Source organism: Gigantopelta aegis, chromosome 3 (genome assembly GCF_016097555.1).
Source record: "Gigantopelta aegis isolate Gae_Host chromosome 3, Gae_host_genome, whole genome shotgun sequence".
In the NCBI taxonomy this organism is placed as follows: domain Eukaryota; kingdom Metazoa; phylum Mollusca; class Gastropoda; order Neomphalida; family Peltospiridae; genus Gigantopelta; species Gigantopelta aegis.
In genome coordinates this window covers 52256358-52544715 of record NC_054701.1, presented here as the reverse complement: position 1 = coordinate 52544715, position 288358 = coordinate 52256358, and the positions used below count along the sequence as shown (strand labels likewise).

The following is a 288358-nucleotide window of genomic DNA, read 5'->3' as shown; positions in this document are numbered from 1 at the left end:
ATAAAATGTTAACAGATGGACATACGGACAACACCATATCAGGGCTCGAACTTAAGAATTTATCGCCCACGGCAATTAAAAAATCAAACTGCCGTCAGTGAAAGGGCCCACCGACGGCAATTTTGAGTATTCCGGCGGCAGTTTTTTTTAAACTGACTTTTGCAGCAGATATACTTGACTAAAAGGTTATATTTCTGCATATAAATGGAGTCAAATTTCTTCAATTTATGTCTATAAATTTCAATAAACAAGAATTGATTATAAATGGAATTATGGTCTACTAGCATAAGCTAACCATTTAACAGAACCTGGTGTTTCTGAGACGAAGTTGCCTAAGTTTTCGGTGAATATGACATGAAAATTGTTCTATGGATGACATTAAATTGTATACAGTGTTCACGCTGTGTGAAAATTAAAGGAGGGTGGTTGCGCGGCCCCCCACTCCACCATTTAAAAAAAAAAAACAAAAAAAACCCACTGAAATTTGAAGAAAAAAAAAAAAATTGTGTTGGTCGACTTTGTGGAAATACCTATCCCTTATTTTGCCCCTCAGTATTTGGTACTAAACAGTTGGTACGATGTACAAGCTGCCTCATCTTTTGTGCACTGTTAGTTAAAACATAGTTCAGTTAAAACGGAGTGTTGGTTTGACATTCACGAGTATTCGTTTAGCTAAACCGATCGCACTTTTAATACTATTATTTTATAAAAGATTTTAAGATATCTGAAAAAATAACGAGATTTTTTCAAGCGATCCCCTATTCTGGGATAACATCTTCATCGAGTGAATCGATCGCACTGATATTGCCAGTTTCGTTTTTGTAAAGGCGATGTATATATTAAATGACACCCAAAATAAATTATTTTAACACTTTTATAAGCAATGATATAAAAAAAAACACCTAAACATTTCTAATATTTTATAAAGAATTGCCGAATAAACAAATGACACTAAGTAAAAATCATAAGTTACAACCAATTAAATCTGCAATTGAGGATAAAATATCAGACAGGAGTTAGTGGACACAAGACAGAGTGTTTTTAGTGTGAAAAAAGTATGCATTTTGAAATAGTGGAGCTGGGTGCTGTAAATTATAACAAGATGCCGAAAAATAAAGGGCACAGAAAAACAAATGGGGCTGCCAAACATGAAAAAGGGCGGCATAACACGAAAGCGAGTAGGCAAAATGCAGTGAGCACGTATATTATACAACACAGGGTACGCGCATGACTAGTTCCATCGAGTGATACAAACTAAACGCCCATCAACTCCAACCAGGACCCAAATGCCCGTGTTAAATACTGGCAGATAATGTTCATACACGTTCACAACCGATGGCAGTTTATATGTCATCGACAGCAATTGCCGCCGTTGCCGCCATTAAGTTCGAGCCCTACCATATCATAATACGACCCATAATAGATGGGCATACATATACAAAAAGAAACAAGTTAAGCACCCCCTATATTTTTCACAGTGACTTGTCTTATGAGGTTTGGCGTTGAAAGCCTGATAACATAACCTCGGAAAAACAAATGTGTTTTGCAAGAATACATCTTTGACAATAAGAAAACATAAGAAGTGTATCCAATTTTGAAATTTTAATCATGATTCTGAGAAGAATTCCAATATGCTGTATTTGAGCCAAAAACTGAGGCAAAATAAGTATTGAGGTGCAGAGTCAGAAACACAAGTCAACATCATGATTGATAATGAAAAATGTCATTTGAAGTTCACAGATGACATTCATGACACAAATCATCAATAGCGGGTAAACCCACCACGTGCCCGGATGACAGCTTCCACCCTTCGTCTCATCCCTCCAGTAAGTCGTCTGATCTGCTGCATGGGCAACTGCTGCCATTCTCGATGAAGAGCTGCCTCTAATTGTGCCAGAGTCTGTACAGGTGGGGTCAGTGCCTGTACTCAACACCCCAAGATGTCCCAAACATGCTCTAGCAGGTTTAGGTCAGGACTCATGGCCGGCCAGGGCAGGGTCGTCACAGCTTCAGTTTGGAGTAAAACTGTTACTGCTCGGGAACGATGTAGCCTAGCTTTGTCATCCATGTACAAGAGGTCTGGTGGTGAGTGGATGGTTGTCAAAATGCGGCACAACAATTGGTTGCAGGACGTTACGAATGTACCGATCATCATTGAGGTTGCCTTGGATTGTAACAAGATCCAGCTTACAATCATGTGATAGGCAACCCCAAACCATTACTGACCCTCCACCATACAAGGTCATAGGTCGTATGTTCCTGGGTGTGTAGGCAGCATTTTTATGTCTCCAAACTCTCAATTGGCCATCTGTGACATGGTGCAGGAACCGGCTTTCGTCGGACCAATGGACTCTTCGCCAGGACCTCTGATTCCAACCTATCTGGGCCAAACACCACATTAAACGGCGTCTCATGATGATCAGCAAGAAAGGGACGCTTGATGACCCTTCTTGCCTTCAATCCCACAAATTTCAGATGATTCCTCACTGTTCTGGCTGACATCCGTCTATTGGGTAACCATTGGCTCTTCAGAACACGAGACGTAGCAAAGGGTTGACGACGTACGAGCCGAAGCAGGGCCCTGCCCTCGCGCTGTGATGTCAGGTGCGGTCTCCCTGACCGTGGGAGATCCTTTACAGCATTGGTACGCCCGTGTTTTTGTATCGATCTGCCGATTATGGTGTAATGATACCCCAATTGATGTCCTATACTTTTGAATGTCATGCCGGTCGCATGCATACCAATAATACGCCATCTTTGGGCCTCTGATAACCGTTGACGTGGCATATTCAACGATTAAACTTCAACAATGAAAGACAGTGATGTTAAATGGCAACAATTGCAGTGTATTGATACTGCATTTTGAGCAAAGCATGGGTGGCATGATGGACGTGCATGTCATCCTGTTGTGGGATGTCGCAGTTGTCATTGTACTCTATTATTTCGATGGAACACCATTCATGACATACTCATCACGTAATTTGCAGTTTTTACGAGTGGGGCTATTTCAGTACTAATTACATCTAGGGGTGCTTAACTTTTTTCTTTGTGTATATAAATATAAATATAAATATACATATATAGACATATACATATACATATACATATACATATACATATAGATAACAGATAGATACATATACAGTCGAACCTGGTCTAACGGTCACCTGTACATAATGGTCGCCTGCCTATAACGGCCACTATAAATCCCCCCAATGCATTTCCTTCCTTATTTGACCTGTACATAACGGTCACCTGCATTTCCTTCCTTATTTGACCTGTACATAACGGTCACCTGTCCATAACGGCCAGCGGTCACTATTTTTCACCCATAATCACAGGTTGAACCTGCTATAACAGTCACAAGATGATCGTCGTGAAGACATTTTTTTGTTTATTTTTTGACCCTGGTTATGTCTTTACTTTTTTAATCATCTTAAAAATTATAAATTAAATGTGTTTATATGGCCATGTCTGTATGTAAAAGTAAAGTTCCATTGTAATTTACTGATCGTAATTGAAAAACAAACGGACACTCAATAACTTCCGTGACACGCAGTTATTGGTGGTGTAATTCGATTGGTTCTCAGCATCCTCACTGAAGAGTAGACGACTTCCCATTGGCTGTACATAATGTAATCTCCATGTATGGTCACTCTATTGAGTCTCCAGAAACAAAACAAATGAGGTGTTATGTTGGGTATCCGATTGTTTCTAGCCAGACATGATTGGTAAATAAACATGAATTTCTGAAGGCGGCAGTCATTAAAGATGTCCCGTGTTAGGATTATTTCATGACTCATGATCTTATTCAGCTGTAATCAACGGTCATCCCCCACTGAAGGATTAGCGGCGACATGAAACAAACAAATGAGTTAAACATTCCACATGGGTAATAACCTTCAATTAAACAAAATATCTTCTGACATGGACAGTCTCATGTAATAAAAAAATCTTATTGATAACACATGTATGTCTTCTATGTATGTCTTCTTTTTTTATGACCGTTATATGCAGGTTCTAATTTTGAACCTGTATATAAGGGTCACCTGTCTATAACAGCCACTTCTGTCAGGTCCCTTGGGTGACCGTTATATGCAGGTTTGACTGTATATATACATACACACACACATATACACATGGGCACAAAGTGCCATCTGTGACAAAAAATTGTCAAGAGTAACACTTCCACATGACATATGGCAGCTGAAAGTATAATTTCGGATGATTGTGTGGCAATGAGGCACAATACAAAGATTTTGGTGGGTCCTGGTATTTTTGTGACAACTTCTCTTCACATCTGTTACAAAATAAATGAATATATTGAATTTTGAAGATGTCAAACAAGTCCTGAAAAAGCTGATCCCTACCCGCAAGAAAATTGGTAAAAATATCAATCTTGAGATTTTGTCATTTTTTTAACAAGAAAGTGATGCTTTTTTCCAAAGGCAACCTCATTGTTTTAAAAATACTAATATCTCTTCTGCAAACCAATGTGCATTAACATTTGTATATACATTTGTGGATGTTTATGGCACCAATAATGTCAGCTACCATCAAATGTCAGTAGTGCAACGTGCATCCTTTGTTTAGGTATTTTTTGTCTATTGTGTTGTCTGATCTTTTAAGTGTTTCTCTATTTCACTGAAGTGTGGTAGCCCATGATGGAGGGTCATCATCAAAAAAATGTGGCACCAGAATAAACCAATCAGTTAATAGTGCATGTGCAAGAAACTGCAGGTGATGAGAGGTCTAGATTGTGGCATACAAAGTTTCTAGGGAGGTTCAAGCCATGCTTCCATCGATGTACTGGCCTGGCACAGAAACAGGCATTAATTACATATTATATATGTACACAATTTCAGTCTATGAATACTTACAACAACACTATGAAATTGACAATCCCCCAAAACAGATCTGGAATGAATGATAAACGCCATGGTGATCTGGAATCCAAAATATGACCTAAAAAAAGAAAAGCAAAAATGAATCTAACTGATAAAATATATCAGTAAAATACTCATAATTAAAAACAAAAAATGAGACATTTCCCTGTTTCCTAAATGTGAAGTTTCATGAAAATTGGATGAGAAATGCAGTTGGTAGAGCTGTTATTGTGAGGGCTTTATCTTGTCATCAATCTCGCCATTATGTACCACTTGATATGAAAAGTAATTCGTAGTAATAGTTGCCACATAGCAATGGATGAGTGCCATGAACTGATTTATAGGCCTTTTATTGGTAAATAGGCCTATGTTAAAAACGGATGGGGAGAGAAATCTTTTTTTTTTTGTAAAATAATCTTTCCTGAATTCTGTAACTGAAAAACAAATTGAATCAAGGAAAAAATTTATTTTTTAAATAACAGTCACAATTTGAGCAATTTTATATTGTTATAGATTATATATCAATTAATCACACCAAAAAAAAATAAAAAATAACCAAGCAAACTAGAGGGATAGTTGCCCATCTCAACCACCCACCCCCACTCAAACCCACCTTGTCTCGTACGTTATGGCGTGCGTGCATGTGTGTATTTGTGTGTGGTAATATTATATGCTTGCATGTGTGGGAGTGTTTGAAAGAAAGTTATTTACATACATAGCTAGATATCTTTAAAATTACAATTGACGAAAGTAACAGTATGAGGATTTTTCACTCCAGCCAGTGTACCATGACTGGTACATCAAAGGCCGTGGTATGTGCTATCCTGTCTGTGGGATGGTGCATATAAAAGAACCATTGCTGCTAATCGAAAAGAGTAGCCCATGAATAAATAAAACATATATTTCTTTCTTTTTATTAGGCCTAATACAATTTTGGTATGATACTAAATTACATTTTTTTAAAATAATAATAAACAAACATTCTGACTATATTTCACTCTGTATGACAGTGGAAATCATTATCAGCCAGCAGGATCGAGGAGTGATTTGTCTGTTTCACACATGGAAGACACAAGAAGAACATAGTAATATTATCCCAGATTAAGGCGTCCCCATCAGAAACACAAGAATGTTGAAACTGTTATTAAAATACACTTATAGTCTGTGAGCAAGATATTTGTAGACCGACAAATTCATCAAAATATAAGCCTCAGGCTTGATCATTCAAAAGGTAGATGAAAATATTTTCTATAGTGCCTATTCGTTTTGGTATGAATTCTTTTCATTTTTAATGTGTATTACGTTTTCATCGTTTATACGTCAACATAAAAATAAAGATGGGCGAAATTATTTGTATTTTATTATTGTTTTTAATTTAATGAAAAAACATCTCTCCATCTTTTAAAAACTTCACCCTCTCAAAAAGTGAGAGAGAAGCGACATCGCCCTATAATTTGAACATCGCGTGAGGCCTGTTATATGTAGATTATATAAACAGGACATTTTCCTTAGTGATACAATTTGATATGGTGACCAGATGATTTCTCAACAAAAATAAATAAATCTTTTTTTAAACATACACTAGAAATAATCAGTAGCTATTATTCAATACCCTCATGAAAAAGACAAAGGAATCCAAAACACACAATATCTTAGGTTTATTACATTTTTACATGCTTTCGTATATTCATGTATATACAATATAGGATTCAACAAAATTCCCTGATATTTTTCCACGATTCCGTTACACCCAAATAAAATTCCCTGTATTTTCCCTGAATCAGACCAAATTTTCAAATTCCCTGAATTTTCCCTGCAGGAAATTTTTAAAAGACATTTTTCTTGTTTTCCCTGTCCAGTGGGTACCTTTGGTTATGCTTCAAATTCCATTAGGTTTGTTTTCTCATGCACAGTTTGCACAAATCAACATCTGATTTGTTGTTATCTGCTTGTTGTTCATCTGTAAAGTTTTCCTTCAGTTTGGGAACATTTTATTAACAATAAAGTTCAGACAAGAAAATATCTAAATACAAAACTTATTCCTTAAAATTACAGATAGCTTTAGAAATTGAGTTAAAATGGAGGAAGATAAAAGATAAAGACAAAAACTTTATTGCATATATAGACATTCCACATACGGTATTGGATGCAAAACACATGCACAAACAAGACACAAACAAACATCATACTATTCTAATAACTAAATAAAGACTAATTATGGGCAATACATGTATAATCATGAACAAATTTGTATACCGCACCAGCACAGGCTGGATTTTGGTTTTGCATAATAAATATAAATGTTTCTTGCTATTCATACTGTAAATACAGTAGGTAATTATCTAAAGTTAGATATGCATATAATTTGACACATTGATTATTATATTTTTTACATATTGTGGTATGATGGTATTCATCTTCAATTACATTGCAGTGGTGACATAAACGTTCTTCCACTAGAGTAAAGGGTTTTGTATGGCAGCCAGTCTCTATTTTCAACTTGTGGTCACCGAGACGTAATTTAGTAAAAGCTTTAGTGTTCTGGATGTATACAGTGTAATAAATATGGCTCTATATAGTTGAATATTGTTTATATAATTAGTACATTCACATCTTATTACTGGATTTATCTCTTTTGGCTGAAGCTGTAAGATTTTCTTTTAAAATATTGTGATAGTTAGTTTAATTATATTTATAAGATGGATGGGATAATTGACAGTGCTTCATTTTTTTTATTCAACTCACCAATGTAATAATATAGTTTGTGAAGCCAACCAATATTTTTCTTTTCAAGGATTGTGCATTCAGAGAAAGCATGTTGTAAAATGCTGTCCGTAGTTTGCATATGGGAGTAAAAATGTAACATTCTTTTTACCACAGCTCAGCTCTAGAGGCCAAATTATGGGTATGACTTAACCTGTAGTGTTGATTTACAGAATTTTTAAAGCACTCTCTCTGGCAGGAAAGTTTCCAAAGATTTTAATGATATGAACTGGGCCCCCCCAAACCTCACTAGCATATAAAAGGACAGGCTCAACAAGAGAATTAAATAACTGACATGAAATGTATACTGGAAGGTTAGTATTTGAGAATTCTTTCTGCATTTTGTAAAAACATCCTGTAATTATTCCTTCAATTTTATGCTGGATGTGGTCTTCCATACATTCCCATTTCTTACATTCATATGGGACGGATTTCGATGCTGTTAAAAAAAAATATATAAATATTCACTTCCTGGTGGGAATTTTACATTTGTTAACAAAGGTAAGTAATTAAAATTAAAATGATGTCATTAAATTTATTAGGTTGTTGGACTGAACATGCGCAGTAGCATTTTCCTGTTAATGGGACAGAACTCGATAGATCCAGGATACTATAAATGTATGTATTGAGTCTATAAATGATAAAACTGCATTTCCATTTCAAAAGGAGCTCATAAGAGTCAGAATGTCACGAAAAGACAAGATGATATTCAAAATATTTGTATACATAGGAAAATGTATACATGACCACCATTTTCCACTGTGCACACTATATTAAATGACGTGTAATAGTAAACAAACCTAAATAAACAACAGTTTTACGCTGCTGTCATTGTCGGTCTTGTCTGCTTTGCAGATTCACTGCACAAGAGTTTTGGTGACTTCACACAAAGTCACTTGATAAACAATAGCCCAGTTTACAGGAGTAGCTGAAGAATGTCAACATTCAACTACGACATGCATTTAAACTCTTCACAACAGAAAATGGCATGAATATTAATATTTTTTGGTTGATTTTGACAATAAAGTGTACACGGTAAAACTTTATTTCATCAAATTGATTGTACATTACAGTGCGTGTGCGCAGAAACTATTTCTCGTTAATAGGCTCGTTCACGGTTACTGGAAGGACTTTCCTTTGGCACGGTCACTAACCCTAACCCTAAACCTAACTGTATTTATTATAAGTATTTATAATGTTCTTTACATGTGACTGTGCCAAAGGAAAGTCCTACCCAGTTACTCAAGGATATACCCTGGAGTCTGGACTCAATTTATTGGTTACACCTTGGACAAGTTATATATTTCTAAGTCGACTTTTACTTTTCTTCTTACATCACATCAAACTCAATTTTTATTTTTTTTAAATGTTCATGGACTGATGGAGCACAAGTAACTCCAAACAGAAACCCCTAATACAAATACTATAGTTACATATATATCGTCCGTTGCCCTGTTTTGGTGAGGTTCCTGTTTGGGTGGTTGCGTCGTTTGTGCGCAACAGGATGATATGTATCTAAAAGCTTACCACCCTGTGCAGTGCCGGCTCTACACAAGACGGTTCTGCACAGGATGGTCTGTGGTAGGCTAAGGTCATGTGACGTGTATGGGTCATTGCAGCCAGCACTACATGGGACGGCGCTACCCAGTACGATTCATTATGTGTGCTACTGGTTGTGTTATGTCAGTTTATATTAGTATTTTACTGTCACTATAGACCTACAGATATAACAATATTATCATACATTTCAATGAGCTATCAGACATTGCTAACTTTAGACAATATAAACGTTTGTCTACCGTATATACTTTCACATATACACACGTCATTTTTGTATATATATGAGAGAGACACAGAGATAGAGAGAGAGAAAGTTAGAGAGAGAGAGAGAGAGAGAGAGAGAGAGAGAGAGAGAGAGAGAGAGAGAGAGAGAGAGAGAGACACACAGATAGTTCTGCAATGTACATGGACCATTAACAGCCCCCACCCTCTAGTTAAAACTGTGCTTTTCTGTAATGAATTCAGTAGACGTGTACACTGTTACCTACACCACTTCTGGTACTCACACTGTGTATAATGACCTACAACCACCCACTCACCCCTCTGGGAGCACTTGGGCTACTTTATTGATGATCACCGTTAATTAAATTAAACAGTGAAACAACCATGGAGATAAATATCAATTTATTTATGTACATGATTCTATACAGAAACAATATCCATCAAACGCAATACATACCGAATAGGCAGGAATGTTCTAATTACTACATATATGTACATTGTCCTGTCACTTGTGTTATGGAAGGAAATGTTTTATATAACGACACACTCAACACTTTTAATTATGGTTATATGGCGTCATATATGTGGTTAAGGACAACAGAAATACTGAAACTGATACTTTTCTTATCCATAACAAATACCTTTATATTTATACCTATATATTTATATCTATATCTTGTTAATCCCTTACTACATGTGTAAAATTTTATTTTTATGTGGCATCATGCTACTGCTTGTGACAACACAAAATAATGAAAGTGAAATATATAAAAGAGTAACACAGCCTTGGCTTGACATTACCTTTTAAACCTTTTATAGAGAACACGTTTTGAGATCGATAATATATGCTTAGAAATGGCCAAAATTGCTTTGATTGGAAGCAGCTACATAAGACTGGAGCAGTTTTGTTCAGGATATCTGAGGATCACAAGTGAGTTCCGTTTCTTACGACGTGGAGGACTAAGAACGAATAACATCCCTAATGGAATGATGGAGGATGTTAAGCAATTTCAGCCTGTTATTGTACAGTTAGGGGAAAATGACATTTCTGGGAGCAGTTCACCAAAAGATATCTTCAATAAACTGTGTGCAGTAGAACAATCATTCAAACGTCTCGGAGTTGAAGCAGTATATTTCATAGAGATTAGCAGATAAGGAAACTTTGAGAAATCGCCCGGGCTTACCTCATGAGCGTATTGTAAGCAGAGAAATTCTATCAACACACACCTCAGGAAGAAGTTTGTAAAACGTGTGATTGGTCTGAACATCCAATACCCGGCCGAATTCCACAAAGATGGGGTTCATTTCAACAAGAAAGGAACCAGAAAGTACTTTTTTAAATTACGGAGAGTGTTTGCGGGTTTCTGATTGACACGAGTGACTTGAAATCACATATCAGTTTGTTTTAACAGTAAAGTCATATTTTAAATATCAGAATGTGTTTTGTTGCATTTTTCTTAGTGTATCTAATTGGGAAAAGTAAAACCAAAAAAATGTGGGTAGCAAAGTTGAGGTTTTATGCTGTTACATGTACATTGTATATCCATAAAGTGGGAATTTAAAATAGGGGAGATTTGAGGGGGGAATTGAAGGCAGGTGCCATCCTGTGTACCCATGCACGCATTTTTACACAGTGTCAACACGAACGCATTGAGTATTATACAAAATATATATTTATTTTCTTTATTATTACTGACATTATTATGACATATCCATCACCTTGGGTAAATAAGCTTTAAAATATTTTAAGTAAAAAATATGGGTCAAAATCTCCAATTCGTTAGCACAGACTTTTTTTCAAACTATTCTCAGCAGTGCACAGTAAATTAATGCCAAGGTCAAGGTCATTATGAACTCCCATGCCTGAGTGTAACCTAATTAAGCAATTATGACGTCAAATAACAGTAAATGGCACACTATATAAAATAATGATAATATAGTGAATATATGCTATAGGTTCTAATAGACCAAATCAATTCCTATTGCCGATAATGTTAACGTTTACTAATAAAACTGATATAAGCAGCATTTCAACACACCCAGTAAGTACAGCAATAGAAAGTGTGGCACCTCACATCTAATCTACCTGCAAGAAAATGGGGGGTCACGTATCATTTAAGAGATTTAATTAATGTTTTTAATAGCAACCGTCATTTTTGCTGAAAATTGCACTTCCATTTTTGGGGGTACCCCGCATTAGTTTCAACCTCTGGTATATATACTGCATAACAACTGTATGACAAATAAAAGTGTATTTATTTATTGTCAATGAATAATAGTATTTGCACAAATAATCAATGTCACATATTACTACCAATCACACCCACAGCTGCTTTTACTCCGTAAATATTTGACGGTGCACGTCGAACTCTGACACGGAACTCTCTTCTTTGGTACTATGCAACCTCTAGGAGAACAGCCACTCCAGAGGAAATCATTTGCTGGGAATTTCACCCCTCTTTTATCACTACAAAGTTTATTCCATCCCTCTTGCATCACAAAGAGGGACTGCCACTCCCAGACTAGTTCACTAAAGCTCGCGCAGTTCTACATTCAGTCTGTTTTTACTGCATTATCTTTTACCCTGTATCGAAAATATTTAATATAATGGTACTTTGTAAAGAAACATGTTTATTTACACTGGATGTTTTGTTTTTTTTGAGTTAGTATGGGTTTAAATCTTAACATATTTTTATATAAATTTTTACTTTATTTATTATGAAGTTAAACGTCAATTCATCGATTTTCTTTGACGCAAACGGTTATTATTAAACAGAAAACACTAGTTTTAATTTTACCTGTGCAGTTAAATTCCAATATGATGAATATATGGAGGGCTAGTTGAATTTGAGAATGGCCAGTAAGATTTTTCTTCAACTGGTCCTGCTGGCGACCTTGGTTTTCATGTTAATTTTCAACCCTGGTTTGAGGATACCTTAGTTACGATATTGTAATGGAAACTTTCGCCTAAGTCAGCGCTATGTTATCATATCTAGAGATACCTGTGTGACGGAGGCTGTAATTTGTGTAAATGTCAAATGCGTTGAAATGGGAATAAGCAAAAAGCCCAATACTTTCTTTGAAACATTAAAGGTAGACTAAACTCCAACAAGAGCCTTGTGTGTTGGAAAGATGCATACCCGGACCACCAAGACATACTGACACTTTAACAAATGAAAATCCCGTAATTTTAGAATTAATTAAAAAACGTGATTATTCCTGCTAACTGGGGGCAGCCATTTTATTTTGTTTTTGTGACGTCCGGTGGTATAGCTTGGGGCGAAGTGACGTCAGCTCAGGTCCAACTTCTCTATTATGCACAGTGTAAACAAATGCTCTAATTTACGACAAGGAGCTTCGCTTTCATCAACCTGACTTGTAAAACAACATAAATGACTTGATAGTAGGCCCCTATTTTTTTCGTGTGTACGAAATTATTTGAAGACAAAAACCAGTTTGGGCTTTTTACAAATATTAAGATGACACGAAACACATTGAATATACAGACACTGATATTCTAAACAAGAAAATGTATTTTATTTGTAAGTTTAATCCTAGAAATATTTTATTAGTCAGAAACATCTTACAATGCAGCAAACTCAGGAATGTCCCTTTAAAACATTTAATGTTATACACCATAAGATAAACTCAAGATAAAAAAACAAAAAACAGATATAAATCGTAGCTCTGAATGATAAACAATATTATTATTATGTCAATAAGTTGAATAACAGCAATGAATGTCTTACCACTTGACACGTAAACCATGACTTGCTTTTCTCTCAAAATGAAAGTTAAACTGGTGTGAGTCCACTAGACTGGTTTATGCCTTCACGGTGAACCAAATAGCCACGTTGAGAAAACTATAGGTTGCATAGTACCAAAGAAGAGAGTACCGTGTCAAGGTTCGACGTGCACCGTGTCAAGGTTCGACGTGCACCGTCAAATATTTACGGAGTAAAAGCAGCTGTGGGTGTGATTGGTAGTAATATGTGACATTGATTATTTGTGCTAATACTATTATCCATTGACAATAAATAAATACACTTTTATTTGTCATACAGTTGGTATGCAGTATATACCAGAGGTTGAAACTAATGCGGGGTACCCCCAAAAATGTAAGTGCAATTTTCAGCAAAATGAATGAATGAATGCATGTTTAACGACACCCCAGCACGAAAAATACATCGGCTATTGGGTGTCAAACTATGGTAATGCAAATAAATAAAGTGATGATCAACATCAATATAAAAATTCAAGACAAACAAAAACAGTGTAAAGAACTGTGCAAAAACACAAATATCACAGAATTTTACTCAAAACTTCAATTTTGTGCTGTATTGGCCATTCTCAAAGAGAATGTTACACCTTTTCAGCAAAAATGACGGTTGCTATTAAAAACATAAATTAAATCTCTTAAATGATACGTGACCCCCCATTTTCTTGCAGCTAGATTAGATGCGAGGTGCCACACTTTCTATTGCTGTACTTCCTGGGTGTGTTGAAACGCTGCTTATATCAGTTTTATTAGTAAACGTTAACATTATCGGAAATAGGAATTGATTTGGTCTAATGGAACCTGGAAATGGTATCCCGTGACTATCCTGCTCTTTGTGCGAGGACACGTTTCGCCCGAGTTGATTCTAACAGCCAATTACGCTAGCAGCCACTTTCAGCAAACACATATGGCGACGTTCTAAACACCGGACTCGTACGCCTGTCGATTCGTTACATGTATTTTCCACACTTTTAAACTCACTTTAATGCCATTCACTATAACTTAAAGAGACATACTCTAGTTTTTAAACACTAAGGCATATTTTTCACTATTAGAGCCGTTTATGATCACTGAAATAAAACATTACTTATATTTTATTGTTTAGATTATCCATTTTCGTACAACCGAAGTGTTTCTGGTCATCTTGGTGTTTCTAACACCACAAAATGCATTTTTCATATTTTTAAAAACGCACGTGTGTCTGAGAAGTAATGATTATTCTCGGAACCGAACATACGGGTACTTCGACCCCTGGCCGCCATTGTTTATCACGTGACGCGGTGAAACTTCTCCTTAGTTACGTATGGTTTGATAGTGAAATGAGGCAACTTTGGTCGATCATTTACAACAGTTAACGGTCACGATGCCTAACACATGTTGTGCAGTTGGCTGCATAAACCATAACATGATGTTAAAAAAAATATCGTTTTACAAATTTCCAAAAGAAGAGACTAGGCGCCGCTTGTGGGTAGGGTCATTAAACGACAAACCTGATGGAATTCCATGGCTTCCCTCACAGAATGTGACTACGTTGACTTTAATGTTGTTGCTTGTGGACACCAACAGAGATTAATTTAGGAACAAAATGGTTAAAGCATGTGCAGTGATAAAAATCCCACATTATACTGTAAATAAAATACACAATTCCATCGTCTTCCATGACCCCCCCCCCCCCCCCTCCAACAACACGATGCACCCAGTTCTTGAATAAAGAGTATATTCCTTTATCATTAAATTTGTGTGGTCTTTATTTTTCATTTAATCTTAGTTGCTTGGATATATCTATACTTGTATTTATTTTGCCATACCACAGCTACTACATCTTATTTATTTATTTTTTAATTTTAAAATAAAAGTTTATACTGCTAAATTACACACATATAATAATTATAATATAGGCCTAAATTCTTGTTTAAACTTTATTTTTATTTTTTTTTGCAAATGTGTCTGTAGCAGGCCTGCAGTAAGAAAATATAGGTCGTTCCCCCCCCCCCCCCCCCCCCCCCCACTTCTCCGTGTTTAGTATTTACTTTGGTGCAGAGGATAAATAATGTGTGTGTGCCTTTGTTTCAGTATATATATATATGCCAAATTTCTAGGGAAATCACTAATGTGTGTGTGTGTGTATATATATATCTATATATGTATAATATATGTATACATATACATACATACATACAATATATATATATATATATATATATATATATATATATATATATATATATATATATATATATATACCTACATACATACATACATATATATACACACACACACACACGTGATTTCCCTAGAAATTTGTCAAGGCATGGTAGACCAAACACTTTTGGGACATTTTCACCATTTTCGAAGCACTTTTTTTCATTAAAAATACACAAAAATTAATTGAAATAAACATTAATGTAATTTTATGTGCTTGTTTTAATAAATGAATGGCAAAAGATGTAAAAGGCATATTTTATTAATTAATAATACCTTTTTGGGTGTTTTATAAAGGCAATTTTAGAATTAATTAGTGAAAAAGGCTTATTTAATCTCAGGGCAGCATGGTGCTGATTAAGGCAAGATGGTGCTAGACTATTGAGGCATGGTGCTGCACCTTGCTAAAACAAGCTAGGGAAAACACTACACATACATGTACATAAATCTAAAAATACATTAAAAATCTATTCTATTGTGGATCAATGTAATTTGGTGGTTGTGGTACATTTGTAAATTTTACTTGTTCAAGTTAGAGGACTTACCTTTTTACATATATATGTAGTTTCATGGTATTCTACAGTTCAGTGTGTGTTTGTGTGTGTAATCTGCTTAGAAATTACCTGCAATAAAATGAATGGTCAACTGCCATATCTGATATTTGTTTTCCATTTTGAAAACACTGTTTGACATGGAGAATATAGCATTTAACTATCTCATTCATATATTTTCTTTGAATATGCTACATAAGTGCATCTACATGAGGTAATTTAACCCGGGTTAAAAGCAACTTAGGTTAAATATGTGTAGTCCAGTAGAAGGCATACCGATATAGATCAGTTTATTAACAACCATATTTGCCTCCTTTCTCCAGCTGTATACTATTAAAAATTAGTTTTGTAGATATTACTTAAATTGAACTGCAATAACAATTCCAATACAGCACAAGACTAAACAAGAAAATATCTGCAATATCCATTGTGACTAGATATAAAACAACACCAATATTATACATATATATATTAACCATTATTTACTCAGGTAAGTTTTTGTTTTATTACTAAATATACCAGGTTAAACCCTATTATTAAAACATTTGCATGTTTGTTCGACGAGGTAACACTCACGTTTTATTAGGTTGTAGACCTTGACATGAAAATAACTGAGGGAACTGATTATTTGCTCCCTAATGTAGTTTATGGGGGGCAATTTAAAATATTACCATATTGATACTACATGTATATAAATTCACATGCCAAAGGAAACTATATATTATTCTCCTTGAAACTAATCTCAGGTGTGATGGGTAAGTAGAGAGAGATATTGCTCCCCCTAGATGTCAAGGTCGGAGGATGGCTATATTTTATTATTGCTATTTTTTGTTGCCTGCATTCAACCGGTAAGGAAGGGCAACATCATGTGGTAATTTTGCAATCTGTAAAAACAAAAGCATTTCATTATTTCAAGAAACTGTATTTTGTTTTAAGAATAAAAGAATGTATACTGTTGCCAATACATCTATATAATAAGATATGACAATAATACTATTGTAATTTTGAACTTGTAAAGTAACAACTTTGCCATTGTTTAATTATTACATATTATTTGGAAATAAAATAATTATTAAATCATAAAAATAATTAACTTAATCATGCATACAAATTTTATTATAAATACAAATTATATATTTTGTAGCCCACATCATAATTATTATATTAATAATTATCTTATCATTTCAAAATTGTTAAAATTTATAATTAATATTACCTGAAAATTGCATCAACAAAAATTATATTCTGCCCAACCTGCCCTGTCCCCTCGACATTCAAAGTACACGGGAAACACATCGGTACTAAATATAGATTATACTAATTCAGATTCCCATTGTTCGTTTCTCTTATATGGCTACCCAAGCTGTTATAATACACATAAGACGTATTGCAACTATGTGTTAGCTACAGAAAATAAATGACAGTATGTAAGTCATGTAAAAAGTTAATATGATAACTTTATTCTATGTAAACCAGCAATCACTAAGGCTTTGCTTCACCCCCAAAGACCCGGATGATCGGTAACTAGGCCGTGTGACGTCACACCGGTTCCGAGAATTGAATCTTGTTTTAGTCTATTTTTAAGAGTATTTCAACGTCACAGACTCTATTGTATCCAAATTTGTTACAGGTTTGTAAATTAACCAAACTTAGTGTCCATTTTTACAACTAGGGTTTAGGTGAAAAATCTGCCTTAGTGTTTAAAAACTAGGGTCTGTCCCTTTAAGACTGTTTAGAGTTTTAAAGAGTATCTTTATATCTTCAAAAAACCCCACCCAAAACCCCCCACTACAACAAACACCCCCCTTTAAAGCTGCAATCTCAAAGTTTATATGTATTATGTAACCAATAAGTATTCTTCGTTTATTTTTGTTTTTCCTCGGGGTGTTTTTCTTGGGAGTTTTCGGGGGGGGGGGGGGGGGGGGGGGGGGGTGTGTTACAGTTGAACGCCATTCTTCGATAGCTTTTGGCTATACTCGTTATAAGTCGCCCACATAATGTATTTTTATCCATTTTAAAACCGAGGCGCGGGACGTAGCCCAGTGATACAGCATTCGCTCGATGCGCGATCGGTGTGGGATCGATCCCCGTCGGTGGGCCCATTGGGCTATTTCTCGTTCCAGCCAGTGCACCACGACTGGTATATCAAAGACCGTGGTATGTACTATCTTGTCTGTGGGATGGTGCATATAAAAGATTCCTTGCTGCTAATCGGAAAGAGTAGCCCATGAAGTGGCGACAGCAGGTTTCCTCTCTCAATATCTGTGTGGTCCTTAACCATATGTCTGACACCATATAACCGTAAATACAATGTGCTGAGTGCGTCGTTAAATAAAACATTTTCTTCCATTTTAAAAAACGATAGGCATATGCTGCTATTTCATAGTTTTCGTCTGCATTTGGCGAGTATCTTATGAAATATACCCCAAAACGTAGATTGAGCTTAAATTTAATGGCTTCCTAATTTAGATGCTTGCTCAATTTGTTGACCCTAGACTAATGTAATAAAACAAATATTTAGGGATCATAGAAGGCTTGTGACCCTTTATGTTTTTTTAATCAGCGCCTGGGCCAACAAACAGGGTGAAGTTTCTAATATCGCAATTTGTATACAAAATACACATATTTCTCAGCCACTCTATAGTTAGAATAAAGTAGCATTTTAAAAGTCTGTATGTCCTTTAGTAAGAAGGTACGTATGGATCCTGCTACATACCAAATTAGGCCACACCCCATAACGGCCTGCAAACATTGGGTGCAGTTTCTAATATGGCAATTTTTAGAAGATCATTTCTCCCTTATTTTCTATTTCTATGAAATACTCACGATAATAAACACTGGGTTAGACATTAGTTAGCCCATCCGTATAGCAAATATAACAACTTACTGAATTAATAAACAACCCTAAAACAGGGAGATCAGATCGGAATCCTTAAATATTATATAATATGTACAACATCAATTGTAAACAAAGAACTCTACTCACCTCGCCTGATGGTGATTGGGGAGCTTGTTCGATTTTAGCACCATGAAAATCCCCTACCAAGACCATAGGGGAGGGGAATCTGAAAACCACGTGAACAAGTTCAAGGGAGCGGAAACCCGCTTAACTACTACCCTTGGGGGATCAGGTCATCTGTCCCAACTGTTCCCTTGGTTTATGCCAAAACGTGCTGCAATACCACAAATACCATCTGAACTGAGTGACATGTCTCTGAGATAAAAATTCGAGAAGGTAGTCTCGGAGCGCCAAAATGCAGCTTTTAATATGCCAGCAACTGATAGAGCCAATGTAGTCGCTATAGCTCTCATTTTATGTGCTCTGGGGACTGATTGAATACAAGATAAATCCCCATTAGCTAATAAGCATTTGGATAAGGCTTTTACTATCTATCTGGACAAGGTGGAAGCTGCTATCTCTTTACCTTCCCGAGTGAAGGAAATAAAAACTCTTCGTTGAATAGTTCTGAGACTAATTGACTTCTTGAGGTACCATAACAAGGGCCTCACTGGGCACAGTTGTTTCTTGACATCTATACATACTAAAGGTTTGCTTAACGATGGAACCCTGATCAGAGGAAAGCTTTCCCCATGTCTCTGGTTCTTGACCATAAATTCCGGTAATGGGAGAAACGCGTTCTTTCCCAATGTAATGACTTTGAAATCTAAGGCATGAAGTTCACGTTACACTGTTGCCAAAACAAAAAGTAAAGCTGTTTTATACGACAAGTTGGTCAAGGTGCATTTCAGAGTCGGTTCAAAGGAAACACCTTTGAGGGCCTCTAGAACAATAAAAACATCCAGAGGGAAAGAAAGAAGTGTTTTATTTAACGACGCACTCAACACATTTTATTTACGGTTATATGGCATCAGACATATGGTTAAGGACCACACAGATATTGAGAGAGGAAACCTGCTGTCGCCACTTCATGGGCTACTCTTTCCGATTAGCAGCAAGGAATCTTTTATTTGCACTTCCCACAGGCAGGATAGCATAAACCATGGCCTTTGTTGAACCAGTTATGGATCACTGGTCGGTGCAAGTGGTTTGCACCTACCCATTGAGCCTTGCGGAGCACTCACTCAGGGTTTGTCGTCGGTATCTGGATTAAAAATCCCATGCCTCGACTGGGATCCGAATCCAGTACCTACCAGCCTGTAGACCGTGGCCTGCCACGACGCCACCAAGGCCGGTACATCCAGAGGGATGCGTAGAACGGAGATAGAACTTTAAGGACGATACTAGTTCTCTTAGTATAAGGTCATTAACAAGTCTGGGCCACTGCTCTGTCTAATAGCATGTGGTAATTCTGACACGTAGTCATCAGAGGGAATCTGGGTTATTTTTTTCTAATGCAGCAAGGGGTCTTTGATATATGCACTTTCCCAGACAGGAAGCCACATACCATCTTTTATATATGCACTTTCCCTCAGACAAGAAAGCACATTCCAGTGTGTGTGTGTGTGTGTGTGTGTGTGTGTGTTATTTTTAAAATTATTATCTTGATTTCGACTTATTATCTCAAGGAAGTGGGATCTAGATGTCGGTAGAGTGCTCACCCGAGGTTCTTTGGTTATAGGAATTAATCTCTTCAGTGGATCATTTTGTGAATGTTTTTTCCGTCCCAACCAGTGTCTTATGACTGGTATATCCAAGGCCCACCAAAGTGCAAGTAAAAGATCCCTTGCTGCTACTGAAAACATTATCTCGTGTTATTGATTGTGTCGAGCGCTCAACATTTTACTTCTCATCATCAAGTATGTCTATATTTTGTAAATCTCTTTTTGGCTGAGCGCAGACGGGGTTTAGCTCAGTCAGTTGAGTGCTCACCTTAGGTGCTTGCGTCACAGGATCGAACCACCTTGGTGGATCCAGTCAACTGACTGGGTTTTTCTTGTTCCAACCAGTGCACGACAAATGGTCAAATGCTGTATTTGTTTTTCTGTCTATGAGAGTGTGCATATAAAAGATCCCTTGCTACTAGTGGAAAACGTACCTTATGATCTCGAGCTCTCAGCTTACTATCTCAAGCGATCAATATATTATGTCAAGCGCCCAACAATATTAACTTTAGACAACATGCATGTATTTTTCTTTTGCAATTCTCTTTTTTTGGCTGTACAGTACTGATGCAGAAGTTGAGAGCTCAATATAATAAATTGAAACCTCAAGATAATAAGTTAATGACTAAGGATAATAACTTGAGCACTCAAGATAATAATCAAGCATCTGAGAGAGCAAATCGAACACTCGTGATAACAAGTCAAAAGTTTAACATAATAAGTTGAGCACTCAGGATAATCGGTCAAATGTTTGAGATAATAAGTCATGCAAGTGCTCAAGATAATAAATTGAGCATTTGAAATAATGCCGAGCGCTTGAGATAATCGGTAATGTGCTCAAGATAATAAGTTGAGCATTTGAAATAATGCCGAGCGCTTTGAGATACCGTAATCAGTAATGTGCTCAAGATAATAAGTTGAGCATTTGAAATAATGCCGAGCGCTTTGAGATACCGTAATCAGTAATGTGCTCAAGATAATAAGTTGAGCATTTGAAATAATGCCGAGCGCTTTGAGATACCGTAATCAGTAATGCGCTTAGTCGAAAGCTCGAGACAACAAGTCGAGTGTGCATTCATCATGCACAGAAAAAAACAGTCGATCGATGCTACTTGTAACTTTAAAGTACTTTGATGAAGTCAAATTACGAAAATGTAGATATGAAAATGCACGTTTCAGATAATGTTAAAGCGGCAGTATCCCGAATATTTTTTATTTAAGCATATAGAACAGAAAATCCAATTACGTTTGGTGCATATATGACGCCGCACTCCGTATTGGTTTCACTACGCTTGCTTATCCAGGTCAAAAACAAAGCTAGTATTTCGAAAGTGGGACAGTTTTGACGGGCTCCTACCGATCTTGGTTTTCAATGGCTTATCACAAGTGTGGAATTCCCCAACAAGAGATCACGTGAGATTTCGCAATTTTTGAACAAATTTAACTGTCTTGATTGAGGGGTTGTCTCACATCTCCAAAACATATTTATATCCATAAAAAAAAACCCAAAAAAAACCCCGCCTTTCCAGGGGTCGGTGGGTGGGGGATTTACCTTGAAATTTTGACAGTGGCCAGCTGTTGACATACGCGTTACGTAACGCTCTAGGGGTAGAGGAAGAGGGTACTGTGTTCGATTTACGTAAGATTTTTCAAGACTATATGTTATTTGTATTCATTAATTAGACCTAAAAAGGTGTTTTTTGAAAATGCGCGGTCAGTCTAGGATCAATCCCCATCGGCGGGTATGTAATATCCTGTCTGTGGGATGGTACATATAACGATCCCTTGCTAAAAATAAAATGTAGCGGGTTTCCAAGGTGCGTGTGCAGGGATTTCAGTGGGGTTGGGGTTATAGACTGTGTTGAGCGAAGTTTATATGGGGCCATGGTCCCCCAGAAAATACATTTCAAAGTTTTTGTAAGCTTGCGCAAGTAAGAATTTCGATCTCCAATAACCCTCCCCCTGCACATCTCGAGTGTTCTGGAAAAACCTTTAAGTCAGAAAAATCTGAATTTGAGATATTGACCGAAAACTACACCCTGCCAGGATTAAGCAGCCACTTATCAAAACAACTTGCTTTGTGATTATTTGTTCATCACTTCGGAAGAGTAAATTAGGGAAATAATGTTTTTGTTTTTATTTTGACAGTTCCATCGCAACTTGACTTACTAGGTTTTTCTAGCCTTGAATGAAAACAGTTATGGCACAGTTTATCAACAATAACCTAGCAAGTCAATAAAATTGGTTCCTTTATTCCACATATCTTGAAAAAATACAAACTGCCGATCTAACTGAACTCCATGGCAAATACAAAATATAAAATACACAACCAGTCATTTGAAACCCCCTCTCAATTATTACCAGTAGACCTTGGAAGAGGACCAAAATTTGCCAAAATTCACAAAATGTATCTTTTACCCCCAAAAGGCCAATTTGATCCCGGCTACATCAAAATGTTGATTACATCAGTCCAATTTTTCCATAATTATATAGGGTGGCACAATAAAAATAAATGTCCCAAAATCTAATGGATTAATCAATCATGGAAAGGTGCTCTGTGCACTTTGGCAGTTTCTAGTGCGAAGTCAGATATTTTCACTGAAGAGCTTTCCCTTTATAGTGCACTTTAGCAGTCTTGCAAAGTCAGAAGCTTTTACTTCAGCAGCCGTTTAGTCATTACACATAAGCCATTTTAGTTTTATTGGGCCACCCGTCAGGAAAAACCTAGTAAGGGTTGTCAAGGATTTTGGTGTAGTGTTGATTCGATGCCTGACGGGGTGGGGTGGGGTGTTACATAATTCCCACTGATGGCTACATCAGTCAAATGCCTCCACATGGTTGTGGTTAGCATCATTACTGGGCAGATCTAGCCAGAACCTCTTCTTTGCAGGGACAAAACATTCGGCTAATTTCAGGAGCTTCTGGGTTTTTTCGCTGTAGGGATGCCTCTCGGCTCCATTACTCCCAGAAACATCAGGATATCAAACTTTGGCTTTAATAATTAGACTTCTGCAAATTCATCAGCAAAATTCTGCTTGTAAAAGTGTGATCGACAACCCTTACAGAATTCAACCTCGGAAATGCTACCCAGTAGTGGCAACCGCACATTCTTGCTTTGGCGGGTCCTATGTCCATCTTGAAAAAAGTGGAAGTCGTTGTAGTGCATAACTACTGTTGAAGTGTGCTTGCTGGCCCTGGCACACAGATCAACAAAATCTTTCTGGGGCTTTCCTCATTGTGTTTCCTGCGTCATGATTGGCTAGTTCAACTTGCTAGGTTTTGCCAATACAAATAGTAAGGAATGTGTTGATGAAAAACCTAGTAAGTACCAGAACAATGCCCAACTTCAATTTGCTAGGTTTTGGCTGAATAAATGAATCAATACTCTGGACCTGCTAGGTTTTACCATTACAAAATTCATGAAACCACGGATGATTTTGTTATTCTTACATGTGTTATAACATGTCGTATACCCTCAGGATAATTCGGAATGTTTTCAAATTATTTTCAAATCACTAGCATGATTCTGCAAGTAAGGTTTTGATTGGTGGACATGAGCTCCAACTAGCTGCTGTTAGATCCACATGTAATAGTGGAGCTAATTTTAATTAGATTGTATGTCCCTGTACAATTTATTTTTTATTTATATATACAGAAAACTAAGTTTGTTGTCTTTAACGATACCTTATTAATAATATCATCCTGTCATAGCATTTTTTTTCCTCTAGTAATCAAGCTTTGATAGAGATTTTATTCAGGATTAGTGGGAAATGTCATTGGTGTTACCTATCCCTAGCACAACAATATACATAATATTCACTGTTAAAATATATAACAGAAGACATTCTACCTGAGGCAGATCCAGAGGGTTGGGGACCAGGGTGACGTGTCCCCCCCCCCCCCATTTTTTTTTCAAGTCCTCTCAAAATGTCCAAGTGCCCTTTTTGTTTCTATAAAAAATGTTTTACACGTAAGCATTTTTGATGCATGAAGTTAAGTTGTGCGTGTATGCATAAGCTTGCAGATGTGTGTCCGTGTTACTAAGTGTCAACCACATTATCTAACGCGAGTAATGAGCGCCTTAAAATTGAGTGACCAAAGTTGCATAATGATAGCCTGATAGTTTTTGCTTTGAAATTGTAGAGATTTTTAAAAATTACTAATGAACAATAGGCTCTGTTATTTTTATGTATATCTGCCCTACCTAGATAGCTGTCTCTAGAATAGTGCCCTTTACAGCTATAATTTACAAGTGCCCCTTTGTATCGTTTTTTATGTATAACTGACCTACCTAGACAGAGCCGTCCCTAGAATAGTGCCCTTTATTTTATTTTTTATTAAAGTCAAATTACAATGAAATATGAAATAGTCATACTTATACATGAAGCAAAGTTGATTTTTGGCTTTTTCCTGGGTCCCCCTCCCCGTTCTCCCGCCCCTGGTCAATGCTAAAATTCACGATTTTGTGATTGAGATCTAAGAGTAAGGGGTTTGAACTCTTCTAAATAATTTATTTTTTGGGGGGTTATAAAACTCCAAAAGAGGAAGTGATCACTGTCTAAAAATGTGTAATTTTGCTATCAAGATGCCAACGGCAAAAAAACCACCTTCTTGGGTTATAATACTATGCAAAATAATGCTTAAAATAGTTTTAAAATTAGTGTTTAAAAATGGCTAATTTTGCAATTCAGATGCCAAGAAAAGGAGTTTAAAGCCATCCAGTTTTTAAAATTTCCCCGGGGGTGCATGCCCCCATCCCCCATTCTTGTGTCATGCTTAACAAAGCCCTCCACACTTTAAAGAAATGCTCCGACGGGAATCAAAGTTCATATAATAATCTTTATTAATGCAGCTAGCGCTACAGAAAACCACATCTAGTCATTTAGTGTACACTTCCGTTCGTACACTGTGATATATGCACAGACGCATTCAATTTAACTGCAAATATTAAAACTTTTAAGATGCCTTTTTAACGAGCCAATGTGCCACTTTTTTTCCCCCCCCCCCCCCCAAAAATATGTACTGGATCCGCCCATGCATAACACTAACTAACTTAAATATTTTCCGTATTCAAAAGATGATGGGTGCCCACAAATGTTTAATTTTTGACCTCAGATTAACGCTTTCAGTCAAAAATGACATTTGCGGGATCAAATAGACAATAACACCCGCAAATCTAAAAACTCCATATGGTTATCTCCTAATTGGTGTTACTGTATATACTCTCAAATTAGCTCAACATCAATATATGTCGAGATCTCAACATAAGGCCCATTTTCCATTAAGGTAATCTGCGCGCGGAACCGTACTTTTTCATACCTACATTTTTGATATTTGACGTCATCAAAGTACTTTTAATAGTCTAGGCAGATTTTGGAGATTTGAGACTCATTAAGGTATTTTTGGGTAGACTATGGTATACAGTCCTTTTTATATAACTAGGACTTGCTGATTCCAAAAATGCTGTATACCAAACTGAAATTTGTGTTTTTAACCCTCTAAATCCCAAAACAAGAACTTTTATGAATTGAACTTTTAATTTTTTGAGAAGGATATCCTGATTTTTAGAACTCATGCCATCAGATCTTTATCAAAACATCTTTCGAACACTTTCTTATGCAGAACTATGGTTTCGTGTCATACACCAATAATTCGTGTACATTAAAATGCTTGGATGGTACAGTATGTTTTATTCAACCAAAGGTCATTGTAATTTAATAAACATACAGTTAAAGGTGCATTGTCTGTTTTTCTATTTATTAATATCTTTTACTAATGAAAAAACAAGCAAAACTGCAGTTTTAATAAACTTGTGTGTTTTTTCTATCAACAGATATCGTCCACTGTTAACACACAATGCTCAGATTTTGATGCCATTTTCTCTATTACAAAGAACTGTTTGGTGGCAGTCTTCGTAAATAGCGGACCACTTTTGCCATTTAACAGACAAAATGTTTTCGAGATTTGAGGGTTAGATATTGGCAGTGAACAATATTCGTTAATAGAAAACAACACATGATTAATTTTTATTAAAACTGCAGTTTTGCTTGTATTTTGCAATTTAATAAAACATAATAAAAGATAGAAAAATAGACGCTGTCACTTTAATAAACATACATTTACAAACAGTTAAATTTGTCTAACTTTAAACATTTTTTATTTCAGTTTTGTGAGCTGGAGTGATAAGTCGGGCCCATGGTTCTGCTTACTTTGAACACAATCAAACCAAGGTTATCTGTGCAGTGTAAGCTTTAAGCCAAGAGGGTGATATAAGTATGCCATGCCTCACAATCAAACCAAGGTTATCTGTGCAGTGTAAGCTTTAAGCCAAGAGGGTGATATAAGTATGCCATGCCTCACAATCAAACCAAGGTTATCTGTGCAGTGTAAGCTTTAAGCCAAGAGGGTGATATAAGTATGCCATGCCTCACAATCAAACCAAGGTTATCTGTGCAGTGTAAGCTTTAAGCCAAGAGGGTGATATAAGTATGCCATGCCTCACAATCAAACCAAGGTTATCTGTGCAGTGTAAGCTTTAAGCCAAGAGGGTGATATAAGTATGCCATGCCTCACAATCAAACCAAGGTTATCTGTGCAGTGTAAGCTTTAAGCCAAGAGGGTGATATAAGTATGCCATGCCTCACAATCAAACCAAGGTTATCTGTGCAGTGTAAGCTTTAAGCCAAGAGGGTGATATAAGTATGCCATGCCTCACAATCAAACCAAGGTTATCTGTGCAGTGTAAGCTTTAAGCCAAGAGGGTGATATAAGTATGCCATGCCTCACAATCAAACCAAGGTTATCTGTGCAGTGTAAGCTTTAAGCCAAGAGGGTGATATAAGTATGCCATGCCTCACAATCAAACCAAGGTTATCTGTGCAGTGTAAGCTTTAAGCCAAGAGGGTGATATAAGTATGCCATGCCTCACAATCAAACCAAGGTTATCTGTGCAGTGTAAGCTTTAAGCCAAGAGGGTGATATAAGTATGCCATGCCTCACAATCAAACCAAGGTTATCTGTGCAGTGTAAGCTTTAAGCCAAGAGGGTGATATAAGTATGCCATGCCTCACAATCAAACCAAGGTTATCTGTGCAGTGTAAGCTTTAAGCCAAGAGGGTGATATAAGTATGCCATGCCTCACAATCAAACCAAGGTTATCTGTGCAGTGTAAGCTTTAAGCCAAGAGGGTGATATAAGTATGCCATGCCTCACAATCAAACCAAGGTTATCTGTGCAGTGTAAGCTTTAAGCCAAGAGGGTGATATAAGTATGCCATGCCTCACAATCAAACCAAGGTTATCTGTGCAGTGTAAGCTTTAAGCCAAGAGGGTGATATAAGTATGCCATGCCTCACAATCAAACCAAGGTTATCTGTGCAGTGTAAGCTTTAAGCCAAGAGGGTGATATAAGTATGCCATGCCTCACAATCAAACCAAGGTTATCTGTGCAGTGTAAGCTTTAAGCCAAGAGGGTGATATAAGTATGCCATGCCTCACAATCAAACCAAGGTTATCTGTGCAGTGTAAGCTTTAAGCCAAGAGGGTGATATAAGTATGCCATGCCTCACAATCAAACCAAGGTTATCTGTGCAGTGTAAGCTTTAAGCCAAGAGGGTGATATAAGTATGCCATGCCTCACAATCAAACCAAGGTTATCTGTGCAGTGTAAGCTTTAAGCCAAGAGGGTGATATAAGTATGCCATGCCTCACAATCAAACCAAGGTTATCTGTGCAGTGTAAGCTTTAAGCCAAGAGGGTGATATAAGTATGCCATGCCTGAGACTTTCTAAGTCAATAGAATGAATGAATCAATGAAACGTTTTATGACACCTCAGAACAAAAGGATTTTTTTTATATTGGTTGTGAGTGTAAAAATTTGCCAAATTATTCATAAAATGTTAATAGTTTGAGAAACCCACTGCAGGGATTAAGCTACCATGTAATTTTGGGCCAGTCACTGGCCCCATTCCCCTAAACTGGATTTACACTTAGGAGTAGAGCTTTTTCCCAACTAAGATTTGCCGATTTCCCAATTACACTTTGACAGTTTCCCCTATCGGCTCAGACAGAGGTTTCTCCATCAGGGGGTCCAGCGTGTCCTGGTTTGTGAAATTGGAAAACAAGGCTAGTCCCGCTTGGAGACCGGAAGATAGGTGGTCAACACTTGAATTTCTCAGGCTATAGTCAACTATTTTTTTTGAAACTAGTACCATTCGGATCCTTGCTTATTGGCAATTCATTGTTGCTAACATAATTAACATAATATTAATACTGAAAAAAACCCTATTGAAATAAAACCGGGGGCAAGCGAGGCAAAATTTGTGTCTGTTTCACATAAGATGTTTTATTTAAGACACCTGTATCAATTTAGTATTTTAGTATAATATAACCTGTATTAAGCAGACCCCTGTCTTGTAAGGACAGATTTTGTTACCCCCTTGGGTGGCTGCTTAAGATGGCTTTGGCTGTATATTGAATCTTCTAAATATTTATTAAATAGATTTGAGATTTATTAACGTTTACAAATATATACTAGATCCAAATATTTCAGAAATATGTTTAACGTTTATAATAGCTAGATCCCAAATAGACAGCGGTCAGAGAAATACACTGTGAACAACCTTAGGACAGGGCAACATGAAATTGGGGCATTACATTATATTTATTGCTAGCTAGAACACTGACTTTTTAATTGTCTTTATTAAATCAATGTTTATGATAAAGATCAGTCCACATTTCATCTGGGTATCATGTGTGTGTCCATCCAATTGTCCATTAATAAAATGTCACATTTCTCAAAGACGTTTGGGTTAACTAGCATCATACTGACCGAGAGTTAGAGCTCAGGCTTGAAGACTATCCTGCTTTCTTTACTATATTGTTTTTACCATGTTTTATAAATTTTACATTACAGAATGTCTCTGCAGACGTTCCTGAGAAACAGGGGAATCCCACCTGAAACTGTTAATAAAATGGGAGCAGATAAGGTGCATATGAGGAACAGACTACAGCCTAAGCCTACGATGTAATACCATGTTGGCAACCAAATACACAGGCAACCATCATTTATTATCCTTCTGCCTTGTCAACCTTTTAAGATGCCATACATTCAAGTATTCAGAGGGTAAACTACAAAGAAGATTATCATCCAACTCAAATTAGCGTTTAAAATTCAAAACGTAGGGGAATGTACAGTAAAGAAACTAATACATAATCTACCCATAAATCTTTGTTGTGGATTCAAAGGCATCATCAAATTTGCTAAAACAAAATAAAGATAACTGAACCTGAAATAATGGTAATTGACTAAATAGCATTGTTAATAAACCAAATGGTAAATTCTTAGATTTTTCCTGATAAAATCAAAAATTCTAAAGTAATAATTCAATTATTTAAGAAAGATGATCCCATATTATTTTAAAGTTATATCCTATTTCTCTTATCAAAGCAATAACAAATATTTTAGAAAAAATTGTCATTATTCTGTTATTTTCATACTTCACCAAATAGAAACTTGTTTTTGATCATCAGTATTGTTTTAGACCTGCAGGAGCGGGATGTAGCTCAAGCGGTCGGTCATCAGATCAATCTTTTTTCAGTGCACCCATTTGCAGTTTGGGTTATTTTGTGTTACAACCCGTGGTTCATCAAAGGCCATGGCATGTGCTGTTCTGTCTGTGGGAAAGTGCATATAAAAGACCCCTTGCTGCTTATCGGAAAGAGTAGCCAATGTGGCGGCAGCAAGTTTCCTCTAAAAAAAATTCAAAATGACCATATGTTTGACGTCCAATAGCCGATTATTAAAAAGCATTCATTGTGCTCTAGTGGCGTCATTGAAAAAAACAACACTTTATTTATTTTGTCTTAAACCTAAGTACTGCACTAGCAGATGTAAATAATTCGCCCATTTGTTACTGTTTTTGTTTTACTCGTTTGTTATGCAGTAATATACTTCTAAAAAGTATGCAATATACTTCTAAACAAAACATTGTGTAATTTCATTTGATATCTTGTTCTTCTTGAGAGCTTTCTTAATACCTGCGATTACAAAAATCACCTCTCGCAAATCAGATGAATGATTTTAGATAGACATAGATCTAATCATTGAAATGAGTGATTTGGATCTCCAGGAATACCATCCTAGCAAAGGTGACAGAGTAGCTCTCAAGGCTTTTGTCAATAGACAGCAATCTGAAACTGAAAACGACAAGAGGAAATTATCCCTGATTGAAAACCTAATAAGTCACATGAAGTTAGCATCCAAGTTGAAATACCCATCAGATTCAATGTCGAGAAAAGCATACTATCCAACCTGAAGAAACACAAGAAATTGCCTTTCTTCTCCAATTTTCGGAACAATAAAAGTATCAGTGCAAAGTAAGCAGCAACTGCATCAAAACATGACTGGTCATTGGTAGTTGGATTTTCTATCTGTGACCCTACTAAAAACAGTGACTCAAAGTACCACCAAGTTCGAGCACCCATCAAACATCCCAGTGTTAAGAAACATACAAAGAAAGAGGAGCTAATAGAAATAATTTGTCCTTTGTTCTTTCCAGATGGAAATAGCTGCTATTGCACTGTCAGTGAATTTGTCTTTGACATATCCAGCCATGTACATGGGACGCAGCTGATGTATACAAGCGAATCAGTGGAAGACATTATCAACAGGCTACATGTGAAACACCTCAGGTGTTATCTTTTGGGTCAAAAAAAAAGAGAACTTTGACAATTCTGACAGTGAAGAAAATCTACCTGAAATGATTAAATGTGTTGACAGGAAGAGAAAAAGTGTTGGTTCAACCATGACACCAGTATTCGAAAACCTTGTGGCAACTGAGGAATTACCACATGATGATCAAATGGTTCAGAGTGAATTGATCCTTGTCAAGCATGATGATTCAGTGGATGGAGCACTGCAGTATAATGACTCTCATGATATGATCGCTCCTGGATTATTTACACTGGCAATAGACCAAAGAGATCTAATGAACCTCGATACATACACACCTGTTCTGGCATAGGATGCTGCTGATCTGCCCAATATGCAGGAATGCAAAGCATCAGAGCCTGACCCAAGCAGAACCAGACAACCTGTAGATTTGTCAACACAGTTTGATGCCGAAAACTATCTATTAGTAGATGCTGATGACTGGCGTGATACAGTTTGGCACACCACCACAGGATGGTATAGACCATGATAACACTCTCCCTGTTGTGCATGAAATTACAGTGCACCGTGGGTATGTCTGTTGTGAAAGAGAACCAATCAAAACACTTGACATTTGAAATCAAAATGTTAAAGGAAGACAGAACACCAGAAGTGGCTGAGGATAATGGAGGCGTTATGCAAGATGCTCTTGCTGAATTCTGGGACACCTTCTATCTGCAATTCACAGAAGGTAACACATAAAGTTCCAGTTCTTCGCCATGATATGACAGTGGTACAGTGGAAGGCTGTCTCAACCATCATCAAGATTGGTTTCATGCAGGAAGAAGTCTACCCGATCAAACTTGCACCTCCTTTTATGCAGCAGGCCATTTTTGTTCTATAAGGTACTTCACAGCACTAGTCTAGCCCAGGATGATTTATCCCTTCTCTACCGCAAGCTGTATCCAACTCCAAGAAAAGTGCTGAAATCATTCATGTTCCCAGAACAGATGAGCCAAGATGAAACAGTGCTGAGTTCACATATAAAGAAACTTGTACGTGAAATGGACGACCTAGAGTACTTGGGACTATTCTTTAGATTCTGCACTGGATCTGATATCATGACCAGCAAGGCTATACATCTCGAGTGATGTATCGGCCAATGTGCGCTGCCCATCATCACACACATGTGGATGCGTTTTTTTGAAATTCTAAAGAGTTCTGCACATGATCCATATGTTTCACTGAAAGTCGATTTCCTTGCATTGGTCAAGAACAGATATTGGCAGATGGACATTGTTTAATGTTCAAGACTGCTCTGCCTTTTTTACAGGTCGCTAACACATATTTAAGATATTTTTGAAAGTGTTGTAATAGATCGATTTTAACAATGCCAGGTGGATGCTGATTTTAGTTTGCCAGGAGTGTAGGCAATTTAAAGAAACTTACTGTCAGAGAAATACTATTTTTTGATTCGAGAACTTTTGTGCTTTTTAATGTTTTAAATAGTTTACCAGGTAGGGGTCATTTTAATATTGCCAAGTACATGCTCAATTTTAATTGCCAGGGCAAGTAGACATTTTAAAATTGCCATGAGCATTATGTATTTCAGTTTGAAAACAACACACATGTATATAGCTTTGGAACATGCAACATATTTTAGTTTTTCTTCAGTAGTCTCTCAAGTCTCCATACTATTGGTATCATTCTGCATCACTGGAAAGATGAACTGGTTAACATATCTGTTCGTAAGGTTATTGGAAGAACAAAGCCTTCCAAAATGTACACCACAAAAAAACATCATCAATGGTTGACTCAAATAGCTGATAAATTGTGCATGTATGCAACTCTGACACCCAAGACATCCTAGGAAAACTTGGTATATCTTTATTTCTTTTGGCTGTGTGAGGATGAAAATGGTAAGGTATGGACTCTGACGAGTTCACTTTTACAAGTACCAGTCATTGATTGTACTGTTAAACATTTTGAAATCATAGCGAGTGCTTCTACAAATTCTTTGGAAACTATTTCAAAGAATGGTTGTTCTGGATTTTTACTAACAATAGTGGACATGAACGTTACATTGTAGATGTAAGTGTAAATACCGAAGTTCCAACCAATCTGGTACAAACTTGTGTACCTACATTTGTATTTCGTCCATAGAATCAAGCATGTAGACTTGATGAGGTTGCCAAAGAGTTATTTGTTGAAAACTCTTTCAGCTGATCTCTAAGGATAAAGGGCTGAAAATAATCAATGTAAAAACATGGATTCCAGTCATTACAGATCTAATTTACCATAGAAATTCAGACCAGATTGTTAGGGTCTGTAATAAGAGATAAATATGATTCTCTTACAAACTGTTTCAAATATTTTCAATGAGTCAGAATGGCGTTAGCCGACTATTGTTTTATATTTTTCCAGTCAACATGAACGCCATTTTGGATTTATCAAGATGGCTTTAGCATATCAATTTCAACCACAGACATCAGTAAAAAGTTTTAACTTTTTAAGTTCTGACCAATTTTCACTGTCACAGAAGTTTAAAGTTTGTTTTTTGCTTAACAACACCACTAGAGCACACTGATTTATTAATCATCAGCTATTGGATATCAAACATAAGTCTTAGAGAGGAAACCCGGTACATTTTTAGTTGCAAGGGATCTTTTATATGCACCATCTCACAGACAGGATAGCACATACCACAGTCTTTGATATACCAGTCGTGGTGCACTGGCTGGAACGAGAAATAGCCGAATGGACCCACTGATGGGGATCGATCCTAGACCGACCACACAAAATGCGAGTGCTTTACCACTGGCCTATATTCCGCCCCCACACTGTCACAGAAAGATCAGAAGAGATTAAAAATTAACATGTTAGCACTTTATAACTGATGCATAAAAAGGCTGAAAATAAATACAGTGAAATAGTATTGTTATCAGGATTCGAACCCATGTCACTGGGGAAAACATTATAATCCATGCCCAATACATGGGGGTTTTGTTTTCTAAAACATGGGCTACACTGATTCAGAAAAACTATAAACCATTTTACCTTCACTTTTTTTATACACAAATTGTCTTTTTCAACTAGTGTAAAAACAAAAAAGGCACTTTTAATAAAAAATCTTATATTTCTCAAATATTTTAAAATATATAAAAACACATACAAATTATACATTTGAATCTTCAGAATGCAACATTGGACAATATTCAATCAGCCATTTAAAGGAATGATTAAGCAAGGCTTTTGGACTGGTATGCATACATGCATTTAACAATATTTAATGCACATTATTACTTAAAATCAACTATATTTAATTAATAAAACGGTAAAGATGTGATGTCTATTACATATAACAGACCAATTATGTAGTCCCAAAGAAAGGAAAATGATCACTTGGTCATCGTGGGTGGTCGTTTTTGGCTTCAACGTACTAATAGACCTAACATAGTATGCATTTTTTCTTTGGATTTTTTTCAGAGGGAAAAATACTATAACCCCATTTAATTCTGTAAATGGAAATTTAAATATATTTAGTTCAATAGTTTATTATATTAACTGGATCAAAGTGAAGTGCTGACATCACTTCCTGCCAAGTTAAGAGTACCGGATGTGATGAAAAAAACAAAATGTCTGCCCACCGTTAGCAGAAATAATCAAGTTTTTTTATTTTTATTAATACTAAAATTATGTGTTTTTCATTTTTTAAACTGTATGTGTTGGTGATCCGGGTAAGCATCTTTCCAACAGATAAGGCTTGCATTTGATTTCACCACCCCTTTAAAAAAGTGGCTAATTTCTGATGTATGCTAACTTGTAAGGTAGCAGTATATAGTTCGCTCCCTTGTGTACCCTGTCAAGAAGAGAGTTCGCTTGTTGTTTTTGCATCAATCCATGTTTGAAGAACAAATATTTGTAATATGAAGTACATTCTTTAGCTAGAGTTATTAAAAAAAATACATTTGGTTTTTCACCAGGCGTGCAAACTGTTTGGCTGTAATAAGGCTTGGTATTCATGCACAAGGTTTCACTTGTGACAAAAGTGAGGCACAACTAGTTTTGGTAATTTTCAATAAAGATGATGTTATGAAAAACTTAATAGTAAAGTTTCCATAAGTATATAACTGAGTAGTTAATAGTCTAAAACTCATTAAACGGTCAAGAAGAGAATTTTTTTTAAGTTTCTATAATTTTTTCCTGCTAGCTACGGCCCTATATTTAGCTGGGCTTCTGAAATTGCCATCACATATTGTCGTACAGTTCAGACATCAAGCTAATTGAAAATCATAGTGGCTTTCAGTCCCTCGATTTGGTTGTCAAACCTAAACATCCCAGGTCTAGCTCATGGACTATATGTAAGCTACTTTCACCATACAAGTATAAAACTACACACATATGTACATCAAAATGGCACAAACATTTCAGACACAACTTTTTTTTTTTTTAAACATTAATAATTATAAGATTACAAAATTATTCTATACTATTAGTTTTAAATTCAAGTCACTGTCATCTGTGTTTTATACCACAAATAAATAAGGTACCAACAAACAAAATCCCAGACTTCAAGAATGGCTTCTTTCTGTAAAACAGCAGCAAGAACCTCCAGATAAAAACAGATTTAATTTACGCCCTGCTCTCGTACTGCATCTTATTGGATTGGTAGGTATTGCTAGGACAACCTCCATATGGTGTGATGGGACTGATCTGAAATGACAAAAAGTAACTGGCAATCATACTGGGTAATCAAAATTCTCTGGGGCATTCTTTAAAAGTATTAGACAAAGCTAGTGAGAAGGCATTAAAGGAAGGGACAATTAAGGCATTTGGCCTGGTATGCATAGTCAACGATATATAATGCACATCAGTGCTTAATATCAACAAGTATAATCGTAAAGTTAATTAATAAAACGGTTAAATGTGACGGCTATTATATGTAACGGGTGCAGCCATTTTGTACCATCCCAGTGAATACGCCCTCTGGCGAGCTGGTGGTTATGTAATACCTCACGTGTCACGTCAGGAATTAGTCTTCAAACTGGAAAAACAAAACATACTTGATGTTTGTGGATGCATCACAATGTTCTGTAATAATATCCATCCCAGTAAGCCAGCAACAAGTATATATTATTTTTCAATACAAAATAAACCACCATTGTCAAAGTGTTGAAAGAACTGTATTATGTTTTGTACATAAATTAACCCACGTACTGAAATAATAGTGTTTTCTTGATTAATTGGTCTTTTCTTTTCGTGGCCTGTACCTGTGGTTCCTGACTGGCAGGTGTATATTTAGACGGTCCCCAGACACTGTGTCTAGACACACTAAAAAGACTTGCCTCTTTTATTAAGATTACAGGGTATTGTGTGATAACTGCACGGACACCCCTCAAATCATAATGGACATTATCAGCCGTCTTGCTTTATTACTGTAAGTAATTCTGTAAAATCCTTGATTAAGTAGACTTTCCCCATCTAAAACCACAAAACTGACCAATTACGGTCCCAAAGAAAATAAAATTATGCTTTTTTAAAGGTTGAAATTTGCTCACAGTTGCTAATTTCTAATGGCAAGGTGTTCCACTGAGCAATAGTCAAATGAAAAAAGGATAGTTTTAATATATTAGTTCTGTAATCTGTGGAGCCTTTGTGAATACATTGAATTCTCTTTATTAATGTCCACCATCACCAATTTGTCCTTTTCAGTCTATCTCTAGACACAGTTCATTTAAGAATTGACCGCAATTATTTTTTGGTTCATGCAAGTATGAACCGAAAAAACGATGTGCACATTGTATGAGGGTCATACAAAAGTGTGCACATAATTTTTTCGGTTCATACTTGCATGAACCAAAAAATAATTGCGGTCAAATCTTATAATTAAATTTGTATGCATACTTTAACAATACATAACTGAATTTATTTTGTTTAGCTTTAAATATGCCTGTAGTATTGTTTGTGTAAACTTCATTGATACTTGTCGCTTAAGAATGCAAACGTTCATTCACTATCATTTGAATCAGGTTATTTTTTTGTAAATGACGTCATTTCCTCTAGCTGCTGTGCATTTTTACGGATCGTTTAGTTATATTGGAAGGAATTGTCCTATTCCTGTTTAGTTTATATTTTATGAAAGTGAACGAAGAGAACGTGTCTAACATTTATGCTGTTGGTGGAACCGGTTAATTTTCGCTAACAGCTGTAGAACATCGCTTACAAGTAAGTTACAGAAGTGAAGTTTCCTACCTGATTTCTTTGGCCACCGACCGAGTCTCATGTCATGATTATCGAAGAGGTTGGGGATTTGGGGTGTAGGTTTTTTAAAAAATCAATGCGTATATAATATATATCTACATGTCTATTCTGCTATAGCATTTTCCATTAATTTATCGTATACATTTTTTGTAGCTTTCACGTGTGTTTTCTTCAAAATATCTAAATATGATTGCCAGAATAATCCAGCTTGTTGCACAAAAGTAGTGCGAGTCAGTGGGGGGTAGTAGGCGTGGCTTAAATTTTTTCAGTTCATCGAGATATGAATGAAAAAAAGTAAGCACCTCTGGACCAATCAGATTGCCGTAAAGTGTATAGATGCAAAGAAAATTTAATTATTATAAAATGGTTGCAGGTTGACTGGTTGTGATTCAATATGTACTTTTTGTGTATTGAGGCCTACCATGTAACCATCTTGTGATGACAACCCAACAGTATGTGTCTTTAAATCAGAAATCCACCTCATTGCCTGGCCCGATTACTTCAGGGGTATGAGCATATCTGCTTCTTTGTGTGTACTGACAGCTGTATTTTGGTACATTTTAGAGAACATCTTTTATTGAGTCTGTATAACATTATCTGTCAGATGTATTATCAAATCATCCTTTGTAAATCTACTTAATGTCACTGATAGGAGTAACATCCTGAACATACAAGTTATCCCCACTATCTGGGTCAATATAGTCTCGAAGCTAACTTAACACTACAATATCATAAAACCGACGTAGGCTTAGGCGCATGTCACTGTCACATCTTGGCCTTTGATAGTTTTATGATATCGTAATGCTAAGACATCTGTGTAGTGAGATCAAAACTATTTACCAAAATTATTAAATTGGTGGCCATTTTCAATTTCTATATGGCTACAATTTTGAATTTCAAGGTGGTTGCTATGACTGGAGGATATAAAAATGTCACCAATTAATTCAATGATCCTAGATATGTACATTAATTAAAATGGTGGCCATTTAGAATTTTAAGATGGTTGTCATTATTGGATGTCTATAAAAATATCACCAATAAATTCATGACTGCAAAAATGTACATAGACAAAAAATAGTGTGTTTCTATGTTAACCAGGAGTTCTAATATATGGGAAAATATGTTAAAATGGTGGCCATTTGGAATTCCAAGATGGCTGCCTAGGTCAGGCAACAATTTTCTTTTTGTACGGATTCATTCAATGAGCTCATAAATGTAAAGAGATATCTCAATTGTTGTTGTGGGTCAACTGAGAGTAAAGATATACATAAAGATATTTAAATGACGGCCATTTTGAATTTCAACATGGCAATCATGTCCAAATGACTAAACAAAATGTTATTAGCGAGTTCATTGTCCTCAAAATTGAAAATAGACACAAAAAATGTGTTTCTATGTTAACTGGGAGTAAAAATACACATAAAATATCCTAAAATGATGGCCATTTTGAATTTCAAGATGACTGCCATGATCAAATGACCGGGAAAAAAACTACCAATGGATTTCTAATTGTGGATAGTCTTAAGAATAAAAAGAAATACATTTTACTGAACTGAGCAAAAACTAAATGCAAATTTACACAACTCCCTGGACTACCGGTAATATAAGTTGCTTGACATCGATCAAATACCGTAGTTCACATTGCAGGCCCATAGGAACTGGGGGGGGGGGGGGGGGGGGGGGGGGGGGGGGGGGGAAGGGGGAAGAAGGGCACGTGCTCCCCCACTTGTAAGCCCTTTTTTCTCTTTTTTTTAATAATGCCATTGTAACCAAAATCAGATACAGAGTTTGTACCCGATCCATCTGTGCCCCTCCACTACAAAAGTCGTTCCTACGGACCTGCATTGCTGTGGTAATTGGGCATATGCACGCAAGACACCAGTAATTAGTATACAAAGGGTGGCTGAAACGTTTTGGTAAATATAATATGTTTTATGTTCATATGCTGCATTTGAACGAAATACATAATCTTGTAGCATATATCTACAGTCATCAAAGTGACTAGATATTCTCTGTTGATAAAACATGGACAAAACTGGCTTCTGTGCTGTCATCAAGTATCTCCAACTGAAAGGACTAACTCCAACAGATATCCATGCAGCATTGGTATCAACTTTAAGAGATGATAATCTTTCTTTTGTCACTGTTAACAGTTAAGAGGTGGGCAGCAGAGTACAAGAGCAGAAGAGGGTGTCAAAAATGATCCAAGTCCAGGACAATCTTCAACTGACACTACCAAAGAAAATGTTGATAAAATACAAGGATTATCGACGACTCACCACACATCACATAGCCAATACAGTAGGCATTCCCTATGAGAAAGTTCAGGAATAAATTGGGTATAACAAAAGTTTCAGCACTTTGTTCCAATACACCTATACACCTGTTGCTGCCATGGCTGCTTTGTGTGACTGTGGCTTTGAACTTATTAATCCTCCTCCGTATTCACCAGATTTTCACTTGAAGAAAAAACTAGTAAGCATTATGCAAATGATGATATTATTTCTGCTGTGGATGACCTGTGGATGACCAGGAGAAAGCCTGCAACACTAGTGTGATTTAGGCACTCGAGCATCATTTGCAGCAGTGTGTAGACTGCAGAGGGGATTATGTTGAAAAAATAACAACAAACTCTGTCAGCGTAATTCATCATAGTTAGGTTCAAAACATTTCAGCCATCCCTTATAGTTTTATCATTCTCATTTTCTATCTCTATATAATTGATATATACTTTATCCTTGCATTTTGTTGACCAAGACAATTTATCTAAATGTATAATCGTGTGACGCTAATATTTCTCGCCATAACATGGCAATTACTAGTATACTTCAGCTATACCTGGAAATGATCGGCCATAACCAAATGAACTTAGTGGCTAATTATAATTATTAACATGATTAAAGGATTGCGGCATTAGTTTTAGCATTTGTCCCATGACAGCTAAATTTTTTCATTCAAAATTTGGTATTGGTTTTTTTCAAAGCTACACTGAAATTAGTTGCATAAATTCAGAGATGCTTCTTCTGATTTCTGTCCAAATGATAGAGCTACTAGCAAGAACTGCAATGGGCAATGAGGACCCAGCAATGAAAAAGGTTGCTTCTCATTTGATGACCCATGCCCTTCCAGGTTGTAATACTGCTGCTATAATATAAACCCTCTGAAATTGTCCGATTCAATGCAGCTTTTAAAACATTTCGCCGACTGGGTAATGTTGGTGTTCAAGGTGATGCATTTTATCTCTGTGCATTGTTCGGCAACCCAGGATTGGGTTATGTATATTCAAAATCAATCATTTTTGCTAAGCAGCAACCCTTTTGTTGATATTTGATATACATGTGTAGCAACTTACGGCGAGAAAACTTGATGTTTTGACGAGACAAATTGTCCTAGCCATTCAAATCTAGTGAATCTACTGAATTATCAAGAGACAGAAAATGGGAATGATAAAATCTGATTCCACAGTCTTTACCAAAACATTAGTTATTGACTTTGGCCATATATCACAGCCAGATTAACATTATATACATGTACTTGGTCTATATGATGTAACATTTCTTCTAGATAGTTTCAAAATAGATTGGTGCACCCTTAAGACATAGAGGTCAGCATAAGAATTGTTATTTTATATAACTTTACTTGTAGATATACATATATTTTTAATGGATTGAACACCCTCAAAACGTAGCAATTGGATTCAAACTGATTGTTTCAGGTGATGCATATAACATTTTCTTTGTTTTTGCAGCCATTTTGTTAACCATCTTGAATTATGGAAATGATAAAATTTCTCAGTAGAAAGTTAATGCAAGAATTGAATTTCCTGCCCCCTATAAAACCCTGTATTTGAAGTAAAAATTATTGTTTGGGATAAATAGAATGTAAGATATAGCCACGTCTTACTCCTAACAACCATGTTCGGGGCCATCTTGGCTTTAAAAAAATTATGCAATATCTCAGTTAGCATCTGTTGTAAATGTATTCCTTGGTGAAAAAAAACCCCTCAATTCCTAATTTCACAATCTTGCTATAGTTGGTATAAAATGAAATAAATTTCAATTTTCTTGTTCTGACTACTACAGTGGTGGCCATCTTGGATGTAAATAATGTTGCAATGTCTTGATTGGCTGGGAATAGTTCAATATGAATCCTCTAACACCTAAAACACCACCATGAACATCAACAGTTTCGTCATTATTCATAAAGTATTGGAGATGTTTCCAGTTCTGTTTCGACAGCCATCTTGGATGCCATCTTGACTATTTCAAAATGCTCAATGATACGAAATTACACCTCTCGGATCCTTAAAGTGAGACTAAACTCAAACAAGAGCCTTATGTGTTGGAAAGATGCATACCCGGACCACTAACACATAGTGACACTTTAAGAAATGAAAAACGTGTAATTTTGAAGTTAATAAAAAAACGTGATTATTCCTGCTAACTGTACTACTGGGGGCAGCCATTTTGTTTCGTTTTTGTGGAGTCCGATACTATAGCTCGGGGCGAAGTGATGTCAGCTCCGACCAACTCCTGTATGCACAGTGTAAACAAAAGCAATAATTTACGACAAGGCGCTTCGCTTTAATCAACCAGACTTGTAAAACAACATAAATGACTTGAAAGTATAATAAACTATTTAAATAAATATATTTCAATTTGAATCAACAGAATGAAATGGAGTTATATAGTATTTTTCTCTCTTAAAAAATCCAAAGAAAGAATGCATATTATTAGGTCTATTGGTAGAGTACGTTGGAACAAAAACGACCACTCATGATACCCAAGTGATAATTTTATTTTCTTTGGGACTACGTAATTGGTCAGTTTTGTTATTTTAGATGGGAAAGTCTACTTAATCAAGGGTTTTACAGAATTATTTACAGTAATAAAGCATGACAGCTGATAATGTCCATTAACATTGTAGGGGCGGCAGGTTATCCCACACTGCCCTGTGATCTTAAAAAAAACGGCAAGTATTTTTGTATGTGTATCTAGACAGTGGTAATCAATTACCTTGACTGGATATCATGCAAATATACACCTGCCAATCAGGAATCACATGTGCAGGCCATAGAAAGAAAGACCAATTAACGAAGAAAACGCTCTGATTATCATTTCAATACATGGGTTAATGTATGGACGAAACATAATACAGTTATTTTGACACTTTGACAGTGGTGGTTTATTTTTATTAAAAAATAATATATACTTATTGCTGGCTTACTGGGATGGGTGACATGTTAAGTACTACGTAACCACCGGCTCGCCAGAGGGCGTATTTACTGGGATGGTACAAAATGGCTGCATCTGTAATATATAATAGCTGTCACATTTAACCATTTTATTAATTAAATATAAGATTATACTTGTTGATATTGAGCAATAATGTGCATTATATATCACTGAATATGCATACCAGTCCAAAAGCCTTGCTTTAGCATTCCTTTAATCAACACTTACGACAGATGCAAAAAGCACAAAGAACATTGTGGGTACCGATCTACAGGTTTAAAAGTGCTTTAGTATAGACTAAAACATAGATTTCTCAGATTTTTTGACCGCCTAAATGATAAATGTTAAAAAGTGTGATAACCAAGTAAAGCTACCCTATCGAAAAGTCTATCATGCATTTTTGTTTTGTCCTAGGATATACTAAAATAATTATAACAGTACCAATTTTTGGTCTGGCTCATGGACTATTATTATATTATTATTATGTACATTCAAAAGAGGTTCTAGAATTTTTTTTAATTCACTTGCAATACATAGGGCTATTGGATTTGAAATTCACTGGCCATGGTGAAAAATTCACTTGCCCAATTTTAACTGTTGATAAAACAAAAAACCAGTAAATTAAAATAATTAACTTTTTAATGTACATTTTGCATACTAAGATCATGTTTAATCAATTTGTCAATTTACGCAACATGCTCATAGGGCATATTTTCAAGTATGTTTAGAAAAACATGCAAACAATTTTCAACAGTTTAGAATAAAGTTACCTCTTAATATTTTAAAAGAATTGTTTCCACAAAAACCACCTAAGTTATACAATCCATGTTACCTATTACAACAATTAACAGCATTAAAAACAAAAATAATATTTTATCACTTATAAACGAGTATATATTTATTTACTTACAAATGGGAACTCCTCCCCCCCCCCCCCCCAAAAAAAACAAATTGAAAAAAGAAACAAGAACCTTTATTAGCATAAATTGTATATGTATTACAGTTTATAGCATTCAAACCCCCACCCACCCCACCCACCATACAACCGTGTGCGGTGTATCGGCGCGTCCAGTGATTCGGCGCACTTGGTATTTTGCTTGAGTATGCTTAGGAAGTTGTCATGTTGTCGGAGTTTTTAACGAATTAAAGTTCAGTTCCTTTTTCAATGGTTAATCAAGTATCAACATATTTATTGTTAAGGGTGCAATTAAATTTTTTTTTAGAATTATCAATAATTAGGCCTATATAATAATTTCAAAATAAATCATTCACCTGTTTTCGTGTTTATAAACGCGAAGTAGGTCATCCTTATTGATATTAATTAAGAATGTTAAAACCAGTCTAAAAACACCTTTCCCGCATTTTAAAAATTATAGTAAACAGTATAAATGTAATTATTTTTGTTCGGTTATTATTTTATTTAAACCGAAAAAGAAAACAGGCAAATGCAAACAAAACGAAAATTTTACACCTTAATTGACAGTCATTCCTATAAAAAAAATAAAAGCAAAATAAGATCCACGTGTGTGCACAATCTACCCGAGAAAAATAAAATCAATGTAGGCATCTTAGCCATGCATGACAATGAACACGTATGCATCTGCAGTATTGTGCCACTCAAGAAAACGATTCCGAAACTGATCATGAGATGGGTCATATGTGATCGTTCATTTTCATAGTAATATTTTTAACAAGACAAAACAAAAAAGTACTAAAATAATTCAGGGACAATAGTGTAGCGTTTATGGGCAAAAAGTGAGGTCATGGGCGGTTTATAAATAGCGGGGTCAACGATCTACATCTACTGCGCCGAATCATCGGACATGCAAATCGTTTTGGATACAAGGGGGTGCCTATATTTATGCACCATTTTAAAATGTGTATTTACTACAGACATAAAACAGTTTGTAGTGTATTTCAGATTATGCACTTCTTCATTGGTGAGAGACGTATTTGATTAAATATTTTACAATGTTCACATAGAAAATGGTCCTTGAAAGCTTAGGTGTGCCGATACACCGGACAGCACTGTATACCAAATGAGTAATTTTTCAATGTAGATACTTTGTTAAATTTATTTATTGTGTATTTAATTTTTTTTTTTTTTTTTTTTTCAGTTTTGCAATTTATGAGATATTTTATAAATTAAATCAATAATTTACACTTTTAAAGTTTTGCAAACGAAATTTGTGGCTTGCAAGCTTTAAACAAACAAAAGACTGGTTACCGTTTTGCATATTACGCTTGCACTATGCTAATATTAGTATTAGAGTTAAAAAAAATTGGGTTCCAGTGCAAAAAAGAAAATGGCGGCGATACGATGAACTTTTGTTTTTTCATTGTTTACACTTTATAACTTGAATAAAGTTACATTGGTAGGTATAATGATGCCATGGATGGGTCAAAGATTACTGGTGAAATATTTCATGTGACAGCAAATTAAAAAAAAGTGACTTGTACATGTTTCTTTTGTTTTCGTACGATCGTAGTTTTTTCTTCTTCTTTTTTCTGTTCTTTTTTTTCTTTTTTTTGACCACTTGCCATCGGGATCGTACACAGTAACTTTTACTGGCCCAAATCCAAAAAACCACTGGCCTTGGACATCAGGCCATCATATTCTAGAACCTCTGATTCAAGTTGTTGTGTAGGGGCATAGGTAATTCCCATGGGACTTTAATATTAATTTTTGGAACCATATTGTAATTGTTATAATTTTATTATATGTAGATTACAAAAAAATATGGTTCTATTTTTTCGAATCGAGGTTAAGGTAATTTTGACATTGTTCAAGGTCAGCACTCAAATTCCACTGATTTATATAGGCCTATATAAATCCATTACACATCTTGTGGGGTTACTGTTTATAATGAAATTTTTTGGGGCAAATATAATATAAGTCAAATGTATTTATTTGTTTATAGAAAATGATGTCCACATTTTCTATTTCAGTTTTCTTAAATAGCTGACATTAAAGATTTACATAGATCAAAATAGACTAGTATATTTAAAATCTAGTATGGCTTCTATTTAATAAATATTTCAGGGGCTGAATCAAAATTAATGTCAAAAGCGATTCTTTGGAGAAAGTGACTTACATATTTAACGCAGCCTATTCATCACTCAATGAAATATCATCCTGGACCAGTCTTTGTATACCAGTGACAAATGGATCGAATGTATGCCTATTAAGTCATAGTGAATATATCACTTAATTGTGCTCTTCGGATGCCTTCATATGGCAGCTCTCAAAAGTGGTAGCAGATCTTCTTGATGGTAGTGAGTTAGTGGATGTTCTGGTATATATGGGCTGGAGTTGCCTCTTCAGAAAAGACAGACTCCCTTCCTAAAAGCCGCTAATGTAACACATACCCACCATCATATAGTTGAAAGCATGTATGATTTATATTTCATGTCGGCCAAAGACTTGGGCAGTCATAGCTGAATCATGTACTCTGTTCCAGTTTTGTTTTCCAGTTCTGCAGTTGGAAGTAAAAGTTTGCTCTTTTTATGAACAATTTGAGAAACAAACTTCCTTTTGTATATACGGATTCTAGTCAACATTTATCATTGTTTTCTTGAAACAACACAAACTAGGTGACTTTCAGTCCATTTCAAAGATTTGGGGGCACTTAATAAATACAATCGTGATGTATATGCTGAATTTTGGCAGGGCACCTCACAGTGAAGAAAGCATGATAACCATTTTCAGCTGGAACATGAGCAGAATAATGCTTCCGTAAAGATGGTAGTAAAGCTGTAGGTCTGACAGATCTCAGGTACTGGATGGTATATGGATCAGAAATATACAATAATAGGAGTGTTTGAGTCATCTATGAAGATCAGTCCAAAGTTGGGAAATCCATGAACAGACCAGAAAACATATTTAAAGCAGCTGCAAATAGATGAGGCATTGAAGTCCAAGGACCAATATGATATATACACATATATATATAAAAAAAAAAAAAAAAAAAATATATATATATATATATATATATTTAAAGGAATGGCCTTTTTTCTCAGAATGGTTCAAAATGAATATTCATTTCTTCAAATGATCTCTAGTTCATAATAAATCCAGAGATCAATAGCATCTTTCTTGAATGATGGTTGTTCCAGGGTTTATTACAATCTTCGTCAAGAACAGGATTGTTCTTCAAGCAGACACATTTGCTTTAATTAGGAAAAGTGGTTTTCCCCACCCCTGCATGCTAGTAGTCTTTATACAAGATATGGGAATTTTTGAATGGCATTGTTTTGTTTGTTTTTTAGCCAACTTAAAATACCTATCAAATATAAAATTGTAGTAAAACAAGAGCCCCATGGGGCCTGAATCGCTCATCTGGTATTGAACTACCTCTGAAAAGTGAATAATAATAATAATGTATTACAGATGGTAATTTTGACATTAACATAGCAACAAATGAAGATGTGCATATATATGTATTGTAAGACAAACTAATAAATAATTCACTTTTTACACAGAAAAATACCTTAAAATTTTGTGACTTTTAATTTCACCTGACATAATTAGGGAATAAATGAAGATGTAAAGTGATGATGGTCAGAGACATCAGAGGATCATTTGTAACATCTTTGGTTGAAATCTACATTGTGGAACTTGAGAATAAGTCGAAAATCTCTCAGCCAATCAGAGGCTAGGTCAGTCATATTAGACTTCGAATTGTCGCTAAAATAACAACAGTTGGTCAAGAATCATTTGTACCATGCTTGGTTGAAATCTGCATCATGGAACATGGAACATGCCTGCCATTTTTTATTTTGAATTGACCCAAACCATCACAACACAGGGCCATGAAAGGATAATTTGGACCACATTTGCTTGAAGTCTACCCTGTGGAACTTGAGAAGAAGTCACAAATGTATCAGCCAATCAGAAGCTAGGGTGGCTATCTTGGATTTTGAATCTGCCTTAAAAATAACAACACTTAGTTAGAGCCATAAGAGGATCATTTGTACCAACTTTGGCTGAAATCTGCCAGACGAAACTTGAGAAGAAGTAAAAAATGTTTTGGCCAATTGGAGGCCAAGATGTCCATCTTGGATATTTAATCAGCCCAAAACATTAAAAAAAAACTTTGCAATGAGCCATGGAAGAATTATTTGAACCATATCTGCATGGTTAAAATCTGTCTGGCTAACTTGAAAAGAAGTAAAATATGTGTTGGTAAATCAAAGGACACCTTGGATTTTAACACCACTTGGTCAGGGCCATGAGAGGATAATTTGGTTCAAGTTTGGTTGATATCTGCCTGGTGGAACTTGAGAAGCAGTCAAAAATGTGAAAAGTTGACAGCCAATGGAAGCCACGTTATTGCACAAAAATACTGAAATAACCCCACATTTTTGTCAAGAACATAACTTTTTTTAATGAATATTGCTTTGTATCAATAGAATTTCTATAAAGCACATATATAAATTAAATTTGACACATATTTCAATTGGGAAACTCTTTATTAGGTATAAATTACCCTGTAAGTCAAATTTCCATTTTAAGGTATTTGTCGGCAAAATAGGAGAAAATGGCACCATTTCTGAGCTGTCTTTAAAAAAACATCTAGCCTGGTGACACCCCATTTTTAGTGAGATTTATGTTTTGATATACTGTTATACAGTAGGTGAAAAATGTGCATATTCAGAATGGTAGAAGTATTTGGTAGTGCATGCCTGTAAGTAGTCAAAATAATTATTTTCAATCTCATACCAATCGGAAACGTATGTCTTCTTGCAATTGCTGCTGTTCTCTTTTACTGCTGATCCAATCAGAAGCCTGCTTATTAAGACTCTTTTTCAGTTGGTTGTGCTAAAAACAAACAAAGAGAAGAAGATAACAGAACCAACTTGACAGTCGATCATGCTTTGTTGGAGTGTTTCTTACTGGGTTAACTCGCTTTACTCTTATGTTACAGCAAAATAAAACTGTTCACATTGAATTCTACATACAGATACAGTAATGTAAATGTTCAAACAAGTAGAATGAAATGATTGTTGATTTCATGTTATATACTCAGTTTCTGTACCTGTGCTCGTTCATGGTTAAACTTCTTCAGCAAATCTGCTTTCGCCATTTCACTTGTGTTTAGATGTTGCTTAAAAGAAAGAGAAAATTTTAAACTATTGTAACAAGTGTGCATGTATAACTTATGGACATTATTTAAAAATGAAATTAATTTAATCAATAACTTCCATAAATTTAAAACTGTATGTCAAAATTACCAAATGTTTGACATCCAACAGCCAATGATTAATAAATCAATTTGCTCTAGTGGTGTCGTTAAACAAAACAATTTTCTAAAGATACAAATAGAATAAAATTCGCCATTTGTAATCATTGGTTACACAGTTATCCACATACAGGTCAGAGCTGTAAAGAGAAAACCTGCTACATTTTTCCATTAGTAGCAAGGAATCTTTTATATGCACCATCCCATAGACAGGATAGCACATACCATAGCCTTTGATGTACCATGCAGTCATGGTGCACTGGTTGGAGTGAGAAAAAGTCCAAAAAAGTCCAAATGGGCCCACTGGGTTAGAGTATATTTACTAACTAACGTTCAAACAACACAATTTTTATCAGTAAATTTAGCTTGAGGTTAGGCACTTAACTGGCCCAGAACTATGATTTTGGATTTAGTTTTTAACAATGTTTGAATGTCAGATGGGTCAGATTTATTACATATTCATGATGCAGATGTGTAGCCTCAAGGGCAAAACACTGTACTGTTTACAATGTACAAGTTCAATAAGCTACGTGTTCAAATCCCTAATCTGAACGCACGAAAGTTCAATTTGCATTGTTCACAGCTGCAGATTCTTAGAAAATAATCTAGTTGGAACAATAGTGTGATCTCACAAGGATCGATTAAATAATATAGAAAGCATTAGTATGGTTGTTGAACTCATGGTGAAAAGGAATGGTGCAACAAACATGAAACAAACAAAACATTGTTGGTACCAACTGGAGATCAGGACCAGTAGTAGACCTGGGCCCTGTTCCATGAAGCGATCTTAGCGCTAAGATAATCTTAAATACACTTGAACAAAGTTACATACCTGACTTTGAATTATTAGAAATAAAAAGGAAACAACTTGAGGATATTAGAGAGAAAAGAATGAAAGGTGTTTTTATTCGTTCTCGGTCCAGATGGATTAATGAAGGAGAAAATGTGTCAAAATACTTTTGTAATCTTGAAAATCGAACTTTTATAAGTAAATCAATGTCACTTTTGGAAAGACAAGATGGTTCTGTAATAACTAATTCTAAAGATATAATGTTAGCAACTAAAAACTTTCATGAAGATCTTTATACATCAAGAGAAGAACAAATAATAGATACTCACCTGGAAGAAATAGTAAATAAAGAAGGCATGACATTATTGGATAAAGAACAGGCAGATCTATTAAAGGGCCCTATTACATATGATGAATTACGGATATCATTAAAATACATGAAGAATAATAAAAGTCCAGGTGTAGATGGTTACACTGAAGAGTTCTTTAAGGTTTTCTGGATAGACATTTTATTAATAGATCTTTAAACTAGTTTTATGAAGGGTGAACTTTCAGTTACACAAAAGTTAGGTATAATTACCTGTTTACCAAAAGGAGACAAGCCAAAATGGTTTCTAAAAAAACAGCGGCCCATCTCTCTTTTGACTGTTGTTTATAAAATGGCCTCAGCTTGTATTGCTAATAGTATTAAGAAAGTTTTGCTTCACCTTATTAATGAAGATCAAGTGGCTTTATGGCTAATCGGTATATAGGAAATAACATAAGAGTTTTATATGATGTTATGGCATACACTGAAACTCATAATGTTCTGGGGATACTTCTATCCACTGACTTCGAAAAAGCATTTGATTCCATCTCTTGGTCCTTTATACATAAAACATTGATATTTTTTGGATTTGGCAAATCCATTAAAAGATGGATACATGTTTTTTATAATGATATAAAAGCTAGTATAATCTTAAATGGGAAAATGTCATCAAGCTTTAAAATTATGAGAGGCTGTCGTCGAGGCGACCCTTTGTCTCCATATATTTTCCTATATTATGTGCAGAAATACTAGCAGGAATGGTTCGAAATTTTTTTAACAATAAGGGTATTGAGATAAACAACCAGGAATTTCGTATTTCTCAATATGCGGGTAACACAAATTTTTTACTGGATGGTAGTAGATATAGCTTTGAAAAAAACTACTGATGTATTAGACAGTTTTGCCGGCATATATGGATTCAAAATAAATTACACCAAAATGCAAGCAGTATGGTTTGGCTCAAAGACAAATTGTTCAAGAAAATTCCTTCCACATATTAATATAGAATGGAATCCAAAGATCTTTAAAATACTGGGAATAACATTTTCCACTAATTTAGAAGATATGATATCGTTGAACTATGAAGGAAAGGTTTTGGAAATACAGCAAATTATAAACGAATGGATGAAGAGAGTCATAACTCCACTTGGTAGAATTGCTATTTTGAAATCTCTATTGATATCAAAGTTAAACTACCTACTCCTAACTCTGCCAAATCCATCAGATAACTACCTGAAAAGTCTTAACAGAATCTTGTTCAAATTTCTGTGGAACAATAAGTTGGATCGAATTAAAAGAAAAATAATTTGTAAGGCAATTAAGGATGGGGGTCTAGGAATGTTAAATATCTTTTTTTATGTAGAAGCTCTATGGATAAGATTTTTTTTTAAAGTGGAATCCAAACGGAAGGATCTCTTAATACACTCTAACCCAAGACTTGAATATATCTCATTGTTTGGCAATGAATTTCCACATTTAATTGTAAAGAATATGAATAATTATTTTTGGAAAGACTGTTAAAGCATATGGTACTTTTTCAGCCGCTTGTAAAGTAACCTCCACAAAAGAATTCCTGTTGGAACCTCTATTATATAACACTAACATAAAAATCAGAGGAAAGACTTTCTTAAAAAAATTATGGTTTGATAAGGGTATTTTGCATATCTGTTATTTCTACTGTGCATCTGGCCAGTTTATATCATTTACAGATTTCAAACGGCTCTACCTGGTGGAGACATCATTTGTAGAATTTTATGGTATACTTGCAGCTATTAAGAAATATCTAAGGAATATAAATATAGGCATTGTAGAATCTAACATTTCAGATAATGACATGGTTAGTATAAAAACACTGAATGGTGTTTTGAGAGGTCCTAAGGTGTATTATTATATATTGGATGTAACGGATGGAATGATATTTTAGCAGTGAATCTAAAATGGGGAAAAATTCATATTAAAGTATTTAGTATTACTCGGGATACAAAATTGAGATGGTTTCAATTTAAATTAACAAACCGAATTCTTACCACAAATAGCTTTTTACACTTACTCCATATAAAGGACAACCATCTCTGTACATTTTGTGGTAAGGAAAAGGAAACTCTTACTATTTGTTTTGGAAATACTCAGTAGTACAAAGCTTCTGGACTTCTTTTTGGGATTGGTTAACCGCATCTTGTACACACATAAACAATATGGGCCGAATTTACAAAGCCTGTTTATGACTTACACATGTGTAACTATGTGTATTTTCAATGCTTAAACACCTGCATTTAAGAAAAAGAGGCTTCGTAATTCGGCCTTATGACTGAGCTTAGAACTTGTTCTGTTTGGTGTTAAAAAGACTATAAGGACAGACACAGTTTTTAATTTGCTGTTACTTTATTCAAAACACTTTATATATAGACAAAGAACACTAAATAACAAAATAAATATAAACCATTTGTTGAAGGAGTTAAGACAAAGATATATAATAGAAAGGGAAATTTCCTTCAGCGACAGCAGATATCATAAATTTAATACCTGGTGGGCTAACTATTATTGTCTTTTCCTTGAAAACAGCTAGCAAATTAACTTGAAGTCCAACTTTCGACGGCTCAAAAAAAAAACCCAACAAAAAAACCACTTTTATATGTGTATTTTCCAACTTTTTACAGTAACTGTATAGTTGCCATACATTACATTTACAGATATAGCCTTGGATGTCATGTGAATGTGTGAGTGAAAGTTAAAAAACACTTTTAAAAATCACAGATTCTTTTTTTAAATGTTAAAAACAATTCCTGGGTCATGTTGACCACCTGCCCTTGTTTCCCCAGGATGGGGGTAGGCACAAGAAATCTGTGAATTAAAAAAAGAAAAAAAAGAAAATAATCTTAAATGCAAAGATAGTTCTACACTTAAGGTGATCTTAGCACTAATTAGATCGCTTCAAGTGGGTGTCGTCATTTCAAAAGAATGTTGTACAATAATGATTTATTTCTGCCTCTAGCATTTAAGCCAAGTGTGGTGTAAAAGCAGTACAATAAATACATCCGAGCACGTACCATCAAGTCATGTGCATTTTCCATTGCATGCTTTGCTTTCTTCAGTAGTTCTGCATTGTCATGTTTCAATCTGTCAATTTCTCTCCGAAGTGCAGCATTTTGTTCTACTAGATGCTGAAATAAAAAGAATAAACATAATATTATATTTTTGTCAAATACAAAATTTAAAATGATGCCATTAAACACACCAGTGATATATATAATAATGTACATATACACATAATTCTGAAATATTATTAAACCAAATACAATTTAAATATTTAGTAACTAAAATCTTTAATTTAAAAAATGCATGGAAGGCAGAATACAAAGGGACTGTTCTGAATGACCTACTGTAAAAAAAAAAAAACCCTAAAAAACCCAACAAAAACATCTTATTATTTTCAGTAAGAAATACATGTAGTTATATTTCAATTACAAATTATACAGTCATTACTGACATATCCTTCCTTCCCCTATATTTAAATTGTTCTAGAATATATTTAAGAGTATCTGTGAATCTAAAGCTTAACTGAGCATTCTTCTGGCCTTACCTACATAGGATCATTGGGTTTCGTCTGAAGACTTTTTATCAGAATTATGAAATGTTAGACATTAATTAATCAACAACAATAATAATAATAATAATAATAATAATCATAATAAAATCTGTATTGTCCGAGTTCAGCAGACAGGATAATGATCGCTAATAGCATATAGCTAGCTACTTTTGTTTCATATCAATTTTCTTGTCTGTTGGTACAAATGTGATCTAACAAGGTTTCAGGTTCAGAGGTTATTCGGGTAGCCGTAGTAACTATTTGTTTAAGATTATACAGTTCAAAACATTATAACCATTTGTGTGGAGAGGATTTTAAATAATTTATATTTTGATTTCCTGCAATGATAATTTAGCTATTTTCCACATGTTGGGCTTTTTAAAATTTCTTCTTCAAATTTATCTGTTCAGTCAGATGTCGAGTTTGGAGGCCTATAGACAGAGCAGTACAAGGGACTTGGTACCTGGATGATTTATCTGTCCAGTCAGATGTCGAGTTTGGAGGCCTATAGACAGAGCAGTACAAGGGACTTGGTACCTGGATGATTTATCTGTCCAGTCAGATGTCGAGTTTGGAGGCCTATAAACAGAGCAGTACAAGGGACTTGGTACCTGGATGATTTACCGTATTTGAATCCACTCCTCCTATTTCAAGGTCATTTTGCCTATAGAAATTTATACTGTTAGATATACAAATGTATAGCTAATTATGCCCCCCCCCCATTTTGTGTGCCTATCTTTTTAATTAAAAACAATATGTAATTGTGCATTATCCATGGCATTAGAGAGACATATGTTAAACACACGTCTAAAATGTCCACTGTTTTTGCATTATTTGTAATAAATTTTATGTCATCTGATTTGGGTATAATATGGTAAACATTTAAGTTTCTATTCTTAATCCTCTCTTAATTAATCCAAATGTAGTACAATCATTAAAACCACTTGTTGTATTATGTGAATTTTGAGACTTTGTAGAGTGCATGATATTTTAGTAGGACCAGATGAAATACACTATCAACTATTAAAACACATACCTGAATCATCCTTGATGGTTCTATTAAATATCTTTAACAAAATCTGGATTTCAGGTGACTTTCCTTCTGACTGGAGAAAAGAAATTATCATTCTATTCCTAAGCCTAGGAAGGATCCAACATATCCTACTTTTATCACCCTATCGCTTTGATGAGTTATATTTGTAAAACCATGGAAAGAATTATCAACCGTAGACTTGTCTGGTATCTTGAGTCCGACAAATTGCTTACTAACATGCAATGTGGGTTCAGGTCTAGATAGCACAGTCGATCATCTTATTAGATTTACCGGCCTCGGTGGCGTCGTGGCAGGTCATCGGTCTACAGGCTGGTAGGTACTGGGTTCGGATCCCAGTCGAGGCATGGGATTTTTAATCCAGATACCGACTCCAAACCCTGAGTGAGTGCTCCGCAAGGCTCAATGGGTAGGTGTAAACCACTTGCACCGACCAGTGATCCATAACTGGTTCAACAAAGGCCATGGTTTGTGCTATCCTGCCTGTGGGAAGCGCAAATAAAAGATCCCTTGCTGCCAATCGGAAGAGTAGCCCATGTAGTGGCGACAGCGGGTTTCCTCTCAAAATCTGTGTGGTCCTTAACCATATGTCTGACGCCATATAACCGTAAATAAAATGTGTTGAGTGCGTCGTTAAATAAAACACTTCTTTCTTTCTTATTAGATTTGAAACATTTTGTAAGGATGCTTTCATCCATAACCAGTATTTGGTATCAAGCCTTTTTTGACCTGGAGAAAGCTTATAATACCACGTGGAAGTACAGAACTTTAAAAGACCTCCATGGCATGCAGGGATGAAAATTAGCAGTCGCCCAACCGCCCGTGGTGACCTTTATTGGCTAATGGTGACTAAGAATCTTACAAAGATAGTCCATTGGGCGACCATCAATTTTAGGGTCTGGCTAGTATGGTACTAGTTAAAAAAAGAATGTGACAAAACACACTACAGATCTGGCAGCAGAAGACACAGAACATGTTCTATATTTTGACAGCGCTAAAATAATGAATAAAGATCAAATTCATATAAAAACATTAATTTATTAAGTTTTAAACCCATACCATCTCAAATAACATTTTATTGGGGGAAAAAGTTCAGCTAGTGTAAATAAAAACAAAAAGTCTTTACAAATTACCATCCAACTGCGTATAGGTTAACTCTTTTTTTCTGACACAGGTTTTAAGGCAATCTGAATGACAAAACCGTAATACATGATCAAGGCCGCATCTCTGCACAGAGCAGAAAGAAAGAAAGAAAGCAATGTTTTATTTAACAACGCACTCAACACATTGTATTTGCAGTTATATGGCATCAGACATATGGTTAAGAACCACATAGATACTGAGAGAAGAAACCCACTATCGCCACTTCATGGGCTACTCTTTTCGATTAGCAGCAAGGAATCTTTTAAATGCACCATCCCACAGACAGGGTAGTACATACCACGGCCTTTGAAATACCAGTTGTGTGGCACTGGCTGGAACGAGAAATAGCCCAATGGGCTCACAGACGGGGATCGATCCCACACCGACCATGCATCAAGCGAGCGCTGTACCACTGGGCTACATCCCGCCCCACACAGAGTGGAATGGGTATTTGGCAAAATAGTGGATGACTGCATCAAGCTTTATCTAGTGTCTCGTCCGTAGGAGAACAGCCACTCCTGAGGAAATCAGTTACTGCGGATTTCACACCTTTTGCATTGCCACAAAGTTTATTCCATCCATCTTGCATTGCCACAAAGTTTATTCCATCCATCTTGCATCGCCACAAAGTTTATTCCATCCATCTTGCATCGCCACAAAGTTTATTCCATCCATCTTGCATCGCCACAAAGTTTATTCCATCCATCTTGCATCGTCACAAAGGACTGCCACTCAGAGACTAGTTTACTAAAGAACGCGCAGTTCTACCTTTAGTCTCTTGGTACTGCATTATATTTTACTTCAGAGACAATGCAAATCAAGTTTCATACCTTGTCTATTCTAGCACTTTGTCTTCACCTCTGTATTAAAAATGAGATTTAATATGTATAATTTAATGGTACTTTGTAAAGTAACATTTTTATTTATACTGTATTTCTTTTTCATTTTTTTTATTTATTTGAGTTGGTATGGATTTAAAACGTAATAACATGTTTTTATATGAATTTTAACTTTAACGCCAATTCATTGGTTTTCTTTAAAAGCAAACAGACTATATATACATGGCTATTATTTAAAAAAATCTATTTTTGATTTTGGCAGTTAAATTTCAATGTGATAATTGAAGGGCTAGTTGAATTTGAGAAGGGCCAGTAAGATTTTTCTTCTACTGGTCCTGCTGGCGACCATGGTTTTCATGTTAATTTTCAACATTGGGCATGGACCTAAGAGATCATATGCCTGACTTTATCTCTAATTTCTTTAAAAATAGGTCTTTAAAGGTATGAGTGGGATCTACGTTATCCGATTCTCACTCCCAAGAAATGTGCCTCGTGGTAGCATCCTGTCAGTAACTTTATTTTCTGTAAAAATTAACAGTATCACCCAATGTTTAAAACATGGTGTAGATAGCTTGTTATATATAAATATATAACATATATATATTGTATATATATAATATATATATAGTATATATATAATATATATATAATATATATATATATATATATATATATATATATATATCAATGATTTTCAGATTTGCTAGAGATCATCCAATATGAGTATATTTGAACGTCAGTTGCAGCTTTGTTTGAATAAACTTCAACAATGAGCAATTGACAATGGATTTTGCTTCTCAAAGTCGATGACCGTCTGTATGCATATCTGCTAGAAAAGAGATCACCACTTAGATCCTCACCTGTTTCTGGAGAGGTGGGATTTAGCTCAGTCAGTGTTGAGTACTCGTTTGAGGTGCTGCTGTCGCAAGATCGAACCACCTCTGTGGATCTATTCAACTGATTGAGTTTTTTATCATTCCAACCAGTGCAACACAACTGGTCATGGTATGTGCTTTCCTGTTTGTAGGAAAGTGCATATAAAAGATCCCTTGCTGCATTAAGAAATATGCAGTGGGCTTCCTCTGATAACTATGAGTCAGAATTAAAAAATGTTTGACGTCCAACAGCCGATGATTAATTAATCAGTGTGCTTTAGTGGTGTCATTAAACAAAGCAAACAAACATCTTCTGTTTCTGGACAAAAATCCAATTCCAGTTGTGGAGAAGACCAAATTTCTGGGGTTTATTTTTGACAGGAGGCTATCTTTTGTTCAGTATGTTAAAAAGAAAAGATTAAAGGCCCTCAATATTATAAAAGTTATTGGCAAGACTGAATGAAGAGTAGATCAAAAGGTTATGCTCTGACTCTATAGATCTTTAGTTAGATCTAAACTTGATTATGGGTGCATTGTGTATAGGTCAGCACAAAAGTCTTACTTACTATTCAGGGACTTAGGTTTTGTCTTGGTGCTCTCAGAAAATCTCATGTGGAGAACTAAAGAAGAACCTTGTGTGTACGTTGTCAGTGTACTATATATATAATATTGAAGGAAGGAAATGGTTTATTTAACGACGCACTCAACACATTTTATTTATGGTTATATGGCATCGGACATATGGTTAAGGACCACACAGATATTGTGGGAGGAAACCCGCTATCTCCACTTAATATGGTCTACTCATTTCGATTAGCAGCAAAGGATCTTTTATATGCACTATCCCATACACAGGATAGCATGTACCACGGCCTTTGATGTACTAGTTGTGGTGCACTAGCTGGAGCGAGAAATAGCCCAATGGGCCCACTGATGGGGATTGATCACATCGATTGATCCAACTGTGCATCAATCGATGGTTGGATAGAAGAATGGCTGACTTGTTAGATGTAGCAAAAATATTTTTTAAATCCTAAATACGATAAATCATATTTACATTATAATCAAATTGCATTTCCAATAGTTACCGTAACACAAATGACAGTCATTTCCAATAGTTACCGTAACACAAATGACAGTCATAGCCAATAGTTACCGTAACACAAATGACAGTCATAGCCAATAGTTACCGTAACACAAATGACAGTCATAGCCAATAGTTACCGTAACACAAATGACAGTCATAGCCAATAGTTACCGTAACACAAATGACAGTCATAGCCAATAGTTACCGTAACACAAATGACAGTCATAGCCAATAGTTACCGTAACACAAATGACAGTCATAGCCAATAGTTACCGTAACACAAATGACAGTCATTTCCAATAGTTACCGTAACACAAATGACAGTCATTTCCAATAGTTACCGTAACACAAATGACAGTCATTTCCAATAGTTACCGTAACACAAATGACAGTCATAGCCAATAGTTACCGTAACACAAATGACAGTCATTTCCAATAGTTACCGTAACACAAATGACAGTCATTTCCAATAGTTACCGTAATACAAATGACAGTCATAGCCAATAGTTACCGTAACACAAATGACAGTCATTTCCAATAGTTACCGTAACACAAATGACAGTCATAGCCAATAGTTACCGTAACACAAATGACAGTCATTTCCAATAGTTACCGTAACACAAATGACAGTCATTTCCAATAGTTACCGTAACACAAATGACAGTCATAGCCAATAGTTACCGTAACACAAATGACAGTCATTTCCAATAGTTACCGTAACACAAATGACAGTCATAGCCAATAGTTACCGTAACACAAATGACAGTCATTTCCAATAGTTACCGTAACACAAATGACAGTCATTTCCAATAGTTACCGTAACACAAATGACAGTCATTTCCAATAGTTACCGTAACACAAATGACAGTCATAGCCAATAGTTACCGTAACACAAATGACAGTCATTTCCAATAGTTACCGTAACACAAATGACAGTCATAGCCAATAGTTACCGTAATACAAATGACAGTCATAGCCAATAGTTACCGTAACACAAATGACAGTCATTTCCAATAGTTACCGTAACACAAATGACAGTCATTTCCAATAGTTACCGTAACACAAATGACAGTCATAGCCAATAGTTACCGTAACACAAATGACAGTCATTTCCAATAGTTACTGTAACACAAATGACAGTCATTTCCAATAGTTACCGTAACACAAATGACAGTCATAGCCAATAGTTACCGTAACACAAATGACAGTCATTTCCAATAGTTACCGTAACACAAATGACAGTCATAGCCAATAGTTACCGTAACACAAATGACAGTCATTTCCAATAGTTACCGTAACACAAATGACAGTCATAGCCAATAGTTACCGTAACACAAATGACAGTCATTTCCAATAGTTACCGTAACACAAATGACAGTCATTTCCAATAGTTACCGTAACACAAATGACAGTCATAGCCAATAGTTACCGTAACACAAATGACAGTCATAGCCAATAGTTACCGTAACACAAATGACAGTCATTTCCAATAGTTACCGTAACACAAATGACAGTCATTTCCAATAGTTACCGTAACACAAATGACAGTCATAGCCAATAGTTACCGTAACACAAATGACAGTCATTTCCAATAGTTACCGTAACACAAATGACAGTCATTTCCAATAGTTACCGTAACACAAATGACAGTCATAGCCAATAGTTACCGTAACACAAATGACAGTCATAGCCAATAGTTACCGTAACACAAATGACAGTCATAGCCAATAGTTACCGTAACACAAATGACAGTCATAGCCAATAGTTACCGTAACACAAATGACAGTCATTTCCAATAGTTACCGTAACACAAATGACAGTCATATCCAATTTTCTATTACAAATGATGTTTATGAAAAAACCCTAAAAATAAAATAATAATATTAATAATAATGTTGGTCAACTTATAATTCCATTTTATAATTACTGTTTTGTAATAGGTGTCTTGATTAACTAAAATGCTATCATGTGATCTAAAAAAAGCAACATTCATTCTTCCATGAACGTGAAAACTGCACTTTTTTGGTAAACAACGGAATCCCTGTTTCTATTTTTATTCTTAAGTTCTAAATTTCTATTTTTATTCTTAAGTTCGTCTGCACTGTGAGTGACGGTGACAATTCAGGCTTTAAACGACTCTGGTTTTAAACTGAGACACATAATGTATATGACAGGTCACAAAAACGAAGCTTCTATTAGAAGTTATAGCAGAGAATACTCAACAAATCAAAAGAGAGACATGAGTGCAGCTCTGTCACATTTGACAAAAACACCAAACCGACAACTTACATGCACGAAAACACATACGCCTTCAGGCACAATTCCACGACCTGTTCTTTCCGAGAATAATATCACACAATCAAAAACTTCCTCTGAAATCCACACACACAGTAACACTGAAACCACTTTATCTCTTTCAAGTCAGTCTTCACATTCATTTTCACTAAATTCAACTTTTGACAACTGCAATTATAATATAGGTAGTAGATAAATCTTCTAAATAATTTAATGCTCTCCCTCATGTTAATTAGTTCAAAATTCATCAAAAAAAGTCTGCGTTATCAGTTGATGTTCTGTTATTTTATGTTTTATCCACATTTGATTCAGAAAATTAAAATTTATAAAAACTTATGTAAGTCAATATAATGAATCGGAGATTTGACGGAAAAAAACGAATGTAACTTTCTAAGGGAATTCCCTTATTTGTGTATTGATACAGTTGTAAATCATTGTGGAAAAAGAGTTCGATTGGGTTTTTTAATATAGTTTTGTATAATGGCAATATTAATGCATTTGGAATTATAAGAATTGAACGTTATATTTTTGATGTTCATGCGATGATAAACACAAAAAACGTTTTACACACTTATGTATGTGAAAGTTTGAGTGTGTTTACCAGAGCATTACGGTGTGTCAGTTTTGAGGGGAAACCATGCAGTAGTCTTAATATTACAAAACATTATAGTACAAAACGAATAGATTTTGCATTATTTAATTCTTGAATGGTCCTCAATACTGATGTGCACAAAAGTAGAATGCAACATGGTCTCCTCCAGCCCACTAAGCTGTGATGGCCATGCACACTATTAGCATACCTCATTTCGTCGAATGACATCATTCACTCTGACTGAACTGCCCATGAAACTGTCTGAACCAGGCTGAGTCATAATGATAGTAGTCTTTTCCGTCTCGTTTGCATCCACCATCTCTTTGTCAGCAGACTCATTCTTCCTGTCGTCTTGCTGCTTTTCTCTGTTCTTCTGTCGTTCCTGCATATACATGTCCTTATACCTTTGGGCAAGTTGACCAGATTTAATCAGCTCTTGTTCCATTGCTTTTATTTTGTTATCCACTGAAATGAAATTATCCAGTAACAATATCGCAATATGAAAAACACTGAAGAACCAATATCAAAATTATGATATAAATTTGCTTATAATATATTACATAAGTATTGTAAAACATTAACTTAATGCAAGGCATAACATCACAGATTTACAATCATTTACAGGGCCTTATTTCTCTAACTATGGATCATAAGTGAAAACTACATTAATTTGGGATACCATAACTCGCTTTTGTATCACTCAAAACCTCCAGTGGTCTCATTAAACAAAACAAACTTTTACTTTTTAACTTTTGTGTCACACAAAACATTTTAACTGAAGCTCAATGGGGCAATCCCTTGACAACCCTCAGCACGTTCGATTTTTTACATCTTGGAACTCGATTTTTATGAGAATTCTAAAACATACAGTGAAATGCATCATTAGGTTATATATATGTAAGATGTTCTTGAATTCTATATACTTGCCTTAGCAAATATACATGGCAAATTATAAAAAATATATTAATTCATGACAAAATAACGGCAAATTTTCTGAAATAAAATAATAAACAAGGTCAAGGCATTGTTGGAACACACACTATCAGTTTTGTTTTTGTTCTTGGGGACGTTATTTCTTTCTTTTTCCTTTTTTTTCATGTGCAAAGTTTTTAAGGATTCAAATGATGTGACCAAATAGCCATGTAGCGATTTCGGATAAAAAGACAATTGATACTTAAGAATGATATGTATTTGCTGTGTGTACGAAGTAATGCAGTACAAAAAACATGCACTCACACGAGCTGCTCTCATTATATTGTGACAATGAAGTGCCATCATCTTCTCAATCATCAAGTTCAACATGTACTTAGTAATGATTATAAAGTAAAAAATGTCTAAATGTAAAATATGTGGTGACCATATTATCGATGATGTAATGATTTTTAATGGGTCCTTTTTAATTCAGTGATTAACAAGGCGACATTTAGTGGCATATAGCGACTAGTTCACCCGAATCGTCCACTAGCATGACCGTTGATGATCTGTTTATATTAATTTTGGTTCAATTGCCAGGTGGCAACTACATGTATATGAAATGTTTTGGTCTCCAAACAAAACCAGTTGTCACATATGCGACCAAAACAGTGGAAGTGTAGAGGGCTGCTGGATGATGAGCAGAGATACTGCAACAGCTGGAAATGCACACACAAAATTCTTTTGTAATTTCAGGGAAGGCTAAATAAACTATTTCAAGTGCTAATTTCTGTTTTTTCTAGCTAAGTCACAGAGTGAGTGCAGCCTTACCCGTGCCAGCTAGGGTCTCCACGAGTACTCGAGTACTCGGGCACGGGCTGAGTCTAGCAAAGTACCCGTGCAAATGTTTTACATCATTTTGCCGGTTACATTATACGGCTATGACACACGAAGGGAAACAAAACTTGAATGTGTGGAATGCAATACAATGACATGATTTGGCATCCATTTTGAGAAATGGAATTAAGATGCACAATGCTATTTCACTTAATTCCTTTGTCTCATTATTATCTAGTTAGTAAGTGTAACTGTTGGATACTGAGGTACGGGTCGAGTTTGACCCTCGAGTACTCGAGTGCAGTATTTTGGACTCGTGGAGGCCCTATAGTGTCAGCAACAATGTGGCTACTGTTTTCATGCTTATGACCATACCTTCTTCCCCTTAGTTATTGTCTTTTTAGTGTTACGTTCGTAACATGCAATTCCCACTGGTACAAAATACAGATGAACAATTTGCTATTCATGGAATAAAACAAAATTGTGCATATGTTTAATGCTTGCTACCATTGGATTGTATCTAAATACACCAAAATAAAAGGAAAGCTTAATTTACAAACATCCCCAACCCAATTACCATAGTTTTAATATTAGTTGTACACATACTGCTTATAAGCACTTAATTAAGTCTGAATCCACTAGCCAATGATTAATTAATCAATGTGTTGTTAAACAAAACAAACTTTAACTTTAATTAAGTCTGATCATTTTAACATATTGTTTGTGATGACTGGCTGAGAAATAAGAGTTTTAATATTTAGTTTACATTGCAGACTTTGAAACTGATGCTAAATTTTATGATGTCATGACGCCTGGCCAAAAATTCAAAACTGGCACCAACAATTTTCTTCATCTGTGAGGTATAATACACTGATTTACCGTATGATGGTCATTTGCTTTCTTCACACAATTCCCAATGGAAACCACAAGACCATGTCACATGATTAAAAAAATAACACATCACGTCTGTCCTCCAAATAATAGTTGAATATTTTTATGGACCGTCACCATAATTCAGTTACTTTTTACAAAATATTAATAATAAGTGAGATATGGTGGTTATGTCGATGGTTAAATAAAGCACTTTTAGAGACAAATCAAATGTACCTTATTTCCTCTATAATTACGGCAACATTTCAATTCAATTATTTTTCAAAAACTGACAGTGGCTGTAATTCTTTCCTCTTCCAAATGAAAATTTGCTAGTGGGTCGTAGTTTTCAAATTTGACCAAAGCGAGTCAATCAAGGGCGAACAAACGATTCTACTATGTACAAACTGTTGCTAATTCAGACAGGTTTTCTAAATTTTAATACAATATTCAAGTATATTTTATACTTACAGAAAGAACCCCACTTTACTGTTAAGTCTCACATCCCATTTCTTACTCCCTGGCTATCGTGGACAGTAGCAAACCAACGTATCAGTCTATTTATTCATCTAGATGTGCAAATATTGTAAATACCACAAAACGCGCACATAGGAACCACTGGGGGGATACTGGGCATGTGACTATTAAAGGAATACTCACGCAACGCTTTTGGACTGGTATGCACATTCAACTATATAAAATGCACATTATTGCTTAATATCAACAAGTACTGTATTATATTTAATTAATAAAATGGTTAAATGTGACCGCTATTATATATAACAGGCACAGCCATTTTGTTCCATTCCAGTGAATGGCGAGTTGGTTGTAACTGAAGAAACAAACATACTTGATGTTTTTTTACTCAATGTTAATTCATGAAAAAAAATCGGCTCTCCACCCTACAAAAATTAGAGCCCATAAGCCAATAGTGCTTAATGGTTAATTAGAACATAACTGGCCTACAATGTGTGTGTTGGCTAAAAACATCTCTAAAAATCACAGGCATTGGAAAATGGGGGGGGGGGGAGGCAGGGGGATTGGAAAGAGTGTTTTTGTCAAATTAATATACAGCTGCCCCTGTACACCACTTCCCAGTCATATTCTGACGAGAATATGCAAATAACTATAGCTATTTATGTAAAGAATATACGTCATCATAATTCAAAACAGCAATGTAATTGCTTACTTAATTTTAAAAATGAAAGCCTGCATGCACTGTTTGTGATCCAAGGAGTGGGGAATAAGGGTTTAAAACTTACCCTTGAACTGTAAACATCAATATGTCGGTCTGCAAGCAGACATAGATGCTGTACTCTGTCCCACCCACCCATAGATGCTGTACTCTGTCCCACCCACCTCAAAAACAAATCCTAGGCCAGGCTTGTGTGATACCATGTAATAGTTTTTTTCTTCCTTGGCCCCCTCTCTCCCACGATCCCACTAAATTAGTTACGACATGCATGCTAAATAGACATGAAATTAAAATGTTCTAATCGGTGAGGAATTGAAAATATGTCCATTGCGGATTATGAAATAAGTTCAAAACACCAGGCTTGTGTGTAGTAATTTTAGGGGATGGTCAAGACTGTAGCAAAGTTTATGCTACCTGAAAAATATATGAAAAAAAACCAAATTATATATACATGTATATATTGCTTGAGCATGCTTATATATACATTCCAAAATTAAAGTCATTTGCATGACACCTATTGTGCTTCTAAAATTGAAGATGTTATATCATGACCAAATTAAGTATGCCCCACAGGTTCAGCTTGAAATAGATCTGTTTAGGATTGGGAGATCAAAGAACCAAAGCTAACATGAGTGAAAACAATGTTTTACGGTCTTTCTGGGAACATAAATTGTGTTGATTTCATTTTACTACATTGAGGTATTAATTTTGTTACTGTTCTAATTCTTGGTTTTTTATTATTATGCTTTTATCCCCATTTGTGTCACCTTAGATGTAAGTGTGTGAACATTAATAGCCGATTTAAAAAACAATAAGAATTTTTTTTACTGATAACAGGGTTGTTGAAATTTTAATTCACAATTTTTTATATTTGCCTGTAGTCATAGTTTTAGAAGTATTTTGGCACTGACATGCTGTAGAAAATTTACGATGGAAATTTTTGAGGAGTCGTAATTTTAGAGGAAATACAGTAAATATTTTCAGATAATACTTTGTTGGGACATTAATTAGGTCAATGGTCTGTGACATTATGAAATTAATGGTAAAAATGTGACATGATATAAACATGCATAAATTTCACAATGCCTATTTCTTTACAAAAATAAAGTGAAACTAAAAATATGACACTGTGCTGAAGTGTTATTGCACATGGTATCACTTGCAACCAGTCAAAATCACCTTGAGAAGGTTTGCTTTGCAGAGTTCAATTGTTCCTCCAACCAACACCATCCAGTCTGTTTACTGGTTGTTACAAAACCGTGCATTATATCCACCATGTGTGGATGTTAGGAAACTAATGTTCATCTCATTTTAAAGCTGCAGTGTCTGGAATATTTTAATTATTTAAGCATTTAGAATAGATGATCCAGTTCTGTTTCGTACATAAAAGGCCCACCACATCGCTATAGTTTTGCAATGCTCGTTTATCTACATTATCTATGTCAACTGCAAACCCAATGGCCAGCTTGTTTTTCTTCAATTAGCGGGACACCGGTAGAACTGGGAATTTACGCAATTTGCGCAGGCGCTGAGCTTCTTGCGTGATTTCGAACAAATTTAACTGTCTTGATTGAGGGGTTGTCTCATACCTCCAAAATATATTTATATTCATAGAGGTATGGTACAATACCTTTACAGTGACCAGCGGTTGGCATACGCGTTACATGTAAGGGAGTGTTAATAATTACGTAATGCTCTAGGGGTAGGGAAGAGGGAGGTATGTTCGATATACGTAACATTTATGAAGACTATATGTTATTTCTATTCATTACTTAGACCTAAAAATGTGGTGTTTTTTTTAAATGCGCGGTCGGTCTAGGATCAATCCCCATCACCGTGATTGTTCCAGCCAGTGCGCCATGACTGGTATATAAAAGGCCATGGTATGTGATATCCTGTCTGTGGGATAGTACATATAAATGATCCATTGCTAAAAATAAAAAATATTTTTATTTTATTTTAAATGTACCGGGTTTCCAAGGCGCGTGTGCAGGGATTTCAGCGGGGTTGAGGGTTATAGACTGTGTTGAGCGGAGTTTATATGGGGCCATGTTCCCCCAGAAAATACATTTCATATTTTTTTTCTTGGTCAGGGAAGGGTTTCGACCCCCAATACCCTCCCCCCCTGCACATTGCGCCCGTTTCCTCTCTTAGATTATATGTCAAAATTACCAAACGTTTGACATTCAAAAGCAGATGATTATTAAATCAATATGCTCTAACACTGATGTCATTAAACAAAACAATCTAACTTTACCCTTTCCAAACGAAATAATATTTATTTGAATTTGTCGATTTTACCACACATAAAATTAAAGTGAAAACGGTCATTTTTTACTTTAGTATATTTTATTAAAAATATATACATGATCAATGTGTTATACAAACTAAACTTAGAACTTAACTAACACTTTATAAAATATTAATTCTTAAATAGGAAGGTACGATTGTCGATAGTACACTCTGAAGATCAAAACAACGAAAGAATAGTAAGTATCCTCAACCGAACGTTCTTTGTACAGCGCAAGAATTCTCATTTCATTTTTTGAGATGAACCCTACAATTTCAAATCCGCAAATGCACCTGTTAACTGTAATTGACAACAGGCTGTCATTTGTAGTTTTCCAAGCAATGGCCGCACAGGCGACGAATCGAGCGTATACTTTTAATGTTCTCCGTTCATAGCGAACACACACAAATTTTTTAAAAGTGCAGTTGAACTTGTATTTCATATTTGTGCATGATATTATTATATGGTAACCAGACACACTGTAACTTTAATACTAAGATCCCTTACATGTTTTAGCATGGTTTTATAATCACCATTACAGACTCACTGATTTGTTGTGTGCATTCAGCAGTAACAAATGTTTAACTGCACCTCAAATCACACTTGTAGAATTCGCTACTCGTGTTTCTTAATACGTAAAATATCAAGCTCGTTTAGTTAATCGTAACTCAGTTGATATTTTTCATATTAAAAAAATACTCATGACAAATCCTCTATTTATCCTATAACTTACCCATGATATCCATGTTAAAAACCCATGTGATAATTCAGTGTATTAACCCGTGTAATAATAGTATATAAATTTAAAAGTATATGGAAATGTACAAGGTCTCTAGGTAATAATGTGTTGCTGTCAATGGGTCATTTGTTTACAAGCCAACAAGACCTGTATAAATAAGCGTAACATTTTAATAGGATTTAGTTAAAATGCATGTCATATTATCGATGGAAGTGACTTTAGTACTGAGATTTACTAAATATGGAATGAAAATGTTATTTTAGAAGTGATATAGGACAAATAGAATTTTTCTCTTTAATCAGTATATATCTCGGTAGAGCCTCGACAAATACCGATTTGCGTAGACTCGGTTGATATTTTCCATATTAAAAATCCCTCATGATGAATCCTCTACATTTTACGCTAACTAAAACTGATGTGTTCGTTAACAGCCCTAGCATTAATTAATACATACATTTCTGGTTGAGGTTTTCCCTCACATTATTTTATACTCGCATTAATTTCATGTTTTACAGTATATTAATTTCAATCATATTAATATTCTATCTTTTTTTGTTATCTCAGTTATAACTAAAGATGTTTTGTGCTTAAAAACAAAAAGTCTCTTTAACTGATATCAATGTTATAATTAAAGGTCATATTTAGTCTTGATTACATTTTAAATTCACAAAGCAGATACTTCTAAAACAGGATTCACAGTAAACCAGGTTCCTAGCTAAAATTGCCAAATGTTCTAATCGCAAATGTTTAGTTTTTTAAAGCCAAAAGGTAGACTAAACTCCAACAAGAGTCTCATGTGTTGGAAAGTTGCATACCTGGACCACTAACACATACTGACACTTTAACAAATGAAAAACACTTAATTTTAGAGTTAATAAAAAACCATGATTATTCCTGCTAACTGGGGGCAGCCATTTTGTTTCATTTTTGTGATGTCTGGTGGTATAGCTTGGGGCGAAGTGACGTCAGCTCTGTCCAACTTCTCTATGCACAGTGTAAACAAATGCTCTAATTTACGACAAGGCGCTTCGCCACCTGACTTGTAAAACAACATAAATGACTTGATAGTATAATAAACTATTTAACTAAATATATTTCAATTTGCATCAATATAACGAAATGGATTTATATTATTTTTTTCTTTTAAAAAATCCAAAGAAAAAATGCATATTATTAGGCCTATTGGTAGAATACGTTCGAGCAAAAATGACCACTCATGATACCCAAGTGATAATTTTTTTTTCTTCGGGACTACGTAATTGGTCAGTTTTGTGATTTTAGATGGGAAACTGTCTACTTAATCAAGCGTTTTACAGAATTATTTACAGTAATAAAGCAGGCCAGCTGGTAATGTCCATTACAATTTGAGGTTATCACATAATACCCTGTGATCTTAATAAAAGAGGCACGTCTTTTTAGTGTCTGGGGACCATCTAAACATACACCTGCCACTCAGATACTACAAGTACAGGCCACGGAAAGAAAAGACCAATTAACCAAGAAAACAATCTGATTATTATTTCAGTATGTGGGTTAATTTATGTCCAAAACATAATACAGTTATTTCAACACTTTGACAATGGTGGTTTATTTTGTATTGAAAAATAAACCACATATACACATTTCTGTGTTACTGGGATGGATATTATTACAGAACATTGCAATGCATCTGCAAAAATCAGGTATGTTTTGTTTCTTCAGTTCAAAGACTAATTCCTGATGTGACACGTTAGGTATTATATAACCACCAGCTCGCCAGAGGGTGTATTCACTGGGATGGTAAAAAATGGCTGCACCCGTTATATATAATAGCCGACACATTTACCGGGTAAGAGTTTTATTAATTAACTACACAATTATACTTGTTGATATTAACCAATAATGTGCATTATATATCGTTGACTATGCATACCAGGCCAAATGCCTTAATTGTCCCCTCCTTTAGGGTGGCAAATAAACATGACCGAAAGGTTAATTTGCTGTATGAAGTTTTTTTCAAATGTACAGAATTGTGAATACATTTTGCCATCATGGGGAGCTTTACTGCGACGGCAGTCATTTTTATCCCCCAGCACAAGAGTGCCGTCGGTGACACCCATGACCTATGACAATTTATATCACAACAACGGCAATTGCCATCAGTACTGTTGTTAGGTTTGAGCCCTGCAGATATGATTTTGATAATGGAATACAGTTTTGTCATTCAGATTTATACAAGACTATAAGAGCAATGCAACAACTTATGTATGAATACAATGATTGTTAATGCATATGAGAATGACATATAAATATACTGAAATCATACTTTCTTTAGCTTTCCGTTCAAACTTTTGGACAAGTTTCATTGCATTGATCTGTGAGAGTTTGCACTCTTCATGAAGTTTGCGGTTCTGATGGTTCAGATGCTTGACCTCATTCATACGTTCTTGCAGGATAAGCTCAGTTTGTAAATTCCTGTTTGGCCCTTCAAGGTTCCGCATCATTTGAGCCTTATGCTCATATGCAATTTCCTGTTCTTCAGGAGTCAGTTTTGCCTTGGTAGGACTAGAAACAAAAATTATTTTAAATGTATTAATTTTATATTTTAGATAATTTGTGTCTAATTTTCATTATTATTCATACTTACCTAGTGCTAGCACAACTAATATGCTATACAACCTAAATCATAACCTCCACCGCAGAATTATTTTCCATTGCCAAATGTATAGTACATCCGTGCATGGGTAGATCATTAACCTCATCTCGATTCAAAGTCTGAAATTACCAAATTAAGGGAAGATCTCCCTAGGGGTGGGTGAGAGGTTACCTTGGTTGTGCCAGCACTAGGTAAGTAGATTAATACTGAAAATTAGAAGCAAATTTTCCAATAGTCTTATTCAACTTACTGTGCACAACCAATGTGCTATAACGGATGTGATTTAACACCATTATAGAGCACATGAATTTAACATTAATGACAGGTAAGAAAAAAAGGACTTACCCATTCAACCACAAGTGTTCTTCTCGAGTAATAATACAGTGAAATAAAACCACATTATAGAAGGTATTATTGTAAAAAGTTACTTTTAATATCAACTGAATACTATCCCAACTGACATTAAAATCCAAAACCCCTAACAAGGGGCAAGGTAAAACATCTCATCGGGTAAATGGAACAAAAAGACACTCGACAGCCCCATATAGTATCAAATTCCCCCCAACCAGATGGTGGATAAACTACATATGCTAGCAACCGGCCGGAATAGAAGTTTCCCTTCTCTTGAGGCCCTGCGCACTGACATGACTTGCTGCCCCACAATGACTGTCTGAATCTGATGGGTACCCTCAGATATAGAAGTGGTTGAATGTGTGTCAACCCTTCCAAACCTTGCATTCATGACCTTGAAGATGTCCAACAAAACATGGAAATTAAGGGAAGCAGAAATCACCCAAATTCATCAGGCCTGATGGAGAAATTCCAAAGAACATCATCACCCACCTTTTCATATGCCACTGTGATGGTTGCAGCAATCCATTGAGACAATGCATTCTTCATAATGTCTCCCGCCTGATTCATAAAAAATATCAAAAGTATCTTTTTTCAAAGATGAAAGTTCTTAGTATGCTCTAAATAGTACTTACAAGCCCTGACTGGACAGAATTATCTGAAGGAAGTGTATGACACAAACTCCGGAGGAAACTCTTCTCCTAGCACCTGATTCTTAGCCACGGAAATACAATCAGTCCGTAACGTAACTGACCCATCTGTGTTATAATCCACCAAATCATGCAATAATGCATGAATCTCACTAAAAAGTCTTCCACATCACAACACGGAGACTGGTAAATTTTAAAGGCCCGTAAAGCTTTAAGTGCATGAATAACCAGGAAAACATTCCATTTCAGCAAAATGGAAAGCCTTTGAACTTTGCTTTGCAATGACATGAATAAGTCATGCAGCACAGATTTGTAGAGAAACCCCTAAAGAATATGAAGAGTAACTTCAAGGGGACACACACACACAGCCACTGGACTATTACATCCACACTGCCTGAGATTAGTAAAAATGGACAAACAGCGACGTCTCACTGTTTGGACCTTTAGCTTCCTTTTCCTGGACAAGAGCCAAAAAGTACCTTGCTAGGTCAATGACAGTTGGCAACAAGGGATCCACGTCCCTCTCAGCCAGCCAATGAACTCAAGACTTCAGTGACACTGGTAGACCTTAGGCACTGGTAGGCACTTTGAGGAGAAGAAGACTTCAGCAATCTACTGAGAAAAGCCTCTGTGTTGCAGGCAAACCCCAACAACCTCTTTGCATGAAGCCGGGACACCTCTGGCTTGGGATGCCACGCTGTCTGCTTCAGTCTCAGTTTAGCAGATCCAATATCAATGGCAGGTGCACCAGTTCCTGCACTGAAAGTTCAAGCTCAAGCTTGGATACTGAGGATCTGCAATGAGAATACCAAGCTCAAGCTGCCCAACTCAGAACCAGAGGCGGCAACACAAATACTAGCAATTGGTTCTTCAGTCTAGTGACAAACATATGGAGTTGTGGACTCCCCCACAACTCGAGAACTCTGTAAGCCACCTCCTTGTGCAGCATACACTCTGTTTGGACAGGTGAACAGCATCTGACATTGATTGAACATGTGTTTGGCAGACAACACAACTCAGTGATTTGGATTTGGTGCCTCCCCATTGAATGAGGTATGCAACAACTGATGTGATGTCAGGCCTCAACAAAATTCAACAATATTGAATTACGTTAAAAAAATGGAGACAAGCGTGACAAACTGCTTCCATCTCCAACATGTTGATGTGGAGGCTCCTCTCAGAGGCAGTCCACACACCTGACAGATGTTGATTCAAAAGTTGCATACTGAAATCCATCAGTGAAGAGAACCAACTCCGAAGAAAGGGGGTGTAAAGTAATGACCTGGGACAAACAGGCACTCTTGGATTGGTTGTACGAATCAAGGCCTCAATGGAATCATTGTATCCTAACAGCAGCCATTCCAAACATGGGATAAATGCCACTGGAGTGGTCTCTTGAATCATCTGAACCAGTGATAGAAATAAGTAGAATTTGTCACTAGTCCACCGGACAAGTACATCTAGAAATCTACTTGTTTACATATAGTTTCACTTGTCCAAATGAATTGTTAGTTTTATTTAAGTGCAAGAATAAAGTCTTTGTTGCTCAAAATGAAACAGCATTATATATTTTTACTTGTCTACTGGACAACCATTGAGGTCCATTTTGCTTGTCTGAGCAGATTTTCACTTGTCAGGACAAATGGATAAGTGTTTATTTCGAACACTGTGAACCACACATTTAGTGTGGCCAGCTACGGTACTCAAGATGTCCCAACAATATGTGAAGTAGGCACACCAAAATGCTCTGCCCCCTGGTAAGACGTTGCGCCAATGTCTTGAAATTGTGGAATTTTATATGCACCATCCCACAGACAGGGTAGTACATACCACAGCCTTTGATATAACAGTCATGGTGCACTGGCTGGAACGAGAAATAGCCCAATGGGCCCACCGACAGGGATCGATCCCAGACTGACCGCACAGCGAGCGAGCACTGTACCACTGGGCTACATCCCGCCCCAGGAAGGAAGGAAGGGAAATGTTTTATTTAACAACGCACTCAACACATTTTATTTATGGTTATATGGTATTAGACGTATGGCTAAGGACCACAAAGATATTGAGAGAGGAAATCCGCTGTCGCTACTTCATGAGCTACTCTTTTTGATTAGCAGCAAGGAATCTTTTATATGCACCATCCCACAGACAGGATAGTACATACCACGGCCTTTGTTATACCAGTTGTGGAGGACTGGTTGGAACGAGAAATAGCCTAATGGGTCCACCGACGGGGATTGATCCTAGACTGACCATGCATCAGGCGAACGTTTTACCACTGGGCTACGTCCCACCCTTAATATATGTGTTTCATGTACATTTATTATAGAAGTGTAAAGAAAGATAATATTTTTCAAGACTGCTCAAGGCTGGTTTGACATATTCCGTTAAGCATGCTAATACCCCAATCTCAACAAATCAGATACGTTTTAACAATACACCATACCGAAACGATCTTCCCCATGTCATTTCAAGATACTATAGGCAAAGCAGATCCCGGAAAAGAAGGATGTTTATAGAAAGATTGAAGTTTGATTTGTAGTGCACTAGTTCTGTTTTTATAATGCTTTAACAAATGTTTATCCATGCCAGTATGGGACAGGCCTGCAGGAGTATGTTTTAAGTCAGTGGGGGATGGAGGGGGCATGACATTTCTATTTTGTTCTTAAATTAATACTAAATAGTTGTAATCCTTGTAAAAATGCAGTTATTCGTTTATAACCCTATATAAATATTTGGTAAATTTCAATAAACGTTATTACTGAGATTCTGGCATTTTCAATTAAAACTTCTAAATGCAGGTAAAAATCAGTCTGCTATGTCACCCCCTCAATCCCACTCGCGAAAATGAAAGCATGTACACATTAAATTTGCAAGATTTGTAGTCTTCAAGTCTTATCAATTGGTGATTGTAATGGTTGGCCCCTGTGGGTTATGAGGTGGGTGGGTACAAACAGGTAATAGGTCAGGTTAATTAATCTACAAGAAAAAAATGGTAATAATGTTTTTCAAACTATAGAAATCTTAAGTTTGACTTTAGCTGCTATAGTGAGTTATTATCCATGGTCAACTAAAAATGATCTGGACACAGGGGTAGCATTAAAAGTCCACGCTTATGGCTAATTATTAATGCATAGTATATAAAACAAATACATAAACATTACAGTATTAAATATAAAAAACAAAAATACCATCTCAGTTATTAATAATGTGACTTTTTGTAAAACAGTTGGGGAAAAACCCACTGCTCAGTCGATCTGACCCACGTACATCAGACCTGTGACATAGCATCCGGCGTTCTGTTAGTAGGTCAACATGCCGACAGCAGAGAATGATTTTTTTAAAACCCAGCTGATTCTTAACGGATGCTAGTTTGGACATTTTGGTCTTATCACATTTGTACACCTACTCTAAAGGTACCTTGATTGGTGAGGAAGTGGTATATGAGCACGTTAACCTAGTTACCTACCTACCTGTGAGAAGCAGGACACACATTCAGTCCCGACTTTTGAAAGTGGGATAATAAAAATATGTGTTCAAATCAGAATGCATTTAAAACAAGCAGAATAAATAATGTTATTTTATTGATTAATATCACATAAAATAGGGATCTGAATTTATTGTCTTAGACAGATCGGTATGATGCAATGCAAGAATGAACACATACAAATAATAATACGATTTATCTTGCTACCTACACCCGTTATTGTTTATTAAGCTTTCAAAGAGGCATGATTATTTCATAACACTTTCTGTGGTGTCCTAATTACTGTGGAACTGCATTCATTGTTTAAAAGGTGACCACTGGCAGACAGTAGAGGTATGATCACATGCCGGTGTAGACAGTAGGGGCAAGATTGCGCGCCGGTGTAGACAAAGCTAATTACTACATAATTCATTTTTTTTACGGCAATGAATTAGGTGCAGTGCCCTTTTATATATTGCTAGCTAGAATACTGTATTCATTCAAGTGGTTTTATAGTAAACATAAACACGATAGATACCATTATGTGTCTTTATCCCCTGGGTAACATTCATTTGATAATCCAGACGTTATGATCCCCTGTTTCTCAAGGCAAATAATAGTTCTACTATGAGAGTAGTAGACAATGGGAGATCAGTTCTACTGACTGACCATGCAGTACTGCTTCTAACTATAGGCACTGTTACTGGAGTTGATGCTAAACACATCTAAATTTAGTAAATAATTACGAGTAATCATGAAAGTAATCGCTGATTACGATTACATTAGCAATGTAATCGATTACGATTGCGATTACATGACATTCTCAAACAATGTAATCGATTACGATTGCGATTACGTGAAAACATGTAATCGATTACGATTACTGATTACGATTACCCCGTCTTTGATACACACACACACACAAACTGCATGTGCGTGTGTGTGTGTATATATATATATATATATATATATATATACACACACACACACACACACACACACACGCACAAAAAGTTTTTATTTAATTATTAAATACAAGCCTCATGTTTTTTATTGTTCTTGGCTTGGTACCCTCCACTGGTGTAGGCAGGATTTTATATTGGGATCGGGGTAGGGAACAACCCACACTATGTATATACATGTGTACATGTATGTATGATTTTATAAAATTTAATAGGTTTTTTTTTAAAGTTTGATGGGGGTGGGGGGTGTTCCAGTGGGCCCCTCCCTATGCCACTGCAAGGACTACGCATGGCTGTAACACTTTTCAAAGAGGCACTGTTGTGGGTTATATTTGTTGTATCTGTAAAAATGTCCCTCTCAACTGAATTTGAAAGAAGAGTCTGGCAACCTCGAGCCGTATCACTATATTTTACACTGCCGCCCCTGCTCTGGTACCCTCCCACCTCCTCCCCCCTCAACCTTTTGAGCTCTAGTTTAGCTCGTGCTCATTGTGGTTTCTTGTTTACTGTATCATGCGCAATCGTAGAACATGTGCTGGTGGGGATACAGGCTTGGAACAGATATGTTTTTAAATAATAATAATAATAAATAGGTGTCATATTTATCGACCACCTTAAATAATTGTTGTAATCCCCAGGGATGAAGTGGTCACTGCAGATCCTATCCCATCATGATGGTCCTTTTCATTACGCACAGGTTCTGTTTAAGAACCACTTCCATGCAATCCCTGTGATTGTCGGTTTGTTTGAAGTTCGAAAAAACTGCTGCTTTGATACATCCAAACACTAAACAATGGTTCACCATATTTTACATTTGAAAACTATCTCCAAAAGAATATTCCATCCATACAATTCAATTCAACAGAATAAAATTTTCGTTAAAAATACACATTCCCAGTAAAATGTCTGAAAGGCTGCAAATCACGCTTTCATGTTATGCCGGTTAGCACGTCACGGGGTCACGTGACTTAGCTCTTGGAGCTGACAGGCGTTTTGGCAAGCAATAGCAAAAACGCGACTTTTTATTGCGAATATATAAAATAACAGGTACATTTTTTTAAATTTATTTTATTGATACTTCATATATATTATAAAAGGTATATGTAGATACCAAACAATAGTGAATTACATTTTTGATCAACGTTGTAACACAATACCCTCACATTAAAGGAACAGATAGCTAACTAATTTCTCCTGACATTAAAGGAACGACGATGGCCAGCGGAAGTCAGTCCAGAAATCTCCGAACTAATTCTCCTGACATTAAAGGAACAGCGATGGGCCAGCGGTCGTCAGTCTATAATTCATATATGAACTTTGTGGACGGTGCGAGATGACCGCGTACGACTGTGTTGACGGACAGATCCGGCCTCAACCGACCAATGTCACTGCATAACCCGCATACCTTCCTTGTGCCAGTAGTGTTTAAAAGAAGAGCCAGCAAGCTCTATCAACAGTCTTTTTTCAACCATGAAAAGCTCCGGCCAACGGCAATCCAAGAATCAGCTACTTTGTTGACCCAGCCGGTCGTTATACTTTCTGACGAAAGTAAAACTGAAACATCCGACGATAACGTGAGGCAGATGCAGTTCCGGTGTACATTTCATCCCGAACTACGATCATCCTATCAGTTAACTCTGTGACAAGAACCCAGAGAAGAACTGAACTATACCTTGTGAAATGTGTAACTTATAACCTATTAAAATCTTCCTTAACTTGATCGATCTTCCGAGTTTATCTACCGTTGTACGAGTGTTTCACAACACGCGCTCGAACAGTGACGACTATAAAAGAGTACTATCACTATACGAATCATCAGTGTCACTAACCATACGACTGGTAGTGGCACAACGCGGACCTTTAAGGATTTTTTCCAGTGGACTCGTTTGCTTACTTTATTTTGGTACCAAACACGATGTTTATCTTTGAAAATAAAAATGTTTGGAAAGTAGGTCACGAGGACTAGAATGTTTTTCAGTTTTAAATTCCCTTTATTTTGACACCAAACTCATAAAACATTGGTTTGAGTTCATTCATCAGTCACTTCCAGGTGAGAGTTCATTCATCATGGTCCACTATACATTTAGTTCCTAATTGTGACAAGTTATGGTTCACATATTCACTTCTTGGAAATGGTGAAGAATTAAAACAATATGTATGTTTAATGGTAAGCCTTTTGGCTGTATTTCGCCCATGCTATTTGGTAATATGGTGCATTGACCTTTTAGGACATGAGTGTATAGCGTAAGAGACAGCTGGAGTGAATCTGTTAATGAACCACCTGTTCGGACCGGTATTACAGTCAGATGCTGTCATATAGCAAAAAAACGAGATTGAAATGTTCTCAATTTTGAAGTGAAAATAAATGCTTATATAATATATATTCGCAATGGTGTATGTTGTTAGTGCCAACGAGAACCCGTTTTATTGGCAATCTTCAGTTGATGTTGGGTAATTTAACATGGATTTCAATGGCAGATGACATCTGTGTAGTGAAACCTAACATGGCTACAGTGTTAGTAACGTAGCCCATGTTCTGCTTATGGAAACCCCATTGATTGTGATGTACATTGGCCATATGAGGATTTCCAATGGCGTTTTCGGCCTGAGAGAATATACCGTAATCAACCGAAGTGTCCTGTATATATAGACTCATCTTGTCATTGCCACAATTCCACCAGACGATCAGGGGAGGAAAGTGATTTTCACTCATTTTTACAATAGGTTTATAGTGGGAATCATAGTGGAGATCATGGCGGGATTATGAGTGATGGATTGTTTGACTTGGCTAATTGATTTCATGCGTCCAAATAACTTAGGACGTGGTGATCATGAAATAATGTAATAAACATGCGTCTGGAATGCGTCTTTGAAAATAAACTGGGACGGTTTTATTATCATTTGTGGTGATGAGCAGGCGTCCATACGTTCAGGGACGCATGGATGCATCTTAATGTGACCCCTGTGGACAGACATACAAGTATATCCTATCACAGCCTGAACAGCCATCAGGACAATTACCTTTTCTTCTCAGATGATTCATCTGTTTTGGAGCTAGATTGGTCTTTCTTTGTGCTAGGTAAGGCATCTTGGTCACCAGCAAGTTGTTCTTGTAAAGTGTGGATTTTCTCCTGAATCTTTTCACAAAATAATAATCATACAATATAATACATAGTACAGAGCTTTCTATATAAAACCCCACCCAGACCTTTTCACTCTATGTTATGATATAACATTAAAACCTCTCATAATTAACCCCCACCAGCTCCACAACCAACCACCTCAGGTACTTAAATATCTGTTTGGATATGTCCCTGCTGCATTCTGAACATAATGCATTAAACAAAGAGATAAAATATGCTGTTTATAATAGTAAAGTATAGCATTGCCCCTACTTTTAATTCAACAAATGATCATTTTAATTCTAAACATCTATGTTGTCTAGTTACAGATTTCTTTATGTTTAGCATATGCAGACATGCCACAAACACTGATGAATGGAGATACCAGTATAGTTGGTGAGGTGCAAACAATGAGCAGCTATGCCATTAATATACTATGGGCAAGTGTGTCATCAATTCAGCTTTTCTTCTGGCTTTTTTTAACTGATGCCATGTGGAACAAATGAATACCTGGATCAATGACAGCTATACTCCTGTTAATACAAAATTAATTTAGGTTGTTGAATTACCCATATATTCTCAGTTACTGACTGAGATGGAAGTAAAAGTGGAGCCCAATGAAAACCATCCCTAAACAGAACACCAGTTATTGCATCTCATCTGATGACAAGATCTGTCTGATAACCCAACCTCAGACAGTTAAACTGCTTCCTCCAAAGTGATTATGCTGAGTAATGAGTTGGCAAATCATTCTACATTTCTCCAAACCATTGTTGAAATCCAGACAGCACCTGAACTCATCTGTGAACATGACTGTATCTGGAGCCAATCACGGTTTGTTGTAGAATACAGTGAAGTGGTATTCTCGAATGCAGACCAGCAAAGGCCTACTGTGTACAGTCCGTACAGATATCTGGTTCCAAACAAACCTTTGGAATTCATTCTGGAGGTGTCTGGCACAGAAGAACCTGTTTCTGTGGGCTGTTGTATAGTACAGCCTTTCAGTTGACTATAGTCAGTCTGGTTGTACCTCGTAATCGCCCTTTCAGTAGACTAGTCAGTCTGGTCGTTCCTCGTAATCGCCCTTTCGGTAGACTAGTCAGTCTGGTCGTTCCTCGTAATCGCCCTTTCGGTAGACTAGTCAGTCTGGTCGTACCTAGTAATCGCCCTTTCGGTAGACTAGTCAGTGGTCGTACCTAGTAATCGCCCTTTCGGCAGACCAGTCAGTCTGGTCGTACCTCGTCATCGCCCTTTCAGCAGACCAGTCAGTCTGGTCGTACCTCGTAATCGCCCTTTCAGCAGACTAGTCGGTCTGGTCGTATATCGTAACCACCCTTTCAGTATCTTGTGACTAGTCAGTCTGGTCGTTCCTCGTAATCGCCCTTTCAGTAGACTAGTCGGTCTTGTCGTTCCTCGTAATCGCCCTTTCAGTAGACTAGTCAGTCTTGTCGTACCTCGTAATCGCCTTTTCAGTAGACTAGTCAGTCTTGTCGTACCTCGTAATCGCCCTTTCAGTAGACTAGTCAGTCTGGTCGTTCCTCATAATCGCCCTTTCAGTAGACTAGTCAGTCTGGTCGTACTCCGTCATCGCCTTTTCAGTAGACTAGTCAGTCTGGTCGTACCTCGTAATCGCCCTTTCAGTAGACTAGTCAGTCTGGTCGTTCCTCGTAATCGCCCTTTCAGTAGACTAGTCAGTCTTGTCGTACCTTGTAATCGCCCTTTCAGTAGACTAGTCAGTCTGGTCGTACCTTGTCATCGCCTTTTCAGTAGACTAGTCAGTCTGGTCGTACCTCGTAATTGCCCTTTCAGTAGACTAGTCAGTCTGGTCATACCTCGTAATCGCCCTTTCAGTAGACTAGTCGGTCTTGTTGTAATTCGTAATCACCGTTTCAGTAGACTAGTCAGTCTTGTTGTAATCGACATTCAAATGATGCGTAGCTTCATTTCTTTGGGTCACTATTCATATGGCTTGAGCCACCTCACTGTTGGTGAAATGATGCCTAACCATGTCTACAGTTTGTATACAGAAACTCAGTGTATGGGTATATATATAGGCAAGCAACAGATTTTTAACGTGCTGTGACATATAAAACACCTGCAGGTGCAATGTGTAACTCTGCCCTACATTTTTTAATGTGGGCGTTCGCGAAACATTTTGTCATTAGCATTAAGAAATGGATTGTTCGCAGCAAGCAAACTGAACATTAGCTAACATCTTTGAAGTCAATTGTGGCAAACAGAAATGGCTGCCAAACTTTTCTCAATTAGCTTTTCATATAAAACTGTTAAAGATTCTTAGCATACCCATTCTGGAACTAATTAGTTATGCTCTTACAAAATTCAAATGTGTATATCATAATTGGAATTAAAAGAAATAAATGTCTTTATATCGGCAAGCAGAACTATTTCTAAATATTTTGTTGATAATATTTTCAATGTTTTGTTACTGTGGTAACCTTTGAATGAAAATAAATTATGAATTAAACTTGTTTTGTTTTGTGCATTAAATTATATAAGGATGTATTTTTGTTTTTTGAAAGGTACTAATCGTTTCAAGACCGTATTTGTACTGTCAGAGGACTATTGGAGAATAATACGAAGTGAAGCATTTTTGCTGTTTTTGTAAGCCATTTTGGAAAACATTAGCATAATACTATTATACAATACCACTGCATAGACCATGAAAATGCCCACTGTGAATATCCGCGTTAAAAAACATTGGGCAGGTGTTTTTTGTGTGGCAGCATTTAAACGAATATAATTAACGTAACTGTGTCTTGTTCAATATATAGTACTGACATTTTGCATTTGACATGTTATTGATAAAATAAGTACATACAGTATAAATTATGAAGAAAAAACCCGCCTCTAAATTGCTTAACTTTTATGTGGGTAGTTTGGATCCCTAACTATAGACTGGTATCAAGTCATTTTGTATAAACTGACCTGGTTAAAAAACTTATGAAAAAATATACGTCTGTTTGGATCCATCACTGTAGGCCTACAGACTGGTATCAAGCCATTTTGTATAGACTGACCTGATTAAATAACATGAAAAGATATAGACTGAGGCCTAAACAAAACAACTGTGTGTTTCCAGGAATCCCACCCTACCTATAGAGAAAAGGACCAACCTTATTTTTATTTTTTTTACATATAATTTTTTGTACTTAAATTTTAGTTTTTTGATATGAAGGTAAAAAAAAGTACATACATGTATATAATATTTTATCTGAACCTGTTGGGGTAAATGTAGTAGAAAAATAAAAAAATAAAATGTTTAAAATAAGCTGACCTACCCTACCTAATTTTTATCAGCATGTTCTAAGAAACACTTTTAAGTCCTGACCTGGTCAAACAATAGTGTTGACTGCTGTAGCTGCTTCTGCAAACTGTCTTTAACAGTATTAGAATCCTTCTCCTTCTTGGCATTATCAAGTTTCTTAGCACTGTCCTGTAGTGTCTTTGACAGCCGACTAACATCCTGCAACTTATTCTGCAGACTCTGAAAGTGTTTTAAGACATCTTGTTAGCTAGATTTTACGTAATATGATACAGAGTGGTCTATGCTGATTTTACGTAATATGATACAGAGTGGTCTATGCTGATTTTACGTAATATGATACAGAGTGGTCTATGCTGATTTTACGTAATATGATACAGAGTGGTCTATGCTGATTTTACGTAATATGATACAGAGTGGTCTATGCTGATTTTGCGCACATGGTCATGTATGGGTATTTCGATCATGGAAAATAAACAGTATATCAGCAATGTTACTAATGTATACAAATTGCGGTTTTACATTTATACATTAATTAAATAAACTAGCATTATGAACAATATAATTAGTACATGAAAGATATTGTATGCTTAGCCTGATGCATGTTAAAACTTTGCTATTTTTTTATGTAAACACTCTGATTTATTTCAGTAGTGTGAGTGTGTTTTACAACACAACTATTAAACGATATGCATTGCTTAAACATGTATAACTGGGGAGGGGAGGTAATAATTACCAAACAACACCATGAACTCTGTGCATTGTTCATTAAGTAGCGCAACACAAAAATGATCAGTCTTTATAATAGCAGAATGGATGTTTTGATCACGGTACCTTTTCAGGCTTTTGATTTGATGTCGGCAAATATTCATGGAACATCAGCAGAAGTTATTCTTAAAATTCATGTTCAGTTTTGATAGTAAAGGCACAAATAAATCATATTTTGAATGCGAGTAAAATTACAGAAAACATTGGCAATTTTTACTGCAAGTACATGTAAGTCAGTCGTGACCTTCAGTTACAAATACTGCGAGTCAGTTGTGACCTTCAGTTACAAATACTGCGAGTCAGTTGTGACCTTCAGTTACAAATACTGTGAGTCAGTGGAGGCAAATTACGAGTCAGGGACACATGATTTACACATCATCACAAACCCTGTGTGTGTGTGTGTGTGTGTGTGTGTGAATGTGTGTGTGTTTGTGTGTGTGCGTGTTTGTCTGTAGGCACTGAATTTGGGGACTTTGTTTTAGGATAAACATGATTTAAATAGATATCCTTACAAAAGGTCATTTCATCGATTTGGTTTTTAGCCATGCTTTTATGGGGGCCCTCTTTGGGTAAATACTGCCAATGTGAATTTTGTTTGGGTTTTTTTTTTGGGGGGGGGGGGGTTGTGGGGCCAATATTTGATTCTCATTATCTTAATTTAAAAAAAAAAAAAAATTCAATTTTTCCCACGATTTTAATCTGTTTTGACCCTTTCTATCAGTTTCATCAATATTTGATTCTCATTATCTTAATTTTTATAAAAAAAAAAAAAAAATCCCACGATTTCAATCTGTTTCGACCCTTTCTGTCAGTTTCCTCCAACTCCTGTCTTCTGAGCTGTCCACACCATCACCTACCTGTCTCAATTTCCTCCACAGGTGCAGTCTCTGTACTTCCCTGTACCAGGCATCCTCATCCTCTGCCGCTAATAAAGCTGGTCTGACCCACAGCACTTATATCAGAACTACCCATACCCAAGCTGACTCTCTAACCATGCGGATGTGTTGTGAGAACGTGCTGATTTCTCTCCCCCCCCCCACACCCTGGGGGCTGTGCTGCGTGTACTTGGTCCTTTGTCCAAGTACCGCATTGAGCACAATGGAGACAACGCGACGGTGACCTTGTGTTACGGCGCTACCAAGCCACGAAGTACAGCGAATGGAAGGAGGAGGCGACCTAAGACTTCCCAGGGGGGACCTAACCTGGCGCCCAACCGCCAGGGGCGATCCCTCCTGTTCCGAAGAGGAGGACGAGACCGACAGGGGCGGTGCAGGGTGACCCAATCCCGGTGGCTAAACCACCGGAGGCGGTCCATTCTGTGCGGCTGCCCTCAACTACTCGACCGAAGCATTCACCAGGAGCGGTTTAGGGAGGACCAAAGCTGTCAGCTCCACTGACAGTGGCGATCCCTCCTGTAGACCCACCAGCTGAAATGGAGATGGGACACGTGGTCATTACTGACCCCCCAGCCAGCCCATCAGCACCTCCGGCAGTTGTTGCTGTTCCAGCGGTGGGACAACGGGAGCCCAAGAGGAGGAAGATGTCAGCGGCTACCGAACCAGAGACATCTGACCGGGTTCTTGTTTGCGACCAGCTACCATCTAAATACCGGGAAGCGGTCATTGGCGATTTCTCCGATGCCACGCACCTTAAGGGAGTTTGGTCCAATACCCAATGGCGCAAACTTCCAAATGGACAAGGAAAATACCAGATACAAACAGCCAAAAACAACCATCTCTACGTGACTGCACAGCAGGACGGACTGTACAGGCAGGCACTCCTAAGTCCAGTAATGCCCAACTCAACCATCCATCGCATCCTGAAGATTGTATTGCGGGGCATTTATTCAGGAGCCATCAACAGGAACATCAAGCTGTTGACTGTAGGATTCCCCAACTTCAAGCCTGAACAGCCCATCACTTCGCCATGAGTCCTGCTACACCAACCTTAACTAGGACAGGTAACCTCCTTTTTTCTGGGCTTATTTCGACTTTAAAATTTTGCGGCCATGATTCAAAATTCTTATGTTTGATTTTTTTATAAATAGTCCAACGCACTTCAATTTGGCGCCCGCTCAATTGCTCAAATCACCTTAAAACTTTTTCGGCCGAGCAGTCAAAACTACTTTTTGGTTTAATTTTAGAGTCCAGACATGTTTGGATGCAGTTATTCTATGCAGACTTAGGTTTTTGATAGGTTTAACCAAGGAATCGAACTTCAGCCAATGACAGCTTGGCCTCCACTTGGTGTCTGCTAGTCGGTCCGCGCTCTCGCTGGACTCCACTAAATGGCTTTTTTCAAAATTCTGTCCACCTCAAACTTAACAGACATTAAGATCTCATTACATAGTTCACTTCCGGGTGAGAGTTCATTCATCATGGTCCACTATAGTTCCTAATTGTGACATATGTTGTGGTTCACATATTCATTTCTAGTAATTGGGGAAGAATTAAAACAATTAATATTTTTAATGGAAAGCCTTCTGGCTGGATTTTGCCCATGTTATTTTGTAATATGGTGCACTAACATTTTGGGACATGGGTGTATAGTGGAAGAGACAGCCGGAGTTAATTGCTTAATGAACCACCTATTTGGACAGGTACTACAGCCAGATTCGATCATAAAGCAAAAAATTGAGACGAAAATGTTATCAATTTTGGAGTGAAAATAAATGTTTATATAATGTATGTTTGCAGTGGTGTATGTTGTTAGTGCCAACGAGAACCCGTTCTATTGCCAATCTTCATTTGAAGTTGGACAATTTAACATGAGTTTCAATGGCAGATGACATGTGTAGTGAGATCTTAACCAGGGGTACTCTTTATTTTTTTCTTCTTTTAAAACTTAAACATAACATTTTATCAAGAATTATTACAGATGTGCTCTGGGACAATAAATAATTTAAAAAAAAATAATAATAATTAAAAACAAAAACAAACATAACGACCTGTAAACAGCATTCTATGCTCATTATTATTATAGATTTTTAACAGGGGTCAAGGTCAGAAGACCAATTTTTATTTTAATGTGGGGAAGCATTGTAATAATACACAAATTTTTTAATTTGAATGACGTCAGTATTCCAATGATGTCACATTACATCTCCTTAAAAAAAACACTAAACTGGGTATGTTTCCAATTCCAGAACGCTGGAAAAACTCCAATGCAAAATTGCTACTGAAATTTGTTTGTTTGCTAAAACAAGGGTCCAAAAAGTTACTGTCCCGCCCCATCCTTCTACAAAAATGTTTTCTGTAAATAACTTAAGTTTTGTTTGATGTAAGAAGACAAGTAAAAGTGTTTTGAAAATAAACAAAATTACAATTTTTGTGTCCACAGAATTTAGAAAAGAATCGGCTCAGAAATAAACCAGCATTATGAGAGTACTGCTAAGTAATACATGTGCCCTACCGAACTCAAATGTTTTTCTTATCTCTTAGTCAGACAGAAGGTAGGGGACTAATAACTCGTAGGACTGATCAGTTGGCAGGTTTTTTCTTTTTACTTTTTTACTGTTTTCTTTTACTTTAAACTTTTAAATTAAAGGTGTTTTATTTGTAGTTGCGTCGCTTCGTACAAAAAGGTACATAGGCGTAGTACTTTAAATACCTTTAGTATTTCTGTTGTACCGGCAGACATTGTCCGAGTAAAAGTTGAGCAACTCGACACGAATGGGACAATCACAGTTCTAACATTTGTTTACATGTTGGGAAGGATGACGCTTTGGCGACTAAGAAGGGCGGTAATTTAAGGATCGCATTTGATTGCTTTGCGTGTGTATGCTCTGAAAACAGTACGTATGCTTAACCTACCGAAAACATCCACATAATCGTCGAGATGCCCCCCCCCCCCCCCCCCCCCCCCCATATAGCTGTTTGGCAGTAATGCTAATATGAATAAACGTTGTAATACAGAACAGAACTTTATTCACTCAGAACACCATTGGTGTTACATTTGAGGTTGTTTACAAACATTTTGGTGCACTACTTAAAAGAATAATACAATCAAACATTCAAATAACTAACTACATACATTTACAACAAATAGTCACTTTCACACATGTACACAATAATATACAGGTAATATAATCAAACTTACAACTAAATAAATACATTTACAACATATAGTTAGTCACTTTCACACATGTACACAATAATATACAGGTAATATAATCAAACTTACAAATAACTAAATACATTTACAACATATAGTTAGTCACTTTCACACATGTACACAATAATATACAGGTAATATAATCAAACTTACAACTAAGTCAATACATTTACAACACATAGTTAGTCACTTTCACACATGTACACAATAATATACAGGTAATATAATCAAACTTACAACTAAGTAAATACATTTACAACACATAGTTAGTCACTTTCACACATGTACACAATAATATACAGGTCATATAATCAAACTTACAACTAAGTAAATACATTTACAACACATAGTTAATCACTTTCACACATGTACACAATAATATACAGGTCATATAATCAAACTTACAACTAAGTAACTTACGAAAGATAAATGTTTTTAAACACGTCGTTAATCAAATTAATAAATGTACGGATTCTGGCACTTTTGTGTAATTCGAGCAAACATCAGCAACAAACATGGGAGCCCGTACGTATGCGTACGAGACGGGCCGGGGGGATGGAAGGAGGGGGCAACTGCACCCTAGTTCTGGAGCAAAACCTCCATTCGGGCAAAAATGATAGAGATATTCAGGAAAAATGTGCTAACCTGAGGCTTTTTTACTATATATTTCCCTATATTGGAAATGGGCATAATTTAATAGAATTTAAAATAATAATAATAATGTACAAGCCAAAAATAAAAATGAATTGACTGCTCGGCCGAATATTGATATAATTTGGAGTGTTTTAGAAGGACAGTCCAAAAATAAATAAGACAAAGAAGAGAGGATCGCACTATTTAATAATATTTAAAAAAGAAAGTAATTTCGACATAACATTTTGAACGAAGGTCTAAAAGTTTAAAGTCCGATCTATATGTCCACGTGAGTTTCCTCGTTAAGGCCGTTGGGGTGCACAGCTTGTAGAGACGAGATGGGTTGCATCCCGTCAAGAGAACCCATAGACCGACAGTCATTAGACGTTAAAGGTGTAGTTCTGTGCTGAAATACAGATCTTGAGAAGCCGGATCCGTTTGAACGAGAGAGAGAGAGAGAGAGAGAGAGAGAGAGAGAGAGAGAGAGAGAGAGAGAGAGAGAGAGAGAGAGAGAGAGAGAGAGACAGAGAGAGAGACAGAGAGACAGAGAGTATCAAGACTAGGGTATAGTCTATTCGTCATGGGTTGGTATAGTGGTGCGGACAGGCCCCGACTCCGGAAGATACGAGATGGTATCAATATAAAACAAAGTAAAGTCTAGAAAAGAGTAGATGGGGCCGACCCCGGTCAGATCAGGTCATAGGGTTTTACGTGCACATTCAGAACAAGTTGTTGTAGCGCACGCCTGTCGTGGACACAGGAGGGCCGACCCCGCTTCCTATTTCTTCTTAGAGTGAGACGGTCAACCTTCCAGTGCTGCTAGAAAAGGCTCGGACATGTAGATACTAAAGGCGAACAACCGTGGCGTTCTGCAGAATGGCCGTCATACGAGTCACGGAAAAACAAGTCGACATAAGTCAGCCGGAGAAATGACGTGGATGCAAGGAATCTCGCTAGAAAAGAATCCAACCTGGTTGTGCAGGCTGTCGAAACGAGAAGCGTTCCAGCATTTAATCATTTCCAATGGCCATCCCAGTAGAAAAGTCCATTTCGCTGACAAAAACAAAACAAAAGAGGGAATTCCCAAGTCGACAACACAAAAGTACGTGTAGTATGCACAAGCGAAACAAACACGTCTTACCGCGTCGAGCTCCAGACTTGCTTAGTGGGGTCCGGGGGCATATTGGGGGGAAAAAGTCAATGGCTACGGGCCTGTTTTAGTTCAGATCTTGTTTAACAAATGCAATTGTGATCGGTGAAAAGAATTTTAGCAAAAGCAAATTACTTCTGCCATTAAAACTGATATCGGTAACAAAGAGTACAGATCAAAATAATTAGTAATACAAAAGTTACCACAATGTAGAATAATGTTCCACACTCGGTAAGTTCCACACTGTAACTTGTTGAATTTTGTTACCCAATTTTTTTGTAAATGTATTACACATAATTAATTTATTGTAATATTATTACAACGTTTCACAGAGTATTAAAATTTTGGTAAGGAAGGAAGGAAATGTTTTATTTAACGACGTACTCAATACATTTTATTTATGCCTACGGGTAAATGTTTTATTTAACGACGTACTCAATACATTTTATTTATGCCTACGGGTAAATGTTTTATTTAACGACGTACTCAATACATTTTATTTATGCCTACGGGTAAATGTTTTATTTAACGACGTACTCAATACATGTTATTTATGCCTACGGGTAAATGTTTTATTTAACGACGCACTCAACACATTTTATTTACGGTTATATGGCGTCAGACATAAGGTTAAGGAGCACACAGATATAGAGAAAGAAAACCCGCTGTCGCCACTTCATGGGCTACTCTTTTTGATTAACACCAAGGAATCTTTTATATGCACTATTCCACAGACAGGATAGCACATACCACGGCCTTTAATATAGACTAAAGGGATAACGTCAAATAGCATTATGATTATGCATCTTAATTCCAGCGCTAAACATGGATGCTAGTCCGAACAGAAAAGTATTGACTTAATGTGCGCCCTGCACTAGCCTACATGGATGCCAAATCATGCCATTGTATTGCATTCCACACATTCGACTTTTGTTTATCCTCCATGTTTTGTAGCCCTATAATGAAACCGGCGGCAAGCATATGGCAAACTGCCTTAAAAATATATAATTTATTGAGAGTGCTCTTCCTTGCACGGACAGAGTGGAGAGCCTACTTTCAATGTTTTGACTGACAACCATTATACCACGCTTTGGTGTCGGTCCCTTTGACAAAAGTATGTGTTATTTGTCCATACACTGTACACTTTTGAAACCCCACCTCTCACTTGCAGAGGAAGGAAGGAAAGAATGTTTTATTTAACGACGCATTCAACATTTTATTTACGGTTATAATATATGGCGTCGGACATAATATTATGGTTAAAGACCACACCGATATTGATAGAGGAAACCCGCTGTCGCCACTTCATGGGCTACACTTTTCGGTTAGCAGCAAGGAATGGGGGCGGGTTATCATCGGTTGTGTACGAAACTTTATAAAGGCGCTATCTCAAGCAAAATTTTTAAAGGCGCTCTCTTACGGATGGGTGACCTAATTAATGACCAAACAAAGTATTATCTGAAAATATATACATTTGATTTGTCGCTAAAACTACTTTATTTAACCATCTACATAACTACCATAACCCTCTTATTACTGCTATTTTATAAAAATAATTGAATTATGTCGACAGTCTATAATTCAGGAAAAAATAACGGCTATTTGTAGCGAAGAGGTGTGACGTATTATTTTTGTAGTCACGTGATGGGCAACCCCCGAATAACCGCAGTGTCAAAACGATTTGCCAAGCTCGTGTAACGAGAACGCTTGACCGTTCTCTGCAACGTAGGGTAAATCGAAAGAAAAACAATGAAAATAAGTTATAAAAAATTTATATAAACAAGTACTGAATAATAATAGGCTTATATATTAATTAATTTAGCAACAGAAGCATTTTAAACGGCGACGATCCCGACTAGTTAGGCCTTTGCATGTACAGGTAAATGTATCGTTTGTTGTACGCGAAAAAATCTAAACACCGCATTCATTTTTCACTTTGTCAAATTCATTATTATGCAAAATATGTCCTAACCCCATGGGCAATTACAGCTGGCATGGGATAGGAATTATTACATTTTTAAAGAATACTGTGAACTAGACGGTGTTTATACAAAAAGTGGCTATATATATACGACAGCCGTGTATATGGCCTGCGCTAACGAGGGCTGCCTATAAACACAGCAAAAATGTATATAGGCGGTAAATAAATATTTGATTGATTCATATTACCGAACCAGTTAGAACAGGAGGAATACATACTAAGTACAAACAGGGGGATGGGGGTTGAATAGGTGGGCCCTTTTGTGTACGTTTTCCATAGACACCTACCCAGTGTTTCTGCCGGAAAGAAATTTTTGGGTATGGCGCTATGAAATTAAATATTTACAATGTGTTTGCTGAATGCAACAGCAGTCGATAGGGGGTATGGGAGGCCTCCCGCTGAAATAAAATGGGTTAGGTGTAGGGTTAGGTTCTAAAAATCATACAGTAATAATAAAGAGTCATTAATTTTGTCAAAAGGTTAACTTTAAAAAAAAAATCTGCAATAAAAATTGTATATGGCGCCATACCCTGCTACCGTATATGAATAGCGTATTATTGCTCCTGCAGTACTATAATAATAATAATAATAATAATATATGGATGAATGAATGAATACATATAAATAAATAAAATTATCAGCTGCTGAGAGATTATCTGAAAAATAAAATAAATACACACTAACTACGGACAGTACACAAACTAACAACGGGGGCTTGTAACTGAAAGCAGTCGGAAGGAAACGTGTTATTTGTTTTCGAACCGTCAATGTGCCATTATTGTTAGATAAGCATTATTAATAACTATGATTCGGTAACAGTACTAACGGTTTAGCTAGTTTCGCAGATCGGTACAGTTAGTGACTTAAATATGGCGGCATTCTCAGAAGTATTGTGCTGTATTGGCCATTATCAGAGAATGTTACACCCCTGGCACCACGGTGAGGTTACAGCACGCGCAGGGGTAAACAACTAGAAGCAAATTGCTAGTGCGTCACCAATTAAACTCGAAGTGGTGACCAAAATTACTATCCGTATAGTAACGGTATAGTTGAGAAACCTCTGTAATATGTTTAAATACCTGCAGATAATATATATACGGGAGGGGGCACAAGCCATATTACGTTCGAAATTTGATAACTGCAAATAAGATGAACATTAATGAGGTCAATGAGGTAAATTTTATTGACACGACATTGTAATCAATGTACTTGTAAAGAAATAGACAAGGCTTCATTTTCTAGTAACGCAGGACATTACGTTGTGTATTAAGCAAAAATGATTGTGCCACATTGTTTTTTGTCGGTGCAGGCACATACCCATCTCCTTGTACAAGCAATTTTTTTTTGTGATACATTTTTCGCGGAAAGGACATCACATCAAATTATTTTTCTCGATCGATCGATTTAATATCTCGATCGATCGACTTACTATCTCGATCGACTGACTTACTGTCTCGATCGATTGACTTAATATCTCGATCGATCGACTTACTATCTCGATCGATCGAGTTTCGAACTCGAGGTTTTCCGTCAAGATTGGCGACTGGAATACCGTTATAGGTTATACTATACCATATAAAGTCCTTGTCACGGGGATTCTATAATTCCCGTAACTGAGTAAAACACGATTATCAAAATATCTCTCCTAACTGTATATCTATTAGATCTCTCTGTAACAGGCTGTTAAACCTAGTATGGCTCGTCTCTAGGTATGATCAGAGATACGATCTTATATAAAGTATATTTTTATTAGCACGTTAGTTCTCTAGAAAACACAACAAAAACACAATACACTTTGGAATCTGTATTAATCTACGCTGACAAATGTACAGCCGTAGTAGTAATTAATAACAACAATAATAACAACCCAGAACTGATCACTTAATTAGTTAATCTCTGGGTGTCTAGTTACACAATATGCGAATCACTTCACCGTTACACCACACCCGCACGTGTGATAATTGAGAAACGCTTACAGGAGAAGTTAATTAATAAAGGAATTACAACACCATTCCTAACTGGTTAATTTATAATTAACCCTTACTACTCGTTCAGTAACGTGTGATAATTTAGGAACGCTTCTTGGGGAACTTAATTAATAAAGGAATTACAGCTCTATTCCTAACGGGTTAATTTTTAATTAACCCTAACTGCTCTTTCAGTAATCTTGTAACACAGAATTAATACTTATCACAATAAAGACAATAACCTACAGTTTACCCAGGTCGGCTGGGATGACTGGCTAAGCTTTATATTACCAAATACTCATATAATGTTAGAACAATAAGTCTACGATTTACTTCGTCAGATGACCGAAGACACTGTCTAAAGAATATTGGTATAATACAGTATTAAAATATTTAAAGTCACATCAATCACATCAAGGTTATACACAGAGCAGAAATGATATTTACCAAAGTCCAAACGGACTAACGTTCCTTCGGAGCCTTCCTAATCGTTCTCCTAGATATCTCTAAATCCTAGCTATTTATTCCAAAATCAGAATTGGCCTGGGGGAACAAGGCGGCACCTCACGTATCATCTCATAGTCTGACTCTACTAGAGTCGGTATTATTTCCCTCTGATCGTCAGACTACTGACGCCATCGTCGCCAAAATCACGGTCGTCGAAACCGCACTCGCAGAGGTATTACGTAACTACTCGCCACATGGCCTCCACACCTCGCTAAGTGCATATTGGAACGCAAGAATCGCGCGAGAAGTATTACGTAACAAGTTGTCCACCTGGGCGACGGGCAATAAACTGCACACGGCACCCTAACACAATTAAAATCGCCACAGGCGAAACAAATTAAGAGCATGTACCGTGACACACCCCCACCTCAAAAAGGATATTTCCTCTACTCTAGGAATAGGGAAATATACTACATTAAAACAAAAAGGTGCGTTAACCGACGCATACGGACATTTATAACACATGTAATAATAAGGTGACTACCAGTAATCACACTGAGTCTCTGAGTCCCTGGTATACAAATAAAATATATATAAACAAAACAGAAATAAGGAATGTCAACACATTATCATAACGTTCAACTTCGGGACAGGGCATCAGCGATTACATTGGATGTGCCCTTGATATGTCCAATGGTAATTGGGTATTCCTGCAGAAGAAGACTCCATCTCAAAACTCTCTGGTTGGAGGCTTTCATTAGGATGGTCCAGTCCGTCTTCGTCTTCTGGGAACAGCACAGCTCCAGCACCCACGTCACTGGCACCCACAGCTAGCTTGAAAGGCACTCGGTAGTCTGGTGCTGCCATCACGGGAGACGAGTAGCGCCTCTGCTTGAGACGGTCGACTGACTTCTCGCATTCACCTGACCAATGGAACTTCGCTTCCTTCTTTCTCAGCGTCGCACGTTTTCCAGGTTTTCTCCGATAGGCATGCTGTCGACGCGGTGTAGCGTTGGGTTCCAAGCGCACATCTTGGCTTAAGGTATTGGTAACCGTTGGAAGGTCCCGACAAATGGAAACATTGTCTTGTATCAATGTAGTCAGCTTTGCTCGACGGGGGTTCAAGTCTGCTAGAATCTGGCCGTTGGCCAACTTGATCTCCGCAGTCTTGACGTCATCACAGGAAATTGAGTGTCTCTCAATTTGGACCGGTCTTTCTGGAACTATCGGCAGTCTGTCAAAATAACCTTTTAGCAAATTGATGTGACAATACCTACGTTTCCTAACCCTATCAGGAGTGTTTATCACATACCCTGTCTCATTAACTCGTTTGTGCACAACATAGGGCCCGAAATACCTGTTCTGCACAGAACCCCGTTTAATGGGAAGGTACAGCAGCACCTTATCCCCTGGTTTAAATTCCCGACTCTTAGCCTTCCTATCAAACACTGATTTTATTTTGCTCTGAGCATGGCTCAGTTGCGTCCTAGCTAGTTCGGTCGCCGGCAACCTCCGATCTCTAACTCTCTTATTTATTAATACTCTCTTGTCCACGGTTAACAAGGTAGTGCGAGCTGCCAACAAATTTGGATCAGCCCCCTGCTCTAGTACTAACTCTTGTCTATTACAAGGTAAATCCCCTCTATCAAACACAACTGGTTCAATTCCCCTCTGCGGGAGATCAACAGGTTCCACCACATTTAATTCCTCAGTTGACTTATCTACAATTTTACTGATAACCTCATCCACTCCAATTTCATGGCTCACACACGTATCAGACAAATCACAAATATCCTCTAGGTCTCGTGTTAACCTACTGGCCATAGCCCTAGTCATTACACACGCAGGATATTTAATCTCATCAACCTCACACTCTTCTATTGGTAACGTGCTGTCTTTAATTAACAGTTGGTCACATTTCGGCTGACAACACTGACTAGTCAAATCATTTCCCAAAAAAACTCCTATGTTTTCAACAGGCAAGTCCTTCACAACACCCATAATGACTGGTCCCGTCACAAACTTCGAACACAAGAAAACCTTATGTAACCTGACAACCATATTTTCTCCAGTAACCGAGGTTAAAACCAAACTACGTCCTATGTCTGAATTTTCAATACCAGCTAAACTCTCTTGCGTGATCAAACTCTGACTACACCCGGTATCTCTATAGATTGATATTGCCTTAGGACACAACTCTTGTTTCACATCACAAACCATACCAGTGGACACATACGGGTTTACTTTTTCTGCCATGGGACTAACCATTAACTCTCTCGCTAACGGAGCTGACCTCACTAAACCGACCACTTGCGCATTATCGCGTTTCCTTTTAAAACAGTCTCCGATAAGATGGTTATCCTTTTTACAGTAACTGCAATGTGGACGAAAAGTTCGTGCATTGGCTGATAATGCAGGTCTATCCTTACTTTGCCCACCAGGTGCATTCCTTGCCTGACTAGCTGACCAACTAGATGACTCTCCCCGATAGTTACTTTCCCGGGAAAAACCTGGCTGAAATTTCTTCTTATCACCCTGTTGTAAAGAGCTACCCTGTACTGCCTGAGCTTTGTGTATTAACACGTAATCATCTGCCACTATGCCTGCCTCCTCTATCTTTTTGACATCACGATCCTCTAAATGAATACGTAAGCTAACTGGTAATCCATTTTTAATGTCCTGTAAGATCAACAACTCCCGTAACTCGGTATATGACTCTACCTGATGAGACACCACCCATTTATCAAACATCCCTGCCTTCTTAGCCACAAACTCACTATAAGACTGCCCCTGCGTTTTTCTCAACTCGCTATACCGTAAACGATAATCCTCAGGCCGTAATTCATAAGCCCTCAACACTGCAGCCTTAACTAAGTCGTACTGACTTGCTCGCTCATCACTCATTGAATTATAAGCTATACTAGCCCTCCCCTTAAACTTAGACACGGCTAACAATGTCCACTTAGACTGCGGCCAATTTAGTTGCTTAGCGGCCCGTTCAAAAAGTTGAAAGAACATGTCTACCTCCTCATCGTCAAATACAGGCACTGATCTATAAGCCTCCGACATGTTAAAACCATTTCCTGCCTCACGTCTAACTTCTTCAGTATTCAACTTTAACTCATGTTCCACTTTTAATTTTTCTAACTGGAATTCTCTATCTCTATGTCTATCTTCTCTATCTCTCTCTTCTCGTTCTCTCTCTCTCTCTCTTCTCTTTCTCTCTCTCTCTATCCCTATCTTCTTTTTCTCTATCCCTATCTTCTCTTTCTCTCTCCCTCTCTCTATCTAATGCACGTTCTTCTCTTTCGTACTCAAGCTTTTTAAAAGCTAATTGTTGTTCCACACTTAACTCATTTATCTCTATCTCTGGAACAATCTCACTGTCTTCCATAACAGGCCTATCACCAAAAACTTCCTGGATAATAATTGTCTTTATATCACCTAAGGTTTTAGCTGATGTTAAATCAATTTCTCGCTCACCCGCGATTTCAACTAACTCGGCCTTACGTGCTCGCTTAATCTCCACTACACTGAGCGTAGGCCTATCCAGCAAATTCTTATCCATGTTTAGATATGACGCACTTATTAGTAATTAATTTTCTAGTGAACAACGTGCTACTTCTGTTTAATTTGTAAAATTAATTTATAAAGCCCCCATTTACAAACAATACTTTTTTAAATATGCATGTCCCGTTTCAGATCCGGGACGAGCGCCCCAATTTTCTACTCCTGTCACGGGGATTCTATAATTCCCGTAACTGAGTAAAACACGATTATCAAAATATCTCTCCTAACTGTATATCTATTAGATCTCTCTGTAACAGGCTGTTAAACCTAGTATGGCTCGTCTCTAGGTATGATCAGAGATACGATCTTATATAAAGTATATTTTTATTAGCACGTTAGTTCTCTAGAAAACACAACAAAAACACAATACACTTTGGAATCTGTATTAATCTATGCTGACAAATGTACAGCCGTAGTAGTAATTAATAACAACAATAATAACAACCCAGAACTGATCACTTAATTAGTTAATCTCTGGGTGTCTAGTTACACAATATGCGAATCACTTCACCGTTACACCACACCCGCACGTGTGATAATTGAGAAACGCTTACAGGAGAAGTTAATTAATAAAGGAATTACAACACCATTCCTAACTGGTTAATTTATAATTAACCCTTACTACTCGTTCAGTAACGTGTGATAATTTAGGAACGCTTCTTGGGGAACTTAATTAATAAAGGAATTACAGCTCTATTCCTAACGGGTTAATTTTTAATTAACCCTAACTACTCTTTCAGTAATCTTGTAACACAGAATTAATACTTATCACAATAAAGACAATAACCTACAGTTTACCCAGGTCGGCTGGGATGACTGGCTAAGCTTTATATTACCAAATACTCATATAATGTTAGAACCATAAGTCTACGATTTACTTCGTCAGATGACCGAAGACACTGTCTAAAGAATATTGGTATAATACAGTATTAAAATATTTAAAGTCACATCAATCACATCAAGGTTATACACAGAGCAGAAATGATATTTACCAAAGTCCAACCGGACTAACGTTCCTTCGGAGCCTTCCTAATCGTTCTCCTAGATATCTCTAAATCCTAGCTATTTATTCCAAAATCAGAATTGGCCGGGGGGAACAAGACGGCACCTCACGTATCATCTCATAGTCTGACTCTACTAGAGTCGGTATTATTTCCCTCTGATCGTCAGACTACTGACGCCATCGTCGCCAAAATCACGGTCGTCGAAACCGCACTCGCAGAGGTATTACGTAACTACTCGCCACATGGCCTCCACACCTCGCTAAGTGCATATTGGAACGCAAGAATCGCGCGAGAAGTATTACGTAACAAGTTGTCCACCTGGGCGACGGGCAATAAACTGCACACGGCACCCTAACACAATTAAAATCGCCACAGGCGAAACAAATTAAGAGCATGTACCGTGACAGTCCTATAGGCAACAACGTTAACGTTTGTAGTTAAAAACACAATATGCAATATATCAATCAATCTATGAAATTCATCTAGGTAATCATCCAACATATAAATACAGGCCACCACATGTACAGGTTTTTTTTTTCTGTTCTCAAATTGGAGAAGAACTAATCCCCATTCCCTTTGCCCTACCAATTTGATCGGGATGAGGTGAGCAGGTAATGTATACACTGTACTAAAAGCCACCCACTGTTCACATCTCTCAAGTACACCCACTGATGCAATAGCTAAGGCAACTACGTCTGTATCTGTAGCAGATAGCAAGATCCAAATATAGCTTTGCTGATATGCATCGAATATAGAGGGCATGTTGAAGCCCAAAATGTCCCAATTGAGACATCTTTGGCTGGTGCTTTAATTAATGTATTTAATTAATATCATTTATATATTAGGCCCTGAAAGAAGGTTTCGCAAAGGGGTAGGCTTCGTTAACAGGTTGCTGACGTTCCAATACCAGGGAAGTACCCAAAATTGCTGGACCGGATTTACATGGGTAGGGCGCGCCGGGTGGGTGGGGTGGGGGGAGGCCTCCTACCAGGCAAACCTAACGGCCGAGACCGCCTACGCCCTAACGCATCCTGACATGGCGTCACCCCCCCCCCCCTCCCCATCCCGCCCAAGTTATTCATACAGCTGTTGTGGGAACACTATTTATAATGAATATGAAGAAAGGTTGTTGGGATAGGTATGGGAAGGAATGATGGGGTGAGGAAGAAGAGGAATGGTGATGTTTATGAACAGTCTGCGCCATTCGTCCACCGGAAGGAGCAGGTGGGTAAAAACGCATGATGATCTCCAGATGTTGAAGTTGTTATATTGAAGATGTTGTTGTTTACCTTCCGAGGTGAACCACTAATCGTTTGACGCGGTTACGGTTAAGGACCACACAGATATTGAGATCTAAGAAACCCGCTGTCGCAACTTCATGGGCTATTCTTTTCGATTAGCAGAAAGTGATCTTTTATATACAATATTCCATAGACAGGATAGCACATAGCACGGCCTTTTATGCTGGAGCGAGAAATAATTAAGGTTCAAGCACGTTGTCCTGGATACACACCTCAGATATCTGGGATGTCTGTCCAGAACAGTGGGTTAGTTGTTAGTTGGTTAGTGGTTAGTGAGAGAGAAGAGGGTGTAATGGCCTTACACCTACCCAATGAGACCGTAAGAACTCGCTCTTGGTTGGAGCCGGTGTAAACGGCATACAAGTCCGTAGGAACAGTTGTCTGCCCGGACTTAATCTCCTAGGAATGCAGGTCCTAGGTCTAATATGTCTCGGAATGCAAGTCCTAGGACTGACGTTCCTTAGGAATACTGGTCTGACTTCCAGGATATCAAGTCCGGGGCGGACTTGCATTCTTGGACAATCAAAATTTAAGTCCGGTCGTATACATAAAAATTAAATTATAAATGTAAACAAAACGAAAAACAGTTTCCTTTTTGGTTTATTTAATTAACTATTTATTTCAATATGTTTCATTTATATCATTTGCAAGAGTTTGTATACATTTTGTTGACCTTATTACATGAGCAGAACCAAGATCTTTATTCACTGCGTGTTGTTCCAACTAATACATGTTTAAACATTTAAAAGTAACTCATAAACATTTTCCATAATTCGAAGCAAATAAGTATTACTTGCCCATATGATATACCAACACAATTATCTGTTAGACATTATGTACTGGTATTTGATAATAATACTACTACTAATAATAATAATACAGGTAGTAATAATAATAATAATAATAATAATAATAATTTAACTATAAAAATGTGATATTTGCGTGACATAAATTATCTTGTTATTATATAGTTTTAAGTGTGTACATTTTTGTCAATAATGTTGCAGGCGCGTGTACATAGAGTGGGGGGGGGGGTGGGGGTGGGTGGCGTGGTCTAAACACCTCTATTCAAAGCAAATTTCTACTTGCCATAGTCTAGACCTCCTCCCTGCATAGCTTACTGAACATGTCCCCGTTTTGTCCATTTTGCTCATTTTCAAAAATCAATTTGGTCTAACATAATATCAGACTCTAGGCTTAATGATATCTTAGTCCCAACCAACCATACCATCAATAAAAAATATGTTAAATGGTTTTCATTAATGTTTATCAATTAATAGAAATATCAATGACTAAGAGTGGGTTTTAGCAGCTCAATGGGCTAATACACCGACTAAAACAAAACAGTACAACCAGAGATGGGGCGATTACTTGACAAAAGTAATCGATTACGATTACGATTACTTTAGAATGTCACGATTACGATTGCGATTACGATTACAAGATAATTGAAAGTAATCGATTCCGATTGCGAATACATTGTCTAGTAATCATGATTACAATCACGATTACATTTCCACAAATCTACACAAATAATGAAATGATGTTACCACCATGAAGTTATGCACTTTATTTTACAACCATACCGAATTCATTCATTGAAAGACATAATGGATAATTTTGGATTATTTATTAAATTATTTCAAACATTTATAAACGTATGTATACTGCAGGGAGGGAATCAGTTTCCAAAACCAGATTTATTATTCTTAAATTTGGATTATTGACGAAAAGGTACCCATAACCAAAGGTATAATTATTGTATCAATGCATAACATATATATTTTGTTATATTATTGAAAAAAGCCATAATTAGTAATTGCAAACTGTCTGATCACTATTACTTGTTGTTTTATTGGTTGTAGAACGTATAGCATTTAATACCATCCACAAATTAAAAAATATATATATTTTTTAAATCTATAAATGAAGAAATAAATAACGAAAGAAAAGAACAAACAAGTAAATAAATAATTAAATTGATATCTGCATACATATACATGTGCTCATTGCATTTAATTGTTGACATTCTAAAAATGACTATTATTAATGAATCGATTTGCAGTCATGCTTGCTTTATAAGGATCCATTTGTATCGGTGAAAAGTACAAGTATCTTGGTCTGGGTGTGTTTATTTTGGTATCATTAGAAGCGCCGCGTTTCGTAGAACATCTATTAAAATCAGCTTTCGGGAATTTTTATCAGACGTATTAATATTTTAAGCTATTTTAAAGGAAAATAAACCAAGGTTTATCGTGATAGACTACTTTCAACTGGGCGTTTGCTTAATTAGTTACGTTATTTGTGGTTGTGTCTGCGACAGGGTGAGGATGACTGCCCATGGAATCAAGCTTGATACGACTGTCTGGCTGCCCGTCTGCAGTCGTAACCACTAACAAAAGAAAAGAAAGTTTGCCACGGTACCATTGGTGGACTTTCACACCTGTGACAAAACGAGATATTGTCAAGCGTTTCTTAGTTGAATTCAGACCCGTGATAACGCTGTATATGCATTCAGAGGAACGCAAGTGTTTTATTATAAAAACAAATATATATATATATATATATATATATATATGTGTGTATATGTGTATATGTGTATATGTGTGTATATATATATATATATATATATATATATATATATATATATATATATATATATATATATATATATATATATATATATATATATATATATATGTATATATATATATATATATATGTATATATATATATATATATATAATTCATTTTTTACGGCAGTGAATTAGGACACAAAACTGGGGCATGGTGCAGCGCCTTTTTATATATTGCTAGCTAGAACACTGTATTCATTCAAGTGTTTTTTTAGTAAACGTAAACACGATAGATACCATTATGTGAATGTCTGTCTTCATCCCCTGGGTAACATTCATTTGATAATCTAGACGTTATGATCCCCTGTTTCTCAAGGCAAATAATAGTTCTACTATGAGAGTAGTAGACAATGTGAGATCAGTTCTACTGACTGACCAGTATTGCTTCTAACTATAGGCACTGTTATTGGAGTTGATGCTAAAAACATCTAAGTTTAGTAAATAATTATGAGTAATCATGAAAATAATCGCTGATTACGATTACATTAGCAATGTAATCGATTACGATTACGATTACATGACATTCTCAAACGGTTAGGTACAGAGACCCTTTCCCCAACTCGTTTCTTATGCTTTTTATGGTCAAAACTGCCATAAGGCAGTCAGTGATAATTAATTTCAAGTGTTTTGATGCAATTTCATCAATAAAAGTAAATTTTTCATGCTTATTATTCCTGTTATTTTTATATTGTAGTAACGTCATTATAGTACTAGTTATTAGTGCTAACTACTAGAACGAAGTACAGTTTTCAAAGTTTTTATTTCGGGATTTTCAGGAATCGTATATATGTAATAAACAAAATATCGGAAATAAATTCCAGTGGACTAGGAATACTAGGATTGAAGGTCCTGTGGACTAGGAGTACCAGGAATAAAAGTCCCACGGACTTACATTCCTTGGAATGCACGTCCCACAGACTTAAATTCCTAGGGATACAAGTCCCACCGACTAGGATTCCGAGGAATGGAAGTCCGATCGGACAAAGATTAAGAAAATCACAATTAATCAGATTGTGATTTACCGTCAAAATATAAATTTTCAAAACATATTATTAAAAATTATGTTGGTGTATATAGAAATTGTCTTTTGCTGTTCACCAAATGTTAAGTATTTTGGAGTTTATATATATATATATATATATATATATATATATATTTAAAACAATTTTGGGCTACATATTGTGTGTGTGTGTGTATTTCTTCGTGTTGAACACATGGACATATAGCCTACTTTATATCTGTAGTTGCATTATATACTTTTGAAAAAAGCAAGATATTTGTCCTACTTCAATATGTTAACAAAAATGTAAGACGATTACAAAAATTCAATCACGTGTTTGATCCACAAGTCTATGACTTAAAAAAAAAAAAAAAAAGTTGATACTGAAACTTAAATATTTGTTTTTGACATGGAGATTTGAACCCACAATAATCCTAAGAAAGTCGTACACTTATCCATCACACTACAAGGGAAGGCTGCCAAAATCTCACTTTTTTTTTCTCGTGTCTTTCTGGCAGCTCGTGCAAATTGCAGAGTATAATACACGAACATCTAATTTGCCGGACTAGTATTTCTGTCACTGCTGTAGAAGGAATTCAAGTCCAGTAGGAATACAAGTCCTAGGATAAAAACGACTTAAAAATAAACCAGGAATGAAAGTCCGGGTAGGACTATGGTTCCTAAGCTATGGAGGTCCGATAGGACTATTGTTCCTAGGAACCAGACCTGCGTTCCTTTTATACCGGTACCGGGCTGTGAACCCTGTACCTACACGCCTGTAGTCCGATTACTTAACCACTGCGCCCAGTTGCTAACAACAATCAGTTTATTCAACTTACATGGCTCTTAATTAATGACAGACATCAAAGACTTTATATTGAGCTTGAATTTAAACAGAATCGAGAACCAGTCAAATAGTTCTTGAACGTTGGTGCTGTTCGTTGTAGCTGAACGCATCCCTATTTTACGTGGATGACAAGAACTGAACTGTATTTTTTTGCACACAATATTAAACTTTATTGTCTAGTAATTTGCACATTTTATAGAACAAATAAGGCTTCGTTTAGCACTTTAAAAATATTGTGTGTATTGTAACTGTTTATTTTATTATAGCATAATATCTTTTAAGGTTATAAATCACATTATTACGCTTAGAACTAAATACACAAACGCCGTTATTTAATTTATTTAGTATACGTTTTAAAAAAAAATGTAACTGTATTTGATATGAAATAGTTACTGTTATATGAAATTTATTATAATGTTTTTTGTTTGTTTGTTTTGTGTTTTGTGTTTGGCATAATATCTTAACACAGAGACATAATATCTTTAAGAGAAGTTATAAATCACATATTATTCACGCTTCATTGGTGTATAACTATTATACACAAACGCACGAGCACACACACACACACACACACACACACATTAAATTTAATAATATATTTAGTATACGTTTGGAGTAAAAACAAAAATGTAACTGTATTTGATATGAAATAGTTACTGTTTTATTGAATCAAACATTATTTTACACTAAATTGCGGTTGTAATGTTTTTTGTTTTGTTTTGTTTTGTTTTGTGTTTGTTTCTATTGTATAGATTCCTATATTTGTGACCAAAAAACCCAAAACCGCCACAAACATTTAACACAGAGACAAAGACATTGTCTTGCTATAAAAATGCACGTCTAATTGGTAGTAACATGGGACACTGATTATTTGTACTATTATCTATTCCCACCATAATATACTTTTATGTAATATCAGGCACGGCGGAGTAGGGGCTGGGGGTCTACTAAATCAATTCCCCCCGCCCAAATGTCTACATTTGATATGCGGTGTACACTTGAGGTTTAAACCAGTACAGGGTAAAATATTTTTTCCTAAATGGACTGCGATTTTCAGCTAAAATGAAGATTACTAACAAAAATACTCTTTAAATCATAAGTGGCATGTGACGTCTTATTTTCTTACAGGTAGATTAAAATTTTTATGAGGTGACATACTTTTTATGTCGGTGGGTCCATTGGGCTATTTCTTTCCAGCCAGCCATAGGGCAACTGAAGACTATAAACCATACAAACTTCAGCATAACCAACCACCCCAAATAAGCACTGGGTCATCTGCTACTTGTGACAAAACCAGGTGTAGACTTCACAACTTACTTAAAACGCAGTCGACTTTCAAAAGTCAACAGACTAAAATTGAATATCAAATTCGGACAGACATAAACTATGATTCAAAAAATGTATATCCAATCACCTGTAATTTATTTTAAAAGCAGTATGTAGGACAAACGCAAAACCAACTGAGAATTAGAGCAGTTTGTCACAAGTATGATATTCGACATGAAGTCACGTCAATCTACCTGACCATTCATTAAATGAAAATTTTGAAATAATTCCAATTGAACATTTGTTCAAAAGATGAAACAGACCTCTTGAGACTTGAACGAGAGGCCTTCTGAATTCATACATTACAGACCAAAAAAAAGAAGCCATTTGGAATCAATGTGGAATCTGGTAAAGCCGTAGAAAGAGATAAAAAAATTTTTCCAGTAATTTACAATCGACGTAGCGTTGATATTGGTAAACTTATGAAGTAGGAGTTTTTAAATCTGCAAACTGTAATGAAAAAAAACATTACAGCACGTCCGGTTATTGCATACAAAAAAAAAAAATCCAAGTCTCAAGGATATCTTAGTCTCCACTCGACTACCCGCCGCCTAAGCCTGTGTGTAAGCCTCTAACCCAGCCTATTTTTCAGCGGTTAGTTTGCTTGTTATCCCTTTTCCTAACAATCTTCTAAAAACAAATACATCGTATTCGACTAATAAACAAAAGATAGTATCAGCCAAACAAATTAAAAACAAGACTGACCGAAATACAGTTATATTTTAAATATCAGAACGGTCAATTTAAAATCAATTTCGAATGGCTGGGGCACAATTGGAAAATGAAAATCTTTTAATTTTTAAAAAATTCCTGAGCCAGTGCGTTCTTAAATACATACATACATGCATACATAGATTTTGCCGCCCTCCTTTTACGTTCTCCGTCCTCCTTTATTTTTCTGCGCCACTCTTTATTTTCCAGCACCCTACTATATTTTCCTCATTCCCAATCTGGAGCTCGACGCGGTAAGACGTGTTTGTTTCGCTTGTGCACACTGCACGTGCTTTCGTGTGCTCGACTTGGGGATCCTTCATTTCGTTGTTTTTGTCAGCGAAATGAAGTTTTCTACTGGGAAGCATGCGGCCATTGGAACTGATTGAACGCTGGAACGCTTCTCGTTTCGACAGGTTGGATTCTTTTTTAGCAAGATTCCTTGCCTCCACGTCATTTCTCCGGCTGACTATGTCGACTTGTTTTTTTCGTGACTCGTATGACGGTCATTCTGCAGAATGCCACGGTTGTTCGCGTTTAGTCTCTACATGTCCGAGCCTGTCCTAGCAGCACTGGAAGATTGACCGCCACACTCTAAGAAGAAATAGGAAGCTGGGTCGGCCCCTACTACTCATTTTCTAGACTTTACCATCTCGTATCCTCCGGAATCGGGCCCGTCCGCACCACTATACCAACCCATGACGACTGGACTATACCCTAGTCTGATACTGTCTCTCGTTCAGACGGATCCGGCTTCTCAAGATCTGTATTTCAGCACAGCACTACACCTTCAACGTCTATCGACTGTCAATCTAAGGGTTTTCTTGACGGGATGCAACCCATCTCGTCCCTATAAGCTGTGCACCCAAAAGGCCTTAACGAAGCCACTCACGTGGACATATCGATCGGACTTTAAACTTTTAGATCTGCGTTCAAAATTGTATGTCCCCCACCCACCCATCCTGAGTCAGGCCACCGATCTTATCTAGTTTAACGTGCCCATATATCACTAGGGTTTCGGAACACGCCCATCCCGAGTCCGACCTCCGATAAGATCGGTGGCCTGACTCGGGATGTGTGTGTGTGGGTGGGGGGGGGGGGGGGGGTAGGGGGGGGGTGGCAGAGTTGAAAATAAATTGGGCATAAGTTTTAGAATAAAAAAAAATAGCATATTCGGACTTTAAAAAATCTTTAAAAATTTAAAAATAAAATAAAAATTACAAGCCAAAAATGCTCCAAATTATATAAAAAAGCAGTAACTTGCTCATTTTTTCTTTTTTTTAAATATTGTATTATAATTACTATTTTCAAAATTCTGCCCATTTTTGGAGCTTATCTAGTTTTAACGTGCCCATATACCACTAGGGTTTAGGACACGCCCATCCCGAAAAGATCGGTGGCCTGAATAAGAGAAAATGGGCAGACTTTTGAAAATAGGATCGGAAAATTACAAGCCAAATTTAATAACTGCTCAGCCGAATATTTATATAGCATTTTAGGACAAAAAAAAAAAGTAATTTTGACTATAATAATATTTAAAAAAAAGAAGTAATTTTGACATAAAATTTTGAACGACGGTCTAAATGTTTAAAGTCCGATCTATATGTCCACGTGAGTGGCCTCGTTAAGGCCGTTAAGGGTGTGGTGGTTGGCCTACGGCGAACCGATGAGCGGAGAACCGGCAAAGGCGGGGATGAAGTGCTTCCATCTTGCCGGCTGTAGATTTGATGGTATGTAGCTCGTAAGCGCTTCCATCAGGCAGTTGTTTTAGCTCTGGTGTCACTAGTCCGCCCATCAGTGATGCCGGATCCAAGGTGTCCCCCTGCACGAACTTCAGGAAGCCGGACCTGATTTTCCCGATCTGAACTTTCCAGACAGCTTCCGAGTCGGAGGGGGACGGTGCGGGTGTTGGAGGAGGCCGGGCCTCGTCAGGTTGGTCGCTCGGCTGAGCGACAGCCTTCTTCTTTCCAACGGCAGCTGATAGGGCCGGTGGCTTGACGACTGGCAGTACCGGCCAGTTCTGTCTGGGCCACGTAGTGGTCGGCGATGGAGGGCCTTTACGGGGCGTCTCACACACCGCGGTGTCGAGTCTGTCCCTCTCGGTGGTCGACGGTTCCGGCGTAGCTGGTTTCCTCGACTCAGGCTGGGCTAGGGGCGGCGGTTGAGCCGCTAATTTTGGACCCCCCCCCCCCCCCCCCCGTGCCGTTCCTGGCGCGCTTTTCCTCTTCATCCATCTCCACCTCTTCTTCTGTACGATCGCGTCGCCGTACTCCAGTCACGGAAGCCCGTGACCCGGTGTACGTGACGCGATACTCAAGTAGTTTCCCGTAACTCAGTAAGAGTCCCTCAGGTGTGTGTGTGTGTGTGTGTGTGTGTGTGTGTGTAACTGGAGAGTACATGGCGAGACGTCTGTCCTCATCTGAAGTTAGCTTGGAAGTGAAAGCAATTGACGAAACATTTACAATAGTTACCGTAACGTAATTTAACAGTATTTTTAACAGCCTCTATTTTGTCCCATTCTGTCTTTTGTTTCCATGAACTATAGTCTGATATTTTGTCCTCAGTTGCAGATATAATTGGTTGTAGCTGATGATTTTTACTTCCTGTCATTCTGTTTATTCGGTAGTTCTTTATAAAATATTGTAAACTTTTCACTTGGGGGGGGGGGGGGGGTATCACCATTTATGGTAGTGTTTGTCATTCAAATCATTTATCTTGGGTGCCATTTAATATATACACCACCTTTACAAAAACGAAACTACTTTTTATCATACACACACACACACAATTTATTATCCAAATGGTCTATAATAAACGGTTACATATTAGTAAATGTATTTTTCGCGCATAATCTTTATTGCCTGATTCATAACAATACCTTGAAAACTTATTGCACACTACACTGACGTCACAATTACAATCATATTTAACGTTTGTTCAAAATCAAAGTTTGTGTATAAGAAATAAATTATATCATTCAAAGGAGTGCCATTCGAAATTTATGAAACTCGTTTGCAATCTAATTAATATTAGCTACACTATTACATGTGGATCTAACAGCACCCCGTTGGAGATCATGTCCAGTTGACCTTTCATTTGACCAATCAAAATCTTACTTGCAAAATCATGCCAGTGATTTGAAAAGAATTCGAAAACATTCGGGATTATGCCAAGGGTATACGAAATAATTCGGGTTAATTACGAAGTATGTCGGAAACTAATTGCAATATAAAATTTTATATAAAATTCGTTTCAAGACGAAAAACAAACCGTGATGGTATAGCCATAAAATCTTATTATACTAGTATACAATCCAGAGTTTATTACTGCACTTTTCCCCCTGGTTTTTTTTTCAATGTTAAAACAGACCAACAAGTTCGCCTATTGCATAGTCTCGCCCAATATTTTTAGAATTTGTATGTTCCCAAATAACGCTATGAAAGGCGAAGTGTATCTGGTCGATATTTAAATTGTTATTTATAGATGAAATGTCACCTGGACGTGGGAGTCCACGCAATGCTGTTAGATCTACTGGTAGACCCAGTAGAGCTAATTTTAATCAGATTGACTCGTTTGGGAATTGTTTTATACCACACACTGTCACTCGGGGAATAACATAATTTCTAAACTCGTTTCATAAATTCATTAATTTATTTCTGGGGAAGCATGACCCGACCCCTCCCCTAAAAACACCACTAGCCAGTCTAGACTTCCTCTGCACAATTTCCTGTACACGCGCCTGTTTGACTAATATTTTGTTTGCTGCAAATTAAACCTATATACATTGCATATTTGGCTGTAATAACCACTAAATATATCATTTAACCTAAAAACCACCTACCTAGTAACAGTACTTGTTTTATTTGCATTAAAATATTTGTCTAAAAATATTTATGTTAGTCTTGCATGCCGATTATTTAAGGTAGGTGATTATAAGCGTAAGTGGCAGGCAAAAGAAAACACCTAATATTTGAAAAATAAAACCTCTATATACGTAGGTGCATAGATGCATATTCATCGTTCTATGAAAATTGACATTTCTCAAATCATTAGCATTTCAAGGATTCGTCCTGGCAACTATGTGAGCAAAACGTTGGTTACCATGGTGCTTTTCAACCAGACAGATATCATTTGCTGGTGATTAGTGCATCGTATATAGCCTATACGTGTAAAAATTGTGTCCATTACACATTGCCTGACAATGACAATGGGCTGCGTGATGTGTCTTTATGTTGATTGCTCTTCAATACTGATAGTTGCTATACATATATACTATGGATATACCGGGTAGGTTGTCTAATGCAGTTTTAATACACTATTTTTAATATTTCTTTTAGAGCACCATGGAACTATATGGTTGTAAATATTATAATTAGGCAAATACAAGCTTCAGTGATATAATAAAACACTCTTTAGGTAATGATCCATCTTCAAAATTATTAATATCAATGATCAAAGCATAGGGCAAATGTATTTCAGTTGCTACTGTCACGACTGTGCCAAAACATTCAGCATTTCTGTGCGAAATGATTCTCTCTTTATGGAGACGCCACATGACACGAGTGCCGTGTACCAGAATAGCCACAGAAATAAACGAGTACATAACAACCGATGGAATCTTAATGTTTGTCTTGTCACTCGACTATTCTCGTGAGTATTCTTGTACGAGACACTCAAATCGGGTGCCGTTGCCTCTAGAGGCGAAGATCCTACCCCATAGATATAAGCATGAAAGTAAGTTGGAATGAATTTTTAAAAAAAGGTCATAAGCTTACCAGTCCTGGAGAAAATTCTCAAATTTGGGCAAAATGAGCTTGCCTGAACACTTTTCACCATGTATTTTCATTATTCCACCAAAAATAGTAGTCGTAACCCATGTAAAAATGCATAGTGATCAGTTTGCAACACTATATAGCTGTTTGGCAGTAATGCTAATATGAATAAACGTAATCCAGATTCTGGCACTTTTGTTTAACTTAGGCAAAAGTTAGCCCCCCCCCCCCCCCCCCCCCCCCCCCCCCCCCCCCCCCCCCCAAAAATGGGAGGTCGTACGCCTATGGAAAAGGTAATAATTGTAGTTAGCCAACATGAATATCATAAGCCATGGTCATAAACCAGGGTGCTAAATTTTCTATAATATCACACAAATAATAATTGTGAACGTTTAATGTTTATGCTATTGATAACAAATAAATACGAAGATGTCTGGGTTGGTCAAAACACACACACACACACACACACACACCACATGCATATAGTACCTGTATGTGGATAGAACCTGTATGTGGATAGAAATATAGTTTATAAAAGAAAACAATTCATACAAAGAACACGGCTTAACGAGAAACCAAAAGGTTACGGGTGCAATTCGTACACTTTGTATAATGGCAAATGGGTGCGCATCATATAATCAAAGCTTAGATATTTTACATAAAGATTCAATGATAATCTACGAAAAAGGTTATGTGTTGAATTTTAGATGTACATTATGTGGTTTTTGTTGTAAAAAAGAGCTGAAGTGCAACGATGGACACCGAATCAGTGCCGTTTATTCATGATAATGGTAAAATAATAACATATGATTTTTGGTATGAAAGTCAACTAAACTGTTTATTTTTACAGCCTAAAATTTTATACAGATTAGTTAATTATGTATTAAGATATTTTGAAAAATGTCCACATTGATGACAAAAGGAATTCTTACTCAAGTGATAAAATTCAAGCATTTCCTGGTGTGCAATTAACTCCTGCCGTACACCATTCCTACGGTGTATTACAGGTGTGGTTATGAATCTATCCTCACGCTGAATGCACGCAGCTACATAAGCGCACAAGATGGAGAAAACCCTCAAATTCAGCCAAAAACAATAAAATAATTGGGGCAACAACTGAAACTAGGGGCCACAATATGAACTTGCAAGTCCAAAAAATTTTCATGGTTATTTTTTTTAAATTCATAACTTCTCACAGGATTTATCAAATTCACTGGGAACAGTGGCTAAACAACCAAATATACATGTAACAGATTTAGATAGTATTTACAATAATTAAAAAAATATTAATATTAATACACTTAAATAGACTTCCCCCACCCACCACCTGTCACAATAAAGAAATGTAAAAATGTTGCTGGGGGGGGGGGGGGGGGGGGGGAGAGAGAAGACATCCCAATGTGTATTACAGTATGAATTTATTTTATCATTATTAAATACAGAATTTAATAATTTAAAACTAAAAAAACCCATTTTACTGGGTACCACCCACATCTCGACTCATATATCTAATACTACTGCTGCTAAATAATAATATAATTATATTAATTTAATTAATTTTAATAAAAAAAAAAAAAAAATCTTTAAAGAATGAATTAAATTAAAATAAACAATATATATTTATTTATAAAATTATTGTTGTTATTATTATAATACACACACAGCAGTTGTTGTCTCAGAGCTGTTGTCAAGTTCCAGCCCTGCTGTATATGTCTCACTCAGCACCAACATGATACCGGGAATGGGAACCATTGTTTCGTGAAATCTGAAGGAAATGAACTTTGCATGAGCGTAGGAAGGTGCCAAAAAGTGTGTGTGTTGTGTGTTGTGTGTGTGTGTGTGGGGGGCACTTTTATATTTACTCTTTTACACTATTATAAAGCAACTGTAAAGCACATCCCCCCTTGCCCCCCGTAATTCACTCAAATCATTTCGTATACCCTTGGCATAATCCCGAATTCTTTTCAAATCACTGGCATGATTTTGCAAGTAAGGTTTTGATTGGTTGAATGAAAGGTCAACTGGACATGAGCTCCAACAGGGTGCTGTTAGATCCACATAATTAACCAGTGGAGCTAATTTTAATTGGATTGATAAAAACAAAATAGCAATGACCGACTACATTTTACTTTTAGGAATAACAATGAAACAAAGAAAGTTTTTTGCTTTTGTTTTTGTTTTTCTTTTAACAAAGTTTGTACAGGGAGGGGTTGTCAGATCATCACACACAGGAAATATATTATTAATAAAAGGAAATTTGCCCAAGCACATGCTGCAAACATTTCATATGCAACTGATGATAACCTCCTCCCCACTCGTTATGTTATTCATGAACAGCCCCTTTACCAAATGATGGCATTCTCCTGGTATAGAACAATCTTTGTTTTTTATGTTATACAATTAAAATATTACTTATTTGACCTTTTGTCGGAGTTAGATCAGGTCAGGTCATAGGGTTTTACATGCATATTCAGAACAAGCTGTTGTTGCACACGCCTATATTGGGTGCAGGTGTCAGCCTAGGCCAGCTCGTCCATCCAGGACAGGAAAAGGTTTTGGGGTGGGTGAGAGGAGACTGCCGCGCTGGCAAGTGCAAGAAGCACCAGCAGCCCAACCATGGTTTGTAGTGTGCGGGGTTATTGGAGTTATCTTTTTCCAGTTTACGAATAGGAGTGAACACACATTGACCAATCACAGCTCTCTCTAAACTTGAATGGTAGGGTTTTAAAAGTCTGCAGGGTATTCACAGATACAACGCACTTTTGTCAATGGGAAAACAACCAAAGCGTGGTATAATTTTTTGTTATCACACACTGTGACATTCCATACATTTTTATTATTTAGTTTACTTTTTAGCAGTTTTACACTCCAGTCACCATATATGCTCATAATTAGGCCAGGAATAATAGTGGATATACTGATCGGTGCATTACCGAATTACAAAATTGTGTAAAGTTCCCGAGTGCCACTTCGGAAAGTGGGCCATTGTTTCCCATTGTTGTGGTATTTTGGGGGGAGAGGAGGGTGGGTGGGTTAGAATAGAATGACAAAGTCTAAACATGAATAAACTATTCCCATTGTTTTGAACACAAACCCATCTATGAACATATGCTCAAAATCACTGACAAGAAAAATATTAGATTACTTGCACATACATGTACTAGGATATACATCAGTTTGAAAAACAAAGGACAATGTCAATATGATAAATGTTTACTTATTTAATAATACTGAATGGCATATATGAAACCTACATATTTACACACACCGTGAAAGAATGACAAGTCTTAACCACAACAGGATTTCACATCAGTATATGAAGTTAAATACAAGCATACAAACTTCTAGATAGAAAATACAGTGAAACTCCTCAAAACCAGACACTCTACTCTGTAAACTGGAATTCCCTCAAAACCAGAAATTTTTCATGTCCATTTTAAATATCAGTAAAAATATATTCTCTTTTAAAACTTTTTTTTTCGTATGGTCACTTGGGTGTCCAGTTTAGAGGGTTTATTCTGTAGTTGTATCACAGAGTTTTCAAGTTATAAAAAATACACATTACTCTCAACAAAATTAAAAGCTTCACATACATGTAACTTATTAAAAAGTATCAGACTTTCTGCTGTTTTATACTAGTACAACTGTATTAAACATTCTGCTGTATTATACTAGTACAACTGTATTAGACTTTCTGCTGTATTATATTAGTATTAGACGTTCTGCTGTATTATATTAGTATTAGACGTTCTGCTGTATTATATTAGTATTAGACGTTCTGCTGTAGTATATTAGTATTAGATGTTCTGCTGTATTATATTAGTATTAGACTTTCTGCTGTATTACACTAGTATTAGACGTTCTGCTGTATTACACTAGTATTAGACGTTCTGCTGTATTATATTAGTATTAGATGTTCTGCTGTATTATATTAGTATTAGACGTTCTGCTGTATTATATTAGTATTAGACTTTCTGCTGTATTACACTAGTATTAGACGTTCTGCTGTATTATATTAGTATTAGACGTTCTGCTGTATTATATTAGTATTAGACTTTCTGCTGTATTATATTAGTATTAGACATTCTGCTGTATTATATTACGTTCTGCTGTATTATATTAGTATTAAACGTTCTGCTGTATTATATTAGTATTAGATGTTCTGCTGTATTATATTAGTATTAGACGTTCTGCTGTATTATATTAGTATTAGACTTTCTGCTGTATTACACTAGTATTAGACTTTCTGCTGTATTACATTAGTATTAGACGTTCTGCTGTATTATATTAGTATTAGACTTTCTGCTGTATTATATTAGTATTAGACGTTCTGCTGTATTATATTAGTATTAGACGTTCTGCTGTATTACACTAGTATTAGACGTTCTGCTGTATTATATTAGTATTAGACGTTCTGCTGTATTATATTAGTATTAGACTTTCTGCTGTATTACACTAGTATTAGACGTTCTGCTGTATTATATTAGTATTAGACGTTCTGCTGTATTATATTAGTATTAGACTTTCTGCTGTATTATATTAGTATTAGACGTTCTGCTGTATTATATTAGTATTAGACGTTCTGCTGTATTATATTAGTATTAGACGTTCTGCTGTATTATATTAGTATTAGATGTTCTGCTGTGTTATGGTAGTATTAGACATTCTGCTGTAGTATTAGACATTCTGCTATAGTATACTAGGGGTGGGTGGGGTGGTGGTGGTGGGTGGTTAGTTGCCCAACATCCCCCACCCGTCCCATATGTTTATACAGGTATAAAGCTTTAACTTTTTGTCAGTATATCATAAAGACATTAGTCAAACTCTTACACTTTTTTTAATGCTTTATTAATTTGTGTATGTTAAATAAACAAAAACAAAAGACTATGGATTTTAAAAAGATGCAAAAAATATACACAAGTGCAATTAAATTGTTATATATCAATAATTTAATAACAAGATGAGTAAGTAGTATCATAATTGCTATAAACATACAGTGTATATGTACATTATACTGTAGTTCCTTTAATTCAATATCTAGAATATATCAAAATATTTTCTTTTCATTTACATTTGTGTATTGTTTTGACTGGTATAATATTATGATTCAAGTCATAAAACTGGCTCATGGCTAAACAAATATTTGCATCCAGTAACCAAATTCATCTATATGAAAATTTAAGTTTCAAATTGGAAAAGGTTCTAAAAATAAGAATTCACTTACTGGTATCGATCATTATTATATTATTATATTAACTGATATCAATGCATATTATTAAAATCAATGTTTATCCATTTGAATAGAGTGCTTGCACAATAAAATAATACTAGTGCAAGAAAGCAAGATTAAAAATGCTGATATGTATTTTATTTATTTTATTACATAATAACATAAATTGATTTAAATCATTATTCAAAATGTACAGAATGCAGAAAAATTACTTTTAGCACCTGATTCATGATCCAACAAAGAAAACGGTTCTCATAAAAAAATATTCACATTTTTTAAGTGTTAAAGACATGACTATAAATGCAGGTTTTGTGGTTAAATGTACAAAACATATGCATCTAGTGCCTAATACTCAATTAACTGTTGAACAGCATACCAGATGTATTACATTTAATTATTTATCTTTCATCCTCAGACATTCATAATGAACACGTACCTATGAATTTCAAGGTTATAAAAAAAGGGCCCAAAATAAATGCAGTTATTAAGGTTATGAGGAAGGTCATCCATGTTAAATCACACATTCTCCCATATAATGTCTCAGATGTGGCTGAAAAAACACTATGTCTCCTTTCTGTACTCTGGTTTATTTTATTTGCATTTTGTGTGATCCATTCCTTCTGTTCTAGAAGAGATACAAAGTTCAAACTTCTACCCTGGCTAATTAAAAAATGTTATCTCATGTATTTATGAAGTTATGACATATTAAATAAAAGTAATGAGGCAGCATACAACCAAAGCTGAATGTAAACATATGGGATCCCCACGACTGGTACATCAAAGCTCACGCTGTCCTGTCTGTGGGAAGGTGCATATAAATGATCCCATGTTGTATTTGGAAAAATGTTGTGGGTTTTTTCTAAAACTATGCGACAAAATTATCAAATTTGACATCCAATAGCCGATGATTAATAAATCAATGTGCTCCAGTTGTGTCATTAAACAAAACAGACTTTAACTTTAATTGACATTCTGACAAGTTGTAAAATTGTAGAGGTGAGATAACTGACTAATGATGTACATTAAACAAATCAGACTTTAACTTTAATTGACATTCTGACAAGTTGTAAAATTGTAGAGGTGAGATAACTGACTAATGATGTACATTAAACAAATCAGACTTTAATTGACATTCTGACAAGTTGTAAAATTGTAGAGGTGAGATAACTGACTAATGATGTACATTAAACAAATCAGACTTTAATTGACATTCTAACAAGTTGTAATTGTACATTCTGACAAGTTGTAAAATTGTAGAGGTAAAATTGTAGAGGTGAGATAACTGACTAATGATGTACATTAAACAAATCAGACTTTAATTGACATTCTGACAAGTTGTAAAATTGTAGAGGTGAGATAACTGACTAATGATGTACATTAAACAAATCAGACTTTAATTGACATTCTGACAAGTTGTAAAATTGTAGAGGTGAGATAACTGACTAATGATGTACATTAAACAAATCAGACTTTAACTTTCTAACAAGTTGTAAAATTGTAGAGGTGAGATAACTGACTAATGATGTACATTAAACAAATCAGACTTTAACTTTAATTGACATGCTAACAAGTTGTAAAATTGTAGAGGTGAGATAACTGACTAATGATGTACATTAAACAAAACAGACTTTAACTTTAATTGACATTGTAACAAGTTGTAAAATTGTAGAGGTGAGATAACTGACTAATGATGTACATATTTTACTAAGTTGCATTAATAAGCATTAATCAATCCTTATTATTACCCATATGGGCAGAGTGAAGCGGGCAAAGAAAAATGATATTTCCTTAGGGAAAGAAAACCCCCCATTTCTTCCCTTAGATACGTTTTGACATCATAAACAGTGCTTCACTATAGATGGTTAATTGTGTGTAAGAATAGTTTCCATGGCGGCAACGATGTCTCTTGTTCTCAACTTGCAAACTTGTTTTCAACAACAGTATCGTTTGAAAATCTTCCATACAATGATAAATATTGATAATGGGTAATAAATAGAATACCCAATTTGCTACTCAGCAATACCATTTATCTTGCACTCGTGAACTGATATTATCCTTCCCTTGCCGAAGGTTCGAGGAGGACAACATCAATTCACTCATACAAGATAAACAGTAGTGCCTCGTAGCTCGTTGAGTATTCTGTGATTACAATGACCACCTGTAGATAATCATGTAGAACCTAACAAAAATGAAATTCCTCACAATAATAAATATGTTGTAAATGCTGTCATGGTAATTCATCATACATTTTCTTCATTGATTTATCAACATTAGACTAGTTATTTTGCTTGATATGCAAAACTCATCTTATGATGGATCATGTTTTTCATGTATGGCATAAGAGTTTACAATACAATTGGAATTGAACTAAACAAAGTGGTTAGCAATAATGTTTATTGGTTACCGGTATTCTCTTATCCATAGATTCTCCAGTCAAAAAAAGAAAGAGATTTATTTTGCTACAATATGAAATTGTTTGGTTATAATTTGTTTATGGCATCTAGTTCATGGTATCATCTTCACAGTTGACAACAAAAAAGAATCAATACTTTTGACATTATGCAACTCTGAGACAACTTCCACACAAATGTGTGTGTAACATCCATCTCTTTCATACCAGAAACATATCTGATAACATACAAAACCCCCAGAGCACTGTCATGATTAAATAGTATAAAATTACTTGATTAATATGTGTAACCTCTGCTACTGAGAATAATCAAACAATTAATATACAAACATGCTTTGTCAAGGAGAGAAAAGGTTTCTCACCACCTTTCCTCTGTTAACAGTGTTTATGGATCAATATATCGTCATACATTTCCACAACACGATCAATCACATTATCATTTAAATCATACTTCTATTCTAAACTTGATTTCAGATTGTTAAAAAATAATTCAAAACGTTGATATCTCTTACCAAGCATGAAAATAAACAAAAAACAGTAAATAAAACTATTGTCTGTGTACAGCAACCATTACATAATGTGTTTTAACAACACAAGAAAGAACTGCAACTGCATTTTTATGAAACAGTGTTGAATAAAGATCATAATAAAAGTATTTTTAAATAGGACAATAAATATCTTAGTGCTTTAAAATGTATAGTTGAGATTAAAGCTGGACATTAAAGTTGTAACATATATATTCAGTCAGACCTCATTACAACTATAATTACTATGATATTTACATGATGCAACCAAAAATATCAGTGTTATTCTGTTCATTACACCAAAATTCACACCTACTCACACCAACAGAGCAAATTATAGGAACAAACATACATCTGATTTCTGAAAATCTCTCTTTACGACCACATTATATATCATCAAAGTTGAGGTAATAAATTAAATGACCAATCAATGATCAAAGATAGCACAGTACATGTATCAAAAATAGCACAGTACATGTATCAAAGATAGCACAGTACATGTATCAAAGATAGCACAGTACATGTATCAAAGATAGCACAGTACATGTATCAAAGATAGCACAGTACATGTATCAAAGATAGTAGTACATGTATCAAAGATAGCACAGTACATGTATCAAAGATAGCACAGTACATGTATCAAAGATAGCACAGTACATGTATCAAAGATAGTAGTACATGTATCAAAGATAGCACAGTACATGTATCAAAGATAGTAGTACATGTATCAAAGACAGCACAGTACATGTATCAAAGACAGCACAGTACATGTATCAAAGATAGCACAGTACATGTATCAAAGATAGCACAGTACATGTATCAAAGATAGTAGTACATGTATCAAAGATAGCACAGTACATGTATCAAAGATAGCACAGTACATGTATCAAAGATAGCACAGTACATGTATCAAAGATAGTAGTACATGTATCAAAGACAGCACAGTACATGTATCAAAGACAGCACAGTACATGTATCAAAGACAGCACAGTACATGTATCAAAGATAGCACAGTACATGTATCAAAGACAGCACAGTACATGTATCAAAGATAGCACAGTACATGTATCAAAGATAGTAGTACATCTATCAAAGACAGCACAGTACATGTATCAAAGATAGCACAGTACATGTATCAAAGATAGCACAGTACATGTATCAAAGATAGCACAGTACATGTATCAAAGATAGTAGTACATGTATCAAAGACAGCACAGTACATGTATCAAAGATAGCACAGTACATGTATCAAAGATAGCACAGTACATGTATCAAAGATAGCACAGTACATGTATCAAAGATAGTAGTACATGTATCAAAGACAGCACAGTACATGTATCAAAGATAGCACAGTACATGTATCAAAGATAGCACAGTACATGTATCAAAGACAGCACAGTACATGTATCAAAGACAGCACAGTACATGTATCAAAGACAGCACAGTACATGTATCAAAGACAGCACAGTACATGTATCAAAGATAGCACAGTACATGTATCAAAGATAGTAGTACATGTATCAAAGACAGCACAGTACATGTATCAAAGATAGCAGTACATGTGAGTCGACTGTCATGTCACGCAGTTACTGATGTCAGGCTTTATATGCAGACATATCGCATGTGAAAATAGGCCTTTATAGTAACCTGAAATAATTGTGTCTTCTGTTTTTACGACAGTTTGTAAATGTACAGGACAGAAAAGGTACCCGTCATAGATTTCTTTAATGAATGACTGACAGTGCAGAGTTCGAGATTAAAAATTTTGGGCAGTATCCCAAATGGATACTAACATTTCAAAATCTGGTATCCCACCAGAGATTTTACTATCCCACTTAAATGAAAGTCATAAATAATATCATAACAAACTTGAAAAACACTGTTCTCGTTTCCAGTCTACTGCTACGCTGCAATCGAAATTGCGGAATTCGTAAAATTCGCAGTCAAACGGAATCAGCAAAAAGATTTGTTGCATCTAATTTTGAGTAATACTGACATAAATTAATATTTAGCAGTAATATATTAGTGTTTCTGACATTACTAATGATAAACCTACCTGTATAAATTTTCTGCAGATGTGGAATCAATATCTCAAATAAAATTTGAAGGGAGGAAACATCCAACAAAAACAATAGCGACTTAGCGGTTCCCAGTCCATTGCTATGCCGCTATTGCTCCAGTGTAACATTAGACTGGGTAACGAGTTGGGGGAGATATTGTTACGACATAGCATTAGACTGGGTTCGAGCTCGAAAATACTGTTACTTAACTTCACCAGTAAATGACGACGTTCATTGTTTCAGCGAAAAATAAAAGTGCAGGATTAAAAAAAACAAAAAAACATTGTATGGTATCCCGGTGGGATACTGGGTTATTGAAGTCTGGTATCCAAAAATTAAATTCTGGTATCCCCAGGATATTGGGATACTGTTAATCTCGAACACTGCAGTGAATACACCTTGATGTAGGTCTATAGAGGATAATAAACTTGTTACCAGTTATTATCAAATAATAACTGGTAACGAGTTTAGTATTCTATTTATTACCTCAGCTATTTTTTCTCTAAAACTGTATATTTTCTTTATCCAACAACAATGTAGTCTACAATATATATAGAAGCGATGCAAACCACTTTACAACATACTGTTCTCAGTATTACTATAACTGCATGTTATTCATGTTCACAGATAATTAAAAAAAAGAGAAAAAGTTATTTATTGTTCGGAACATCTGTAATGAAATGTATTTAAATAAGATTTTATTACAAATTTAACAATAAAAAGAGAGGTATAAATGCAAACTCTTTAAACTATGTGACGTCATTATGTAGGTTTGCCAAATCGTAATGACAGTATGTTTAGTACCGACAAAGTCATTGGTATGTAAGCATCAAATTGGCCAATAATAGTGTACATTATACCAATGCATAATAATTTCTCACTGAGAAATTATGATTTCTATATTCCCCATAAAAGGCCCTGCTACACGATACGAGTGACTCGGATTGCAACGCCAACAAGCATATTGTAACGTGTGGCATGTCATACGATTAAATCGGCCCGAGTCACTTGTACGAGTCGAAGTTTAGAACTTGTTCTATTTTCATACGATTGAATCAGACATTTGGGTACGTTGACCAATCAGATTGTGGCGCAGATAACGTCGACGTTCTGAGTGTAATGGCGGAAAACTCTGTTCGCTTGTCATCGGTACAGACCCAACAGCTCATAGAGTTGTAGCAGGGGCACAACTCTTTGTGGGGTGTGTCTAATCATTTATATAAATACAGAGACGTTACGACAGCCGCCTTCTTATCAATACACGACATTGTTTACCATGGTTACAGCAAGGATATTTTTCAATGACGTCACGTTTCATACGATTGACAAGTACTGTGTGGCAACACGTCTGATTCAATCGGTCCGATTGACTTGTGCGATTGACTCGTACGAGTGACTCGGTCCTGTTCTATCGTATCATGTAGCAGGCCCTTAAGAGTGGCTGCTGGGGTAATAATGCTTTTTTAAAACATATTTTATTACATATTCATGTACCTTTTTCATGTGTTTTTGATAATAACTGCAAAGCATTAATTATTTAAATGCTGTTCAGCCTTCTATTTTAATTGTGCTATTAAATAACTATTAAGCAGTATTTTGGCTTATGTCAATCATTATGGAAAAGGACAAATTTGCTACAACGACAAATTAAATATAACAACAAAATGGCCAAAGGGACTGCAAACATGGTTGATCTAATGAGATCTGACTGTATTAAACAGCTTGTTGGAGGCTACTTCTATCTGCATTAGTTCATCATGCTGAAGATGAATGTAGATTTTATTAGTTAGAAATATATTTCTAACATATTTATTTCTAACATATTTATGTGATCTAAAATAATCCTTTGATGGTAGATGAAAAACCTTGTTATACTGTCAAAACTTCATTTGTTTTAAATCTTCCTAAACCACATCAAAAATGAGAATCAGAAAGTTGTGCTCTGCATCCCACATACATGTATATTAGTAAAAATAACAGTGATATAAACTAAAATGCAAACCAGAGTGAACACATGAATTTTTTTAAAAACAAATCCATACAAAATGAGGCATCTATGTTTATATGCCTGAAATGCAGCAGATCTGAGTACACGTCAACTGTTGTTTTAAATTAATCACTAGACTCTTCCCATAAACATGGTGGCCACAACACCTGATGTCATAAGGTGTGAGCTTCAGAGCAACAGCAAGCAATTCAAAGTGTGTTTTTCAAAGGCAATAATCAAACAACCGAGAGAAGACATATGCCTCCCTGCTCAAGGTTACATTCAGAATATTCATTCATACATTTACTGACAAATGGACTGGTCACAGTAATAATTAACATTGTTACAAGTGTTTTTACACAAATTAAAATTAATTTCCACTGCGCATTTGGCATTTACAATTTTAAATTTAAAATGAAGTTACAGTAAAGCACCAAAAACAGTGTTTCTGGGAACAAAACCTTATCCAGAAAACAAAAAGGATCACCCTATTTTTGAGGGATATGTTATTTTTTTTAACTATTTTTTTTTTTTAATTTCGATTTATTTTTATTAATATTTTTATTAATATGTAGGTATAAAGTGTACCTACAAAACATTTTATCTGGACCCTTAAGCGTGAATTTAGTATTAAAAACAAGAAAATTAAAAACATTTAATAACTTTTTAAAAATAATAATACAAAAAATAGAATATATAAAACTGACCTATCCTACATGTACCTTTTTTTTTTTTTGAAACATATTGCTGTTCTCATTTCATGCCAGACATGATACTACTGGTTTTCTAGTCAGAATGATTTCAGGAAATATGTGTAATTCCTGGAATTTTCAAAAATAACACATATTTCCTGAGTAAATCAGAAATTACACATATTTTCTTAAATTTTCAGGAATTATACATATTTCCTGTAACATGTGTGTGCATGTATGTATATATGTGTATGTGTATGTGTATGTGTATGTGTATGTGTATGTGTATATATATATATATATATATATATATGCTGTTACTACTTAATATAATAATAAAGAAATTCCAATTCCATGTAAAGGCATTCCATGGGAAAGGTTCATAAGTATTCACTGTGACAGTTCAGTATATATCAGGAAGAATATCATGGAACAACCTAACATGGATAGTGCACATCGTGGTGTTTAAAATAAGTGACAAGAGAGTTTTATATAACACTGAACAACTCACTTTGGTCGACACATTGAAAGGCAACAAGTAATGTGAACAATCACACTGAAATTAGATCACACTTCCATCAGTGACAACTTGGCAAAACCTCATAAATCCCGTAGCTTTCACCCCACTCTGAGGCCAATGGGTTTGGTTTAATGTTTTGTAAAAGCATTCAGTATTCTTGAAATGACCCATGATTCATCAATCTACAAATAAAAGCGAATCAGAAGCTGAATGTAAACAATTGATTACTTAGGACAATTCATCCACAACAGATCATTGTTTATTTTTGTTAATTCACCGTACATTTTGTCTTCAGACCAAATATATGACAAGAGCTGTTTTGGTGTTTATTGAAATTTATTTGACTACTTGTTGCTGTTGTATTTGTTTTGTTTTTCTTACATATTTTCTTCATTTCATTTTAAGAGTAATTATCATTACCCGGTAAATAAGTTATATTTCTTTTCATCTTCTTTGCTATTTTAAGTAGCTTGCAACAAAATTTGGTTCGAAGACTTTTTTTTAAATTGGTTTAATTTTTCTCTTTTGGGTCTCACCAATCAAATCACTATGGATCAGATAATCAAATTCACAAATATGTTTTTCCATGTGCTAAGGTAGCTTCCCCACAAATTTGGTTGGAATTGGTAAAGAAGTTTTGAAGAATAAGTCAAAGAAATAACAGTTTAAATGCATTTCTCTATGTAACTACAGGTATATAGTAAACTTCACCCCCTCCCAGAGGACAAATGGGGCGGGGGCCCAACAATAATGACAGAGATGAGCCATCTATTGACCTTTACATATATGAAGACTATTCAGTTATAACATTTCTGGAAGTAGAAAACTGACTTAATTTCCTTCAGGCCCATGGGGGGTGGGGGTGGGGGGGGTGGAGAGAGAGAGAGAGAGGTCTGAATGACCAAATTCACAAATTGGTGTCTCCATGTGCCAAGGCAGTTTCAAACTAAATTTGACTGGAATTGGTCAAGTCATTTTGGAGAAGTCAACAAAATTGGTTTAAATATATTTTTGTAAACAACTACTAAATGGGGTGTTAACAAATTTATATAAACCATTTGTTAACCTTTACATATATGAAGACTATCTGGTTATAGCATTTCTGGAAGAGAAAGTAATTTTTTTTTCTTTTTTCTTTCTTTTACACCCTGCCCTCAGGCCCCTTGGACATCAGAATGAACAAATCCACACATTTGTTTCTTCATATGCCAAGGAACCTTCTCTATAAATTTGGTTACAATTGGTAAAGTAGTTTTGGAAAAGATGTTGAAAATATGAAAAGTTCAATTAACAAAACTATTTTTCTTTCTCTCAAAATATATAAATTTATTCAATTTGCAAAAATAGTTATTACATTAATAAACTGTTTTTCCCCCTTCAGTAACTGCAAAAGGTAACTTAATTCCTTAGTGGAATTAAATTATTAAACATCACAAGGTACAAGTGTATGTAAAAAAGGGTACCCTTGATGAAAAATAGCAAATTATTTTTGATAGCCAGTGATTATTAGACTATGATGCTTACATATTTCGGCTTAAAGACATATGTGACAACTGGAATCTTGAATTGTTATATAACTGACTAAAACAGAAACTATGTTCCTATTTTTAAAAGTTAAATTTTAAAAAATATAGTCAAACTATCATTTCATCATTAAAATAAAATACACAGATGATCAAAAGAAATACACAATGCTTTTGATAAAATAATCAAAGCTTGCATGTTGCTAACTATTAAAACAAACAGGTGTCCAAACAATGTACATAACATTGAAATTCTAAGTCATTTTAAATGTTTTCTGTGAACGCTGTTGGGCCACATCTGTAATTTTTTCACAGATGGTACAATCATATGTTTATTAGACTCCTTTACTAATTCAAAACATTATTACAATTTCAAGACCAACATCTACAATGCATTTGAAAAATGATTAAGATAATAAACAAATGTAAACAATTACATGAATCATACAAGAATCAATCTGTAAATAATTTGAAAATGTGGAGTTTTTTCTCATACATGCATGCATTAAGTTTATTTTGTTCATTGCTAAGTATATATGGTCCTGTAATTTTGTATTTAACCGCAAAAAATTATGTCAACATATTTTCTTATGACTCACAGTGTTAACTGAATTAATTTCTGAATCAATACGTACAAATGAATGGGACTACAGATTATTACTGTCAGTTTATAGAACTATGGATTTTTAATATAGTGTGCCGACACTCAAAGACGACAGTATATTTATATTTGAATAAACTTTAGCCTTATAAAACAAAAATAAATAAATATATTTTTGTTTGTTAAATGCATTTTATGTCTGTACATGTATACTGTACATGTGCGTATATTCTGCCTTCAGACCAGAGACCTAGGTAAAAAATATTTTGGACAATATCAAATCATTTTTACCCACAAGTGTATCTCTCATGGCTGTCTGCATAATTTATAAAACATTCTGGTCAAATAAAAAATATTGGATATAATGGAAGACATCAGATTATTATATACATTAATATGAAATATGTGAAAGTACTCACTGATTAAAGAAATTATATTTTCACACATTCATAAAATAAATCAAAGAATACCAATTATATAATTATATAATCTGACAAAACTGGATTCAATTAATTCTCAAGGTACCATTTTGGCATTATACCTATTGGTAAATAGTCACCACACTAGTTACTGTAAGTTTTGCTAGCTAAACACAGACTAATGGAATGATGGACAGAATATTGGCAGAGAGAGAGAGAGAGAATTTTAAATACAACCACCACATAAACTTAAATTACATTCACGCAAAACTTGCTGCATAAACTGTATTGTGGGATGCTAAATAAATACAGTCAAGTTTACCCTAAGCTGGGTTTAAGTAAAGAGGTTCAGTGTGTATCAACTTTATGATGGCCTGAGAAAGTCATGTTACTGGACACCATGCAAATACACAAGTTTACAAATTCTCATTCTTTGATTTCACAGTTATTCTCCTGTGCATTTTGAGGAATTCAGGAGTGTTCTGTGCTTCCAGGTTTTCGTCTATTGGCTGCATGGACTTTACTTCATCCTAAAACAGTGAACATATTATTAAGACACTAAAGGTGACAAATACATGTAACTCTTACAGTAAATTTCATTAGAATCATCAATAATATATTATGTATTATGATAGACTAAACAAATATTGTCAATCAATTAAATTTGCAGAATTTTACATAATTAATTAATTAATTAATAATAATAATTAAATAATGAATGAAAACACAAACAACTGCAATATTTACCTGTTGCACTTTAGCTGCTCTTTCTTCCAACTTCATTTCCAAGCTGGTCCGTTTATTAGTTGTCTTCTGCTCGTCCCATTCACGAATGCGCTGACTTTCTTTTCTTTTTTCAAGAACTTTATCCAGTTCTGGTTTTTGTAAAACATTTTTTCCTCTGAAAAGCAAATACAAAATTTCTTTTATATCTTTACAAGTGTTCTATCTAGGATTCTGACAGGGCATGGTGCTAATTTAATTGTAGGGTATTTTTACGTGAAAGTCATATTTTAAGGTAATGATCAAAGGCATATGATAAAACATTTTACATTCATAAAAATTATACATATAGGTATGGAAGCACACATTAAATTTCTTTTTATGTATGCTTCTTTTTTTGGGTGAAAAAGTACATTCATGACTGTAGGTAATATTATTGTACCAAGGAACTAAATTAGACACAATTAATTCATAATTAAAAATTACAAAATGTTCGATCTCCTAAAAAAAAAATCCTCATTTAAAACTATCCACAAATATAACTTAAAATTTAAAATAACTAAATGAAATAATTAAAAGAAATCTACAAATAGAAAATAATATTAGAAATACATAAACAAACAAAAAATAAAATAAATTTAGGACATTTTAAAAACGGCCGTTATTAAACATCAAGGTCTATATAGATTTCATTAACAAGTTTTGGCAGATATACTTTTATTAAAACAAGACAACAGTATTGTTAGTTTGCTTTGTGCCATATTCTGAGGATGCAATTAATTACCATTTACACCAGTTAAAATTTTATGTACATGTATCTTGGTCTGGGTATTTGCAAAGGCTACCTATATAATATCATAAAAATTGTTAATCTAAAATTAATTTCAAAACTTAGCTATCAAAATAAACATTGCATTTGACATTCTGTTGAAGTTTATCTTGATGGTCTACTTTCAACTGGGTGTTTGTTTAATTAGTTAATTGATTTGTGGTTGTGTGCGAACACCAATTACTGGTAGCCTACATATACAGGCATACAGTATAAACAAAATTTTAACGCATTTTCGAGGCAGGACAGATAATAAGACTGCTCTAAAACTGTGTACTGCATATGGTTTTATATACATTGATTATTACATGTATGTTGTATTTATGAATATATATTTGATTTTCCCAAACAAGAAAAATAGAATTTTTTAAATCATGTTAATGTTACTTATTATCCAAACATGGATGTGCATAAAACCTATAGTGATGTTCGAATCAATCGAGTTAAATAAAGCCTGTATCATTGGATCAAGTTGTATAGTTAAAAGTTAAAGTTTGTTTTAGAACACATTGCTTTATTAATCATCAGCTACTGGATGTCAAATATACTTAGTCAAAATAAAAACTTGAGAGGTTTCATCTTGGCTAATTAGCAAATATGCGTTAGACAAGGTTTTTTTTTATTATTGTATGACGTCCAAAGAAAGAAAAGGAATAAATGTTGAGTCAAAAATCTATTCGATGCGCCCACAGCATTCGTGAAAATCACAAACAGTCAAAGTGGTAATTCACAAGCGGGGTCGTCTGATGAAATCACAGGTTCAGTAGCACATATGCCCTCCATGTGTACCCACAACTGCAAGGCAACACCTCCTCATTGACTGCCTGATGCATGTAAAGACTGCATTAGGGATACAGCACCATTGTTCCACTAATGAGGCACCAAGTTCCTGCAAAGTCTGTGCAGGGTTCCTAAGAGTGCGCAGGCGTCTTCCCAGCACATCCCAGAGGTGTTCGATGGGATTCAGGTCGGGCGACCTAGAAGGCCAATAGACACTGATGCCCGCATTCCGCGGGTAATCCCTTGTCAAGATGGCATGTGGGGTCTGGCGTTGTCATGCTGAAAGATCAGGCCTGGACCATGACCTGCCATGAAGGGCACACGTTCCTGGGCCAGCATGCAGCTGGTCGCGGTATGCAGCAGCGTTGAGGTTGCCAAGGATGACAAGAAGTCGAGAATGTCCATTTCCACAGAAAGCACCCCAAACCATTACACTTCCGTCTCTGAATCTGTCAACTTCACTGACACAACACTGAGCATGATGTTCACCACGTCGTCTCCAAACCCTCTGCCTGTCATCGGCAAATCGCAGTGTAATCTTGCTTCATCGCTAAACACGACTCTATTCCATTCCCTCTGAGTCCATCGCAAGTGGCGTTGTGCCCACAGTTGGATGTTGACATCAATGAAATTGAGTCAAAATGGGTCCAACATATGGGCGCCATGCATGGAGGTGAGCGGTTCGCAGCTGATATCGGATCATTTGTGCGAACACCCGATGTCTGTCAAGTTCATTACTGGTTGCTGTAGCTGTCATGAAACGGTTGCGGATGACACAACACAATATGACGGTCATCTGCCTATGATATCACACGTAATCTACCCAGTTGGGGGCGATCAGCGGTGGTGCCCGTTTGTTTTACTCATGTTCGCAGATCAAAAATTGCCCATAAACTGCAACCCAATGCCCTTGCAATGTCAGCTACTGATGTTCTAGCATGCAACATGCATATTTGTATGGCGTGGCATCGAAACAAATATCGTATTAATGTGTTTTTTCGTTGTGTCAGACTACTGTGAGCAAGTAACGATTAAGAAATGTGTGCTATTGTAGTCACGTGACTAGTGGCACGTGCAAAACCATTTTTGCCTCAATGGTGCTGTGCACGTGCTATGAATCGGGTCACGTGGGCTGTGATGGGCTTCAAATGGAGTGTAGACGTTGTCATTACAATATTTATTCAACACTCAATAATTAAATTTTCTTTGCGTCTATACACTTTACGGCTTCTGGTCCAGAGGTGCTGCTTTTTTTCGTTCATATCTCGATGAACCCAAAAAAATTAAGGCACACCTACTACACCCCCACCCGACTCGCACTACTTTAGTGCAACAAGCTAGATTACCCTGGCAATCATATTTAGATATTTTGAAGAAAACACACGTGAAAGCTACAAAAAATGTATACGATAAATTAATGGAAAATGCTATAGCAGAGTAGACATATGGATCTATACGCATTGATTAAAAAACAAAAACAAAAAAAAAACCCTCTTCGCTAATCATGACATGAGACTCGTTGGCCAAACAAATCATGTAGGAAACTTCACGCCTGTAACTTACTTGTAAGCGATGTTCAACAGCTGTTGGCGAAAATTAAACGGTTCCACCTACAGCATAAATGTTAGACACATTCCCTTCTTTCACTTTCATAAAATATAAACTAAACATGAATAGGACAATTCCTTCCAATATAGGCCTAACTAAATGATCCATAAAAATGCACAGCAGCTAGAGGAAATGACATCACTTACAAAAAAAATCACCTGATTCAAATAATAGTGAATGAACGTTCGCATTCTTACACGACATAAGTATCAATGAGGTTTACACGAACAATACTACAGGCACATTTAAAGCTAAACAAAATAAATTCAGTTATGTATTGTTAAAGTATGCATATAAATTTAATTATAAGATATGATCGCAATTATGTTTTGGTTCATGCAAGTATGAACCAAAAAAACGATGTGCACACTTTTGTATGACCCTTTACGCGGGATCATACTGTGTGCAAATCGGTTTTTCGGTTCATACTTGCATGAACCAAAAAATAATTACGGTCAATTCTTAATTGACTTTATTCAAATTTTAGATTGTGAAGTTTAGATATGACTCAGTATATCTGGTATTTAGACATATGCATGTAGTCTTCAAGAGCAATCATACATTTTTCAATTAGTAGCAAGGGATCTTTTCTAGCTAATCTTTTCTATAAACTTTCCCATAAACAGGACAGCACATATCACATTCTTTGATATACCAGTTGTGATAAACTGGTTGTGATGGGGAAAAGCTCAATCAGAGAATAGGTCCAATAAGGTAATTTGATCCTATGACACAAGCACCTCACGTGACTGCTCTACCGACTGAGCTAGATCCTGCCACAAGTCGTATAGAGTACAAGTGTAAAGATCAGGTCAAACACCGAGTTACTTACCTTCTAGTTCCTGCCACAAGTCGTATAGAGTACAAGTGTAAAGATCAGGTCAAACACCGAGTTACTTACCTTCTAGATCCTGCCACAAGTCGTATAGAGTACAAGTGTAAAGATCAGGTCAAACACCGAGTTACTTACCTTCTAGATCCTGCCACAAGTCGTATAGAGTACAAGTGTAAAGATCAGGTCAAACACCGAGTTACTTACCTTCTAGTTCCTGCCACAAGTCGTATAGAGTACAAGTGTAAAGATCAGGTCAAACACCGAGTTACTTACCTTCTAGTTCCTGCCACAAGTCGTATAGAGTACAAGTGTAAAGATCAGGTCAAACACCGAGTTACTTACCTTCTAGTTCCTGCCACAAGTCGTATAGAGTACAAGTGTAAAGATCAGGTCAAACACCGAGTTACTTACCTTCTAGATCCTGCCACAAGTCGTATAGAGTACAAGTGTAAAGATCAGGTCAAACACCGAGTTACTTACCTTCTAGTTCCTGCCACAAGTCGTATAGAGTACAAGTGTAAAGATCAGGTCAAACACCGAGTTACTTACCTTCTAGTTCCTGCCACAAGTCGTATAGAGTACAAGTGTAAAGATCAGGTCAAACACCGAGTTACTTACCTTCTAGTTCCTGCCACAAGTCGTATAGAGTACAAGTGTAAAGATCAGGTCAAACACCGAGTTACTTACCTTCTAGTTCCTGCCACAAGTCGTATAGAGTACAAGTGTAAAGATCAGGTCAAACACCGAGTTACTTACCTTCTAGTTCCTGCCACAAGTCGTATAGAGTACAAGTGTAAAGATCAGGTCAAACACCGAGTTACTTACCTTCTAGTTCCTGCCACAAGTCGTATAGAGTACAAGTGTAAAGATCAGGTCAAACACCGAGTTACTTACCTTCTAGTTCCTGCCACAAGTCGTATAGAGTACAAGTGTAAAGATCAGGTCAAACACCGAGTTACTTACCTTCTAGTTCCTGCCACAAGTCGTATAGAGTACAAGTGTAAAGATCAGGTCAAACACCGAGTTACTTACCTTCTAGTTCCTGCCACAAGTCGTATAGAGTACAAGTGTAAAGATCAGGTCAAACACCGAGTTACTTACCTTCTAGTTCCTGCCACAAGTCGTATAGAGTACAAGTGTAAAGATCAGGTCAAACACCGAGTTACTTACCTTCTAGTTCCTGCCACAAGTCGTATAGAGTACAAGTGTAAAGATCAGGTCAAACACCGAGTTACTTACCTTCTAGTTCCTGCCACAAGTCGTATAGAGTACAAGTGTAAAGATCAGGTCAAACACCGAGTTACTTACCTTCTAGTTCCTGCCACAAGTCGTATAGAGTACAAGTGTAAAGATCAGGTCAAACACCGAGTTACTTACCTTCTAGATCCTGCCACAAGTCGTATAGAGCACAAGTGTAAAGATCAGGTCAAACACCGAGTTACTTACCTTCTAGATCCTGCCACAAGTCGTATAGAGTACAAGTGTAAAGATCAGGTCAAACACCGAGTTACTTACCTTCTAGATCCTGCCACAAGTCGTATAGAGTACAAGTGTAAAGATCAGGTCAAACACCGAGTTACTTACCTTCTAGATCCTGCCACAAGTCGTATAGAGTACAAGTGTAAAGATCAGGTCAAACACCGAGTTACTTACCTTCTAGATCCTGCCACAAGTCGTACAGAGTACAAGTGTAAAGATCAGGTCAAACACCGAGTTACTTACCTTCTAGATCCTGCCACAAGTCGTACAGAGTACAAGTGTAAAGATCAGGTCAAACACCGAGTTACTTACCTTCTAGTTCCTGCCACAAGTCGTATAGAGTACAAGTGTAAAGATCAGGTCAAACACCGAGTTACTTACCTTCTAGTTCCTGCCACAAGTCGTATAGAGTACAAGTGTAAAGATCAGGTCAAACACCGAGTTACTTACCTTCTAGATCCTGCCACAAGTCGTATAGAGTACAAGTGTAAAGATCAGGTCAAACACCGAGTTACTTACCTTCTAGTTCCTGCCACAAGTCGTATAGAGTACAAGTGTAAAGATCAGGTCAAACACCGAGTTACTTACCTTCTAGTTCCTGCCACAAGTCGTATAGAGTACAAGTGTAAAGATCAGGTCAAACACCGAGTTACTTACCTTCTAGTTCCTGCCACAAGTCGTATAGAGTACAAGTGTAAAGATCAGGTCAAACACCGAGTTACTTACCTTCTAGTTCCTGCCACAAGTCGTATAGAGTACAAGTGTAAAGATCAGGTCAAACACCGAGTTACTTACCTTCTAGATCCTGCCACAAGTCGTATAGAGTACAAGTGTAAAGATCAGGTCAAACACCGAGTTACTTACCTTCTAGATCCTGCCACAAGTCGTATAGAGTACAAGTGTAAAGATCAGGTCAAACACCGAGTTACTTACCTTCTAGATCCTGCCACAAGTCGTACAGAGTACAAGTGTAAAGATCAGGTCAAACACCGAGTTACTTACCTTCTAGTTCCTGCCACAAGTCGTACAGAGTACAAGTGTAAAGATCAGGTCAAACACCGAGTTACTTACCTTCTAGTTCCTGCCACAAGTCGTATAGAGTACAAGTGTAAAGATCAGGTCAAACACCGAGTTACTTACCTTCTAGATCCTGCCACAAGTCGTACAGAGTACAAGTGTAAAGATCAGGTCAAACACCGAGTTACTTACCTTCTAGTTCCTGCCACAAGTCGTATAGAGTACAAGTGTAAAGATCAGGTCAAACACCGAGTTACTTACCTTCTAGATCCTGCCACAAGTCGTATAGAGTACAAGTGTAAAGATCAGGTCAAACACCGAGTTACTTACCTTCTAGTTCAGTGCTTCTAGCTGCACTAATTATTATGAAACATTATGAGAAATATAGGAGCAATTAAATTATTTTTTCCATCAAAGTTAATTAAAAATTTCAATACACCTCTCCTCCACCCCTCCCCACACCTACTGTCCAACCTGTTTGGCATAAAATAGCAGATTTAATACTTCAAAGCCCTCACAAAACCCCATGGTGCACTAATGATGTACACTGAAATACTATCAAAAATATATAAACAATTAAATTATTTTGTCCAGCAAAGTTATTTTAAAATGTCAATACACTGCATGATAAAGCTACACACACAATTTCAGCTCAGTAACTTGATAGATTGAGACTATAAAAAGTATGGAAAACCAAAAGTGGCACAGATGGACAAACGGTGACACAACCTGCTTTCTTATGTTTATGTCTTCTGCAAAAGTCTTTTTTTAAAATATATGAATCATACACAAATATATAGTATACAATAGGAACATTACGATGACAGCAGATTTTTACAAGTGATATATGACCCTTGATTTGTACTCATACTTTGGTCGAGATATTCCAAGTGGGTGTTACAGTCTCAGCTTTTTTTTGTACATTTCTGAATAAATTGTAAGTATTCAATTCAATGTTAGCACTGCATCGGAGAATGTTTTCTGTATATCAAAATGAGAATTATTACTTTCCCCATAACTTGTTTCTTAAAGTTAATAACAAGTTGCTAACGAACATAATTATCATGATGTCACCCGTTCTTATCATAAGTGGTCAAATCAGCCGAGGACTTCCAACATCAATCCAGCTGGAATACTTCTGCCATCAATGATTTGATTCGTACTTCAGCCAAGATATTCTGAGTGGGTTTCTTTCTAACAATTGTTTTTGTTATTTTCTCTCCTGTTTTTTTTAAAAGTTTCAAATAAAATCAGGTTTACAAATAGTTTATTTTATATGTGGAAAAATTTTCATAAGATTTGAGGGGGAAAATCTTGAGCTAGTGATAATATCTGTGGGCTACTGGACTTTTATATTTACTAGCCTGGCTGACTAGTACATCTTTTTTATAGATCCACAGGCCTGGAACATGGTTGTTTCAAATGTTGTTCCTAACTGTTCATATGTTATGTTGTGACACAGTTGGGTCAAAAGGTTTTTAAAGAAGAAAAAAAAAGGGACTAAAATAGTACAACCTTAATTTGCTAAGTTTTTCTTTAATTTCCAGTCCAAATTTCAATAAAGATGTTGATAAAAACAAAAACTGAAACCAAAACAAAAACTACTCTCTTGTCATAAAAATGTCATGTATAAAGATGAATTCTGGTGTTCACATTTAAATACTCATTCATATGAGCTAAGCATTGTATTGACTAAACCTCCAAGATACAACTTTCTCCATCCCTAGACAGATGCATTCAGTGATGTTACAGGACTAGCTCAGAGTCTGCAGAAAATTTGCCAAATTATCTATTAAACTTCCAAAATAATTCTATTGTGTATTTACCTCACATATATCATTTTGAGACATCTGCATTAACATTTTCATGGGGTGGTTCATAAATATATTTTGTTTCAATACCTTAAAAACAAGTATGTTTATATGTCTACTAGAACTCTGTTTTTTTAGAATTATAACTTGCAACAAAATGCACTTATTATCCAAAGCTGTTTCAACACTTATGTGATAAAGTTTACAATGTACATTTGATTTTAACATAGATGAAATATGATTTGCATTTTATTTTATAAACATCACCATTTTTCAGCAAAATAGGTTCTGAGTGACATGGAAAGTCTTTTAAGTCATGTTTTGCACTTAATAACACTAATTTAATAATCAGTATTTTCTCCAGCAACCTCACTGATGTGTGTTTGTTGTAAAACATAAATATACAAAACAAACACAGATATAGAAAGTAATGTATTACATTTCCAATTGCAGACTAATTTTCAACATAATTTCACGAAACTTTTGTTATAATAAAAAAAGCAATACTGTAAATCATGAAATTAATGCGAGCAAGTAATTAATGCGAAAAATGCGGCGAACACATCGACGCAATAATAACTTGACGCATTTTGTTTAGTCTCATTCCCAATACAAAAAATGTGCAGGATTTTACTATAATAATTCTAAATAAAATAAAACTTTTATAATATAAAGATGAAACAAAATACAAAAACAATTTTTGTTAAATGTCGTTTTGTGAATACTTCAAGAATCTTTCTTTCGTTTCGATGTTGCCATTCCATTTTCACTTTCCTGCAATATCATAGCGGTTATATAATACAGTGATGTTCCAAATGTTTTGTTTTTAAAAAGTACATTTTGCGATGTGAGTATTTTTCAAATTTTCTTACACTTCTGGATTACTGTATACATTTAAACTGTTTTGAACATTTGTAAAATTATCATCAACAGTAGAAAATTATATAACCGCAACCAACAATCCGTGCATATTTCTTCAAACCATTTGGCTTGACTCTATACATGGCATTATAAGTGGCAACGGGCAACTCTATTAACGTGCCCCTATTCACAAGGGTTCAGGCACGCCCGCCCCGGATCTAGCCTCTGACTTCGCCAGTGACCACCTCCGGGGCGATAAGTTAGACTGGTCGCAAGTTGTCACTGTTGCAATATATCGCATTTGTTAACGTCTATTCCTGTGCTGCGCATCAAGTGTATAAAATCAGTCTAAAACATTTGTTAGAATAATACGTCTGCGTTCGCGTGAAATATTGTGCCCTGCAATAGCGACCCGTTTACCTTTTATTCCTACTGGTGGATTAATTAGAAGCAATCACCACACAAAAGTGCGAGGCATACCCGTAACAATAAGGTGTAGTTATACTAATTACACTACTTTAAGTAATTAGGGCTTCCTGGTCGACCCACCATGCGATTAGCTTCAGATTATGTAGTAGCTGTCAAAACAACTACTGACTTCTTTTAACATGAAAGATGAAGCCCAAACAATATAATAAGAACACAACTGTGGTTTTTATGTGATGTGGACTTTTGCCCGACGCATTAATAAAAATACGCATTTTTGTTCACTCATGTACGGACGCAATAATATCATGACGCATTAATTTCATGATTTACAGTATCTAAATATACTACAACTATGTCACCAAAGGTCTGTTTCCAAAGGAAACACCTTTGTATGAGGGAATAATCTCCTCAACCGGAATAGCATCCGCACACACCTGTCAGACTTGTTCACGAACAAAGCCGAAGACTGCCTGATAATCTGACAAAGAGGGAACCTCATCGATTATCGACATCTGCCCCGAACTGAAGTCTGAGTGGGAGGGGAAATTCCTCTTCTAAAGGTCATGCTATGCGCCAACCTAAGAAAAAGCATCCCTACACCAAAATCTGCAAACTGCTCGACGACCGGCTTCACCAGACAAGCAGGCAGTGGAGGGACTGGAGGACATCAACCACAACTCGGCTGATTCCCATAACCATGCCAATTATTGTTCACAGTGAAATGCCTAAATGTATAATCAAACTGTTGTTTATTTCAAGTATGGGGCCCAACTTTGCTTGAACGCCATTAAATTAGACAACGTAATTTTGTCTGTTTGTAACATTTGTATAGTTAGCATTAAAATTAGTTAAAATAACTGTCTGCTCCAACCGAATCATAATCATAGTAAACAGACAACTGACGTAAAATCAGTCTTTTCCTGCAAAATATGTAACATGGTATTGAAAGTGAAGTTTTGCCAAAATCCATAAAAAATTAACAGATATAAATTATACTACAGTAAGAGTTTAAAAATCACTCCCCCCACCCCTTTGCAATGGAACTTTTTGACTCAGTTAATCAGTGTTCGATGTGTATATTGTCGTTAAACTGTACAGTCAAATGAATGGCCAAAATAAAAGTGCAGTCACAACCAAATGAACCATGATTAAGCTAAATAAAATAGCAAATTGAATAAAATGTAAAAAGACTTCTCTATACAAGTATGTCCCTTCCTTTTTATAACTAAACCATTTTCAACCATGAAGCCCAGTATAACATAAACATATTTGGTTGGGTTTGCGAGTGTGTGTGTGTGCGTGTGTGCGTGTGTGTGTGTTGGGGGAGTAGCCTATACGGTTGTGAGGTTTAGGGGATAAGGAAGTATTGTCTGAAATTCTATTAAAAAAAAACAAATTTCATTTGAGCTAAAAAAAAGAAAACTAACCTCTCAAAAGTACTAATAATAACTTGACACATTTTTCTTTTCTTTTTTTTTTGGTTTGGGTATAAAATCTGATTTAACATTTACACTTTTTAATTTTCATTCGAGTAAAAAAATTAAAACTAACCTCACAAAGGTGCTAATAATAACTTGACCCATTTTTCTTACTTCCTTTTTTGGGTTCCCTCAAAACAGTTTAATCTTCATTTGGATGTAATTGATTTTTCTTTGAGTAATTTGACTGAATTATACAAAGAAATATAATTATTGACAGACTAGCTGGTTTTGCAGTGTGGGACATAGCCCACAGGTAAAATGCTTACCTGACGTGCAGTCAGTCTAAGATCAATCCCTCTCATTGATTCCAATGGAGTGTTTCTCATTCGAGCCAGTGCATCACGATTGGTATATCAAAGGCAGTGGTATGTGCTATCCTGTCTGTGGGATGATGCATATAAAATATACTTTGCTACTAATGGAAAAATGTAGGGGGTTTGCACTCTAGACTATACTTGTCAAAATTACAAAATGTTTGATGTTTGAAATCCAATAGCTGATGATTAATAAATCAATGTGCTCTTGTGGTGTTGTTAAACAAAACAAACTTTAAACACATACACATACACCACAGACACACACACACAGACAGACAGACAGACAGACAGACAGACAGACAGACAGACAGACAGACAGACAGACACACACACACACACACACACACACACACACACACACACAGGCTCACGTACAGTTTGTAATTATAAAGAAGTTCTTTGTGTAAAGCCTGCCGCTCCCTTGACTCCATGCACGGATTTGATAGTTTTCTGGGTTGAATGAGCAGTTCGTCTCCAGGGCCAGGACTGGTTGGACTTTTGACAGCTTGCTCCCCAGTGTTGCCAATGCCTTGAAGGGCCAGCGGAGGAGGAGGAGGAGGAAACAAGTCACTTGATTTATCATCATCATTCAGGTAGTCAGGCTCAGGGATTTCTGGATACATGTCATCTAAAACAAAACTTTACAATTACAATAATTCTACCAATAAAACTGACATAAGCAGCGTATCAACACACTCAGACAGTAAATGAATAAAAAGTGTGGGACCTCACATTTAATCTACCTGAAAGAATCTTATTTTTCAAAATACCTGTATATATTCACTAAGAAAATATCAATTTATAACTGGATAGTTATAACAAATTAATAACACTGTGAGAACTACGAGAACATCAAAATATAAGACTGCAACATGGTGTCACACATTTGAAGTTAATCATAATTTTATAACATGCTGCTTTATTTCCTGTGCTAAAATACAAATGAATGGTTTTACTGAATAAACAAAATGTTATTTTTAAGGCATTCTCAATAACAAAAGTTACAATATTATTACCAAATATCATTCATAAATATGTTATTACTAAAGCATACATATACTGGTATAGCATCTACATGTTTTAATTCATTTAGCAATATTTCTATGTTAGTTCTGCAACAATAAATGATAACGACATTTTAGTCAGCAGGAAAAATATGTTTGTTAATAAGGTCTGTGCTCCATCATTAGAAAAAGCCTGTGCATGTTAGGAGAAGCGCACGTATAGCATTTATTCTAGGTAGTACTAAACCAAATAACATCATTCTGGGTCAAAGTTGAAGGTGCACCTAACTTTTTATAGAGCAGTTAATACCAAAGTTACACCTAGCATCTGGAAAATGGGAGTCATCATGACTCACAGGGTTTTATTTTTGGAGTCATGCATTCAGAAATGAGAGTCATCTATGATATATTTCTTAAATCACATAATTAACTGAATAACTGTCTTGTTTATATTACATGCATACATTATATCCACTATTCTATCTGTATAATACATGTACATTTATATCCATTGTTTTTTCTTCTTGTAAATCATTTAGTGCTTTTTTCTGTGGTGTTTTTTATGTAGTCTGAAGGGACATAAAATTGTGGTTCTTTCTACGTCCGAATATTGTTACTCTATATTGCTGGTATTCAAACCTTGTGCCACCCTGTTTCGATCGTTTCTCAGCCAAAATAGTGCAACAAATGGACATACAAACCAAAAATGTATAACCTACCGTACTCACTAAATCCGGACTGAAGTGCTTACATCATTATTAACAAACAAAATCTTCCAACATAAAACATTTGCCCGTCATTTTAATTTTGCTAAATAGAGGGATGCAACTCGGCCTGCATATTCAGAAAAGTATTGACTTACTGTGCACCCTGCACTATCTTTTTATGTACCCTTTGGCTTTTAGTCACCCAATGCTGCATGCTAACCTGATTTGTAACATAGTTGCACCTGCTCAATAATTATGACTAACTCCTATTATGAGATTTGCTCAACCATCTACATGTATTAAAAACAATAAAGAACAATAATAAAAACAAAACAAAAAACTAGATCGATACTCTGAACTAAAAACTTTCGGCTGGTTAACTATTATCTGATATCCGTAAACAGAGCGTGCATTCGACATTGGCGTGATGATCTAAATGTAGACAGAGGGACTGGCACACTACATCAGCCACACTTTTTTTTAACACTTATGTTACGTTAAACATATTGATACAGTTGGGAACCAGTTAAACAGCTAGGCTATATTTGTTCTGAAACGTCATAGTTGTTAGGTTTTTAGGTGTTTAAACAATATTTTTTTTAATGTTAAAGCGATTGACAGCAGAAAAAAAACCCCACAAAAAACTTGTCTGATATTCGTATAAAGACCATGTATTTGATATTGTCGCGATGATCTCACTTTAAACAAAGGGACTGGCACACTATATCAGCCACACTGGTTTTAACACTTCAATTACGTTAAATGTATTGATAAGTTGGGGAACCAGTTAAACCGCTCGGCTATTTTCGTTTTGAACTTCGCTGATGTTGTATGCTTTTAAAAAATTTTTTTATCTGTTTGCTGACACCACTTTGTTTGGTACTGTGCAATAAATTGAATTGAAATTGAATTGAATTAGTTGTTAGGTTTATTTGTATTAAAAAATGAATACAAAATCGATTGACATCGGAAATATTTTGCATCAACCATGACGTAAACAGATTTTATTTAGGAGTATTTTAGGTAAATGTTGCGTCAAATACACAGGATTCCTGCATCATGTGAAACCCTGCATTGGTGATAAATGTGACAGTGTTTATGATAAAATGTTGGTTCATCTGGCCAGTAAATTCCTGTAATTTAATTTAAACTAGAGTCAATGTACCAACTACCATAATAATTGTGCTTGATTCATGTGTGGGGTCCTACTAAAAATAGCATGATATTTTTTGTGCGGAACTAGGGTAGTAATAGACACTACCCGTTATCTCTGAAATGAGCAGCTTAGCTCCCAATTTGTTCTAATTTACTTTAAGAGTGAGAGGTGGTAAAGTACTGTCGGAAATAGAATAAAAATTATTTTTGTCAATTAATTCTTTCATATTAAACTGACAAGTAGATATAGATATTTACAAAAATTTTACTTGTCAGTTTAACATGTAAGAAATAATCGACAGAAATCATTTTTATTCTATTTATGACAGTACTTTAGTATTTATATCCATGGTGTATATGTTGATTTATACCCTGCATGTCTTTTAACCATATGTTACTATTGTCGTCTATGGGATTTGATTTGATGGTATACACCCTCTAGCTTGTGACTGACAAGCATATATATGTACAGGGTTTGAGACTGTCATATGTGGGAGTTAATTTGACTCCCACAATTAAAAACTGGGAGTCAACAAGAATAAGTTAGGAATTGAAAAAACCCACATAATAACCAAGGTGCACATTGACTCACACAAACACATGATATACGATAACAATCTCAAAGCATGTATAACTACATGTAATTCTACCCTGGTAAGACAAAGGACACAAAATGTATGTGGTGAAATAACACTTTTGCGAAAATAACTTTTTCCAATATTAAAGACATTCATTCACAGATTGTTGGACTTAATTAATGACCCAACAAAGTATTATCTACAAATATACACATTTGATTTGTCCCTTTATTTAACCATTTACAATGTCCTTATTATTGATATTTTGTAAAAATAACTGAATTATGGTGAAGGTCTATAAAAAAGGTTATTTTGGTGTATGTAATCCTATTTTAAATGCACAAAATTGCAAGGTTCAATAAAACTAAAAGAATGTGTTTTCCTACCAGTAATGCCAAGACCACTCCCAGATCCTTGTCTAAATTACGTAACATTTCTGTTAACACCACCACCCCCCCCATCTACCACTACCACAACCACAATCACCACCACCTACTGCTACCACCCCACCTACCCCTACCACAATCACCCCACCTACCGCTACCACCCCACCTACCCCTACCATGACCACCACCACCCCACCTACCCCTACCACAATCACTCCACCTACACCTACCACAACCACAACCACCCCACCTACCGCTACCATCACACCTACCCCTACCACAATCACCCCACCTACCGCTACCACCACACCTATCCCTACCGCAACCAACACCACCACCACCCCACCTAGCTCTACCATAATCACCACCACCACTGCACCTATCCCTACCGCAACCACCACCCCACCTACCCATACAGCAACCACCCCACCTACACCTACCACTAAACGACCACCACCATCGCCACCCCATGCACCTATCCCCTACCACTACCACCACCACCCTGACTACCACTGCCACCCCACCTATCCCTACCGCGACCACCACCACCCCACCTACCCCTAAATATTCAATTCCATAGCGCCATATCAAAAATGTTCTTTCTGGCAGACCAACCTTTTGTCAGTGAAGCATGCTACTGTACATTGGTTTTTACACTATACATCAAACAAAATGCCCATCTTGGGAATCAGTCAAAATAATTTGCAAACATAAGCAAAAAATGGCTGGTTAAACGTCTGCAAGATTGGCGATGCTGGAAAACATGTTACCTGTTTTCCAAACTGGCCACAGAACAGGTCACTGTACAGTTATTGTTACAGATAACCACAATGGAGAGAATTTGCAATGTCTGTGTATGTATACATACATTTGCAAAAACAGGCTTTGTAAATTCTGTTCATTAATATGATTTAGTAACAAAGTAAAGTAAAGTTTGTTTTATTTAACGACGCAACTAGAGCACATTGATTTTTTATTTTATCATCGGCTATTGGACGTCAAACATATGGTCATTCTGACACTGTTTTTAGAGGAAACCCGCTGTCGCCACATAGGCTACTCTTTTTACGACAGGCAGCAAGGGATCTTTTATTTGCGCTTCCCACAGGCAGGATAGCACAAACCATGGCCTTTGTTGAACCAGTTATGGATCACTGGTTGGTGCAATTGGTTTACACCTACCCATTGAGCCTTGCGGAACACTCACTCAGGGTTTGGAGTCGGTATCTGGATTAAAAATCCCATGCCTCGACTGGGATCCGAACCCAGTACCTACCAGCCTGTAGACCGATGGCTTGCCACGACGCCACCGAGGCCGGTAATTTAGTAACAATACTAATCATGTAACTAGTATTGCAGATCAGCACGGTTTGTGTCCTAAAGATATATTTTCTAGGCTGGTGGACTAGTAGAAATTCTGGCAGGCTAGTACATTTTAGTTGGTTCTGATCAACAGGCTAGTGAAATATTTTCCATTTCTGCACCCTTGCAAACCACACCCAAGCAGGTGTTAGCAGATATGATGCATATATCTGTGGAAAGTTTGCTCATCAAACCTTTAAAAAATCCTCATATGAATAAAAGTTTAGCTATTCAATTTTTTTTAAAAAATCAGCTTGTTTAAAAATTACCCAAATTCATCGTGCCCGACTTTTGTCACAAGTGAAACCTGGTGTATGAATCAGAGCCTCATTACAGCCAAACAGTTTGTACTCCTGGTAAAAACACAAATGTAATTTTAAAATAATAACTTCTTGGCTATTACTAAGCTTAAGAATTTACTTCATATGCCAAATAATTAGCCTTCAAACATGTATCTATAAAACGAAAAACCAAGCAAATTGCGACAGTATAGACAAGGGAGCTAACTGTATACCGCTACCTTTTAATTATTTTGGTGGCCATCTTGGTGACCTGGGAGAGTTAGCCCACAATTTTGAAAAGGTCACCCCCATTACTTTTATTTAGAAGTCTTTGAAGATATGAAAAACACCTTCAAAACTTTGTCCCCATAAACTGGTCAAAGAACTGTATTAATCTGCCTCTATTCTACTATCATCAAACACAGTTTACCAAACATTCTGTTATTTATTGAATATATAAGAATACAAGATGTTAGTGCTTGATACATTTATCTACGTATTATGGGTTAGGTCTCTACATTGTTGACTACTGATACCTATTGACTGTATACTGGACATTATATTTGAAAAACGCTTCACAAACAGCATAGAACTGTCATCAGGTGACTGGTCTGTGTAATAGTCAGGAAGTGGGGTTTCTGGACTTAGTTGCTCTTGTTCTGCACCACAAAAAAATAAATAATGATTTTGTTTTTTAAACATATAAATCAAACTAAGCATCATTTGATCAATCTGTATTTGGTATTGAAAAAAAATATTTTAATGTATACTCAACAACGAAAGTTTAGCAAATATCTTTTATGACGTCTAAATTTGCCATGGTTGAATAAACTTAAAAGAAAACCAGGTCCTCCTGTTGTGTTAAGACAAAGGTTGGTGAGTTTATGTTGTTTGTAAATGGTAAACATTTCAGATGTGAATACTAATTAATAGAAATAGGTTCATTTATAAAGGTTATGTCATTTCTTTTAACATTAGCTAAACTTTCGTTGTTGAGTATACATGTGTTCTATCAAATTCCTTTATTCATGTGTTGGATCAGATAATGTGGGGTTTGTATCCTCATGAATATGCATCTTAGCGCATGTTCATAACATGTAAATTTGTTGGTATATGCAATGCATATTTGTAATGAAAATAATGTGCATATAAAGTTCACAATTTGAGGTTGGATACGAAATTTATACTCATGCATTATTTTCCCAGTTTAGTATGCTCTCATCCACTTAGGTTCGGGCACATCTGTCTGGGACATGATCAACTTAGAACTGATGTTTGAAATTCTGAATAGGGCACACAGAATCTGTATAAACCAAATTCACTTGGGGTCGACCGACATATATATATGCCGGTAATTTACAGAGAGTGCTGGTAATTTACAGAGAGTGCCGGTATAGACAGATTTCATCCCGAGGTATATGGTTCTTGCGATATCATAACTGGAAAATACCAACATCAATAAAATGCTATATTCACTATTTGATTTATTTACATATAGTCTTAGACAAGAAACCTGCTACATTTTTCCATTAATAGCAAGGGATCTTTTATAAGCACCATCCCAAAGAATAGTATAGCACATACCATGTTCCTTCCCGCAAATATTACACTTCAGCACCCATATTTCTTTTCTTAAATTAATCCTTAAATTTCTAAAGTCCTAATAATTTAGACCTAAAAACCCTACAACCTAACACTAATGATTAACTAATATGCCAGTAGTTTAGGCAAACACACATTGACATATAGTAGAAATCTGAGTTAAAATGGAGGAAGACGAATTAACATTTGGTGCGTGTCACATGACATCACATTCCAGATCAACAAGGCCAAATCATTTAATTTTTTATGATTTTTATCCCCCTGTTGTTATATAAAAAATATCAATTATTATATTTGATTTTTAAAAGGTTTGCTGTATTTTTGTGCCCCTACTGTAGTGATTAGTAGATATATACTCTTCAAAAGAAGAAACACAAAACCACATTGTCGTAACATTTGGAGAATTGATTTCATTATTGAATGGTGAGTCCGATAATTACCAAATGTTGCAGGATTGTTCACAATTCACTCTAGTCCATTGTGAGTAAGTGATAGGACACACCACCAAGGTCAAGGTCATCTGGAGTCAATACCGGGTGTGGCCTCCGCGTGTGTTGACAACTGCCTGGCACCGCCTGCCCATTGAAGCAACCAGAGTACGGATGACGTCCCGGGGGATGGTGGCCCACTCGGCCTGCAAGGCTGCTGCCAGCTCGGGCAGGGTCTGGGGCTGTGGTTGTCGCTGTCGGAGGCGTCGGTCCAACTCGTCCCATAGATGCTCAATTGGGTTCAAATCCGGAGATATCGATGGCCAAGGAAGGACATTAATGTTGTTGTTCTGTAGGAAAGCCGTTGTGAGACGTGCTGTGTGAGGCCTGGCGTTGTCATGTTGGAACACTGCGTTGGCGTTGGCCATAACTGGAACGATGTGTGGCCGGAGGATCTGGTCAATGTAGCCCTGTGCATTCAGGTTGCCCTGCACGTGGACCAGGTCAGTTCTGCCAGTGTGTGAGATGGCTGCCCACACCATGACACTACCCCCGCCGAATCTGTCCACTTCCTGCACGCAGTTTGCCGCATAACGTTCACCACGACGCCTATACACGCAACATCTTCCATCATGACGTCGGAGCAGAAATCGGGACTCGTCACTGAACCACACCTGTCTCCATCGCAGTTGAGGCCATTGTCGATGAATCTGGCACCACTGCAGTCGGAGTCGACGGTGTTGTGGTGTTAAGATGACACCTCGAACTGGACGTCTGGCACGAATTCCTACCTCACGTAGGCGGTTCCGTACGGTCTGGTCGGATATCCTGCGCAAACCTGGTATTTCTGCGGCTGTGGAGGTGGCAGTAGTCAATCGTTCCCGAAAGTGGCATACCCGGATGTAGCGGTCCTGCCCGGGGGTAGTGACCCGTGGTCGACCGGATCTAGGGAGGTCACGTGTTGATCCATGTTGCTGGTAACGGTCCCACAGTCTGGAGATGGTGCTTGGGGACACATGGAATGCCCTGGCAACGGCCGTTCTGGATTCGCCTGCGTCTAGTCGGCCGATGGCATTGTTTCTCTGCGGTTCACGTGGCATGTCCTGGATTGTCAACTGTCGGCCAGATACAGAGGCCAGGCAAGCGAACACCCTGCACTTTTATACTGTCGGTGTTCATGTTGCACGTGCAGACAACGCACGTGCAGTGGTGACATGGTTTGCACGTGGCTGCATTTTTGTGAATATTCACATTTTGGAACTTTATTGTACAGTAGCTGCGTTTTATCGAATGTAACCATGGGAATGTGTTTGGGACATGCAATGACCTTATATTCACAAAGCATGAACCGGTAGGAAACATAAAATCGGAGTTATAACCCATTTGTACCCTTTTGCGTTTCTTTTTTTGAAGAGTATACATATAGTCCATTCAGAACAAGTGTAAATAACTTTGAGTGTATAAATTGTTTTAATTTAGAACAGTTCATAAGAAAATTTATATTTTATGAACATATTGCCTATCTGAAATGATATCGAGTGTTGTTGATCTTGGGGGGGGGGGGGGGGGGGGGGGGGGGGGGGGGGGGGGGGGGGGGGGGGGGGGGGGGGGAAGACTACTGAACTGACTGCTCTGACACACTGAATTTTTCCTTTTAACAAATATTAATCAAAGTGATTTGCACATTCCGTCTCTACATGTAATCACTTTATCCTGTGTGCATAATTTCAAAAACATGAATTTTTTTCATGTAGTGGTTTTAAAAATTGAAAATGATGAAAAGGTTATTTTTCCAAATGCATGTGCCTGAACGTAGCAAGCAATATTTTGTATGCTCTTTCCCCACACCAGACAGCACAGCCTTTCATACACTGTTTGGGACAGGAAAAAGCCAATCAGAGAATGGGTCAACTGAGGTGGTTCGATCCTACGACTCGAGCACCTCAGGCAATATTATGTTGTTGTAAAGACGTAGTGTCAGAAGTCGCATGTTACTTTGTTCCTAATTTGCTCTGTTGTTATAGGTAGGTATAAATTGCAGCACAATTAACAAAATAATATTGATGTACATGTACTTTTCTTGTCAACAATTTTATTCAAATGGTGTAAATGTAATAGTAACAACGGTCATTGAACATGACGGGGTGTGTTTTGGTACCGAGTGGAAATCAATCTATAGTCCGTCCCACAGGGAACACCTTTTTTCATACTATGGAATTTACTACAAGTTATTTTTTCTGAGCCGATTAATGTGCAAATTGCACATAAAAACAGTATTTTTTGGCTCTTTTCAAAAAACTTTTACTTTTCTTAAGTCAAGCCAAACTAAAATTATTTACAAATACTTTTTTTTATAGAATGATGGGGCAGACTATACTCTACTTATCATGTGCAAGATTACCACTGTACAAAATATTATACCTTTAAAATGAATGTGCTTCAGTTTCAAGATTATTATTATTTTAATGAGTTTTTATTTTATTTAAAATAAATTATCACTGAGAAAAAGACCATCAAATGATTGTCCACGAAACACCAACTTTTAACTTGATCAATGACGTGAGATACTAACAGACTCCATCATATGTGGTCATGTGGGAAAAGAAAAAAGTACATTCGAGGTGGTGGAAATTTCGACCTGGGACAAGGCTTGCGAGTCCCAGGGTCAAAAGTTCCACCACCGAGCTTGTACTTTTTCTATCCTACATGACCGCATATGATGGAGTCTTTTTCTCCCATCCACTCGATAAATAAACCATTATTTTATATGAACAAACAAAGATGGCTGAAAAAGTAACTTCTTTATTTCACCACTTTATCATAAGTAAACTACACAATCATATTTGCTGTGTTTGTTTCATGAGTTAAATATAATTTAACACTACAAATTAACAAGACAGAATTTTTATGATGAAGGTTTAAACCAATAACAAAATATTGATCTAAAATTAACCAACTTGCATTAATATGACATCATCTCTTACTAACGCTGTAATACTCCCCATGTTAAAATTTAGTGATGTCATAGCCCATGCAAGTAAGATTTATTCCGTATGGGCGGAATGGGTCTGTTTTTTGTGGCTAGGGATGGGCAAAAGTTTTATCTTTGTACTGCTACATGTATGTGTATTGTATAAACTGCTTTTTAAAAAGATTTTCTCCACATATTTACATGTAACATGTAATCAAATGAATACATCAGCCGTTGATGATCACCACCTGATACACTGATATATATATATTATCGAGATATATTATTTTCCTCTTTGCATTTTTTTAATTACTGTACATTAATGATCAATTCATTTTATAGGTCACAATTCAGCTAGAAATAGTACTTTTTACTCCTATCCCTTAACCCCCACACCCCCAAAAAAAACCCCCACTAAATATATATACATACAAATTGTATGTAGGCCTATGTATGTATGTATGTGTATGTGTATGTACAATGTATGTGTGTGTATATATATATATATATATATATATATATACACACACACACACACACACACATGTATATACATACATACATACATGTATATACATGTATATATATACTACTCGAAAGAATTTAAGGGTCAAAAATTTATAACCAAATAAGTTTCAGAGTGTATTAGATTGATGATGTAAACTACACCAAATTTTTTATTTATTGTTCCATATTTACAAAAAAACACAAATAAACGTCACTGTATACAAGAAAGTCACATGACATGCTGTCAAAGTTGAAAGTTGTCAAACATGGATTTTACACATTAGAACATTCGTTTAATAGTGTGTGAATCCACCCCTGGCGCGAATACACTCGACACATCGTTGCCTCATGCTGTTGATCAGACGTCTGAAGAACTCTTGGGGAATGGCCTGCCACTCTGCCATAAGAAGTTGACCCAGATCATGAAGGTTGGCCGGAGGGGCATGGTTATCCCGAACTCTCCTGCCTAATTCATCCCAGGCGTGCTCTATTGGGGCCAAGTCAGGCGAATATGCTTGCCAATCCATCCTGGCGATACCTTGTTGTCTGAGAAAGTCCGTTACCACCCTGGCGCGGTGGGGTCTGGCATTGTCATCCTGCAGAACTGCCCCGCCGCCAATCTGCTGAAGGCCTGGGAGAACCAACGGCCGGATAATCTCATTCAGATAGCGGATTCCATTCAGATTGCCATCCACCACATAGAGGGGGGTCCTGTGGTGGATAGAGATGCCGCCCCACACCATGACGCTGCCACCACCGAACCGGTGACGTTGTCTAACGTTAACGTCAGCGAAGCGCTCCCCAGGACGTCTGTAGACACGAACCCGACCGTCGTTGAACTGGAGACTAAACCTGGACTCATCAGTGAACATCACTCGACCCCACTGAACACGTTGCCACCGTAGATGAAGCGTGCACCAGTGACGTCTGGCCGGTCTGTGACGTGGTAGGAGTGGTGGTCGAACAGCCTGGCGACGGCAGCGTAGATTATTGGCTCTCAGACGATTGCGTATGGTTTGTTCAGACACTCGAGTTCCAGTCGCAGTCCGCAGATTGTCACGTAATCGGCGTGCAGTGGTTGTGCGTTGACGTAGAGCCATATTGGTGATGTAGCGGTCCTCTCTATTTGTAGTGCTTCGGGGTCTTCCCGAACATGGACGATTTCGAACAGAATTCGTTGCTTGGTACCGTTGCCACAGTCGCCAACGACACTCTGACTGACACCAAGTCTCAGAGCAACATTTCTTTGCGTATTGCCATCCTGAAGCCAAGCAATAGCCCTTCCTCGATCTTCGATAGTCAGTTGAAGTCGTACCATTGTCGAATTTGGAGTGTGTACCGTACACGAACGCAAGCTCCAATTATACGGAAATTCAGCATTGGGAACATGGAATACACGTGTAAAGCGTGCAAATGAAGCGCTTTGTGAAAAAGCAAGTTATGGGCACTTAGCAGACCTTTCGCTTTCGCCCTAATTTACGTGCAAATGTAAGCATGTTTTCGCCATTAGAACTAGTCGACAGTGTCAATGACAGTGGATTTTAATTCATTTATGGGTTGCTTAGACCCACTTTCGTCAAAATGGAACAATACCATGCATGACATTATGGTCTAGCTAATATAATTGACATTCAGAAAATAATGTCGAAAATATCGTCTGACCCTTAAATTCTTTTGAGTAGTATATACATATATATATATACATACATGTGTATATACATATATATACATATACATATATAACTTTATGCTAACAATGTATTTGAATACTGTATGAAAGAAATGACAGAGATCACAGCCTATGTAAATCTATGTAAACAACAACAAAAGTCACATGTAAGGCAAAATATTACTTTCCTTTTATATATTTAAGTGTTTTACAAGATGTACAACAGAATAATGTGTAACTACTTAAGATTTCTTTTGTGGTGATAATATTTTGTTATATCTTTACTTTGATATAGAACAGTGTTATTTATATCAGAATTTAAAACAAGAAGCAAAAAAACAAACAAAATAAAGATGATACCAATATCAGGTAAACCAAATTAAATTTGCACTGCAATTACAAAAATGTACAGGAACTTGGACTTGGACCTCTATTTACGTGCCCATATACCCTAATGGTTTCAGCACATCTGTCCCAGGTCCCGTCTCTGGCATGGCCGGTGAGCTGACCTGCAGGAACAAATCCTCACAAAACTAGGAATAAATCATCACAAACACAACACTGATTGCTATCACAACAAAGTAATTTGTGTGTGAACAAATCTGCATTATCTTGTGTTTGCAATCAATAATATTGTGGTTAATTCAACCCTGATGAACTTTATTCGTGTCATTTTCCTAGGATGTGTGGATGAGAAATGCAAACCTCTTGTTGGATCAACAGTCTGTCACCTCGTCTCAGGTTAACTATGTGAGTCAGGTGAAAGCATTCAACCATTAAGAGAAAGCAATTAATAAACACACATTTAGCCATACAGTTATTCCAATGTAGATTGTAATCTACCGGTAGTGTTAGTGCTAGTGCTATGATTCTGCTTACAGTGAACATGTATTTTAATGGACAAATACTTATTTGGCTGCATTCAAGTATTATACAAATGTAGCTCCTATGTGATTGAAACATATAACATATACCTGTATTCAATTCATGTTCTTCTGTCTCTAGATATGGACAAGCAAACACCTAGTACATAACACACAAACACACACACACACACACACACACACACAAACACACCTGTATTCATGTTGTTCTGTCTCTAGAATACTGACAAGCAAACATCTAGTACATAACACACACCTGTATTCATGTTCTATCAATAGAATACTGACAAGCAAACACCTAGTACATCACACACACACACACACACACACACACACACACACACACACCTCTGCATTCGTGTTCTTCTGTCTTTAGAATACTGACAAGCAAACACCTAGTACATAACACACACACACACATACACACACAGATACACACACACACACACCTGTATTCATGTTCTTCTGTGTCTAGAATACTGACAAGCAAACACCTAGTACATAACACACACACACACACACACACACACACACACACACACACACACACACACCTGTATTCATGTTCTTCTGTCTCTTGAATACTGATAAGTAAAGACAGTACATAACACACACCTATATTCATGTTCTGTCTCTAGAATACTGACAAAGACCTAACATATAGTACATTGGTCTATATTCATGTTGTCTCTAGAATACTGACAAGGACCTAACACATAACACACACCTGTATTTATGTTCTGTCTCTAGAATACTGACAGGGACATAACACATAACACACACATTTACCTGTATTCATGTTCTTCTGTCTCTAGAATACTGACAAAGACCTAACATAACACACACCTATATTCATGTTCTGTCTCTAGAATATAAAATACTGACAAGGACATAACACATAACAGTGTTTCTGCTAGAAAGAAATTTTTGGGTATGGCACTATGGAATTTAATGCAACCACAGTCAACAGGGTGTATGGGGGGCCTCCCCCAGAAAGAAAATGGGTTAGGTTTAGGGTTAGGGTTCAGAAAATCATACAGTAATGATAAGAGTCATTAATTTTGTCAAAATGTTAACTTAAAGGAGACCGGACACCAAATCATATATACGGCGTAATGAATTGTTTGCCGTCATAAACCACAACATGTAACTACCGCGCTCGCCTTATTGACTAAGTTAAGCGTGCTAGTCTTGGTTTTTTTTTTTTTTTACCGATCTCCGATGTTTGCCGGAAACTGTCAACAATTGATGAGCTAGACCCGTGACGTCATCGATGAGAGGAAAAACTGAAGAAACTACCAAGCAGCATGGACGAACTTAGCGATTCGAGTGACGAAGAATTGTGTCCAGCTTGTGCTAATGGCATCAAACCGTATCAGTTTGAACCACTTATCAGAGACTTTGTCCCTAATCCTGGAAATGTTGTCTTAGACGAAAATTTTGATGAATCAACTGCCGATGAAGACGAGGAAGCCACAAGGTCATAGACTAGCATACAAGCATTTTTTTAAACATAATTTTTTATGACATTTTTAATGTAAACTGAAGCAAATGGACCTAATTAGAAGAAAAGCCACAAAATGTAATAATATTTCATCATAAATCTTGTTCAGCATAGATGTAAATATGACACGTCAGTGGATATTCCAGAGGCCGATTTCACAAATTTACAAAAAGCGTCCCCTCCTCACCAAAGCAAGATATAATAATTTAACAAAAAACTTTGTTCTCTTAACTAGTTACCCTCTAAGTTTTAATGTGTTTGGTTAAGCCGTGTATTTTTAATTATTAAGAAAATGTGTTACCAGTCTGCCGAAACTGTCCACAGCCGGGTACAGAAACACAGAAATGTTGGAAAATATACTGTTGCCACATACTGACAATCACTTTACAACTAATATGTCTTATCGACAATATTATTATGTAGTTTTTGCATTTATTAATATAAAATACAACAGGCCCGTAGGAAGTGGGGAGGGGCGGGCCTAGGGGCTTGTTCTCCATCACACCCTAGGAAGAAAATGTATGTTTAAAATTTTTACTACTTTGCATAAATAAAGATGATATAAAGATAAAAAATCTAGTTTGTATCCCTCACTAGAGACTGTATTCCCCCCCCCCCCCCCCCCCCCCCCCCACACTTCCTTTTATTTTTAGGATTTTGTAATCATGATTTCAAATCAACTGTTTCAGGTAGTTTGCTCCACATACTGACATAAAACACATTTCTTATATATTGGAATAAAAATAAAAATAATTACAATATATCCAGTTTTATTTTTAGGATTTTGTAATCATGATTTCAAATCAACTGTTTCAGGTAGTTTGCTCCACATACTGACATAAAACACATTTCTTATATATTGGAATAAAAATAAAAATAATTACAATATATCCAGTTTTATTTTTAGGATTTTGTAATCATGATTTCAAATCAACTGTTTCAGGTAGTTTGCTCCACATACTGACATAAAACACATTTCTTATATATTGGAATAAAAATAAAAATAATTACAATATATGTTTTATTTTTAGGATTTTGTAATCATGATTTCAAATCAACTGTTTCAGGTAGTTTGCTCCACATACTGACATAAAACACATTTCTTATATATTGGAATAAAAATAAAAATAATTACAATATATCCAGTTTTTATTTTAGGATTTTGTAATCATGATTTCAAATCAACTGTTTCAGGTAGTTTGCTCCACATACTGACATAAAACACATTTCTTATATATTGGAATAAAAATAAAAATAATTACAATATATCCAGTTTTATTTTTAGGATTTTGTAATCATGATTTCAAATCAACTGTTTCAGGTAGTTTGCTCCACATACTGACATAAAACACATTTCTTATATATTGGAATAAAAATAAAAATAATTACAATATATCCAGTTTTATTTTTAGGATTTTGTAATCATGATTTCAAATCAACTGTTTTACTGACATAAAACACATTTCTTATATATTGGAATAAAAATAAAAATAATTACAATATATCCAGTTTTATTTTTAGGATTTTGTAATCATGATTTCAAATCAACTGTTTCAGGTAGTTTGCTCCACATACTGACATAAAACACATTTCTTATATATTGGAATAAAAATAAAAATAATTACAATATATCCAGTTTTATTTTTAGGATTTTGTAATCATGATTTCAAATCAACTGTTTCAGGTAGTTTGCTCCACATACTGACATAAAACACATTTCTTATATATTGGAATAAAAATAAAAATAATTACAATATATCCAGTTTTATTTTTAGGATTTTGTAATCATGATTTCAAATCAACTGTTTCAGGTAGTTTGCTCCACATACTGACATAAAACACATTTCTTATATAAATAAAAATAAAAATAATTACAATATATCCAGTTTTATTTTTAGGATTTTGTAATCATGATTTCAAATCAACTGTTTCAGGTAGTTTGCTCCACATACTGACATAAAAACACATTTCTTATATATTGGAATAAAAATAAAAATAATTACAATATATCCAGTTTTATTTTTAGGATTTTGTAATCATGATTTCAAATCAACTGTTTCAGGTAGTTTGCTCCACATACTGACATAAAACACATTTCTTATATATTGGAATAAAAATAAAAATAATTACAATATATCCAGTTTTATTTTTAGGATTTTGTAATCATGATTTCAAATCAACTGTTTCAGGTAGTTTGCTCCACATACTGACATAAAACACATTTCTTATATATTGGAATAAAAATAAAAATAATTACAATATATCCAGTTTTATTTTTAGGATTTTGTAATCATGATTTCAAATCAACTGTTTCAGGTAGTTTGCTCCACATACTGACATAAAACACATTTCTTATATATTGGAATAAAAATAAAAATAATTACAATATATCCAGTTTTATTTTTAGGATTTTGTAATCATGATTTCAAATCAACTGTTTCAGGTAGTTTGCTCCACATACTGACATAAAACACATTTCTTATATATTGGAATAAAATAAAAATAATTACAATATATCCAGTTTTATTTTTAGGATTTTGTAATCATGATTTCAAATCAACTGTTTCAGGTAGTTTGCTCCACATACTGACATAAAACACATTTGTTATATATTGGAATAAAATAAAAATAATTACAATATATCCAGTTTTATTTTTAGGATTTTGTAATCATGATTTCAAATCAACTGTTTCAGGTAGTTTGCTCCACATACTGACATAAAACACATTTGTTATATATTGGAATAAAAATATTTTTTTTACAATATATCCAGTGTTATTTTCTTTAATCATTCATGGAGGAAGAAGGGAGTCCTGATGAAAATATATTACAGGTAAAATATATTACAGGTAAAACAAACTAATATATGATGCTTATTCCAGGTGGTAACTATTGTTAATTGTGCTTTAAATTGCTAGATGCCAAAAGTGATTAATTATATTATTCTATGGTAACAGTCGAAAATTAGACGACCAATTGTTTCAACCTCTACCAAAGGTACCAGGTTTTCTGCCAGAAAATAATTTGAGGGTACGTAATAAAACAGGCCCGTAGGAACTGGGGGGTGGGGGAGCTTTTCTTTATCACATTAATTTTTGCCATTGTAACCAAAATCTGATGTAGACTTTATACCCAGTCCGTCAGTGACACCCCCCCCCCCCCCCCCCCCAAGTTGTTCCTACGGGCCTGTAAAAACTAAATATATTCAAAGGAGTATATTGGGTGGTTATAGGTTTGAAATGTTTTTTTATTGAACATTTTATTTCATGCACTTTTATAAATTTTAAACAGCAATTATGTTACTATAATCTATTGAAAAAAAAAAAATATTAATTTCTGAGATTTTTTAGTACATACATATAAGTTTACCCTCTGCACCCTCTGAGAGAAACTCAGGGTAGGTATTAAAATAATTATTTGGTGTAGAGTATTTTTAATATGACATACAGAAAGCATTGAAAAGTATAATTTTATTATGCTTTAATAATCGACACTAGCTTTAAAATTATTTAACCATCATTCCTTCTGGCCAGAGTACATATGTTGTTCCTGCCAAAGTGTTAGCATTTTAATTTTAATGATAATATACTGAACTGACGATAGTATGGAGTCGTTATGGGCTGTCGGTGAAAATTAATTTGGTAATTATAGGTAAATAAATGTGAAGTTTAAATATTCGTATGTGAACAAATTGCAATACCTTTATTTAATGTATATCTTAAGTACATACTTGTTTTAATTTTCACATTGTAAATGTACCATAACCTGCTGTATTTAGTTGGTGTAAAGCTCATTCGACGACAATAATGCGTCCATGTTTTAAAACAACTTTCGTTTTTTTTTTTGAAATCGAAACCATGATGTTGGCCGTTTCTTGGGATGCATTGCTGTTACTGTTGCAGTTAAACACTGCGCAGTTAACCATCATATAATTACGTCGACAGTATATAATAACACTAATTATTTTGTAAATTAAATTTCCGATAAACCTGGAGACAAAAAAAAAAAGACGACTAAAAGGCACAACCAAAGAATCAACACATGTACTGGTATTGCTTGGTAAATCTCACCGATGACATATTGCCTCGCTTTCGTTCAGATCTATGCATAATCCCGCCCACTTCCGTTTTTACCCCAAACCTAAGATGCGCAGCTGACCGGTGCCTCGCAGCGAGCCAGGCGTTAGAGTAATGCGGTCTTTGACGCTAACTTAATCCATTACACACTACATGTCTTTTGGTGTCCGGTCTCCTTTAAAAAAATTAAAATTTGGGTATGGTGCCATACCCATTTTACCCTCTGGAAGAAACCCTGCATAGCACACACATTTACCTGTATTCATGTTCTTTATGTCAGCAAAATGTTTCAAAGCTTTCTCCTGCTGATCCTGAAAAATATAAAAGTATATGTATCTATATACTACTCAAAAGAATTTAAGGGTCAAAAATTTATAACCAAATAAGTTTCAGAGTGTATTAGATTGATGATGTAAACTACACCAAATTTTTTATTTATTGTTCCATATTTACAAAAAAACACAAATAAACGTCACTGTATACAAGAAAGTCACATGACATGCTGTCAAAGTTGAAAGTTGTCAAACATGGATTTTACACATTAGAACATTCGTTTAATAGTGTGTGAATCCACCCCTGGCGCGAATACACTCGACACATCGTTGCCTCATGCTGTTGATCAGACGTCTGAAGAACTCTTGGGGAATGGCCTGCCACTCTGCCATAAGAAGTTGACCCAGATCATGAAGGTTGGCCGGAGGGGCATGGTTATCCCGAACTCTCCTGCCTAATTCGTCCCAGGCGTGCTCTATTGGGGCCAAGTCAGGCGAATATGCTTGCCAATCCATCCTGGCGATACCTTGTTGTCTGAGAAAGTCCGTTACCACCCTGGCGCGGTGGGGTCTGGCATTGTCATCCTGCAGAACTGCCCCGCCGCCAATCTGCTGAAGGCCTGGGAGAACCAACGGCCGGATAATCTCATTCAGATAGCGGATTCCATTCAGATTGCCATCCACCACATAGAGGGGGGTCCTGTGGTGGATAGAGATGCCGCCCCACACCATGATGCTGCCACCACCGAACCGGTGACGTTGTCTAACGTTAACGTCAGCGAAGCGCTCCCCAGGACGTCTGTAGACACGAACCCGACCGTCGTTGAACTGGAGACTAAACCTGGACTCATCAGTGAACATCACTCGACCCCACTGAACACGTTGCCACCGTAGATGAAGCGTGCACCAGTGATGTCTGGCCGTTCTGTGACGTGGTAGGAGTGGTGGTCGAACAGCCTGGCGACGGCAGCGTAGATTATTGGCTCTCAGACGATTGCGTATGGTTTGTTCAGACACTCGAGTTCCAGTCGCAGTCCGCAGATTGTCACGTAATCGGCGTGCAGTGGTTGTGCGTTGACGTAGAGCCATATTGGTGATGTAGCGGTCCTCTCTATTTGTAGTGCTTCGGGGTCTTCCCGAACGTGGACGATTTCGAACAGAATTCGTTGCTTGGTACCGTTGCCACAGTCGCCAACGACACTCTGACTGACACCAAGTCTCAGAGCAACATTTCTTTGCGTATTGCCATCCTGAAGCCAAGCAATAGCCCTTCCTCGATCTTCGATAGTCAGTTGAAGTCGTACCATTGTCGAATTTGGAGTGTGTACCGTACACGAACGCAAGCTCCAATTATACGGAAATTCAGCATTGGGAACATGGAATACACGTGTAAAGCGTGCAAATGAAGCGATTTGTGAAAAAGCAAGTTATGGGCACTTAGCAGACCTTTCGCTTTCGCCCTAATTTACGTGCAAATGTAAGCATGTTTTCGCCATTAGAACTAGTCGACAGTGTCAATGACAGTGGATTTTAATTCATTTATGGGTTGCTTAGACCCACTTTCGTCAAAATGGAACAATACCATGCGTGACATTATGATCTAGCTAATATAATTGACATTCAGAAAATAATGTCGAAAATATCGTCTGACCCTTAAATTCTTTTGAGTAGTATATATAAGACTTCCACAGTTAGTGAAAATAAGCAAATATATACAGTGGTCAATATAAACATGTATATATACAGGGAACATTTTGTTCAGTATGTTTCAGAGATTGCTACACAATTTAAAAAATTAAACAGTAGTTGCTAATCAATTTTCAATAAACTAGGAACATTGCTAATCAAGATCTTCGTAACAAACTGTTAGCTAATATATACACAAAATTAGTGATTACTAAGCAAAACAAATATTCCAGTATTCCATCATGAATAGTTGCAATATAACGCTGAACCTTGAAATCCGTATCTTCACATTTTCTCTTACAATATTTTGGCTCAACAAAATCTTGGATTATTTGGCCAGAAACTTAAACTTAATTTTATTAAACAACATCACTAGAACACATTGATTTATTAATCATTGGCTATTTGATGTCAAATATTTGGTCATTTTGACAGTTTGTTGTAGAAGAAACACACTACATCGTTCCATTAGCAGCAAGGGATGTTTTACATGCACTATCCCAGACAGAACAGCACATACCATGGCCTTAGTTATATCAGTCATTGGTTGTGATGGGAAAAACTCAACAAGAGAGTGGGTGCATGCACCAAGGTGTTTTGATCCTACGATGCAAGCAGGCGAGCACTCTACCGAGTGAGCTCCTTGGCCTGATACATTAACTTTAAGAAAAAAACAGTTTGTTTTGTTAAACACCACTAGAAGTTAGAACACATTGATTTATTAATCATTAGCTATTGAATACCAAACATATGGTCATTCTGATGCAGTCATAGAGAGAAAACCCGCTATATTTTTCCATTAGTAGCAAGGGATCTTTTATATGCATCAAAAAGAAAGAAAGAAAGAAATGTTTTATTTAACGACGCACTCAACACAGGATAGCACATATCACAGTCTTTGATATAACAGTCGCTGTGCACTGGCTGAAACGAGAAATAGCCCAATGGGCCCACGTAGACCAACAACGCATCAGGCATGCGCTTTACCACTGGGCTATGTTCCGCCCCCATTAGCTTTAAGCAGTCGTATTACTACATTCGAGTAAGTTAAATTTTTTAAGTGCATCAGCATGACTAGTTGGTATTAATTCATTGTAATTGTTAATGTTAGAAAGTGACTTTCATTTCTAAAAGTTGAGTGCTCAATTGAGGTGTTTGCATCGCAGGATCCAACCACCTCGGTAATCCATTCAACTAATTACTGCAGGGTTCGATCTTAACGTTAGTCCGGTAGTCTCAGACTACCTAAAAATTAACAGGACTATCTGAACCTGCAAACACGTAGTCCGTCGGACCACCTGGAATTAAAAAAATTATTTAGCACAAATGTAATGTTTTATGGATCTCTGCTAACCTGTTTTAACCTTCTGAGTACTGCAGGCGAGATATCTCGCCCGACGTCACGTCAGTCGATATACTGTACACTGTATACAGTGCATTCTCCAATTCATATTTCCCACCGTTTTGCACACGACACTCACCGGAAACGGAAATATAATTAAAGAAAAAAGATTTTTTTTTCAAAATGGTGGCTTTTATTGATTTTTTCAATTGAAAATACCTTGAAATTTTGAGTTCAAAAAGTGGTTTTCGGCAAGTATTTTCGCTTGACAACAATGGCAGCATGTCGCGGTCATTTTTAGGGATCAATAGCCGATTGTGACAGCTAATTTGATAATAAATTTGATCGTTTTACCAACAACAAAAATTACCAAATATTGCAATATGAATCGTAGTTCGGGTTTAAAAAAGAAATTCTGGTCAAAAAACCACTGTTATCGGGAATAATGGACATAAATACTGGACAGCTGGCCACAAATGCCCGTAAGTAAACGCAACTTTTTCGATTTTTTGCCTAATTTTAATCACCATTAGCCGATCTAAAATAATAAAAATTACAAAAAAAGACACGAAAATAATACTTACCGATTCATATATGAACTTTATTTCATGTATTTATAAAACATTTAAGTGAATATATGTGAGTAAAAATTATAAACTTGTACCCACTCAACGTGGTTTTTGTTAAAAATTAATCCAGTAGTCTAAAGGTTAAACAGCAGAAACAGACGCTTGTTCAGAAAACAATTGTAACACATATAATAACTTGATTGGTCTCCCCCGTCATATCACATTCATGTACAGTATGCGATGCAAATTTGTTTGTGAACTGTTACCGCATCCCGACTAAACTAAGCATGCGCAAGTTACACATTTGGTAGTCAACGCAATCTTCCGCCATAATACAACCATCTTGAATTTGGAACATAACCGGATTCCTGGCACATTTTCATAGAATGGTAGTTTAATTTACCAATGTCACGTCAGAATGTAAGAACTGCGAAGTTGACCATTCTCAGCAAAACAATAATTATTTATCAATCGGCAATTGTCGCACATTTTCGTAAAACATGTTCTGATAGAAATGCTGTTATGGAAATTGCCGATATGGTGCATATTAATTTTCACGGAGTTACAAAGATGTCACTTATTCCCATTTTAATGCAAAACTGCTTGCATGTTTCAATCAACGTTTCACCTCAGATTACATCATTTAATAACATTTATTATGTTTGATTTATTATTTAACATTAAATGAATGTTTTGATTGAAACAATTATAATTATATAGTTCTACATATAAATATTTCTTGATATGCCATCTGATTCAGTTACAACTACATGTATATATTATGTAATATAAAGGTATTTTAAAATATAAATCACCTCGTATTTTAACAGGTCAAGCAACATAATTTGATAAAATACCAGTGTCCGTTCCAGCCTGAATATTGATTTGATGTGTTTTAGTATGAATTAATAGTATGTACAGAACATGCATAATGATTTACACAGAACTAAATTACCAAAATAACAAACTGTAGCATTATTTTAACTTCAAATTAGGCCTATTACAAATATGGATCACTTGAAACTTCAAGGGACTATCTGAAATGAAAGCCAGGTAGTCCTGTTAACATCCTGAAAACAACGGTGAAGATCTAACCCAGTAACTGGGGATTTTCTCATTCTAACCAGTGCATCACAACTGGTCAAAGGCCGAGGTTTATGTTTCCTGTCTGTGGGAAAGTGCGTATAAAAGATCCCTTGCTGCATTAGGAAAAATGTAGTGGGTTTCTTCTAATGACTACGTTTCAGAATTACCAAATGTTTGACATCCAATAGCCGATGATTAATTAATCAATTTGCTCTAGTGCAAGCCTGGAAATAAGTGGCCGGTGACAGTCATTGTCCGGTACAAATATATAATTTGTCAAGCTTTGACAGTCACAAACTTAATATTAGCAATCATTTTGTCCGAATCAAAATGAAGTATTTCTGTTTTGAAGTAGTTCGAAATGTGCGCCTTGCATTTAATGTGCGCCTTTGCACTAGTGTTGAAGCAGGTCAATGCAGTACATTTTAAAATCCATATTTAAAATAGTTCTTTGACCATATTATGCAGCATGCACATGCTTATGGTACTGTTGCTAGAATGCCTTTGTGTTTGCCTGGAAATGGTGTTTCCTCATGTCTATTAATAGACCCAAGCAAACCCAATGATCTGATGCATTCCAAATGGCTCAAAGAATTTTTGAACACAAAACTTTACCATTCTAAACTGAACAGTGGATGAATAATCTAGTGTGTTTGTGTTTATTTAATGTAAGATGTACCGTGGGTAGCAGTCATTATTTACATCAGCCAACTAGATAGGTAGTGTGGGTTTCACTACATCATGAAAAGTAGTCCTATGGGTATAATATAATAGTACATGATTAATAAAGGACAATAGTAACATTATTTCAACATTTAGTTGACAGGCAGTTTCATTTTTGACAGGCTCAAACTGATTGACATAGGTCCTAGATCTCTATTAAAATACATTAAATAATGAACATTTGTAGAAAAGTATGGTGGCCATCTTGAAAAATGTCCGCAGAAATGTTGAATAAGATTAACTGCACACAAGACAAAACAAAAATAACAGGATTTTTAGGTAATTAAACATTGTGCAATTATTAATTGTTGCTTGGTTGTTGATATTTAGTGTATTGGTAAAATAATTATACTTAGGGTTAAGCAATATGCAATGTAACTAAAATAAAATTAATCAATTTTACTATACATATGAGGGCAAATATAAGAATTAATTTAGCTCACATATCACCACATGGTCTTAAAATATTAGCACATAGTAATGCAAAAAAGTGCCAGTCTGAAATGTTTTAATGCAAAAAAGTACAACAGTAAAATGCAAAAAATTAACCAGTCGAAAGATTTAACTCTTTGTGTATTATATTACACTTAATGAGGATGCTCATGATCTCACTATTAATACAGCTATTACATTAATGTTTATGTTTTAGGTGAACACATAACACTATTTTATACAAAACACCTGTGAAATTGTTATTCCCTCCCCCCCCCCCCCCCTCATTTTATCAGTTTTTACATGAATGTGATGACTTCAAAACACACATAAACAAGTACTGATTCTATCAACTTAACAATTGAAGTTCTAATATCACTTATAGTGCAACTGGTGTTGAACTCTACATTGCTAAATTGTGAGAGAAATTTAACACAACATAGCCCCACAGATTAAACCCAAATAAGAATATAATTAACCCACTAGTTCCCATAGTGTGGGATAGCCTTTAATATATCACTTATCAAACTACTGATTACTAAATATGGTATCTAAATAATCAACAAGGAAATTTACTTCAATTTAAATTAAACTTAGATTTTTTTTCTTCTATTATTGAAGATGTTCAAACAAATGTGATACATCTTGCATTGAAAAATATCTTCTTTTTTTACTATACAGAATATGCAAGAAAAGAGAAAATGAAGCTAACATACCTGGATGTGTTTAAAATGAGCTGGGAGGCCTGAGTAATTACATCCCATTACCATAACACACAAAGTGTGTGTCCAGCCATTCTCTGTATAAAGATCACCACCTCAAGAACCAATATGTAATAAACTGAGGGCAAATCTTTACAGGAAGTTTACATTTTCAGCCACATACATGACTGTATACATGCATGGCTCCTGTAAACAAGTCTTTAAACACATGGCTTCTTCTTAGAAATAAAAGCCATGCTCATCAGTGTTAAATACTAGCCCATGTACTAACAACATAGCAGTGGGTCGGTTTGTCTCTGTATAGTCTATGCCACTCTAAGCATTCATGAAGAGGACGCACTACTGGACTGGACTAGTGATTAACATTCAGAGCAATCTGTTGTAGCACACGCCTATCTTGGGCACAGGTACCGGCCTCGGCCAATTCCTCTGTCCAAGACAGGAAAGGTGGGGGGAGGGTGGAGGAGTGACCGCCGGGCACTGGCAGGTGCAAGGGAGCACCAGCAGCCCGACTGTGGTCGGTAGTAGGCAGAGGGAAGGACGCACTACAACTACATGTAATAAATAAGGTTTTTTTGTGGGGGATTTACAATTAAATACATGTATACTACTTTTCATTTCATTTTCATCAACAATAAAGTTTTAAGCATGTAAGTATCTTAATAGAAAACTTTACAATCCCTTAAAACCATTAATTATATATTTGATGTCACGTACCGTAACTGCAATATTCCTACCATATCATATCCATGTGTTTGTCATTATCGGTATGTTAATGGTAAATAAATAAATCACTCAATATAAACTGCAGATGTGATAATTAATATATTTAATTAGGTAATTACTGTTTTGTCAACAACAACAACAAAACAATAATAAAAATAATAAAAAAGAAAAGAAATGGACCTGCATGACTTGCATCATGATTTCAACAGAAAAACATTTCCAGAATTTACCTGATAAAGCCAGAAGAGAAATTTTTTCCAAACTAGAATGTTTTGTAACTTTTTATTAGTACCTTTTTGTGGGTTTTTTTTAAAAGTATGGTATTTAATTAAAATATAAGTATTTTTATATCGTCAAATTCGATCAAGAATTTGGCTAATTTGTTCAGCAAAAATGTCAGTAATTGTACTAAATAATGGCATTTCGTTCCAGGAACATACTTTTCCATTAATGTAAACACAATAAAATAACCATGCATTGTACATACCGACATGCTTCACACGCGATATTTATAAAGGTGAAACAAAACAAAAAACTTGTCAATGCCGTAAACCAATTATCCCAGATGGGGGATTTTGAGCAAGGTTATCATGCAAAGCAATAGTAAACGATGAGAGAGATTTAACTAAAAATAATTTGTAAGAAAGATTAATATTTTTAACATTGAAAACATTCATCAATTTATACAATTCTTTAACATAATAATAGATATTAATTTTGTAAACAATAATCTCATAATTTGCATAGGTAGCCTATAGGAGGAAATAAACCATGATTGAGTTATGGGTTAGTTTAGACTTCAGCTGGCGGCAAACTGTCTTAATCATACAAGGTGTTAGTTATAAGTAGGCGTCAATACAACGGGCCATGTTGTTGATTGTCATAAATGACTACAAATAGATAACCCATGACCCAAATAAAGATTCCATGACTTTCTATGATTTCCATGACCCCTACGAACCTTGTATATCTGGCCACTGAATTACATCAAATTATTTGTATTAAGTCTGCTGTGTTAAAAATAATCCTACCATTGACAAATATATTCCTTTATTTCACTAAATCATATTGCGCAACCACCACTTGTGGGTCAGACCAGGGGAGCAATTAACAGTTACAGCTACTCCAGTCAGCAGAGGACCCAGGCAGCAGAGAGCATGCACATGAAAGGTGGAATTTCAGACACCCATGAATTAGAAGTCTTGTTGATTGTGGAGTGACTGGACATGCCAAAACATTTGGTAGCCCAGCGGACTACCAGGATTAGACAATTGGTAGTCCGAGTGAGAAATCGGTAGTGAAAACATCCCTGGCAACCACTAAGGTCCAGTTCTTTGTTGGTCTGCCTATCAGGAGAGTAAATCATAGGCATCTCTTTAGGTGAACCGATCGGAATACTAATTTAATAAATATTTCCACACAGCTGAAAAACAATAAATACTTTTTAAAGTGATCCCCTAATGTGGGATAAAATTAATATAGTCTTTTATTTCTATCTTCCTCAACGATACAAATGCAACCATATTACTAGTCCTTAAATGTAGCTTTGTATTTTATAAAGGTGGTGCATATATTATTTATCACACAAGACATATAACTGTGCTGATGATCAAAAGCATTACCCAGTAGTGGTTGGCATATGAAATAAGACAGTTTTCCATTTTTAATAGATTTTGCCTGAAATTTTTGTTCATTTGTTATTTGTATTAATTAATTAATTGATTAATTAATTAATTTCAAAAACTAAATGTCTAGTAGTAGCCTTCCATGCATACATTTCATAGCCCTGGGAGTTATGGCACAAGATTTTTCCAAGTCAGATAAACTAATGGTGTTACATCATTTGTCAATTATGTAATGTCATTAGCAACAATGGAAGACAAGATGATGATGACAATAATGTTTATGCTATCTGTTTCCAAGTGATATTGTTTGATTTCATTACTATATTTACAGGTGATATTTCAACCCAGTCAGCAAATTGTGTTAACGTTTCAGCTTCCAAACATGCAACACACTCAAAACCAAACTCAAAAGGAGCTCCAGAACTGTGGGTGGGTGGGTTTAGTAACCAAAATGGATAGCTCCACTGCTGCTGGTTCGGAAGGGAGCACCTCTACCCCCTGCCCCCAAAGTTGCTGGCTCTGATCCCTTTTCCAACATCCCTGAACTGTACTTTAGTACTGGAGCTGTGCTGGATGGGGTCTTCATAGCCAATGCTCTCCCCCCTCAGGATTTAGTACTTCATTGGTGGTCACTTACAGCATATTTACGGTTACTCTGAGAACCCCTCTCCCCTTCAACCGTTCCCTCTTCATACCTACAGCCTCTATTAGAAACATACTTATCTGCCCTTGATTTGCATTGCACTAAGCAGCCCCAATTAGCCACTAAATTATACTCTGTCAAAAAATAAATGCATAGGTGATAGGGAAAGAAGAATTTTTTTAGATTTTCCAAAAAAAAAATTGTTTGGATAATGTTGCTGAATGACCATGTTTGTTAATGTTCCTGGAATGGGACAGCATGCCCAAATGTACCCTAAAACAAATTTAACGCACGTTGTGGCACATTGTGCGACAATTTCAGGAAATCGACGTGAAATGGTCAGATTTTGATGAATGCACATGGAACTCAGGGGAAAAGATTGGGGTAGTGATGGGTATTTAAAGCTGCAATGCTCGCAATGATGCCTTATTTCTATTTAGACGTAGACGAGTTACAAGATGCCAAGACTAAACCTGCCGAATCGAAACATTGCAATAGGCTGCCTCCAGTTGGTTGAATCGCAGTCAGCAGTCGCACGCCACATGAACGTCCATCAGAGCACCATTTCACATCGCTGGGACAGGTACCAGCAGTTTCAATCAGCTGAAGACTGGCCCAGAAGTGGAAGACCTCGCATAACAACTGCAGCACAAGATCGCTACATCCGGGTTCTGCACTTGCATCACCGAACTGCCACAGCAATGAACACTGCTAGACGCATACCTGGTTTGAGAAGGGTGTCTGCACAAACCATTCGGAACTGACTTCGTGAAGCTGATTTACGGGCTAGGAGATCGTATGTTGGCCCCGTCCTGCGACGTCAACATCGACATTTACGTGTTCACTGGTGCACGATGTACAGGAGTGGAAATTGGGAAACTAGCAGCGAGTATGGTTCAGCGATGAGTCACATTTCCTTCTACAGTGACGTGATGGACGACAACGTGTTTACAGACACTGCAATGAACGTTTTGCCAACAACTGCGTCGCCCAAGTTGACAGATTTGGTGGAGGGAGTGTCATGATGTGGGGAGCCATCTCATACCCTGGCAGAAGTGAACTTGTGTTCGTACAAGGCAACCTGACAGCTGTACACTACTGGGATGAAATTCTTTCGCCATCACATGCTTCCCATTTTGGATCGACAGAGAGAACTCTTTCAGCAGGACAATGCCAGGCCACATACGGCACGTGTAACAATGGTTTCCTACAGAATGAGAACATTAATGTGCTGACATGGCCATCAAGATCGCCAGATCTCAACCCCATTGAACGTCTATGGGACGAACTGGACAGACGTGTACGCCAGCGTGACCTGGAGCCTCAGACGCTTCTGCAACTGTCTCATGCACTGCAGGAAGAATGGGCTAGGATTCTACGTGCCCGGATTCAGAGACTCATTCAGTCTATGCCAAGGAGATGTCGCGCAATGGCCACACACGGTACTGATTTCAGCGCCCTCGTGCGACGCTGTTTGGTGACGAAAACGCCTCCACTACTGTCAGTCCATAGCAAGAACATTGTCACATACTCATGTCAAATTTGACTGTGATATGATCATAAATTACTTTGTATTAAAGAGATAATTCCATGAATATTTCGCCTATGCGTTTCTTTTTTGACAGAGTATATTTCTGGCACGTTACGCTCCAATCGCTTGCAACAAAGGTCCTTTGTTGCTACTGAATTGTGGAGTAGTTTTCTATTACAATTATTGCTTGTCAGATTGTGTGCAATCTCCTTCTTTTACAGAAAAGAAAATGTACAATATATTTTGTGCTCAACAAAAATACTTACGAACATGTCTTGGGGGGGGGGGGGGGGAGAGGACCAAGAAAAATGGCTCATTGATGATTGACTCGTTAAAATGGCACCTTAATAAAGTTTTGATATTTGCAAGTAATATGCATGTGTTTGTGTATATATCACTGTGTACGAATGGAAGTGTACATTAATTTGACTAAATGACTAGCTGTGATTTTCTGCACCGCTAGCTGCATTATTAACTGCAACCTATGCAGTAGTTAATAATGAAACTAACGATATAGAAATTCACTTCCTCGCCTAAGGATAAGGTTTCTACTGTCTGACTCGCAAACAAATCGGAACAGCGAGTCCAGTGTCATTGTCAGACGGACATAGTGTAACGGACACAATTTCATGTGTAATTTAATAGTTACATATCGTCGTTGAACTAAGTAAAACTCGTATCTGAATTTTTTATGTTTTACAGGAGACGAAAAAAACTGTTTTGGTACAAACTGATTCAGTGTAACAAATGGTTCTTAAAATCAATAACTTTATGAATAAAGTCATTTTAAACTGATGAATAGTATTTATCAATAACTGAATCTGAATTACAGAAATGTCATTTATGAGTATTTCACTGTGAAAATCTGAATTAAACTTTACTTACTAGTTTTTCATATTAATAATTTCTTCATTTAGTATGACCAGTAGACCTACATTGTTTTTCAAATTACCCTGATACTTAAATCTAGCCATGTAAGGAATATCATATTATAAACACTGCCAGTCTCAATTGTGTACTGGGCCCTGTTCCACAACACAATCTTAGTGCTTAGATCACCTTAAGTGAATAACTATATTATGTACTTGAGGTGATCTTAACACTAAGATCGCTTCATGGAACGAGGCCCTGAATCAGTTAGTGTACTTGCACTCATTTTTAACTGTTAAGCCACGCACATGGCCAGGTGCCCTTTGCTGGACCAGAAATTCCTCATTAAAATGAATAAAATAAACATGTTTTGCCCAATCAGTCAGGGACTAACAACATAAAGGTTGTTCAGTTTATCTGACTGTTAATCTGCTGTTGGTAAAAACCCCTGAAAGTGACCTGCAGGTACATATGCAGGATATTGTGCAGGGGCAGGGACCTAGACTGTGGTAAGCGATATTTTGAGAACACTTCTCCGGACAATTTTTTTTTTTTAATCGCTTAAATCAGGAGCAGTTCAACAAAGCCTCCTCTCCACCCCCACCATACACACTTTCTTGACAAGGCTGCAACATGTAAGGGTCAAATTTTAAAACTGTATTTTCTAGAAATGACGATTTTTAATGTTCATTAGTATTGTCTGCTACATTCAAGAATGTGGCACAATAATGAATTTATTTTGAAAAGTGACCAAAGAAAACATTTTCACTAGCGAATGCTTAACAGACGGTTACAGTAAATGTCTTTGTGAAACTGGCCCCGGGTCACCAATAGATTAGGTTTGTCAACGTTTTAATAAACCTTGTATATTAGATCTTAAAAGTTACATGGCAGGTTTCCTTTTAGGGTGTATAACAATATAATGTGTATACAAATTGTTCATTGTCCATTTAACTAACAAGAATATTCATCAATGGTTTAGAAAATGTGTCTTTTAAGAGATTATCCACAAATATTTTCAAAGTAATACATTTCATTTTAGCTGAACATACTTGTCTCACGGAATAAACTAAAATGTTTAAAATCTGGGACATGATTCATAGGTTCAACATTTACTTCATCCCATGGTTACTGGGATTCATGTGAAATGAAGCCCATAGGTTTAAAAACAGGAACATTATATAGCCACATTTAAGATTATTGGCATGAATTTGAACACTATTTTAATAGAAATGTTCCCTGGGCTAACAAATCTTATTAACTGTGTAACTGGAGGAAATTTTATAACAAGATATTTTAAAAGAACTTTAAATAAAGATGCATCATCATGTTTGCTCTCTTTACATAAATAACAATGACAATGAAATAAAATAAAATAAAATAAACAAATAAACCTACATATTAATCGATACCATACATAATTTTTGCGTATATAATAACTCGATATTGTGAAACCTGTGCAGTGGCTTCCCAAAGAATCCTTTACCTAAAAACTGAAATTTTACATGAAGTAAACATCAGCTATCCATTAAAATAACCCAGTTATATCTATAAACATCGAGTGTACCTCCTCCCCTTTCCTTAACTATGAAACAGCTAGATGTCTAGAATATATATAAGCACTGCCCTTCATCATTTAAAATTAAAATTAATAGCTGTTCCTCCTGTCCTACATAATGTTATTGAAACATGTATTGCCTTGTCATTGAATGATATTGCATGTATGTTGTCTGCTGCTATCCTAACTTGGACTTTTCCCAATTATTATATGTCCATGTATAGCTACTTTTTTTTCAGCTTCTTAATGTAAGTCCCAGACTTAATTTTAGATAAACCTTTATTTTCTCCAAGATGGTAATTATTTTGTTTGTATTTAAGCTTGGGCCTTAAATACGGAAATGCCTGGTGGGCCTACACTTCTTTTCTGGTATGATAGCTTTTCCTTGATCACCAGTTGAATACATAATATGTACATATATACAATATAGACACTTTGGTCACTAAAAATTTACTTTTACCCTGTAGAAAAGGTTGAAATATGACAAGGATAAAAATAATCACTTGGTAGATACGAGGTTTTCATAACAGATAAACAGCTGTTTTCAAATATGTGTTTTACTTATTTGACATTTTCCATACTTTCCATTGCCTGGACATGTACGAAGTTTTGACAACAAAAACACAATAGATTTCTGCTTCTGAAAGAATAAAAACGTGAAAATCGTCAAAACTGCACATACACGGTTTTCTTAGTACAGCGACGATATATATTATATATATATATATATGCCCCCACTTTTCAGATATTTTGCTTTATAATAGTGTAAAAGTGTGTAAATATAAAAGTGTGGCCCCTTCCCCCCACTTTTTGGCACCTTCCTGCACCAATAATATCTATGTGTGTGTGTGTGTGTGTGTGTGCCTTGTAAATTCCATAGTATGAAAAAATGTGTTCCCCGTGGGACACACTATAAACATAATGTTTCCATTATCTATTACAATGGTGTTACTGTCACACACAATTCATTAAAACTGCAGGTGTGTTTGTATATTTAAATGAAATTATGATAATTAATGCGAGGCGAGATTGCAGCTTTGAAACAAAAAAAAACAAAAAATTCATGCAAGAAAACCAAAACAATCAGGGTGTGTGACAGCTCGCTAGATTCATCTCCTATATTTAACACATTGTCAGTTATAACAAAACGCAATTTCATCAACTTAATTTTTACCTGTATCATTCTTTATTTTTAAAGCATAGGTGGGGACATTTATGATGCCAGGGACTGGCATGCATAAATCTCAGCTGAAGATTCACAAACAACTGTGGCCATCAGCTTTTCCCGAAGTAACCGGAACGCACTGGAAGTGGTTAGTGGTTAGGGGACATAACTCTGCCTATTTTTTCTCACAAATTAGGTCAGGGTGTAGTACTGTAAGTTGCATAGTACCAAAGAAGAGATTTCCGTGTCAAAGTTCGAAAGCTTATTTATCCAAGGTGATGGACATGCCATATAACACTAATCTTATTTAGGATAATAAGTCTAGGCAAGATGAAATAAGCTATTAGTAATAATTCATTTTTAGTTAAAAAATAATGTTAGCTAATATTAGGTTAATCTCGTAGATCTCCATTAACAATGTGTATTTGAATGCAATTGACTCTGGAATGACTATATTTAAATAACCTGATTTCTGCTGTAATTTTAACATACTTTTTAGGTTGGTGAATTATGTTTTAGGCAAATATGGAATTTTCTACAATTGTTTTTGTGAGTTTGGCAAAAACATTAAAATCTACAGAAGTGGGTTCTGTGCAGCCAATTTTGCATTCTGTTCTTTATTTGTACACAAATATAAGCTTGGTAATGATAGCTTTAGGTCAATTCATTAAATCTTGTCCATATATTCAGTGAGTTTTCTATAGCAAAGGGTATTTGAAGTATATACCAAGTACAAGAGAAATTTTGACACATTTGCTAATCTACCTAGGAGTGTGTTTAGTACCGGTATTATCTTCCATTATTACCACACTTGTAAAGCTATATTTTCCAATATTACTATGTAAATGATTTGTTACATTACAGATTGTAGTAATGCATACAATATAAATATTATATTCAGTTAAAACAGAAAATAATTAAAGAAAAATTACTTTCGCACACTTTTGATGCTTTGAATGTGTTTTTCTTATGACAAAAAAATTTAAAAAATGTAAAACCCTAATGATAACTTTAGATATGATAAGTCTGTAAACTGGAGATTATTAATAAAATATCAACACATATATTGATAGCTGTCAGTGGATTTAATAATTAAAAAAAAAAAACCCCAACTAGGCTGATGGGTTTGAAAATATTGCATTCATTGACTTGACATCTAAGCATATTCCATACCTTGGGTGTTTTCCCCACCGTGATGTGTACCACATTAATTAACTACTGTTTGTGGATGCAGTGGTGTTCATGAGAGACTGACTATACATACACTACATATACAACTAAGCATACACAACCAATCCATAGTATGTATCTTCAAGTGTAGTATTTTTATTTATTATTTGTTTTAAATATGATACATTGCATTTGTATACAACTTTGCATAACACTGATGCTTCCTAAGGTGTACATTAAATCAGGTTGCACTGTAGGAACAACACTTTCAGTTATGTTGTCACATCATATCAGAACACAGAAGATCCTGATAGTCATGAAAACACCCAATTGGACACTTTAAAAAAAAAAAAAAAATTCAATGTGCACCGTTAAATATTTACGATGTAAAAGCAGCTGTGGGTGTGATTGGTAGTAATATGTGACATTGATTATTTGTGCAAATACTATTATCCATTGACAATAAATAAATACACTTTTATTTGTTATACAGTTGTTATGCAGTATATACCAGAGGTTGAAACTAATGCGGGGTACCCCCAAAAATGGAACTGCAATTTTCAGCAAAAATGACGGTTGCTATTAAAAACATTAATTAAATCTCTTAAATGATACGTGACCCCCCATTTTCTTGCAGGTAGATTAGATGTGAGGTGCTACACTTTCTACTGCTGTACTTCCTGGGTGTGTTGAAACGCTGCTTATATCAGTTTTATTAGTAAACGTTAACATTATCGGCAATAGGAATTGATTCGGTCTATTAGAACCTATATGGATGGCATATTTATGGCGCACATTTTTGGAATAGAATTCCAATTTTTCAATATGCTCAATTTTGATTGGTCAAATGGCAATAAAACAATAACAAATTTGATGTTCCTTAGTATTGTTTGTATAATTTCCTGGTCATGTTCTATAACTAAAAATCGAATATAACAAATGATAAATTACAGTTGAAACGTACAGCGTTATGAAAATAAATCCGTGAATTGCTGAAACTGATACATGCAGGAAAAAAACTGTGATGACCTGCTGCTCTGTGCAAGTAACATTCAAGAAATCCTTGACTGTTTTGTGTAGATCACACGTGTTGTTGTTTTTGAAAAATAAACCAACAATGTACAAGATAACTGGAGTTACGATTATATGATATATTTTCCTCTGTAGGCTTACAATACTTGGCAGCTTGTAATAAGAATTGTGTAATCACAACAAACATGTTACCATACCATCATGCGATCTTATGAGTCACCAATTACTGTGGTACCTAATAAGTGCACAGGTTGATTCCAATTTCAAACAGATTTGTCATGCTCCATTCAATGTTCAGGCATGTCTAGGCTGGGTCCAGTCTCCGACAACACCAGTAATTAAGTCCAGGGCTTAAAGGAATGCTCACGCAAGGCCTTTGGACTGGTATGTATATTCAACAATATATAATACACATTATTGCTTAATATCAACAAGTATATTATTATATTTAATTAATAAAATGGTTAAATGTGACGGCTATTATATATAACAGGCACAGCCATTATTTCCATTCCAGTGAATACGCCCTCTGGCGAGCTGATAGTTACGTAATATTTAACACATAACGTCAGGAATGAGTCTTAGAACTAGAGAAACAAATGTACCTGCTTTTTGCAGGATCATAAAATAGGCATGCATTGCAATGTTCTGTAATAATATCCATCCCAGTAAGCCAGCAATAAGTATATATTATTGTTCAATACAAAATAAACGACCATTGTCAAAGTTGCTACACAACAATTCAAAATAATTGTACCATGTTTTGTCCATGCATTAACCTATGTATTGAAATGTGACACGGAGTGAGTTAATTGGTCTGGTCTGTTAGATGCCTCTACCAGTGATTCCTGATTGGCAGGTGTATCTTTGATAGGTACCCAGATGAGCCAATTAATTACCTCTGTCTAGACACAAAAATAAATACCGGTATTGTGTAATACCCTGTCGCCTCTAAAATGTTAATGAACATGGTTTATTACTGTAAATAGTTCTGTAAAACTATTGATTAAGTAAACTTTCCCATCTAAAATCACAGAACTGACCAATTACGGTAGTCCCAAAGAAAAGAGAATTATTACTTGGGTATCGTGGGTGGTAATTTTTGCTCCAATGAAGCATACCAATAGGCCTAATACTAATAGCGTACATTTTTCCGTTGGATTATTTAACAGAGAAAAATACTATAATCCCATTCCGTTCCGTTAATGCAACTTGAAATATATTTATTTAAATAGTTTATTATAGTATCACATCATTTATGTTGTTTTACAAGTCAGGTTGGTGAAAGCGAAGCACCTTGTCATAAATTACAGCATTTGTTTACATAATGCATACAGAAGTTGGTAGGAACCGACGTCACTTCGCCCCAAGCTAGAGTACCAGATGCATCGAAAAGAAAAGAAAATGGCTACCCCCGGTTAGCAGGAATAATCACTTTTCTTTTTATTAACTCTAAAATTACGCATTTTTCATTTGTTAAAGTGCCAGTATGTGTTGGTGGTCCGGGTATGCATCTTTCCAACACATAAGGCTCTTGTTTGAGTTTACTCTCCCTTTAAAGTGCCAGTATGTGTTGGTGGTCCGGGGTATGCATCTTTCCAACACATAAGGCTCTTGTTTGAGTTTACTCTCCCTTTAAGGTGTCAGTATGTGTTGGTGGTCCGGGTATGCATCTTTCCAACACATAAGGCTCTTGTTTGAGTTTACTCTCCCTTTAAAGTGTCAGTACATAAGGCTCTTGTTTGAGTTTACTCTCCCTTTAAAGTGTCAGTATGTGTTGGTGGTCCGGGTATGCATCTTTCCAACACATAAGGCTCTTGTTTGAGTTTACTCTCCCTTTAAAGTGTCAGTATGTGTTGGTGGTCCGGGTATGCATCTTTCCAACACATAAGGCTCTTGTTTGAGTTTACTCTCCCTTTAAGGTGACAAGTCTTGAAGTGATATTAAGCGGTGGTACAAAAAGAAAACAACCAACGATCATTTGAAAAATCAAAGCACCCAAAATAATAATGTTAATTGTTTATTTTGTATACCAGTATTCACCCAACCCCCATTTAACATGTTTCATTGTTTTAAATACTCCATAAATGCTTAAAATGTAGAGTAGGTAACACAACAGAATGGGATTTCCCTCCACATTGTTTTATTCTATAATTAAATGAGTCATTTGGGTAATCCTCTAATATAATTATGTTTGTTGGAGAAAACATTGTAATTGGGGTGGAAAGGAACAGCAGTGTTTGTTCAAGGAGATCAGTTATGTCTTAATCTCTCTCCACCAAGTTGGGTTTAATGATACCACTAAAAAGTTAAAGTTTCTTTTGTTTAACGACACCACTAGAACACATTGATTTATTGATGAATGACCAATTTAACAGAATTACAATTAAAGTTGTTTTCTGGTTAAATTGACTTCCTAAATAAAACTGCCTTGGTGCCCTTTGAAAATGTATGAATGTAGTCTTTGTGTCTTTTAGGCTAGCCGTGGTGCCCTTCATTTCTTAGATTTTTAAAGAGATTTTTAAAGCCTATCATTGCCTGCCCTTCTAACACCAAATTTCGAGGTCTGGTACATATAAAGTTTGCCTTAGAAATTCCTTTATTTAACCAGTTACAAACATCCATGTATTTGTCTTATCACAAACATTACTCATATTTTGATACACAAGTAAAATAGGACTAGGTAGCCAAAAATAATAAAAATGGCCCATGGGCTTAAACGGCCACCTGAGTAAATTGTAGACTCCACATACCAAACTCATGGAGTGCAAGACACCCATTTTCTCCAAGGAGTTAGAATGACCAATTACTCATAAAATATTGACGATTTTAAAATTTAGCGAAATCCAAGTAGGTGACAAATTAGCAACATAAAAGTTTAGCGAGGCCTGCATATCAAGACACTAAAAAAGAAAAGAAAAACTTAAATTGTAGTATTGTCTTAAAAAATACATTTGATATACATGCATTCTGATGTTATGCAGCTTACAGACAACTTAAATTTTGTAGAAGATTGCAGTAAATCTACTTGCAGTTTTATCAATAGCATGTAAACATTGTTGAGTAATCACTGACAAAACAAATGTTTTTCGGAACAGTATTGTATGTCTCTTTAAATTTAGCATCATGAAATATTAGTATTTTGTACAGTTCCGCTAAATGTGCTGATATATTGTGCTCTCTAACATTTCCTGATTTACAGTACATGATTTTGTTCAGTTCCGCTATATGTGCTGATATATTGTGCTCTCTAACATTTCCTGATTTACAGTACATGATTTTGTATAGTTCCGCTATATGTGCTGATATATTGTGCTCTCTAACACTTCCTGATTTACAGTACATGATTTTGTTCATCAATGGGTCTGGGAAGCTTCCCTCCAAATTGTCTTAAATAAGAAGTTGTGAAGGAATTACACTTTAAATACAATTTCTTTATACAACTTTAATAATACAAATCTGGTACCCAAAACTCACAACTCTGACAAACCATCTAGATTCTAATGACCTTTACATACAAGAAGACTATTCTTTTTCTTTTTTTTCTTTTTTTTAAATTGGTTTTATTTCTTCCTTTTGAGGGTCAGAATGACCAAATTCACAAATTTATTTTTCCATGTTTCGAGGCTTGATATTTATGGAAGAGAAGATTAAAAAAAATGAGCTTGGCTTTTTCCCCCTTTGGGCCCCACCCCTCAGACCCTTGGGGGGGGGGGGGTCGGAATGACCAAATTTGTTTTTCCATGAAGCTTCCAACAAAATGTGATTGGAATTGGTTGATTACACAATCTATTAGAATTGTATGAGCATAAGATGGGTTTGAATTACAAGGACCATGCATGTATTGTTGTGGGGCGGGACGTAGCCCAGTGGTAAAGCACTCGCCTGATGCGCGGTTGGTGTGGGATCGATCCCCATTGGTGGGCCCATTGAGCTAGTTCTCATTCCAGCCAGTGCACCATGACTGGTATATCAAAGGCTGTGGTATGTGATATCCTGTTTGTGGGATATTGCATTATAAAAGATCCCTTGCTACTAATGGTTTCCTCTCTAAGACTATATGTTAGAATGACCAAATGTTTGATATCTAAAAGCCGATGAGTAATACATTAATGTGCTCTAGTAGTGTTGTTAAACAAAACAAACTTTCTATTGTCGTGTTGACTGGAACAGACCCAACAAATGGCTAATTTTACCTTTAATAACTATTTAATATCTTTCTTCTACAAATGAAAACAAACACCAACATTAACTTCCATCATCTAAACTAGAGGAACAATTACAGTTAAAGGGACTGTATGTCCTGGGTTTGTTGCCATTGTTAACATGTTGCCGACTCACAGAGATCTTTTAGCCATTATAATTACATATTAAATAATTTTTCTGCATAACATATCAGTGGCTGTATATTAAATGTTTCTAATCGTCCAAGTGTTTGTATTAGGTCAAATTTCATTTTATTTTCTAATATATACTGCTCACAACATTAACATATACATAACTTACATGTGCACTGGATTTCATTGGTTTTAACAACATAAAAGATGTTTTAAGTCCACAATAAATTATAAGATGTCAGTATTATCTTGGACCTCCTCTAGAATCAATATATGCCACCTCAAATCTCAAGTCCAGATTAAACAGTCATTGAAGGAAGGAAGGAATTGTTTTATTTACCAACGCACTCAACACATTGTATTTACGGTTATATGGCGTCAGACATATGGTTAAGGACTACACAGATATTGAGAGGAAACTTGCTGTTGCAACGTCATGGGCTACTCTTTTCGATTAGCAGCAAGGGATCTTTTATATGCACCATCCCACAGACAGGGTAGTACATACCACGGCCTTTGATATACCAGTCGTGATGCACTGGCTGGAATGAGAAATAGCCCAATGGGCCCACCGACGGGGATCGATTCCACACCAACCGTGCATCGAGCGAGCACCTTACCACTGGGCTATGTCCCACCCTAAACAGTCATTGAAGTCTAGTACTCTGTCATATTTAATTGGAATATTATTAAAAGTCTAGTACACTGCAGGCCATAGGATTTCAAATGTTATAGGAAACACTTTTTCCCTTGTGATCATGGGAACCCATCAGAAACTGTTTTTAGGTTCTGTGAAAACAAGTCATTAGAACCCATTTTTAATACCATTGATTTAAAGTTACAGTCTCTGGTTACCATATTATAACATCATGTACAAATATGAAATACAAGCTCAAATGCACTTTTAAAAAACTTGTGTGTGTTCGCTATGAATAGAGATCGTCAAAAGTATACGCTCGATTCGTCGCCTGTGCCGCCATTGCTCGGCAAAGCACAAACGACAGCCTGTTGTCAGTTTCAGTTAACACATGCGTTTGCCAATTTCAAACTGTAGGGTTCGTCTCAAAAAATTAAATTAGAAATCTTGCGCTGTACTAAGAACGGATACGGTACTAGAGTCTTTCGTTAAAACCAGTTTGATCTTGACAACGTATTATCGACAATCGTACCTTCCTATTTCAGAATTAATATTTTATAAAGTATTAGCAGACCTGTCAACCCTCCCGGATTCCACGGGAAACTCCCGGTATTTGATCAAGTCTCCTGCGGGAAAAATGTTTCTTCCGGGAAATCATTATTTTCTAAGCATAAAAAAAATTCAAGCTACCGTGGCTGTGTATTGACATTCAGAGTTGCCATATATAAAACTATCCAATTTAGTCCTAATAACACCTCTGACTCGTAAAATGTCTTCCCACTGGATTACATAACGCAAAGTTCTATGGCTGGAAGTGTAGACCGCGAAAGCATGCATCAATACACACAATGTCAAAATCACATGTCAAAGGAAGACGACAGAAAGACCAATTTAAGAATTAGCTGTATAAACAATACTTGTATCAATTAGATTTGTAGGTTTGTGCAGTAAAATGTTAGTAACAAGAGTACACTTCATGGGATTATTTTCCTACGATTAATAAATCTTGTGTTTGACATAACGTTACTCACGGAAATAGGTAAAATTCCGGTATATTTCACACGATGTCAGTAATGAGCTTTTACGTATGATTAGTAGAAATGATTAGTGGAAATACAATGTTTATTGCATGGTTATGGTGATTTTAAATAAGTACCACACCACTGTACCTTATTGTAGTAAAAACTGAATATTAATTTATAACATTTAGGCCTATATAAATTTGTCTTGGGTCTACTTTTCACGAAACACAAATAACGATGATGCAACCTGTAAGTGTAATATTTAAATGTACTAATTAATGTTTAAATTTGTTAGTGTTAAGATTTTTGGATAAAAGAGTTATTTTTGAAAATATGTATTAAATTATAATAATATTTAAAAATAATTAAAACAAAATTTAATATATATATAATTTTTATTTTTATTTTTTAAAATTTTAATGCCAATAACTAAGGTTGACAAGTATACATGACATTATGTAGTGTTCATATAACTTATTGTAGTACTTTTTAAAAAGTTGTGTTAAATTGTGTGCAGTAAAAAAAATTCCAGTTTTTTGACAAAATCTCCTGCTTTTTCAACACACACCTGCTTTCTCTTGACTAAAAGTTGACAGGTCTGAGTGTTAGTAGAACTTTCAAAGTGTAGTTTGTATACTAGTAACACATTGATTATGTATATACTTTTTTAACAAAATATACTAAAGTACACAATGAACGTTATCACTTCTTAATTTTACAAATTCAAATAAATATTCTTTCGTTTGGAAAGGGTAAAGTTAGGGTTTTTGTTTTGTTTAACGACATCAATGTTAAAGCATACTGATTTAATAATCATCTGCTATTGGATGTCAAACATTTGGTAATTTTGACATATAATCTTAGAGAGGAATTGGGTGCATGTGCAGGGGGAGGGTATTGGAGGTCGAAACCCTTACCTGCCCAAGCTTAAAAAAAAAAATTCTGTGGGAGCATGGCCCCATATAAACTTAGCTCAACACAGTCTATAACCCCAACCCCGCTGAAATCCCTGCACACGCGTTTATATGTATCATCCCACAGACAGGATATCACATACCATGGCCTTTTACATACCCGCCAATTGGAATCGATCCTAGACTGACTGCGCATTTCCAAAAAACACCTTTGTAGGTCTAAGTAATGAATAAAAATAACATACAGTGTTGAAAATGTTACGTGAATCGAACACAACACCCTCTTCCTCTACCCCTATCTATTCTATATGCTTAAATAATAAAAATATTTCAGGGACTGCAGCTTTAAATTATTGCAAAAATCTGTGCAAAGAGACACATTTTCAAATTCAATCTAAAGTTGATTTTCGACACGCCCTCTCCATTATATGCATGCTGTTGTGATAAAAATAATAGTTTAGGCCAACATCATTTTCCCCCATAAGGAAACCGCAGGAAATTGTGGGTCCTATTCAACTGCCACCTTTAGTAATCAAGCACATGCGTGACGAAGACTTTTGTCGACTTTAGTGACAGTAGTCAGGATGACTCAGGAGGTTAAATATTTTCTACTAAATTATATCTGAATTTAAATAAATATATTTTAAAATAAATTTCTTGAACCCTATATTTAAGAGATACACTACAAATAATTAGTGCCAGTGATTTTGGTTAAAATGTGCAACGCATTTCATTTGAGCGCACTTTCCAGTACTCCAGTAGTGTGATATCAAAAACATAATTTTTTAAAAATTTAAAATTATATATATATACTCTTCAAAAGAAGAAACGCAAAACCACATTGTCGTAACATTTGGAGAATTGATTTAATTATTGAATGGTGAGTCCGATAATTACCAAATGTTGCAGGATTGTTCACAATTCACTCTAGTCCATTGTGAGTAAGTGATAGGACACACCACCAAGGTTAAGGTCATCTGGAGTCAATACCGGGTGTGGCCTCCGCGTGTGTTGACAACTGCCTGGCACCGCCTGCCCATTGAAGCAATCAGAGTACGGATGACGTCCCGGGGGATGGTGGCCCACTCGGCCTGCAAGGCTGCTGCCAGCTCGGGCAGGGTCTGGGGCTGTGGTTGTCGCTGTCGGAGGCGTCGGTCCAACTCGTCCCATAGATGCTCAATTGGGTTCAAATCCGGTGATATCGATGGCCAAGGAAGGACATTAATGTTGTTGTTCTGTAGGAAAGCCGTTGTGAGACGTGCTGTGTGAGGCCTGGCGTTGTCATGTTGGAACACTGCGTTGGCGTTGGCCATATCTGGAACGATGTGTGGCCGGAGGATCTGGTCAATGTAGCCCTGTGCATTCAGGTTGCCCTGCACGTGGACCAGGTCAGTTCTGCCAGTGTGTGAGATGGCTGCCCACACCATGACACTACCCCCGCCGAATCTGTCCACTTCCTGCACGCAGTTTGCCGCACAACGTTCACCATGACGCCTATACACGCGACATCTTCCATCATGACGTCGGAGCAGAAATCGGGACTCGTCACTGAACCACACCTGTCTCCATCGCAGTTGAGGCCATTGTCGATGAATCTGGCACCACTGCAGTCGGAGTCGACGGTGTTGTGGTGTTAAGATGACACCTCGAACTGGACGTCTGGCACGAATTCCTACCTCACGTAGGCGGTTCCGTACGGTCTGGTCGGATATCCTGCGCAAACCTGGTATTGCTGCGGCTGTGGAGGTGGCAGTAGTCAATCGTTCCCGAAGGTGGCGTACCCGGATGTAGCGGTCCTGCCCGGTGGTAGTGACCCGTGGTCGACCGGATCTAGGGAGGTCACGTGTTGATCCATGTTGCTGGTAACGGTCCCACAGTCTGGAGATGGTGCTTGGGGACACATGGAATGCCCTGGCAACGGCCGTTCTGGATTCGCCTGCGTCTAGTCGGCCGATGGCATTGTTTCTCTGCGGTTCACTGAGACGTGGCATGTCCTGGATTGTCAACTGTCGGCCAGATACAGAGGCCAGGCAAGCGAACACCCTGCACTTTTATACTGTCGGTGTTCATGTTGCGCGTGCAGACAACGCACGTGCAGTGGTGACATGGTTTGCACGTGGCTGCGTTTTTTCGAATATTCACATTTTGGAACTTTATTGTACAGTAGCTGCGTTTTATCGAATGTAACCGTGGGAATGTGTTTGGAGCATGCAATGACCTTATATTCACAAAGCATGAACCGGTAGGAAACATAAAATCGGAGTTATAACCCATTTGTACCCTTTTGCGTTTCTTTTTTTGAAGAGTATATGTGGGTAAGTCATCACATCAAAAGCTGTGGGAACGGCAAATTTACTATATTCCCATTTTATAAAGTTATGATGGATGAGAAACATTTTCGACAGCAAAAGAAAGCTCATTTTATTCGCATTTTCAAACCAAAACTTAACATACACTAACCCATACTGTGGTCACTACACTCCAATATAGTTTGACCGGCCTCGGTGGCGTCGTGGCAGGCCATCAGTCTACAGGCTGGTAGGTACTGGGTTCGGATCCCAGTCAAGGCATGGGATTTTTAATCCAGATACCGACTCCAAACCCTGAGTGAGTGCTCCGCAAGGCTCAATGGGTAGGTGTAAACCACTTGCACCGACCAGTGATCCATAACTGGTTCAACAAAGGCCATGGTTTGTGCTATTCTGCCTGTGGGAAGTGCAAATAAAAGATCCCTTGCTGCTAATCGGAAGAGTAGCCCATGTAGTGGCGACAGCGGGTTTCCTCTCAAAATCTGTATGGTCCTTAACCATATGTCTGACGCCATATAACCGTAAATAAAATGTGTTGAGTGCGTTGTTAAATAAAACATTTCTTTCTTTCTTTCCAATAAAGTTTGAAACTTTGTTGTACAATGTATCTACTGTTAGAACATTTGACTCTTATATGCTTGTTTACATGTATTACAATGTAGCAATGTTAATATGACAGTTATAATACTCACTATAATTATAATTATTATCTCATTTAATGTCAAATATGCAATTTGTTCGTGGTATGCATCTTTTATTATTAGAATTGTCGTGACATCATCGAAATTACCTCCCGCTGTAGATGACGTCATGTATATGGAACTGATGAACCCGTTACGGGTGAAAGGCGCTTATTCCATTAAAACGTGAAATTCTATCTTTATTTATTCATCCGATACACTTCATTCTAATAACTTTTATATATATATATATATATATATATATATATATATATATATATATACACACACACACATACACATACATACATATATACATACATACATACATATATATATACAGTCAATCTGTGAAACCAGTCATTACGTGTAATGCCTAAACAAATCAGTCATTTCGCGAAGTGCCTGTGACCACCAGGCAATATGCGAAATGACTAAAAATTCCAGCCATTTCACGAAATGACTGAAAATCATGGCCAGCCATTACGCAAAATGACTAAGGTGCTATCTATAATACGACACCACTTGAGTCCTAATGTAACACTTTATTTAAATTCAAATCAAATCATTTCAGAAGTTGTACATGAAGATGAATTAAGTTGAACGTTACCAAGTACTAATCTTGACAGACATACACAATCATCGTCATGTAGAAAAGTGATTAATATAATACTTTTAATAGGTTTTTATCCAGAAGGCTGCCTTCTGGATAAAAAACCTATTAAAAGTATTATATAAACCAGAGAAACATTAATTACCAGAACCTTTTGTTAGTAATATTCAAGTGTTATTAAGCATATTTTCTATAAGATTCTATAATCTGAAACTATAGCAAAAGTTGAATATTAAGTTATTGCATAATAATAAATAATTAATATTAAGTAGTATTTTAAATCGTATAATCAATATACGTATCCTTGTTTGTTCTTAAACCATTTGTTCTTGCTCGTGAACCGTAATTAATCAAGTCATTACAATAAACACACAGTGCCTTACCTGGAATGTCACATTTTCTAACGAAATTGCCCAAGCTGTTAACAATGTTTTCAATGTTTTTTCCGAGTTTGATGTCAAGTTTCACCGTTTTTTCAAGCCATGTCCATTTAAACTTATTTTTCACTAATTTGTCGATTTCTTGAACTCACGATTCCTCTTCCTCAGCCAATAATTTAACCATGTTTAGCCTAATTAATAATGTTCACACGCTTACCGCCATGAAAAGCTTTTAAGTAGTGCTTGGTCAAATCTGTTTCATTTCATTATGCCCATCCAATGGCTAGTGATTTTACGTATGGCCTGCTATAGTGTCGAACCAAAGCCTGGTGGCTGGTATCGATTACAGGATTAAAGCGTGAAGTAACCCAAAACGGCATGACAGCAGATTAGAAATATTGAGAAAAATTTACTTAGACCATCTGAGTGACAAAATAAAGGTACTGTTTTATATATACTACTCAAAAGAATTTAAGGGTCAAAAATTTATAACCAAATAAGTTTCAGAGTGTATTAGATTGATGATGTAAACTACACCAAAAATTTAATTTATTGTTCCATATTTACAAAAAACCACAAATAAACGTCACTGTATACAAGAAAGTCACATGACATGCTGTCAAAGTTGAAGGTTGTCAAACATGGATTTTACACATTAGAACATTTGTTTAATAGTGTGTGAATCCACCCCTGGCGCGAATACACTCGACACATCGTTGCCTCATGCTGTTGATCAGACGTCTGAAGAACTCTTGGGGAATGGCCTGCCACTCTGCCATAAGAAGTTGACCAAAGATCATGAAGGTTGGCCGGAGGGGCATGGTTATCCCGAACTCTCCTGCCTAATTTGTCCCAGGCGTGCTCTATTGGGGCCAAGTCAGGCGAATATGCTGGCCAATCCATCCTGGTGATACCTTGTTGTCTGAGAAAGTCTGTTACCACCCTGGCGCGGTGGGGTCTGGCATTGTCATCCTGCAGAACTGCCCCGCCGCCAATCTGCTGAAGGCCTGGGAGAACCAACGGCCGGATAATCTCATTCAGATAGCGGATTCCATTCAGATTGCCATCCACCACATAGAGGGGGGTCCTGTGGTGGATAGAGATGCCACCCCACACCATGACGCTGCCACCACCGAACCGGTGACGTTGTCTAACGTTAACGTCAGCGAAGCGCTCCCCAAGACGTCTGTAGACACGAACCCGACCATCGTTGAACTGGAGACTAAACCTGGACTCATCAGTGAACATCACTCGACCCCACTGAACACGTTGCCACCGCAGATGAAGCGTGCACCAGTGATGTCTGGCCGTTCTGTGACGTGGTAGGAGTGGTGGTCGAACAGCCTGGCGACGGCAGCGTAGATTATTGGCTCTCAGACGATTGCGTATGGTTTGATCATACACTCGAGTTCCAGTCACAGTCCGCAGATTGTCACGTAATCGGCGTGCAGTGGTTGTGCGTTGACGTAGAGCCATATTGGTGATGTAGCAGTCCTCTCTATTTGTAGTGCTTCGGGGTCTTCCCGAACGTGGACGATTTCGAACAGAATTCATTGCTTGGTACCGTTGCCACAGTCAGCCAACGACACTCTGACTGACACCAAGTCTCAGAGCAACATTTCTTTGCGTATTGCCATCCTGAAGCCAAGCAATAGCCCTTCCTCGATCTTCAATAGTCAGTTGACGTCGTACCATTGTCGAATTTGGAGTGTGCACCGTACACGAACGCAAGCTCCAATTATACGGAAATTCAGCATTGGGAACATGGAATACACGTGCAAAGCGTGCAAATGAAACGCTTTGTGAAAAAGCAAGTTATGGGCACTTAGCAGAGCTTTTGCTTTCGCCCTAATTTACGTGCAAATGTAAGCATGTTTTCGCCATTAGAACTAGTCGACAGTGTCAATGACAGTGGATTTTAATTCATTTATGGGTTGCTTAGACCCACTTTCGTCAAAATGGAACAATACCATGCGTGACATTATGGTCTAGCTAATATAATTGACATTCAGAAAATAATGTCAAAAATATCGTCTGACTCTTAAATTCTTTTGAGTAGTATATATATATATATATATATATATATATATATATATACATACATACATACAGTCAGACCTCGTTATAACGACTGCATGTACATTTGTCCCTGGGTCACTTCGTCATTATGATATCGTTATATCGAAATTGCCAATGTAAAAGTTTGTTTTATTTAACAACACCACTAGAGCACATTGGTTTATTAATCATTGGCTATTGTGTGTCAAACATTTTGTAATTTTGACATATAGTCTTACAGAGGAAACCCGCTATATATTTCCATCAGGTCAGGTCAGGTCATAGGGTTTTACGTGCACATTCAGAGCAAGCTGTTGTAGTGCACGTTATTCGTGGGCACAGGAGCCGGCCATGAGAGGAAAGGTGGGGGGAGGGGAAAGGAGGGACCGCCTGCACTGACAGGTGCAAGGGAGCACCAGCAGCCCGATCGAATCAGTAGCAGGCGGGTTCTATTTCCATCAGTAGCAAGGGGTCTTTTATATGTACCATCCCACAAGCAGATTAGCACATTCCACGGCATTTGATATACCAGTCGTGGCACACAGGTGAAATCAGAAATAGCCCAATGGGTCCACCAACGGGGATCGATCACAGACCGACCTTGTATCAAGTGAGCGTTTTACCACATTTAAATAACTAATGCATTGCAATTAATATTAAAAACAACAAATACAAGTACATATAAATATGTTGGGTTTTTTTAAATTATTAAATATATTATTATTAATCAAGGTGCATTCATTGTCATTCTAAACATTCCTTGGTTAAAGGTACCTAGTTCGTTTACAAAATATCATAAAAATAGAAGACTTGAATAATTGAATGACTACAGGTTTATTTTCAAAAGCAATACACGTCTACAGATTTAACAGACATCACGGATGCCAAATGGCTGTGTGTATCATTGTAAGGAGGTGTTTTCAGATGTCAGATGCACGCTTGTTCCTAATTTGCTCTGTTGTTTGTTCCTAATTTGCTCTGTCGATGTCGGAAGGTATGAATTTAATTCCGGTGTAATGAACAGAATAACATTGATGTACATTTGTTCCTGACAATTTGTGGTCAGATGGTGTTAATGTTGTAGTAACGACGGTCGTTGTAACGAGGTCTGACTGTATATATTTCATCCCGCGAAAATAAAGTATTTTACAGTATATGATGTGGCCTCTTATTTTTATAGGTGGTATTCACTATGCCACTTCTTTACTAGTGGGATTAACAAATAAGATCAATTCCGGTGATTAGTAATTAAGTATCAAGAAGATAATCAATCACCATCTGCAACAATTACTGTTACATTACAATTTGGTCAGCCTATAGGGCTTTTAATTTACATAGCACCTGCCATAGTGGGCAAGCTCATATTTCAGCTTATTAACAAACTTAACTGCATTACATACACTAATATATATATATATATATATATATATATATATATATATATATATATATATATATATATATATATATATATATATATATATGTATATATATACATACACATACACACATACAGAGTCAAATCTGTCGTATCGGTCAACTGTAATCAGCAGTCACCTGCCTTATGCGACCACTTTTTTCACTCCCAAACGATTTATAATGTAAATGCACATGTAATAAGCAGTCACCTGTCTAATGCAGCCAGCGGCCACCTACATGTAAATCGGATCCCAAATTGCTAAAATGCGTGTATTAAGCGGCCACAGTAAATGTTTACTGTTATATAAAAGGGATATTTTAACAAGAGTGATAATGTGCAGCAAATAACCGATCTTCACACCTTCAGAAATACTAGTACCCACTCAGTCCCGACAACTCAACTGTGTATCAATTAAGAAAGTATGATTCTGGAATGCATCTAATTGCCTCTGGGCAAGCTACGCTTGACATATCTAGATTCACTTACTATGACAATCCACCACATGAAGTAGGATTTAAATAATTAAATGGAAAAATAAAACAAGTTTGCTGAGAACAGTTAATTTAATACATTCCAGTTGCATTTTGTCTGGAGGTGACATGTCAAAAGTTGATTTATATAGTCAACTGGGAAGCACACATCCGTTAATTAGCAGTATAGACGGTAAAACAAGAAACAACAACAAATGTTTTAAAGACTGTATGTGGCAACCTGTAATCAGCAGTCTCCTGACTTAAGCAGGACTAGCCTCGGTGGCGTCGTGGTTAGGCCATCGGTCTACAGGCTGGTAGGTATTGGGTTCAGATCCCAGTCAAGGCATGGGATTTTTAATCCAGATACAGACTCCAAACCTTGAGTGAGTGCAAAGCTCAATGGGTAGGTGTAAACCACTTGCACGACCAGTGATCCATAACTGGTTCAACAAAGGCCATGGTTTGTGCTATCCTGCCTGTGGGAAGCGCAAATAAAAGATCCCTTGCTGCTAATTGGAAAGAGTAGCCCATGTAGTGGCGACAGCGGGTTTCCTCTCAAAATCTGTGTGGTCCTTAACCATATGTCTGACGCCATATAACCGTAAACAAAATGTGTTGAGTGGTGAGTCGTTAAATAAAAAAATTCTTTCTTTCTTTCTGTCTTAAGTGGCCACTTTTATCTACTCCCCATGTGTGACTGCTTAAAACAGGTTTGACTATATATATATATATACACACACACACACACACACACACACACACACACACACACAGACAGACAGACAGACAGACAGATGAAGTTTCATCGCAAAATGCGATAAACACCACTATACACACCCAATCCTAAAAATGTTTTATTCCAAACCACCATAAACACTAGGCCAGTTTCTCTGCAATCTGCGATGTATCCTCAGACAATCATATCACGTTTTGCTGAAAACTGAATTTGAACTTGTGTTTATGTGAACAGCGTCTGAGTAAAACGTGTTCGCACAATGTTTTTTACTATGTCATTTATCGTGTTTTGCGATGAAACTCTTCATATATATAATCATAAATAAAACACTTACCAGATTATGAAACTTTTCCAATATGTCACCATCTGGTTTAGCAGGTGGATTCTCAATTTTGCCTATGTAGTAAGCCTGCATTATGAAGCAGCTCAACTATACACAGTATCTAAAAGCATGCTAATAGTAATTATCACTGAATCAACGTCTAAGTATCACTCTCCTCACTCCATGAGAGTGAATAAACACATGGCTGATTATTGGTAAATATGAATATAACTATACAGATGAGGACATTCCATTCCCTGCACAGAGACACTGTAAAACTGGTTTCTGCACAAAGACCACAAAGTATAAGTAAATATATATGTCCAGTATATCCAGTCCAGTATATGTACCAGTAACTACTATCGAAATGTTTTCTTTAGGGCTATAGGAAACTGTACTTCCTGGAATGCGTAACACATATTTTAAAGCCACAAAGAGCTACATTACCAGTAAACAAATCAGGGGTACATCTAGTGACCCCTTTTTGAACTAACCGTGAGAACTGTGACAACTACACTTTTAACAGTCCACAATTGAAAAGATAAAACTGTGATCTGCCCAGCTAAATCACTACCAATACCAGCTGCTAGTTAGGTAATTGAAAAAACTGCAGGTGTACTGTACTATTAATAAAATATGCTACTGATGAAATGGATTCAGAGAATGCTAATAACATTATGGACATCATTCTGACTGGTGTAAATAATAAAGTTAAATTTAGTTTTTGTCATTACAAGAATCTATGGCAAAAAAATTAAAAAGAAGAAAAGAATATATAAACAGTTTAGCACATGTTTAATGTATTCACATACTTCTAATTCAGTAGAAAATAAATGCACAATATTGCTAAACAGGTATAACCAGTTTTGAAAACACCTATAATGATAGTAAACACCTGACAAGAAAACAAGAGCCATATAATGTAAGCTATTTAGTTACAGTGTTAGTTTACCAAGAAAAGACGAACAGAATATAGTTATAAAAAATGTAGGCCTACATGTATATTCATTATTCAATACCACAAATATAGTGCAGAGCTCTATGTTAAAGGGAAGGACAAGTCAAATATGAGCCTTATGCGTTGGAAAGATGCATACCCAAACCATCAACACATACTGACAATTTCAAAAATGAAGAACACGTAATTTCAGAATTAATAAAAAAAAACCATGATTATTCCTACTAACTAAGGGCAACCATTTTGTGTGTTTTTTCGTCGCGTCCGGTACTCCAGCTTGGCAGGAAGTGACGTCAACACCTACCAACTCCTTTATGCACAGTGTAAACAAACAGTGATTTACGACAAAGTGTATCGCGTATCGCTTTAATCAACCTGACTTGTAAAACAACATAAATGACTTGATAATATAATAAACTATTTAACTAAACATATTTCAATCTGCATTAACAGAACAAAATAGGGTTTTAGTATTTTTTCCTAAGGCCTATTGGTACATGTATATATTCGAGCAAAAACGACCACTTATGATAACCAAGTGATAGTTTTCTTTTCTTTGGAATTATGTAATTGCTCTCTTCTGACGGGACAGTCTACTTAATCAATAGTATGATATATTATTTACAGTATAAGAAACCCTGGAAGTTGATATTGTCCATACTCTCACTCCAGCTCTCAGCCGAAGATGACCTTTGCCGCTAAGCAGCTCGAAAGTCGAGCCCTGCTCTGTTGATCTCCCCCCACTGCTGGGGTCGATGATCCAGAGTTTGGGTGCCACTAGTGTACATAGGCCAACCACAACAACCTGCGACCAGGAGAAGGAGAAGACAGAGACGGAAGAGGAGGACTGGAACGGCAGAAACGGCACAGGGGGACCAAAGCTGGTGACTACTCCACCGGTGGTGGTTCTTTTGCCACCGCCGACGCCGAAGACACCGTCCCTGCCGCGACGCAGACTGACCAGCTCACATCTGATCGAAATGGACCCGCCGGCCAGCACTGACTCTCCAGAACCCACGGTTTGACATCCCCACCCGCCGGCCAGCCCCGACTCTTCAGAACCCACAGTTCGACACCCCCACCCGCCGGCCAGCCCCGACTCTTCAGAGCCCATGGTTTGACACCCCCACCCGGACTCTCCAGAGCCCATGATTCAACACCACCACCCGCTGGCCAGCCCCGACACTCCAGAGCCCATGGTTCGACACCCCCACCCGCCAGTCAGCCCTGACTCTCCAGAGCCCACAGTTCGACACCCCCACTCGCCAACCAGCCCCTACTCTCCAGAGCCCACGGTTCGACACCCCCACCCGCTGGCCCTTAAAAGGGCCAATCTTTTGGCACCGTTGGAAGGGTTCGAACTGGTGGTCGCACCCAGACTCAATGCAGAGGGACACCGACCAGCTGGCAAACTAGACATGGCCACAGCAGCAGTAAAGCACTGGGTTAACCTGGTAGGGACCAAGCCCCTAGTTGTGTACGCCCCATCGATGGAGCAGCTGTCAACAACGCCGACGAGAGGGATCTTTCCACACCGGTACGATCAATAATGTGGAATCCCGTACCAGAACCCTGAGTACCATGCTGACGATGCAGCACGACGGTGTCTACCAGCAGGCATATGTGGGGGAAAGCTCCACACACCGTCAGACCCATGACATGCTGCGCATTCAATCACCACAATTCTTTTGGACGTAACGCAAACAAATTACTTCAACTTTTCGGCTTACTTTTCTGAGACAATTCTAAATTTACCGCCTCTTCTTCCGCCTTACCTCGGTCCACCAACAACTGGTCTTTTGCACTCCTTCAGTGCTTAAGTCGTAAGCGAGAAGCACACCTTCCCCTCCCTCCCCCTTTCCTGTCTTGGACGGAAGAGCTTGCTTCGCAAGCACTTGCGCCCATGACAGCCGTACACTACAACAGCTTGCTCTGAATGTGCACATTAAATCTATGACCTGATAACGTCCAATACCATTTTAGGGATGACAGGTTGTTTATAGGAGAATGCTTTAATTTTCTTTAGCACTATACATGCTAACAACAGAAATACAAATACAGAGGAGCTCAATGCATGGACAAAACATGGTAACGATGTAGCCAGTTTATTTTGCATTGGAAAATAATTGTTTGCTTACTGGGATGGATATTATTACAGAACATTGAGACACATGCCTGTTTCACCATTCCGCAAAAATCAACAAACCGCTACGTTTGTTTCTTCAGTTCTGCAAGTATTTCCCAAAACTTATTAAAACATGAATGTATCATATTGTATTTATTGTGATACAGTTGTCCTGAATCGATGTATCATATTATGGCCTTCATATCGAAATACGATACTCTAACACCATATCTAATGCATACCAGTTCCCTTCTAACTGATTTTCGTGCTTATATCCAATTAAGGTTCAAGCACGCTGTCCTGGGCACACACCTCAGCTATCTGGGTTGACTGTCCAGGACAGTGAGTTAGTTGTTAGTGGTTAGTGGTTAGAGATAGAAGAGGGTGTAGTGGTCTTACTCATTGAGTCGTTAAAACTCGCTCTGGGTGGGAACCCTGTACCTACCAGCCTTATGTCCGATACCAGTCCCTAAGTCTTGTTTAAGTATTCCTTTAAGGTTTAATTGTCTGCTTGCCTTGGACAAGTGGTTTGGTTATGGGACGATTCATACCCATTTTGTTTCATCCCTGGATGATTCGTATACACTACCATTTTATACCCTAGATGATTTGAGTACATTTAGGACACGTTTTATGTTGAAATGCACAATGATAATGTTAGGTCTGTCTTAGTTTTTTGCTTGAAGGATTTTAACTGTTTATATACAAACAATTATGATTATATTTTTATTGAGATTAACACATTGTTAAAGAATACATTAAATACATCAAATATTATAATTATAATGCAATAATATATCAATACTAAGATTATAAATTGCATATCACAAAATTAAAATATATATATATATATATACACACACACAGGTATATATGATACAATATGATATAATGGTGTATTTCATCATTTCAAATGCTTCCAATGATTTAAAATTTAATTATGTGGTATACAGTTTATAATCTATATCTATATAAGACAAATGTTCTACTTATACACGTATTATTAAAAAATAAAACACAGACAGACAGACAGACACATACACACACACACACACACACACACAGACAGAAACACACACACACACACAGACAGAAACACACACACCACACCACACACACATACAAACACACATACACACACACACAGACACACACACACACACAGACATACAAACACACACACACAATTAGTTTCATCCTCGATTCAAAGTTCATAATGCCTGAATCAAGGGAAGACCTCCGTATTATTGTTGTTGTGCTGGTACTAGGCGAGTGTGAATAATAATGAACATTAGAAACAAATTTTCTAACAGTCTTATTCAACTTACTGTGCTAGCACAATCAAATATGCTATAACAGACTTGATTTAACACTGTTAGAGCACGTGAATTCAACATTAATGGGAGCAGGTAAGAAAAAGAGGATTTAATTATCTATTCAACCAACGTGAATCTTCTCAAGTAATGGCAATAGGTAGGACAACCAAAACATATGAGGTAATAGTCTACATGACTTAAGATTATCAATAACCAAATTGACAAAACATCTTCCACCCCCATGTGAGGCAAAAGTATCTCACAAAGTGAAGTTCATGGCCATATAATTCTGTCAAAAATGGTAAATTGCCATGAAAGCTATATACAAAATTTGAGATCAATATCTTGAGGCAATGCAAAATTAATTCAGAAAAAAATATATGTGGAACAGACAGATGGACAGAAAGATGGAAACAAATAATCTAAGGAAAAGGAAATTTTTTGAAAATATATGATGCACCTCACTTTTTTATAGCACACAAACATAAAGAAATCAAGTATCAACTTTAATCATGATACACCCATTAATTGTAAGGCAATAATTCAAGGCTCCCTACCTTGATATTGTCAGTCTGATCTTGGAATAACAAAAAAATATTTCTTACACACGTTAGTGAGAACATCATTTGTTATTTTTTATAACATACTTGTTTACACATGTATGTGTGTTAACAATTTCAAGACATATGACTGGCTGGTCCTAGGTGATGACCAGGTCACCAATGCCATACATCCAATCAAAAAACTGCACAATCGAAATTGATAACACTGTGATGTATAGTTAACCTGACAATCATTTGTCTGTGACGCGTAAGTTAGCTACAAGTGAAAGGGCTGTAAATAACTTTTAGTCAAAAAAGATGTTAAAATTTGCTTAAAACCTGGTTTTTGAGGCTATCTAAGAAATAGAATAATACATTTGTGTCTGTTAGATACCATTTAAACTTGTTGTTTAAAAACGTATTAAAATCACTTTCGCTTGTTAGATAAATTTTAAAACAACTTGTAAGATAAATGGTCAATCATGTATTATTCTCTCATCCTCAGGTATATGGAACAGAGCTATCCCATGAAAGAAAGCCATGGGATATCACGCGCTTGCGTTTAACATGACGTCGGTGGTAATATATGACGTCATATTAATGTGAGGTGGTGATGTGAGGTCATTAGACACAGTTTTAAATTAATATTTTGTTATTAAAACCTTCATTTTAAAAGCTATCTTGTTAATTTGTAGTGTTAAATTTTATTTAACATGTGAAACAAACATGGTAAATACGATAGTGCAGTTTATTTATGATAAAATGGTCAAATGAAAAGGTTAATTGTTCAGCCATCTTTGTCTGTTCGTGTAAAATAATGGTTTATTTACGGAATGAATGAGAGAAAAAGACTCCATCATATGTGGTCATATGGGATAGAAAAAGTACACCCTCGGTGGTGAAAATTTTGACTATGGAACTTGGCAAGCCTCGTCCCAGGTCGACATTTTCACCACCTCGGGTGTACTTTTTCTATCCCACATGACCACATATGATGGAGTCTTATATTCTCTATAGGGTATATAATATTAATTTTAAAATCCTAACAATGTACAACATACAAATATTTGTTCCATATGGACCTCAAATAATATCTAAATAATATACAATGTTTGTTTACTTGCCACCCACCAAAGATAAATTTTGGAATATTTGAATATTCATTTGCATGCAAACATTAAAAACGATTGTGTTTTCAATGCTAAAAAGGTACTTTTGCTTAAACAACCATCATGTTAAATTTCTATTTATATTGTTCATTTTATGTCTAAAACTCAAATAACTTCTTTTTTAAAGAGTCTTATGAATAGAACTATCCATGGATGACTTACAAAAGCCATTAAGAGTTTTCAGCATTCCAAGGCGATGAATAACCAACTCCACCCGTTTCATCTCCCTATAATTAGTCACAATGGATGAACAGTGGCAACCTGGCAACCTGACAACCCTTCGTAGCAGGTCGTATATTTCTTATATAAAATCGCTCAAGTTATTATACCTGTTCACAACTGAACTGACATCAAATTATAAGTGTAGAAATAAGCTGGTTCCAATTCATGACTTGGGTGTATCAACAACTCTAGGAGGAAAGGTTTGTTTATTTATTGAAATCCACAGCACTGTTTAATTCAGTGGCTGTTAGTATTAGCAGGGTTTTTTGTCAGAGAGTATCAAGGGAAAAATAATATGTACCCTAAAATTAATTTGAGGGTACCGTCACATACCCTAAAAACTGAAGGCCCACCAAAATAATTCAAAGTTACTTTTTTATATTTATAATTTTGCTGAAATTAGGATCATTTTAGGAATATACAGATTGCAGATACAAAATAGGTATATATGCTATTTTATATTAATGTTGCAGGTATTAGAACATATATATTTCCAGTACAGCTGCAACGAATACACCATGCAGCGAATATAATACATATATCATGAATATGGGGTCTTGCATATGAATAAGTATTCATGAATACCATTAATTAGTAATTACAGTGTATCTACCAATACTGTACCACTGACCTTCGGAATAAAGCAACCCACAAGTGAACAAAAAATCTGAAATAATATTTAGAAAACTGGGATATAAAATGTTCAGTATTAATAATACTTACCTAGTGCTAGCACAACAAATACACTATTCAACCGGAGTCTTAATAATAATAGCTGCTGCTGAATTGTTTTCCTTGCAGGAAGCGCATGAGTACATCTGCATATAGGTAGACCATCAACCTCATCATTAATTCAAAGTCCGAAATGACTGAATCAAGGGACAACCTTGGTTGTGCTAACACTACATGTAGGTAAGTATCAATAATAATGAAAATTTTCTAATAGTCTTATTCAACCCGTTAGAGCACATGAAATTAACATTAATGGGAGGAGGTAAGAAAAAAAAAGAAGATTTACCAATTCAACAACAATTGTTCTTCTCAAGTAATGGCATGGTGTCGGATAACCACAGCATACGAGGTAAAATAGTCAAAGTGACTTTTAATATCAACAGATTACAAACCCAAATTGACAGTAAAATTCATTACCCAAAGAAAAGTGAGATGTTTTAACATCTCACCGGGTAAATGGAACAAAAAAGACACAAGTCAGCCCCAGATAGTCCCCAACCCCCTAACTACAAACTAGGTGGTGGATCGAACTATCTCCCGTCAAGGCTAGCTACCCAGATGGAATAGAGATCCCCAATACTGTGGCCCTGCACACTGACACAATTTGCTGTCCTGCAATGACTGTCTGAATCAATCCTGTCTGAACTGTCAGGACCAACTGCAATATCTCTGAAATAGAAGCTGTAGATATCTAAAGAGTCATGAACATTTATAGAAGCAGAAATCACACAAATCGAATGAGGCCTGATGGAAAAGTTGGATAGAACATGATTACTCTCCGACTCATATGCCAGTTTAATGGTTGCCACAATCCACTGAGACAAAATTAATGCATTCTTAGTAATGTCTATCACCTGGTTTATAAAAGAGATACATGTGTTAAACAAATCTCTTCTTCCCAAGATGGAGGTTCCTAGTATGCTCTAAATAGTACTTTAAAGCACAGTCCGCACAGAAAAGTCAATCTGAATTATCCGAAGCAACCATACAAGACAAAATCTCTGAATGAATGCTGGAGGAACTCCTCCCCTAGCACCTGGTTCTTAGCCACAAAATTAAGATCAATTCTCAAAGTAACTGACCCATCCGTGTTATAATCCACCAGATCATGCAAAAAAGCATGAATCTCATTAATACGCCAGTGAGATGAAAAAATGTTTCCAGGTCAATTGACAAAGACTGGCAAATCTTAATGGCTCATGAGCACTTGAACCAGGAAAACATTCCATTTTAGTAAAATGGAAGGCCTCTCAACTGTGTTCTGCAATGACTTGAGCAAGTCATGCAACATGAGCTTCGTGGAAAAGTCTCTACGTCCACACTGCCTAAGAGTATTGAAAATTGAAGATCTGTGACCATACTTTGCTACATGTAGGTTATTGACAGTTGACGACAGGGGATCCAAATTTTTCTCAGTTGCCCAACAAACCCAAGTGCTTCAGGGATGCTATAGCCCAACAAACCCAAGTACTCCACTGACACTGTCGCCCAACAAACCCATGTACTCCACTGACACTGTCGCCCAACAAACCCAAGTACTCCAGTGACACTGTCGCCCAACAAACCCAAGTACTCCAGTGACACTGTCGCCCAACAAACCCATGTACTCCACTGACACTGTCGCCCAACAAACCCAAGTACTCCACTGACACTGTCGCCCAACAAACCCAAGTACTCCAGAGGGGCGGGACGTAGCCCAGTGGTAAAGTGCTCGCTCGATGCACGGTCGGTCTGGGATCGATCCCGGTCGGTGGGTCCATTGGGCTATTTCTCGTTCCAGCCAGTGTACCACAACTGGCATATCAAAGGCTGTGGTATGTACTACCCTGTCTGTGGGATGGTGCATATAAAAGAACCCTTGTTGCTAATCGAAAAGAGTAGCCAATGAAGTGACAACAGCGGGTTTCTTTCTCAACATCTGTGTGGTCCTTAACCATATGTCTGACACATATAACTGTAAATAAAATGTGTTGAGTGCGTCGTTAAATAAAACATTTCTTTCTTTCTTTCCAAGGACGCTGTTGCACAACAAACCCAAGTACTCCAGTGACGCTGTCTCCCAACAAACCCAAGTACTCCAGTGACACTGTCGCTCAACAAACCCAAGTGCTCCAGTGACACTGTCGCTCAACAAACCCAAGTGCTCCAGTGACACTGTCGCCCAACAAACCCAAGTGCTCCAGTGACACTGTCGCCCAACAAACCCAAGTGCTCCTGTGTCATTGTCGCCCAACAAACTCAAGTGCTCCAGTGACACTGTCGCCCAACAAACCCAAGTACTCCTGTTACATTGTCGCCCAACAAACCCAAGTACTCCTGTGACATTGTCGCCCAACAAACCCAAGTACTCCTGTGACATTGTCGCCCAACAAACACAAGTACTCCAGTGACATTGTCGCCCAACAAACCCAAGTACTCCAGTGACACTGTCGCCCAACAAACCCAAGTACTCCAGTGACACTGTCGCCCAACAAACTCAAGTACTCCTGTGACACTGTCGCCCAACAAACCCAAGTGCTCCAGTGACATTGTCGCCCAACAAACCCAAGTACTCCAGTGACACTGGCTGACACTCAGTAGACTGGTGCTTCAAAGATGAGACGAGTTCAGCAACCCAGTACAGTGTTTGAGATAAAAAAAAATTGGCCAGTATCCCAGTTGGATACTAACATTTCAAAATCTGGTAATTCACCTGAGAATTTAGTATTATATGGCATCCCGGTGGGATACTGGGTTCTTGAAGTCTGGTATCCAAAATTAAATTCTGGTATCCCCGGGATATCGGGATACCGTTAATCTCGAACACTGCAGAGAGAAAAGCCTCCGTCTCACAGAGATAGCCCAATAACCTCCACGTGTGAAGCCAGAAGACCTCTGGCTTTGGATGTCACACCGTCTGCCTCAGCCTCTGGCTTAGCAGATGAGGTAGAAGAGGTAAATGCACAGGCTCCTCCACCAGAAGCTGAGGAAACCAGGGTTGAGCCACCCAACTCAGGGCAATGAGATTAAGTATGATGTTTAATAATGTAATATTATGGGTTTATTTGTATAGGCGTATGAAGCACTTAGCACTACTTTAACATGTAGTTGAACATAGGAATATGTAACCGTCTTGGAGCCATGGCAGTTGGAAGTAAACCTTCATTTGTGAACCAGCTGGGCAAGAACACATACTTCCTAAGGAGAGCAATCATGACGCATGGAATTGAAGTATTAGTGTGTTATGAACATTTGTTTACGATCTGTCAACCGTCATAGCAGATGATGGAACTTTGAATATACAGAAGGAAAAGTCTGCTAAGTTAAGTACATTGTAGTAGATTTCGACACCCTGTGTTTCGGCGTAGGTATAAAGTGATGGTATTGTAATGCTACATGAAAAAAAGAAAAAAAGAAAAGTAATGGAAAATTTATTAACAAGCTGTGATTTCAAATAATGCTAAATGATGAACAAGTCAACCAGAGTTATTTCCCTTGATGAATTAAAATGTAAACATCCTGTTTTCGGATCGTGTTCAGAATGATAATCCAGTATACATACAACACGAAATCAGAATGGATTCATTGAGTACTCAGTGATTAGACTGGTCTAATGATGATTTACCAGGAACATTTAAATTATTCAAACAAAGATGTGAACTTTACTTCTCTGTGAAGAACATTAAATTGGAAAAACAGGTTGACCATATTTTATTGTTTACCGGTGATGAAGGAATTAAAGCATTTAACTCTTGGACATTAACACCTGCTGAGGCAAAAGACCCCAAAGTAATATTTGATAAATTAAAATCACACATTGAGCCAAATGTCAATTTCAGGTTACAGAGGTTTTATCTACAACAATTTAGACAAGAAAAAATAGAATCAGTTGATAGTTACATGACACGGTGTACTACAGGCATTCAAGTGTAAGTTTGGAGAAGATGAGTTAAAAGAAAGACTAATTGAACAATTAATAATAGGAACAAAACTTTTGTGAAGTCCAAAATTAGCTACTCAGCAAAGATGAAACACTGACGCTTGACCAGGCCATAAATACAGCACGCATACAAAAAGCATCACGTACAAATATGAAATTGTTTCATGATGTACAACACCCACAACTAGATGTACATGTAGTCAGGAGGGAACAGCCATGTAAATATTGTGGTAGAAAGCATAACCCAAACCAATGTCCGGCATATGGATCCACTTGTATGAATTGTGGTAAACAAAACCATTGGAAAACAGTGTGTAAGAGTAGTTATAAACCCCAATATACAAATAGAAGCAGAGGTATAAACCCCAATATACAAACAGAAGCAGAGGAAAAGTAGGGACAATTTTCGACGCAGATCACCATCCAGAAAGCTTTATGATGGCAGGCACAGTTCCAGATCACACACTCCACAAAAATCTGTAAACATTATATTGGCCGAAAATTCCCAAGATCTTACTGAAAGTTTTAACCCTATGAGTTTCGATTCGATCCAAGATGAACACTTGGACAAACGAGATGAAATATATGCGATAATTGATATCACGTTGGATGATAGACCAAAGATACCAGCAACACTAAAAGTTAAAGTTGACACTGGAGCACAACGAAATATCCTTTCCCTACGCACGTTCAGACGAATGTATCCCAAAAAGCTAATGCCTGAAAGTTTTCCAAAGACTGATATACTTAATCCAAGCAACACTGTTCTGAAATCATATACAGGGAATTTGATTACTTAGTATGGTAAGATAACAATACCATGCCGATACAATGATTACACAAGTCAAGCTGAATTTTCTGTCACAGACTCAGATGGTTCAGTCGTTTTAGGACTTCCGGCATCACACTCATTGAGACTAATAACATTACACTGTGAAGTCAAAGAAACACAACCAATTGCAGAAATTAGTCCAGAACAAAAACTAATTAATTTGTATCCTGACAGATTCCAAGGAATAGGCAGGTTCCGAAGAGAATGTCACATCACTGTTGCCTCATCAGTTCTAACGGTCGTACATGTACCTAGACGATGTCCCATTCATCTAAGAGATGAAATTAAAGCAGAACTTGATGCATTGGAGAATATGCAGGTCATTGAAAAAATGACAGAACCTACAGACTGGGTTTCAAGTATTGTGTACAGCAGGAAGGCAAGTGGGAAGTTGAGAATATGCTTAGATCCAAAAGATTTGAATAAAGCAATAAAATGACCACATTACAAGACCCCAACACTGGAAGAGGTAACTCACAAGTTTTTTGGAGCAAGAGTCTTTTCTAAGCTCGATGCAAGACATGGATATTGGTCAATTGTCTTAAACAATGATTCAAGCAAGTTGATAACATTTAACAGTCCATTTGGTAGATATAAATTTTTGAGACTTCCATTTGGCCTCAACCTGAGCCAAGATGTTTTTCAGCAAAACATGGACCAGATACTAGAACAATGCCCAGGTACAGTCAGTATCTCGGATGACATAGCTGTGGTAGGCAAGGACAATAAAAAGCATGACAAAAACCTTAGAAATTTGATGGAGAAACAAGAGAACATGGTCTTGTCTTCAATCCAGGCAAGTGCGAGATCCACACCAAAAGATTAAATTCTTTAGCCTTGTTTTCGATGAAGAAGTTGTGCATCCTGACCCGAACAAAGTAAAAGACATAAAAGAAATACAGCAGCCTCAGGACCCCAAACAGCTACAAGAATTTTTAGGAATAGCAACTTACATGAGCCCTTTTATTCCAAATTTGTCACAAAACACTGCTCCCTTGAGAGAACTGATCAAGAAAGTTAGTGAATTTGTATGGTTAGAGTCTCATCAGGCAGCCTTTAACAAAATCAAAGACATAATATGCAAAGAAATTACACTCATTTACTTTGACCCTACTTGTGAAACTACATTACGAGTTGATGCTTTGTCAAAAGGATTAGGAGCAGTACTCCTACAGAAAGACAAACCCATAGCTTTTGCATCCAAATCATTATCTGACACAGAACAATGATATGCCAACATTGAACGTGAGATGCTTGCAGTAGTGTATGGGTGTGAACGCTTCCATACTTACCAGTGTGAACGCTGGGTGAAAATTAAAGGAGGGCGGCCGCTCGGCACCACAGCCTTCAAAAAAAATACCCACACCAATAAACGAAAAGCAAAAAAAAAAAGAAGAAAAAAAGGGGGGGGGGGGGGGGGAGAGGAGTAGTTTGGTTACCATATTGTTTTGTGTTGGTAGACTTTGAGAAAAGACATACTCCTTATTTTGCCTACAAAAAAGTGCAAAGGGGTTTATAAAAAGACTCGTCTTTTAATTGAACCGAAGATGATATCGGTCTGACATTCACGGGCAGTTCCGGTTTTGCTGGACCGATCACAGTTTTAATATTATTATTTTTAATAAAGATTTCAAGATATACGAAAAACAATAAAGATGTTTGTAAAGTGATCTGATGTCAGATACATTTTTGTTATTTCCATCTTCATCGAATGAATCGATCGCTGTGATAAAATATCGCCAGCTGATAAAAAGTAGTTTCATTTTTGTAAAGACGGTGTATATATTATTTGGCACTCAAGATAAATTACTTTAATGATAAACACTACCACTTCCGTTGTTTTTATAAGCGTTCATTTCCCTCAAAATTAAAAGTTTACAATATTTTATAAAGAACTACTGAATAAACTGAATAACAGAAAGTAAAAATCATCAGTTTCAAGCAATTATATCTGTAACTGAGGACAAAATATCAAACGATAGTTAGTGGAAACAAAAGACAGAATGACCGTTCTGATCACGTGACAAATTTGGCGCCAAATAAGAGTTTTTTGTTTTTTCAATCGGAGATTGCCGAATCCGTAAAAAATAAAATGTTTTCATTGCTTACATAAAATATAACTTTTATTGTGTCTGTCAAACATACAAATGAATAGATATTAGACAAAATAGAGGCTGTTAAAAATACTGTTAAATTACGTTATGGTAACTGTCGTAAATGTTTTGTCAATTGCTTTTTCGTACACAACTAGGCTTGTTTCCTTTGATGTCCAGTGTCACAGTGTGCAGACTGATCGTTGTTTTTTGTGTGACTAGTGTGTTATTAATGTCAGTCAGGTATGTATTAAGTTCTTCCCATAGAGCGCTAACCCGAGGTGCTTGGCTTGAAATCGAATCCCACGGTGGACTTATTCTCTGATCGGGGCGGGATGTAGCCCAATGGTACAGCGCTCGCTTGATGCGCGGTCGTTCTGGATCGATTCCCGTCGGTGAGCCCATTGGGCTATTTCTCGTTCCAGCCAGTGCACCACGCCTGGTATATCAAAGGCTGTGGTATGTACTACCCTGTCTGTGGGATGGTGCATATAAAAGATCCCTTGATGCTAATCGAAAAGAGTAGCCCATGAAGTGGCGACATGAGCTCCAACGGGCTGCTGTTAGATCCACATGTAATAAATAATGGAGCTAATTTTGATTAGATTGTCATTATCTGTGTGGTCCTTAACCATATGTTTGACGCCATATAACCGTAAATAAAATGAGTTGAGTGTGTCGTTAAATAAAACATTTCTTTCTTTCTTTCATTCTCTGATCGGGCCCCTCCACCCCCCCCCCCCCCCCCCCCCCCGTGACCAGTGCTCCACGACTGGCATATCAAAGGCCATGGTATGTGCTGTCCTGTGTTGAAAGATCCCTTGCTGCTAATAGAAAAATGTACTGGGTTTCCTCTCTCTAATTTCTAAGAAGATGTATCAGAATCGCCAAATGTTTGACATCCAATAGCCAAACCAAACTTTACACCATAAAAGAAATCACTATCTGAAATATTATGCGATGTTCTTTAAAAAATTTACTATGTATACAACTACAATAAACTGAGTTCTTAATGTAAACATTATCAGTTGGGCAAATACAACCCACCTCCAAACACCCCACGTACAGCTCATTTCTTTTCATTAAACCTGCTGTACAGACAAAACATATGTCCAAGGATTTCAGTCTTATGAAATTTATTAGTGACTATACATGTATATAGTTTATAGTCCAGGGAGTTACGTAAATTTGCTCCTTTTTTTGGGCTCAAGTCAGTAAAATGTACTTCTTTTTATTCTTAAGACTATCCAGAATTCAAAATCCATTGGTAGAATTTTTTTCGATCATGTGATCATGGCAGCCATCTTGAAATTCAAAATGGCCATCATTTTGGGGTATTTTAATTTTTGTGTCTATATTCAATTTTGAGGACAATGAACTCGCTAATAACATTTTGTTTAGTCATTTGGACATGACCTCCATCTTGAAATGCAAAATGTATTTTTTTGTACATCTTAACTCCAGGTTGACGTAGAAGCACAATTATTTTTGTCTATGTACATATCTAGGATCAATTAATTAATTGGTGACATTTTTATATCATCCAGTCATAGCAACCACCTTGAAATTCAAAATGGCAGCCATATAAAAATTCAAAATGGCCATCAATTTAATCATTTGACAATTTTCCTCCTAGTCCACATACATGGAATCTTAAGCTCAGATATATTCTTGGGGATGTGCTCTTTGGGTATGCCATTTTCATATCCCAGAGATATGTGGCAGTGTTTCCACACTTTGGTTTGGTGATGGCTTCTTAAACTTCTTTTATTGTACAAATGACCCATGAGTTTAATACCATGCAGTAAAATTTTCACATTTTTACTGACCTCTTTGTACAGTTCATCACCAATTCTAAACTGGCTAAGAACTTCAGATATAGCTGGTGGATCTTTCACAAATTCATCCAATAATACATTTTGCCAATGCCACCAATTTGTCCTTTTGTTTCATATCCAATTACTGCATGAAAGCCTTCTAATGTTGGGGTTCTTTCGGAACCCAGTTCATCATAAATTAGTTCCATGTTGATCTGGTTGTCATTTTACGTCTGCACCTATAATTATGTATTGGGACCCAAGCTCCATAGATTACACTGATATGCCAGCTTGGAATCTGATGCAGGTACTCTTGAGATGAAAGAAATTCAAGAACCATTCACCAAACCAAAGTGTGGAAACACTGTCACATATCTCTGGGACATGGAAACAGCATACCCAAAGAGCACATCTCCAAGCAAATATCCAAGTTCAAGATTCTATGCTACATCCAGATAGTCTTGATCCATGCAGACTTGGTTGGGGTCAATGGGTTTGGTATATTTGTGTCTGTGATGTTGGAGGTGCAAGCTACACCAGAATCTGATAGAACTGACCAGATGCAACTGTGGTGTCAGTAAGTGTTCAGATATATGTACTTTTAGTGTAAGCGACACAACCTTCAATGTACAGAGTGCTGCATGCGTGAAGCTGATGAGGACTGCTGCAGTATGCATTCTATTACAGACAAAGTAGATGCCTAATATGCAATTATGAATTATAATTTACCATAGACATACATGTAAACGTAATAGGTATTGCAACATTTTAATTATTTCACCTAAAATGTACTTAAGAACACAAAATTGCATTTGTATGTGGACTAAGAGAAACATTATTTGCCAAATGATTAAGTTGGTGTCCATTTTAAATTGCCATATGGTTGCCATGATTGAATGACTAAATAAATGAATCCAACCAATTCATGAACAACAGAAATGTACATGGACAAAAAAGTATGCTTTCCAGACCTGTCAACCTTTAGTCAAGAGAAAGTAGGAGGTGTGTGTTGAAAAAGGAGATGTTGTAAAAAAGCAGGAGATTTTTTAAATTAACACAATTTAACCCAAAATCGCAAGATTTAAAAAATATATATATTACAATAAGTTATATGAACACTACATAATGTTATATATACTTGTTAACCTTAGATCTTGGCATTTAAAAAAAAATATATTTAAAAGTTTAAATATTATGATTTAATAAAAAAAATATTTTTAAATAACTTTTTTATCCAAAAATGTTAAGAACACGAATAAGAAATTAACAAATTAATTAGTACATTTAGGGTATTACACTTACAGTCTTACAGGTTACGTTACATCATCATTTGTGGTTAGTATAGCTAAGTACCCAAGACAAATTTATATAAATCTTGTAAATTAATATTCAGTTTTTACTATTATGAGGAACAGTGGCGTGGTACTTATTTAAAATCATTATAATGATGCAATAAATATTGTATTTCCATTAATCATAAGTAAAACCTCATTACGGACATCGTGTGAAATTTACCGGAATTATACCCATTTTCGTGAGTAACTTTATGTCAAACACAACATTTATTAACTGTACAAAAATAATCTCTTGAAGTGTACCCTTGTTACCAATATTTTACTGCGCAAACATACAAAATTAACTGACACAAGTATGTTTATATAGCTAATTGGTCTTTTCGTTGTCTTGCTGTGACATGCGATTTTAACATGCATCGTGTGTATCGCTGTCAACTCTGGCACTTGAGATTCATCATAGTTGCATTATGTAATCTAGTGGGAAGACATTTTACAATTCAAAAAGAAAGAAAGAAAGAAATGTTTTATTTAACGACGCACTCAACACATTTTATTTACGGTTATATGGCGTCAGACATCTGGTTAAGGACCACACAGATTTTGAGAGGAAACCCGCTGTCACCACTACATGGGCTACTCTTCCGATTAGCAGCAAGGGATCTTTTATTTGTGCTTCCCACAGGCAGGATAGCACAAACCATGGCCTTTGTTGAACCAGTTATGGATCACTGGTCGGTGCAAGTGGTTTACACCTACCCATTGAGCCTTGCGGAGCACTCACTCAGGGTTTGGAGTCGGTATCTGGATTAAAAATCCCATGCCTCGACTGGGATCCGAACCCATTACCTACCAGCCTGTAGACTGATGGCCTGCCACGACGCCACCGAGGCCGTTTTTTTTACAATTAAGAGGCGTTATTAGAACTAAATTGGATATATATATGGCAACACTGAATGGCAATACACAGCATGTTGAAGTAGCGCCAACACGCTTCGTAGCCATTACGATGACAACAAACATTATAATAACATGTCATTTTATAAACTCCATGTGGTTTTTTAACAATATAAATATCCCACAAGTCTTACTTCGGCAAAGGTTAAACAGTCGGACAATTTCGGCCTGTTACATTCTCGGAAACCGAAAGTAGTCGACATTTTCCGAATGAGAATGAGTTACTTCCCTTATGTTATTTTGGCAAAACGGGATCGATTTTTTTTTTATGCTTACAAAAATGTCATTTAACAGGAGAAATTGTCTCCCGCGCAGGTGCCTGGAGATTTAATCAAATACTGGGACACTCCCGCGGACTCCGGGAGGGTTGACAGGTCTGATGCTTTCACGTTAACCGGGAGTTGAGATATTTGACAAATATAATAAAATGGTAGCCATTTTGAATTTCAAAATTAGACAACAATTTTCTTTTATACAAAATAATCAGCTGAGCACATAAATGTAGACCAAAATTATTGTTCTGTGTTAAATGGGAGTAAAGATGGAGAAAACATATATTGAAATGACATCTATTTTGAATTTCAAGATGGTTGCCATGATCAGATGAATAATAAAAATATATCTTTAAATTCACTGACATAAAATGTTTTAACCTTCTGAGAACTGCAGGCGTCACGTCAGTTGACATACTGTACACTGTATACAGTGCATTCCCCAATTCATATTTCCCGCCGTTTTGCACACGACACTCACCGGAAACGGAAATTTAATAAAAGAAAAAAGATTTTTTTTTTAAATGGTGGCTTTTGTTTTGATTTTTTCAACTGAAAATACCTTGAAATTTTGAGTTCAAAAAGTGGTTTTCGGCCAGTATTTTCGCTTGACAACAATGGTGGCACGTCGCGGTAATTTTCAGGGATCAATAGCTGATTGTGACAGCTAATTTGATAATAAATTTGATCTTTTTACCAACAACGAAAATTACCAAATATTGCAATATGAATCGTAGTTCAGGTTTTAAAAAAAATTCTGGTCAGAAAACCACTGTTATCGGGAATAATGGACATAAATACTGGACAGCTGGCCACAAATGCCCGTAAGTAAACGCAACTTTTTAGATTTTTTGCCTAATTTTAATCACCGTTAGCTGATCTAAAAATAATAACAATTACAAAAAACCCATGAAAATAATACTTACCGATTCATATATGAACTTTATTTCATGTATTTATAAAACATTTAAGTGAATATATGTGAGTAAAAATTACAAACTTGTACCCACTCAACGTGGTTTTTGTTAAAAATTAATCCAGTAGTCTAAAGGTTAATAAGACCCCAAAAATATGTTTCTATGTTAAACTGGAGTGGAGATATATAAAGAAAAAATATGAAAATGATGGCCATTTTGAATGTCAAGATGGCTGACATGATAGTAGTCAGAAAACATGCTACTAATGGATTTCTGTTTCAGGTAGATCGTGGGAACATATGACCAAAATTTGATTAACTTGAGCAAAAAAAACCTGCAACCTTCACAAATTGAACATAACTACCTGGACTAAGTTTGCTTTGTTTGACACCACCACTAATGCACATTAATTCATCAGCTATTGGATTTAAAACATTGGCTAAAGAATACCTGTTACATTTTTCTGTTAGCAACAAGGGATCTATTATATGCAATTTGCACAGACAGGAACAGTGTAAATAAATGAGAGACTATGTCCACCAAGGGGGATTGATCCTATGACCCAAACACCTAGGGCGAGCGCTCTTCCGACTGAGGCAGATCCCACCCACTGTGCATGGAGAAAATAGCAACACTGAATAAAAGAACAGCATGCAATCACAACTTACATGTTTGCCTGGCATGTATCTGATTTTGATCCTGGGTGTAACATACTGTTTTATCTTTGTTTACATCCATTGATTAGGTTTAATATCACTTTAATAACACTGGCTGAATTGTCACAATAAAGTAAAATGTGAAAATCTGTCACGTATCTTGTAACAACAAAAGAACAGATCGGACTGGGAGACTACTCTATTTAAGATGTAAGGTGGTAACCGCATAAAAACATCACCATCACATTGTAAACAAGCCCTCATACAATGATCACAGCAAGAAAACCTGTGCTTTATGTAGTGCCACTGCTTTCAGATAAATTCATCAATTGGAGACCAAGGGCCTGTGTTTGCTAGGCTAATGTTGTCCTAAGGCTGGAATGTCTGGACCTTTGTTTATTTCTCCATTTTTTTTCCATCAGCTTATAACAGACTCCAGTGAAAGATAGAGCTAGTATTTATGAAGTATTCACTATTTGACTCTATTCATAGCAGGTGCTCAGAGGCAAATAACAAAAATACCAGAAATAAAAACAGTTGAAGAATCAACAAGCAAATACTTCAGCTGAGATGTGTGACAAAGACATCAGTACTTGAGGAATTATATCTTACCTGCATGGCTAATGCATTACAACAATAGGCACTTAATTATAACTTAACATTTAAATGTTCAGTTTTTCTGTGTATGTCCATAAATATACTCCACTAATTTATATTTAGTCATAAAATCAGTAGTCAGGTTCTTATCTATGACATATTTTTCAATTATCTCCTCTAACCCATATTTACTATGTACTTTTACTCCAGTAATACAACATGCTCATTCACACGGTATAAGGATTAATAAAGTTTGTTTTGTTTATTAATGACACCCATTAGAGCAAATTGATTTATTCATCATCGGCTATTAGATGTTAAAAATTTGGTAATTCTAATATAGTCTTGTAGAAAACCTGCTACATTTTTCCATTAGCAGCAAAGGACCTTTTATATAGATTTTACCACAGACTGAATAACGCCCATATACCTGCAAAAAGCCAACCTTCAGAGAACGGTTCAATCCCATCCCAAAGCACCTCTAGTGAGCACTCTACTGACTGAGCTGCATGTAGACCACAACTCTTAGGATATTTAAAATGCATTTAATATGGAATGCTACACTAGATATATATAAATCAGTGACGTTACTGAAGTTTCTGTCAGAGGGTAAAACGGGTATATGGCTCCATACCAAGATCCCACAAACCCACTGTTGACTGTGCTTGCATTCAATTCCATAGCACCATACCCAAAAATTTCTTTCTGGCAGAAACACTGGTTACCTTAAAATAGGTCCCTTTCAACATGTACTAGTGATACAGGGCTCGAGCTTAAGAATTTATCTCTCACAGACGACAATTTTGACTCTGCTCATAGCATTTTTTTTTAAAGTGACTTTTACAGGAAATAAGACATAATTAAAAGTTATTTTGCTGTATGAAAATATATTTCTTTTTTCAATTGTACAAATGTTATATACTGGCAGATAATATACATCTACATGTATCAATTAAGTTTACAAAAACAACATTACAGACCTATTTAAAGGTAAAAAACCAACAAATTTAGACATGTATTGTTAAAATAATACATATAAATGTATGAACTGAAAAATACTTGAGGTCAATTCTGAAGTAGTTATATTCATGTATGATAGGGGTGTCACCTAAAACAATCAGATGTTTTATTTTGTAAAAACAATTATAAGTTTATTTTAATGACACCACTATAGAGCACATTGATTTATTAATCATTGGCACTTGGATGTCAAACTTTGGGTAATTTGGAAATACAGTCTTAGAGAGTAAAATCAGCTACATTTTTCCATTAATAGCAAGGGATCACCATCTCACAGACAGGATAGCACATACCCCAGCATTTAATATACCAGTCGTGGTGCACTGGCCAGAACAAGAAATAGCTCAATGGGCCCACTGACTGGATTCAATCCTAGACCGATCTAGCGAGTGCTTTACCATTGGCCTATGGTAAAAACAATAGATATAAAAAGAAGTCAGCAAAGAAATATGAACTTTGGGTCAAATCCTACTTGACCCAACAATTTTTTGTATTTCTTAAATTCAAGAGCCAAATCTCTGTGAAAAATGGATAATCACCATGAAAGTTGAACTTGATCAGTAACAGTACATGACAACGCTATATACAAAATTTCATCTCATTATCCTCAGGTATTGCAAAACAAAAGTCCAGAAAACAAATTTTCATATCTCCTAAGTTCAAGGGCCATAACTCAGTCAAAAATGGATAAATTGCCATGAACGTCAAACTTAATCTGTAACAGTACATGATTAATCAATACACAAAATTTCAGCTCAATATCTCAAGGTCTTCTGAAAAAGTCTGGAAAACAAATTCCACATTGCCTAAGTTCAAGGACCATAACTCCATAATAAAAAAATGGCAAATCTCCATGAAAGTCAAAAAATATTTGAACAGTACATGATAAAGCTATACACAAATTTCAAATTAATATCTGAAGGCCTTCTGGCAAAGAAAGTCCTGAAAACAAATTTCTAGATCGCCTAAGTTCAAAAATGGGTAAATCGTCATGAAAGTCAAACTTGATCTGTAACTGAACATAATAAAGATATACACAAAATTTCAGGTCAATATCTCAAGGCATTCTAAAAAAACTGAAAACTATATGTGAGACAGACAGACAGACAGACAAACAGGCGGGCGGACCGGAGGGGACTCATAACACTAAAACAACAAGAAGAAATACATTTTGGAGACACAATAGCTGAAAGTCAGATATGATTAAGAGTGAAAATATCTTTGAATACTTCATTAATTTGAAATACATTATGTACGAATACCTCAAATACCATACATGTACGAATGACATACCATATTATCAAAAACATATACATGTAATAAAATGAAATAACCTCTGGAGTCAGTATTATGAATGTCATGTATATCAAGGTTACAATGACACAATAAAATAAAATCTGTAATTATAGCAGACCATTAATGATTGATGGTAAATCAGGAGCACTTCAGATGTGATGGAATATCAGAACTTAAAACAAATATTTCTGAAATAAAGTTTAAATTTTGATAGTGAAAGCACAAATAAATAGTATTTTGAATGTGAGTAAAATTACATTAATGTTGAAAATATTGGCAAATTTACTACTAGAAAGTTAAAAATACTGTGAGTCGATCAGTTGTGATCGTCAGTTTAAAAAGTGCGAGTCAGTGATGGCAAATTATTTATATGTCATAGCAAACTCTGCATAAAATGCAATATATTTAACAACATTAACAAAAACTCTTGGTAAACGTGACCATTTATTACGAGCAAACAATATTTGCAACTGAGGCTGTCAAAGAGGAGAACCGTCAACATTAAATATTTGTCTATTATCTGAATATTGTTTCAACAACCAATCTGAAATAAACAAATATAAAGCAGGAATGTGATAAACAAGGAGACAATGTCAAATATTGGTATGGTACATACAGTGTATAATGAATCCTACATGGATGGTTGATTAACAATGGATATGCATATTACACAATATTTCACATTTTACAAATTTAATCTGTTTACAACAAAGTTAGCTATTCTTTATTTTATATTTAAATTAATTTTTGTATGCCTTCCAATACTTTGAAGAAAACAAATGTACAATAGAGAACTGTCGACCTTGTTGGATTCTGCAGGAAACTTCAGGTATCACAGGAAATCCTAGGATATATACCTTTTGAGGGGGGGGGGGGGGGATTTCCTAGGAAAAATACCCTCCACCCTAAAAATGTACGCCCGCCCCCACATATTAGACATTGAAATACATAATTATTTTTAGACAATAGGTTGCAAATTCAAAAACAAATATAGGATATTACATTTATGTTTTCCCACCCCCTATCTAGGGTATCAGAATATCTTCAAATAGGAATGATCCCTGGCTGTGGGAAACATTTCTTATAGTGAAAATTATGCAAGAGGCATCCAACCAAATCTTTTCAAATTAGTAATGAAAAAAGAAAATTGACATCAAATCTTTATTGTGAATGGTCTATTACATGGTATCATTATGTAGAGGGGATGATTTTCCGCGATCACGGTAAAACTGACGGAATCGCGGAATTTAGTAACTGAAACGGAATTTGCAATTTTTTTTAAATAACCTTCAAAAGTTGTATTTCTGGTTCAAACACCATAATAAATATTTTTAGTAGTTTTAAGATTCAATATTGATAATATACGCATAGTGTTTTGGTATGCGAACTTTCATGGAGTGTACTGTATGCCTAAATATTTTCAGAACCGTTAATTCTTGGAAGTTACGCTTAATTGCCGTAAGCTTGCAACAAAGCATGTGACTGTTTACCCGTGTCACTTTACATAGTGAAATTTAACTTGAAATATAAAAATAAACATTTACTAATACAATTTTAGAATGTTGATTATATAATAAGATTTCTAGTACGTTCAATTTCGATATTTTTCAATAATACTTATTACAATTCAAAAGCATAGCCAATTTACACAACGCTTTCGCCAGAAAACGTAATTTCGTAAAACTTCGGGCATATTCATTCATGTGTACGGAAACATTTCACATTATAGTCCGTCCCACGTGGAACGCCTTTTTTCATGCTACGGAATTTACTACATGTTATTTATTTCTGAACCGATTGTTTTCTAAATTGCACACAAAAATAGCATTTTACTTTTCTTCTCACCGGTTTATTAATGTAACACATGTAACACGTGCTACAGACCCTGCGGTTCAGGGGGTCCCGCGGTGAGGCATTGTCATCATTGTGTACATTTTCCCCCTCTCCCCGAGGCGGTTGCAAAATATATATCTTGGAAATTGGGCTGTTATTTGTGCTACAGGCTCTGAATATATAATTCTAGGCAAATATATATATATATATATATATATATATATATATATATATATATATATATATATATATATTTAAAGTTATAAAATAATGTCGAAACTTTAAACGATCGACAGAACAGTGCTTAGTTTCGGTTCACTACCACTGGCCTATATCCAGATTGACCCGACCGTTTGAATATGTAATTTGTGCACATGGCACGCTAGTTAGGTTACAGAGAAACATACATGTGTAATCGAGTGAGTACTAAAATAGTAATTCTTACGTGTGCCCCCCCCCCCCCCCCCTTTTTTTTTTGGTTCACGCTTTGTAATCATGCTGGAACTAATAAAATGTTCTCATGTATTTATTTATTTATACATATTTTTTGGCAACTAATGTAAGATTACGAACAATACATTACCAAAGTTCTTGTTCATATTTTCGTGAAAATAGCGGGGTTTGTCAACGGTGTGTTTTGTTTATAAATGAAACTTACCCATAATCCATCAGACGAAATGAAACTGAAAGCCACACAATCAACAATTATTTATTGTTTGAATTTAAGGGAGAATGGATCTCTTTATTATTATTAAATACAAACAATAATTAGCCGTAATTAAGTTCGTGGCTTTGTTTTAACCGCGGCTTATTTAAAGGTGCGGTTTATTTACGGATGAAGGTGGGAACCAAGTGGTGCGGTTTATACACTTCTTTTTTTTTTTTTAAGTTTGTTTCAAAAATTATTTTTACAGGTATTTAAAAAAATAGCAATAGCAAACCAGCTCAGAGCTGGAACAATATAACAAATGTATATAGTTTATAACAATAAAACATGACACTAATTGAACACAAAAACAGAAAAAAACGGAATTTGCAAAAATCTGAAACGGAATGTGGCAAAATCTGAAACGGAAAATCATCCCCTCTAATTATGGTACATGTATGGTATGGCATCGGGATTAACGTGCACATTCAGAGCAAGCTGTTTTATCACACGCCTGTCATGGGCACAGGTGCCGGCCTCAGCCGGCTCCTCCGTCCAGGACAGGAAACATACATGGTATTACATGTACACATATATATTTCACACAAAAAAAAATCATTTAATCAGTTCTCTATACAGGGTGTTGATAAAACCGAAACGGAATGGAATCAGATATCTGTTGTAGTTGAGGCATTATATTTCTACACGTTTTGTCATTTTAAAGTCTTAATATTTTAAAATTCTGGTTTAAAAAGCATTCCAACATAAGCAAGGTTACTCTTTCCTCACACCCATAGTCTCATACCTACCTATTCATTTATTTCCTTCTTGTTTTAATCTCTATGGGAACACGTACACTGTAAGGGGAAGGAGGTCACAAAATTATAAAAAGGCCAACTTTGAGTTTACTGAAGGCACATATTTGTAGGAGATACATGTATGTGGAGAAGCTAGGGACATGCTCCCCCAGAAAATGTTAAAATATACATGCCCAGACAAACGTTTTCAAAGCAATTTATTGTTGTTTTATTAATGAGTTGTGTTTTGTGTGAAACAAATTGTGAATTTTATCAATTATATAATACGGTTTAGATTAATGGGAAGTTGATTGTGAACCAAGAAACTAGAAGTACCGGTAATAACATATGTAATGCTAGATGCAAATGGGTGAAATCATTACATTTAAGTAATACAAAATCAGGAAATGTTTTCTCAATTCTCTCCGATATAGAGGGTGTACTGTAACATCCTTGGAAATATACACCCTAGGAGATATCCCCACACTATAATATCTATGACAGAATTACAGTACATATTTTAAATCCCCACGGGTGTCAATATCCTAGTAAATATATCCCCCCATAGGAGATATCACCATGTTTAGATGGGTTTCACTACGTACATCATGAAAAGTAGTTCTACGGATATAATATAACAGTACATGATTAATAAAGGACAATAGCAACATTAATTCATTTAAACAGGCTCAAATTGATTGACATGACAGGCACAACTAAAAAAAATATTTCCTGGCCTGTCTATATACATTTATAAAAATACTGACTATCATTATTTTTACGCCATTAATTTTTTAACATTAAAGACAATGCTAAAGACAGTGGTTTACCAATATGCTTTACCATTAAAAACAGAAGCACGAAAATATTTTCATGTACATTTAAAAAAATTATACACTTCTAGCTTTGCTACTTGAAATAATGTACCACTGATCATATCTGCTTTAGATTTTACTATTAAAAACAACATTTTGTTTGTTCTTAAAGTTCTTTATCATTACATGTATTTGACCCCAATTTTGTGAAAATAGCCCATACACATTTTTACCTAATTTGACCGTATTTGACCTAATTTTGATCTCTAAGGTGATTTTTCAACATGACAAAATTAATTTTGAAGAGGAACATGTAAGCTATAAAATTATACCAGTTGTTTGGTTTTAAGAAATATGTTTATTGGTGGGCAAAAATCCAGTTTGCAACACCACCTGACCTTCAGTGGTCTTTAAAATAAAATTCAAAGGTTAAAATGTAAGTACCTACTCTCATGATAACCAGATCTCAGTAATCATATATACCCATTACTGCTATGGTTTTTTTTAGATTAATTGAGGTGTTTTTTTTATCAAGATAACCCATAATTTACATGTCAATTATAATACACATGTAGGCCTATAATGATTCATTATCGATTTCTAGCAAAATATGCCTCAAAACCGTGTGTATGTACGTGTACGTGTGTGTGTTTATGAAGCATTTTGTTTCCTTGGCCAGCCATCTATTAAAAACAAGAGTAAACTTTATTTCACATACAATGTTTACCCCAGTGCACTCACTGGATAGTAACGGCAAAATGTGCCAGAGGAAATCGACTTGAAACTTCAATGTTTGTGGTAATTTATTAGCCATATTCAGTGCATAAAATTTGTCATGAACGATTTTGTCATTCGTCTATCAGTTATGCAAAACCAATATTAACATAAACGACGGATCATTCATGCAAATGCTCGTTAGAAAATCCAAATAAACATGTGTTGGATAATATCATCAATGTTTTTTAAAAACTGCGTGCAGTGAAAAATCCCTGACCTAGATGTATGTCATATGTGCGTGATGGTAATATTCTAACCAGCTTTTTCTCCATCGTTCAACATGTCCAGCCATTTCCTTCACGACCACCATCCACATTCATTATAAAAGGCTACCTGCTTCAGCACGCCACTAACATACATGTGTCTTTACAATTTACGGACGCTTGCTGCAATTCTCAAACTCCTGAAAATCCTGCAGCAATACCAATACATATCACAGACATATCCAGGGCTTCTAGATTATGGTTCGCCCCAGTCCCAAGGCTAGTGATATTCAATGTTGGACTAGTAAATAACTACTATTGCCATGCCAGACAGCTAGTGAAAAGTTTATACATACTGCATTTCAGTTTATTTTATAAATATGAATTATATCCTGCCTCTACCCCACCCCCAATTTTAGTGTTTTTAAGCTCTAGCTCCCTCTCTAGGTGACATTATTACTACTAGTAAAATTGTATTAACTTAAAGTAAAGTAGGGCTAGTGAATTTTTAATCATGGCTAGTAAATTTTAAAAAATCACTGATCCCAACACTAGTGGATTTTATAAAAATTGTAGAAGCCCTGCATATCTCTAAAATAGTATAATTTAAGCTATGTTGGTTGAAGAAATCTAAAGTAGCACTCACTTCTGATTAATAGCATAAATGTATTTATGAATAATGACCTTTACATGTATTGGACAGTTAAAATTTCAGTCATAATGGCCCTTTTAAGATGTCCATCATATCAGAATGCATCACTCAGATGTTCAGCTTCATGAATAACACCATAAACTTTAGTACCCCAAGATGGTACCAAAAAGTTAAATGCTGTGGGTCTGTCCCACGGACTACATGTATACTGGTAATAACTTTCTTAACACTGAAGAATTTGTTTGCAGATTTCAGTAGACAAACCATAAAATGTGACTGGTCAGTCCATAACCATCTAATATGGCACCTGTGATCTGCTGGTTTTTTTAAGTAAGGTTTCACTACACAGTTCACTTCTGGATGAGAGTTAATTCATTATGGTCCACTATAGTTCCTAATTGTGACATACATGTACAATGTACATGTATGTTGTGGTTCACATATTTACTTCTAGTAATTGGGGAAGAATTAAAACAATTTGTATTTTTAATGGTAAGCCTTCTGGCTGGATTTTGCCCCTATTATTTTGTAATATTGTGCATTGACTTTCTAGGACATGGGTGTATAGCGGAAGAGGCGATCGGTGTGACTCTGTTCCTGAACAGGTGGTTCAGCTGGTACTACAGTCAGATGCGGTCTGCATATAGCAAAGAACTGGGACTTTATGGTATGTGACACAATCTTATCTCAAGTTGTTCCTACATGTGAAGTTTGATGGTCCGGCCTGCATGCATCAGTATATCTAAGCTATTTGTCTGGACAAGAAAGTTAACAGATGGATGTACAGTCGGACATATAGAGGAACAACGCCATACCAGAATATGACCCATCAAAGATGAGCATATTTAAAAACAAGCTAAAAACAGGAAATGCTTGCCAAATGACAGAAAAAAGACAGGAAACACTCCTTCCTCATTGACATACAAAACAATGTGTAGGGTTTGCACAAAACAAATATGAATATTTCAGAGTGTACATACATGTGTGCTATTATTTGACATTTATTTTTAATTTAAAATGATAAATGACAACTTACAGATAACAGCTTGCCTATTTTTCTCTCTTCATGCTGGAAAACATTGGGAAAACATTTGTTTTACAATGGGGAAGTAAATATTCAATACATCATTTGACCTACCACTACCATTGATCTAAAACGGTTCCAATGTTGTTGATAAAAGATACATACACTCCTACAAAATCTGTCATTACAAAGGATTTTATTCCAAACGTGGGATGCTATAATAAAAATAATCTAAAAAAACCCTAATTATTTTAGACCCTATCATAAATGCGAAACAAGTTGTCAAGTAGACCAGCGTGTGCGTGCAGCCAGAAAATGTAGAATAAAATTACCATAAATATCTTATTCGTGTTTTTGTCATTAGGTGAACGCAGTTTCGAACGTCGATGGTAGGCGTTATATGTATCATCAAGGTCCCTAACTGCGTTATGCTTCCAACTCCGTTTGGGTTGTTTTCTTGTGCACGGTTCGCGCAATCAACATCCAATTTGTTATCATCTGCTTGTCATTTATTTGTGAGGTTTTTCTTCACACTTCGTGAACTTTTTCATTACCCGTATTACCATTAATTTTGCTAAGTTGATTTTGTTTATTCCTTAAAATGACCAAAATTGGGTCTACTTGACTCATAGAAATTTATTTAAAATGAAGGAAGATAAATTAACATCTGATGCATATCACATGACCTCACATGTGCTAGATCAACACGGCTAAATCATTTAATTTTGATGATTTTTAATCCACCTATTGTTAAAATGTGTTTTGAATTATGAAATTCGATCTGCAAAAGGTATGCAACATTCGTGAGTGTAACAAAACGATAAAATCGGAAAATTAAATTTTTTGGCTGTCCACTGTATTTACGGAAGATAGCGGATAAAGTACGGAGCCATAGTGTATGGTGAAGTCTGACTGGCTATTATAAAGTTGTCAGACGCCACGCTTTTAAAATAAAAGTCGCTCCTGATTTCATTTGTTGGGAGTTAGTAAAACACAATGTACATGTACAGAAGACCTACACGCCCCACAACTTGGCAAAAACTTAGTTTATGTAAATATATGCATAACAAATTAACACGTCCAGTTAATTTCATGTTTTGTGAACAATGAGTTGTATGACCTTGGGGGTTGGTAAGTTATGTAGGATCATATTAATGGTAAATCTAAGTTTATGGTTTAGGGAAAATGAATTTTTGCTCTAAAGATACTTTATTAAAGGTAGAATAAACTCAAACAAGAGCTTTATATGTTGGAAAGATGCATACCCGGACCTCCAAACATACTGACACTTTAACAATTTTAGAGTTAATAAAAAACTATGATTATTCCTGCTAACTGGGGGCAGCCATTTTGTTTAGTTTTTGTGACGTCCGGTGGTATAGCTTGGGATGAAGTGACGTCAGCTCCGTCCATCTCCTCCATAGATGTAAACAAACGCTCTAATGTACGACAAGGGCCAAGGCGCTGTGCTTTCATCAACCTGACTTGTAAAACGACATAAATGACTTGATAGTATAATAAACTATTTCACTAAATAAATTTCAGTTTGCATCAATAGAATGAAATGGAGTTATAGTATTTTTCTTTTTTAAAAAACCAAAGAAAAAAAAAGCATATTATTAGGCCTATTGGTATGCTACGGTCAAGCAAAAACGACCACTCACGATACCCAAGTGACAATTTTCTTTTCTTTGGGACTACATAATTGGTCAGTTTTGTGATTTTAGATGGGAAAGTCTACTTAATCAAGGGTTTTACAGAATTACTTACAGTAATAAAGCAGGACAGCTGATCGATTATGATTAGAGGGGTGTCCATGCAGTTTACACACAATACCCTGTGATCTTAATAAAAGAGGCACGTCTTTTTAGTGTGTCTGTAGACACAGTGTCTGGGGACCGTCTAAATATACAGCTGCCAATCAGGAAACACAGGTACAGGCCACGGAAAGAAAAGACCAATTAACTAAGAAAACACTCCCGATTATTATTTCAGTACGTGGGTTAATTTATGTACAAAACATAATACAGTTATTTCAACACTTTGACAATGGTGGTTTATTTTGTATTAAAAATAATATATAAGTGTTGCTGGCCTACTTGAATGACTATTATTACAGAATATTACGATGCATCTGCAAAAATCAGGTATGTTTTGTTTCTTCAGTTCGAAGACTAATTCCGGATGTGACACGTTAGGTATTACGTAACCACCAGCTCGCCAGAGGGCGTATTCACTGGGATGATACAAAATGGCTGCACCCGTTATATATAATAGCTATCACATTTAACTGTTTTATTAATTAACTATACGTTTATACTTGTTGATATTAAGCAATAATGTGTATTATGTATCGTTGAATATTCATACCAGTCAAATGCCTTAATTATCCCTTCCTTTAATATGATACAGTGTAATTGTTGGAAAGGAAATATTGTATGTTTGTATTCAATTTAGAACAAAGGAAAATAACTAGATAACACATGTACATGTAATTGCCTTGACTGATACAGGGGATAATATTTTGAAATCTGAGGTAACCGGAAGTCGGTTCACGTGGTTTTTACCTAGGTAAACAATTGTTGGGTTATGTGAACTATATTTGCGTAACCTGTGGATTACCTGATCAGTTACCTCAAAATTACGTTGAAATTATATTTTAAATACATAATTTTTAGCTCAAACATAAAGTTAAAACAAAATACAAGACAAAACGTTTTATAAAACAGTTTCTTTAATGCTTGCAAATCGAAGGAAGTGATGTGTAGATGTTTCTTTTATTTTCGTACGATCGTAGCGTTGTAGATTTATTATTATTATTATTATTATTATTCACCACTTGCCATCGGGATCGTAAAAAGTAATTTTTAGTTGCCCGAATCTAAAAACCACTGTCCTCGGGCATCAGGCCACTGTATTCTAGAACCTCTGTGCAGCTTGCGAAAGTTAATACTATTGTAAAAGGACTAAAAATGCCCATTCCCTGGTGCATGATTAGACTAATAATTTTCTTTCGTAAGTAACAAATAAAGGCTACCATTTGTCACTGATATGTAAAATTTAGTATGCAGCAGATTAAAAAAAAACACCACCAAAACCCAAACAACAAACGTCCAGTTCCTCTGAACTATAAAGCAGGCTACTCATTGGTGCATTAATAAAAATAAATCTTATAATAACACAAAAAGAAAGACCACAATTTGACACTGATATTTTGCAGTGGCGAAGTTACTTTCACTTTATCGCTGGTACTTCTATACTACAGTGACATTCCATTTTTGTTTACGTTAAAACCGTTTTCAACCTTTGTAAAATTATATGCAATCCAATATTATGTCTACATATATTCCTTTAGAGATAGAATAGCAGCAGATAATTTAGGCGCCTTAGCGGTCTGTGTACATTTCTTTAAAACTTTTGGCTCGACTCTATACTGAGCCTTTGGTCGCAAGTTACAACCGTTGCAATATACCGTTGTCTACTGATTTGCCGCGTATCAAGTATCTAAAAATCAGTCTAAAACATTTGTTGGAATACTAGTAGTATGTCTGCATGAATAAACTTACTGTAATTGTGAAGCGTGCAAGTTTTAATTTCTGAACGTCTACAGGTCACGACGTAACCGATTTGCGGTTCGGGTAAATTTAATTTTGCGTAACCGACACGCGAACAGAACGGCGGTTCGCGTCAAATATTGTGCCCTGCTGATAGCGTAAAATGTAGGTCGATCTGTCTATATGATCGGTCAAGAATTACAGTCTAGCGTTATCAAGGGAAGTAATTTTCATGTTCGGAAAAGAAATAGAAGTTTCAGTCTAGCAGTATTAAGGGAAGTAACTCCACTGTTTACATTTTAATGGTTCGGAATAGAAACTGAAGTTGTGTGGTTTTAGTATTTAGTTATTTTAATTAATGGATCAAATAGGTTTGCGACTGAGTGTCTGTTCATTAGGTAAGCTAGAGTTCATTGATTAAGAGTTAACCCCATATGGGTTAAAGTGGAGATGGACATTGAATATGTAGTTTATAATGTCATGATAATGTAAATTAAGAGTTAACCCCATATGGGCTAAAGTGAAGATTGATATTGTCGACAGAATGACTGCGGTTTATGATCATGATAATGTATCAAGTCCTATTAGGGAAATTGTTTAGTCAACCAAGTGCACTATAATAAGAATACAGGTTAGATGCATTAACCAAGCATTAGTATTAGTGTTGAGGTCATATTAATGTTGATGTTGTATTGCCTTGTGCATATTCATGTAAAATAACTTGACATTTATTACAAAGTTGTCAGACGCCATGTTTTTAAAATAAAAGTCGCTCCTGACTTCATTTGTTGGATTTTTACTTTCCAGATAACTGGTATTTTTGGGATCTTACATGTGCCACTACTGTAGTGAATATTATTTATAATCCATTCGTAACAATTGTAAATAATTTTAAGTGTATAAACTGTGTTAATTACGAATCAATTAATTTGAAAATTGATATTTTACTATCTATTCACTGGTATGAACGTAATGCCTCTCTGTATTGACATCAACTTTTAGTGATGAGTGTTGGTAAAATGCAGACCGGACCAGATTGCTTGACAAACTGAATTTATCCCTTTATAAAAATATGAAATAAAGTTTTCGTCCAGTGTACATATTTTATCATATAATGGCCTTAAAAATGAAAAATGATGAACCTCACATGCGTGTTACGATACTTTTTGCAAACACATGTGCCTGAACACAGTTGGAAACATTGCCTCTTTCCCGTTTACTGGAGGGTGTTTCACTTTTGTTTACTATAGAATGCATTTATTTTACGTCCATTGTTATTTTTTTTATGTTAACTGATTGGAATTTATTTTGTTTCATGTACCGTAACTGAAAGATGTTAGGCCAAACAAAAAAATAGCTGTATTTCCGGTCGACCGACCGTCCCTAGTTTTACCCTCCCGACCCTAATTTTTTTCCTTCTTAAACTGAAAAAAATAAAATAAAAAAATAAAAAAAGATAAAAAAAAGAAGTAAAAATAAAAGAGGACAACATCACCAAACAAGAGTATTTCCTTCCTTGCACATTGTTTACGTACTATTAAACGATACATTTTGCACATGTAATTCCCTTCCGAAAAACATCGAGAAATTATGGAAAAGCTTTTGTAATAGAGTTCCTTCCCCTGATTAGCTACCACCGAACAGCTTAGTCGGTCACGGAAGTAACCGAATGTACGAACATAGCCTTGGTACAGGTTATTTCGATTAAATATAATCGTATCAATTCAGTTTAATTCTCGTCTTCACTTAAATCAACAGGTCTTATTATTAATGTATCTCAAATGTTTGCATAAAGTATTTAAATTAAGAACAACGAAATTAATACAAATGTCCCATTAATTTAAGGAAATACACAAACAGTGCATACCAATACTACTACTACAACAACAATAACAATAACAATAATAATAATTATTATTATTATTATTATAGTATTCAATTTAATTTTAAAAAATAATAATAAAAATAAAAATAAAAACCCTACCTACCTACCCTAATTTTTGGGGGGATGCAATCGGAAACACACCTATTTTTTGGTTTGGCCGTAACAGAATTTCCGTAAATATCATATTCGTGTTTCAGTGTTCAAGATTAATGGTATCCCGATATCCCGGGGATACCAGAATTTAATTTTGGATACCAGACTTCAAGAACCCAGTATCCCACCGGGATACCATATAATGGATTTTTTTTTAATCCTGTGTTTTTATTTTTCGCTAAACAATGAAGGTCGTCATTTACTGGTGTAGTTAAGTAACAATATTTTCAAGCTCATACCCAGTCTAATGCTATGCCAAAGTAATATCTCCCAGACCTAGAATTTTAAGGTACGCGGGTGCGATCACGCTTGTAATTTTAATCTGATGAGTGTGAAAAACAGTGCACGTAAAATACATGTGTATATATATTTCCACTGTTTACAAAAATCAACAGTTTTCATAGCTGATAGGAAGGTCCTTTTATTAAAACAATAAAAATTAAAAACATGGAAGTGGCTTCCATGCAGTCGTTAAACTGGTATTTCTCTTTGTTGAACAAATCGGGAAATACTGGTCTAATAGACAATTTTGTAGACATACCAAATCCAATCGCAGCTACACTGCCGATTTTAATTATTCTGGAGAGTAATTTTTCACTCGCCTTAGCATATTGAGGTGTGTGATTTTTCACTCGCCTGTAATTTTCAAAAACCAAGTACTGATCTCCCCCAAATAATACCCAGTCTAATGCTACACTGGAGCAATAGTGGCCTCGCAGTAGACTTGGAACTGCTAAGTCGCCATTGTTTTTGTTGGATGTTTCCTCCCTTCAAATTTTATTTGAGATATTGATTCCACATCTGCAAAAAATTGATACAGGTAGGTTTATCATTATAATTACTTATAAATTACTGCTAAATATTAATTTTTGTTAGTACTATTCAAAAATAGATTCCGTTTGATTGCAAAATTCATGAATTCCGCGATTGAGATTGCGGTGTTTCAATAGACAGGGAACGAGAACAGTGTCGTTCAAGTTTGTTACGATGTTATTTATGAATTTCATTTATGTGGGATACTAAATTCTCTGGTGGGATACCAGATTTTGAAATGTTAGTATCCAACTGTCTCGAGCACTGTGTTTCTGTCATTAGTCAGAGTATGACAAATATTTTGAAAAGTCACTAGCCACAGGGATAGTGGGTTTGTGAAAACCACTAGCCCACCAAGATAAAGCACTAGCCCAAATTCCTGATCAAGTATAACTGGATTTTTATATAATTTTTGTAACATTACACATTTACGAGTATAACAGTAAAATAAAACAAACACTTACATCATGTTGTAACTTTCAGTTTTTTGTAGTGTCGTACGTTTTGTCTTTTGTCAAGTGTGATCCATCGTCATTGTCCCGTTTTCGTTTTTGCCCTCCCCCCGGGGAAAAATAATTAAGCAAACTCTTGGTTGGTATCTAAACACACTATCAAAATAATTAAATTTAAATGAGGGTACGACAGTGTGACACACGGTAATAGATGGTTCAGTGTATTTGGTATAGTTGGTTATATATTTAGGGCCTACTATTTATGTCGCCAGGAACAGTGATGCCAAATACAGGGCATTATCCCGTGTCAGACCGATATCAAAAGAATATAACGGCGACATCTAATCCGTTGTTAATTGATGAACAAAAAAGGTATTATTTTGTATTGGCAGCTGTGACGTATTATCCAAACCGCTACACGTAATAGGCCAAGCCGAGTCAATGCATATGCGGTTACCATTAAAGTAAATTGTTTTCCTGATTGTCGATAACCACATGTTAGCGAAGTGTTAAATTAGAAAACAATAGGTAAATAAAACAAACACTGAAATTCAAAGCATGGCTGGGGTTTACTTGATTGAGATTAACCTGTCGTCGCGATTGGTGATTTCCAAGTTCTTAGCCTAAAACTTATGTGCGAGATTAACCAATCAAAACACGCATGTCATTAGATTTTATTTCCTGTGCCAGAAACTTGAAAGGGAAAGGTAAACAATGCATGCTGTAACTGTGACGATGTAGAGATAGCATGTTACTGCAGTTTGCAGACCTAGCTCAAGTGGATTATTATTATATACTGATTGCGTTGTTGATATTATTTGATGACAAACGTCACAATCAAATTTATTAAACGAAATTTCAGCCGAGAGAAAAAGAAAGAAAGAAAAAAAAAACCCACGATCGAGCGATGATGAGAGGAGGGGGTTTTGCTTTTCTCACTAGACCGAACTTAAAAACCACTAGCCACGGGCGTCGGGCTAGTGGATTTGTCGAACTCTGCATTAGTTAACAATAACACAGTTTGGGACGTTGATGGTAGTGTTCTGTTAACAAATGACAAATACAGTGGAAGCCAAGATTGTCCGCAACTACCTGAATCTTCCCTAATTAGTCCATCAAGATTAACCTGACTGCAAGCACAATGGCCTGGATTCAATCGGTGGGGAAAACGTGATGGTAGTCGTTATTTTGACCACAATTCGTTAAATGAAGTTAATGGGTCGGCAGGATTAACCTCGCATTGTGCTTGCACTCGAGGTTAATCTTGATGAACTACTCTCCTATATGCCAGTTGTATTAGAATTTGATTACCTGTAAGTACTTGCAAGGAACATAGCCAATGCTGTTGTCTTTTAGCGAACGAGCTCCCCACCAATCAGTCTGCTTGTGACAATCAAAAATCTCGAACTTGTCACCTTTTGCAAATGTCAAGATGTTCTGAGAACTGGCGGTTTTAGGGGGTGTAAAGTCTGAGATAGCTTGATAGATATCCATCACTGGTGTATTTTTGTCATAACATCATGTCTGTAAGTAAGTGCTTTTCCCGCTTGCTGAAATTCTGTCAGAACGAATAAAATCTACTAAGGAAACCACAAGGAAGTAAAACAAGAGTTCGAAGAAATTATTGAATAAGAATTATCTCCCTTTAATTTTGAAGAAGGTTATACTATACCAAATAAAATCCCATAATCGAAAATATTGACATATGTGTTTCAACCAAATTATGTCCCATAAATATAACCCTCAAAGTATTATCTGAAGAAAATGGAATCTTTAAAGAGTAATTAAAAAAATGTTTGTAGTAGTACTGGTCAGGTCAGGTCAAAGAGTTTAACGTGCATTCAGAGCAAGCTGTTGTAGCATACGCCTATCGTTGGCGCAAGTTCTTGTGTGGACATGCCAGACCCGAATTTAGGAGGGTTCTGGAGTTTCGTCCGAACCCTCCCGCAAAAGATAAGGTCCACTTTTTTCTTCTGTTTTTAATATTGCACAAATAGTTGACTAACTTTTGTAACCCTCCCATAAAACAATATTTTCTTGTATTCGTGATTTAGCAATCCCCTTATCAAAGCTGCTGTGAACATGATTCGGGATTTCTAACTAATCTAGCAAAAAACCCACAAAAAAACAATAATAATAATAATAATGAACGTGCATGTAGCAAAAATGTATAACTGTACTTTCTGCTATATTTTATGACTTCGTAGCATTCGATAGTTACATAACAATGACAGCAGTTCACATTCCATTGATTTATCAACCAAACTTAGAAATAAAGGTTAATAACAGAAAGTAATCATGATAGGCCAGTAACTGAGGCGCCTTCTTACCATGTATTTCCATCATTCTACCGGCAAAATTAGTTATAGGGAAAACCGGGGTTGGTTACTTCCCCCTTCCCTCCCATTCTAAACAAGTCATGCGATGGGTGTACTATAATTTTAACGTACTGTTTTGCCATTTGAGAACTCGATTTATAATCCTATTGTATGTATGCGCCTATAGTGCTGTAGGAAATAGAATAAAAATGATTTTCGTCTATTATTTCTTACATATTAAACAGACAAGTAAATACTTTGTAAATATCTATTTAATTATAGTCTACCTAATTTAGCATTTACTTGTTTTGGCTCTCATTGATACACAAGGTGGTGTTTACTCTTGACATTAAAAGAAATATGTCAGTAAACAGGTGATTTGTGCACTTTATTGGAACAGACTATAACAAAGTTTGGTCAACAGGGACCGTTTCTGATGATTGTTTACCCCTATTCCTCTCCAAAACTAAATATTTGTAGACATTTATAAGTAACCTTTGAGCAAAACTATCAAGAACCAGTTTTAGTTTCTGATCTATTTTCCGGTATTAAAGGTGCTATCTCCAAGTTGCATAATGATAGCTATTGCAAATCATGTTTTTATTAAATGTTGCTTTAACATTTAAAGACTACGCCTTTAACTATATGCTCATAAATGATTATAGGAAATGATTTTATCTACTAGTAGAAAATAAATTTTTATTGGAGAATCTTTATCACAAACAGAAAGAAAGAAAGAAATGTTTTATTTAACGACGCACTCAACACATTTTATTTACGGTTATATGGCGTCAGACATATGATTAAGGACCACACAGATTTTGAGAGGAAACCCGCTGTCGCCACTACATGGGCTACTCTTTCCGATTAGCAGCAAGGGATCTTTTATTTGCGCTTCCCACAGGCAGGATAGTACAAACCGTGGTCTTTGTTGAACCAGTTATGGATCACTGGTCGGTACAAGTGGCTTACACCTACCCATTGAGCCTTGCGGAGTTATCACAAACAGATGCTCACATATAATTTCTGATATAGCACCTTTAAGTGGTTGCAAGATTGTGTAAATTTCTACTGTATTTATATTGAATTTATATTCACTAAATATGCTGGTCAAAATTATGCTGTAATTTAAAATAATCAGTTGTCTTGCAATTTTAAATTAAAAGTTTGTTCAAGGGTAAATGAAATTGACACATGTCCATCAAAATGTGTTATAGTCTGTTCCAATAAAGGTCATAAATATCCTGTTAACTGACATCTTTATTTTAATTTCAAGAGTAAACACTACCTTGTACATCAATGAGAGCCCAAAAAAGTAAATGCTAAATTAGGTAGAGTATCATTAAATAGGTATTTACAAAATATTTACTTGTCAGTTTAATATGAAAGAAATAATCGACGAAAATGATTTTTATTCTATTTCCGACACTACTTTAGTAATAATTACCTGTGTTAAACATTGTCACCGTGACAGAGCGTTTACGAAGTTTTTTTTTAATAATAATAAAATATTTTAGTAATATATATATATTATATATTAAAGTGCGTTACGTAACACTGTTAAATACACCCACCCACTCCGTGTGACGCTACATGACGTTTGTGCCTACACTCACGCTGTGGGGGCGTGGTTAACTGGTCAATTCTTTGCTGACACCAGATTGTCGATTGTTTAGTTTTGTGCAAATAATTAAATTGAATTGTTCTCCAGTTACTAGAAGTGACGGGTTATAGCTAAAACGGAACTGTGCCAAAACGGCACCAAGCGAAAACGGAACCAAATTGGACAAAACGGTACCTGCGTTGGCTAAAACGGCACCGAAATTTATGGCTAAAACGGAAGCTACGATGGCTAAAACGGCACCATAATTGAATTTTATTTGAAGAATAGTAAATAAGACCAAAAAACCCAACAAAACAACTTAACTTAAGATGGCGAAATCACATCGATTCAGCTGCTTTCAAGCTGTTCTGATGTCCATGGCTCAGTCCATTTTGATTAAAAATTTGCGGTACATTTGGTGTCAAAGTGTCACATCACTATTAAACAAATAAAATGTTTTAATCTTGTCAACTTTGTTGTTGGTGTGTTATCGTTATTGGATGTCAAACATATGGTCATTCTGACACAGTTTTTAGAGAAAACCCGCTGTTGCCACATATGCAACTCCTTTATGATAGGCAGCAAGAGATCTTTCATTTGCGATTCCCACAGGGAGGATAGCACAAACCATGGCTTTTGTTGAACTAGTTATGGGAAATACTTCCGAATTCACCCCCCCCCCCCAACCCCTATTCATCGCTCTGAACCCTAACCCTAATCCTGAAATTAAAAATAAGATAAGTTATATATATTTATATATGGTGCCGTTTTAGCCATGATAGGTTCCGTTTTCGCCAACAAAAATGGTTCCGTTTTCGCCAACAAAAATGGTTCCGTTTTCGCCAACAAAAATGGTTCCGTTTTCGCCAAAGAAAATGGTTCCGTTTTCGCACGGTTCCGTTTTCGCCAAAGAAAATGGTTCCGTTTTCGCACGGTTCCGTTTTAGCCTGTACCCGAAGTGACTAGGTGAACCACACCATAATGGAACTATTTGTGAATTGTGTAATGAGACCTATTTTGCCTCGTTGTGGAACACCGGATGTAACTCATTTACAGATAAGATAAAAACATCATAGTTTAGACTGATATTTACACGATGGGAAGCTTTTGAAATGCAGTATGAATACTAGTATACTCCAAGAATCAGTCTAGGAAAATAGCAGAGGATAATGTTTACATATTTAGGGACATGTTTTTAGTATTAATCATGATTATTTTAGCTATTGTAGGAGGTTATATAATTACGTCGTTGTTGTTACTTAGATTTCCACATGTACTTCACAAGAAAAAAACCCTGAAATTTTGCTGCAGACACATAAGTCACAGAGGTGGTGCGTATACACTAATACAGTTGTGTCCAAAAGTTGGCAAGACTTCCGATCGTTCCAGCATTCAGTTCCTTCAAGGTCATGTGACGTGTATGGGTCATTGCAGCTAGCGCTACATGGGACGGTGCTACCCAGTATGCTCATTATGTGTGCTACTGGTTGTGTTCTGTCAATTTATATCAGTATTTTACTGTCACTATAGTCTAGACCTACAGATATATCATTATTACTGTAAATCAGAAAATATTAGCAACCTTAAAATTTAGCGAAATCCGTATCAGTGACATATTAGCGACATAAAACGTTAACGAGGTCGGCATATCAAACATTAAAAAAAGCGTAGGCCGTTTTTTGTTTGTTTTTTAGACTGACTGGTGACAAGAACACTCGATAATTTTTGATGTTGTGCATTGCACACTATTTCCGGTTTGAAATATAGCCTCAAACGTCCAAGTGACGCTCCTTGTCTCCAACTTAATTTTAATAAAAATATTACAGTGTTATACGTCTAAAATAATTAGTATTGTTGTCTGTATTTATTGCCTAATCTATAGCCTGCTGTTTGTCCAGTTAATCGCCGCCGAAACAACCACACATAATCAGTCCAATGAAAACGCATTTTGGGAGTAGTCTTTTGTGCGTACAGGGGTCGTAAGCTGTTTTTCCACTGAGACGTACTAGTAATCAATGCTCTGGTACTTTTTTCACTTTGTCAAATAAAGAAAACAATTTATTTTTAACCACAATTATGTGTCTTTATTGCTAAAAGTTACAAACATTGAAACTATATAAGACTGTATTCATAATACTGACATTTCGTTTTGCTTTGCTGTGACAATAGTTTTAATTATTGTGCCACGAACGGTAGTGCACATAGGATATGTGATGACGTTTTATTTGCCTTGGTTCTGAAATTCAATTGAATTGTTCACAATTGATTAATTCAAATCATTATTAAATATGTATACGTTTTAAGACTTGTTTGATTTTTGTTTTAATCTGACTTTAGTTTATATTTAGCGTCATGAAATGTTAGCATTTTGTATGGCTTCGCTAAATTCGCGAATATTTTATGCTCGCCAACATTTTCTGATTTACAGTATCATACATTTCAATGACTCGAATGAGCTAATGGACATTGCTAACTTTAGACAATATAAACGTTTGTCTACCGTATATAGACACGTCGTTTTTGTAGATTAAATGTAATTCACTATTACTAATAGCGGAGTGATATCTGTGTAAAATACTGTGTACAATCAATGTTGGGTGAGAGCAAGAGAGAGAGAGAGAGAGTTCTGCAACGGACATGGACCAGTAACAACCCCACCCTCCAGTTAAAATTGCTTTTGTGTAATGAATTCAGGGTTGAAAATTAACATGAAAACCATGGTCGCCAGCAGGACCAGTTGAAGAAAAATCTTACTGGCCCATCTCGAATTCAACTATAGCCCTCCAATTATCTCACTGAAATTTAATGGCACAGCCAAAATTAAAATTAGAATATTCTTTGTTGAATAATAACCATGTGCTAACCATGGTAACCAGTCAATTTGTACCATAGTCATTTCGTACCCAGTTTTACCATTTCGTACCCTGGTCATTTCGTACCATAGTTATTTGGTCATTTCGTACCATGGTTATTTCGTACCATGTCTGTTTGGTCATTTTATACCTCAATCATTTATTGTGCAGCTTAGTTGACTGATAGATAGTAAAATGTCGAATTACTGATTTAAAAAAATAAACATTAGGCTCATATGAAATAATCATCAGTGGCAATATACATATGTTCATTTAAACCTTTGCTCTCTTTACAAGGTATGTTTACACGTCAACGTTTATTCGTTAACAATAATAATAAGAAGTGGCATACCGTGAAAAAAATAAGATACTGAGTATGAAACCACTATGGTACGAAATGACTGTCACTGTAGTACGAAATGGTAAAAAGTAGGTATGAAATGGCTATGGTACGAAATGACTGTCACTGTAGTACGAAATGACCAAAGCACTATGATACGAAAAGACTATGGTACGAAATGACTATGGTATGAAATGACCATAAACTATGGTACGAAATGGATGGTACAAAATTACTAGTAACCCTAACCATATACAGTCCATTTGCTTCAAAAGGAAACCAATGAATAGGCATGTCAAACAATTTCGTTAGTCCGCGTTTAAGCAGCGCCCACTAGATAAATTTACTTCCGGATTTCATTTCTTGTACCGATGTTCGCATGTACTGATACAATTATAAGAAAATAAAAAAGAATTAACTAAAGCCTAAGTTCTTGCATACTTAGGAGATAACTATATGGAATTTTTAGATTGCAGGTGTTATAGTCTATTTGATCCCGCAAATGTAATTTTTGACCGAAGGCGTTTCTTGAAAAAAATACCTGGCTACAATCTAACTGTAGACCCTTGAATCGTCAACTTCGCCTGTTCCAATTGTTGCGGGTGTTATTGGTTATTCCTTTTAAACAAAACAAGTAATACCGTCTCAAAACATTTGGAAAACTTCGGACAGTTACTCTCGGGCACTTCCAAGTTATCTGTAATTTGGTAAATGCCTGATAATACAAAAATAATATTCGATATCCCCACCCCAATCCTAAAAACAATGGAATATAACGCTGTTAAATTGTTGTTAAGTGCGAACACTGTGTACGGTTGCATGTTTGTTATACACAAAGATGACAGGTGTACAGGTATTCATGTAGTACATTATATTGCAGGGCTAGCTCTGGGTGAAAAGAACATTTCGCCAAATTATCTAATAAAGTCCAAAGATTGCAGAAACACACCAATGACCATTGTTTTCAATAAAATATCAACCATAGCATGAAATTCTTTCGGCAAATTAAAATAAAATTCACCATTTGTGTTTAAAATTCGCAATTGGCAAGTGGCAGAGCTAGCCCTGTATTGATACATAATTGTTAACTCACTGATCATTAACAAACTACAATGATTTTAAAAATATTTTCAGGGGCTGGAGAAAACCTTGAAAACACCATGTCTGCCTTTAAACAGTTGAGTTCTAAGTTAATGTTATTAAAGGAATATAGATATTTATACAGTCAGATCTCTTTACATTGACCATGTTTGTCCTACATTCATTTTATTGTTATACATGTATAATTTTAGTTTTTGTTTTGGTGAGTTATCTCCCTTGTAATAATGAATTTTTAGGACTGGAATGTAGAGCTGTAATGATTAGCTCATGATGCGCACTGAATACAGACTATCTGCAATACATATTCGTTATTTGGTACCCAAATATAAATTCACAGTATGCAAGCTATGTACATTAGTATATATACTGTAAATCATAAAATAATAGCTATCATATAATTCAGCAAATTCCAAATAAGTTACATACTATTAAAATAAAACTGTGACACGGTCATCATATCAAAAACTAAACAAACATAAGTTGTAAGATTAGATGAAATAATACTTTTGATGTTAAGCAGTTTACAGACAACTTCAGTTTAGTAGAATGTTATCTATTGTTGTTTGATATCCTTATGGTTTAATCAATAGCATATTGTGTGTTCAGCTAATCACAAGTGGGTTGTATTTTCATTATATAACCACATTAAATTATCTAATTTGAAACAAAAAGGACCAAACTTGAAGTCTGTATATATTCTGAACATCAAATTACCAATTTGTGTGAGAGAGAGAGTTTGTGTGCAATTTTAAGATGTACAGTTATCTTCTCTTATTTTGTTTGACAGATAAAAACAATAGTTATGTACAGTTTATCAATGTAAGGTATTAGGCTACACTCTGCAATGTGTCATTTATTTGATTTTCATACTGCAGTGCAGTTTGCCATGGTACCGATATGCTGGAGTTAGACTGTCAGCTAACCAAAGATGGACAGGTTGTTGTTTCCCATGACAACCTCCTGAGTCGTTTATGTGGATATCATCTGCAGATCTCAGACTGTGAATACAAGGTACACAATTTCATAAGCTTGATATGTGACACTGCATCAGTTTTATAGTTTAAGAAGTCCACCTTTTCAATCACTGCTTGCGAAACAAAATAATGTCCATCATGTTAATTATAATTAAATTTCTGTTACATTCATTACAATATCACGTCATCCCATTGGTCCAGATGTAGCAACTGGAGTTTGATCATTTATGGACCAAAAATAAATCAGAATAAAGTATGAACCTTTAGTTTTGTTAGCAAGATTAATTCAAATGTAATTATAAATATTGTCTGTTATTTCTTTTACGTTCATTTGGGTAATACTCCCAACAAATAAAACATCCGCAAACTGTGTGAATAGGCCTTCTTACTAATTATAACAATAATAATAATCGTTTTTTAAACCTAACAAAACCGTGCATGTAATATTTGTTTTCTTAAATATATTTAAACTTGTAAATTTTTTAACATCATTAGGTAGACTCTTCCAGATACCTTTTTTATTTATGATTTCTTATTGCAGCATACATGTACTTGGTCATACAGTAGTAGTATTAGTAGAAACTTGTACATAATATGTATATAATGCACATAATTGTAGATAGTTCTTACTTATTCAGTTTGTGTTAATTTTCAACACTTTATTGTTTTCTTTTCAATTTTACTCTGATGTTTCTGCTGGAATCTTTGCACTTCTGAGGATCTCAGAAATAAGGGTAGTTGAAAATTTAATTAAAGCATATTATAGATACATTGTGTAATACATGACTTTATATTTTTATAGAACCTGCCGCTGCTAAAGTCTGGTCTGAAGCTGGATTTCCACATGTGTAAGTTCATAACAGTAGCCTATAAGTAGTACTAAACCAAATTGGTGATTGGTGATAAATGTGAGTGTGTCAAACTAAATAGTTTCATCTGGGCAAAAAATGTATGCAATTTTATTTCATCTAGTATCATTGTGTCAAGTAGCCTTGTGCTTGAAACATGTATTGGGTACCTGTAAAAAAAGGTATTTGAATTTTGTGCAGAACTAGGGTAGTCATAGATGCTACCCGTTATCTCAGAAATGAGGGGTGGTAGTATTTATATCTCTGGCGTTTATGTTGATTGATACGCTGCATGTAGGAATTTTAGCCACATATGTTACTATTGTCATCTATGGGATTTGATTTGGTAGTATACACCCTATAAAAATATTGAAAGTCCATGGACTCATGACTAAAAATATCAAGTCCACTATAAATTTATAAAGTCCATTATGAATTTTGAAGTCCACATTTGAAGATGAATTTATATACAAATGTACCATATAATTTTAACAAAATCATTAGTAATGTATAATAAAACACTCATTCCCACAGTCATATAGATAATAAAACAGGTAAGGCATTATGCTGCCTTTGTAATTACTAGTACATGTGCATGTATTCATAATGGAAGGATGTAAAACACCAAAACAGGTAAGTCAGATATTCACTTGTTCAGTTTACTTTAAACACCTTCTAGCCATCAGAACATTTTTATCTCTGTGCCTTGGATCACAGTCATCTATATTGCGACCATTTTTTCTTTTGGTGACTAAGAGTAAACCATGGGTGAAATCTACTTTGCCTTCAACTTCACAGAATTAAAGTCATTACATGATAATATGGTCACCATGAACACAGACCACACCTACATGTATATATTCACCAAATGATCCAAGTTAAAATTTAACAAGTAAATGTTGTCAGACTGAAAAAATATCTATATGGTTACACATTTTTGTGAAACACTTTATTTAAAAGGAAAGTTACTTGGTAATAGTTTACATAACAAAACATAACGATTGTATCAGCAACATATACAAGAAATAAAGTGATCATCATGTGATTTACGTAGACTGGGATATCTGTAATTATTTGTTTGGTTTTTTTTTTTAATGCAACACATAAACACATCAATCATCAGTATAAAGTAGAAACAAATTAACCATCAGCAAATCCTGGATACTGTGTATGTCCTGTGTGGTATCCATATCCTGTTTATTTCGCGCCTTTGATAGATAATACCAATTAAACACAATGACAAAGCAGTCTTTGACATTCAATGAATATGTCAATCAACTACAAGAGAACTACTGATTGGCTACAATAAATGCATAATAAATGAGTAATGTTGGCTGTAAAAACATCAATTTAGGTGTAGACGTATGTGTCTGGGGATTTTATTTCATGATTCATGATGCCTTTTCGTTCGTTGTTTAGCAATTAGTATAGAAGGATTTTCAGAAGTGTTGCTGATTTAATTTACAGTCAAATAAAAATATGATGGATCCACTATGCAATATGGCGCGTCCCATCTACAGTCATTGTATTGGGAACCCAGGACCAGGGTCTGTGAGATCCATCGGTATTAATGCTGGTTGATTTTCAAAAGTTTTCTTATTCTTCATGTTTTGAAATTGAATAATATGTCTGAAATACAACACATTAACTTGTAAATTGAATAATATGTCTGAAATACAACACATTAACTTGTAAATTGAATAATATGTCTGAAACAACAACACCATGTAAAACATGAAATAAACACATTAAAATGAATATGTCTGAAATACAACACAGTTAAATTGAATAAAGTTGAATACAAATCATGTACCTGAAAATACAACACATTAACCATGTAAATTGAATAATATGTATGAACTACAACACATTAACTTGTAAATTGATAATAACTATTCTGAAATACAATAACATTAATGTTAGATAAAATTGATAATATGTCCCTTGACATACAACACTCTCTAACAATGTAATTCGACTTGAATAATATTCTGAAAATCCAACACATTAACTTGTAAATTGAATAATATGTCTGAAATACACACATTACATGTAAATTGAATATATGTCTGGAAATACAACACATTAACTTGTTAAAATTGAATAATATGTCTGAAAATACAACACAAAACTTCTGTTTTGAAAAGGGCTGAAAATAAAAAATTTCCCTTGTAAAGGGAAAATTAGCTGAAAAAACCCAAAATTTAAAGGGAAATAGAATAAAACCGCAAAAGAAAAGGCAAAAAACGCCCATAAAAACTCCTCCTTGCAACAGTTTCCAAATCAAACTGAAACCAAAAAAACCGCCCCGTAAAGGCCCCAAATGAAATAGAATAAAACTGCCAAAATTTAGGGGACGGTGCCTCGGTGGCGGCGGGAAAATTCAAAGCGGTCGGTTTTATTGATTTGTCCTCTTGCCGACTTTTTCCCGAAAATAGGCCCAAAAAGCTTTTTAAAGAGATGGGCAAGAAAAACCCTTTTTGTTGGGAGTTTATCGTCTGGGGGTGAATTTTAGAATTGGAACTTTCCGGTTTTTTACGATTTAGGGTTGGCCTGGAGCCCGTTTGGAGGGAATTTTGGTTAATTTTGTGTTCAGACTTTTCGCCATGAGGTCAAACTTCAAAAGCCGGGGTTTTTTACATTTGCTTTGTTTCTTTACAATATTATTTCAATTGCGGTTTTAATTAAACCAAAAGTAAAAGTTTTTCAATCCGATGACCAAACAATTATGCCCGGTTAAACCCCACCAGAAATTTTCCCCTTGCGGATGAAACCTCACCCGGGGGTGCATTCCTGTTTTACGAGTTAGGGGGGGGTTTTTTGGGGGGGAAATGGGGGGGGGGGGGGGGGGGGGGGGGGGGGTTTCGGGGGGGGTTGAATGGGGGGGTTGGGGGTGGGGGGGGGTTGGGGGAAAAGGGGAAGGGGGTGGGGGGGGGAACGGGGGGGGGGGGGGGGGGCCCCCCGGGGGGAAGGGGGGGGGGGGGGGGGGGGGGGGGGGCGTTGGGGGGGGGGGGAAGGGGGGGGGGGCGGGTTGGGGCGGAAGGGGGGCCGGGGCCGGGGGGGGGGGGGGGGGGGGAAGGGGGGGGGGGCCCGGGGTGGGGGGGGGTCCCGGGCGGAGGGGTTTCCGGGGGGGGGGGCCCCCGGGGTTTGTTTTGTGGGGGGGGGGGGGGGGGGGGGGGGGGGGGGGGGGGGGGGGGGGGGGGGAAGTGGGGTTCGGTGGGGGGGGGGGGGGGGGGGCGGGGGGGGGTTTGGGGTGGGGTGGGTGGGGGGGGGGGGGGGTTTCGGGGGGGTTGGGGGGGTGGCGGGGGAAAGTGGTTGGGGGGGGGGGGGGGGGGGGGCGGGGGGGGGGTGGGGGTTTGGGGGGGGGGGGGGGGGGGGGGGGGGGGGAGGGGGGGGGTTTGGGGGGGGGGGGTTGGTGGGGGGGGGGGGGGGGGGGGGGGGGGGGGGGGGGGGGGGGGGGTGTTTTGGGCCGGGAGGTTGGGGGGGGGGGGGGGGGGGGGGGGTTTGGGGGGGGGGGGGGAACCTTTGTTCAGGGTGAGGTTGGGTCCCCTCAGGGGGCGGCGGGGGCAGTTTTGGTTGGTTTGGGCCTTAGGGGAAGCCCACCTCCCTCCACCCCGGTTTCAACAAATTTCCTTCAATTCGGGTCCGCAGCCGATGGTTTCTTTGATTTCAGGCTGGGGGCGGGAAAAATTTCTTCAAAGAGGTTTCCCTTTGAAAGTGTGGGTCGGGGGGGGGAAGGGTCGGCATCATTCGTTCTCGTGGTTCCCAAATTTGGCCGGGGTAAAGAAATTCTTGGTTTTTCGAAAGTCCGGGGTCGGGGAGTTCTGGGGGGCTGTGTTCCAAATGGTTTCAAACCGGCCCTTTAGTCAGCGGGGGGGTTTTTGCCACGGGATCTCGGGTTGTCTTTAGGGGGTTTGGAAACGTTTTTGGGGGGGTTGGGGAAAGGTTTCCGGCGCGTTAGCACGGGAAATGGGTCTCGGCGAAGGTTTTGAGCTTTTTGAATTGGGGGCTTCCTTTTTCCCCGGTGTTGGAGGGTAGGGCAGTTGCCACCCCCAAAAATGTCGGGATCCAGTTTAAGATTGGCTTTTAAAACCCTTTTCAGTAAAACCAATTCCATTTGGGTTAATAAAGGTGGGTTTCGCGGGCTAAATTTTTTCTTTCAAAACCTTTATACCGGGTAGGGGCGGTTTTTGCCAAAGCTATTTTTGCGCTTTAAACCCCACTGGAAGGAAGGGTGTTTCCCTTTCTACCTCGTGGGAAACCTTACTTTTGGGAAAAATTTTTTAACCAAGAAGCGGCGAAAACCCTCTTTTGCCAATTTTAACAAAGGCGCCAAATTTGCCTCACCGAAGAAAGCGATTTCGCATTTACCTCCCTTGGGTTTGTTTCTTGCATTCGGGATCGTGGTTCTCGCAGGGAGTTTTGGGGGAAACCGGCAGGGCCCTGGGGAAGCGCTCGGGGTGGGGTCGGGGAAGGGAGGGGTGGGAAGCTTTTAGAGGGTTCCATTAAGATTCCTTTGGGGGGGCAATTGGATTTTGTTGGGGGGTGCGAAGCCAATTGGACCCAGGGTTTTGGGTTGTTGTGGTTCAGAATTCCGTTTTCCACCCCCCCATGACGTCCTCCCCCCGGTTACCTGCGGTACCTCTGCGACAAAGAGTAGGGGAGAAGGTGGTTGCGAGTTTCTCACAAGAAAGCCATAAGGAGGTAGATTTGGGACCGGGATTTTATTCCATTGTCTTCGCCCAGAAGAAGAATGGCGAGTGGCGACCAATTCTAAACCTGAAAACCGTAATTCTTACGTCGTTATTCCATATGAAGATGGAGACGGTTCCGTCGTTCGCGTTTGCTTCAGGTGGGGGAATGGGTGGCGTCCATCGTTTGAAGGATGCTTACGCAGTTCTAATCCATGGGATTTTTGAAATATTGGGTTCCTTACGGGCAGAGTTTCAATTCGCCGTTGGGGCCCAAACCCTATTTAAAGGGAGGGGGGCAAATGGTGGGTTGTACATTTGGGTATTGGTAAACGGGGGTTAACCGGCGGCTCCGGGCGGAGTCTGTGGGGGATTCTGATGGTTTTCCAGGGGTTTATTCCCAATGGGAAGCGGTTTTCCAAGCGGTTTTTTTAATCGGGGGGTTTTTCCGCGGACCCTTCTTCCGGGATTCCAACCTTTTCAAGTTGGGCAACTTCTGGGGGCAAAGTGGTGCGACGTCCCGGTTAAAGCCCTTAAATGCTTGGCCGAAGTGGGTTTAGCGGTTTGGAACCTTGGTTGTCCTTTTGGGAGCCAGGGTTGGGAAATTTGGGGCCCGGTTTTTTTCACCAAATTTAAGTGGCTTTCCCAGGTTCCTTTCCCCCTTTGGTTGGCCCTTGTCTTCCTAGGGTTCCTTTCTCCTTAACGTACGCACTAAAATTTGTTGGGTCGGACAACATGTCGGTTGTTGGTACCTCAATGGTGGGGAGGACCAAACCCTGTCATTGAGGGTTTGGGGGTTTGGAGATTTGGAATGGTGGACAAAAAGGTTTAGGCCAAAAAATTTCCTTCTCCGGGAAACGTTTGGGCCTTGGCGCTTTCCCCGGTTCGGTGGGAGTTGAAAGGCCGGGGGGTTCGGTTTCTTCTTGTGGGGAGTCCTCAACTCGATATGTTTGTCCAAACAGTCAGTTGGGTTTGACGCGGTACCGCCCCTTTCATGGGAGTCTGCTTAGCAGGAAGGGCCCTTTTCCGTTCCTTGGCAAGGTTTGGCAAAATCGGACACAACGGTTTCGACTGCCCGGTTGGGGCCCAAGCCGGTTTTGGACCGTGTCCCGATTGTCAGTTTTGATTGAGGGGTTGGGCTTTCCCCCGGGAAACCGGCTTTTCTAAAAGGGTTTGGAGCCCGTTTTGGGGCGCCAGCCGGGGGGTCCGGTACCGCCATTGGGTTCTTTGGGCGACGAGGGGGGGGGTCCCTTTCGAAAGGAGGCTTCTAAAGTCTTTGGTCTTTTCCAAGAAAAGCAGGAAGGCAAAATAAAAGGTACGTTCCATTTTATCCTTTGATTAAAAACGGGGGAAACCCCGATAAATTTTTCGGTTCTGAATGACTAAAGGCAGCCCTGGCCTTTGAAAACGCCAGTCTTGCCCATTAAAGTGGAAAAACGTTTTTACTCTTTTCCACTATCATGAAAATTCAACTTTTTTGCCTTGTTTTTTTCCAAAAAGGAATGTTTTTGCTGTTTTGGGCTAAAACCCAGGGCCAGGGAAGGTTTCCCGGCCTCTTCGTTTTTCTGCGTTTTGGGTATAGGGGCTTTTGTCCGGTGGGGTTTTGAAATTCTTTTTGGAGGGGACTTGAAATCTCCCCAAAAAATAAAGGGGGTTTATTTTTAACCCCCGGGGAACCTTAGGATGCTTTGTTGGGCGAATTCCCAAAGGCAATGGAAGGAGGTATCTTTGGGTTTTCCTCACTGGGGTTGGGCGGGTTCTGTTCCCTAATTTTGTTCTGACTTTTTAAGGCGGTTGGTTTTGGGAAAAGGTACAAAATTCCGGACTGGATATCCTTTTCCCAAAACCGGGATTAACAAGCTTGAGGGAGAAATGTTTCTCCAGGGCCCGAGAGGGGGATTATTTGGGCCAGCGCATTTTCGGGAGTTTTCCCTCCTTTTAGATGGGGGGGATTTTTCAAGGGGATGAGTGTTTTTCCATTTGGGGGGGTTTCCCACCTTTTAACGGTTTATTTTAATTGGGGTGTTTCCAAAAAGGGTCATTTGAATTTTAACCCGATGAGTGGGTTTGTTTTCCAAATTAGCGCCTCTGGTTGAATGGGGAGCCTTTTGAACCTTTTCCTTTTGTTAACGTCTTTGGGTGTTTTCTTTGGGTTAGGATTGTTGGGAGTTTCAAGTTGGGATTTTTTTTTTTTCCATTTCATATTTCAACTACTTGTCAAGGGGGTTACCCCACCCCTTTTTTATTCGTTTACTTTATGGGATTAATTCTTCCCATGGGGGTTAGGTTTTACATGGCGGGGGAAACTAGGAGGATTCGGGTGTTCATGTTTGTGTGTAAGGTAAGTAAAATAATAATGGAAAATGAAAAATTTCTATGTTTTAAAACCCCTTTAGAAAAACACTTTCTTTAACCCTTTCCCTTTTGGGTTTAAATGAACTTTTAAAATTTGTATGTTGTTTTTATTTTGAAAGGTGAAAATAAGGAGTACAAAATTCCTTTGTGGGGTTGGGTTTTAAAGTTCCCCAGGTTCCCATTTTAATCAAGGCAAATGTAAATCTCAAAGGTAAGGACGTCATTATGAAACTTCCTTGGTTCGGCCCTTCTACCAATAAGTTTTTTCGGAAAGGGCTAAAAGGATTACCTCCTTCCCCGTTTTTAATGAAAAATTTAATTTAATAATTATTAACCAAAAGTAAAAAAAACCCCTTTTCTATTTTGTTTGTTAGTTTAAGGGACATATAAGAGTTAAATTACCAAAAAAAATTTTTGAAAACATTTTTAGTTTTTAATTGAGGGAAATTAAACTTTCCTTTAAAATTTGTTTTCTTAAAAAATTCCCAATTTTTAAAAGTTCGTAAAAGAAAATTGAAGCCATGTCGGTAAGTTGTAATTTTTTAATTAAATTGAGGGTTTGGGGTTTTTTTCATATTCGGATGAATCCTTAGACCAATGTTTATTTGTTCATCTGTATGCGTGTATGTTTGCGTGTGTTTGTACATCTTGTGTTTGTGAACTGTCTGTCTGTGTGTGTTGCATGCATGTTGTGTGGGGATGGATTTAACTTTTTCCCCCTCCGACAAGTCTATTCACCTATATTTGTAGAGGGTCAGGTTGACTGAAGGTCATGTTGAAATCCTGAATAAAACATTGCATAAAATGTTGTGGAATGCAATATATCATCAAAACAAGTGTTAATGTACATGTACTTTATATAATATTCGATCAAGAATGTGTGTGTGTGTGTGTGCTCATTCACATGCACATATATATGACATGAAGACAAGAAATGATAGAGAGAAAAAGCGAAACAAGTAGAACATAGAAAAGACATTTTGAGAGAAGAAAAATTAACTTGTGAATGCAGAAAATAGAAATCAGTTATTTCAAGCTTTACTTTATTGAAAGGTATTTTAAAACACTCTTGTAAGTTGGTAGAGTGGATCCACCTGGATACTGTTTCTTCGTGACGTTCTTCAAAGGATGAAAAACAATCTCTAAAAGTTCTTGTTTTTTCAACATAGCATTTAAGGGCCCATAATGGACATAAGACAGGTCTTCAACGTCATCTGGTCCCAGGATGCATGACAATGCCTGCTCCATAAAAGTCTGGAAAAACAGATTTGGAAGTTAGTCTTTAGTGACAAATTTCATAAGTGATCCCAAAAGCACAGCTGAAACTCGACGTCGGAAACAAAGCAAGTCCACATCTAGGACATGAAGATGTGAAACTCTAGCAGTCAGCAAAACGCTTGGCCAAAGCTTGTAATGAATGTCACATAATGGTTCGTAAAGCATCTTCGTCAATGCTAAAAAACCCAGATTTAAGTCCTCCCTTAAGGAAACCATAGGAAATTTTATCTCACATTCAGTACTCAAGCACATGGGTTACGTTGACTTTTTTCCACATCAGTAACAGTAGTCAGGACTCGGGAGGTTAAATATTTTTTTACAAAATTATATTTGAATTTAAATACTACATGTAATTCTCAACCCCTATATTTAAGAGATACACTTAAAATAATTAGTGCCAGTGATTTTGGTTCAAATGTGTAACGTGTTTGATGATTTGAGCGTGTGAACCGGAACACTGAGAAGTTCTGTTAACACAACAATCCGAATCGGGTCTTGTGATTGTGTCAAACACAGTCTCTAGTAGTGTGATATATATATATATATATATATATATATATATTATTTTTGTTCATCAACACCACTGATATGCCAGTCAAGAGAAACTGATCCTTCCCTGCAGCTACACCCTGCCCCACTCACAGAGAGACAGACAGTTAAAGTTTGTTTTGTTTAACAACACCACTAGAGCCCATTGATTTATTAATCATTGGTTATTGGATGTCGGACATTTGGTAATTTGTACTTAAAGTCTTAGAGAAATGAAAACACTACATTTTTCCATTAGTAGCATGGGATCTGTGATATATACCGTCCCACAGACAGGATAACACATGTCATGATGGCCTTTGATATATCAGTCGTGGTACCCTAGCTGTAACAAGAAATAGCCCAATAGGCACACCAATAGGGATTGATCCCAGACTAACTGCATCAAGTGAGCACTTTTCCCCGGAGACAGAGATAGAAACAGATAGTAAAGGAAAGGAATATTTAATGACACCTCAGTACATTTTAAACTGCAACTATTTTGAGTTGACACTTAGAAGACAGAAAGAGAGAGAAAAACAGACACAGGGGGACAGAGACTGAGAGAAACAGAAAGGCAAAGAGAGACAGAAACAGATATGAAGTAATGGAAAGGAATATTTGTTTAATGTTTAAGATGGCGGCTGCAGTAGTGTTATGGATGAACAGTGGACGTCTTATTTAATGGTTGTACAGACCTCACGCCAGATGGGCGAAGTGAGTCAAAACTTGGCCTATCAGGCGACATCAGTGTCACCTTGTAAAAACAGTGATCACTCGCATTGTAGACAATCACAGATGAATGGTGAAAAACTTGAGGAATACCTATTCATAGATAATAATCGAGTACCATTTTTGTGACTAAATGGCCCGTTATTACAAGTAGCTTTGATTGTTTGCTTCAGTCAAAGAGTTACCTAGTAGTGCCATTTTATTAATTCTGTTAATTTAAGTATTATAAATACTTGTGATTTATTTTGTTTTTATTGTAACCTCTAATAAGAACAACAGATATGACGGTGTGTTTTATTAGGTCAACTTCAATTTCTGAAATACAAGAATGTTGAAATTGTTATTAAAATAGACTTTGGCTATGACTCGATCATTCGAACAGTAGATGAAGATATTTCCTATTTCATTTTTAGGGATTACAGGTGCAGTACATTTGCATGTATTACATGTTATTTGTTAGAGACTAGTTTTATGATCTTTCTCATAATAGTCCATGAGCTAAAGTGGTCGGTCGGTGCCATCTGGGGGATAAATGCTCATAGTGATTTTTTTGTCAAGGCCTACATCCCTAGAGATGGAACACTTATGATAGCTTTTTGTTTGTAACTACTTGTTTTGTGACCCTACCCCCATTTCCACAGCAGTTATATTTTTTTACAGAATTGTTGACAGGTGACTATATTAAAAGCATTGTAAAATATTTATCAGGGCATTTTGGAAACAACTCTTGGCAGATTGGCAGTTAATGGGTTGGAGAATTCAGTTGTGTTAACAATATTGAAATCTTTTGAGGATTAGGGTCTCATATAACACGTTTTCTGTAACATTACAAAATACAATTCACACAGTTTTATTTTTCAGTAAAAATTCAGCAAAATTTAATCTCAGCACCTCAAATATTGTCTTTAAAGGTTCTAATTACAACAGAAGCTATTTGGTCATCCAGTTATTATTTATATCCTATAAATAAAGTTTTGTTGCAATATTTTCTGTGTAATTACGCATTTTATAACCCTACCCTTAATTTTTTCATGTTGCATTATCTTGCAGCAGTGATGATGAGTTAGGTTGTGTGTGATATCGATTTTAATTAAATATACACCCCGATCCCACTTTTATTTCATATAACCCTCATTCTTTAAACTGCTGAAATGTCAACTGAAATAAATAGAGTACAACGAATAAATTTCACTGAACGTGAACTGATAATCCTTGTGGATGAAGTGGAAATTAATTACAAACTTTTATCATCAAAATTCACAGACAACGTAACCAACATAAAGAGGATGCAGCATGAAGAACGATTATGGTTGCTGTAAATGCTGTGTCCCCTGTTCAGCGAACTGTTGCAAACATGCGAAAACAAATGGGATGATTTGAAATCACGAACCAAAAAAAAGGATTTAAGGGCCAATGAGATAAAGAAGGATATTCATAAAACTGGTGGAGGTGAATCAAGCCATCGGCCACAACAGACTAAGAAGAACGGATTATTAGGATCATTGGTAATACAGCTATCCATGGAGTCGATAGAGGGACAGACCTGTCAACCCTCCCGGATTCCGCGGGAGTCTCCCGGTATTTGATCAAATCTCCTTTCACCTGTGCGGGAGACAGTTTCTTCTGTTAAATGACATTTTTGTAAGCATAAAAAAAAAAATCGATCCTCGTTTGTCAAAATAACATAAGGGAAGTAACTCTACCTTTTTTTCTCATTCGGAAAATGTCGACTACTTTCGTTTTCTGAGAATGTAACAGGCCGAATTGTCCCGACTGTTTAACCTTTGCCGAAGTGAGAATTGTGGGATAGCCTATTTGTATTGTTAAAAAAGCACATGGGGTTTATAAAATGACGGTTTCTAATTAATAATAAATTAAATAGGCAAAATAATATTTTTTATTATGCACTGAATATGTGCTATAGGGTGTACTACCAAATCAAATCCCATGGACAACAATAGTAACATATGTCGCTAAAACTCCTACTTGCAACGTATCGGTCGACATAAACACCACGGATAGAAATACTACGACCCCTCACTAAGGAAAGTAAATCAGAAAAAAGGGGGTCAAGCTGCTCATTTCAAGGATAACGGGTAGTGTCTATGACTACCCTAGTTCTGCACACAATTTTAGTACTCTTTCTTTTTTCTTTTTTTTTAACAGGTACCATCATATATGTTTCAAGCACAAGGCTACTTGACACTGGTACTAGAAGAAATAAAATTGTACCGGTATATATTTTTTGCCCAGATGAAACTAATTTTTTTATACAACCAACACACATTTATCACCAACCACAAGACTTGTGGTGTTAACGTCTCTATCAAAAGTTTGGTGCACCTTGAACTTTGATCCAGCTGGAAGTTATTTGGTTTAGTACTACATATAAACATATGATCAAAGTACATTTAAAGTTCATGAGACCATTACTGGGTTTATATTAGAAAATAATAAAATTTGTATTAAAATATTTTTTGAAAAATCTCTGTGAATGCTCGTATTAATAACTTCATCAGCAAATAGCTTCACAAATACTTTATATACTAAAAGGCAAAAGTTATTGTGACACACAAAAGACAAAGATAATTGATGATAAGTTTTTACTGCCATGTATGAAATGTTATAACATGGAGAGAGAAATGTCCGAAGCTATTGAAACGAGCAATAGTCCATGGAAATGGTGCACCTGCCATATGCAAATTAGCCACATCACTAGAGGGGGTCCAGAGAGAATTTCACACGGTCAGTAGCGAGTATGTCCACCTTGAGCATTGGTATCGGCCTCATTGAGAACACTAAACGCTGGAGAAAATTATTGGGAATGGCATTCCAGATCTGAGGAAGGATAAGCCAGAGATCCTGTAGTGTTGTTGGAGGATTTTGAAGACGTCGCAAGCGTCGCTCCATTTCATCCCAGACATGTTCGATTGGTGACAAATCCAGGGACATGGCAGTCCAGGGTAACACATAACATTATTTTGATTGGGATACTGCTGCACAACTCTAACAATGTGTGGTCTGACATTATCGTGTTGTAATGTCATCACAGGGCCTTTCTTTTGCAAAAACGGTAACACAGTTGTTTGTAAAATTTAATTTCAGTACCTTGCAACATTCAAATTGTCTTCAATCACAACCATCTGAGTCTGGCCTGTGGCTGTAATTCCACCCCATATCATAACGCCACCACCTCCAAAACGATCCCCTTCAAGAACACATGGCGTGACGTAACATTCACCTTGACATCTGTAGACATGTGTCCTGCCGTCAGATCTGTGGAGAAGGAAACAGGATTCATCAGTGAAGAGGACACGTCTCCAGTCTCTTGCTGTCCATCACAGGTGTTGTCTGCACCACTGGAGAAGTCGACGTTGATGTTCTGGCGTCAGGATTGGCCTTCTGGCTGGGCGTCTTGCACGGATGCTGTAGATGTGTAGACATCGTCGGACTGTCCTCGCTAATACACCTCTGTTGCCAGGGATGGTACGGGCTGTGAGGGTTGCTAGCTGGAACTTGTTTTGCAGATGCGTGGTTCGGATCCATGTGTCTTGGCAAGGGGTTGTCACGGGTAGTCTGCTAATACGGGGACGGTCCCTGACCTGGTGGTTTTGTTGATATCGTTGCCATAAGTGCCATATGGTGTTTCTGTGGACATTGAATTGACATGCGGCGTCACGCTGCGAGGTCCCAGATTCAAGCATCCCTATGGCTCTTCATCTGTCATTTTCATTGAGGCGTGGACTTCTGATTTGCGACTGAATGTCTGGCCTTTTATGGTGAACACTGGACAGAATTTCTCCCGAATATTCCATGTTTCTTGCACACAGCATGCAATCCCTGCAACAACTACTTGGTTGCATTTCTTCGAGGTATTTCAGGCACATTTTCTCTGGGTTACATCCATAAATCCATTCACAAATTTATTACTCCAAACAATCCATGTCACAATAACTTTTGCCTTTTAGTATATATGGAATCCCTAAATAATGTGTGGGCATCCAACAAACATTCAGGTACAATAAAGCCCCGGAAAAGTTATAACCCTAAATTTCAACTGGAATTACTGCTGTAAAATGCCAAACATTGCATTACCTAACGTCAAAAAAAGTGTTATGTGACACCCTAACCTTCAAGTGACGGAACTATTGCTTCTATTTCTCACATTTATATCCCACCAACTTCATCTACCCTTAGTTTTGCCATGTACATCTTAATAAATATTTTATAATGTTTTTATTTAGTTATCCTGTTAACAATTCTTTTGAAATTTTCCTTTTGAGAAAAGGGGTTAGGTTTATGAAAAGGATTGTTACACAGAAACACTTCGAAGAAAACTTTATATATATAGGATGTAAATATTAACTGGATGACAAAATAAGCTACATCAATGAAACCTGGTTTATAGTTGCACCTGGATGTTTATCTCAATGCAGGTGACAAATGTAAGAAATTAATTTAATTGAAATTTTATTTAAGTTATTTTTTTTTTTAAACATGCATTGAGATGAACATCTTATGAATGCAACTATCAGTTACACTGAATAAGTTTATGTTAGACGAGACATTGAATTCTGTGGAATTCTTGTTTTCTTATGTAAGTGGTTGAGACTATTTGATTCTACTTTATGTTTTCTTATGGAAGTAGTTGAGACTACCTGATTCTATTTTATGTTTTCTTATGGAAGTAGTTGAGACTACCTGATTCTATTTTATGTTTTCTTATGGAAGTAGTTGAGACTATCTGATTCTATTTTATGTTTTCTTATGGAAGTAGCTGAGACTATCTGATTCTATTTTATGTTTTCTTATAGAAGTAGTTGAGACTATCTGATTCTATTTTATGCAGGTTTATGACATGGTAACAGAATACAAGAGAGAACACATCACTGGATGGGGTAACCGCAGCAACCAGATTTCCCAGAAGTTGTATGAAATGGTAACTATCTGGGCGCGGTAGTTCAGACCATAGTTAAATTAACCCTCCGTTAGTCTAATATTTTCCTTTTAATTATTCTTGCATAAATACAAAATAAACTTTAAATTTGATTGTGTACATTTGGTTGTTCTAAATCAGTTTTCAACATCATGTCTTCCATTATTATTTGTATTGATTCAGTCCTTGGTTGAGCTAAAGTTTTGAACAACCAGCCCCTAGTCTCAGTCAGATGTGTTACACTTACATGAACTCAAAACATTATAAAAGGCATTTCTCTTTGTTCACAATTACTTGTTAGTATTAATGGTACAAAACTAACAATTTCTCTAACTGGCCTTGTGTGGGTATTTTAACTATAAAAGGTTTAGCCGGCCCAACCAAAATTGAACAGGCCCATATTTGGTAATAAGAGCAGAGTTTGTAAACACTTACAGTGATGAAATAAACAACAAAATGTTTTAATTTAACAATGTACTCAACACATTTTAATTAACCAAACTTTGCTGTTTCCAAGATAATATAAATATATGTACAGTGAAACCCCTCAAAACCGGACCCTCAAGTAAACCGGAATTCTCTCAAAACCGGACGTTTTACACAGTCCCGTGATTTGCTTTTCTTTTAACACTAAAATTTACCCCTCTAAACCGGAAACCTCTCTCAAATTGCCCTGGATGAAATTATCCAGTCCCATTGTGTTCCTTTAATGCAAATTTTACTTCAGAAAACTGGACGGTCACATCAGTGTCAATCATTACTGCATTACATGTGTGCATGCTCCAGTGTCACTGTTGAGCAGTTGACAAATACCAATTAAGGGATTAATTAACAGCTTTGATATTTAAATAACTGGATAAAACACATGTACTCCCTTTATTCTGAGCTCAATTGTTATAAAGTTAGATTAACTTACAATTACTGCAATGAACGGCAAAACAACTAGAAATTTAATTAATTTTGCCAATTGTTTGAACCCTTTTTTGTTGTTTTGTATTTTATCTTTGCAAAGTTTATTTAACAAAATAAAGAGAAACCAAGAGTAAAATTGTTTGGCTTGTTTTGGTGGAAAATTTGCTTTGGACATGCCAGAACGTCCAGTGAAGTGCCGCCATCTTGAATTATCGCTTGATGATGAATTTAAAATAATTCAAAAGTTCGAAAGTGTGCCTGTTTTTCTGGCAGTTTTATTAGTTACTAAATCAGTAGAGAACACCAGCCAACAAACGGTTTACCTCGATACTGAAACCTCTGTAAACCGGATACCCTCAAAACCGGACTTTTTCCTTGGTCCCATGGCTGTCCGGTTTTGTGGGGTTTCATTGTATATTTTGTAAATTAAATCATTCACAGACTTAAAAAACTATTTGTGGTTATTTTGTTTAAAAAGAAAATTATGGAAACTATTGGAGTCTACATTAGCAAAGTTAGCAGGAAAAATAATCGAGTCAGCACTGAGTAGCGATGCTAAATGGGATATAAAATGTATTAAAAGTTTTTGATGTATTAAGTGTTAAGGAATGCTTAGCCATGATCAAGTTTGTAAAATGGCCCCATACACTAATTCGAAACCATTCTTGAACCCATTAAGAGTCCAGGTCTGAGAGTAATATTAATTAAATGCAATAATTAAATGTAATACTTAGAGTATCAAATATGAATAACTTCCATAGATACAGTGTACATGTACATACAGTAGAAATCAACATATATTTTACAAATTAATATATATGGTCTAGCCTCTTGGGGCCAGTTAGTTATTGTTTTTCTACATTTTAAATGGCCCTTGAGCTTAATAATCAGCATATTAATTTTGTACACTGGCTTGTTTGATATTTAACACCGCCCGGCAAATCTGATTGTACCTTAATTAGTATAACCAATTCTTAACTGCTTGGTGCCATACTCACATTACAATGTTTTTTTCAACGACATTTGACCAGCTTTCAGTTTTTATTGTACTAACTTCCAAATATGTGTTCTTGTAAGTCAGCATCAATCTGCATTTGAGTTTACAATATTGTATTGTAACATTTCTGTTAGTAACTCCTCACAAATCTGTAAGTTATCCTATAAAATGTATGGTATTTCTGACTCTGACTTAAATTTTGGTTTCTTGCTTGAAATATTACTGAGTGTCTAAGTGACTTTATTTCTCACCAATTTTCATTAAGCTTCATATATAGGAATAGGATCATAACATCTTGAACAAGTTTGTTTTTTGCCTCTCTGCATCAATAGTAAAAGTCACTATTAGTCCAGGAGCCAAGACCAGCAAAAAATTATTGAGCACAACACCCACTTCACAGTTGTTGTCATTTTAATAAATACGTCTACACTGTATATGTCAGATTGAAGAACCGACTTTACAATTTTAATGACATGAATTTAATATATAGTATGTGAAGAATAAATAATGAATGGGCATATGTCTAGGTAGCACCTTAAATTCATATTACTTGTAGTGAAGACACATAATTTTTTTTAAAGTGTAATTGTGTTTGTATTGTGCATTAGTAAATGATGATTTAAGATGGTGGCTGGTGATCACGGTTTTAAATGATTCACGTGATTAATAATTAATAAAATAAAGTTTGATTTGTTACAAATTCACTAGAGCATTCTCAGCTGTTGGATGTCAAATGTGGTAATTCTGACACATCATTTTTTTTCGGAAGAAGCCCACTAAATATTTACATTAACAGCAATGGATTTTTTATATTCACCGAGGAGGCAATACATATCACAGCCTTTGATATACCAGTCATGATGCACTGGTTGGGGTGGGGGTAAACCTAATCGGAGAATGGGTCCATTAAAGGATTTGACAATACAACAAAAGCACCCCAGGCAAGAACTTTACTGCCTGAGCTAGATCTCGCCGCAGTTATTAAACTAGTAAATACATGTATTTTATCTATACTTTATGAATTAGTTGAGTAACATAATGTTTTTGAGAAAGTTAATGTACTTTTCTTTAGTTTCTAACATAATGCTTGAAAACCAGAATTAATAGCTGCTGTAATATTGGGCAAATAATTAAATTGTTTATTGTTTGTGTTATTTTAATTATCTTTGAATTTTAATTTCATATTTCACCATATTAGTGTGTAGCATAATCTTCTTCTACAGGTCTTTGAATTTATGGACTCACAATTCTATGAAATAATTGTTTAGCGGCATGATAGCTTTGAAATGTTAGATCATATTTAGGAAAACTGCTTTTAGAATACTGATAAAGTTAACCGATTCATACAAACAGAGTGTACTTCAACACACAAAAAAGGTTTTACAATTACACAGCTCCAGCCTTTATTCCAGATAACGTCTGTGATCATTTTGTGTAATCCATAACTACTGACCATGGACCAGAGGGCGGGATTTAGCTCAGTCGGTTGAGCACTCGCCTGAGGGTTTCCTCTCATAACTACAAGTCATAATTACCAAATGTTTGATATCCAATAGCCAATGATTAATTAATCAATGTGCTCTGGTGGTGTCGTTAAACAAAACAAACTTTATATCATGGACCATGATGCAAATACTTTAAAGTTTTTATCATTTGCATTGCAAGTGCAGTGTCTTTGCTGTTAATTTGATGTGCTTTGCATGTACAATAATTCATATCAAGGTACATTACCATAACGATTCCTCTCCATTCTGTCAACAGTTTCAAAATACATCTGAATGTTAATAGCTGATAATTTATTTATTTTCTTAAAATATATTTCAGAGTCCAGAAATTCCTTTGATCTTTTCACTAAAACGAGTTGCTGTTCTGACTGTGCTATTTTACACTGGATTACTTCCCTTTGTTCCACTGAAAGAATCCTTGTTTGAGATTATTATGCCAAGTATTTTGTTACAGTGAGTTGCTCTTTGTTATTATTGTTGTTTTTGTGTTTTGTTTTTTTGTTGTTGTATTTTTAAGGGTTTTGGGGTGGGTTTTTTGTTTGTTTCGTTGTTTGTAGTTGTTGTTTTTTTGTAATTTGCATGCATTCTTGGTTATTTATTTTTGGTAGTCTGAAATGCCACTTATGAAGTAATTAGAAGTAAAAGTACTGCAAAAAGTCTTCCTTGAGATAACACAAAAATAAAATGGAATACAAATATTCAAACAATTTAAACTTTATTTACTTACTGTATATGACTCCAACTATAACACAGATATGGTTTGTGGTTGGATAGGCTGACTGACCTTGATTTCTCAAAGTGTATGCCCTTATACGGCAATCCTGAATTGGAGTCATTGGTCTTGGTCATCCAGAATGTGGACGGTCATCCACATTTCGGGTTTGCCAAAATTGGGCACACAATTGGCTAATGACTGACTGTGACACATTACATATACGGGCCACATTTCACTGACTGGTGCCAACTTGCAGCATGCCACAGCCTTGAGATGTTCCAGATGATGAAGACGTTGCATTGTTGCACAGTTACTAAACATAGTCAAAGGTTTGCAGACAGTTTGTGGTTTTGTGTTCGAGTCACAAACAAGAAGGGATATTTAAACAGTGTTCACACAACGGCCACACAATCCAAGTGTTTTATTTCAGTGGACATCCCTTACACATGCTGCATCACAGTACTAAAATCGCCGCCATCGGTAATATGATGTCATCACAAGTCTTGTTGGCATGTAAACAAATGACCCATTGACAGCAACACATTATTACTTGGAGACCTTGCAAATTTGCTTATACCTTTAAATTTGCATACCATTATTACACAGGTTGATACTTTAAATTATCACATGGGTTTATGACATGGATATCCTGGGTAAGTTATAGGATAGATATTTATATATATATATAGAGAGAGAGAGAGAGAGAGGGAGGTAGGTAGGTTATTACCAGAGTGTTTTTCAGTATTGTCAATATCATATATTAGGAATAAAAATTGTATTATGCGAACATAATACATTATTTTTATTCCTAATTTATAATATTGACGATACCGAAACACACAAGGGTAATAATTTCTTTGTAATATAATCTCAAGCTTAATACAACATGTTTTTGTAAATTGTACATGCAACTTTAATTCCAGTCCATCATTACTAGATATTCAAATGTCATAAGAATATATGGTGTGATGTCTTACTGAATGGAAATGACGTCATTTTGGATGTCCTTACATCAAAATAAACTAGTGCGTAATGTTTTTTGTTTTCTGAACACTGGACAGCTTTCAATATAAAATTGCTATTGAAATGTTTTTATTTAATGACTATGAATACATACATCAATTATGGAGTGTCACCCTAGTACATTTGCTTAAATGTCAATAAACCTAGTGCTGTGACCTCAATTAATTTATATCTAATTTCAAAAGTATTTTCTAAAAATAGACTAAACCTCAAATCCATAAATGTTACTTCTCAGATGCACGTGCATTTTTAAAAATATGTGAAATCATTTTGTGATATTAAAAACAACTTCGAATGTACGGAAATGGATAATGTAAACAATAAAATCTAAGTAAAGTATGATTTACGTAATCAAAAATGGCTATAATAGTAAAACAAAATATGCATTAGTGTTTAAAAAATAGGGTATGTCCCTTTAAGTGTTTGCCTTCAATCCGGCTAATTATGCTCTCTTTTTTTAACTCTTTTTTTTAAGTATGGTAAACCCATTAATTCCCCACCCCAACAATTTCATAATTTGTGCCATGTTGTTGCTGTTGATTTCAGCGTCGTGTTAAATGCTTGTTGAAATTTCTGCTTGTAAAATACCTAGACTAAGAATGCTGACTTCACAGTATATTCCATTTATTTAAAAAAAAAAAAAAAAAAAAAAAAATTTTTTTTTAATAAAATTTAAATTTATGGTCTTTTTAAAATCCAGCTATTAAATGTCACCTCACAGTCTTACAAATATATATATATATATATATATATATATATATATATATATATATATATATATATATGATTATTGTAAACTAATTCAGTGTACGTTTAACTGCAATTTGTATAAATACTAGGCTACATGTTCATTTCCCGCGATCGCTATCTGTATGCATACTCTCGACCATAGGTACAAAATTGCATCAAGATTTACTTCTGTGTAATCGTATTGTTTAAAGTCCGCAATGATGTCTCATGGGTGTCAGCTGACTCTGAAGCATGACGTATATTCGCACCGAGACCTCTCCTCAATTCAGCCAACGAACGTTCTTCCTAACGTTCGCAAACTATTTGATTGGTGTCCGTCATTTCCATTTGGTTTAATGTGACGCACAAACCATATTAAGTATATTATAACTTTAGGACGCCCAATCAAAAACAGTGTCTACTAAATGTTTCATATACCAATAACCTATATATCTTTTTATGTTTCGTTTGTTTAACCAATCATATAAACAAGGACATGCATTGTTGATTATTTTTAATTTATAGAATTCTAAAGAGAGGAAAAATATGGATAGATGATTTTTATTATACTAATTATGGTTATTATTATTGTGTTTTTTAAATTGTGATGCTTTTGAATGTTGATGATTTTATATTTTTGCAACACAAATGCTTTGTTTTTACATACATTTGGGTTTATAAAATCCACACCAAAAACACACATATGAATTCATTGACATTAATTGGCCGTGATCCGGGGAAAGGGTGGGATGAAAGAGCAGAAGGAAAATTAAATTATTAATACTTTGCCACAGCAATTATGACAACTAATTACTGTAAGTTGTTAAATTAAAATGGTTTTAATTTAAAAGAAACAAGTTAATTCATTGCAAAGATCGTTAGATACATGTAATTGGGATAGCCAATGGTCAAAGGCGAAAATGAAGCTAAAATATGGCATTGCATGTTTATTGTTTCTCGAAATAATTTTATTGTAAAAAAAACAACCTTGTGGAGTGGATAGGATTTGCCTGATTACAGTTTAGAATGTAATGGATGACTTGTTATATTGTGGAAATTTTATATATATCAAAATTTAAAATAAATATACAGTCATAACTATCTGGGACTGGTGATAACCTAAAGCAAATCATATTTATATTGTTCATATTGACATGTATGTTTTGTTTTTTTGTTTTTTCAGTGATAAAAAGTTTGAAGAAACATTCACATTAAAAGAGCGGATATTTATCAAATTAATTGATACGTAAGTTATTTTTGTTTTCTCATAGTGAAATTAAAATCTGTTAAGCCAACATATTAAATGACAGTATAATGGCTGTGTGTGATTTTTTCCTTGTGTCATCTATCGCATCATAATAACATCAGTGATCAAAATACAAATGTACTTCCATCTTGACTGGGGGTTTTTCAAGTCAAATCTCACCACAGGTCAGGAGTTAAATTTTTCCTGTGGGACCATCAATTATTTTGTATTTAGTTTGAGTAAAATATATATGTACATTGAAATCTTTGTATAATTGGTTCCACCACAGATGTAAATGATTACAAACAATAATATTATTAGAATAATGATTCATTCTCTTGGGTATTTTTAGCAAAACACCAATTTCAAACTCATTTATTTACAATTTGCAATCATAGTTGGAAAACCTTACTCTCGGTCGGTACCATTGCTGCTTGCTCTATACAGAAATGAACACATCCATTATCAGTGAATTTACTCTGATTGTCTTTATGGTAGTACTAATCCAAATAACTTCTGGCTGGTTCAAAGTTCAAGGTGCACCCAACTTTTGATAGAGAAGTCCTGTGATTGGTGATAAATGTGAGTGTTGGTTGTCAAACAAAATAGTTTCATCTGGGCAAAAAATGTATGCAATTTCATTTCATCTAGTATCATTGTGTCAAGTAGCCTTGTGCTTGAAACATGTATGGGGGGGTATACCTGTAAAAAAAAGTACTCAAATTTTGTGCGGACCTAGGGTAGTCACAGACACTACTCGTTATCTCAGAAATGAGCAACTTGACCCCAAATGTTTTCTGATTCCCTTTAAGGGTGAGGGGTGGTAGTATTTATATCTGTGGTGTTTATATCGATTGATATGCTGCAGGTAGGAGTTTTAGCCACATATGTTACTATTGTCGTCTGTGGGATTTGATTTGGTAGTATAATAATAAATAATGAATAATTGTAAGTAACAAAAAATATATTTATAAGTCCCATTAATTGCTGTAAATAACTTTCTTATTATGGGTATATTAGCACATTTTGTTTTAGTCCCAGTTGTAACAGACCTGTCATCAAACAAGTCAACATGTTCATTTTCTGTGTGGAAATAACATGCTCTAGTACCATACTCTAGAATGAACTACTGCATGTATATACTTTTAAAAGCCTATATGGTTTGATTTGAATATTAATTCACTAGGTATCACTATTGAAAATAAGTTAGGTCACGCATTCTGAATCACGTGGAAAAGTCTTGCATATTGAATTTAAGATGTCAGCCATTTTTACTGAAAAATACAAATGAAATGAATATTAGTAGCTCGTAGCTCATAATTCATCATTCTTCACATCCCAACCTGCATCTTCGGGGTTTTCAGCAGGAAATACATTTGTGGAATTCCGAAACAAGAAAAACACATATATACAGCTGTTTTGTATTATTACCAGAGTATAATCTATACAATTTTTTATGGGTCCCTTTTCGGTCAATTGGGGAAAAAATAACGTTTCAAATAGAAAAAAGGGGATTCTCAAGAATATAATGAAAACCAATACATTGATCAAATTAGTGGTTTATTTTTATATATCTTCATCATATAAAGCATTAAAAACTACAAAAACAATTGTTTTATTTATTTTACCATTAAATCAATATAAGTACTTAAGCTTCTCAATGTCTCTTTCATTGGTATTCCTAATATTTAGTACAGGTGATGACGTCAATAAGTTTATTAAAGATGGGAGTGTTTGGGGGGGGGGGGGGGGAGATGTTGCTTAATATATACATGTATTATATATTGTTCAAAGTGGTTATCCCATAAGGGATTAAATCTTCTTACATTTGTATGGTTGATGAAAATTAAATCAGTGGTGTATACACAAAGACAATTATTTGACACCTAAAACATTGTTATTCTTAAACTTTTATCAAATGTCCCAGTTTGATGCCATTGTCATGATTATATCACCATTCAAAATTGTAATGTTTTATATGACAACTGTAGTCCACTTTAAACATGTTTTTCTCCCATCCCACACCCTGCTATTTTTTATTGGAAAAAAACATTAATTTGTTGGATCCTGCAGTGAACCTACATGTATATTAATTTATGAAAATAGTCCTTTTAGGCTGATATTTGCTGGGGTGTTCATTCATAAGCTATGGGCATTTTTTTAAAGTTTGCATTATTACCTGGTATTATTTAAATACATTTACATCGGGTCGCCCTTATGTTATTGTAGATTCATTATGGGAGGGGGAGAGGGTCGTTAACAATTGGGGTAAAAGCAGATGTCTTATTCTGCATTACGCTAATGTTGAATGGTCCTTTCCAATCATTACACATATGAATATAGTTCCATTACAACAATAAAAGGAATAACAAAGCATGAGTTAGAAGATGTTTACAGTTAACATCTTTAACTTTCAAAACGAGCATCAACTTTGTTTACATATAGTTACGGATATTCCCTGTAACTTTGTGCTATAAATACAGAACGTGTATTTGATGTTTGTATGTGGGACTGTATTCTCATAGTAAGATTTAATGGGTATGCAATAAACAAAAATTTGTAGTGTTGCATTGAACACAAGGTCATAGCTCAAATGATGGCATTTTAGTTTGTCTTAAGAGGGAACAGTTACTATAATAATATGGCAATTTATCTTCTTTCTTTCAATGAAAATATGTTAGGGTGTTCAATAGCAATGTTTGGTAGTGCAAAGAAATATAATTTCATTTTAGCTATTTACTATTAAACAAAAAAGATCTAAACATTTAATCAAATGTAGACAGCAATTAGAATTCATGGTAGGTAATTGGTGCAGATTATGGAAATTAAAGTAAGTTTTATTTTAAAGTCTGCTTTGTTTAATGACACCACTAGAGCACATTGATAAATGGATCATCAGCTGTTGGATGTTAAAGGTTTGATAATTCTGACATACAGTCTTAGAGGAAACTCAGTACATTTTTCCATTAACAGCGAAGGATCTTTTATATGTACTTTACCGCAAACAGGTCAGCACATACCATGATATACTAGTCATGGGGCAGTGGTTGGGATGAGAAAAAGCAATCAAAGAATGGATCTACCGAGGGGATTTGATCCTTGAACCCAAGCACCTTGGACGAGCACACTGCCGACTGAGCTACATGTAGATCCTACTCCTTATGTTTTGCATTATGCCACCACTAGAGCACATTGATTAAGTAATCATCGGCTGTTGGATGTCAAACACTTGGTCATTCTGACATTTAGTCTTTTCAGGAAATCTGCTACATTTTTCCATTAGCAGCAAGCATTTTTTTTAATACATGTATGTCCCACAGACAGGCCAGCATATGTCATTGCCTTGATATGCCAGTCATGGGACACTAGTTGAATGGGGGGAAAATCCAATGGATCTGCCAATTACGGTAAGTTTTATCCTGTGTCTTGACACTTTAAGTGAATTCTCTACCGACTAATCTAACTCCTGCTCCCTGCAGGTTAAGCAGTCTGGTTGCCATTATAAAACTTAGACCAATGTTAAGTTTTAGATCTCTAATGATTACTGTTCTAATTTTGCAGATTGCTGATGAGGCCAGTTTTGTTTGAACATCTAAAAAGACGAGGAATACAGGTATTAAATTTTAGTACATGTCTGGTGGATGTAATAATAGTAATTAATATTGCATACACCACCAGATATGTCTTCGAAGATGTCTATTAAACTAGTGTTTTTCGATTTGTATAGCAAAGATGGGTACCAGCCATGATAATGCCATATATTAAAAGCTTGCGTGAATGCTACTGTTCACATCACTTTTTTGTAGCGGTGACTATTGCAGTCAGTTTTAGTAGTTAAAATACTATTGTGATAGTATCGCAATAGTGATAGTACTATTGCAATAGTATTGCAATAGTATCGTGACTTCTTAAATCGCTTGATAACAGTAATATGAATAGATATTTCGCAAAACTATTTACCACAGTCTTCCAATATATGTATGTATTGATATACGAATATCTATATATTGTATGTATGTCGAGGATGACTGTTACATACATATATATATTAACGCACTGGCGTAGGGGATAAATAAATCCTTTCTGGCCTCACAAATTGACCCGTGCCATTGCTGTGACTTGAACCTATGGCACCGAATTGCCCGCAAATTGCAGACTTGCCATGATACCGTCTGAGCTATTGAGACATGCATAAAAAGGATGCTCTTTAACTCAGTCATATGTATGGGACCTACAAGTTACGTGGTTGATCCCGCTTATGTGCATGAAACAGTGGGCAGATCTGGCATGTATCTATGTATGTATGTATGTATTGATGTATGAATATCTATATATTGTATGTATGTCGAGGTTGACTATTACATACATAGATATTAACGCACTGGCGCAGGGGATAATTAAATCCTTTCTGGCCTCAAAAATTATCCCATGCCGTTGCTGGGACTCGAACCTGTGACACCGAATCGCCCGCAAATTGCAAGACTAACCACGATGCGCTCTGAGCTATCGAAGCATGTGTGTATATATGTATGTATGTGTGTATGTATGTACATGTATGCATGTATCTATGTATGTATGTATGTATGTATTGATGTATGAATATCTATATATTGTATGTATGTCGAGGTTGAATTTTACATACATCGATATTAACGCACTGGCGCAGGGGATAATTAAATCCTTTCTGGCCCACAAATTGTCCCATGCCGTTGCTGGGACTCGAACCTGTGGCACTGAATCGCCCGCAAATTGCAAGACTAACCACGATACGCTCTGTATACAGGTATCTATGTATGTATGTATGTATGTAGGGGGCGTTGACGTAGCCCAGTGGTAAAGCGCTCGCTTGATGTGTGGTCACTTTGGGATCAATCCCCGTTGGTGGGCCCATTAGGTTATTTTTCGTTCCAGCCAGTGCATCATGACTGGTATATCAACAGCCGTGGTATATGCTATCCTGTCTGTGGGATGGTGATACATATGGGGGATCCCTTACTGCATTGGAAAATGTGGCGGGTTTCCTCTGATGACTGTGTGTCGGAGCTGCCAAATATTTGACATCCAATAGCCGATAAAAAAGTATGTAGGTAGGTAGGTAGATAGGTTTGTGTTTGTCTGTGAGTATGTGTGCGTATGTACGGATGTTTGTGTTTGTATGTGTGTTTGTACTTAGTTATTTGTAATAATGTAACTAGGTAGTGAAATTATACGTTGATCATAGACCATATGCATACTATCGAAACTATCGATAGTTGAGCAAACAATTGCAATAGTTATCGATAGTTGAATTAACTATCGATGCATTGCTATCGAGGCACTGACTGTCGCAACATATCAATAACTAGTTCAATGTATTGTTACACCACTACTTTTTTGTCTGGTATTATTAAACAGGTCTTTCATATAGTGGCAATAAGGTAAATAGTGGCAGTCAATATATACAGTTGTCTTAACTTTTTTTTGCCAAACCTCATATGTAGGAACACCTTGGTATGGTGGTGTGCATACTATGACTAGGTCACTGTGACCTGCTTTTGACAGTCTACTGCACATAACAGTAAATCCTTGTCTCGGTCATATCTTGCATACAGGACCATTAAACCTCACATGTAGGAACAACAAAAGAAATAGATCTACAAGTCAATTCTTTCGAGTTGTTTTCACATACAAAATTTCACAAACAAACCAATAATCTGTGACCCATGCATGACATTAATATACCTGACGATGTAATTGTATTCAAGTTTTAAGTTACGCTGTAAACATTTGTAAACACAAAACATTCCTGGTTGCTTTGCTGCCATTTTAAAAATTTACACTGGCTCCCAAAGCATTGTTACTGTAATACAATAAATTTGTAATGCAAACTATCACCACCAATCTTATTTCACCTAAATCAAAAGTTTTTCATCAAAATATTATCTTGTGCCAGACTTTAAACACTACGGCCTATTTTTCACTATTAGAGGTGTTTTTGAGAATTTCAAATCAGACATTACTTAGATTTGATTGTTTACACTATCCATTTCCATACATTTGAAGTGTTTCTGGTTATCCTAATGGTACTACTAAACCAAATAACTTCCGGCTGGGTCAAAGTTCGAGATGCTCCTAACTTTTGATAGAGAAGTTAACACGACAAGTCGTCATTAATGAAAAAATGTGATGTGTTGGTTGTAAAACAATTAGTTTCATCTTCACAAAAAATGTATGCAATTTTATTTCATCTAATACCACTGTGTCAAGTAACCTTGTGCTTGAAACATGTATGGGGTACCTGTAAAAAAAAGTACTCAAATTTTGTGTGCGGAACTAGGGTAGTCATAGTATCTCTTAAATTTTGTATAATTCACTTTAAGGGTGAGGTGTGGTATATCCATGGTCTTTATGTAAGACGTTTACATTGGGAGATGATCCTCACGAGCTGTGCTTGGGATGTCGGGTCCCATGTGCGGAGGGTGTGTGGTGTGACAGCTGCTCGGGCCTTTCTGAGGCTGAGTTAACAGCCTGCTTGAAGGTGGTTTCTTCATGAGCTAAGAAGATTGAGATGTCTCCTTTATAGCTGACTCTGTGGCAGATGTACTCAAGTCGATCCTACCTTCCATGTTGCAAAATACCATTGCATCCATAGCGGGTGCTTCAGTGCGGGCGGTTCCAGGGTCAGGGGCACTTCCAGTCCCTTCTTATGTTGGTCCTGTTCCATCAACTACGAATGTCGTGGTTCGTGATGCAGGGCATCCTACGGATTCCACCCTACGGGTTCCGGGAAGCGGTTAGCGGATTCCTCGGGTCGCCGGTCTTCTCACTCTTCACATGACCAAAGTCCAAAGAATCGGTCTCCACAGCCTCCCACGGGCACCTCGGATCATCGTCACTGTTCTTCAGCTGAAGTGGGATCCAAGGCTTCTGAGGGTTCCAGACAGGACCATCCACGGTTCGGGTCATCTGTGGCTACAAGTACTGCTGATCAACTTGCCTGTACACGAGTTCTGAGGGATTTCTCGGATGAGGTTCCGGCTGCTTCCAATGATGGACAATATGGAGTCCATGGACCATATGACCATGCGGGATTGTCTGGCTACCATCTCTTTCTCATCCACCGATGCCTTCCAAGAAGGGTCCAACCCCTATGATTGCACCTGACATTCCACCGGAAGATGTGGTTATCCATTCGCTTGCAGCTGGTATTTTGATCTCTGAAGTTGCTACTGATCTGGATCGAGCATTTAAAGAGACGGCTTCATTCGTGGTGTTTCCGCATTGGTCGCAGCGGATGTATCCAGTCTTCAACATGCCCTTTAAAGATGTGGCTCCATCCTTTGATGATGATGTTTCCCGGCTGGGTAAGACGTCTTCCGTGGAACTTACTGATAAGGAAGTTCAAACGATGGATATGGCTCAGCGTCGCAGCATATACATCTTGTCTTACCTTGATGTCTTCTTTGCAGCCATGGCTACCCAGGTGAAGGATGTCCGCTGTTATGCCCTGTTCCAACAGTCTGTGCAGGTGTTAGCCTTCTTGACTTCATCCATGACGTCGATGTCCACTATGTTGATACAGCACCAACATCAAGCCTGTCTGAAGCGGTCTACACTGGACTTCCAACATAAGAAGGAACTTCCGGCACAACCGTGGTCTTTGTCGAAGCTGTTTGCCGGGAAGGTGTCCAATGTCATTGCGGTTAATGAGAAAGACCAGCAGTCCATGGCTACAGTCAAAGCCTTGCAGCTTACTGTAGAATACTTTATTTTCGCGGGATCGAATTTTTTGCGATTTAATGAAAATGGGTCAATTCGTGAACATTTATTTTCGCGAATCCCCCAAACCCCATCAATAAAAAAACGAAGTACAGATGTCAATAATTTTGTTTTAAAAAACGGAACTTAGTTTTACCGGTTGTTACGCTAATCTGTAGAACTAATCCAACATGTACTCTCTCGATTTGAACTTGACGCTTCCAGTGTGTCGCACGCCATTCAGAAGATCCACTGTCGGAAGTTGATTCCATATTTATTGGCGAAATTGGGTGACTCTTTGCGATGATCCATATCGCCTGCAATTAGCTTCCGTACCACCCTTGACGCTCTCGCCTCAAGAATCGCTCCACTCCGTGTCGCATGTGAAGGTGCTTCAAGACTGTGAACAAGCTACTGGAGAAGGGCGCCGTCCACAGAATTCCGAAGTCGGACCTCACACCGGGATTCTACTCGGACATCTTTCTCGAAGAAAGATTTTCGAGACCTGCAGATGATACACAACATGGTGACCATTACTTACAACCGCCTCCAGCATTCAAGATGTTGACAGTTCGAGATGTACTTACTGTTGTTCAACCAGGGGACTGACTGGCCTCGCTGGATCTGAAAGATGCTTACCTTCACGTTCCGATCCATGCCGATCACCACAAATACCTGAGATTTGTTCTACAAGGCAACCATTACAAGTGGATAGTCCTACCGTTCAGGATATCCATGGCTCCATACCAGGATTACCGCTCCGATGTCTTGTTTCCTTCATCGCAGAGCTATCTCCTTCTACTTGTATCTTGACGACTGCCTGTGTCAGAGCAAGACATGGTTCACTGTCCACGTAGCCTTCATCATGGAGTTTCTCCAGCATCTCGGTTGGGTTATCAACCTCGAGATGTCTCAGTTGGATCCCACGCCAACACTGTAGTTCATCGGAGCCTGCCTTCGACCAGACTTGGGCCTTGTTCAGGTTCCTCTCGACCGATGGACCAAGATTCAATCCATGGTTTCCAGAGCCTTAACTGCTCCGATGTCCTTCCACGATTGGCAGTCTCTTGGGTCTCCTCACATCTGCCCAAGATTTGACACTCAGGAGTCGGGTCCAGATGTTCCTGAATCCATTTGTGGTAACAACCCAGACTTCATAATCAGTCTTCCAGACGACCTACGGTCCAGCCTTCAATGGTGGCAACTCCGGTCAAATGTCTTAGATGGAGTCTCTTTGCGGCCATTCCAAGTGTCCCATCATCTGTTCGTCGATGCATCTCTAGAAGGTTGGGGAGCCCATCTCAGCAACCAGATTACATCGGGGCTGTGGTCTCCAGAAGAAACTGGTCTTCACATCAACCTGCTGGAGCTATTGGCTGTCTACAATGCGGTCTTTCATTAGTGTCAGACGTTAATTGGAGCATCTCTCATGGTGGCCACAGACAGTATTACTGCGGCGGCTTACATCAGCCGCCAGGGCGGAACACACTCCAGCAGTTTTCTTCAACTGACGTATCATCTTTACAAGCTGGTCAACAGGATTCCTCTGCAACTTCGTGCACATTCCAGGGGTATCCAATGTGCTCACCAACACTGTCTCATCCGTCATCTCCACAATCGACAGAATGGATGCTGCATCCAGAGGCCTTTCGATGGGTGTGCAACAGTCTGTGGACACCAAACATCGACCTATTTGTGACAAGGTTGAGGGTTGAGGGTTTACGTGTCTCATGTACATACCAGATCCAGACTCCCTATATCTAGACATCTTGGCCATCAGTTCAGACCAGATGGACGCTTATGCATTTCTGCCACCAATCCTACTTCCCAGGGTGCTGCAGAGATTCCAGCAGTTCCACTGCCGGCTTCTGCTCATCGCACCGGTGTGGTTTCCAGACCTCATCAGGCTTTCAGATCCAAATCCATTACCTCTGCCAGATTGGGATCATCTGTTGCTGCATCCCACCTCCAGGTTACACCATCTACAAACTTGGTTGTTCCAACTGCATGCGTGGACCTTATCACCAAGGGTTTAAACAAGAAAGTTTTTTTCTGTCCAGACCATGGAAGTCATCTTAAAAGCTCACAGATCGTCCACTACTGCAGCTTACACGTCTGATGGCTTTGTTTCCACTGGTTTGACACCCGATAGCCGATGTATTTTTCGTGCTGGGATGTCGTTAAACATTCATTCATTCATTGTTTCCACTGATGGTGTATCCGGCAGAAGATCAGACCGCATAATATTCGGGTGCCTCATCTGGCTGATTTTTAAATGTATTTACATACATCTTTGAAGCTGCAGGGGTCGACCATTGTGGGCTACGTTTCAGTGATTGCCACTGTTCGTGATGCTGCTACCAGAATAAAGTTGTTGGGTATCCTTGAGATCCACAAAATAATAAGGGATTCAAGCTTCTAGTTCAGCATTTTCGCCCACCAAAATGGGACTTGAATCTTGTTCTACGAGCCTTGTCTACTGCACCTTATGAACCTATTGAGTCGTCTTCCTTAGAAGTTTTTACACGGAAGCCAGTCTTTTTGCTGGGGTTTGCCGCGGCTGTTCGTGTCTCCGAGATCCATGCGCTAAATGTTGATTTGGTCCAGTTTCACAGAGATCGCAGTGTGGTTACCTTGGGGTTGCTTATGAAATTTGTAGAAGGAATCGGCTGCCTGATCAAAGCGCCTCGTTCATATGTGGTTCAAGCCCTCTCCTCCATTGTGGGTCCAGAGGATGTTGAGGACTTAGCTTTATGCCCTGTGAGAGCCCTGCACCACTGCATTGAGAGGACTAGATCTTGTCGTCAACATCACAAGAGACATTTCCTCTCCTGTAACCAGTCATTTGAAGGATATTACAAAGAATACGGTGTCTGCGTGAATTTATCTACTATCCTGGGTGCCTATCAGAAGGAAGGTTTGCCTGCTCCTTCAGCTACTAACCCACATGAGTTACATGCCTTGGCCACCATTATGTCACTGCACTGCAACACACCCATTCACCACATTATCACTGGTTGTTTCTGGGCTTTGGACTCCATCTTTGCCAACTACTATCTGAGGGATGTCTCCACGGAAGAAGGGTTTCATCATCTGGGTCCTGTTGTTGCTGCACAGACTCTGGTGAACATAAGCTGTCCTCGTCGTCAATGACCGAGCTGTCCACCAAATCGACAGGTGAGGACTGCTTAGACTTTAGTTCTTTTGCACTTTTCAAGCACTGGTGCCGGAACTTTTGTCTGGATAACATTTACCTTGCACTGCACTTGGTCGTATGTTTTCCTTATTGGGCTAGCAGTTCTTTGGTGTACTGGACAGAAAACATTCAGGGGCCTGTTTAGTTCAATGTTCTGACAGATGCACCCATAACGTTGTTGCTTGTTATTATGAACACTCCAATGCATTGGGAGGTTACCTGCATCCCTGGTGGCTACGCCTTCCCACCCTGTCAGAACCAGCATGAGATGTGGCTTATCGACTCCAGTTCCATGGGTTTCTAGGAGCCGTACCTGCCACTGCTGATGGATGCCACCTTTCCGGTTGTTGTTACCAACATCACCTGCATTGGTCTGTGATGGACATCCCTTGGAGGGGGGGCTTACCATGGTTGGCCTATTCTTCCACTTGTCAGACTCCATCTCGTCTTTGGGGAGATATCAGGGGCATCTACAGATCTATTGAATGCTGCACTTGATACATTACCTGTCCTCAAGGATTTATTCCCGCTCGAGCTTCCCCGCTTCCTGTTCTCCGTGCGATGCACTCAGGGAAAAAGAAGGAAGTTACAGTCACGTAACCGGAACTAGAGGGAGCATACAATAGAAGAATTTAGGCCCTGCCATTGACTTTTAGGATGCTCATAAATTATTATGAAGTAGAAATACCATGAGTGTTTTGTTTTTTCTTTTCTTCGTTTTCAGTTTTTTAAAATGCAAATTGAAAAGAACTTTTTTTGAAACGGAAAACCACTGGGTCTATGTATACATGTATGAATCATTAATGATTTTCATTTGCTGCAAGAAAGAAATACGATAATATTTATTGATATTTATTTATTTATTTATTTATTTCTGAGCCGATTGTTTTCTAAATTGCACACAAAGATAGTGGGGTTTTTGTTATTTCCAAAAAAAATTTACTTTTCTTTTTACAGCAAATTAAACTAAAAAATGATTTACAAAACACAATGTTCATGGAGGATGGGAAGGGCTATAGACAGCAAGCATTGTTTAATTTATGTACATGCTTTGTATTATCAACTGATAGCCACATTATTCATCAGGAGCAGTGTTTTAGAGATTTATTTTCCCAATCATGTTTAAAATTACAAATGGCAGTTGCCACAGTATGAAAACTACAAGCAACAGCTGGTGTTTTGATGTGCTTTCTGATACTTTTAATCTTGCTTGATTGTTTTATCTTGTAGACGTATCTGTGGGTACTCAACACAGAGGAAGAGTTTGATCGAGCCTACAAGCTTGGTGTTGATGGGATAATGACAGATTTTCCAACCAAGCTCAAAGCCTTCATTGACAGTCATCCTCAATTATGCAGATAATGACTAGCTGTGCTTCCTTACAATCTAACACTTAGGTCTGCCATGTTTCGTCAACAAGATATAAGTATACACCTGGAAATTAAAGCAGACATTTTAAACCTGATCTTTCACATTATGTTGATAGGCCATCATATATACACATGTACCTGGAAAGTGACTAAGCACCACCTGAATTGTATTGCAGCTAAAACTGCACCTGGATGTAGTTGTGTTTTCAGACAGTTTAAACCTGACATTGAGAGTGGTTACATATTCCGTATCTACTGGTTATTTCCTGAGGTGGCATGAATAAATTACTAAGTAATGAGAAGCACATCATTGTGATTCCAGCTACAAAGATAATTACCATACATATTCATACATATCTACAGATTCTGTCTCTTCCCCTAGAATACAATACATATTGATGTAACTATGGTGTCACTTGCAGTCACTTTGTTTCAATATCCCCTGTTACACACAACATTAATTCCAGTCTTCTATGTTCTCTAAATGGTCATATGACCAAAATTAGGTGGTGCTTAATTAATTTCCAATCGTAGGTCCAAGAAGCGAGCAGTTAAAGTAGTTAAAGTTTGCTTTGTTTAATGACACCACTATTGCACATTGATTTATTAGTCATTAGCTATTGGATGTCAAACATTTGGTAATTTTGATATGTAGTCTTAGATAGAAAACCCACTACATTTTTTTAATTAGTAGCAAGAGATATTTTATATGCACCATCCCACAGATAGGATAGCACATACCACAGCCTTTGATATACCAGTCGTGGTGCACTGGCTGGAACAAGAAATAGCCTAATACAGACCTCTCAACCTTGAGGCACTGGAAACCTGGACACTGAGCCCAACAACTTGGAGATTTCAGTAAAAACCTGAAGATTGACCTATTCATACATAATCAAGTGATAAGCAAAATAAAATGGTCGTTCTTTTGTGTAGAAAACAATATTTGACCTCATGGAATTTTCACTTCTACGTCACGCGTGCAAACTCTCAACGAGAATGCGAGAGACTGGTAGCGATAACCTTATTTGGCATTGATCTTCTAAATGAGGATTGTTGTGTCCAGTCCTCTCACTTTGTTTGCTATTTCTGGCCGGATTGGCCAAGAACTCGACTGAGCAAGAACAGAAATTGTTTTAACTACAATGAATCCGTGAGATTTTTGAAAAAAACATGAAATGTTTTTAAAAACGTGAAATTTTTGTGGCTTACCATGAGACCATGAGATTTTGCGGAAAACCATGAGACTTGAAATGTCTGCTAATAGTCCCACCGACATCGATCGATCCCAAACCGACCGTGCATCAAGTGAGTGCTTTACCACTGGGCTACGTCCCGCCCCCCCCCCCCCCCCCCCCCCCAATATGGTAGTTATGCACTTAAGGTGATCTTAGCCCTAAGATTGCTTTGTGGAACAGGACCCTGGTGTGTATAATGTGATATGCTTTGTTTAGGGAAGTTAATGCATGCACACTTACAAGTATGTGCTCATACAAAGATGCTTGCAACCAGTTTTATTTGCATCTCCACATTGTCAGTCTACTTTTGTCAGCTGGTTGTAAAGCAAAAAAAATGCAATCAAACCATTAATAATATGAAATGCTGTTTAAGACATGTTACATTGTTGAAACAATTTTTTTTATTATTAGTCATACTAATACTATTAGTCATATTTTAAGCATTTTTGTCTCATTAGAAAATAGTGTGATAAAATCTAGGATCAGTTCTGTTCCACAAAGTGGGTGCATGGTAGATCTGACAGCATTGCATTGGCTCCTATATCCAGGTGACATTTTGTCTGTAAATAATAATTAAAATATCAACCAATTACATTTTACTTTTTATAACATTATTCAGGAGGACAAAATTGTTTTAAACTTGGAACTTGGAAAATTGTTTAACGTGCACATTCAGAGCAAGCTGTTGTAGCGCATGCCTGTCCTGGGCACAAGTACCGGCCTCAATCGGTTCCTCCGTCCAGGACAGGAATTTTTTTTAATATGGGGGGAGAATATTTATGTGGGTGCTGTTCTGTAAAACGCAAGGATAGGTAACTGCTCAATTGCAATTTATGCAATGTCATATACATATATGACGTTTTATTTATTTTCTTATCACTATATCGCAAGAACCGTAATTCTAGACAAAATGTGTCTAAACCGGCATATTTGATGGGTCCCAAGTGAGTCCATGGACTTCCCAAGATGTATTTCCAAAGATGCAATATTAAACATATATTTTACCATTTTACAACACTTGTATCATATCCACCAAATATTACAACTACACAATCTCACCACATAGTATGTAGAGTGAAATGTGTGTAAACCCCACCCTGAACAAACCAGAATCCTGTCAAACCTGGAGGAATATCATGGTCCCGAATTTTCAAAATTCTAAATCATGACCCTCAAAACACCGGATCCTGTCTAAATCGGATAAATGGATCAGTTTAGGCCTGTACACCTATGGTGACCTATATATACTGTTCTGATATATTTAGGACACAAACTTTTTTCTTACTTTTAAGATCTCAAACTCTCAGCTTATTATCTCAAAATGTCAACTTGTTATTTATTTCAAGTACTCAACTTATTACATGTAGGTCCATTTTCCATTAACACCATTACATGTAGGTCCATTTTCGATTAACACCATTACATGTAGGTCCATTTTCCATTAACACCATTACATGTAGGTCCATTTTCCATTAACCATTATATGTAGGTCCATTTTCCATTAACACTATTACATGTAGGTCCATTTTCCATTAACACTATTACATGTAGGTCCATTTTCCATTAACACTATTACATGTGCAAGTTCTTGTCCATATATACAGTGCAACAGCACAGTACCTTTTTCATAAATACGTTTCAGCACACGGGGGGGGGAAAAAAGTCAATTGACGAGTGATTTTTTCCCCCACTGTGATGTCACAACACTAAATATTTAGTATATAAGGTACACTTTGACAATGTTAAACTTTATATACTCATACACTTGCAGAAACACTGATATGGAAATGAGCATAATAAATTGTGTTAATGGAAAGCGGGCTGAATGTTAAGATCTCAACTTATATTGAGCGCTCGACCTAAATTTCAAGCTCTCGACTTATTATGGCGAGTGCTTTCCTTATTAGCTCATGTCATCACAAATGTACAGTGGCATATAAGTCGAAAGTTGAGATAATATATGCTTTCGACGTAAGTTGAGATCTCAAAATAATATGGCAAGATCTTAACATAAGTTGAGTACTTTACAAAATACATGTACAGCATATGTCAAAAGTTCAAGATCTTTAAAAGTGAAAAAAAGAATACGTGTGTCCTAAATATAGTGTCTATATTATTGTTTTTATAGTTAGTAAGAAAAGAATATTTGAGGCCGTAGTACTATTTTAAATTAAGGTATTTTGTTATTTAAAATAAACATGGTTATTTCAACAATTGCCTTCGATAATAAAATTTATATAGTCCTCTTCAATTCATATTGATGATGGCTCAAGCAATGGAAATATGCTGACCAATTACAATATTAAAAAATTAGGTAAACAGTTTAGTAATAAACTCTGGATTTTGTCTATACATATATACTATAAAGTTTGTTTTGACTTGAAATGAAAATTCAACATTTATTTTGAAATTAGTAATGTGTGTTATTGGTGGGTGTTAACATAAATCACAAATAATCTTCTCACCAACGGGTGTGCACATTTTTTTTATTATTAATTCATGTGTACCATAATTTTTCCATTTTTAATTATGTTATGTTTGATGTTATATTTGTAGTGTTAAATTACTATTTGTCATGTGTCATGTTCACCTTTCTGAAGACTTGTCAAATGTAGATTGACAATGCAAATGCTCCCTGATTTGTCTTAATATTGTAAAACAGTTGAGCTAAAAGACAACGCTCTACTGTTCAGGGTTATTTTTCACCCAACAAATGAAAAACCAAATGAGCCACTCAAAGGAATAACAGTATTGCTGATGAGTGCCAAATTACCGTGATCATTAGGAAATGAGCTAATATTGCAGCATATTTTCCATTATCAGATTTCACTACTGGTTATTTCAAAGTGACATCTGAACATGAGAATATCTTCTGTGGGTGCTATACATGTTTAGTCTTGTTTATTTGTATTACTAATGAACTTTACTATGATATTAATTAATTATATTTAATTGACATGTGTGTATTTTGTTTTGTTTACTTTTTATTTTATAATTTTTCCAGTGACATGTAATTAGCACGACAATACTATTGATATTTGTTTGATAGTATGACACCAGTAGGTTTACCATTGAGATTTTAGGATTAAAACAAAAATGTGTAAATTTACATTGATGTCTTTATATTGATTACTTTTGTATGGGTGTACCGTACATGTAAGTTGCAGACTGAAAAAAAATGCATCCTTTCTCTTATTGGAATATATACATAAAATATGATGTCAAAAACCTAGTTGCACAATTGCTGCACAATTCTAAAACACAAGTTATAGAAAAACAGGTAAGTGCAAGCCTTCATACATTTAAACATCTTCATAAATCAAGGCTAATATTCGTTCCTCGTATTCGGCCTTGATACATGTCGTCAAGAAATCGTGCCACAAAATGCTTAAATTTCATTGGATGCGATGAGATCTGATTGCAACGAATCGCAACGCTCCTTATAGATTCCCTTGTTATTGTAAACAAAGATGGCAGCGTCAGCGTCCGGCGGTTAATTTTTGATATTGCTTTCAAGATTGTCACATGTTAGCGATGCTGTGATTGGTCAGCGATGTCATCGTGTAAGGGACATAATCGGTGTTACAAATTTTCTTCCAATAGAGGGCGCTAGTAGTGGATATCAGTAATCTTGACTACATGTATCAAGGCTGAATACGAGGAACGAATATTAGCCTTGATTTATGAAGATGATATTTAAATAGAAAACAATTCTTCTCTTCTTTAATAAATGCCAAGCCTTGACACATGGATAAATAAATTTGTCAATTTGGTCATTTTCCCAGGAGCCTGAGGGACAGGGTCCAAAAGGGGGGAATTAAGCCAATTTAAAAAAGAACATCTCCATTTCCAAAATTACTGTAACCAAATAATCTTTATACATGTATATGTAAGTCATTAAATAGTTTTTCAAAGTTGTGAATTTCATTAATGTTCGATTCCCTGTTTGTGCCTAGGGATGGGTGAAGTTTTCTAGTATAGTACTGATCATAGAGAAATGCATTTAAACTAATTTGTTCACAACTACAAGACCATGTCTAACTAAATTTGGTGGGACGCTTTCTTGACCCACGGAAAAACAAAATCATGAAATTGGTCATTCTGAGACAACAAAAAGTGTGTTGTGCACTCGGTGCATCTTGTGGGAGGAGTGAACAATTTACTCAGGTCACTGTTTATGCCTCTTGTTTAATTAGTAATGTTTTCCCAACTTTATAAACAATTTTGAAAACAAATCTTTCTGATCATTCCACATTTTATGTTTTGTTTTATTACTTTGTTCTCTGCATGTGCCATATTTTGTGATATTTTAATGAGAAAAGTGGACTATTTATGTAATTTATTATGCACATTTTTATTTCACTCTTAAAGATATTGTTTTGCTGTTTTATATATTTGACATGTAGATAACATAAAGTTTATAAATACTATTTTGATGTTTATTGTTTGGTGTTTAATACTATTGATCTTTAGTCAGACTAGCCACCATCATGGTGATGATTAAACTCTTACACACAGAACTGATGTTAAATACCTCAATAAAGTGGACGTGTCTTACATGTAGTAGTACAGTGAGCTGCCTTCTAGTTAACTATGTTCTGGGATGATTTGGCTGAAATTTTGTAGTTGGTTAGATGACAGTGTGTGCGTATATGCGGGTTTTTGGGGGGGGGGGGGGGGGGATAATTATTGATGTAATTAGATAACATTAGTAAGTCTGAGTAATATTGCCTCGAGTTTCATGATCTTCTGCTTCCAGTTGTATTTTAAATCATGTGGTATTCAATTTTGTTTTTTGTTCGACTATGTCCACAGATAACTTAATGTTCGAAAGTTAAAATATAACAAATTATTTCAGTGCATCATCACATACTTTTGAGGCATTGTCCAGAATGAAATCAGGTGATTTTAATGTCCAGTCCATTCTGTTAACATATAGCTGTTTCAGAATGTTGCCACTACTGGGTGGAATAGCGATAGATGTAATTAGCTTTCATATGTAGTCTGTTTAAAAAGTAATAATGCACATGTTATAATTAAACAAGCTTCTCGTGCGATGAACGAATGAAGATATTTGGATTTACCTGTGGTCTTTTGACATACGTTTGCTGGTTATATGATGTTCTACATCATTATAGAGGCGACAGAGTATATCATCTGAATGCAAATTACCAGCGTTTTCAAGGTTATAAACCTGTACAATCTGGGCAATATGGTATACAATGTTTGACAAGCGATTGAAAAGTATATATTATGTGTCAGGAAGAAAGGAAATTACTGGAGATGTATTTTCGAATTGAGCTTTTTAAACTGTAGTGAAACAATTATGATACATTTTACCCTAACCTATTTATGAACAAAATATGCATGTATCTACATAAAGAGATTGATGTTTCTAGCAAAGTTACTGAGAAATCTTTTTATACTTTCCAATACCCGTAATTACATTTTTTATTTTTTCATATAATGTCATTCAGGCAATCGCCTGGCATTCATCCAGTATTTTGCAGTCTGGGAGATAATTTGAAGTTGCTTGGTTATCTATAGGATTTAAAACATGAATGGCTGTGCATATGTTTCAAAACCAACAATGATAATCATATGGGTTTCACCCAGAAAGCTGCATGACTAGATCAAAAAGTCTGGCATGAGTAGTATTGAACTATATATATATATATATATATATATATATATATATATATATATATATATATATATACACTCACACACACACACACACATACCAGTATATTGCACTTCAAGAAAAAAATTCCCACAATCATAGAAAAGATCTCTTGAAGAGAATTAATGCTCATGACCCATGTTGGAACATGTATACATTTCTGGTTGTTCTTTGGTCAATAAACCACAAAATGCAAAAGTATCTGGAGAAAACAGTTTCTACACTGAAAGACTGCTTGGGAAATCATGAATCGCTTCCTATCAAAACAAAAGACTAACATGGAACTGAAGTCATCGGACATAGTCACTGGGTTACTTTCAGAGATGCCCGTTTGTACACCAGGCTATCACTTGATCCTTGTTTGAGAAATGATGCTGTTGCTGTTGACCTTTCTAGAAACACAATTACTGTTTAGATAAACATGGAGACACTAGTTTCCACAGCACTTAATGGCACAATCTGGAAAACACTCAAGGGTTTTGTCAGAGCTGATAAAAAATAATGTTTTTTAGAATTATGCCAAAACATGTTTTTAAAGATTTATGTTGCAAATATATAATTTTTCATGATTATTGGAATTAAAAGGTTATTGACCATCATTTTAAAAGCTTTGCTGATCAAAAAAAAGGAAAATATGAGTTTTTCAAAAATATATATACTGGAGTCTCGTGAAGTCATTTTCAAAAAATGTGACCATGCATATTTAGCCACCATATCAGGGGTAGACATAATAAGCATTAAACAAAACAAAAGTGGCCCTCACCTCTCTACTTCTTTGTTCAAATTTGTGAAAATTGTCTCATACCATGGATCCCCAGAGCTTCTGATGTAGGTCTGTTCCATGTGGCCAGAAGTGGCTTCTCTCCGAGTTGTGTAGTGGACATTGTTGTAGGATATGTTCTGGTGTTTGCAGGCCTGTGCCACATTGACAGTCGCTTGTGTGACATATTAAGCTTGTGGAGATGGAAGTTTAGATGGCAGTGGCCTGTGCGAAGCCTGAAGATTGTAGTCTGGCCTCGTCTTTCAAGTGTCTCCCATGGGTCGTGGTTTGTCACTCCATGTTGTAATTTCCATACTTCCTTCTGCTTTCGCTTGATGATAATCTTGATTTCTTGTTAAGAGGTGGAAACTGTTTCCTGAATCAACTTGCTTCCACATTTTGCTAGTGAATCTGCTTTTTTGTTTCCAGCAATGTTGCAGTGTGCTGGGATCTACTGCATTGATGTTGTTGTGGTTGTTGATAACTGTGACAGAAGAGTGTAGATTTTTCGTGATGTTGTGTTTTCTGGAGATGAGAGTACTGATTTTGGAGTACTGATCTGCAGTCGGTGAAGATTACTGCATGTGATGGTGGGAAGAGTTCTTGGCTGAGGATCTCTAGTGCTTCATGGACTGCTTTTGCTTCAGCTTTAATGTTTGAAGAGTGTGATCCAGTTGGTATAGATCTGGAGATTTTCGCATTTGGGAATTTGATGTAGATTCCCCCTCCTCCATTTTTGATGGCTTCTTCTGCTGATCCATCAGTGTATATATGTGTCCAGATTGTTTTGTTGAAGGGTTTTTTTTTTCTATGTGTTTGAGAGTCAGGTTTTTCAGCATATTTGGTGTCATATCTTCCTTCCTCGTGATGTCTGGGATGTCAAGAGAAATGTTGAATTTGACTGTTGGGAGTTGCCATAAGTTCATATTTATCAGTGGTTCACAATGTTGTGGATATTTTGAGATGACGTCAACATGTTTTCTGGTTAGGTCTTGTGTTATATGTTTTATACTTTTCCGTTTCAGTCTGTTTCTGCAGCATTCTTGCATGGATTTGTATGCTAGGTGATCTGGGAGTCATTTTAATTTCTCGTTGTGTATCAGAAGTTTGGCTTCTTATTGATCTTTTAGGGACTGGAGACAACAGGTCTTTTTCATTCCATTTATTGGTGTTGTTTTCATTCCGCCAGTTATGATTCACAAACCTGAATTCTGGATTTTATTTAGTCTTGAGGTGTTACCCTTTGCTGCTGTTGCCCAGGATGTTGATGCGTATTCCATGACTGGCCTGACTGATCCAGTATAGACTTGCTTTAGAGTTTTGCTGTTACTTCCCCACTTGGTGCCTGCCAGTTTCTTCATGATGGAAAGTCTTTGTATGGCTTTAGATTCCATCTTCTGGATTTGGTCTACGAGGGTTTATCATTTGGCAGATTTATGAGTATCAGGCCATTCTCCACCATCCCCTGGTATCCAGTTCGTCATATCCCCAGCTGGGAGAGTGACAGTTGAAGTCTCCCACCATGAGATGATAGTTCTGAGATGTTGTCAGGGTATGGAAGTCCTGGGTGGACTTTGGTGGGCTGTAGCAGGTTTTGAACATAAGATGTTCTTTTCTGCCAGCATTTATTGCATTGATGATGACCTGTTCAAGTCTTCCTTCGTCTTTGGAATGGGTGACTGCTGTGGATGGGATACCGTTTCATATTAGGGTCAAGACTGCTCCCTTGTGTCTGTTCTCCCTGTCGTTTCTGTAGCTTTCATACCCTCATACCCGCTCTACTAAATTATGACATTTAGAACTACAGACTGATTACTGAAGATCCCGTCAAAGTTTTCACTCTTGACCATGTTGACATAATTGACCAAAACACTCCTAACATAAATGTCCTCCGACGGAACTTTAGTATTATCTAGCACTGCTGAAAACGGTATTGTACTAGAATTCTCTATTCCCCTCAACAACAAAAAAAATGAAATAAAAAAAATAACAATAAAGAAACAACATAAAAGAGAATGCAGAAAAAGCAACAATTTATTGTTTCAGGGATTTATTTGAGGAACAAAGGACATTCTAGAAAATACAAATCATAAATCAGTACCCGTCTACTCACCTTAGCATTCTTATTAGGGACTGCTTTACTTTCTACATGTATGTTGGCTGTTTTACGTCTTATATCTCAGGTTTCTTAAAACTGGTTGTAGTAACTCTATTGTTTATAATACATGGCTGAACTGCATAAGTTCGGTTGACAACCCATTACAATATATTACCTATGTTCGATTCTAGAGCAACAAGAGTTGAGTAACTAAATTCAAGTTAAATCATGAAGCAGTCAGTTGTCATTTTATGAAATAGATTGACTTGCCAAATAATAGCTAAATCAGTAAATTTAAGAAATACATGTGCGTAATAGGTGACACTAATGAGTTCAACAAGGTTCCTCAAATGGCAAAAGAAAGGACTACTCTTAGAAAAAACTATAAACTGTATTTACTATAAATCCAAGTTCAAAGAGTATTTTATTGAATGCAGTAATATTATTTCATGTGTATCAGTTAAAAAATAATAAAAATAATAAATTCAGTAACAACGTAACAATTAGATAGTCTGACATTTTTACAAAAATGCACAAAATTGACAAATTAAAAAAAAATTAAATTAAATTAAATATTTCCCCCAGGCTTTTTTCATTTTACACTTGCAAGGCCATACATAACGAACTAATGCTAGTAATGGCCTTGGAGGCCCATACAAATGTTCCACTGATTTAGCAGTGTATGAAAATAACAGCATCACCTATCAAAAAAGGACACACTCATGGTAGCAATGGATGTTGATGGGCAAGTATTATTGATGAATTTAATAAGCTTCATATTATGTTGGCGGTTTTGGAAAATGCATGGTGAATCCTATGGGTGTAAGAAACTAGCAGTAGGTATATGTGAAGAGTTTAGGCACAAAACATGATATATCCATTTTTCATTTTCAGTAAAAGTGATTTTTTTAATTGGTGTATATATCGCGTTTTGATTTTTAAAAAAGGGATTTAACCAATACAATTTCATAAGGATCAATCTCGTTTTGCGGCAAATCAGCGGCCCTACGATTAACCCTTACTGACTTACAATAATGGCTTTAACTAAAAACAAGAAAGAAAATGGTTTATATCGCGTTTTGCACCTGAACTCTTCATGTAGATCTGTATATAGTGGCAGTGTCTACCAGAAACATACTCTTAATGGACATAAATGTAGATCCTCTATGTACATTAACAATATTTTACTAGTCCTTACCAGTTACCAGTTATCAACTTTATGAAAATTATTTCATGAGGACATAAATGTGATAACATTGTGTATGTTTAGTACTGATAAAGTCATTGGTTTACAAGTGCCAAATCATCCAATGATATTGTACGATACACCAATGCATAATAACTTCTCAGTGATTTATTATATTATATTAAAATTTAAAAAGTGCCCTGCCCTTTCAAAATTCTGGCTACCACAGTGATTTTGTAGCTGGAAAATATTTTCCTTTCTATTAGCATTTTGTTCTGTTCACACATCCCCCTCTGACGTGACAAGTCTGTTCTAATTATCACTGCATGTAAAATGCCACATTATGGGAAGGATCTATAGCAGGCTAATGCTCTTTTTTTGTAATCAAAAAATATTTATAATATTGCAGGATGTACCTTACATTTAATGTAATTAACAATAAACTACAGTGTTGTGTTATTAAAAAATCTGATTGCTTTCATTTTCAGTAGACTCATATTTCACTTCATTATACATGTATAAAAACGAGACATGACTTGAAACGCCAACTCACATATTTTCCTGATACAGCAATATCACAAACATATTTAGGTAAAGACTTGTCATGGACGGAATTCAAAATCATGGACAATAATTCCACTTGTTGAGCAGTATAGCACAATCACAACATTAACAAGCACTGCTAACTGTAACAGTTCACTGCATTTAACATATAAATGTGTATCCAATTAACATTGTTTCCACAGCATCTCAATAATACAATTTAACACAGAATATTTACTAAACACAATGCAAGACTATTTCATATCCAGCTGTATGTTTCAGAATATCAGTGCAAATCAACTACTAGTAGTACATAATTTACATTTAACAATGCAGTAAGTGATAAAACATTCTTAATCCTACCTAAATATAACAAATTAACAAAGACATAACCATTATTATGAACAAAATTGAGTTGATTTTAAGCAACGATTATTTATTTTGGGTAGGGTGGACATCCTCCACGGATGCAGATGGTGTAGTTTTCATCATTATTTGACTGATATACAGTATATATTAAACTTTGATATATTAAATCAGATTAGCTGCAGACATTCACGTGACCCAGAAGTCAAACACTTCCATTACCTGGTAACACTACACACCTGTCATCTGTAGAGACTGTAGTATTTCCTTAATTATTACACACTAGAGATAACAACAGTCAGATGTCTTTACTATGACATTTACACCAATGCAACAAAAAATAGGTACAGATATCTTTAAACTGAATGTTTGACAGTGAATGCTCCTTGATGTAGGTCTGTTGATAGATTTAATAATGTTTTTTAAAATAGATTTATTACATGCATTTGTTGTTTTTGATAATAACTGCAATGCATTTACTTTTAAATTTAAATTTAAATTTAATTTAAGGTTCTGTATAATTATGATATTATAATTATTGAACAGTATTTTCTCATGACAAATTTGCTACAACGACAAATTTGGTATAGGCGAACTGCTGACAGCTGACAGGGTGTGTGATGAAGATATTTTAACACTTGCATAATAAAATACATTTGACTTAATAACCATGAAATGACTACATACCTAAAAACATATAGAAAAGTGAAAACCAAACAATAATAGTCTTGTCCATTAACAAAATAAAAATGCAGTGATCAAAAGTATAGCCATCATTCACAAATAAATGGCAGAAAATAAACCAATAGATTGCATAGTGAAGGTTTGTGATAAGTAGCTTGGAATGCATGAATAAATGAATGAATATTTAATGACACCCCAACATTGGGTGTGTTAAGAATCAAAGTTAATATACCGTTTTCAGAAGCACATTTAAAAAATGAAAACCATGCATTCAGTGACACTTTGTGTAGGTCTTGGGTAATATGGACATATCTAGTTTTAATAACACTACATAAATAATGTTTTATTAAGGCAGCAGTGTACCCAAGTCATATGTATATGTATATGTATATGTATATGTATATGTATATATGTACATTATTTTCATTTCCTGCTATTTAAAAACTGAAACTATGTCAGAGTTTCAAACAAATATTTTACAACGTTATTAAAGAGCTTATTTTCAGATTTAAAACTAAAATATTTTGATTCAACATTTGACAACACTTTAGGACCACGAACACGATGTTATCTGAGGTTCCTGATTCTATCCCACACAGTTGTAATAGATTGCTTCAGAACAGTTTTGACATTTTAAAGGGGCCATCAGGCAAGGCTTTTGGACTGAAATATTGAACAATAGTTAATGCACGTTATTGCTCAATATCAACAAGTACAATGGTATATTTAATTAATAAAATGGTAACAATCTGATGGCTATTATATATAATAGGCTCAGCCATTTTGCTCCGCCCTCTGTTGAGCAGGAAGATTTGTAATACCTAACATGTTACATAATACTCTTAAAACTCAAGAAGTGAGTGTACAGGTCCATTGATTTTTGAGAAATAATGAAATAGACATTCGCTGCAATGTTCTGTAATAATATCCATCCCAGTAAGCCAAAAATAAGTATATATTAATTTCCTATATAAAATAGACCACCACTGACAACTTGTTACAAAACAAAACAAAATAACTATCCAATGTATTATGTTTTGTCCATGAAGCAGCGGTATAGTTCATACTGAAATGATCAAATGACTGGTTTATTTAGTTACTTGGTCTGGCCATTCTTTTGGTTGCCTTCACCTGTGATTTCTGTTTGGCAGGTGTGTATATGGTACATAAATTACCAGGCAATTGTTTGGTAGCTGTCTAGACGTAAAAAGAATATGTACCTGTATTATTAACATTACATGGTTTAAAAACAAAAACAAATTATCACTATGATCTCAGTTGACACATGGGTGTTCATTTTTCCTCAAATGTACTAGTGTGCTTTTTATTCTTTGAATTTTAACAAAGAAAAACCCCCTCTAAAAATCCATTTTGTTCTGTTAATATACATTGAAATATGTTTGGTTGTATACTTTATTAAATAGGCATTTATGTTGATATACAAGTCAGGCTGACCAAAGCAAAGTACTTTGCCTTAAATTACTTTGTAATTTACTCTATGAATACAGGAGTGTTTTACACAATACAGGGGGTTGTGTCAAGTTCTTCAAGGCGGGGTCAATCAAAAAGACACAATATGGCTGCCCCCAGTTAGCAGAAGTAATCATGTTTTTTGTTCATGCTTAAATTACATGTTTTTCAGCTGTTAAACTGTCATAAGGCTCATATTAAACGCCATTAGATCGTAATAAACTTAATCCTACATTTTCATCATCGCCCGCACCAAGACTAAATGTATTTTGTTTGATACATGGTATTTCTAGTGTCCTGAAAATATAAAATAAGAAATAAAATTTTACCCACGGCTGCCATTTTGATACAGATTTGGATGAAAATCTAGGATTTAATTTGTATTGTCCTTAAGTTTAGCAGTATTTAAAAAAAAACATAAGCCATAAGACAACACCTGATACATGAAAATTATATCAACTTCTTGTAAATGTCTTTCTATATATTTAAGAAAATGCATTTTCATGGGTATATAAAATAAAATAACATGGTTGCTCATTTTAACATGTACATGAATATTATAGTTTTCACTGTATGTGAAACATAGATGACAAAACCATAACACATTTATATATATATAACAAAAAAGCTAAAACCAAAAGGTAATGATGAAATAATGTATATTGGAATAAATAATATTAGATAAACCTATATCACAGATAATATCTGACAGCCTGTCGTGTAAATACATGAAGGACACATGTTCCTCTTTTCATTTAAAACAAATGAAAATAACACTGGACAAAACCTGCAGAAAACTTTGTAGGTCTTCAAAAGTATGTACAGTCAAACTTGCCTTTATCGTCACCTGTCTATGATGGCCAATTTGAGATCTCATTTCACTATACATGCATATCTGCAATCTAAAAGGCAGCAATCAATCTACTGTCACAGCCACAAAATAGCACTGGAAAGATGACTAACTATTATGGTGTCAAATTCCAACTTAAAAGCAGGTTTACAGATGTCATTTTAACAGCCAATTAACACTTCCGTAAGTACATGCATGATTAAATCAATGTCACCCATATTATAAGTTGTTCTTTGTTCATTGAACTGGTCTCGATTAGCTGTGGTAAGTCAGCAACCCTTGAATCTTCTGACCACTGAATGTGACAAAAGTCAACAAATGTCACACAAGTGCTTAGACAAGGGTAATTGGTGGCCATCACCAAACAAACCACTAGCACTTTAATACTCCATAGGTCCATGACATGATGGAGAAAAAGGCAATAGTTTTGCCGGGTGTATTTATCACCAAATCAAATCACAAAGACAATAATAGCAACAGATGTGACTAAAAGTGCTACACACAACATTTCAATGAACATGCACCATGGATATAAATATATTTGTACTACCACACCTCACCCTCAAAGTAAACCAGAAAGTGGTCTTGAAATCATTGCTGCCTTTTGGATCACTGCTCTTTTCAGACATCACTACCCTAGTTCTGCCCCCAAATTATCATCTTATTTTTAATAGCACATTTCAAACACAATAATAGTAATTGGTACATGTACACTGAAAATCGTTTAAATTAAATTACAAGAATTTACTGGCAAGATGAAACAAAATTTTATGACAAATTTATGCCAGAACTGGTTGCCAGAACTGTGCAATTAAGAGTTGGGTGCACCTCGATCTTTGACCTGGCAAGATACTATTTGCTCCACAGGGATCTACCGGGTAGTGTAGATTCAACAAGTATTTTGCTATAATATCTTATGGGTATCTGCAAATAATGGGCAAAATAAAAGATAATGATATTTGTCATCCAATTCATTTTGTTGACAAAAAATACATTTTTCTTTCAATGAGTGATCTCGGTCAGCATATTCACATTCGGTAAATAACACATATTTTCACTGTGGATTAACAATTAAGATATGATAATCATTAGGCTACATTTTAAGTGATAATTTTTTGGAGCTTTGTTAGAGAACAACTATATAAGCTGGTTCCATCAGTGGCCACCATAGACACGTTTGAGACTAGAACATTTTCATCTCTGATTAAGAATCATTAATAAATTACATCATTTTTAAAGCATTCTTCTTCAAGAATAAAAACATTCTCTCTAAAATGATTGAACCATGTTTTAGTGACCACTCTATCTCAGAACAATAAAAACCAGCAATCATTTTGCAATGAAGTGTAACACATTAAATATTTTTAAAAAGCTAAAAACAAAACTAAAAGTTAAATGAGAAAATATTGTACATGTATATTGAAATAAATATTATATAAAAAAAAAAAACATCACAAATAATACATAACAGACAGGAAAATTCTTCATTTCTTGAGCAGAATGTTTTTAAACATAACACGTACATAATTTAAAATTTTAAATATGGCACATTGCAAAATATGATCTTCTTATATTAATATTGTCATCAAGTTTGAACTGCTTTTGTTAATAAAATTGTTGTGCACCACCAATGAAAAAACATCTGAAATATTTTCTGCTTGCACTATATTTGATATGGCACAGAATGTACAACCTCAGCCCACCTGGCCCTCCAGAGGTCACCGAGGTCTAGGTGTAACTGCAAGTTTTATAAGCAAAGATAATACAAAACCTCAGTTGAACTTAACATGTTAATATGGTGCTATGTTAAATATTTAATAACATTATGGTATATTAACAG

At 36.3% G+C, this 288358-nt stretch overlaps 4 protein-coding genes and 1 long non-coding RNA gene across 8 annotated transcripts in view; 2 read left to right on the top strand and 3 right to left on the bottom strand.

Annotated features, from left to right (window-relative positions):
• The window catches only part of LOC121368227 (selenoprotein K-like), a 38481-nt gene extending 25160 nt beyond the window's left edge, over positions 1-13321 (bottom strand). The window contains exons 1-2 of the mRNA XM_041492864.1: positions 13181-13321; positions 4881-4965 (exon numbers count right to left, since the gene is read on the bottom strand). Of these exons, the coding sequence (XP_041348798.1) occupies positions 4881-4965; positions 13181-13199 (104 nt within the window). The 5' untranslated portion in view covers positions 13200-13321. The remainder of the gene's footprint in view (positions 1-4880; positions 4966-13180) is intronic.
• A 20970-nt stretch (positions 13322-34291) lies between these two features.
• Positions 34292-87278, bottom strand: LOC121368226 (tropomyosin-like). The gene is made up of 9 exons (XM_041492863.1): positions 87167-87278; positions 82856-83011; positions 79406-79521; positions 70626-70864; positions 61686-61942; positions 53057-53170; positions 48709-48777; positions 48393-48491; positions 34292-35888 (listed from the first exon to the last, which is right to left on the bottom strand). The coding sequence occupies exons 1-9, from the start codon at positions 87194-87196 to the stop codon at positions 35808-35810; spliced, it is 1161 nt and encodes a 386-aa protein (XP_041348797.1). The 5' UTR covers positions 87197-87278; the 3' UTR covers positions 34292-35807.
• Positions 87279-122151: 34873 nt separating this feature from the next.
• Positions 122152-229265, bottom strand: LOC121368223 (actin-associated protein FAM107A-like). 4 transcript variants are annotated; one of them, XM_041492859.1, is made up of 7 exons: positions 228966-229265; positions 220810-220842; positions 158522-158576; positions 145161-145283; positions 139527-139779; positions 127729-127882; positions 122152-127511 (listed from the first exon to the last, which is right to left on the bottom strand). In XM_041492859.1, the coding sequence occupies exons 1-7, from the start codon at positions 229146-229148 to the stop codon at positions 127398-127400; spliced, it is 915 nt and encodes a 304-aa protein (XP_041348793.1). In that variant the 5' UTR covers positions 229149-229265; the 3' UTR covers positions 122152-127397. The 4 variants fall into 4 exon arrangements, with proteins under 4 accessions (XP_041348793.1, XP_041348794.1, XP_041348795.1 ...); XM_041492860.1 differs by lacking the exon at positions 145161-145283 and having other exon boundaries at positions 228966-229264; XM_041492861.1 differs by lacking the exons at positions 220810-220842; positions 228966-229265 and adding an exon at positions 191331-191998.
• LOC121368224 lies at positions 197688-204537 on the top strand. The gene is made up of 3 exons (XR_005957488.1): positions 197688-197850; positions 198452-198562; positions 200397-204537. It is a non-coding gene; the product is annotated as an uncharacterized LOC121368224 (long non-coding RNA).
• A 3382-nt stretch (positions 229266-232647) lies between the features above and the next one.
• Positions 232648-275842, top strand: LOC121368716 (lysophospholipase D GDPD1-like). Its single transcript, XM_041493463.1, has 11 exons — positions 232648-232906; positions 235902-235944; positions 236744-236879; positions 237645-237704; positions 242281-242542; positions 250380-250702; positions 252124-252213; positions 255944-256077; positions 259275-259337; positions 262899-262950; positions 271501-275842. Exons 1-11 carry the CDS (start codon positions 232765-232767, stop codon positions 271630-271632), a joined length of 1437 nt encoding a protein of 478 aa, XP_041349397.1. The 5' UTR covers positions 232648-232764; the 3' UTR covers positions 271633-275842.
• The last annotated feature ends 12516 nt before the right edge of the window (positions 275843-288358 follow it).

Excerpts from the sequence above, each read along its gene's own strand:
- LOC121368226 (XM_041492863.1), bottom strand. The coding sequence starts at position 87,196 with ATGTCTGCCGGTACAACAGAAATACTAAAG. Across the intron at positions 61,943-70,625 it reads TGAACGGAAAGCTAAAGAAA|TGGATAACAAAATAAAAGCA; the intron begins GTATGATTTCAG and ends ATTTCATTTCAG. Across the intron at positions 48,492-48,708 it reads TTAACCATGAACGAGCACAG|CACAACCAACTGAAAAAGAG; the intron begins GTACAGAAACTG and ends GTTTGTTTTTAG.
- LOC121368223 (XM_041492859.1), bottom strand. The coding sequence starts at position 229,148 with ATGGATATCTATCAAGCTATCTCAGACTTTACACCCCCTAAAACCGCC. Across the intron at positions 220,843-228,965 it reads TTCCTTGCAAGTACTTACAG|CATGAAGAGAGAAAAATAGG; the intron begins GTAATCAAATTC and ends AATGTTTTCCAG. Across the intron at positions 127,512-127,728 it reads GAGCAGCTAAAGTGCAACAG|GATGAAGTAAAGTCCATGCA; the intron begins GTAAATATTGCA and ends TCACTGTTTTAG.
- LOC121368716 (XM_041493463.1), top strand. The coding sequence starts at position 232,765 with ATGTTTTTAGTATTAATCATGATTATTTTAGCTATTGTAGGAGGTTAT. Across the intron at positions 236,880-237,644 it reads TCTCAGACTGTGAATACAAG|AACCTGCCGCTGCTAAAGTC; the intron begins GTACACAATTTC and ends ATATTTTTATAG. Across the intron at positions 259,338-262,898 it reads TTTATCAAATTAATTGATAC|ATTGCTGATGAGGCCAGTTT; the intron begins GTAAGTTATTTT and ends CTAATTTTGCAG.